Genomic DNA, 232729 nt, shown 5'->3' on the forward strand with positions numbered 1-232729 from the left:
AAATTAAGTGATTTACCCAAGGCCACCCAGCAGACAAGTGGTGGGGCCAGGATGAGACCTCAGGTCCTTCTGACTCCCAGGCTCTCTCCCCTAGGCCACTGCTTCTCAGGATCAAGTACTGTTCTGTGTGCTGGGGTAGATAAAAGTTTAACAGGTTGGGCACTTGAAATTCTTTCCAAGAACGCTCACGTACCCTGCTGCCCATCCCAAACAAGAAAGAGGCACACTATTGTAGAGAGAGATGAAAGTAGGTCTAAATTTGGGGTGAAAATAATAACAGACTAATGCGCTATTTCAAAAATAAGGCTTGGGTTTAGAGCTGCAGTGCTCGGAAAATTCGACTAAGCCAGAAATGTTTTTTGATCTATCAAAACAAATGGCACAAATCACCTCCTAGGTTGTCTTGACATTGCTTGTTCTTATGCCCATCTTGCTCCATAAATCTTTGCTACCGGGAACCCACTGTATCCATAGAAACCAAAAATGTGAAGAGACGCCATGTTCTGGTCTTCAGGATTTTGTGTTTCCTTTAATGTGTCTAGTTACCTTTCTTTCACCACCTTAATTCCCAAACAAAGTACTTCTTTTCTAAGAGAATCTGAAGTTGCTCACGCTTGGTGATATATCTGAACATTATTTTGTTTTTGTGCCCTGTTTTCATATAATCCTATGTTTTGTGGAGGATTACTGGAAAGATGTTTAAAAACCATAATTGAATTGTATTTGCAGTCTAAGGCTTCCTTAGGTTAGCACTTCCGTAACACCATTAATCATAGTAAATAATAAACTCTGGGTCTTAGTTCAATGTGACCCATTTTTTAGCTATTTGTAGACAATGAATGCAAAAGTGGCTGATGAAAATGGAACTTGTAACATTGTTTAGCATAGTTTGAAACTCTTAAACACATTCTCAATACATATGAAATATCTTAATAATTGTTTAAGCAAGAATAATGCCCATAGAGTTGATGGAAGTTTGGCAACACATTTTGGCAAAGCCAAAAAAACACTCTGTCAGAGACAGTTCTAGGAACATGTGAGATGTGGCTGACGATTGTCCTCCCTATATAGTATATGTTCAATAAATGCAACTGATTGATGAGTAGGCAATGATTGGATCATTTTAATTAATGAGTTCCATCAACTCATCAACTCCCCCTCATCTCCCATAAAAAGTGGACTGATCCCTGTAAAAAGCAAGTTTTATAGACATCTTGATCCTCTTTGCATTGACAATCTAAAAAAGACAACTGCCCATATTCAGCTAGTGAGCCCTCTAGACTGTGAGCTTGCTGTGGGCAAGAATGTGTCTGTTTGTTGTTATATTGTACTCACCCAAGCGCTTAGTACAGTGCTTTCCACCCCCAAGCGCTTAATAACGACAAGGAATGAATGAATGAATGAATGACTACTCCTGTTCCATGATCCATCCAGTAACCTCTTAGTTCAAGGATGGTCATTTTTGTATAGCTTTATATTCAAGGTGTTTCTGTCATTTCTGTGTTCATTTAAAAACCCGAATGCTTATCATCCTTTCTTTTCCATTTGATATTATTAAATTAAATTTTTATTCTTATTTCATAGAATATAGACTTTATTGAGCACTGACCATGTACCGAGCTCTGGAGTGGATACAGTAAAATCCTATCTAACAGGGTCCCTGTCCCACGTGGGGCTCACAGTCTAAGTAGGAGGGAGAACAACTATGGAGTAGTTGTTTTTTGGAGAATTTCAAATACGTCAACCAGGAGGTAACATCGGGGTTGGGGTTCATGATCTGCACATTCAATGAAGAGAAGCAGCGTGGCTCAGCGTGGCTCAGTGGAAAGAGCCCGGGCTTGGGAGCCAGAGGTCATGGGTTCGAATTCCGCCTCTACCACTTAGCTGTGTGACTGTGGGCAAGTCACTTAACTTCTCTGTGCCTCAGTTCCCTCATCTGTAAAATGGGGATTAACTGTGAGCCTCAGGTGGGACAACCTGATTATCCTGTATCTCTCCCAGCACTTAGAACAGTGCTCTGCACATAATAAGCGCTTAACAAGTACCAACATTATTATTATTCAGCGAAGGGTAAAAATGGGCAAGTCGTGCAAGGAAATGACCAGATTAGACAATCGATCCATCACATCAACTGAACACACTGCATGCAGAGCATTATTTGAAAGTGCTTGGGACAGTATAATATGACAGAGTTGGTAGATACATTCCCTGGCCACAGGGAGCTCCCAGATTAGAAGGAGCTCATCATTTACACGACTAAGCCCTGCTTCCTTAGTTTGGTCATGAATCAGTGGGTGGAACTCTTCTCCAGGACAGTGTTCCTTTGGGCCACGGAACTCAGGATCTACAGAGTCCAGCTGCCCACCTTCTGGCAGACTCGAGCTTCCATCCACATTTATTCATTATCTGAAGATTGAAGCATTCCAAGAAATCTGTCTCACCACCAGCCCCTCATCCACATCCTGCTTCCGGCCTGCAAAGCCCTCCCTCCTCAAATCCGACAGACAACTATTCTCCCCCCGTTCAAAGCCTTAATGAAGGCACATCTCCTCCAAGAGGCCTTCCCTGACTAATCCCGCCTTTTCTCTTCTCCCACTCTCTTCTGTATCATCCTGACTTGATCCCCTTATTCATCCCCCCTCGCAGCCCCACAGCAATTTTGTCCCTATCCGTAATTTATTTATTTCTATTAATGTGTGTATTCCCCTCTAGTCTGTAAGCTCATTGTGGGCAGGGAATGTACTCTCTCAAGTGCTTAGTACAGTGTTCTGCACAAAGTAAGTGCTCAATAAATACAATTGAATGACTGAAGGAATGGCAACGTGGTTTCTGAGAGATGAGCAGCCCTGTCCATCCCATGTCTTTAATGATTTTCTTGGTGGTTGGGCTTGGGAATCCTGGGAGTCTCCGTGAAGATGATGGATGAGTAAAGACATTATAGATGTTGGCCAAGCCCAGGAAAACAGGTCATTACTTTCCAGGTGATTCATACCTCTGAGTGTCCCTAATTATTTCCTGTAGATGTTAAGAAGGACATTAGAACATCCAATGTACAGACGTTTTTTAGATGCCCCTCTGAGCCAGGATCCCTCTTTATTTTGTATCAACATATGATAGTTACTTAGCGGGGCTTTCATTTCAGGAAATTCAATAACACTGAAGACTAATTTGCACTAATATTCTTTGACTGGGCACCAGTGAAGGAGATAATTATGGACCATCCCCAAATATAATGTTCACAGTCGGCCCAAATGGTGGTATTTCAAGAACCAAAATAATTCACAATTTTCAAAAATATTCAAGGAAGAGCAATTTATGATGTCTTTTAAAATATGATTCTCTCAGATGGTGGATTGGGGGGCAGTTTTTAAAGTCAAATAATCGGGAACTGGTTTAATGATGACCTTTCTCTATTCCTTAGGTACTTTCAATTCATTTTTCTTTTTCTTAAAAATCTATTATGAGAAATTACTGTCTTGTTGGAAAGATGATAAAATCTGAAATTATATCCAAGGAGTATGGTCCATACTTGAACATATGGAAGAAGTATAATGGCTTTGCTAATTCAAGAATTTGCTATTTGAAAAGCACAGTTAGAGTTTCACAGCCATTTCATGCTGCCATTCTGATTTTCCTTCCCAGCAATCTTTTCACTGTGTAAAGACCCACAGACAAACCATCTCTGTTTCATGGAGGACTACCCCCCCCCCGGCAAAATCTATAACCGATCAGTAAAGATCAATAAAATCTCCCTCTTACTTTAGACTGTGAGCCCCATGTGGGATGGGGACTGTGTCCGACCTGATTATCTTGAATCTATCCCAGTGCTAACACAGTGTGTGGCACATATTAAACAATAAGAAACAATTGAACAATATATTTTTTTAATTAAAAATCTGCTACAAGCATGAAGCTGAGATCTTGGATGGCCACGAGCCCCCTCCAGTCGTGAAGATAAGCAGATCATAAAAGACACTGAAGAACCAGATAATACCAAGGGGTCTTTCCAACGTCGTATCTTCTTTGAATGAAATCAAGTCGGCAGAGTCTCTTTGTGGAGAACTCTCATTCTTCATCGGTCTGAAACCAGGATGACTTTGGATTTCAGAAAAATACCGCAAAATCTGATCCTTCCGAATGGAAAAATCATTCTACCCAGAAAAACATCCCTCAAATGTTACTATTATTGAAAGCACATTCAATCTTGATTTTTCATCATCTCTGTGGATGTTATCACCAATCATGGTATAAGAAAATCTGGCATTTAAAATGTTCCTTAATCAAAACCATTCACTGTTTTTATTCCTCCTACAGAAGCCTGTCCTATTCTATTCACCGCCTTGCTCAAAACAGTGCTCGGCACACAGGAAGGGCTTATTATTGTTATTATTACTCAGTCCCATTTTGGCTCCTCACTCTCCTGTACCTCCTTCTACACCTGTACCTCTTGGGCCTCCTTACCTTTATCTCTCTACCTGGTGGCTGAGAAAATTCCCAGGAACCCTGCCATCTCTTTACCGTGTTTCCCCGAGTACTCCACCACATCCTGCACATTGCACCGTGGCTCTCTCCATGACTTGTGCACTTTCATTCATTCATTTATTCATTCTTCAATCGTATTTATTAAGTGCTTACAGTGTGCAGAGCACTGTATAAAAAAAAAAGACAGATAAATACATAAGTGCTGTGGGGCGGGGAGAGAGGAGAAGAGCCAAGGGAGCAAATCAAGGCGACGGAGAAAGTAGGAGATGAGGAAAAGCGGGGCTTAGTCTGGGTAGGCTTCTTGGAGGAGATGTGCCTTCAGTAAGGCTTTGAATAAATAATAATGATAATAATGGTATTTGTTAAGCACTCACTATGTGCCAAGCACTCTTCTAGGCGCTGGAGGGGAACCGGGTAGACTGGTCTGCTTAAATAGGAATTGATACAATAGCCATCAATCATAACATGACAAGTGGGTAGTTAGTAAAATTGTGATCCATCAAAGCATGATAAGGGGGTAGTTAGAATGCAGAAATAATAGGCAATCAACATACCAGAAGAGACAGAGCATATACACAAATAAGTAAATCACGGAGATAAAGGGGCGCTGGACATCACTGCAGGGGAGGAGGGGCCCACTCCGGTACCCCTAAATGGCACCATCTGTTCTCCATAAATCCTTAGATGACAGCCACATCCTCTGGGAGGGAATGTGTCTGTTTATTGTTGTACTCTCCCAAGCTCTTAGTACATCCTCTGCACACAGAAAGCGCACAAAAAATACAGCTGGCTGAATGAATGGGAAGTTTCCAGGGTTTGCATTCAGGTGGACTGGGATCCTTCTTTATGACCATTTGCCATAGTGGAACTTGATGGAAGCCCCACACACATTCTAAGCCTCCTTGCCTTAACTCTTCCTCGACCGGCGCCTACACCTCTCTTCTCTCCCATCTGTGTTGACTATCGACTTGGCTGTGTACCTCTTATGCACTTTGAGACCTCAGCTCCACAATACTAAGTCCAAACAGTGAGAAGCAGCAAAGCATAGGAGATAGAGCACAGGCCTGGGAGTCAGGGGTCATGGAATCTAATCCTCAACTCTGCCGCTTGTCTGCTGTGTGATCTCGAACAAGTGACTTCACTTCTCTGTACCTCCCGTACCTCATCTGTAAAATGGGGATTGAGACCATGAGCCACATGTGGGGCAGGGACTTTGTCTTCACCGACTTCAGTCGGTATCCCTGGAACATTTTATGATAATGATGATGGTATTTGTTGAGTGCTTACTAAGTGTCTAAATGCTGGGGTAGATCCGAGCTAATCGGGCTGGACACGGTTCCTGTCCCACATGGGGCTCACAGTCTTAATCTCCATTTTACAGATGAGATAACGGAGGCCTAGGGAAGTTAAATGACTTGCCCAGGGTCACCCGGCAGAGAGGTGGCGGAGCTGGAATTAGAACCCCGGTCCTTCTGACTCCCAGGCTCGTGCACTATCCACCTTCTTCCGCAAGGTAAGACTAGTCAGCCATCTGACCTGGTGAGTTTAGTTCTTTACCTGCTCGTGGTCTGGAGCAGATCTCTGTTGAGCAGCTTTATTCTTTGAAACTGGAGAGAGAAGCCTGGATTCTACTGCCTTGGTCTGGGATGAAGAAAGGAAAGGCTCGTGTGTGTGATAAGTGTGTGTGTGTTTCTTTTTAGGGGTAGGCAACTCTCAGAGTGGAGAGGGTCTGTATGGTATCTTTATGGGTGTGAGGGGATGAGAAAAGATGATTAGGGAAGAAAATAGTGTAGTTTTGGGGGGAGTGATAAAGATATCTCTGTAGTGATAATTAAAATTTTAGAGGTGCCATTTTTTGATATTTTCTCAGTAAAGCACTACTATCAATCAAGTTTGAAAAATGTTAGTACTGAACTTGAAAAATGGAGAATTTTAGTATGACCCATGTAAAATGAAGATTTGGATTTTAAGGAATCATCTATGCTTCAGAGCAATATGATAGTTTTCCTGAAGTTAAGTATGTTTCTTATAATGTTTGTTGAGGGAACCTGCATGATCAAAGATATATAAAATATATGGGAAATCATTTGTTTGGATCCAAGGGCACAGGGATTTTTGAAGGAAAAAGAGATACTATATATATATATATATATATATATATATATATATATATATAGTATCTATCATCCACAAATTGGTGCAATCATTGTGTTTTTTCTGAGCACTTACTCCGTGCAGAGCACTCAACTAAACACTTGGGAGAGTACAATAGCTTAAGTAGATACAATCCCTGCCCTCAAGGAGTTGCAGTCTAGAAGAGGCCAGTGGTTTTGGTGTAGTAAGACATGGTTAGGTGATTGAGGTGTCAGTCTGCTACATTCCCCCCTCTGCCTCGGTATTACTGCACTTTACAATGCAGTGTTTTGAGTTTTGGTAACCTCATGATATTTAACACAGTAAAAGAATGAGTGAATAGGGTGTAAAGCATATTTCTAGTGGTGGACATTACAGCAAAAACGGAAGTTATGCCCCAAAAGTCTCTCTCAACCATCCACCTCCTAACCCATTATTTCCCACTCAGTCAAAGGTTTCCCCAAACAAGAAGTACTTCAAGAATATAGCCTCATTTAATAGAATTTCCAGTACCATTTGGTCAAAACACGTGAAGAGCCACTAGATGGCATATGGCAGTTGTAAGAAATGAAGATGGGGTCTCGATTTGGCTGCCTACCATCTGTCACTTGAATTGCCCAGCTCTTGGTCATAGCATAAAGTTTATTCATCTCCAGGCAGTCCAAAATGCAATGAACCGAAGCTTCAAAAGATGAAAACATTTAGCTCAGTATTAAAGTAAAACCAAACCTCTTATTGCTTTTTTGAAGTTGTCCGAAACGGGATCCTTGACATTTCGATCCATATTGGACTAATTATAAAGGCAATGACCGCAAGCATGCAGCTATTTATAATGACTGAGTTAATTGACTTTGGTGATGCATCAACATCAAATTTAAACAAATGGTATACTCTCACCTCTCCATTCCTCTCTGTCAAATGACGTGCCCAAGGTCACAAAGGAGGCAACTGGCAGAGCCAGATTTAAGCAGCGTTGTCCAGCGGAGAGTGCACAAACCTAGGAGTCCGAGGACCTGGGTTCTAGTCCCGGCTCCACCAATTGTCTGCTGTGTGACTTTGGGTAAGTCACTCAATGTCTCTGTGCCTCAGTTTCTTCATTTGTAAAATGAGGATCAAGATTGTAAGCTCCATGTGGGGTAGGGAATGTGTCCAACCTGATTATCTTGTTTCTACCTCAGAGCTTACTACAGTGCCTAGCACACTGTAAGCATGTAACAAATGTCACAATTATTATCATCTTCACTCCTACTCCGGGGCTCTTTCTATAGGGGCACTCTGCTTCACAGGTTTCTGTCAACTTTCAATTGCCGTGTGTCCATTCTTGGGCTTTGGTGCAAATTTTTGGTCTGAAATCACTTTTGCCCTTATGAAGTTAGAGCCCTTCCAGTGAGAAGCGAAGAAAAGATTTAGTTTTTTACTCTTTCTGATTGTCCACTTTTGTTTCTATTGCCCCAAACTTTCTGAGACAGGACTTCAGAGAGATCTGTATATTCAATAAAAGCTATCAAAAAGAGAAAAAACAATGTTTCTGGGATTGGATGAGTAATTATTCATATAATACACCATGTAAATATTTAGCTTTGCTTTATGATAGTTTTTTTTTAATTTATAAGGTATTTCTCCAAGATTTACTATAGCCACATGCTAACTCTTCCTATTCTTTTTTCCCAACATCATCAGTTAGCACCAGAGAAAGCGGGTCACAGCTGTATTTGATTTCTCTTGAGTAAGCATTACATTCATAAATATTTCTTTACAAGCCTGACAAATGACCTACAGAAATATTTGGACACCTAAGCATATAGAGTCAAAGCCCAGGCAAGATTATGCTTTCCTCTAGGATCACACTACTCAAAATTTATCCTAAGTTAACAGCTGACAGTCCTTGAAAACTTCTAACAATGCTTTTAGAGAAACATCACTCTGGGTGGTTAAATCATCAGTCACTACAGGTGAGCAGGGTATAAAGCCTATTAACTGGGGCAACACAAAATGGAGCCCTCAAGGGGAATCAGATTTGAAGAAGAAGGTTGCTTAGCCATTGCGGAGAGCATGTAAGTTTTGGGCATTGAGCATATTGGTCTGAGGTTGTAATTGTGGACTGAATAAATGGTATGAGAAATATTCAATAATTATTGAAATGTAGAGAAAATATGGAAAATTCTGGGAATCCTTTTGTGGCCAGGACAACATCTCCAATGTGTTATTTTAGCCGTAAAGTGAGGACCAAAAACCTCTCTCCATTTTCCTTCTCCTCTCTCTCCTTTAGGCACCCCTATACCTTGATACTTGTGAATATGTGTTTTGAGAAGGAAATCTCTCTCAATTCATCATTTTTTTGTGATCAGTTAAAAACTTTTTTTTTTCCAAGTTCAATTATTACTCTGGGCACCAAAGCAAAACCCTGATTTAGTTGGTCACAAAAGTGCTTGGGAAACAGGAACTTCATGTTCCCTTTGTATATATAAAAAGGCTATTATCAGAGGTCTTTAGAAATGGAATTACACTGGGAAGGGTATTACGCACAGGATCTTTTTTTTCAAGCCTGCTACTTGGTAGGGGGAGAAAGAATGGGCTATGAATGAGCTCTCTTCTGGCCCTGAAGGTAGGAGGCGCTGGGAAAGTCATTGAATTTGTCTTAATCATCCTGAACTTGGGATCAACCAAAAAAAGCATTCTGCGGGTTGGGATCGTCCATTGTGGTGACAAACATTTTAATGTCAAGAAGTTTCTTTAACAGAGTGAAGTTGGCTAATGCCACCCTCTGAGTGTTTTACAGTGTTGTGAAAATGGAGAATTTCTTCTAAAATGAAACCTGACTCATAGAACCATTGAAAAAGAAATGCTATTTTTGGTTAATTTTCCCTTGATGAGCAGTAATATTTCCCAGAAATTCATGTTGCGTCAAAATTTTTCTATATAATAAAAGCCATGTGATAAAATTAAAAGTTTCTGCCCAGGTTTCACATCCTCTGATTATCTCCCAAATATTTCTTTGGAATAAAACACCACACTGAAAAGGAAGACATATCATGGAAGCAAATCTTACGGTGTTTAAAAATACCTTAAATATAGTGTAGTTATGAAAAGGAGTGAAATGCAATTAAAGGTTAATTTTTTTCTTTAATGGTATTTGTTAAGCTCTTACTAAAGCCCAGGATAAGATAAGATAATCAGGTTGGACACAGCCCATGTTCCACATGAGGCTCGCAGTCATAATTCCCATTCTACAGATGAGGTAGCTGAGGCTCAGAGAAGTTAAGTGACTTGCCCAAGGTCACACAGCAGAATTAGAACCCATGTCCTCTGACTCTCAGCCCATGCTCATTCCACTGGGCCATGCTGCTTCAATTGTATCTATTCACTGGAAGGTCTTTTAAGTACTTTTACTTACATATTTATATTGGCTTTTCATTCTCACTAAGTTATACTTCTTCGAGGGTGGCGATTTATATTTTCAATTCCTCTGTTATGCATAGGATATCGGAATCGCCTTTCAAGAATGATGGTTGAGGCTCAGTCCTGAGGTTTTAGGACCAAGAATTTGTATGAAGGGGCTGATTGTAGTCAGAGTGTTTCACACACCATCAGTTGCACTCTCTCTCCCCTTCCAGGTGTGTCTCTTCTGGGGTTCAAAGTGCAACAAGTATTTCCCTATTTGCAGGGCTGGGAATAAAACCCAGTTCCCAGAATTGCAATAGCAGGGCAAGCAATGAGTATCTAGAATAGTACTCTGCAGTAGAGGCTCAGGAAATAGTGCTGCTGCTGATGAGATCTTGCTTTTTATTACTGAAAATTGGGAATATTTCAAGGCCCTAGAGGAAAATTTTGTAAAAACTGGACTTCCATGGAGTCTCTATGAGCCTAATTAAAAAAAATATGAATATGAAGTCAGAATTCATCTTGAGGACAAGCTAGATTCTTTGGATGATACTAAATTCCTACCCTGGAGCGGTGAGCTTATGGAACAGAGACAGATGGTACGTCATAGAGCTTCTCAAGATCATGGAAGGCATTTCAAGTAAAAGATGGATACTTGGTTTCTTATGTCATCAAATGAGCGAGAAAAATGTTGAATGAATAAACGGAGTCTATTTATGTCACTCTGTTGGTGATGAGGAATTCATATGGAAAGACCCTGTCGACTTCAACCTGATGGAAATATCTGTGTGCAGTAGATTTTTGGAAGAGTTGAGAACCTGTAAACTTCTTAGAACAATCTAGCCCACTTAGCAATTGATTCTGCTGAATCAACACAACAGTGGAGAGTCTTTGGTGATTCCTATAGCTTTTGGATAGCTGGTAGGCAGCAGCAATTGCATTTACTAGCCTGCGTTGTGATTTAAATTCACAACGTGGAAAGGGAGTGAAAAGCAAAGGAAAGTCTCTAGGGAAGTATGAATCACGCTATCACCATCGTCTCCAATCCAGAAGATCATTCAGTCAATTGATCAATGGTATTTGAGTGCTAACTGCGTGCGGAGCACTGAACTAAGCACTGGGACAGAGACAAGTTAGGTTGGACACGGTCCCTGTCCCACATAGGGCTTACACTCATAATTCCCATTGTGCAGGTGAGGTAAGTGAGGCACAGTGAATTAAATTGCCCAAGGTCACAGAGCAGACATGTGGCGGAGTCAGGATTAGAACCCATGACCTTTTGACTCCCAGGCCATGCTCTAGCCTCCAAGCCACGCTGTCTTTAGGGAAGTGCCCCTCCAGCAAACTCACACTGTCCAGGGTGAATGGAGCGTATGGGGGTGTGAAATAGGGGAGAAGAGAAAGGGTTTATAGGTAAGAAGATGAGCAACTTCTTTAAGTCTTTGCTATCCACACAAGGGAGGCTGGTTCTCATTTGGCCAAAGCAGTTGCTTTAATCTATTATTTCCTGGCATTTATCAAGCCATGGAGTGCCTCGGGTTCGTCGCAGGCAGGGCTAAGCTTACATGCCTCCTGGGAGTTGGGCATGAACGTCTGAGGGTGGGATTTGACCCAGAATTGGAAAGTAGTGAAAGAGCAATTGAAACTGTCAAAAGAAAAGAAAAAAGACTATTACAAAAGTCCCCTGGTAATACAGAGGAAGAAATTTTAAACCAAAATGGGAAAATGTTCAAAGCAGTTTGGGAATAAAGCAATTAAATCAATGAATATTGGATTGGCTCACAAAGCTCATCGACTGCCATCATATGCTACTGATTGTCATTAAAAGCAAAGAGCTTTATGACACAGATGTTTTAACTTTCTTAAACCAAGTTATCGGTGGTGTTATAGGTAAGACTGCCGGACGACTATTAAGCAACATGTTTAAGAAGCAAAGTTGTGACTTCTTAAAGATTTGCATTGAAAGACATCCACATGTTAATCGGAGATGAAAATAGCTCTGAAACAGCTGGGTGAGTCATTGGACAGGAATAAAAAATTATCTTCCCATGACCTGGTATCAATTTGCTTTGACCTCAGAGAACTCCCTTGAATGTGGATACCACTCAGTAGGATTCATTATGGAGACTGAATGATTCCTCAAAATCCTCTTCAAACGTAGCTGGTGGGGAATGGACCAGTATTCTAGAGGGGTTTACAACACTTTTGTACATATGTGTAATTTATTTTGTTTGTCTCCTCTTCTGGACTGTAAGCTCATCGTGGTCAGGGAACTTGTCTACCAGCTTTATATTGTACTCTCCCAAGTGTTTACTACAGTGCTCTGCACACAGTAAGCACTCAGTAAATATGATTGATAGGGGGCTAAATGCTGTTAGTGTCTGCTAGAGGCCGGCAGTACCAACAGAAGCAAAGTGAAAAAGGCAATCTGATACGAAGGGATAAAGGAGTAATTGGGGGCCTTAATGATCCCATTTAGATCATTATTCATTACTTTAAATTCTTATTTTCAAATTTACAAGATCATGGCTTATCATTTCTCACTTGGCATATGGACACCTTATGCAAGTGGAAGGGTGGGAGGAGAGGGGAGACACGTTTTCTCACACTCAGGCACTGGTATCCTGTTTGATGTCAAACAACCTCGCTCACACAGGGCACCCCCCCGACGCTATGGGCATGGCTAAAAATAACTGTGGTATTAGTCTGTGCCAAGCACTGGGCAAAACCCTGGAGTAGATGTGGTTTAAGCAGATCCCACAAAGTCCCTGTCCCATATGGGACTCAGAGTCTAAGACAGAGAGACAGCATCTCTCCTATCCCCATTTTTATGATAATATATCATGAAATAATTATAATAGTAATTATTAGGTTCTTACTCTGCACCAGGTACTGGGGAATATATATTGAAATCGGGTGAGACATAGATGAGGTGCCAAATCTTACCTGTCTCACCTGCACTACATTGCCAAGATCTGCCCTTTTCTCTCCATTCAAACTGCTACCACATTAGTACAATCACTCATCCTATCCCGACTGAATTACTGCATCAGCTTCCTTTCTGACCTCTCAACCTCCTGTCTATTCCCACTTCAGTCCATACTTCACCCAGCTGCCCGGATTATCTTTCTACAGAAAAGTTCAGGGCATGTCACTGCCCCCCGCCCCCCTAACCCCCCCCCCCCAAAAACCTCAGTGGTTGCCTGCCAACCTTCGTATCACACAAAAACTGCTCACTACTGGCTTCGAAGCATTCTGTCACCTTGCCCCTTCTTACCTCACCTCCCTTCTCTTCTACATACCGGCCTGCACACTCCACTCCTCTGGTGCTAACCTTCTCACTGAGGCACAGAGAAGTTAATTGACTTGCCCCAGGCCACACAGCAGGCAAATGGCAGAGCTGGGACTAGCATGCAGGTCTCCTGATGCTCAGCCCCACCACATCCTTCCCGAGGGCCACTAGGTCCAAAGTTCACTGGGGACTCACTAGACCCGGTCCGCTCTCGAACCTTCTTGGAGTTTTGCGGTGTGGTCTAGTGGATGGAGCATGGGCCTGGGAGTCAGAAGGTCATGGATTCTAATCCTGATTCCACCACTTGGCTGCTCTCTGACTTTGGGCAAGTCACTTCTGTGTCTGTTACCTCACCTGGAAAATGGGGATTGAGACTCTGAGCCCCATGTGGGACAGAGACTGTGTCCATCCTGATTTTTTTGTATCCATCTACCCCAGCACTTAATACAGTGTCTGGCACATAGTAAGCACTTAACAAATACTATTATTATTGTTGTTGATTACACAGTGAAATCATACAAATCTCCACTGCAAGGCCAGCATATCTTCTTTGGGTTCAGCTGGCGATCCCAGAGGAGCTGCAGAAAGCCAGAGGGCATGTCACTTGAGGAACATGAAGCGGCATTCATCTCAGTTAAATTTCTGACATCCAAATGCTCCTCACTTCAGAAATCCTAATCTAAAAAATAGTTTCTTCAGAACTGTAGATATTCTTAGATAGCCTCTTCAGTCTCTTAGGATCCAGAGCCTGAATCCAGGATCTCATTCTTTACTTGGGAAAAATGCCAGTTGACTGTTTGAGATATGGCTAGAATCGGGACCATTTCTTCTTTTTTTTTTCTTAAAAAGCATTTACTGGTTGACTCTACTTAGAATATCAGCTGAACAAAAACAGAAAATATAGACAAAATGCTTTTCTGTCGACTCGGGCATAAGTAGGATAAAAGGTGCTAAATGATAAGGGCTTAGCTAGTTTCCTTTTTACTCCCAACATAATTTGGTTTTCAAATTTTCAAAACATCTCTCCTCTAGACTGTACGCTCATTATGGGCAGAGAATGTATCTGCTAATTCTGTGGAATTGTACTCTCTCAAGCAGTTAGCACAGAGTAAGCGTTGAGTAAATACGATGGATTGATTGCTAATAGTTAAACACGAAAGCAAATCCTAAGCAAAGTTTTTAACTGAAATGTTTATGCGCTATTGGATATTTTAATGGTTTTATTAGATTCGGATTCCTCTCCAGTTACGATGGCCATTCATCAGGTTTTATATCAGAAAGTCTGTTTTTTGGAGAGAGGGTACGTCCCCTGACCAGCATGGATTTGATACCAAGCACTTTCGACTGGTATTTTTACTTCAAAATGCTCAGCCTTTCCGCTCCTTGGCACTCAAAGGGGCCCCCTGTGTTCAGAGGGCCCTGGGAAGGAGACACAAACAAAATGGCTCTGGAGAAAGTGTGGGAGACCTGCAGACCCCTCCAAGAACTCTTCTAGGTTTGGATGGACTTTGACCAAAAGTTCCATATGATGTCATTACGTGATCCTATATTATGTCTGTCATAAGCCTTGTAACGTCTCTGGCGTCTGGTTGCCCATGATCTGCCAGTGTTGTCACCTCAGCATGGCCTAGTGGCTAGAGTGTGGGCCTGGTAGTCAGAGCTCTTGGGTTCTAATCTGGGTTCCAACCTATACCTGCTTCGTGACCTTGGGCAAGTCACCTAACTTCTTTGTGCCTCAGTTTCCTCATCTGTAAATGGGGATTAATGCTCTGAGCCCCAGATGGGACAGGGATTGTGTCCAACCAGATTTGCTTGTATCACTTAATACAGTGACTGGCACATGGTAAGCACTTAACAAATACCACAATTATAATAATAATAATAATTTTTCCCAGCTGCCAAGGTAAAGGCTTAGTAAACATTAATATTCCTTCTATCTTTGTCCTTCATGTTCCGAGATGATGGTCGACCAAATGACAGTTGACAAAGTGACGGTTAAGAAGCTGCACTGCCTACAAGTCAGAGGACCTGAGTTCTAATTCCGACTCTAATTGCTATGTGACTTTGGGCAAGTCACTTAACTTTTCTGTGTCTCATTTTCTTTATAAAATAAGGATTAAATGCAGGTATTCCCTTCTCTTTAGACATTGTGGGACAGGAATTGGGCCTGACCTGATTATCTTTAATGCCAGCACTTAGCAAAGTGCTTTGCACACGTTAATTGTTCAAAAAGACCACAGTTGTATTATTATTTTTGTTGCCATTGTTGATAACTTGAATGACTGAGCTTGAAGGGCCAATCCTGTAGTTAGGAGCTCTTTCCACACTAAGTTCAATAATAATAATAAGAATACTAATAGTGGTATTTGTTAAGCACTTACTATGTGCCAAGCACTATACTAAGTGGTAGTGTAAATACAAGTGAGTCAGGTAACACATGGGGCTCACAGCTCAAATGGGAAAACAGAGTAGTACGGTGTTACTGTACTAGCCACTCACTACTCAGTGCTTTAGTGGAATGCCTGGCTATAGTAAATGTGTAATACATACCATAAAAACAAAGGAAAAAAAATAGGTATCCCCATCAATCCCCATTTTGCAGATGAGGGAACTGAAGGTCAGAGAAGTTAAGTGATTTTCCAAGTTCCCACAGCAGGTACAAGTTGGAACCAGGATTAGAACCCAGGTCCTCTGACCCCAGACCCATGCTTTTTCTACTAGGCCACACTACCAAGCATTGTGTTAAGCACCGATTCCGGATAATCAGATCTGGCACAGGCCCTCTCCCACATGGGGCTCACAATCTAAAGGGAAGGGAAAGTGGGTATTTAATCCCTCTTTTACAAATAAGCAAATTGAGGCCCAGGGAAGTTAAATGACTTGCCCAAGGTCATATAAGAGCTAGGATGAAAGCCCAGGTCTCCTGACTTCCAATCCTGTGTTCTTTCCACCAGGTTATGCTGCTCCTTGTTTGAAGGGGGAAAAAAAACCCAAACCACCTTACAGTTGCTACTCTTTGAAGAGCCTGGTATCATTAATGATTCTGAGTCTTAGTCTTGCCATCTGGCAAGTGACTTTTTTTTTCACCAAAAAAAAGCCACTCTGTTTCTATTTGCTGCTGTCAGTTGAACAGTCTGTGTATTACTGCTCACAGTAAGCACTCAGTGAACAGTCAACTCTAGTTGCTGTCCAAGTATTGCCCAGCTGGGCCACATCATTTGAAGTTGTCTTGCAATAATTCCTTAAAGTATTTCCTATGTCCTCTTTTTTTTTTTGTTAAAAATGACAGAATTGTTAATGAGAGAGAACTTTCTGTGAGCAAGAGCGCTAAGGACAGGAAAAGATGAACCAAAGAGGTTGTGTAATCTCCGTTCCTGAAGCTTTCTAAGAACAAGAGATATTATTCTGGAGAAGCAGTGTGGCTTTGTTTGAATCCCAGCTTCACCAATCCCCTGCTGAGTGACCTTGGGAAAGTCATATAATGTCTCTGGGCCTCAATTTCCTCATCTGAAAATGGGAATAAAATACCCATTTCTCCCTGCATCTTAGACTGAGAGCCCCATGTGGGGCAGGGACGGAGTAATTCTGATTATCTTTTGACTCCTCTGTTGCTTAGCACAGTTTCAAGTACATAGAATGCAGTTAATAGACACCGTTATTATCATCATTCGCCTGCTACTTCTATCCCCTGGCTTTGCCCCTAATCCCGTTTCTCCTTGTTCCCTTTTTTTGTCTGAACATTCTTTGTCTTAGCCTTTCTGAATCCCTCTGATTTTCCCCCATCTTTTCCATTTCCTATCCCTTTCCCCTGTATATATCTTGCACCTTTCTGACTTTTCTGACTTTTCAGCATCATCTCCTTTTCCACGTTCAAATCCCAACAATCTGGCTCCCTGAGGAAAGTGTTAGCAGCTGGTGCATCTTGATCTCCTCTTTATCTTTTCCTTATCTCTTGTCCTTATTCCAGTCATTAGGGGCTGCTGCTACTCTGGCTGTAGGTCAGCTCTGTAACAAAAACAACAACCATAATAATTATAGTAATAACAATAATGACTGTAGTAAATGATGAGCACTTACGGTGTGCAAATCACTGCTTTAAGCACTGGGGTCCAGATGATACAAGCAGATGATCAACAGGGTCTTTATCCCACTTGTCACTCAGACTAAGGGGGAAAGAGGATAGATATTTAATCTTCATATACCCTCTAGCCTGTAAAAGTTACTGTGGGTAAGGAATGTGTCTACCAACTCGGTTTACACTGTATTCTCCCCAGCTATTAGTACAGTGCTCTGTGCACACTAATCATTCAATAAATGATAGATTTTATAGATGAGGAAACTGAGGCAAAGGGAAGTGAAGTGATTTGCTCAAGGTCACCCAGAAGGCAAATGGCAGAGCTGGGATTAGAGTCCAGGTCTTGCCTCCCCATCCCTGGGCTGTACTGTTTTCTGTCAGGCCACAGAGTGGTTGTAGATGCCACTAGTAGAGAGAACAGTGTTGAAGAGAGCAGAAGTTCCTGCCAGAAGTGACCTCGGGAAAGTCACGTAATGTCTCTGTGCCTCAATTTCCTCATCTGTAAATGGGAATAAGATATCCAAGCTCTGAAGAGAGCAGAAGGCCCCTTCACGAGTGAGGGACAGATCACGGGTAGAAACAGCATGGCCTAGTGGATAGATCCCAGACATGGGAGTCCGAAGGACCTGGGTTCTAATCCTGGTTCTGCCACGTGTCTGCCGTGTGACCTTGGGCAAATCACTTCACTTATCTGGGCCTCAGAGACTTCATCTGTAAAATGGCGATTAAGACTGCTAGCCCTGTGTGGGGCAGGGACTGTGTCTAAACTGATTAACTTGTAACTACCCCAGCACTCACACATAGTAATCCCTTAACAAATATCATTAAGAAGTGGAGATGGAGCCCCGTTCTCCCCCTTGGCTTCCTCCCCAATCCCAGCCGCCTCCTCCCTACTTCTCCTGCTGAACTGTCTTGAAGTGATCGGTGACTTGAGTATGGAAGTACGTGCTCCTAGTTCCTGTTAAAAACACACATAATCATTTCAGATGAGCCTTGCAAACCCTGAGTCTATGGCTCTCTGAAAATGTTTTGATTTTCAACTTGGAACCAAAGACTTCATATTTTTAAAACTAAAAACAAACTTGTTGCTTGTGGGCTGTTTACAATTCTAGTAAGTACTAGTGTATATTTTATCCACAGAGTCTATATATGGTTAGGTGGGTGGAGATTAAATCAGAGAAAAATAAATGTTTAACAAATGGCCAAGAAATTTCCCGGAATGGGAATCATGTATTTGTAAACCCTGAATTAATTAATGAATGACTTTATATTATTAAACTACTCCAGACAAGCATTTCTACTTCAGGCATAATATACTACTGGAGGGTGTTTTTTAAATAGAAAAACAAATATCTTCAAAAGTATATTTTTAAATGCTCCTGGAAAAAGTTATATTTAGAAAATCTTTTTCTTAGGTTCCAAAAAAATTATGCAGAAGAATCACATGATAGGATATTTTTTAAAAAGGGCTGCGAATGCCTTGAGTTAATATATGCTTGCAATCATTGTAATAGTCCTTTTCTGAACCGAATTGCACATCCAAACCTGAAACCCTATCTATCTGCATCTACATTCCTCTCAAATTGAGTTCCTAAAGCCCTAAAAATAAATATTGAGAGAGATGCCAAGACTTTGGGATTTTATCTCAGCAAGCAGCCTTGCCTAGTGGTTAAAGCATGGGCCTAGGACTCAAAAAGACCTGACTTTTAATCCCAGCTCTGCTGTTTGTTTATTGGGTGACTCTGGGCAAATCACTTCACTTCTCTGTGCCTCAATTACCTCATCTGTAAAATGGGGGTTAACACTGTGAGCCTCCATGTGAGACATGGATGGTGTCCAGCCTGACTAGATTGTATTTGCCCCACTTTTTAGTATAGTGCTTGGCACTAGAAAGCACTTAAATGCCATAAAAAACAACAACAACAACAAAAAACCCAGAGCTCATTACATGAACTGGGAGCATGATTCTCTTCCCTCCACTAGTGGGAAATGGTTATTCTAACACCTTCAAGGGACAACCTGAGCAAGCTTCTCCAGCTTTTTGCTCAGGGATGAGAAAACCTCTCTCCCCAGAATAGGGCTGATTTCTCACAGACCTAATTGGTGTGGCTTAGGGCAAGTTGAACAAGGCGATGGAGGAAGGTTTGTTGATGGTGATCTGAGGTAACAAATAGAGCTTAATAAATGCTGTTATCATATGGTACCCCCACTCAGGATCATCCCTAGAGAGTTTCCAGGACTCTACCAGTCTTGACTAGGGGAGGGAGAGACAAACAGAGGCCTATCCCCTCCATTCCTAGCTTGGGCAGTGACTAGCGAGTGGAAGGCAATCTGCTACAAGTTAAAACTCACCTGTGCTGGGCAGAAATAGAATGGGAGAAAATCGAGGGCGGAGACTCAATTTAACCTTTCGGAAGAAAGCAATGGTAAACCAACCGCTTCTGTATTTTTACCAAGAAAACTCTATGGATACACTACCAGAATGATTGCAGATGGAGGTATGGTGTTGTGGGAGAGATGTGCTAATGTACTGAACATATTACACTAGAAATACACCATGCACTAAGTTCTGGCACAGATGCAAGATAATCAGGTTCAACACATTCTCTGTCCCATAAGGGGCATTTTACCAGATGGTAACTGAGGCACAGAGAAGTGAAGTGATTTGCCCAAGGTCACACAGAAGATGAGTTGTGGAGTTGCTATGAGAATCCAGGTCCTCTGATTCCCAGGCCCGTGCGCTTTCTAATAGACCACATTACTTCTGTAAACCCTGCTGTAGGTCTAGTGCCTAGTACAGTGCCTGACATAACAAATACCATAATTGTAATAATTATTACCAACCGCACACTCTTACTTTCCCATCATTTGCATCAGTAACACCATTCTTCTGGCTCCAAAACACAAAACCTCTCCAACAACCCTTGGCTCTTCTTTTTCTTTCAGCCCATAAAAGCATGAGATACCCAAAATGCTGCTTTTCTCATAAGCAGTTATTCACTGAGTGTCCACAGAACCCAACCTGTGGCAGCTTGGGAAGCTTTTATCTTTTAGCTTTTAGCTTTTGGGAACCCAAAATCCATGTGGGTCTTGGTGGTTCAACAATATCTGTCCGACGGTGTGTGAGCTTGATACTAGTATTTTTAGTCACAGTTCCACTCAGTGGAGCTAAAAGGTTTAGGTGGTGGTCCTGGAGAATGTACGTCATGAAGTCCTTTGGAATAACCTTGCTGGAGCCTGCCCCATAGACAGAGCCCTACACTTTTACCCTTTGCGGTAAGCCTTCTTCATGATGATGATGATAGTAATGTCTGCCATGTGACCTAGGGCTAATCACTTCATTTCTCTGTGCCTGTTACCTCAACTGTCAAATGGGGATTAGGACTGTGAGCCCCATGTGGGACAAGGAGGGTGTCCAACCCGATTTGCTGGCCATTTCTGGCAGCTACAGGTCAGATTCTGGGTGAGATGGGACATGAGTTAGTGTGAAACCTAATTATGGTGATAACTCAGTCTGAATTACTGCAAGCTTTATTTCCTGTAGATAGCTTTGCCCTGCTCTTTTCCTTCTATTTTCTTATTCAGATAAAGGTCTGGCAGCTGCTTTATGGGCCTCGACCAAAGTCTTGTCCAGTTATGAGCTCTGTCCTATGTCCAGAAGACGAGTGAACTCTGTCAGACTTCATTCTGAGGCAGCGGGTAAGTTCTTTGAGCCCAGAGGCATCTAATGAAATCCCTTGTCGCCACCATCACCTGCTCATTGCAGAGTTCAGTTGGCGTACTCTATATGGAGAACTTTTCTATGATGGATCATAGAGGTGATTGGGTTTATGGTTTTTATGTGAAGAATAAAAGTGTTGTATATGAACTGATTATACTGGTCATCCAACATTTTAAAGCAGAATGAATTTCAGGTATGAACCTTTCTGTAAACCTTTTGCTGAATTTAGGCCAAATAGTTTTATTGATTGAATTTATATTACTTCTGTCATAATTCCTCTGTGCCCACAGTGCTTGCAGAAATGATCATAACCCATAACAAAAGGAAAGTTTAGGCATGAATATATTTCTAAGCTCACTGTGGGCAGGCATGTGATTACCATTTCTGTTCATTCAGTCATATTTACTGAATATTTACTGTGTGCGAAGCATTGTACTAAGTGCTTGGAGAGTACAGTATAACAATAAAAAAAAATGCCTGCCCACAACGAGTTTACCGTTAGAGAGGGAGACAGACATTAATATAAAGTACAGATATATGTATAAATATATGCACATGTTTCAATGTACTCTCCTAAGCACTTAGTAAGTGCTCTGTACACAGTAAAGGCTCAATAAATACAATGGATTGATTGATTCTAGGAAAATTTTTCCATTCTAGTGTTTTCACTCAATAAGGCTGTCTGACTATCCTAATAAAATTAATTTATTCACACATTCATTCTTTAGCGTATAAGGCGCTTCCTACTGGAGATGGAACTGAAGTCAAGAGCCTGAATGAGAATTTGGAAACTCGTCCTTATAGGCAGTGCTGTCTCAAACCTCATTTCCTGGAAGTTAGAGGCCTCTGTTTCCCAGAATCATCTGGGAATGAGAGCCAATCAATCAGTCATATTTGGCGAGCACTTACCTTGCGCCAAGCACTGTACTAAGCACTTGGGAGAATTCAATGTAACAGAGTTGGTAGGCACGTTCCCTGCCTTCAAGGACCTTACAGCAAGAAGGACAGAAATTTTTAAATTCAGGAGGGAGACTTTTGTATCTCTCTTCCTCCTTGCTAAGACACACTCTGGTAACCTACATATCCTCCAAACTCTGTGTATGTGCTAATTCATTGGTAGAAGCTCGTGAGTAGATCAAATCTGTATGTCTACATTGGCTAAGATCATGTCTATTAAATCAATTGTTCTCTTCCAAGCAATTAGTATAGTACATCATAGAGTAAGCACTCATTTAGTACTACTGGATTGATCTGGTTTAGTACTCTCCTTTTCTAGCCCTGTGTATAAATCTCTGGATCTAAAAATCTGAGTATTTGTGAAATGTTCAGAGATTCTCTGTACTTTTCCCAAATTCCTCCCAAATTACCTTGATATCTTTCACTAAATTCCACCTGATCCAGAACACCTTTAAGAACTCGGAATTCTAAAGGTCACAGTGTAAGGGGACAGATAATTCTTCACCCCCCAAGCCTAGAATGAATGCCACATGACACTCCCTCTCTGATATGCAATCTCAAGAGCTTTGCTCATTGAGCCTAATTCACAGTTCATTTCCCAGCTCACCTCTCTTGGTTTATCCTGGAGGTGTGTCTTACCTCCGATTAGGAAATTCAGCTGGCTCTATTGGGAAACTAATAAAAATCCAGTTGGAGGAATTTATGTAGCACTTATGTAAATATTCTTACTCCCATAATCTATTTTAATATCTTTGTTCCCCTGTAGATGTTAAGCCCCTTGATAGCAGAGATTGTCTCCCAACTCTGTTGTGCTTTCCTAAGTGCTTAGTACAGTGCTCCACACACAGAAAGTGCTCAATAAATACCATCGATTGGAAGAACAATTAGAAGAGAACTGTAGGCAGGGTCTGCTCCACGTTCTTTTTGGAAAGAGAACTTGTAGAGATCATAAGGGAGGAAGAGTAATTTTAACCCACTGGAGGTGGAGCCAGGGACACCATACCTGGGGGAACTCAGAAAGACTTCTATGAACCTTGTTAAAGAGGGAGAAATCTGTGTAGAGGAAAAATGCACAAGGTTTAAAAAATACATTTAGCTCGAGAGACCAGAATCAGGAGACTTTTGTCTGGGAAGAATTTCTGCTGGAGATGATTTCAATAATAGTTCTATCCGTTACCATAGACAGACCTGACAGTTTCTTTCCTGCAAAATCCTCCCAGTCTGAGGAGTTGGGAAAACAGATATTTAGTCCCCATTTTCCAGGTGAGGAAACTGAAGCACAGACAAGTTGTGATGCCCACGGTGAAAGCAGCAGACAGGTGGCTGAAATGGGATCAGAACCCAGGGTTCTGGCTCCTAGGCCCGTGTTTTTCCCACTAGACTATGATGCTTTTCATGACATTGTCTAATATTTTATTGATTTGCACTTGTGGTATATTTAAATGCTGCTGAAAGAAATCCCTCACTCCCCACTACCAAATTTACCTAGATATAACTACTAAGAAGCTCACTGTGGGCAGAGAATGTGTCTACCAACTCTTTTGCATTGTACTCTCTCAAGCTCTTAATGCAGCTCTCTACCCTCAGCGCCCAATAAAAACCATTGATGAAGAGGTGGCAGGAAACCCACAAGACAGCATATGTGCAGATGAAACAGCATTATGATTCAAAAGAGTGATAAAAATGTACACTATGTTCAAATTGTCAAGTCTTAGCTTTTTAATTACTGCCTCCCTCACGACTCAGACTTGATGCTTTCAGTTTACTGATGACTCTTTCCCAGATTTCTGTGCATACTGGATAGCAAGTAAAACATTCCCATAAATGGCCATTGCTCCTGTAGATAATGTTTGTCTTTTGGAGGTCAAAAACAGGGGCCTCTACCTGATTTTTTAATGTTTAGTAGGAAAGGGCCAAAACTTGTTTGCATTTTGCTGTCAACAGACAGGACATTCTTGGCAAAATTCAAGGGGAAGACACCACACACTTGTGCTTGATCAATAAAGACTTCAGAACAACCCTAACAAATGCCACAATTATTATTAACAAAGTACTACCAAATGCTAAGTACTTACTATGTGCCAAGGGTTTATCTGTCCTGAATGTTTGAGAGCACTCTGGCCCTGAGTTGGAAATGTATCTGGTGGTGGAAATACTGGGGAGAAGCCTTCCTGAAGTAGAAAAAATTTGCTACATCACTAATCAATTAATTAATCGATCGTATTTATTGAGTGTTTACGGGGTGCAGATCCGTCAGTAATTCACTGCTAGCCACTGCTTCTATTATTTTCCCAAGTTACTATTTGTGCAATTATCATAATTCCCTAGTTATGTAAAACTCCCAGAGCGAATCATGCATCCATCTCGTTTCCCAGTATCCTAAATATATGTCTATTAGGTGACTTCAAAGTCTGTTTGTGATAAGTTAAAATCTCTCAGATTTTCAGGCCTGGTGTCATTCTTCTCAGTGGAAAGCTCTGGAATTTTGCTAGAGATATAAATTTGAACAATGGGAGAATATTTTATGTTTCGCTCAGAAGAAACATAAAGGACACACAGTTTTGACAATGAGAAGAGGCCATGTTTGGAAGGAAAAAAAGTGTTTTTGCTGCCTTTTGAGAATGTTTTTTCTTAGACTGACTGATTACAGTTAAAAGGTCAACGAATCCTGAGGCAGCTGAACTCTAATACCAGCTTCACACACTGACATCTCTAGGGACTTGTGTAGTTTGCTTAGAACTGCAAAATCAGTGGAGTATAAGGATATGTATATAAGTGCTGTGTAGCTGAGAATGGGGAGAGTATCAAAGCACGTAGGTGCATAGGTAATGCAGAAGGGATGGTGAATAAGATGGTGAAATTAGATATTTGAGAAGGCTTCTTGGAAGAGGCAAAGACTTTCAACAGTTTCTGAAAAAGCTAAGTACTGAGAGGGTTATTCAAATTTTTTTTACGAGGGCAGTTTTTCCTACAAATTGGGTCACTTCCTCCTGCGTAATATACCCGGAAATACCAAAAAGAGTCAAACTTGTGACAATTACTGATTGAGACACCTAAAGAATGCAGCATGGAACAAATTGGGAGAAAGTTAGCTGCAGCCATTTGGTAAGGTTGCTTTAACATTTCACAAGTGGTTGGGTTACATTTAATTTATTTAGGTAATCATAGTTGATACCGCATCTTCACACTGTCTATAATGCGGGTGTGCATAATTCTAATCTTTTATACTTGCCCTTCTTTAACCTGTGAGGACACTTCACTCTTTTCAAGGCTCTTTGGGATCGTTCAGTTGCACTTTTAATCATAATTATTACATGCATCTCTCCTTCTGATATAATGAAGTGGTAATTATTAATACACAGGGAAAGAATCTTCATGAATTACTCTGGAGCATTTTTAGAAACCTTAACTAAGAGTTTATCATAACATCTCTCTGTCAGGTAATTTATCCTGATCAGCTGCTAATGGACTCTGACATCAAAGCTTCCTTCAAACACTAAGCTCCTTGTATTTGTGACTTTTACTATTTGCTATTTTCGGAATTACTATGTCGACCTGGGAACTAATTCATGAAACATTCAAATATCCTAATGAGGTCACGATAGAGAGAATGTCGGAACTGCAAGATCATGAAATGTTCTCTGGGAAGTAATGTTTACCTTCATTACATTTTGATATTATTTTGCAAACTTGTGCTAAAATTTCTTAATGATTTTCAGTTAAGGTGATTTTAACCAATTATTGGGTTTGGGCAGTGAGTTGCGGCAATAGCCTTTTTTTTTTTTTACTGTTTGTGTTGGGATTATAGCCTGCATAAGCGATTTTAGGAAAGAAAAGCTTAATTTCAAATGTCAGGGATACCTCCAAAGGTAAAATGAAATTGATATCATTCACCTGCTAAGTAATAGAGCAAGAATGCAATGATTTCCTTCATTCTCGGATCTTCTGTTATTACTGTGGTTTCCTAAGCCCTTAGAACAATGATCTCCTCATGCAGTTGGTACTCAGTAAATACCACTGATTGATTATGCAAAGTAAGTTCAGTACACTAGCCTTATATAAGGGAAGCAGCTGGCTTAGTGGAAAGAGCACAGCCCCAGGAGTCAGGATATCTGGTTTCTAATCCTGACTCTGCTATTTGTCTGCTGTGTGAAAAGTGACCTCGGTCCCATCTGACAAAGTGCTGGGGTTGATACAAGTTTATCAAGTTGGACACAGTCCGTGGCCCACATGGGGCTCACAGTCTCAATTTTCATTCTGCAGATGAGGTAACTGAGGCCCAGAGAAGTGAAATGACTTGCCCCAGGTCACACAGCAGACAAGTAGCAGGTTGAGGAGCATGACCTAGTGGCAAGAGCACGGGCTTGGGAGTCAGAGGATGTGGGTTCTAATTCTGGTTCCGCCACTTGCCCGCAGTGTGACCTTGGGCAAGTCACTTCACTTCTCTGGGCCTTAGTTACCTCATCTGTAAAATGGTAATGAAGACTGTGACACGTGAGACAACCTGGTTACCTTGTACCCAGTGCATAGAACAGTGCTTAGCAGATAGTAAGCACTAAACAAGTACCATAATTATTATTATTAACCCAGGTCTTTCTGACTCCCAGGCCTGTGTTCTATCCACAAGACCACTTTTGTAACCATTCACAGTACAAAGAGCTAACTGAAGAGAACAATGATCTATTTCCACTCTATTGAATAGTTACATAGCGCTGCTCTTTTGATGCTATGGAAGAATTACTTTGTTTCTGTGGACATTGTGAAAGATAAGCTCACTCTTATGCAGTGTGACTCTAATCATTGTCCTACAGAACTCTCTAAGTACACTGGTACCAAGCGCATGTGAATTCTCCACGAGTTTTCCTTAACTGGGCTAAGTCTATATCTGGTTCTAACTCTGACCGACTTGTCCAACTAGACAGGATTGGCCTGATCGGAACATAGACAAGAAAACTATTCAAACACTAAAAATAAAGCAATCAAGATTTATTACAATAAATATCGCCAAACGTCTGCATGCTGTTTTTCATCAGAGGCTTGCTTTTCTGCTTATTCTAAAAACAAAAAAGAGAATTTGAAATCAGAAGTCAGTGCAATTCCAAATATCGTACAATATTTTATGGGAAAGCATTTGAAAGCCAGTTTTTTACACAGGGTGACCCCAAGGGTGGGGCACTGGGATCTGTGCTTTCCAGAGTCCAGGAGTAGTTAGAAGATTGCTTTCAAACCTATTCAGAGGTTTGATACTGATATTGCTCTGGTGATCAAAGTGGACAGTATCATTTTTGTATTTCATCAATCTAGACTTTGCCTTTTTTAACACAAGAGATATTTTGTCACTGCCATCATTGGTACTGCTTGAGCAAGACAGGTGTGCTATACTAAGACCCCGGGGAACATACTGTAAAAGTAGATGCGAAGCAAAGCCCCTGCCTTCAAGTGGCATATAATCAAATGGAAGAATTTACAAATTCATGGGGCATTTCTCAAAATGGAAACCCAAATCCATCTCTCAGTTGTAAAATTCAAATAACTCTGAGGCAAGAAAAAGAAAACTTTCTCAGAGGCTTAGCCAAGGGGGTCATTACTGTGACTAATAATGAAGAATTACAATTTAGAGAATTCTGGTTTGATTTTGTTTTTAATATTTTTTGGCATGCTCTGAACCTTAAGAAATTTCATTTCAGATCTTGGAAGCATCATTAAGTGTCTTTAGAAATTCTATTCAACCAAAATACTTCTTGCTGCCTGTTAAAGGTTCTTTCACCTAAAAACCTTAAAGTCAGTTACAGTTTTTGGATGATTTCACGCAGACTATGCCAGAGAGATGTAAGTGGCAGATGCTTATATTTGAGAAGGGACCAATTGTATTTGACAGAATTTAGTCCTGATACACTGAGAATCTCAGGCTTGAATAAAAATGTTTTCAACAAGATAAAGCCTGAGGGAGAACCATTGAAAACCTAGATCTATTTTCTAATCATAATGGAAAACTTGCCATGCTGCTCCTCAGCCGAGGTCTCTTTGATTTCTTCCTTCCAGCAGCATTCCTCTTGAATCCTCTCTTGAAACATTTTATGAAGCAGTGTTCTTTCTTCGAGCTCAAGGTCAGACCCCACCATTGTCCAGTTCAACATTTCTGACCCAATTTCCTCGTTCTTACCATCCTGGTCCCCTTTCCAACACTGAAGGTCCTTTCCTCCTCACTTCAAATTATGGAAAGGGCTTTAAAAGGTGCTTTCTGAATGTAAAAATGCACACAATCAAACCACAGTGAAGTGACATGGCCTAGTGGATAAATCTGGGCCTGGGAGTCAGAACGACCTGGGTTCTAATCTCACCTCTGCTTCTTGTATCCAGTGTGACCTTGTGCAAGTCACTTAACTTCTCTGGGCCTCTGTTCCCTCGTCGGTAAAATGAGAATTAAGATGTGAACCCTAGGTGGGAGAGACTACATCCAATCTGATTATTTGTATCTATCCCAGTGCTTAGAACAGTGCCTGGCACATAGTATGCATTTAACAAATACCATCATACAAAGAGATCGATGATTCCCTTCCACCCACTGTTCTCTCACATCCAAATAAGTTCATTTTCTTTTCATCATGTCAAGCCCATGTCCTTGAAGTGCATAAAAGAAGGCCTCAGACAGCATCATTAAAAGATTCTCATGCAGGGCCCACACATCATTTGTAGATTTAAAAATATTGGGATTCAGAACTACTTAATCATTCTGTTTTCCAGGAAGAACTTCCTCAGTTCCCACGGCATTATTCTTTCATGTGCCTCTTATACTGAATTCTCCTTTGCAGCCTCTTGACCCTCCCCTCCCCTGCCTCCCCCAAAATCATAATGTTCTCATAAATCCTGTTTCTACCTCTTTAGCCGTTTTCTGGGTTCTTTCCCCAACCCGATAACCCTACATTTTCTCTCAAAGCGACCTATTCATTCTTCATTCATTTGGAAACAGTGCTTGACTTCTGCTCTTCTCCCACTATCACTTTTTTTAATGGTGTTCGTTAAGCACTTACAGTGTGCCAGACACTGTACTAAGGGCTGGGGCTAGATACAAGCTACTCAGGTTAGAGGCAGTCCATGTTCCACATGGGGTTCAGAGTTTTAATCCCCATTTGAGAGATAAGTTAACTGAAACTCAGAGACGTGAAGTAGCTTGTCCAAGGTCATGCAGCAGATAAGTGGCACAGTCAGGATTAAAACCCAGGTCCTCTGACTCCCAGGCCTCTGCTCTTTTCACTAAACCATGCTGCTTCTCTAATCATGATTTTCTAATAATAACAGCAGCAATAATAATATCAAGCAATTTTAGGTGCTCAATGCTGGGGTAGACATAAGGTTTTGAGGTTGGACACAATCCTTTTCCCATAAAGAGCTGATTATCTATTTTGTCTCCATTTTAGGAGTAAGAGAACTGAGTTTAAGCGACTAACCCACAGACAGAACATAGACCATTTTTGGAACTATTGCTAATTAGCTTCCACGAGCACGTTCTTCTTCCACTCTCTTCTTCGTATCTTGACATGGCATTAGAAATATGACACACCTGGATATAAATTAAGGCCCACAACTAGAAGAAACTATTTACCCCACTCTCTCGCTCCTTTTCAAGCCACCATTTTGCAATTCTCAGACATCTCAATAAGATGAAAATCGAACTCTGTGACTGGTCCTTTCGGAAACCGTTACACGTTGCCATAACCGATACCTATCATCCCGTGTACTTAAATAGAATTGTAGTGCTACATCTGTCTACTTAGAATATAGCGTATTTGAAGGGTAGCAGTTACCTTGAATAGTAATGGTCAAGGCACCTATTGAGCAATCACTGGGTACAGCACACTGTACTAAGTGCTTGGGAAGTGCTTACGGTTTTTTAATTTTATTCTTCCTTCTCAAGTCAGATTTCTTCTGGAATTCTTTTCATTGTTAATTATTCACTTAAAATTATCCTGCTTTACATTAGGTGTCTTTTTTTTTTTCATCTTAGATGGGCAGTTGGTATTTTATCACTTTCCTTAATGCAAGTTTTAGTCCTAAACTTGTCACGCAGGGAACATGTCTGATAATTCTGTTGCATTGTACTCATATTTATCTTCTTTGCTCCTATCAGTCAAGACCTAAGTTTCAGTGAAGGGGGTGGAGGAAAGGGGAGAGGGTAGGGAGGGAAAGGATATCACTGAATGACTTATGTCATTAATATTTAGAGGTGCCCAAATTCTTGGTTTTACCTTTTTGTATCCAGTTGCTATGCAATCGATATTTAGCAATCTGTCTATGATGCTATCATATTTAGCTTTGGGCTCAGTAAAAGGAGTGTTGGTTCCTTCCACTGTGAAGGCCTAGTGGATAGAGCCTGGTCCTGGGAGTCAGAAGGACCTGGGGTTCTAATCCTGGCTCTATCGCTTGTCTGCTGTTTGACCTTAGGCAAGTCACTGTACTTCTCTGGACCTCAGTTCCCTCATCTGTAAAATGGAATTTAAGATTGTGAGCCCCATACTTCGCCGCCCTCCCAGCCCCACAGCACTAGAGTAGCATGGCATAGTGCAAAGAGCATGGGCCTGGGAGTCAGAAGGATGTGGTTTCTCATTCTGACTCTACTGCATGTCTGCTGTGTGACCTTGGGTTAGTCATTTCACTTCTCTGGGCCTCAGTTATCTCATCTGTAAAATGGGGATTGAGACTGTGAGCCCCACACAGTCCTGATGTGTCCAACCCAATTTCCTTGCATCCACCCCAGTGCTTGGCACATAGAACTTAAATGTCATTATTAGTATTATTATTATAAGTGTAATTTATTTGTATTGATGTCTGCCTCACCCCTCTAGACTGTGAGCTCACTGTGGGCAGGGAAGGTGTCTTTACTGTTGTACTTTCCCAAGCGCTTAGTACAGTGTTTGGCACACAGTAAGTGTTCAGTAAATACGATTGAATGAATGAATGAGGAACAGGGACGATGTCCAGCATTTAGAATAGTGGCTGGCACATGATAAGCGCTTAGCAAATACCATAAAAAAAAATCCACACCAGTCTGTTCAGAGTGATGAGGTGACCAAGATTTTACAGTGAAGTCTGCTGTCCAAATCAACAATTGAACAGTGTTATTTCCTGTTCTCTGTTCAGTATTATTTTAATTTCTGACCTTTCTCTGAATCCCCTCTCTTCCCACCCTCTGGGGTGAGCATTTGCAGTCCAAAGAATATGCATGAATGAATATATTCGTGTAAACACATATTCTTCCCAGAGTTTAAACAGTGCTGGGCACGTCTTAGGCATTTTAATATTATTTATTCTCTGTGATTTTTGTTTACTCGGAGGAAAGCAGCTGCCACCAAACTGTGAAACGGATGAGAAGAGAAAATGCTGATGCGGTGATTGTCTTAAACTGATCATTCGAGTCTCTTGCAGATATTGAGAAGGACAATAATAATAATAGTGCTTGTTAAGCACTTACTCTATGCCAAGCACTGTTCTAAGTGGTGGGGTAAAAGATGAGTTAATCAGGTTGGACACAACCCCTCTCCCACCTGGAGCTCACAGGCTAAGTAGAAGGAAGTAGGATTTATCCCCATTTTACAGATCCTCATCTCATCCTCAGTGAGAAGCTGTGACTTGTCCATAGCTGAATGTGGTGGAGTAGGGATTAGAACCCAGGTCATCTAACTCCCAAGTGTGTGCTCTTTCTACTGGACCATGCTAAAGAAAAGTATGTTTCCCACAGTGGGTAGCACTGGCCTTGTAGGGGGGAAGGGGGGCTGGTTTTTTTTTTTTTTTTTTTGTAAAGACCAACCAGGACAAATCAGGCAACCAACAGTGGGAGTCAGAAGGTCCTGTGTTCTAATCCCAGCTCCACCAGTTTTCTGCTGTGACTTTGGGTAAGTCACTTCACTTCTCTGAGCTTCAGTTACCTCATCGGTAAAATGGGGATTAAGACTGTGAGCCCCATGTGGGACAGGGACTGTGTCCAACCCGATTAGCTGGCATCTACCCCAGTGCTTAGAATGGTGTTAGACACATAGTAAGTGCTTAACAAATACCATCATCATTACTAAGCACTTATCTCCCTGCAGAGCACTGTACTAAGCACTTGGGAGGGCAAATTGAATCATACGCTTTGTATCTCACCAAGCTCATCACAGTCCAAAGCACCTGTAATGGGTGGGAAGGGGGAAGCTGTTACTAGTAGAACCACGTGGGACAAATAAGGGCACTCGGCGAAGGTTCCAGGTGCTAATCTAGCCATGGTACCACAGATGGTTCAGACAGTATCTTTCAGAACATAGTTCTATGTCCATCCGTTATAGGGCCGATTTTGTATCTCCCTGAATAACTATTTGTAGACACTTCAGAGGACAAGCTGAGAGGTTGCTTCATTTGCTTCATTCAATACTCATGTTGCAGTAACCCAGAGAGGGGGAAACTGAGGAGCCCACACATTTTATTCACAAGGGGTAAGAAACAAAGATTTTAATAACACGTTTCCCACAACGAAATTGGTCACTTTCAAGACTGGTAACATTGTCGAGGAAAAATAACAGATGGCACAGATTGTGTGTACGCACACAATTTTGTTTATGTGGAATCTGCACCGAGAGCAATGTTTTGTTGTTTTGCAATTACTCTACTCGCAGCTGGAGGCTCGGCCTTAGAAATCGACATCGGTGAATGACACTCGTTCAGGGATTCGATCCCAGAGCGACGTGTGTGGAATGGGGATGGTTCTTGTCCACTGTCTCTGCAGTTGATTGGCTCCAAGACAAATGAGATTGATGTTCCACGAGGGTGCACTTGAATACATCCTTGCCCCATCCTTTCTCACTGTACTCTTAATCCTACTGGAAACTTGACGGTAGAGGTGAGAGATTTTGAGTTAACAAACATAACTGTTAGTTCCTCCTCCAGTTTCTTGTCCTGAAGCCTCAGAATAACAATTGTAATAATTATGGTATTTGTTAAGCACTTACTATGTGCCAGGCACTGTATTAAGCACTAGGAACTGAAGCTCATGTGTTCACTGATCATCATCACCGTACAGACTCTACATATACTTCTGTATAGACTGTATTTACGGACGGGCTCTTGGCAAACATTCTAAAGCCTGCTTCTCATAGCTCTCTTTAGCCCTCTACCATAGCTGAAAAACAGGCATTATTCTTCTGTTAAAAGTAATTCATCCATAAATTGCATTTAAGATTTACTATTCTTTGGATCATCATCGTCACAATTGTATTTACTGAGTGCTTGCTACATGCAGAGCGCTGTACTAAATGCTTGGGAGAGTTCAATACAACAAAGTTGGTAAATAAATGTGAATAAAATGTGTGGGTTCCTCAGTTTCCCCCTCTCTGGGTTATTGCAACATGAGTATTGAATGAAGCAAATGAAGCAACCTCTCAGCTTGTCCTCTGAAGTGTCTACAAGTAGTTATTCAGGGAGATACAAAATTGGCCCTCTAACGGGCCTACAATGACCTGTTTACTCATTTTGATGTGTATATATCTTTAATCCTATTTATTTATATTGATGCCTGTTCACTTGTTTTGATGTTTGTCTCCCCCCTTCTAGACTGTAAACCCACAGTGTGGCAGGGATTGTCTCTATTGCTGAATTGCACTTTCCAAGTGCTTGGTACAGTGCTCTGCCCACAGTAAGCGCTCAATAAATATGATGGAATGAATGATTGAATGACCTTAATAGATTTCATCTAAATACTCTCTCCTAATTCCAATTTAAAAGTATCTTCAATACATCTATGTGCACATCTCTGTGTCCAATCTGGTTTTTCCATTCCCCGAGGAGTGCTTTAAGAAGTGGACTATCTATTTCAATAGCATGGCTACTCAACAAGCAAATTCAAAATTCTCTTATCTCTGAGACTCCTTCTTTGAATTCTGTTTGGTTATAAACTATTCTTAGCTTTAACTTTCTAAAGATAAGTACAACTAGGAGAGGATATTGCATTCTTAGCAACATTAGACTAAAGTGAAGAGCAAACATTAAAAAAAAAAAGTAAATAGTAAAAGAGCATGCAGAGTACTTCAGCTCACCAAATACACTTGGCTTAGGTTAAAGCTTTGTCCACTTAGACCTCAAATTGTGCTTATTCAAAAGGCAGCAACTGATACAAAAGTTTTTTCCAGAAGAGCAAATGTCACTGAGGAAAATGGGGGTGGGGGGAATGCAATGGTTAAGGATGATTGCTTGTGTCTCTACTGGACAATGACAGTCAATAGTATTTATTGAGCACTTACTGGGTGCAGAGCACTTTACTAAGCACTTGGGCAAGTGCAGTGTTACAATATAACCGACACAATCCCTGTCCACAATGAACTTACAGTCTAGAGGAAGTGTACATAGGAAGTGTACCTCTGGTATCTTCTTTTTCTGGTCTCTTTTTCATTTACCTAAATGGCCTAAAAGAAAGAGAGACAGGTGTCCTCTCCATCCTATTCATGGAGTCCCTTATCATGCAGACCTCATCTCTAAGTAAATTTTAGGTCAGAAAAAATGAATAACTTCTTAGGTCCCAAGTCAAGAAACAGAAAAATTTTGGGGTTGGGATAGGGAGCAAGTGGGAAAAAGACAAGAATATCGAGTTCAGCCTGAAGATTGAACCCCAAAAGAATGTGACACTGAGGATTTCCCACTCTATTTCTAAGAAACATATTCAATTTTTAGCTCTGGTCTCCAAGATTTTATAGCTTAATCAAAGTTCTTATTTTTTAGCTGACTCACCTAGCAGAACCCATTGTGGGCAGGGATTGTCTCTCTTTATTGCTGTACTGTACTTTACAAGCTCTTAGTACAGGGCTCTGCACACAGTAAGCACTCAATAAGTACGATTGAATGAATAAATAGGTGATTGATATTCTGATTGATGTTTCAGAGTCATCTCCAGTACCAGGTCCTGTCCAATGCTCAGAATCGAATCCACATTGCTAGCTTTTCCTTAGGCATGCTAAGACTAATGATTTGAGACTAGCATTTTTTCCTATCTTATCTTCTCTCTGCCTCTTGTCCTGATAAAAAGTTCAGGAAATCTGGCCATGCACAGACTGGATAAAATAATCTGTATGTTTACCTGCCTGCCTCCCTCCTCTGCCAGACTGTAAGCTCCTCAAGGGTGCGGATAGAGTCTGTTAAATCAATAATTGCCACTGAAAAGCAGCATGGCTAATAATAATAATAGTAGTATTTGTTAAGCACTTGCTATGTGCCCGGCACTGCACTAAGCACTGGTTTAGATACAAGCAAGTCAGACTGGACACAGTCCCTGCCTCATGTGGAGTTCACAGTCTCAATCCCCATTTTACAGTTGACATAACTGAGGTAAAAAGAAGTAAAGTGACTTGCCCAAGGTCACACCGCAGACCAGTGGCACAGTCAGAATTAGAACCCATGACCTTCTGACTCCCAGACCCATGCTCTATCCACTACACCATGCTGCTTCTCTAGTGCTTCTCTGCCCTAGTGGGAGTTCTAATCCCAGCCTGGCCCCTTGTCTGCTCTGTGACCTTGGGCAAGTCACTTGACTTCTCAGTGCCTCAGTTCCCACATCTTGTAAAATGGGGGCTAAATCTGAGCACCTGGGACAGAGATTGTGTCCAACCTGATTAACTTTGTTCTGTCCCAGACCTTAGTACAGTTCCTGGCACATAGTAGATGCTTAACTAATACCATTTTTAAAAATTAGTGTAGTACTCTGCACAAAGTATTACACATCGTAAACATCATCGATCGGTCGCTTGAAGCAAGCAGAGGGTTGCCATCGAATAAGAATAAAAGGGCCACAGAGCTGGGTCCATGTGAGCTGTCCTTTAGGAGTCACGGAGACTGGAATGTGAATCAGTTTCCTGTGACTTGTCAGGCCCTGGTTGAACGAAAAGAGCAAGTCAAGTAGCTGTTTATAGATGAGCCCAGTGTCATCACCTGAACATTTAATCTCATTTGGGAAGAGGATTTAAAGGTCTCTTCTTACGAAAAAAACTAGGAAAGTCAAGGGGCTGCAATTGGCCTCCGCTAATCAGAACCGAATGTACCTGATGGCAGATTGTGGCCTGGAGACCGTTGTCGTGGACCAGCAAGGTCGCTGAGCTGCCTTCAGCTAAACAAAAGTTTCCTAGTGGAATGGTAGAGATGTAATCGCAGCTCGTTGTACTGTGGAAAGTCTTGAGGTTTCTCTAACTCCCAAGAGTTGTGTTCCCATAAATCCCCGCTGACAGGAGCAACAATATCCTGGGAAATAAAATGCGAACAATACTTTCAATTTTCCTTCCAGGGATGCGGCGGGAAACGCTGTGGTGGAATGCCATGTGGTGGTTTTGAAATCTGGGTTTGGGAGACCCTTTCATAGGAGGATTTAGTCAGCATGGTTAGTGGGAAAAAAACATGGGGCTGGGAGTCAGAAGACCCAGATTCTAGTCCAGGCTCTGCCTCTTGTCCGTTGTACGACTTTGGGCAAATCACTTCACTGCTCTGTTGACTCGGTTTTGTCATCTGCAAGGTGGGATTAAAAAATTGCTCTGTCAGCCACATGTGTCTAAGGGAATGATCTTCTGTCTATCCTAGTGATGAGCATAGTGTTTGGCACATAGCACTTATTATTATTGTAATTAGTTTGGGGGCCTAACTGCTGATGACTCTTGGAATCCAACCTCTGTGTATTTATGCCTTATCTTGGGGTTTGAGTGCCTAGCAGTGTTTTTGTCTCGACAGAAAGATTGTTTCCCTAGATGATGATGGTCTAATAAGATAGTAACTCTTGTTCACATTGTTTTAAAATTATATTTTGCTCATCTGAACAAAGTGTATTTGGTAACGAGATTTCCAAACAGACCTAAAGTGATGTCTCATTTCCAAGAGGTTGAGACCAAGAGCAGCTTTGCTAACATATAATGGTGGAGAAGGAAAAATCATTCATCTTTCATATACAAATGTTTATTTAAAAAATTGTGGTATATAGTGAGCGCTTACAATGTGCCAAGCCTTGACACAAATACAATCAAATCAGTATTTATTGTTTGTAATGTAAAAATGTATTATAGCCAAGCTGAGTGCAAAGGTCCAAGTGTACCATGGTTTTTTAAAATTTGAGCATGATGCAGAACATTATTTTTATTAGTCTTATCCCATTTTTTTCTGTTCACAATATCTGTAATAAATTGAAATACTAAAAAATGTCATTTGTAAGAATTGTTAGTCATTTCTAATGTGGATCTGGTTAATTATAAGGTAAGAAACTAATAGAGTGCAGATAGGAAGAACAGGAAAATTTTTGAGCCAAAACTGAACCCAGCTAATTGAGAAGTGAAATGGAGTGTTTACTTTTTAAAATCGATAATGCAGATAATTACATCTCTGTTTTTGAGGTATTTGCAAGTATTCATGGAATGAATGCTCAAGTGATGAAGGAAATGTAAAATAATTCATCATAGTGTTTTGGGTGACCAAGGGTATAGTCTGAAAGGCCTTTAAATTGTGGTATTTAAGTGCTTACTATGTGTCAGACAATGTAGTAAGTGCTGGGATGGATACAAGCAAATCAGATTGGACACAATAGTTCACCATCATTCTAGCAGTATGTGTGTTCTCATATTAAAAATAATTTAATTGAGGTTAGGATTTGTTGAGTTAGCAATTCGAGGCCCATTACATCACAAATCCAGAAGTAGGAAACTGGTTAGTTTTGTTTTCTCATGTTTCATTAAGAATGCAAATATTTCACAATATTTAGTATATAGGGAATTAGAAAAAGTGCAGGCTGTTTTCTGCATCTTTGGGATACTATGTTCCTTTCTACTCCTTTCTGAAGCACATGAACTTAAAACAGGAAAAAAAAAAGTGGGATTTTCTCTCTCAAATGTTTTTCTTCCTTAAAGCTATGTTTAGAACTGTAGAGATTTATTACCCTGAGTTCCTTATCAGTCAGTTGTTAGACTTTCTTGCTGTCTGCTTTATATGCAGAGCATAGGGTAGTTTCATGCTATTTGAAACGTTTTTTCCCAGGACATTTGAACTGTATTTTAGGGTTAATGTGTTTCATACTGGGTACTATGAATCTGCGGCTTAGCAGCAGGCATGGCCCCTTTAAACTCAAACACACATGCGTTTGCACATATACACACATTCTCTCTCTCTTTCACTCACTCACAAAGCAGCTTTAAGTTACAGGATGTTCTCCAAGGTTGGTGCCTGTAGGAAACTAACAGTGCGGAGTATATGAAAAGTGACAGATACACCCAATTCTTCTAGAGTTCAAGAACACTCGGGAAGCAGTGTGGCCTCCTGGAAAACAGCCCGGGTCCTGGGAGTCAGAGGACCTGGATTCTAATTCTGGCTCCACCACTTGTCTTGCTGAGTGATCTTAGACAAGTCGCATAACTTCTTTGATCCTCAGTTTCCTCATCTGTAAATTGGGGATTCAGTAGCTGTTCTCCTTCCTACTTAAACTGTTTGCCCAACCTGGGACAGGGACCGTGTCCAACCTGATTAGCTGCTCTGCATCCCAGCGTTTAGAACGGTGTTTGACCCATAGTAAGCGCTTAACAAATACCATAATAACAATCATAATAATTAAATTGATCGTATTTATTGAGTACTTGCTATGCACAGAGCACTGTACTAAGTGCTAGGGAGAGCACCTTACAACAGAATTAGCGGTCACATTCCCCTCCCACAAGGAACATACACTCTAGAGGGGGAGAATAAGTGGAGGTCACCTGTTTGACTTGACAGGTGGAATTCAGAGTTTTCCAGACTCTAGCCATGGTTGGCCCCATCCCAGGACCAGACTGAGGAATCCCTGGGCATTCCCCAAATCCGAACAGGCTGTCAGTAGGGTTGGGAAGAATGCCAAGCTGTAAATACCTCCAGGCAATAACTGTCAATCAAATAGGCTTCTGAGCCAATCAGCAGATTATTTTGGAAAAGCTGAAATCTTCCCCAGGCCAACAAATATTTTTTGTCCTGCTAAGTTAAATTGTGATCAAATACACCGGTATCAAATCCCCTTAGTACTCACTCACTGATTGATCCATCAGTGTTATTTATTGAATGCTTACTATATCCAAAGCACTGTACTAAGCACTTGGGAGAGCACAATGCTACTGAATGTTATTCATTCATTCACTCGTATTTATTGAGCACTTACTGTGTGCAGAGCACTGTACTAAGTGTTTGGAAAGTACAATTCAGCAAGAAATAGAGACAATCCCTACTCAACAACAGGCTCACAGTTTAGAATATTATGAGACCATCTATTCTTTCTCTCATTACATCTCTAGTATATAATAACAATAATAATTATGGTATTTGTTAAGCACTTACTATGTGCCAGGCCTTACTACTTGCCAGGTACTGTCCTAAATTCTGGGGTGGGTACAGGCAAATCAGGTTGGACACAGTCCCTGTTCCACATGGGGCTCACAGTCTCAATCCCCATTTTACGGATGAGTTAACTGAGGCACAGAGAAGTGAAGTGACTTGCTCATGGTCACACTGCAGACAAGTGGCGAAGCCAGCATTAGAACCTGTGACCTTCTGACTTCGGGCCCGTGCTCTGTCCACTAAGCCACACTGCTTCTCATGCTGTTTATATTCTTCTCCTCCCACTTAACTCTTTCTCATTCTCAACTCTTCTGCCGTTGACCTGTCACTTGCTTTTTCTCACCTGCCTAGAACAACTTTCTTGCCTTTTTCACCCCCAAAACGAACTGTGTCCCTCTCCTCTTAAGCCCTCCTTAACTGGCATTTGAGTCCATAGCCCAGGGCTCCAGCAGGTGACAGATAAAGGTTTTGAAGCTAAGAAGGAAGAAGGGTGGCTAGAAATCTTTGTGTCTTAAAAGACAGATGAGTGAATTGGTTGAAAAAAATCTGCTCTGCTGCCCTACCCTAGTCCTCTTGGAATCATTCTCCAATTCCTTTTGAAATGCAGCCATGACATTTATCTTGATGATCTCATGAAATAAAAATAATCCTGCCCCTTGACTAAACTACAAAAGAAATGTTTTATCAAATGAGTTTCTTAGAATATACTTCTCTTTCATTTGCCTTATGTTAAAAAATGTCTTCTGGTAAATGCATCTTGGTTGGTTTTTAATTGCCTTTCCAAATCAGCTCTTTGTTTTTCAGATTCCTTTCCTTTACTGGTGAGGGTCCTCTGTCTTCTGATCAGCTTAATTGATTTATTTGAGTTGCATATTGTTCCCCTCTTCTGAAGCAGCATAGAGCAGGCCTGGGAATCAGAAGGTTGTGCTTTCAGGTTCCACCGCCCCATCTGTCTTCTCTGACTTTGGGCAAATCACTTCACTTCACTTCTCTGTGCCTCAGTTACCTCCTCTATAAAATTGGGATTGATACTGTGAGCCTGATGCAGGACAGGGACTGTGTCCAACTCGATTTGCTTGTACCTACTGTAGTGCATAGTGCAAAGTCTAGCACTCAGTGAGTGCTTAACAAATACTACCATTATTATTACTATGATTATTAGGAACTGCTTTTGTTATTTTTCTAATAATATGCTTTGGATGGTTTACAGCATGTGGCTTTTTATTTTGAATTTAAGTTTTAAATGCTGCTGGAACATGACAGATGCTTCTGCAATCAATTGATGGTATTTTTTGTGTGCTTACTCTGTGCAGGCTTGAGAGAATTACAATAATGTAGAACATGATTCCTGCCCTCAAGGAGCTTTCAGTCTAGCCCGGGAATCTCTATTAACCAATATGGGATTTAAAATTCTTTCCCCACATTTCATTTGTTCTTCCGACAAGTATTTCCTAGACTAAGATATTTTAAAAGATATTTATTTTATTTCAGGGGACAACTCAGCCTTTAGAATGCCCAATTCTGGGCCATGACAGATCTTTCCCATAATGCCAAATATGCCTCATGAGAATTTCCAAGGCTGACAGTTTTTTTTGGCCCTCCAAAGTTTACTGCGGGAGACAAAGCTGAACATTTTAATTTCACGGAGTGAACTCCTATGCAAAATTGATGAAATCTACTAGAAAAACATTCAATCTGACTCATGGATAAATATTTAAATAATAGGGAAAAGGTGATCCAGCCCTAAATGCAAAACTTTTAAGGGGAAAGAATGGAGAGCATTTCCAGATCCTCAGTGGAAACAGGCAGCCAAGCCACTTAAAGAATAAAAGATCGATCATTGGTATTTATTGAGCTCTTAGTGAGCAGGTCTTAGATGTTCCATGTTTACACAGTCTTGTCTTTGGTGAAGAAAAACACCAGCATACCTACTGCTGTTGCTTTCAAGTTTAATGTTTGAGAGGACCATGGTCTAGTGGAAATGCCTAATACATGTTCTACCATATGCCTGCTGTGTGACCCTGGGCAAGTCACTTCACTTCTCTGGGCCTCAGTTTCCTCAACTGTAATTCAATAACTGTTCTCCTTAGTACTTAGATTTTGATCCCCATCTGGGACAGGGACTGGGTCTAAGCTGATTATCTAGCATGTACTCTAATGCTTAGACCGGTGCTTGACCTTTAGTAAGTGCTTAGCAAATATATTACTACTCTACTAATGATTTTGGACACTATGCAAATAAAACTGTTTAAAATTTGCAAGATTTACCTGGAACCATCATATGGATTTATTTCTGGTGTTAATTTCTGGCATGAAGGTTAGCATATTTCTAGGCACCTTTATCTAACCAACCATTAGAATGAGTTTTTCCAGCTAAGAGGAGTCCTGTTTTCTTTCAGTTCTAGGATTTAAAGCATGTTAAATCTTGGAGTCTATTACTCTCACCTCTTAAAAATACTAGCAGTCTCAAAATGTAGCTTCTTAAAGCTCTGCTCCAGAGTTAAATATATAATATATTAATATATGTACATCTATATCATAAAGTTTCCTTGCTCACCAACAGATGGGTGAGCTTAAAGTCAGGCTAATCAATCAGTGGTATTTATTGAGCACTAATTGAGTGCAGAGGACTGTACTAAGCACTTGGGAGAGTATAACATAACAGAGGTGGTAGGGACATTCCCTGCCTACAATGAGATTACAGCCTACAAGGGGAGACAGACATTAAAATAAATTACCGTTTTGTACCTAAGTACTGCAGGGCTGAGGCTGGGGTGAATATCTTTATTTTTTTTTGTACTGCTAGTACTAGAATCATTGATTAAAATTATCCTTGCATCACGACTCCTCCAAGAGGCCTTTCCCAACTAAGCCCTATTTTCCCCAATCCTCTCTCCCTTCTGCATCATCTGTGCACTTGAATATGCACCTTTTGGGCATTTAGTATTTCCCCATTCAGCTCCACAGCATTTATGTACATATCCGTAATTTATTTACATTAATGTCTGCCTCCTCCTCTAAACTGTAAACTCATGGGCAGGGAATGTTTCTACCAACTCTGTCATATTGTTCTCTCCTAAGTGTTTAGTAGAGAACCATTTAATAAGTACGTGCTCGATAAATACCATTGGATGATTGATAAATTGATCCCAAATAAGAATTTGTCAAGTCTAAAACTTATAATGCCCCTGAATGAAACCTGGAAATTGCAAAGCAGAATCATTTGGTTCTGAAGAAAATTAAGCTTGGAGACCATTAGAATACCTTGTAAGTAAAAGCCTGGAACATTTTAAAGTAATAATCAGCTTATCCAGAGGACGATTTAAGATCAACCAACTTGGTCATTTGGATTTTCCTATTGCCTTCTCAAAGGAGCCTGTGGCATTAATTTGTTTTACAACAGTTTACCTTATCTCAAGAGGGTGAAAATGTCATTCAGCTCTCTGTACATAATTGATTATAGGGAGGTGCTTTGTAAACATTTTCAGCATTTCACCATTTTAGGAAATAGATTTTATTGTCAGCAATTCATCTTGAGTGTTTAATAGTTCAGTACAATGCTTCCATTTCCAAGGACATGGATCTTCCTTCTACTGAGAACAACCTAGATCACCACTTAACAAATTGCCTAACAGTTTTTTCTCCATTTCTTGCTCCAGAAGAAATGTCTTTCTCTGAGTTAGTGCTAGCAGGCACACATTATGGGCTCAATTCCCAGTTCAGTCAGGCTAGAGGTATTTATTGAGTATCAGAGGCCGGAGAGAGCAGTGTTCTGAACATAGTCCATGGCTCCCTGGCAGGCAGACCAGTCAAAAAGTTCTTCTATTTCTACGTGTCACAGTTTTCCCCTTGATTGTTACTCCTGAAAGAACTATAGGCAGGAAATTAAGAAATGGAAATTTCAACAACGCTCATGTGAAGCTGCTCCAAGCTGCTGCTTTAGGTCCCTCTTACTGACAAAATGGTCTGAATTCTGAAAGGAAACAATGATCAAAAGCAGATTTATTAAGTCCATAGTTAAAGCTTCTAATCTTTAATCAGAACTGATTAGGTATCATCATTCTAAACTATTTATTGAACACATACTCAGGCCTGCTGTAGTACCTGTTTCACTACATGTTTTACCAGAAATGATGGTTGAGAATTAGGGTTGTCCACCCAACAACATGAACTTATTTGGCTACAACATACTATAGGGTCAGAAGAAAAAATCTGTTGCATGTGTGAGACTATGGAATGGGTTAGCAATATAGTAACAGTTTTTCTTCACTTTTTTTTTGCAAGAATCAATCTTGTGTTATAGGAAATTAGAATATTGGAATTTACCTATAGCAACTGTATAAGTCTTTTAGTAGTAATAGTATAGTAATAATATTTATGAAGGGCATTTGAAAAATTAACACATTATTGCTCCCCAATCCAAGAAGTTGAATGGGATAAAGTCCTACACAAAACAAAAAGGAAACACTTCTTCACATATCAAGTGGTAAACAAATGTTAAATTTATCACCACAGGACTGCACAAATTGAATAGGACCTGGAAAATTTATGGCTAAGAAAATGTCTTACTTTTACTGAAGAGGAAGTTAGGGATTGTTAAATGATTTATTTCTACTTATAAAGAAGGATGTCAAGGAGAGAAACCCTCATCTTGTTCTTCTAAATATCTTAAATATCTTAAATCCAATGTTGGAGACAAAATCTAGGCTGGATGAATCACTGGTCTGACTCAATAATGGCATTTTGTATGTTTCTAACGTGCCTACAGACTTGATAAAATTGGATGGAAAAACCTTGAACTATGTGACAGGGTAGCGTTCACCATCCTTTCAGTCTTAACTGTTCCAACTACAAAATCAGATATTATTTTGAAAACTGGATACTTCATCTGTAGCGAGATCTGTTGAGTAAATATATCTCCGGCAGTGATATAAACAAATCAGGAGCCACGCAAAACTTGGGGCAAAATTTATACTTACACTTCCTACTTCTCAGAAACTGAATTTTTAAAGCTTCTTGGATTAATCACAAGCTCCTAGGGGAAAAAAAAAGTTTTACAAGAAGTCATGAGCTACTTGGTTATCTGGAATTTGGTCAGTCTTTTTTACCTCAAAAGGAAGTGAATGCACTTCTTTTTATCTCTGGGCATTTCTCTGACATTTATGCTCTCCAGTTACAATATAAGGAAGAGTTTGGGCCTCCTCATCTCGTCTATCTCAGTTCTCCTGTCCTCATAATAATAATAATTGTGGTATTTGTTAAGCACTTAGTGTGTGCCAGGCACTGAACTAAGCGCTGGGGTGGCTTCAAGCAAATCGGGTTGAACACAGTCCCTGTCCCACGTGGGGCTCGTAGTTTTAATCCCCTTTTTCCAGATGAGGTAACTGAGGCACAGAGAAGTTCATTCATTCAATCATATTTATTGAGCACTTACTCTGTGCAGAGTACTGTACTAAGTGCTTGGAAAAAACAATTCAGCAATAGAGAGAGACAATCCCTGCCCACAACAAGCTTATAGTCTAGAAGGCAGGAGACAGACATCAAAACAAGTAAATGGGCATCAATAGCATCAATATAAATAAATAGAATTATTGATATATATATATATATTTATATACACATCAAAACAAGTAAACAGGAATGAATATAAATAGAATATGTACATATATACACAAGTGCTTTGGGGTGGTGAGGGGGGCAGAGCAAAGGGAGTGAGTCGGGGCGATGGAGCTGAGGAAAAGGGGGGCTTAGTCTGGGAAGGCCTCTTTGAGGAAGTGAGTCTTCCGTAGGGCTTTGAAGGGTGGGAAGTGTGATTTGGCCAAGATCACAAAGCAAACAAGTGGCAAGGTCAGGATTAGAACCTAAGACTCTCTGACCCCCAGGCTTGTGCTCTCTCCAATATGCCATAATGCTTCTCTTCATCAGGACAGTTTTAGCCATTAGGGAGAAAGGAGGCTGTTGACCCTAACCCCATCATCTAAGTGGAGGTCGCCTGCTGGGATTCCAGAAGCATCCTTATCTCCTTGCTGGGGTTCTTACAAGGCTGGAATGAACCCATCACTGTGGGGGAGGGATTGTGAGGCTGGGGCCTGGAAGATGTGGGTTCTCTGGGGAGAAAATAGAGGGATGAACTTTGTTTCAAGGCATCCACTGGGCCTCCTCAGGCCCAGGCCCCACCATGATTTCAATCCAATTCTGATCTTAATTGGTCATTTATTGAAAACAAAGGAAACCACCCACCATTAAGCTCCAGAGCAGTGGACTTGAAGCAACTGTGAAATAGCATGCATAGTGGGTAGAGCATGGGTCAGGAAGTCGGAAGGATGCGGGTTCTAATCCCAGTTCTGCCACTTGTCTGCTGTGTGACCTTGGACAAGTCACTTCATTTCTCGGTGCCTCAGTTATCTCATCTGTAAAATGGGGAGTAAGACTGTGAGTCCCACGTGGGATTGGCCTGTGTCTAACCTGATCACCTTGTATCTACCCTTACCTTGTCCCTTCCTACCTCACCTCACTACTCTCCTACTACAACCCAGCCCGCACACTTGGCTCCTCTAACACTAATCTGCAGTATTAGATTAGACTAATACAGTATCTCTAATTCTGTACCTTGAGCTCGTCTATCGAGCCGCTGAACTCTCACCCATATCTTGCCTCTGGCCTAGAATACCTTCCCTCCTCAAATCCAACAGACAGTTACTCTCCCCGGCCCGAGTCAAAGCCTTACTGAAGGCACATCTCCTCCAAGAGGCTTTCCCTTACTAAGCCCTCTTTTTCCTTTCTTCCACTCCCTTCTGCATCACCCTGACGTGCTCCTTTTATTTATCCTCACAGCACTTACATACATATCTGTCATTTTATTTATTTATATTAATGTCTGTCTCCCCTTCTGGACTGTAAGTTCATTGTGAGCAGGGAATATGTCTGTTATATTGTATTCTCCCAAGTGCTTATTACAGTGCTCTCTACAAGGTGAGCACTGAATAAATATGATTAACAGACAGACTAGTACAGTGCCTGACATACAGAAATCGCTTAAATACCATATAAAACTGTTGATCAAGGAATCACTGGTATTTTTGAAATGAGCATAGGTATATTCGACTTAAATATTTTTTTTCAGAGAAGTTCTAGGAATCTAACATTTAAAATTGAATACGCAATATTTTTAAGACTTCCAGTACTTTCGGGTTTAGAATGCTGTGACTATTAACAGCAATATTTTTCACTTACATTGCACGTTCTAGTCTGGAGCTCTCACTGCTTAATTAATTCCTATTTTCCCCTCAGGAAGTATGTGAGACTTTTTGTTTGTTTCATTTTTTGGGAAAGTGGGAAAGAGGGAGAAAAGGATAAAGAGATGAGGACACATCAACTCTTGATTATTTGGGCACTGGTGATTTACCGTGTGACTTTCCAGGCCCTTTGGTAGTGTGTTGCACACAGTAAGTGCTCAGGAAATACCACTGATTGATCACTTGACTGATTCTCCCTCTCTTGACTTCTGAACTTTCATGGCAATCACTGCCCTTTTGCACCCTCCACCATAGAGTGGATGGAGAAAGGAAAAATGATAAGGCTTAATTCAGTCCATTTGGGCAGCATAGCGTAGTGGAAAGAGAAGGGGCCTGGAATAATTATAAATTCCTCGGTAAATTGAAATATGGGTATCATCAAAGCCTGAGTCAGAAACTTTCTTAGTCTTTAAAGTTCTCATATAAAAATAGATCTTCAAACACTTTGAAATATACACAGAGTGTATTTTAAAATGACACAACAATTTTTTTTAATAAACTTGGCCCTTTTGATTGTTTATCAGAAATAAACAATTCAGAATTAGATATCCTGAACTCGCAACTTAAATACCATGTCTTAATTGTGAGAATTGAAGAAGATAATGAGGTCTCAAATTGTGAAAATATTCTTGCTTCAAGGAATCAAATTTCTGAATTGTTACCTTGTATTTGTGTGTGTGTGTGTTGGGGCTGGGGGGGGGGGAGCGGAGGCGATGTTTGTGGCTTCCAGAGTGTTGAGGGGCTCTGGAGATATCGGCCAATATGTGACCTCACAACCATCCCCTCATGGCTTCAGTTTAGGATGGGGACAGAGGGAGCCTGAGGAGAGGAATGACATTCTGGAAGAAGGTGTTGGTAAAAGTGTTTTTTGGGTTTTTTTTTTTAATATGGTATTTGTTAAATGCTTACTATGTGCAAATCATCATACTAAGCTCTGGGATAGATATAATCAGGTTGGATACAGTCAATGTCCCACATGGGGCTCACAGTCTTAATCCCCATTTTACAGATGAGGTAACTGAGTCCCAGAGAAGTGACTTGTCCAAGTCACAAAACAGAAAAATGGCAGAACGGGGAATAGAACCCACATCCTTCTGACTCGCAGGCTCAGGCTCTTTCCACTAGACGATGCTTCATCTCTAAGGGGCTTGAAGATGGATTCTTGTAAGACCTTCCATGTTGTTTCCATTTCTTCTGAGTTCCAGAAGAGGCTCTGACCCTTTGAAAAGGGGAGGGCGAGGCAGAGATTTTGAAGGACGGGGCCTTGGGGGATTGCCCAACTTCACGCTATCCTTGGAATGGCCCATAGGGTCCATATGGTTGCCATCGAATAACAGAACAGTGGACTTAAACCAAATTTGATAGCATGTAGCTGCTCTTTAGCTGAACTTGATGCTACTAACAAGTCCTATACCACAACTCTTAGACCACCAGCCCCAGCGGATGGGATAGGGACTCTGTTCAAGCTGATTATCCTGTATTTACTTAGCACTTAATGATGATGATGATGATGATGTTGGTATTTGTTAAGCGCTTACTATGTGCCGAGCACTGTTCTAAGCGCTGGGGTAGACATAGGGGAATCAGGTTGTCCCACATGGGGCTCACAGTCTTAATCCCCATTTTACAGATGAGGGAACTGAGGCACAGAGAAGTTAAGTGACTTGCCCACAGTCACACAGCCGACAAGTGGCAGAGCTGGGATTCGAACTCATGAGCCCTGACTCCAAAGCCCGCACTCTTTCCACTGAGCCACGCTGCTTCTCCAAGCTAAACTGTTTTTTATTTTTATTATTGCTAACTGAAGAAAAGATAAGGACATTACTCTGACAAATAATGGTATTTGTTAGGCACTTACTGTGTGTCAAACAGTGTTCTAAGTGCTTGGGGAGGTCCAAGCTAATCCGATTGGATACAGGCCCTATCCCACATAATGGGGATAGCAGTCTAAGAAGGAGGGAGAACAGGTATTGAAACCCCATTTTATAGATGAGGAAACTGGGGCACAGGTAATTGAAGTGGACTTGGCCAAGGTGATATGCTGAGGGATACTACCAGGTTACAGGCAGTCCCTGACTGGTCCCAACCCTCCTCCTCTTCTGACATCACCTCAAGAAGCAGAGTGGCCTAGTGGAAAGAGCACGGGCCTGGGAGTCAGAGGATCTGGGTTCTAATCCTGCCTCTGCCACTTGACTGCTGTGTGACCTTAGGCAAGTCACTTAATTTTTCTGTGCCTCAGTTTCCTCATCTCCAAAATAGGGATTCAAGTATGGCCTAGTGGATAGAGCACTGACCAGGGAGTCAAAAGGTCCTGGGTTCTAATATCTGCTGTGTGACCTTGGGCAAATCACTTCAACTTCTCTGGGCCTCAGATCCCTCATCTCTAAAATGGGGAATGAGACTGTGAGCCCTATGAAGACAGCGACTGTGTCCAACCTGATGCACTTGTATCTACTCCAGCGCTTAGTACAGTTCCTGACACATAGTGAGCACTTAAATACCATTAAAGAAATATTTGTTCTTCCTCATATTTTGACTGAGTCCCAGGCGGGACCTGATTGATTGTCTTATATCTACCCCAATGTTTAGTACAGTACAGTGCTTGGTGAGTGCAAATACCATAATTATTATCACCTGTGGTAGTAGAGTGGCCACAGGTAGAAATGCAAAGTTTCTGCGCTACAATTCTCCTCTTGGGTGCTTGCACCAGCCTACACATCCCTCACAGCGGACAGAGCTGGACTTCTGACTGCAGTTTCTTTAGTTGAAGACCTGAGGCCTTGGTAAGTGGAAGAAACGATTCTCTTCTTTTCACCATGGGGCTTGATCCTTCAGAAAGCCTAGGTAGGTCAAGTACTCAGAGAAAGTTGTTGTACGTGCCTGTTTATAAATGATCAAGACCCAAATAACTAATGTTAAAGCACCTATGTTTCAGAGGGTGTGTCAAAAAGAAAAGTTCAGTCATTGACAAAGTTACTTCCCGAAAACTCACTCATTTAGAAGGAAATGTGAATAATCAAAGTTCAGTCAGTGGCTGATTCTCACATGAGGTTAAAATTAGAAATCAGGCAGGAGTCAGGGTTAAGGCTTGGAGAAAAGTTAGGATTAGAATTAGAGATAGCAGTATTTACTGAGCACCTACTGTATGCCAAGGATTATACTAAATTCTTGAGAGGGTATGATAAAATTAGTAACCATGAACCCTGTTCTCAAGGAATTTACAATCTAGCGGGAGAAACAGAGACTGAAGTAAATTATGGATAGGAAGAAGTAAGGGTATATAAGGTACGTACATAAATGCCCCAGGGGGTTGTGATAGATACTAGGTGACATATAAGGTAAGTACATAAATGCCCCAGGGGGTTGTGATAGATACTAGGTGACACGGAAGCGGAAGCGCTGTTGTGAGAGCTGGGGGATATAAAGTAGGGAGATAAAAAATTAATCAGTGAAAACTCCTGGAGGAGAACTGATTTCAGATGAGATAGACTTAATGATTAGATTTATTTATCTATGCTATATCTGTGACTATGCTATATCTGTGATTAAGCATATAACAAATGAGATAATGCTTAATCTTTTCTTTTTTTGATCTCCTGTTTGAGTGCGGAAATACTTCATTGGTAAACATCACACTCCCAGGGCTAGGAAGACTCCCCCTGGCTCAGGTCCCAGGCCTTGGGTAAGATTAACTCTCCATCTGATGGATCATTTATATTTGCTCTAAGAGTAACAAAAATGGATATATCTTTGGCACACAAAACAGTATCATTTAGCTGGGAAAAAACCCCCAGTATTTCCCTCAAATTCCCATGGGTCTAACTGGACAGAATCACAGTCTAAAATTAGCTCTAGCTAATTTGGATGGAATTAGTTTTTCTCTAAATTTCAAGTCCCAATGAATATGAACCTTTAGCTGTGGCTGTAAAACCAACTTTCATATAAAAAAAACCACCCCAACCCCCTTATTTTTTAATGAGGCAAACTGCCTCATTTTTAACTAAAAAAAGGGGGCATTTGCCACAGACATTTGGTCATTATTTATAGCGATGGGCCAAGAGCCATTTGTTCCGTACAGCATGGGTAGGATTTTTTTTTTCGGTGAACATGAATCCTTAACCGTGGTTCCGGTCTGACCCAAAAGTCTGACTGATAGTTCTTTGGAAAAGAAAACGTTGAAAATATCAAAACACATGTGATGTATTCTCTCTACCTTTCCTTTCTACTCCAGGATGTATGCCCTCATGGTCTGAGGCCTTGCTTTGAGATTTTGTCTTTATGAGCTTTGAGACTTTATTTGCATGTGGGAGGTGGTGGTAGTGGTGGTGGGTGCCTAAAAAGTGAGTCCTTTACTGCCTTGAAGCAGTTACTCTTGGCAATGGCTGGTGCTGTTTTTGAATCCACTTCCTATCATCATAATCTTCTTGAAGACCCTTAAAAGACTCCGGTTTCTGATTGTTGCATGCCAAGCTATCCTATCTGCTGCTGTTGGGTCCAATCAATGCCATCTGTCACCACTGCTGATTATGATAATAATAATCAGTCAAGGTGATAAATATATGCTCAGGGACAAAAAGACTCTTGAGTAGTTCATTATGGCTGTGGAATGTCAGAGGGGAAGCAGCAGTGGCTAATAGCCGTGATTCCACTTCTTGTCTACTAGCTGCTGGTTTATTCCCCAGAAAGACATTTTTCAACCCCCCTTGGAAACACAACAATACAATCTTTTCTCAGCTGCTGAGGCATTCTCTAACCTAACACCTCCCCTGTCTATATTTTGGTCCACCTGAGCCTGTACCTTGTTAGGTTAGAGAATGCATCTTCCCTTTTCCCTGGAACTCCCTCACCCTTCACTCATTCATTTATTCATTCAATGGTATTTCTCGAGCACTTACCATATGCAGAGCACTGTACTGATCGCTTGGGAGAGTACAACAATAAACAGACACATTCCCTGCCCAAGGTGAGCTTACAGTCTAGACGGGGAAAGGGAAAACGTTTACCTGATTTCAGAAAATAGATTTGTGCAGTCACAAAAGGAACATCTTGCCGAAACCTGACAAATGCTCTAGAGAGACAAAAAAAACAACTGAAGAAAGAAGTCTCAGAAGTCAGAACAACAGGCTCAAGGGCCTCTGTGAAATAGCTTTTCCGGGCCCCTGCCCCTGGGGGAGGTGAGCAGTCTTCTTTCACCATGCTCCCTGCTGGTAGACTGTCTCCCCCCATCTTCACATATCTTTTGAAATTACATCTTCTCCAGGAGGCCTTCCCTGAATAAGAGCTCATCTCCACACCTTTGCTAATACCCGACAGCCAACTCCCACTTCAGCCCTTCCATGTCACCTAAACATTTGGGGACTCGCCCTCTTGATAGCATTTATTAAGTCCATATCTCTATTCTTTATTAGTTCCTCCTATTTGTAATTTACTCTAGTGCTTGATTTGCTCACTTGACCGTAAGGATCACGCCTACTAATTCTGTTATACTCTCCCAGTCACTTAGTACAGAGCTCTGCATGCACTAGGTGTTCAATTGATACAATTACTAGATTGATTGATAGATTGGTAATTCTGCCCAAGCGCTGCCACTGACTTAGAACAAACTGGAAGAAGTAATAGTAGTAATTCATTCAATAGTATTTATTGAGCACTTACTATGTGCAGAGCACTGTACTAAGTGCTTGGAACGTACAATTTGGCAACAGAGACAAGTAATAGTATTTTAGTGCCCACCAGGTACAATGAATTGTACTAAATGCTTAGGAAATACAAAACAAGCAAGGGATACATTCCTGTCTACAAGGTCCTCACACTCTAACAGAGGAGACACAAAAGGATTTACAAATAGAATAATCAAATGAATGAATGAATCTGTGCCAATGAATAAGCACTGAGGATGGGAATAAGTACAGAAGTGCTAGCCAGGGCTGATGAGTCTGTATGACTTAGGATGCTGGGAGAATGACCTAGAGAATGGGTCCGGGTGTCAGAAGGACCTGAGTTCTAATCCCGGCTCTGCCACTTGTCTGCTATGTGACCTTGGGCAAGTCAGTTCACTTCTCTATGCCTCAGTTACCTCTTCTGTAAAATGGGGATTAAAGCTGTGAGCCCCATGTAGGAGAGGCACTGTGTCCAACCTGATTATCTTGAATCTACCCCAGCACTTAGTGAAGTGCTAGACGCGTAGTAAGCATTTAACAAATACCATTTAAAAAAGGGGGGGGGGGAAGACTTATTGAAAGAAGTGGGGTTATCTCCCAATGCAATTTCCAGACTACTTCCAGGTCTGTGGTGTCTCAGAAGCTCCAGGGACCCAGGAACCAGCCCCAGGAAAACCCAGGAAGAGCTCTTATGATTATCATTATGATGATAATTCTCTTCCCCTTCTATGCCACTTTCTGGGCAGCTGGGCACTGGGAGAAATGCCAAGATCCCCACGGATCCCAGGATGCCACTTCCTAGTTATTTCCTGATACTAGCAAAAATGACCTCAAATACTCCAGGAACGTGTCTAACACCCTGTTATATTGTACTCTCTCAAGTGCTTAGGACAGTGCTCTGTGCACAGAAAGCTCTCAATACATACAATCGATGGCTTGAATAAAGTACGCAGAGAGCCATAATGCCAAAGGCCAGAGAATCCAGGTCCTACTGAATTAGGGAATGGCAGGGCTTGCAAAATATCAATTTTCAGGGTCACGCTGCATGTTAAAGATGATTTTTTTTTCAGTGCAAGAATGTTAAAACTTCAAAATGAAAAACAGTGTTAATCATGAGACATACGAACAGTTTATCTTGTAAGAAGCGATTTTTTTCTCTTCTCCTTTTGAAGTTAAAAAGACTCACATTAAAATGATGTCACGAGCGTTTTCTAAAATTTTAGAATTTAACTCATTATTAGAGCAAAGCCGGTGGAAAACTGAACTAACATCTGTTTCCATTCTAAGTGAAGAAATTGGGGTTCTTTTTAAGCAACCAATAAAATGTGCATAGAAACGTGATAAATGAAGAGTACTTAGAATTAACAGTTACACTGAAGGTGTCAGAATAATATCTGTTCTCTTTAGGGTACGGATGAAAGACGATCTCATATTCTACCAGGCAACTGCAATGCCACCATTACGAAAACAGAAAAAGAAGCCACACAAAAGTTTCTTTTTACCTGTCCTAGTTAATGAGGGTGAGTAGCAAGAACAGTTATTTCCAGGTAATAATCAATCCAGCTAATAGTAGCGTCATGAATAACTTTTGAGGCTTTAATAGCCAAGACTTCTTATTTTATCAATTCAGTATTGACGAAGGTCTATTAATCTTCAGGGAAGACTCCTCCCTCTTTCCTCGTCTCCCACAGTTCACCAATCAATCCTGATTTTTGTCTTCCCTTCATTAGGACAAGATATCATTTAAAGTTCACTAAAGAAAATGAAAATCCATCCACCCTCACTCCTCAAAGCAGCTGCCCCAGCCTGCATCTGCTTGAGTGAATCTTACTATGCCTCTTGGCTTCTTACTATGTCTTTTTCATGGTCCAGATTGCAAGCACTTGGTTCACTAGGATATCCATGCCTTACTACAGAATGGTTCATGAAGTACACCTGCTACCCCATTCCAGTGGTTCTTCCCTCTGCTTGCAATTTAGAGTCTGTGATGGGAGGACATTTACATGCCCAGGGAAATGTTATAGGATAGAATAAACCCAAACAGTCTGGGTTTACTCTTTTTCCATCACATTTGCATAGCTTTAGATTTGAGGGCTTAATCCAATGTTAATTTTGAAGGTGGCGATTCCACTGTCCAGATGTAGCGCTAGCAATATTTGATTCCTTTTTTAATAGTAGTATGCTAATCCTGCACTTTTGTAAAGTAGCAGTGGAAGAAGTTTGAATGAACCTTACTTGGGTTATGAGTCTTTTGATTTTTTTAAGATTGTGTTTAAGGCCCCGAGGGTGAGGAATATTGACACATCAATCTGCCCCCTTGTAGATCCAGAAATGGTGGCCTGACCATCCCTTTCTTACAAGAAAGCATGACTCGGTGGAAGAATCATCCCATGACCGCCATCACCCACACACTGCATTCATGCAGCTCTCATGGGCATGATACTGTCTTGGATGTCCTGAATACCTTCAGCCACACCTTCTTTAACCGAGAAGCTGCTTGGCCTATTCATTCATTCAGTCATATTTATTGAGCACTTACTGTGTGTATAGCACTGTATTAAGCGCTTGGGAGAATGCAACAATAGACACACTTTCTGCCTACAACCAGTTTACAGTCTAGGAGATAGAGCACAGCACTGGAAGTCAGGAGATCCCAGTTTTAGTGTCAACTCTGTCACTTGTCTTCTTCGTGTGATCTGGGGCAGGTCACTTAACTTCTGTTTCCTCATCTATTCTCCCTCTTCAATTGACTGCGAGCCCTCTATGGGACAAGGACTGTGTCTGATCTGAATGTAATTTACCTAGCGCCATGCTTAGCATAGTGCTAGGCCTAGAGTAAGCATTTAACAAATACCAAAATTATTCACTTGATGAACCGAAGTTGAGCCAGACAGAGGAGCTACTGAAGGGTGGAGATTTTCATAGGGCAGGATGATGTGTGGGAGTGGGATAGGGAGAAAAAGGCAGAAAAGAGAGATGGTCAGACAGTGACAGAGAAGTGACAGGCATACTCACATGTATGGAGGGCACTCATTACTTCTGGAAAAGCTTATCTTACCCACTCATTCATTCATTGGCATTTATTGAGCACCCACTGTATGCAGAACATTGTAGTAAGCTCTGGGATAAAAAATAGGACATAGGCAAGGGACTGGTGTTCAGGGAATGTGTCTGTTTATTGTTATACTCTACTCTCCCAAGGGCTTAATACAGTGCTTTCTAAAAAGTAAGCGATCAATAAATATGATTGAATGAAAGGGACTTGCCTCAGGAGGTTCACAATCTCAAAAGGAAAGGAGGGGGTGGTAGACACAAAAGGAAGATTTTAGTAAAACTAAACAAGATTAGGAACAAACTAAAGATTAGGAACACAAACACAATAAGAGCACCAGTACATTGCGGTTTACCCTCATCTTCGATAGATCTACTGAGCCCCTACCTTTTAGAGAGCTTGTTTTTAGAATTTGGGAGTGTACAAAAGTGTTAGAAGAAATAATCCCTGCCCTCAAGGAATTTACAGTCCAGAGGGAAAGACAGACATTAAATTTACAGCTAAGGAGGGCAAGAAAGACAAGTCCATGAGTGCTAGGTAGCTGTGGTAATTTAATTGTTTAGGTAGCCTGGAAGGGATGAGGTGGCAATTGGAGACATAAAATGGAAAAATGAGAGACTACTTTAAAGGGTTCCTGGAGGGGTGAGGGATTGTCTTTAGCTCAGTGCTTTGCGGACAGTAAATACAATTGATGGACACCTAGGTGACATTCCACCCTGCCCCCCCAAAACCCCCCAAAACCCCAAAACACACCCTTCTAAAAAAAAGAGGGCAATCAGACTCAGTGAAGAGATTTTTGCATGTCCTCTGGTATTTTAACTTTTGACTAATGCATGCAATTCTGAGGTTCAGGAAATTAGCTAACCTTGATACATTCCAAATTAATGTTGGTGGTACTTTTTGGATCATCATCACCGCACCAAAAATTCAACTCCTGCAATTTTTTGTTTAGAGGCTCAAACTTGATTTTTCACTTTGACGCGTGAAGCAGCTGCAAATAGCATTCATTCCCGTAGCATTTACAGGTGCAGAAAAGGGTTTTTGTTTTTCCTAAGTGGGATGATAACCACCTTATCAGTTTGTTCCCGGCGAATTGCACAAGAATACTGAACAGCTGTGAGTGATGCTTACAAGTTTGCTCTTTTAGAGTTGAGTGTCAGTATGTAGCTTGAAAGAAGACAGAAAGGAACTGCAGAGAGAGGTAGGAAGAAGACCAAGTTCAGGTTAAGATCGACCCGGCCAGACTTGCTCTCTTTCAGAAGCCAGTTTGCTTTTGAGAAACAGCCAAGTAAAGAACCGGTGTGGCCCACTGAAAAGAGCATGGGCTTGGAATTCAGAGGATCTGGGTTCTAATCCTGCTCTGCCAATTGCTTGTTGTGTGACCTTGGGCAAGTCGTTAACTTTCCTGTGTCTGTTACCTCATCTGTAAAATGGAGATTAAATCCTCCTCCCTCCTACTTAGATGGTGAGCCTCATGTGGGACAAGGACTGTGCCTAACCTGATAAACCTGTATCTAAAACTGTATAAGACCCACAGTAAACGCTAAACAAATATCATAAAAGAGTGAGGTGAGGGGGAGGAAGAAAAGTCTTTGGGCTCCTTTCACCGTCTCCCAGAGCATTTAGCAGTCACCGATGCTACATGTGCTATGAAATTCTTCTCGGTGAGATTCGCGATTTGGTAGAGAAGTGAAGCTGGGGTGGAGAAATAGTAACTTGAGTCACTTTGAGACTCTCACCCAGACGTCTTAAAGACGGGAACGGGGGCAAATGACGCTTCGTGGGGAGGGGAGTGAAAGGGAGGGGGCGAGGCGGCCAAAAGAGGAGAGGGACAGAGGGAGAGAGGGAGGGATGAGGAGGGCGGTGGGGGAATCCACTAACTCCTTCCTCATTCGGACCGTGCGCGTTGCAGGCAGCGCCGTGTGGGCGGGCTGGGCGGCCGGGACGCCCCTTCCCCTGCTTGCCCCTTGGCTGCAGGCCCCCCCGCAGGCCCCGGCCCGGCCCTGGGGGCGAGTTTCCTCCTCCTGTTCCTCGTCCTGGGGCTGGTCCTGAGACTGGTTCTGGTCCTGAGGCTAGTCCTGGTCTGGTTTTGGTCTGGCTCTGGTCTGGTCCTGAGCCTGGTCCTGTTCTACTTCTGGTCTTGGTTCAGGTCTGGTCCTGAGGCTGGTCCTGGTCCTGAGGCTGGTTCTGATCTTGAGGCTGGTCCTGGTTCTGGGCTGGTTTGGGTCCTGGTCTGGTCCTGGATCTGGTCTGGTCCTGAGGCTGGTCTTGGTTCTGGGCTGGTTTGGGTCCTGGTCCTCATCTGGTCCTGAGGCTGGTCCTGGTCCCGGGGCCGGTCCCGCTCCTCCCCATCTTCTCCCCTCGGCGTTTCCCGAGGCTCCTCCCGCGGGCCAGCGGGTCGTCGTCGTCGTCGTCGTCTCCGGCCGGACTGGCCTTCGCCCCCCCGGGCCCCGGAGCCCCCGGGATGGACCCCCCGGGGCCCTACCGTCCCGGCCGCCCCCGCAACGACAGCCAGGACTATTTGCTCATCGACTCGGAGCTGGGCGACCAAGCCCAGCCCCAGGGCTATCACCCAGCCGGGTGAGTACCGGATGACCAAGGCCGGCAAGGGGCTCCAGCGGGTCCCCTAAGCCTCCTGGGGGGGGGCTCACCCTCTCCGCACTGTGTGACACAATGTGTCTGGCTCTGCGAGATTGAGCCACTGGTTGATGGGGGGGCGGGGGGGGGGGTTTGGACCGCGGTGCATCTGCCTATTTACGCGTCCATCCCTGGGAATTAGCCCCCGGGTGGCTCTGTAAATTGCATGCGGCGCGAAGCGCTTACAATGCGCCAAGCAGTGTGCTAAGCCCTGGGGTGGACGCCGGCCCCCGTCCCTGCCCCCACCCGAAGTCTAAGGTCTAGCCCCAGTGGAAGGGGAGGCATGTACAGCTCGGGAATGGGGCGTGGGTGATGCCTGCGCCGTTCGGGGTCGGGGCTGTGATAACCGTTCGGTGGGCTGATTCGGTTGAGACGGTGGGCTTTGCCCCCACCAATTCCGCCCTCGGTTGTTCTAGGGGTCCCCCTGACTCTCGGTTCGTTGTGGGAAGGGATTGTCCCTATTGCTGCATGGTACTTTCCCAAGCGTCAGTACAGTGCTCTACACACGGTAAGTGCTTAATAAATATGATTGAATGAATTTAGCACCCACTAGGGAGGGGGGTGCCCCCGGGGGGGGGGGGCGTGAAGAAACGAGGAGAGAGGGTCTTCAGTCGAAGACACCCCCCCACCCACCCTGTTTTAGGGGTCCAGAAGGGACTAAGGGGGATAGAATGAGTGGAAGGCAATGTCCCAGATGGGGCCAGGGGGCTGGTGGGAATAGTATTGCCCCTTGCTCCCTCCCCAGCAGTCGGGGCGCAGCAGAGGGGGAAAAGGGGAGGGGGCGTCTAGTACATCCTCAGGCCCGAACGATCAAGGCCTCTCCCTTCCCCAGCCAGGGAAGCCCCCCATCCCGGAGGGCAGGCTGGGCTCGTCCAGCTCAGCCTCCAGGGACCCGGTTGCTGGGGAAACCCCTCCAGGACCGATTCCAGGACCGGTCTTCGAAGGAGGGGAGGGAAGGGAGACCCAAAAAGTCGTCTCTCTCCCTTCATCTCCTGTCCGGCCTCCCTCAAGCAACATCCGCACCTAGGAGATTGGCTTGAACTTCTCCCCCGGCGGGCAAGTTTCTTAAGAAAAGCTGTCGTCAGTTGTGGCAGGATGCGCTTTCTCCACAGAGGGGCCTAGTAGCCTCCGGTCATCTCCGCCAGATGCCAAGGACCGGGGAGAGGGTGGCGGGGGCCCCCCCACCTGCTGCTGGACCCAACCTAGGATCCACAAGTGGATCCACGAGGGGGTGGGTGACAGCCAGGCACCATTCTTTCCACCCTGAAGTCACATCTCCTCCAACAGGCTTTGATCTTCTCCCCAAAGCCCGGGGATTGTGCTTCCCCGATTTATGATGTTAATACTCTGACCCAACAATTAGCACAAATCAGCTCTTAATAAATGCCCATAATTATGAATGATACTTAGCAGAGTTTTATAAATGCCGGAATTTCTATTACGGTACCATACTCATGCTTCTAATATGAGGCAGACAGCAGAGGTAGTAAAAAAAAAAAATACACAATTGAAATATTTGGGCTTGGTCCAAGCCTGTGCAACTTAAAATCGTTATGCCCACGTATAATGGTATTTAAGTGCTTACTGTGTGCCACACACTGTACTAAGTGCTGGGGTGGATGCTAGCTAATCGGGTTGGACACAGTCTCTGTCCCACATGGGGCTCACAGTCTCAATCCCTATTTTACAGATGAGGGAACTAAGGCCCGGAGGAGTGAATTCACTTGCCCAAGGTCACACAGCAGACGAGTGGCAGAGTGGGGATTAGAACCCATGACCCTCTGACTCCCAGGCCCGTGCTCTATCCACTGCGCCTGATGCCTCTGAATTTATCTTTATCAGAGGGGCTGAAGACTGTTAATAATAAACACCCCAAAGGGATTTATGTTGAAACAGGCTAAGGACTCCATAGCGTTTATTTAAATGGCGCATGATGGATTTTAGGTGTCTGAGCTGCCCTTGCCTACACCCCCCAAAGCCAAAGTTTACATTCCCAGGGATTGCGATCCACAGAATTTTCCACGGAGTGGATTTTCACCCTGATGGCAAATGATATCCGCATTCGGAGTAGAGGTCCCTGTTTCTTGTAAAACAATTCAAAGACAACCCAGTGTCAGGATATTACTTTTTGTTTGCTTAATGGGTAACCGAGATTTAAAGTAGAAGGCCTTTCAGTCCAGGTAATGAGTTCTCTCGCTTTTGTTTCTCCCCTCCATTCCCAATTTGGGTTATCAGCTTGACTAGTATCATTACCACTTGTTAATGCACCTGTGGGAAAATTTCTTCAGGGATAAATCAGCGCTGGGGGAAGTGGGGAGGATAGGAACATTAGGTAATTATTTGCAGGCGTACAATCTTTATTTTTTTTCCTAGCTTAATACCCTTTAGTTTTGCCTTAATGCCTAATTGATTATTCTGGTTCATAGACTCATTTGTCATTATTTGGAGAACAGTCCACAGCCCCAAACCCTATTTTCTCCTTTAATTCAGGAAGCCAGACTAACATTAATTGACTGGGGCTTTTAGTTGGGAGCAGTTTAAAACAGTTTATTATGTGCTGAATTCAGTTCCCCCAAAGAACACAGAGCGGGGTGCCTGCTGCATGAAAAGTAAACATTTGGAATAATCTGCCCATCAACATTTAATGTGGACACCCCCATTAACCTTCAGCCCAATTTTTGCAGTTTAGAGTTATTTCACTCCCCAAGAACCTCCAGTGGCTGGAACTAAGAACCTCCTCCGCAACAAACAGGAACTGCTTACCATCAGCTTTAAAGCACTCGATCACCTCCCCTCCTCCCTCCTTTCTCATCACTAATGTACTACAGACCAGCCCTCACACTCTGCTCCTCTCGTGATAGTTTTCTCACTGGGCCCTGATTTCATCTGTCTCACCTCCGACCCCTTTCCCACCTCCTCCTGGCCTGGAACTCTCTTCCCTCCATATACGCCAGACCACCACTCTTTCCACCTAAAGGTCACATCTCCAAGAGGTGCTCCCCATTAAGCCCTTTCTTTTCCCCCCAGCTCGCTCTCTCTTCTGCATCATCTGTACACTTGGGTCTGTGACCTTTGGACAGTCGACATTCGCCCCAAACCCACAACGGTTATGTACTTATGTTTTAAATTATATACTAGAAATGATGTTAATGTCTTTCTCCCCCTCTAGATTGTAAGATCATTTTGGGCAGGGAATGTATCCGGTAATTTTGTTTCATTGTACCCTGCCAAACTCTTAACACGGTTCCTTGCACATAGTAAATGCTAATGCTTGTGTCTGCGTTTGGTGGTTGAAGCAATAGTATGCTATTTCCGTATTGCTTTTTAAGCATACTGTACCCAGTTTAGCAGAAAAGCTTAATAATCCTCGTAGTAACAGGGGAAGTAGGAGTGGGGGCTTGGCAAAGTCCCAGTCTATCCATGATGATAATGATATTTGTTAAGCGCATACTCTGTCAACACTGTACTAAGCTCTTGGGTAAATACAAGTTAATTGGGGTTCTCAGTCAAAGCAGGAAGGAAAGCTTTGTTGTGCGTCTTCGAGATGCAACTTGTCAATGAATGGTGGGAGGGACAAGGCAGCATGGGTCTAGAAGAAAGAGCACCGGACTGGGAGTCCAGAAACCATTCATTCCAATTGTATTTATTATTTTATTGCCATTGTTCTTGTCTGTCCGTCTCCCCCGATTAGATTGTAAGCCCGTCAAACGGCAGGGACTGTCTCTATCTGTTGCCGACTTGTTCATCCCAAGCGCTTAGTACAGTGCTCTGCACATAGTAAGCGCTCAATAAATACTATTGAATGAATGAATGAATAATGTTGGTATTTGTTAAGTGCTTACTATGTGCAGAGCACTGTTCTAAGCACAGAGGTAGATACAGGGTAATCAGATTGTTCCATGTGAGCCTCACAGTCTTAATCCCCACTTTACAGATGAGGGAACCGAGGCACAGAGAAGTTAAGTAACTTGCCCACAGTCACACAGCTGACAAGGGGCAGAGCTGGGATTCGAACCCGTGACCTCTGACCCCCAAGCCCATGCTCGTTCCACTGAGCCACGGGTCTAGCACTTACTGTGTGCAGACCACTGTACTAAGCACTTGGAAAGTACAAACGGGCAACAAATGGAGACAATCTCTACCCAGCAACGGGCTCTAGACCCACCTCTGCCATTTGCCTGCTGGGTGAGCATAGGCATGTCAATTTCTCTGTGACTGTTCGTCTTTTAAAGGGGGTGAAATACCTTTTCTCCCTCCACAAGGTCACACAGCAGACAAGTGGGAGAGCCGAGATTAAGACCCAAGTCTTTCTGGCTCCCAGGCCCGCACTCTATTCACTAGGCCAACCTGCTTCTCATTGATTGATTGCCATTCTCTCAGTTAATCCTGTTTATGGAGTGCCTACTGTTTGCAGTCCACTGTACTAAGTGCTTGGGAAAGTGCAATATAACAATAAACAGATACATTCCCTGAATGCAAAGCTCTGGGGAGAGGAGAGGAGGTCTAAAATCCTAGGTATAAAGGGGGCAAACTGTGTCTAATATGGCCGGATATTGAAGATATTATCTGTTCTATGAGCTCCTGTGCTCCTAATGGAGAATAGCATGATGGAAACTCATCTTCTAAATCAATCAGTAGTATTTATTGAGCACTTATTATGTACAGACCGCTGTCCTAAGTGCTTGGGAGAGTAGAGTTGGAGTTGGTAGACATGAGTCCTGCCTTCAAGGAATTTTTCAATCTAGTAGGGGAGACGGACATTAAAATAAATTAGACTGTGAGCGCCATGTGAGAGTTTGGGGTAAGGTTAGGGGAGGAAAGAAAGAAAAAAAATATTCAGCTCTATTGTGACTCTTCAACAGCAGTGAAACTCAGGTTTTGGTAGTTCTGCTGGTGACTTGGTGACTTCCCAAGGAGAGGGATATATATAAACCTTCAGGCCACACAGTTTTGGTTGCCTGACCATCGTATACAGCATTCAAATAACCTGAAGATGGCTTATTATGTGTGTAAGCTGGTCCTTAAATGCATCATGGCTATGCACAATTATGGAAGTAGGTGAGGAACAGTGGATTTTTTAACCAATTTTTTTTTACCCTATGGATGAAAGAGTCCCCAGTGATTTAGTATTATTTGCACCACATAAGCAGAGATGGCTTGAGCAGGAGAGGGCGTCTGGAATCACAGTGTTTATATACTAAATAGTCTTGCAAGGTATTCATTTGAAGGCATACATGGCCAGAAATCAGTTAGAGACATGATTGGCTATGCAGGATCTATTTCAGGTTTTCATTTGCTGCATTTGCTCCTGGAGAACAAACAGCGTTTTGTCCTGGTAAATGGAGCAACATTGAAAAGGAGCAAAATTTTATTTACAGTTTAGCAACCAAATCATCTTTTAGACAGGCATATTGAGAGAAATGGAAATGTGGACTATGGAGTAATTGCTTGTGTATTATTTATTTTAAATACATGAATTATTTAGATGGAATTTACTAATTTACTAAACACAAATTCTTATCTTTATCCTGTTAGGATTCTGCAGTTGAGCAATCATTTGCAATAAATATCACTTCTACTCAAGCTTGGGTTTCAAAACTGACGTATAGTAGTATGTATGATATAATAAATTTCTCATCCCTTAATTAACACTTTGAAAAAAATAATCAAATAGACGATTTTCAAAAAGGCAATCTTTTCTAGTGTTATTCAATGTTTATTTGCACTCTTTTGGTTAGTTTTATTTTGGAAATGGAATCAGACTGGTCCACTGGAATACCAGGAAAATTCTGGAGGGGAAGCGGGCAGTGATTAGAAAATGCACCCTGGGCAATTTAGGGGTACATCTGGCTCTTGGCAGTTCTCTCTAGTTGCTTGGGGTCAAATAAGGAGATGCTCTGAGCCAATTAGGAGAATGGGAGATGGCAGCAGAGGAGCTTTTGGTCCTCAGTTAATGAATCTATGGTATTTATTAAGCATTCACTGGGTGCAGAGCAGTGTAGTAAGCACTTGGAAAAGTACAGTGCAATAGAGTCGGTGGACAAAATCCCCGCTCAAAAGGAGTTTCATGTCTAATGTCCTCAAAATCCCATTCTCCCCACTGCTCTGAGTCGTCAGTGCTGGAATTTCCCTGGTAATGATTCCAAGTCTGTCCAGCCCAGACTGATCAGTCGGATGGGATGGTTCTGATCCTTAGGGCTGTCAGAGGCTGGTAAGGTTCTAGGCTGCTATAAAATGGTTTGCAAAAGTAGGCGTTTTCTTCTATTTTGTTGATGTATTTTCTCTAAGGTCAGTGCTTAGCACGTTTTAAGTGTGTATTAATCAGTGGTATTTATTGAGCACTTTATGCAGGGCACTGTACCAAGCCAGTAAATCAATTGTATTTATTGAGTGCTTACTATGTGCAGAGCACTGTACTAAGTGCTTGGCGAGTACCATGAAAGAACTGACAGTCTAACGGTGTTGTGCTCACTCCTACCACCAGCACTTCAGTCATCTAAATAAAGCACTTATGTCTAGATTTGCCCAGTCAAAGTCAAGCCAAGTGGAAGAGGTTTTGAAATTATCAGAGGGTTGTAGATCAATTTAGAGGCCGCACCTGACTATTCAGGGCAAAATAAAAGCCTGTAGCCCAGCCCAGGTTTCAACAATATTTTTCTGGATCAGACATGTGAGTGCAGTTGTTTCTATTGCTTGCAAGTTCCAGATCCCAGCACAGAGCAATATCCTAACTCTTCTAAGGGATCTGGGTGATAATAATAATGGTATTTGTTAAGCATTTATTATTTGCCAAGCACTGGGGTAGATAGAAGGCAATCAGGTTGCCCCACCTGGGGTTCACAGTCTTAATCCCCATTTTACAGATGAGGTAATTAAGGTCTAGAGAAGTGAAATGACTTGCCCAAAGTCACACAGCTGACAAGTGGTGGACCTGGGATGAGAAGCCATGACCTCTGACTCCCAAACCCCTGCTCTATCCACTGAGCCGTGCTGCTCCGAGGCCAACAGGAGGCTCTGGAGAAGTAGTGCAGACCTCCCCGCTCTAGTCTGGAAGCTCTGGGCCGGGAATGTGTCTAACTCTGTATTGTATTCTCCCAAGCGCCTAGTACAGAGCTGTGCACATAGTAAGAGCTCAATACTATTAATTGACTGACCCGCCGAAGCGGTGTGGATCCCGACGATGGGTGCAGCATTGCCCAAAGAAACATTACTGCCTGAGCCATGGGGGCGATGAACGTGTCTACTCACTCTGTTAGATTGTTACATTACACTCTCCTAAGTGCTTAGTACAGTGCTCTGCACTCTGTAAGCGCTCAGTAAATACAATTGATTGATTGATGGCCAGAGGCTATTGTGGTAGCCAAAGCAGGCCACCCGTTTTGGCCACCTGCTGCTATGTAATAATAATGATGATAATAATGATAACATTATTTGTTGAGCTTTTCCTTTGCACCAGGCACAGTATTGCGCGTGGGGTGGATACAAGCAAATCAGTCCCTGTCCTATGTGGGAACCACAGTTTCAATCCCCATTTTACAGATGAAGTAATTGAGGCCCAGAGAAGTGAAATGACTTGCCCAAGTTAACACAGCAGACGAGTGGCAGAGCCGGGATTGGAACCCACATCTTTCTGACTCCCAGTCCTGAGCTCTATCCCTTAAGCCACGCTATGTGGCTGGCACTGGATGTTACATCCAGAATCAGTTTCACCAGTTAATTGGCTAACTCTCCTCCCGTTAAGCCTTAGGGACCAACAAAATGATGGGTAAATTTACAAAGCAAAATTGTATCTAGCAAACAGTATTTACACTTGGCAAAGAAGGTAGTTAGAGGAAATTAACTAGGAGTTCAATATAATCAGTTCTAACCAAAATTCAGGTAGAATAAGGATAGCAGCGTTCTGCTTGATATTCAGTATTACTCAAGGCACATAGACGTACCTTGTCTCCCAAAATGCAAAATGGGGAAACATTTTTGTGTTATGATGATCATTAAAATAGGAAGTTGATTGCTTTGATTTCAAAGAAAATCATAAAAACAAAAGCAATTTATCTTCTTAAAACAAAGGAGAAAAGCACTATTTTTGAATTGAATTGGAGAAATATCTTGGCCTAGTGGATAGAGTACAGGCCCGGGAGTCAGAAGGACATAGGGTCTTATCCTGGCTCAGCCACTTGTCTGTTGTGTGACCTTGGGCACGTCACCTAACTTCCCTGGGCCTCAGTTATTTCATTTTTAAAATGGACATGAAGACTGAGCCTCCTGTGGGACATGGACTGAGTCCAACCCGATTATCTTGTATCTACCTCAGTACTTAATGCGGTGTCTGGCACATAGTAAGCACTTAACAAATTCCATAAAAAAAGGAATGTTACTTTGGTAAAGCTTTTGAAAAAAAAATTAGAGAAACACACAAGACACTAGGATCAGAAAGTGGCAAATCTGGATTTGGAATTTGAAAATTCTCAGTCAGAATTTTATCCCTGATGTCACTTCTTGCTAGTCACAAATATGGTTTAATACATGTTTTTATAATTTACGTAGAAAAATATATATTCAGGTAAAATCTGTAATAATTTGACTCTTTAAATCTAAAGTTCATGAACTATTAAAATCCTTTTTCCTTAATTTTGAAGACACGTATATGAAAAAATCCAATTTCCAGGATTTTCATTTGGGGTGAGTCACATAAATTCACTACATGATTTATTATTTGAAAAGTAAAGTATATCTGAGTTTGAAGGTTTTGGGGTTTGTTTTTTTTGCCATTTAATTGAACTGCTAAGGTTGGGTGACTTGTGAAATTTTAAAAATCCATCTTCAGTCCATAAGAATTTGAGCAGTTTATTTATTGAAGTCCTGCAGGCTTTGAAAATATGTGCTTTTATGGAGAAACTATTCTCTGATTCCTAAATTACATAATAAGTCTTTTCTCTGTTACCTAGAAAGCTGGTACTTAATGTAGGGTGAATTGAACAACAGTTACTTGTATAGCTCCTATCTGAAATAATGATCTCTCCACTAGTGTCTAAGAAAAAATAACTCTTTAATACATTAGATGCTTTTGTCGCAAAAAAAACTTGCACTCTCAACCTTGGAATAACCTCTGCCTCAAAACATGGTCCTTTGACAGCGTCGAATGTTACTACTAACCTAAAATAAATGGAACTAAACTACACTGGAGAATATAAAAGGAGGATAGTATTCATTTTCAGGGACATCCAGGGACTTGCCTAGCTCTGGTGACAAGAAATCATTACACCTTCTTTGGGAAATATATATCAGTACACTGTCTGTTTGCATGGTTCTTGTGAATCACATTTTCTTTAAAACTCAAAGGAGATTTGGGTTGGAGAAACATCGCTATTACAGCTAGAACACTTTTTCTTGGGGTTTGGCAAATGTAGTATTTGTGCAAGGCATTGGATTGAAAGTCTGAAAATTCATGCCTCTTTAAATCTCACATCAGCATGCATGTGTCTAGTGTCAGGTTTTCCTCTCTGTAATTGTTCTTTATGTAGCACTCCAGTTTTTCTCTTAAGAACATCAGTTGTAATGTTAAATGGTGCTCATTTAGTTACAATGGGTTGAGTAGGCTGAATATTTGTGTCGAGAAGCGTGGCTATTAAAAAAAAAACAAAACTACCCCACCTCCTCCCTGAAACCTTCCCAGGTAAAGGGCCTTTTTTTGGAAAAAATACCAGGTGAGTTTCACTAATCAAAACATATCAACAGAATTCACCAATAGTTCATAGCTCACCAGTCCCCCTGAAAACTGCTTAGCACTTATGTAACTCTCTATAAATTGTGTTTGTTGTTTGACTTTCATATGTTTAATTACATTTGTATTTCACATGTCACCCCTGTACACTGAGTCTTTTGTATTGTTCTTTCTCTGAAACTCTCCTAAGAATCCAACATAGGGAGTCAGGAGACCTGGATTCTAATTCTGATTCCTCCACTTGCTGCTCAGTGACCTTGGACAATTCACTTAACTACTTTGTGGCTCAGCTATCTCATCTGCAAAATAGGGATTAAATACCCGTCATCCCTCTCCCTTGGACTGTGAAACCCATGTGAGACAGGGACTGTGTTCAACCTGATTCTTTTATCAACTCCTGTGCTTGGTACATAGTAAGTGTTTAACGTGCTATCACTATTATTATTATTATTACTGCTACTACTAGTAAACAAAAAAAAATGTGGTTCCACCTTGGACATGGTCAGATCCATGCTGTGGATTTGGGGGTGTTGACAAGGAGGAGAGTCACCCCCCATTTTAGAAAAGTTGAAATCCACAGATCAGTTGAAGTAATCTTTTTCTCTCCAGTATGAATAGGCTTATCGAGTTATTTTTCCCAGGAAGTGAAAGCTTCCTCTCCACTTTATTTTATTGTCAGTGAAACTGTCTTACATATGAAAGAGCAAAGCCGTGATCGGGTGAGCCTCCCTGTCCTACTGATCAAACGTTGTGAATCAGAATTATCCAGTAACAGCCAGCTTCACACCAGTAGTACTCCTACTATTGATAATAGTTGTGGTATTTGTTGTCATAATTATTATTGTTTTAAAGACACTCTACTAAACAGTGGGGGTTGATAAAAGATAATAAGGTCAGACACAGCCCCTGTCCCACATAAAACTGTCCCACATAGCCTTAGGGGGAGGGAGACTAGGTAGCTAATTCCTATTTAGCAGATGAGAGAACTAAGGCACAGAGAAGTTGAGTGATTTGCCCAGGGTCTCCCAGCAGGCAAGTGGTGAAGTCTGAAAGGGAGGGAGAATACTAGAAATGTGGATTTAAAAAAGGAGGATTCTCCATGGAAAATATCCCACCACTGGATTTAATTTCAATAGTATTTATTGAGCGCTTACTATGTGCAGAGCACTGTACTAAGCGCTTGGGATGAACAAGTCGGCAACAGATAGAGACGGTCCCTGCCGTTTGACGGGCTTACGGTCTAATCGGGGGAGACGGACAGACGAGAACAATGGCAATAAACAGCGTCGAGGGGAAGAAGATCTCGTAAAAACCGATGGCAACTAAATAGAATCGAGGCGATGTACAATTCATTAACAAAATAAATAGGGTAACGGAAATATATACAGTTGAGCGGACGAGTACGGTGCTGAGGGGACGGGAAGGGAGAGGGGGAGGAGCAGAGGGAAAAGGGGAAAAGAGGGTTTAGCTGCGGAGAGGTAAAGGGGGGGGTGGCAGAGGGAGTAGAGGGAGAAGAGGAGCTCAGTCTGGGAAGGCCTCTCGGAGGAGGTGAGTTTTAAGTAGGATTTTGAAGAGGGGAAGGGAATCAGTTTGGCGGAGGTGAGGAGGGAGGGCGTTCCGGGACCGTGGGAGGACGTGGCCCGGGGGTCGACGGCGGGATAGGCGAGACCGAGGGACGGCGAGGAGGTGGGCGGCAGAGGAGCGGAGCGTGCGGGGTGGGCGGTAGAAAGAGAGAAGGGAGGAGAGGTAGGAAGGGGCAAGGTGATGGAGAGCCTCGAAGCCTAGAGTGAGGAGTTTTTGTTTGGAGCGGAGGTCGATAGGCAACCACTGGAGTTGTTTAAGAAGGGGAGTGACATGCCCAGATCGTTTCTGCAGGAAGATGAGCCGGGCAGCGGAGTGAAGAATAATAATAATTTAATAATTAATTTAATAATTTAATAATAATGTTGGTATTTGTTATTCATTCGATAGTACTTATTGAGCGCTTACTATGTGCAGAGCATTGTACTAAGTGCTGGGGTAGATATAGGGTAATCAGGATGTCCCACGTGAGGCTCACAGTTAATCCCCATTTTCCAGATGAGGTAACTGAGGCACAGAGAAGGTAAATGACTTGCCCACAGTCACACAGCTGACAAGTTGCAGAGCTGGGACTCGAACCCATGACCTCTGACTCCCAAGCCCGGGCTCTTTCCACTGAGCCACGTCTCATGGTTACTCCAGGCCCTTAAGTGACAGAGGGGTAACAATCCCTAAATGAAGCTCCTTTTGGCTTGGAGGAAAGACCCAAATTCTCATCCTCATTCCAACTTTGATGTGATTTGTAACCCCATTTTGGCTCTCTGTTTCTCAGTAGCCCACAGAGAATGGGTCTGGTAGATGGTTGAGCTATACTCTCCCAAGTGCTTCGTACGGTGCCTTGCACACAGTAAGTGCTCACTGAATATGGTGATTTTTAAGACAGAGATATTCTAGATGTCCCCAGGCAGACATGCCTATATAGCTTATTAATTTAATGTTCCAAAGAAATGACACAAAAAGAGACAGTAGTGAAGAATGAATAAGTGAAAGTACCATTAAATATAGTGACTGGAAAATGAAACCCACTTTTGCAGAACAAGTCAAATTGAGAGGAATATTTGCTAAACCAAGGTGTTGGTCATCAAGAATCATCAAAATTGAAGGGAAAAAAGCCTGATTTGTTGAGAAATCATTTTTGGAGTCTAATTTAAAAGTAAAATAACCAGGACTCATCCCTGTGAGCCATTTAGGATGCATGTTTTATTCTAAAACTCTACGTTTTGAATATTTATTGTTAGGCACTGTTGTGGCATTGAAGTATAGCCCTGCACAAAATCTTGTGCCCTCAAAACTGCAAAGCAAATGAATTGAGGTGGAACCTCTAAATCTTTCTGATTTTTAACATAATATGACAGGCCAAAAACATGGGGAATAGAATTTTTGAGAGTGGGAGGACAGATTATAAAGTGATACGTTAGGTTGACACATTTGAAAGACATTCTTAGTTTAAAGTGAAAAGATGGAAATACAGGGATATTTGGGGTTTTTTCACCTCTCAGCCTGGAAGCTCAGTTTGCCGTCTGCCCCACCATCTTGGCTGATGGGTATGAAGTGAAGGCTTGTCAAGAAACTCCACTGAAGGCTCTGAGGCAGAAGCTGCCAATTAGGCTGCCTCCAGGGCTAGTAAGGAAGGAGTGTGGCCTAGTGAGGCGAATAGAGGACAAGGAAGTCAAGAGATCTGGTTTCTAATCTTAGCTGGGCCATCGATCTGCTCTGTGATGTCTGACAACTTTTCTTTTTCAAAATTAAAATGTCTGCCTGAGGTTCAACACTTCAGAGTGGCGGTTTTCAGTGGACGTGGCCCCGTAAAATAGTGACAAGCCAGCTGTACTTCTTTTCCAGAAGGAAAGAAAATAGAATAAGTGACTTGCGGAACTCAGATATGAACTTAAATCCCCAAATTTCATCCGTTAGGCCATATGTGCTCTCCTCCCAAGTAGCTTTCCTTGGTTATTTCTTCTATCGTTTAGTCCTTCCTGACCGAACAGAGAATTTGGAATTTAGGTAAATGTCAGCAAAGATCGGGGCTGAATTTATTCAATGAATGGCATTTAAATAGAAATAAGAGAATGTTTTCCAATAATTTCCATTCTCTTTGTACTTTGTAAATTTTGGGGGATATGAGTTGAAGTGTTTACCATCTTTACTTTTCATCTTTTATAATTCCATATTATATGGATTAAGGAGATTATGGAATGTTTACTTTCAAAGTTGATCTCTGATGTCCTTTTGAGTCATTCAGTAACTTAGCTACATTATGGAGGACACAACTGCAGACCTTTGTAATTTTTTTTATTGGACAGTGAAGACATTTTAAACATAATACATTCTGAGTTGAGTGCTGAAGGCTGGGTGTTTAACTTCAGGCTCATTCCTCATTATAATGGGTCCTTAATTGCTTTAAGGAACAGAAATGATTATGCCATTGTTTGTTAAGTACCTCACTTTTTAACTGATGCAAAGTGCCTGCATTTTCTTCAAAATTGCTTCAAAACTCACACTGATTTCAGCATTGCCATCTTGAGCCATGAAGAAATAATTTACTGGCAAAACTGCTTTGAAAGCTGAATTGGAAATTTTTCTACCATCCATCAAATTGCAGGAACATTGGCTAACTCCCCTACAGCAGAATCAGCATGGTTGAGTGGAAGGAGTACGAGCCTGGGAGCTGGGAATCTGGGTTCTAATCCTGCCTCTGCCACTTGCCTGCTCTGAACTCTAGGATCTGTACCTTTTAAACTCTTGCTATTTGCCCCGCAGAATTTATGTGCGTATTCTTGCCCCCTGCCATTTCTCCTCTCTACACAGGGTGGGTGCTCAATAAATGTCATCAATTGATTTTTAGGGCAAGTCATTAAAAGTCTCTGGGCCTGCTACCTTATCTGTAACAAGGGTATTAAATACCTGTTCTCCCTCTCCCTTAGACTCTGAGCCCCACATGGGACAAGGACTGTGTTCAATATGATTATCTTGCATCTACCCCCGTCCTTAATAGAATGCTTTGCATGAAGTGAGTGCTTAACAATACCATGTGTGTGTTTATGATTATGTGTATCTTTATGACAGCAACTTTAGCCAAAGCACATAGTGGAGAAAATGCATTACTTTGCCCTCCAAGTGGACCACCGATTTGTATTTCAGCCAATCGATAACTTTTATTGAGCCCATATTCTGTGCAGCGCACTATACTAAGCACTTGAGAGAGTATAAGACAGGGTAGACACAATCTTACAATATACTAGGGTAGTTAATCACTGAATTAAATTATAGGTAAGGGGAAGCAACGGAGTTTTAAGATCTGTATGAAGTGTTATATTTGAAAGTTTTGTGTGATTTAATAGTTAAAAGACATTATTAATAACATAGTAAAAATGAATGTGTAAATTTTTAAATCTATTCCAGTGACAAAAATAATATTTACAGAAAAATGGTATTAACTAAGAGAAACTTAATCAAACATGAACTTCCATTTCGATAGTCTTTGATTTTCTGGCCTTTTCATTGTAATTAGATTAGAACAAGAGATATTGGAATACTCAAAAGGTGAAGGATGTAGGCAGACGAAGTGGGTAATGGAGACAGTGAACTTGTTCTAACAAGGGAGTAGGTAGATGAGTGATATGTTATGTCTTATTTTAATCAGATCAATTTTCCTCCTTTTTTTTGCCCCTGCACTATCCATGACAGCTTCAAATCTAAGTAAATTAAGCAGGCATTTTGAAATGACTTCTAGCTCTTTTTAGTGGTTCATATTTTACTGATCAAAAAATAAAACCGAGAGCATTTTATTAAAAATAATTGAGGAACTACTTGTTATGGGGAAAGAAGCAGGCAGAGAGTAAATAAATGAGGAAGGAAGTGACAAGAAAAAAGCAAAGATAAAAGCAAGAAGAAGGGCAAATTAGATGAGTGCAAATAATTTGCACAATACATAAGCACTCTATATTTGAGACAGGATAGTTTGGCAAAAAGTTACTACACCCAATTTTAGATATCCTATGAAACTATGAAAATAGAGTTTTAGGTTCTTGGTTTTGAAGTTCCATATCCCCAAAAGTTGTATTATAGAGCATGTGGATGGAACTTTGTCTCAAAGTTCTTGAAATTTCCTGTTCTTATGGTATTCTGTGTAGGTCTTCAGACACAAATGGAATTGATATTTTAAGAAGGGAGTTGTGATGATTTTATTAATGGTATTTTCTAAGCGCTTACTATATGCTAGACACTGTATTAAGTGTCGGAGTAGATACAAGCTAATCAGGTAGACACCATCCATGACCCCCATGAGGCTCACAGTCTTAATCTCCATTTTACAGATAAGGTCACTGAGGAACAGATTATTTAAGCCACATAGCCCGGATCACCCAGCAGACAAGGAGCAGAGCCAGGATTAGAACCCAGGTCCTCTGACTTCCAGATCTGCCCTCTTTCCACTAAGCCACACTTGTTTCCCATGATTTTATTCAAAATAGTGCTATTTGCCCAAGACACATGAACATTTTGACTATGTTTAAAGAGTAAACTTGGAAATTTATTTTATTATTTTAGCACATCTAATAATAATGATAATGGCACTTATTAAATGTTTTCTAAGTACCTAGCCCTGTGGGTAGATCCCAAAGAATCAGATGGGACACAATCCCTGTACCACCCAGGAGCTCATGTTCCAAGAAGGAGAAAGAACAGATAATTTATTCCTATTTTATAGATGAGAAAACTGGATTCCAGGGAGGTTAAGTGACTTACCCAGGGTCATGCAGGAGACCAGTTGACAGGGTCACCTGACTTGTATAAAATAATCTTCCTTTATTAGCTCTCAACAATCAATCACTGGTATTTATTGAGTACCCATGTATTCTTTTCCTGACACTTAGTAGAGTGTTTTGCATGACAATCAGTAAGTGCTTAGTAGATACTATTTCTTCTAGTTCTACTTCCACCTGCTATGTGCAAAGCACTCTACTAAGTGCGAGGGAAAGTACCACAGAGGTGAGTCATGATCTCTGCTCTCAAGAAGCTTGCAGTTTGAAAAAGGAGACATAGAATAAATTACTGATAGGAGGAAAAAGGGAATTAAAAATGGATAGATGAATAAATAAGTGCTTACACAGAAGAGAGTTTAGGCACCATGAGGAGAGGACAGCTACCTGGAGAACCAATTAATATTCATTCATTCAATCCTATTTATTGAGCACTTACTGTGTACACAGCACTATTGAAAGATAAGACACATTAAAACACAATTGACACAATGAAAAGACATATTCCCTGCCCACAGTGAGTCTAGAGGGAGGAAATATAGTGCAAATTAATTAGTTGATTTCAACCCACACAACAACCCTGTGAGGTAGGAAGACAAGGCAGGTATTACTATCCCCATTTTACAGATAGTCTTGAACCCACCAACAAAGATGGATGGATGGAACTTTATCCCCTCTGATACCAGAGGTGATTAGCTCCCCATAGGGAGGGACTGTGTCTACCAACTGCATTGTATTGAACTTTCCCAAATGCATAGTATAGTGCTCAATACACAGGAAGTTCTCAATATATATCATTGATTGATTTTTTAAAAAGCCACTGAAGACTTTAGAGAGAGGGGAGTAATGTAATCTGATTGAATTTTCTCTCCAGAAGGAAGAGACTAGAGTCCGTTACTCCTAAAAGGGAGGTGATCAGTTATTACCCTAGGGTTGTACTCTCCAAGAGTCTAGAGGAAGGGTAGATCTAAGAAAAAATGTGGGAGAGGAGAGAGAGAAAGTGTGTTATTTTTAAGCTTTATTATTTTAGAAATTGCAAAGTAAAGGACCTATTTTATTATCATACCTATACACTTTCCCACATATTCACTGTGATATTTGTTAAACGCTATGCCAGACACTCTACTGAGCACTGGAGTAGATTCAAAATCCTGGTGTGGGCAGGGATTGTCTCTCTATTGCTGAATTGTACTTTCCGATTGCTAAGTACAGTGCCCTGCACACAGTAAGTGCTCAATAAATACGAGTAAATGAATGAATACATGAATACAAGATAATCAGATCCCACAGCTACCTGTGGGATGGAGCACAGGTATTGAGCCCCCTTTTGAAGATGAGGGAACTGAGGCACAAAGAAGTTAAGTGACTTAGCCAAGATTACACAGCAGGTACATGGCAGATCTGGGGTTAGAACCCCGGTCCTTTGACTCTCAGGCCCATGCTCTTTCCCCTGGGCCATGCTGCTTCCCACCTATAAAGTTATCTGGTATCAATAAAAGCATACTATAAATTGGCAAAGTCCATATCCATTGCCTTTCTAATTCACTTTCCAAAATATATTCCTTTATCTTTCGTAATTCACAAGTTTTCTTGGGTGCTGGATGAAGGGATACATTTTCTTTATGTAATCTGCTTTTCTCCTCGTGTATCAGACTGACAAAAATGTCAGTGATCACTGACCGCTAAGACTTTGCTCCATATTTGGTCTTAAAAATGGATCCATAATGGAGGATTTTAAATGTCAATTGCCCATCATAATTCTGAAGCATTTTCACCATCTTCTTTTTAGCTTTCTGAAGCATGGAAGATTTGCTAAAGAGAATTTCTTGATTATGATTTTTCCTTAAATTACAGATCTTTCCTCATTCATCAGTAGAGCAGAAGATAAAACGGCTCAATAGAATCCTGGACTTTAAGAAAACCTGGTGTGCCAGGGTAGGAATGTTGAATGAATTTAGTCTGAAGAACAAGTACTGAATAAGGGTTATTGACTGACTCCTCCCCCCAACGCCACATAAAGTGAATAAAATGAAATAAGATTATAGTTCACAAAAGGGATTTGGGTTAGACAGTAATCACACACTTTAAAACTGTGAGGGTTACCAAAGAGTGAGGAAAAATGTCTTTTTCTGAAAGTTTAAAAACAGAAGTGGTCATTAGCCTAAGTGATATAGGTGTAATAATAGTAATAATGACATTTGTTAAGCATTTACTATGTCCCAAGGACTGTTCTAAGTGCTGGGCTAGATATAAGGTAATCCGGTTGTCGCAGGTGGGGCTCACAGTCTTAATCCCCATTTTACAGATGAGGTAACTGAGGCCCAGAGAAGTGAAGTGACTTGCCCAAAGTCACACGGCTGACAAGCGGCAGAGCCGGATTAAAGCCCATGACCACTGACTCCCAAGACCTGGCTCTTTCCACTAAACCACACTGCATCGCTAGAGTAGAGTTGCCTAGAGACCAGGGATTCGATTTGATGATCTCTCACAATCCAATAATAGATTGAATAAAACACACCATTTAAGGAACGCTTTCAAGCTTGATTTTCTCCTTCAGTTATGAACTAAGCTAGTCACTTACATCTTTGTATTTTCCTATTAAAGTGCAAAATGAGGAATGAGAGGTGTTTCCTTACTAGCCCAGTTTCTAGTGTCACAAGCAGCTTTGCACACGCAGAAGAACCTAATCTAGAGAGGACAGAGCTTTATTCATAAACCACCAGGGATATGCAGTGACCTTGAGTTAAACAGCACAGACCACAGAGGGAGACTTCTGCCTGTCACTACTGTTGTCCGTAGATAGGGGATCAGAGGAAGTAAAAATGTGGTCATGAATTCTTGCAAAGGACTTTTCAAAATGTCCCTTTAAAGGAATAAAAGAAAAAAATAGGTATCAGCCAGTTCAACACCTACCACCATCCATAAATCACTCCCTTGCCCGCTGGCAAATATCAATCAGTCAGTGGCAATGAATAACTTTGCTCACTTTAAAAAGGCAGCGACTGGAGGCTGTTGAGTCAAATAGAGGAAACAGCAGTTGTGAGGGCGAATGGAGATAGCACTCAACAGCTTTCCTCCCTCAGCTACTCCCAATTCAGCAGGTTCTGGATCTCAGATCCAGTAAAACTGACCTCAGAGGAAGCTCAGTTTATGAGGACAGCTTGCAGTCATCAATTTAACTTTTGCATGTGTCAGTGTACCTACTCTAATAATAATTGTGGTATTTAAGTGCTTACTATGTGCCAATCACTATACTAAGCACTTGGGTAAATACAGGATAATCACAGGTTGTTCACAGTCCTGAGAACTGAGAACTAGAGAAGCAGCGTGGCTCAGTGGAAAGAGCACGGGCTTTGGAGTTCGAATCCCAGCTCTGCCACTTGTCAGCTGTGTGACCGTGGGCGAGTCACTTAACTTCTCTGTGCCTCAGTTCCCTCATCTGTAAAATGGGGATTAAGACTGTGAGCCCCACGTGGGACATCCTGATTCCCCTGTGTCTACCCCAGCGCTTAGAACAGTGCTCGGCACATAGCGCTTAACAAATACCAACATTATTACAGTCCCTGCCCTTTTTTGAACTCACATTTGAAATGAGAGGGAAAACTCCTTGTGGGAAATGAGCCCATCTGCCAACTCTGTTGTATGCATTCAGCGAATACCCCCGAATGATTGATTAGGACTTAATCCCCATTTTACAGATGAGGAAATTGAGCCACAGAGAAGTTAAGTGACTTGCCCAAGATCACAGAGCAGGCACAATTAGAACTGGATTAGAGTCTTCCGACACTCATTTTCTCCTTGTTATATCCTTTGGTAAATTCCAGAAGAATTCAGTCAACCATGTAGAAGCTCAGTGGATATTGCTGGTGATGGAGGCGATGCTATCTATTTTGAAAATTAATTTGTTTTTGATTGCTGGTGATTATTTTCCCTCATTTCTATTGATTTTTAAAAAAATTAATATTAAAATGCATGGTTGCCAGATTGTTAGATAAAATTAGTGGAAGAAAAACATCTATGGAAGGGGTGAAATTCTTGAATTTTTGATGTACTTTTACCTACAGCCATCTATTGTTCATTATGGTTGAAAATGTGGAAAAAAGTATGTTTTCTAATATTGTGGTTTGCTGGCTAATCAAAACAAGATATGGTAGCAAAAATATAATTAAGCATACACACACACACACACACACACAAGAATACTGCTTTTTTTTTTTATAAGAAATGACGCTATTCTGCTTAAGCTGGAGCAGCTTCTGAGCTTACTATTACTAGCTTACTATTAAAAGCATGATTGCCACAAGACCATATGCGTCTAAGGAGTTGGGAAGCTGGAAAAATCCTAACAGCATATTGTCCCTTCCAAGCTCTCTCACAGGCATCTCCTCATGCTTTTTTCAGTCTACTTATGTTTCTTGTCTTTAGTGATAGGGCTCCTGCAATATCCCTGGGGAGACCATTCCAAGCTCCAATAACTGTCATTGTCAGGAAGACTTCCTGATGTTCGGTTTAGACTTCCATTTCCTTGATTTTATTCCATCTGTCTTAATTATTAGTATTTGTAGGCTTTCTCATATCCTCGTCTTAATCACCATATAACCAGACTGGTAATTCTCTTCATCTTTGCTTGAGATTGTTGTACTTAGGCCTGTGATGAATTTCGAAGATTTTTCCTAAATTCCCTTTACTGGCTAGATCTTTTTCATACACTGATGTCTTCACCTGGCAGGAGTCAGGTGGAGACATCGCTTCCCCAGACTCCTAAGGTGTACCTGCTGTGGAGGGAGGGAAGGACAGGGAGAGCATGACAGAAAACTCTAACTGCCGGTGCAGGTCTCTCAAACTGCTGCTTCAAAACAGAAGCAGAGCTTGTAAACTCTGCTTGAGAAGCAGTGTGGCTCAGTGGAAAGAGCCCGGGCTTTGGAGTCAGAGGTCATGGGTTCAAATCCCAGCTCTGCCACTTGTCAGCTGTGTGACTGTGGGCAAGTCACTTAACTTCTCGGTGCCTCAGTTACCTCATCTGTAAAATGGGGATGAAGACTGTGAGCCCCACGTGGGACAACCCGATTCCCCTGTGTCTACCCCAGCGCTTAGAACAGTGCTCGGCACATAGTAAGCGCTTAACAAATACCAACATTATTATTATTAAACTCGAGTGGGCGTCGGTGTTCCAGATGTGACTAGTAGAGAAGCAGCATAGAGAAGCAGCATGGCCTAGTGGATAGAACACTGTCCTGGGAGACAGTTGGTCATAGGTTCTACCACTTGTCTGCTGTGTGACCTTGGGCAAGTCATTTAACTTCTCTGTGCCTCAGTTACCTCATCTGTAAAATGGGGATTGAGACCGTGAGCCTTCACATGGGACTGGGACCGTGTCCAACCTGTTTTGCTTGTATCTACCCCAATACTTAATACATTGCCTGGAACATAGTAAGGGCTTAACAAATACCATAATTGCTATTTATTATTATTATTGTTGCCTGCCTCAGATCCTTTCCATGGACTCGCAAGGATCACTTAATCCATGATTTGGCTAAATGTAAGAACATGGTGCCAGAGGATCCCTGCCCTCCAGAGCCTTACACTATGATCCAAAAAATTTCCTTGTCCTTAAAGAATCTCTCTTTTTTAAATGGAATTTGTTAGGCACCTCGTATGTGTCAAAAGCAGTTCTAATTGCTGGAATAAATACAAATTAATGAGGTTGGATGCAGTCCCTGTCCCATTTTTTAAAAATGGAATTTGTTAAGCATTTACTATGTGCCAGGCACTGTTCTAAGTGCTGGGGTAGATACAGTCCATAATCCCCATTTTACAGATGAGGTAATTAAGGCACAGAGAAGTGATTTGCCCAAGGTCACACAGCAGACAGGTAGCGGAGCTGGTACTAGAAGCCGGGTCCTTCTGACTCCCAGGCCTGTGCTCTATCAACTAAACCATGCTACCATGAGACTCACAGTCTAAGTAAGAAGGAGAATGGGGGAACTGAACCAAAGATAAGCAACTTGCCCAAGGTCACACTGCAAGCAATTGTCAGGGTGGAAATTTGAATGCAGGTCCTCTGACTCCCAGGCCCATGATCTTTCTACTAGGCCATGCTGCTTCTCTTAATAATAATAACAATAATGGTGGCATTTGTTAAGCATTTACTGTGTGCCAGGGAGTGTACTAAGCGCTGGGGTGGATACAAGCAAATTGGATTGGATATAGTCCCTGTGCCACATAGGGCTCACAGTCTCTAGCCCCATTTTACAGATGAGGAAGCAGGCCCAGAACGGTGAAGTGACTTGACCAAGTTCACAAAGCAGGCAAGTGGCCGAGCCGAGTTCAGAACCCTCTACCTTCTGAATCCCAGGCCTGTGCTCTACCCACTACACCAGCTACTTCTCTTGATAGGTCTCTGCTATTATTATTTTTAAAATTGTCTATCCCTGGGGAAATTTATTCCTATCTCTTGTTCAGGAATAAGACTCATGTAAGGGAAATTTCAAACACTAGTCTGTCACTTACTGATTTAGGGTCAGTGGTTTTCCTTCTTCTCCTGCCTACATCTTTTGCACAAGTTTCCTGGTGCAGGTTGCTTGTCCATCATTTTATGATGCTCTCACTAGCTGTTGTTTGATTTCCTTCTGTTTAGATATATAAACTTTCCTTCTTGATTCCATCTTTACTTTTTATGCTATTTGTTAAGTGCTTATTGTCTGCCAGGCACTATACTAAGATATATACAAGCTAGTCAGGTTAGACAGAATCCATGTCCTGCATAGGGCTCACACTTTCAATTCCCATTTGAAAAATGAGGTTAAAGGCACAGAGAAGTTGTGACTTGTCCAAGGTCACACAGCAGGCAAGTAGCCTCAATCTTATCATTATCTTCATTCATACAGCATTATATGTGTTTCTCTTGCTAACTACCAAAATCCTCAATCTCCAAAGAGTCTATCCTAATTTGCTGTGACATAGTAGTGATGAGTTAATCTCCCTTTAAACTAATTTACTTTTTCCAGCCCACCTTGTGGCAAAAGGAAATAAAAAATCATTGTGAGGTTTCTCTTTGTTAAATACTTGTGATTTAAAAAAATTCAGTGTACTCAAAAGCTAATACCTAAGAAGTACACTAATGAAAGGAAAACATAATCGAGATAGATTTATTTTTCTGTGAATTTAGTCATAAATTTTTGATTTCTAGAAAAATTATGTGGTGATCTTTCTGCTCATGTTTGCCATCACCTTGCTCTTGCTAAAATACAGTACAATAAAAATTAATAATAATAATCATTGTGGTACTTGTTAAGTGCTTACTGTGTGCTTAAGCACTGTTCTAAGCTCTGGGGTAGATACAAGTTAATCAGGTTGGAAACAATCCCTGTCCCACATGGGGCTCAATTTTACAGATGAGGTAACTGAGGCCCAGAAAAGTTAAGTGACTTGCCCAAGGTCACAAAGCCGAAATATGGCAGAGCTGGGATTAGAACCCATGACCTTCTAACTCCCAGGGCCGTGCTCTATCCACTCATCCAAATTCAAATGCTCCCGAGTTATTTTATGTGCCAAAAGCAGACGAACGGTGGAGAATTAGTAAGATACTATTCACAAATTCGTTTTTATAAAGGAGTCCAGAAATCCATGTCACAGTCTGTTTGAACATGCTGTGTTTTAAAGGTGGAAAATATCAACTGTATTGAAATTTGAATAACTAAATATGTGAACTGTATTACAGTAGTTTGTCTCCAAACAGGATTATCTAAAGGCCACGGTTAATGCAGAATGCAGAAAATCAAATGAAATACAGTATTACACTTAACCTTCTAAGAGATTTTACAATAGTCTCAAGTTGGTTACTTGTTGAATTTTATGACAGTATGTTATGGTACACCTAATGAATACTTCTGTAATGGAATATTTTCAAAGCAGTAAGCTATGCTATCTCAGTCAAAGGAAATACAATTAGTACATTTAAGGACAGTGTAGATAATCAGAGATAGTGTATCCTGAAGTTCAAATAAAAGTGCACTCTTATCTTCATTTAATTTTTTGCTGCCAAAGCAGCTTTAATGTAACTTGAAATCTGACCTGATAGAGATGTTCCTTATTACAGTAACAGAAACCCCTGAAGCTCTGGTTAAGTAGTTGCTTAATTTCTGTTATGTTAGGCAAGGACACGGGACTCACTGAGGGAGCTTGTTATAGGCAGGGAAGGTATCTATTTATTGTTATCTTCTCCCAAGCCTGACTCGCTGAGGAACAAGGGGAGAGGGAGTTGAGCTCAGCCAAGAGGGCGGAGACGTCGGTATGGATTTGTGGATCAAGAGAGGGGAAGTTGGCCAGAGGATTCATAAATGTTTGACTGCCCTGGAATAAGGAACAGCTGGAGTGTGTCCAAACTGATGAACTTTTATCTATCCCAGTATTTAGAACAGTGCTTGGCAAATGGTAAGCGCTTAAAAAGTACCATTATTATTATTGTTATTAGTATTATTATTATTATCAAGTAGTGGGAGTCTAGAGATTGGAAATCTTTTGAGCAGAGAGGAGAATTTTGCTAAATTTTGGATTGACCCTGGAATGCACTACCCTAAATTAAACAAGGTTGCCTGAACTGAGATTAATATGTGAACAGAAAGCTGGAACATCAAGTGTCCATTCTCTATTAGAATAGAAAGGGCGTAGTATTACAGAAGAAGTACTTGATCTTCAGATCTTATTGCATGTGAATTCCAAAAATAAAAACTAAAAATTAATTCCCCTATTTTGGAAATTTTGGAAATTGCAACCCAGCTTTTAATCTGAATTTTAAAATACTGTGACCAAGATTATAATCTTAAACCTGAAAAATCCAGACCTTAATTATAAATGGTGGGTGGAGCAACCAAAAGGGCCAAGAGCCAGAATGCTAACTCTTTTGAGATCTATTTTTTCACCTGCGAACTTTTGATCTGTGATCTTGAGTGATTTTTTTTTTCCTGACAACCAAGCATGCCTGTGATGACCAGTGGTCTTCCACATCTGAATGGAAAATAGAGGATTGGAATGAAGATTAGAAAGGACATTGTTGGCCTGAAATAGTTTTCTACCACAATACATTTTCCAGTAGGTACTGAAATTCTTTTTAGTTAATTTCATCTTATGACAAGAAGCCAGTTAGAGAATAAAATACACTTAAAAATGGAAAAAATCAGCTGAAAATTTTTAAAAGAAGTTCTCTGCCATTTTCTCCCCAAGGACTTTGAAGTAGTAAAGCAGGTGGTCAGATCTGTTTCATTTTATGAAATGCCAGTGAAAAGGAGGAGATATGTTTCAGCTGTATATAGAAATATAATCCAAAGAGGTTTTAATCCAATTTGTTGCTGATAACATTGATTAAAAATGTTTCATTGGATTGGGAATAGGATTGTATTCAAGGTTGCTGGTAGTATGAAGTTACAAGATGTATCTTTTTATGGTTCAGTTGCATGGTAGCAGACTATGGAAATATAGGTTTCTAGGTTTTAGTTCACTATTAAATTCTGCAGTTGTATGTCAGTGTATTCAGACTTGCAGGTAGACTTAAAAAGACTATCAGACTGCATCATTGTAATTACTTCTCCAAAATTGTGGGTATTCTTGCTATTTATGTGACGGATAATGATAGTCATCCAAGGACAACAAATATACTTGTGTACCAGTCTGAGATGAATGAAAAGCAATGTGGACAGCATGTAATTCTATGCATAATTATACTGGCAACAGAGGCAGTGAGATACTGAGCAAAGATTTCAAATAATGCTGACAAACAGACAAATTGCCAGCTGTGTGACTGTGGGCAAGTCACTTAACTTCTCTGTGCCTCAGCTACCTCATCTGTAAAATGGGGATTAAGTGTGAGCCTCATGTGGGACAACCTGATTACCCTGTATCTACCCCAGCGCTTAGAACAGTGCTCGACACATAGTAAGCGCTTAACAAATACCAACATTAATAAGCAGTCAGCCAAAACACCCTTGATAAAGGAAGACAGTACCTGATGGGGAAATATTTTTCTTTGATGAAATAAGGTCATACTTTTTGAGATCTGGCAATGGCCATAATTAGCATGAAAAATTTTAGTCCTCTGTCTGTGGTCCGTAGGTTATGAAGTAAGAGGAAGTTTCGGATCAGAGGCAGGACATTGGCAAGGGGTCAGTGATGAGATAGACAAAATTGACATACAATGAGAAGGTTGGTGTTAGAGGAGTGGAGTATGCAGACTGGGTGTAGGAAATCAGCAAGACAGGAAGGGGCAAGGAAATTGAGGGCTTTAAAGCCAATGGTAGGAAGTTTCCATTTGGTGAGAAGGTGGATGGGCTGCCACTGACTGTTCTTGAGGAGTGGGGAAAGATGGGCTGAATGTTTACTTTTTGGAAAGAGATCCAGGCAGCAGAGTGAAGTATAGTCTGGAATGGGTAGGGAAGTCAGCAAAGAGGCAGGTGCAGTAGTCAAAATGGAATACAGTAAATGTTTGGGTCAGAGTAGTAGCCATTTGGATGGAGAGAACGGGTGGGTTTTCGAGGTTTTGTGAAGGTGGAACTGACAGGTTTTGGTGACAGGTTGACTATGTGGGTTGAATGAGAGAGGCATGGAGGATAATGCCAAGGTTATGGATTTGGGAGACACAAACATGCTCCCAAGGCAGTCCCCAGCTGAACTGCCAGGTTGTTCTGCTGGGTCCCTTGGCTTCAGTTCTCTGAGAAGAGATGGCCTTATCCCTTGGGAAGTCCAGCAACCACTGAGCTAGAAATAGTTGCGTATACCACAGCTTCCTCATCAGGGAGCCCCAAACACCACTTCCCCCATGACAAGGCAACTCGACTTGGTGAGATATGTGTCCCAAAGGCTTCAGTTCCTAAGCCAGAGAGGAGGGCCTCTCTAGGGGTAGGGTCAGGGATAATTTCTCCACACCAAGTCAGCTTCAGACAGTGTGTGAGATATGCAGTCACCCTAGGTGGCATCTAGCGGGGCCTTCTTACCCTCTCAAGATGGCCATTTCTTGGAACATTCGAGATAGCACCATTAAAATTTATCATTGGCAAATGCCACCTATGGCTATTAAGAAATTATAAATGATAAAATGATAATCTATCAAACACTGGTATTTACTGAGCACTTATTAGATGCAGCACACTGTTCTAAGTGCTTGGGAGAGTAGAACAGTGCCAGTGTTTAGAACAGTGCTTGGCACATAGTAAGCGTTCAACCAATACCATAATTATTATACAATGCGATGGAATTAGAAGACATTTCCCCCCTGCCCAGTTCTGTAACTTCCAATCCGTGACTCAATCATTAAACATCTGTGATGTCCAGGGCACTGTTCTAAGCACAAGGGAGACAGCAGCAGATGTCGAAGACATGATTTCTACCCACAAGGTGTTTGCCATCCAAAGGAAACATACAAAATAATATATAGATAAGAGAAAGAAGTGTGAAAATAGCAGAATATGATCACTGATCCATGCAAATGGGCAAAGAAAGTGATCGATGCAAAATACTGAGATGATAGTTGGAAGGATGTAACTGAAGGAGAAGAAAAAATAATGGAGGAAACCTTCCCGGAGAGGTTGAAACTAAGACGGGTAGTGGTTTGTCAGATTCGTAGGAGGAGGGAAATGTAAGCAGGAGGGAGAGCGTGAGTAGGAGGTCACTAGGAAGAGCGACAAGAATGAGGCACGGTGAGTAGGTTGGCTTGGGAGGAACGAAGGGTGGGAGCTGGGTTGTGGTGGAAGAGGAGCAAGGATAGATCAGGAAGGGAGAGCTGATTGGGTGCCTTAAAGCCAATTTTCATGAGTGATTACTTGGTGCAGAGAGAAATCCCCTCTAGATTGGTCTAGACACAGTGTGTCTGCTAATTCTGCTGTATTGTACTCTCCCAATTGCTTTGCACAGAGCTGTGCACATAGTAAGCTCTCAGTAAATGAGACTCATTGATTAATTAGACTGTGATCGCGTAGTGGGTAGAGAATGTGTCTACCAATCTGTTGTGTTATACTCTCTCGAGCCCTTAGTACAGTACTTTTTACACAGTAAGCTCTGAATAAATACAAATGATTGACTAAGTGGACAATCACTGCAGGATTTTGAGGATGGGGGAGATCCTGACTGCATAATTCTATTTGCGTCTTGACTGGAGGATGGGTGTGTCCTTTGTTTTCTGACGAGCAAATAAACAGAGGCATCAGACGTTTCAAGAAAAAGTTGGAATGCCCACTGCTTTGGGAAAAGTGTTTGTTGGGGATGGAAATGAGGGAGATTAAATATTGGGCCTTCCCAGGGTAGATACCCCATGACACCTTCCCAAAATATGTACTGCAACCACAAGTAAAATCACCACAGGGTAATAAACAGCACCGTGAATGCCAACCCTTCAAAGATGTTGGTGATCATGGGGCGTATTTTAGATGATGCATATGGTGCCAGGGATTTTAGTTGGCAATTATATCGGTCCTTAAGCTCTGTTCAGAAGAGAATTGAATAAATGTAAATGATGTAATGAGGGTAGTCAGCCTAATTCTAGAAGCAAAATGGGAGTACATGGATCATTTAGGGAAATTACATTCACATTCAGGCCTTGTGGGTCCGGTTGGGAGCCCGACAAGACACACACAGTTTGGGAATTGGACTGAAAGAGTTAAGAAGCTTCCAAAAAGGTAAGCGGTTTTCACCCTTATCGCTAGTGGATCAGACCTGGATCTTATATGGTAATGTATTTTGAAAACCCTTTGTGTTTTTAAAGCAAAAAATAATACATAACTTAGGTTGGAATTATATTTTTATAACTGCGAATGGGAAAAAGAAATCCCTTTGCCTCAAAATCAAGCACTTAATTATTTCTACCACAATACTTAAATTGCATTGCTGGCATTTTAAAATAGAGATTAATTAAGCAATTTCTTGCTGCCTGTTGTGTTATTTGGGTTCATATCAGCTTTTTTTTTCCAGCAGTTTAAACAAATAGGAAAATGACTTAGGTAAAAGTAAGCTTTTGATTTAGTAACAAAAACAAAATGATTTACAGGTCAAATAGCAACTAGACACTATCCAGAGAACCAAGTTAACATACTTGAAGAGATTTTAGAAATTCAATACTAAAATATCAACAGATAATCTTTGCTAAATATAATTATTTAAAGGGAGATTAATTATAAACATTTCCTTTTGGTGGGCTGCACAAAATTTTCTTTCCCGAAACTGAATATGCACACATATCTTATCACTCTCCCTCTAGTAGGTTTGATGCAAAGGAATTTAGTTTTATAAATGCTTTTCTGGGTAATTCTTGAAATTAAATAAGGGGTTCTTCGTATTTCACTTCTCGATTTGTATGAAATATTATGTATCTCATAGCCTGAAACTTTTTTTTTTTGCAAAAATTTTTTTTAACAAATGCAATCAGAAGAAATATTTTGTTTTGAAACTACATCAATTTCATTTCCTGTGTCCCTGGTTTCACTGTTCATTTCAATTCAGTTATCCAGTATTTTATGTTTTTTGGAAAAAAATCAAGCTTACTTTTCTATTAAAATGGTATAAAATAATTTATTATAGAAATGTCTTAAAATGACAATCGGTGATTAATCTTCTATTGAACTTATCCATTCATTCATTCAGTTGTATTTATTGAGTGCTATTGAGCCTCACGTGGGACTACCTGATTACCCTGTATCTTCCCCAGTGCTTAGAACAGTGCTCTGCACATAGTAAGCGCTTAACAAATACCAACATTATTATTATTATTAAGAGGAGGCTGCCCAGATTAGAAGGTGTGCATGACTAATACAGTTGCATTGTTTATCTAGTTGGATCAAGTTAAACAAAATATCATTCTCGCCTGCTGAAAGAAAACAGTGGAATTTGAGTGCTAAACTGCGTACAAATATTTTATGTTGACTTCACATAGCATAGTATTTCACACCAATCATTTAGCACAAAATCCTAATCAACTTGTTTGCCTGTTACATATCTCCTGATGCTTCACCTGTGGTGCTGAAAACAATTCCTATTCTTGGCACATCTGCTAGAGTAACACTTTGAGAATTTGCTAAGCAAATTCATTAAGTTGGAATCACTTGAAGAAATTTAGTCATTTTCTGTCATTTTTATTTACATGTTTAATTTTCGCCAAGTCAGTCTGTTTTAGCTACACCTTTATTTTCTCAAGACCATTTTAGATATTTAAAAAAATGCAATCAAAAGGGATTTTAAGTGGCAGCAAGCAAACATTTTGGTAGGGAATAATCCAGGTCAAAGGCTGTTTGAAGATCCTAATCAGTTCTATTCTTAGTTTCCCTTTGTTAGGAATTGTTTGCTTTACTGAATTGAAGATAAACACTACATAATTGGTTGTTCTTGAGGCATTTCTCACCCGAGCCTTGTTTTTAGCACCATCAGGATTCTGCTGTCTGGAGCAATATGGAGAGGAGAATTATCTTGTCAACTCCATGAAGACAGGCAGGCATGTGTGTCTTGCGATTTTTGTGCTCTGTTGAGGTTTTATACAATGTCTAGCCTTCAGTAGGCACCCGGCCTAGTGGAAAGAGCATGGGCCTGGGAGTCTGAGGATGTGGGTTCTAATTGCAGCTCTAACACATGTCTGTTGTGTGGCCCTGGGCAAATCATTTCACTCTTCTATGCCTGAGTTACCTTATCTGTAAATTGGGGATAAAGACTGTGCGCCCCATGTGGGACAGGGACTATGTCCAACCTAATTACCTTGTATCTACCCCAGTGCTTAAAACAGTGCTTGGCACCTGATAAGTGCTATTGTGCACTTACTATGTGCAGAGCACTGTACTAAGTGCTTGGAATGTACAATTCGGCAACAGAGAGAGACAATCCCTGCCCAGTGTCGGGCTTACTGTCTAATCGCTTATCAAATACCACAATTCTTATGATTATTAATAAATGCTTGTGATTGAATGTTTTGAGTAAAACACCCGCTCAGAATCAAGATTTGACTAAAAGATTACTTTAGAAATCACATCTTCAAAAGCTGGACAGAAGGATCTAAAGAAATATATTCATTTATGACCAAGGTGAAGCTATTGAAAAAGTTAAATGCATTTCTCTCACTTATTGCCTTTTAACTCTGAGTGTAATGCATGTTTTGGTCACCCAGTTTCTCGGATTTGGTGGAAGAGATCCATTCTGAAGCTATGGAGTTCTTGCTTTTTGTTTTTGCCATTTTGCTTCTCCAAGGGAGCCAAAGAACCTAAGCATCATGCACCTATATGGCATCTGCTCAATATGATTGAATGAATATTTCCCAGCCGTTTTTTTTTCCAGAGTTGGGGCAGCCCAGAGCAAGGACTGAAATGCAGAAATTCTCTGGAAAAGATTGCTATTTCTGCAGCAAAAGTGGTTTTTTTTGTTTTTGTTTTTTATTTTCCTTCCCTATCCTTTTGTCATAAAATGCCTTATGGAAGATTTTCTGGGGGATTCCATGTTTTGGGGCGGGGGGGGGGGGGCGGTTTCCAAACAGGGCTCTCTGTGGCAGAGATGCTGACTTTGGTTAACTGAAGACCTTAGCCTTTTCCATTTGTATTTTGATTTAGGAAGAGAGCCAAGTGCTACATCGTTGCTCTTTTTTTATAGTGCAGGGGAGGGAGAATGGAACGGATGTGAGTCTAAGTGTGCATTCAGGGTGGGAGATGGGAAGAGAGACAGGTGTCTGGGGTGAGTAGTCCTTATTCCTGAAGTCATGTGTATGTATGTATGGGTAAATGCACATTATGAAGACAACCTCACTGGATTTTAATTTTTTATGGTATTTGTTAAGCACTCAATATGTGCCAGGCACTGTACTAAGAGGCGGGGAAGATTCAAGCTAATCAGGTTGAATACAGTCCCCGTCCCATATGGGACTCAGTCTTATTTCATATTTTACAGAAGAGGTAAATGAGGCCCCGAGTAGGTAAGTGATTTGCCCAAGGTCGCACAGCAGATAATTGACACAGTCGGAATTAGAACTCAGGTCCTCAGACTCCCAGCCCCATGCTCTATCCACTAGGCCACTTTGTGATGCCTGAAAGTTTTCCTCATTTCTTAAATGATTAATTTCTTAAATCTTTCAAGTGGTCCTTGCTTAATAAAGGAGAAGTTCTGTGGGCACTTATTTGTTAATGGATTTCGTTTTCTTTTGTAATAAAGTTAGTCTCCAGATAATAGGGCAGCCGCCTGAGATGCCAAAGAGTTTCCCACTGATAGCACGCTAAAATGCCCACTCTATTTGCTAACAACCTCTCCGTTTCCATGCAGACGAGGAACAGAGAGCAGATTAGCACATCGGCGGCAGACCATCCTCCGAGAGAAGGGGAGAAGGTTGGCAAACCGAGGTCCGGCGTACATGTTCAGTGACCGGTCGACCAGCCTCTCCATCGAGGAGGAACGCTTTTTAGATGCAGCAGAATATGGTAACATCCCAGTTGTGCGCAAAATGTTGGAAGAATGCCTCTCCCTCAACGTGAATTGCGTCGACTACATGGGACAGAACGCTCTGCAGCTCGCCGTCGCCAACGAGCACCTGGAGATCACCGAACTTTTGCTTAAGAAAGAAAACCTGTCTCGGGTGGGAGACGCGTTGCTGTTGGCTATCAGTAAAGGGTACGTTCGGATAGTGGAAGCCATCCTAAACCACCCTGCGTTTGCAGAGGGCAAGAGGCTGGCCACCAGCCCCAGCCAGTCCGAAATACAGCTGGATGATTTTTACGCCTACGACGAAGATGGCACACGGTTCTCCCACGACGTCACCCCCATCATTCTGGCCGCCCACTGCCAGGAGTACGAGATCGTCCACACCCTCCTGAGGAAAGGAGCCCGGATCGAGAGACCCCATGACTATTTCTGCAAGTGCAGCGAGTGCAACCAGAAGCAAAAAAATGACTCGTTCAGCCATTCTAGATCCAGAATTAATGCCTACAGAGGCCTGGCAAGTCCCGCTTATCTGTCCCTGTCTAGCGAAGACCCCGTCATGACAGCCTTAGAACTTAGCAATGAACTGGCTGTGCTTGCGAACATTGAGAAAGAATTCAAGGTACGTGAGTTCCCCCCAGAACTCTTTCATTTGGTTCTATGTCACGTGATGGCAAACCGGGCATCCTGAACTCAGTGTAATGAGGAATGTTTTAATAATGTGTTTTCTGAAATGGATGAGATTGTTGCTTATAGCTGATGCTGGGGTTTTGGGTAGCCCAATTCTCGAGTCATTTTTTTAAATGGTAAGAGGGTGTTAGTGCCTATTCCAAACCATTTTTCAAAACGTAAGAAAAATCGAAGGCACGGACCAGTCGACTAGAAGACATCGGTTCTCTTTAGAAAGTTGCAAGATGCGGAACATGCCGTACTTGAAACCAAAACCAAAGTAGGAAGTTCTGTGTGTGTGTCACACGTTCTCGGGCTACCTAGGGGCTACGGAGAAAGCCGGTATCAGTAGTTTGGGGAGAAGGCCAGTGTGGTGTTGAGTGTGGGAGCAGAGGTGGGATAACTGGGAAGAGAGCTGACCCTAGAGAGACTTGTCTCCCTCTGGCTCCCTGGGCTGCATCTGGACTGATCTCTAGCCAGCCCCTCCTTGATATTTTTCCCCCTCAAGCTGTCCCAGACCAGCTGACTCTGTGCCAGCCACCTCTGCCTCCACCGCCAGTCACAACCCCTGTGGAGGTTCTGTCCCAAGCCTCCATCATCATTTGATTGGGCCTTTCAGGTAGCAGCGTGGCCTGCTGGATAGAGCGCAGTCCCGGGAGGCAGAAGGTCTTGGGTTCTAATCCTGTCTCCCATCATTTGCTATGTGACCTTGGGCAAATCACTTCTCTTATCTGGTCCTCAGTTCCCTCAGCTTTAAAATAGGGGTTAAGATCGTGGGCCCTTTGTGGGGCATTGACCGTGTCCAACCTGATTAGCTTGTATCTTCCCCAGCGCTTAGAGCAGTGCTTGACATGTAGTTAGCGCTTAACAAATACTATTGTCATTATTATCATTAGATCATTAGATACTTGCATTTTCAAGATGTTCCTGTCATCTTTCATTTGCTTTCACTACTAATCATCCTTCATCTTCTAGGGAGAAACTAAAGCACCTAATACTAATCAAGAATATTCTTCTGAGAAGGTGCTTAAATTTAAAATACTTCAGTTAATGATCAGGCATTCTGGAGATCAGTCCCTGCACAAAGAAAGGAGCCCAGCATATTAATCAATCAATCAGTGCTATTTATTGAGCTCTTATCACGTGCAGAGCATTGTACTAAATGCTTATGAGAGTAGAATACAACAGAATTAGCAGACACGTTCCCTGCCTATAACAAGCATATCTAACATTAAACCATTTTTGTCTTAAATCGTCCAACAGTCAACTGTATCATGATCTGAGAAAGGTAGAGAGATTCTAAACCTTGGAACTCGACCCAAAGGAACTCGTCTTAAATTGAACATTATTTCCACTTCTAGCCATCTTGTTGGCTACAAATTTTCTTGCTACAGTTTATCAGCTCTCCCTGGGCCTTGTTCTTTTTTCTCACAACCCTGACCTCTTGTTTACCCCCCTTCACTTGAGTGGAACTCCCACCACTTCTCATCTGGCAGGCCACTGCTCTCCCCATTCTCAAATCCCTTCTGAATTCACATCTCTTCCAGGATTAAATCTACCCTGATTAAATCTCTCATCACCCCAATTTATATCCCCTCCAAATGACTCTTCAGTGCTACACTCTCATCTATGTACTTGGGTACCTTAGGGCCTGCCTGCTAGGTGGCCTTGGGCAAGTCATTTAACTTCTCTGTGCCTCAGTTTCCTCACCTGTAAAATGGAGATTCAAACCTGTTCTCTTTTCTTCTTAGACTGTGAGCTTTTTGTGGGACAGACACGGTGTTCAAACTGATTGTGCTGCATCGATATAGTGTTTGGCACAAAGCAAGCGCCTAACAAATACCGCTATTAGTCTTGTTTCCACAATTATTATTATGAATAGTAGTATAAAATGACTATTAATAATGGTGGTATTTGTTATGTGCTTAATAAGTGCCAAGCACTGTACACCTGGGGTAGATACAAGTTAATCAGGTTGGACGGAGTCCATTTCACATGGGCCCCACAGTAAGGAGGGAATAGGATTTAATCTCCATTTTACAGATGAAGAAACGGAGGCAAAGTGACTTGCCCAAGGTCACCCAGCCGACAAATGGTGGAGCTGGCATTAGAACCCAGATCCTCTGACTCCTAGGCCTATGCTCTCTCCACTAGATCATGCTACTTCTAAATTGTTCCTGCATGGTATGCAGTATTACCCTTATTCTTCCCTGAATGTTCTTACGTGAACTGACATGAAATGTCATGGTCTTGATTAGGTGGATGTGCTGAGAGTGTACTTCAGTAGGATGTACGTTAGAAAGACGACATGCATAATATTAAGAGTTAGAATAGTAAAGATTCAGGGGGAAATAGTTCTAATTTGAAGACTGTAGGAAAATTCAATGATCTTGATCATGGCAGTAAAGAGAAGCAGGATGGCCTAGTGGAGAGAACATGGGACCAGGACTCAGAAGGACCTGGATTCTAATCCTGGCTCCTCCACTTGTCTGTGGTGTGACCTTGGGAAAATCACTTAACTTCTCTGTGCATCCGTTACTGCATCCGTAAAGTTGGAATTCAGATTGTGAACCCCTTTTGGGACATGAGCAGTGTCCCATGTGATTAGTTTGTATCTACCCCAGTGCGTAGAACAGTGCCTGGCACATAGTAAGTACTTAACAAATACCATTTAAAAAAAAAAAGTGAGAGGGTGGACATGAGTTTCTGGGGGCTATTTTGGTTTTTTAGATCCAAGATCCAAATCACTCAGGATCTGGATTTGGATCTGGATTTTTTTCACTCAAGCCTTTTGTAAACCCTTACCTTTATCTTCTGGAAAATATTTGGAAGTAGAAAATTCTCCTTGATTTGTACCGAGATGCGTCTGCTATGAAGGGAGAAGATCCTTTTCCTTCCCTTCCTGAGTTACCAGCCTCTACTATGTAGGGTTCGGAAAGCTAATAGGGGATTAAATTTCCACAAGAATGAGATATCAGGGTTTTCCCCAGTTTAATGGACTTTTTAAAGGATTATTTAAATGTAAAAACTTTGCACTTAGTTCCGGCTGTCTGCCTGAAGAACCATTTTGCTTCTCCAAATGATAATTTGCAATTAGAAAGCAGAGGTTTGGGCTGTGATCACTGCACAGCCCCCTCCCTCCACCCTCCTCCAGCTTGTGACCCCGACCTCATTTTTTAAACTGTAGATTACTGTCATGTGGTAGCACACTCTCTGTGGATGCTGTTCTTTATTTTTTAACTGAAACATGTGCCCTTCAAATTCAAATAGTAGAAAATGAACATTCCAATTAGAATCAGTGAGAAGCCAGGGGTCTGGAGAGATCTGCTACTAAATTAAATCAATCATTTAGCCACTCCCAAGACCCAAGAAGGAGTAGGCGGCACTCCAGGCAACTGGACTGTGCAAATTAAATTTTTTAACATACTTGTCATAAGTGTATCTTCTTGTCCTCTAAACTACTCAAAGATGTTTATTTGTAACTCTAAAGGGAAAAGGTATATTTAGAATAAAACCCCCTTAATAACATATCTGCTTGAAAATTTGGGTGGTAAAATTGTTCCAGGATAGGGACCTTGTGTTTCAACATTCAGATTGAAACCAACAGTTATTGAGGACCATAAAACCACAACCTTTACTATAACAAGACTCTTCAAAGTGTTTGGTAGTGGGACTATGAGGTTTAATGGTTTTATTTATCATCCTTTCACATGTGAAAGAGGGAGCAAATTCAAGTGGGTAAGACTACAGAAACTAGAAGTTTAATTGGTAGCTTTATTTTTCCTTCACATAGTAGCCACACAGATTTAGCTCTCTGACAGTCTTGTGGTATCTTGTAACTTGTCAAAAAGTTGTTAATTTCGGCTCCTTCTTTTGGCATTTCCTTTACGCGAACTGCATTAATATCGCAGGCATCTCTAGGGGACGACAGGTCGGAGACATAGCTGACTGTGCTTCACTTGGAAAGCAGATGAGTTCATGCAGGCCTGGTTGCTTGGGCACGGCATATCAGTTGTACAGCTGAGCCCAGCTCAGCTGGTCAGACCATTATTCCGTTTACTGATTTGTATCTGAAGATTGGGTTTTGGGCCAAGATTTGGCCAAGTGGAAGCTGTTTAGAGCAGACATGCTGGAAGAGAAATAGCATCTTGGAGCACCTCTTTAACCTCAGGGAAAATCCTGCTACTTAATTTTCAGTCCAGGCCTACAGGCTTTCGGGGCTGAATTATTTGACTTGTCTTGGCTGCCTGAGCTAAATTCACTATATAAATGCATTATCTTTCAGTAAACCTAGCCTGGAGGTCAGGTAGCCAACCGAAGCCTGTTTTTTAAATCTGTTTTCAAAAGAAGGGGCTGAGCTCCTGCCTCTACTTCAATAATACTAACAATGATGACTACTCACTGTACCTCCATCTTGTCTATCTCACCGCTGACCTCTCTCCCACATCCTTCCTGGAATGCCCTTCTTCTTCCTATCCGACAGACAATTACTCTTCCCACACTTCAGAGCCTTATCGAAGGCACCTTTCCTCCAAGAGGCCTTCCCTGACTAAACCTCTTTTTCCTTTCTTCCACTTCCTTCTGAATCACCTTGACTTGCTCCTTTTATTCTTCCCCTCTCCCAGCCCCACAGCACTTACCTAGATATGTGTAATTTATTTACTTATAACACCTGTCTCCCCCTCTAGACTTTAAGCTTGTTGTGGACAGGGAATGTCTCTTATATTGTTATATTGTACTCTCCCAAGCACACGGTACAGTGTTCTGTACACTGTAAGCATTCAATAAATACAATTGATTGGCTGATTGACTAAGATGTGGGAATATCTCTGACAATTTTGAAACTAATCAAGATGTTTTTACGGATCACTGTGAAACAGCCAGATCATTCCTTTTAGTCCTGTATTTGAAACCAGCTCATAATATTCTAGGAAATTATTTCCAAGGGGATTGACATAACCCAGGGATTGAATTAAAGCTGCCTTAGAGATCCCTGGTTTCTTACCACTTCTCTGTTTCAATTTCCTGATTTTCCTCCCTTCTCACCACCTTTCCCCTTTCCCCAGCCAACCCACTTCTTTGTCCCTGGCTCACATCTTGGTTAAGCCTTATTTTTCATATTCTCATGACCAGATTTGGAGGGTTGTTGGAAAGAGGAATTTGGATTGCAATTTGTTAGAAGGAAGTGAAAAAACAGGGCAGAGAATGAGGAGAAAAAAGAACTTAGAAAAAAATGTGTGTTTCTACTCCCCATCTCCACACACTCCCTTGGAGAACTTGTTTGCTCCCACAGCTTCAACTACCATGTCTGTAAGCCCCAGGGACTGTCTGACCTGATAAACTTGGATCCACCCCAGAACTTAGAACAGTGCTCGACACATTCATTCATTCGATCGTATTAATCGTATTGTTAAATACATAGGAAGTGCTTAACAAATACCATTAAAAACTGTACATAAGTGCAGTGGGGCTGAGAGTGGGCTTGATATTAAATGCTTAAAGGGTATAGATACAAGTACAAGAGGGAGCATCTCCATTCTCATGCTTAGAGAGAAGAAAACCCTACCCTGGCCCCTCCTGATTCACTTATGTATTTAGGCTTCTCTTTTCATCATTTTACAACAGCACACTCTCTTCCGTACCAGGGAAGAACACTCGAGAATGATAAATGTGAAGTTGTTCAAATCCTAAGGAAAAAAGGTCACATTATCTATCCAGGCTCTAATTTTTTTTCACCTCACTGACTCATCATACAATCGTGGGAAAATTATTAATAACCTAGAATACCCCATAAGTGCCTATGTAGAGCATTTCCTTTCTTACCAAGATATTGTAGGGATGAATTACCTTGAAGGTCACTCGCCAGAAGAGGAAATGAAAAGCATTAGACTCCGTGTGAAGTAGTAGAAAACATCCTCGAGGCAGTTGACAGGATCAACAAACCGCTAGTAACAAGGCACTCTGTGTTTACGGTTGTAAAGGTTGTGTCTTTCGCCTGTGGAGAACTAACTGTTCCTGCAATTTGTTTTCTCAGAATGACTACAAAAAATTGTCTGTGCAGTGCAAGGACTTTGTGGTTGGGCTTCTTGATCTGTGCAGAAATACAGAAGAAGTGGAAGCCATTCTGAACGGGGATGTTAAAATGAATCCTCACGGTGGGAAGCAGGGTCGTCCAAGTCTGAGCCGCCTAAAAATGGCTATTAAATACGAAGTCAAAAAAGTAAGCAGCTTCTTCTATCAATTGCCTCTTTATTGATGCTAAATAAGTGCAATGAGCTGAACGTTTCCTAATGTATCTTAAAACCCTGGCCGGAAAGCATTTAACCTTCTCAGAAAGCCAGTATTTATTTATTTTTTTACCATCTGTGGATGTTATATGCTTCTAAACACTTTCATTCCATACTTCAGTGATTTATATTTTCATTGCTCTACATGATGATATAATAATGATAAAACCACTTTGTTGCTCACTCCCTCCTTGGTTACAGGATTGTATCTGAAGACACAAGGCACGCAGGCATTCCAGTTTGGATGAGAGTCAACAGTTTTGCTTATGAATGGTGTCCCAATTCACTGTCCCCAGCTCTCCCTCCTGAGATCCCTTCAATTCCTCTGGAGTTTCTGCCTTTGTAGAATTCCCTGCCTTCTCTAGTTTAGCATAGCTCCAAACAACAACAGGCATGGAGTCCCTGGAGAACGTCTTTGAGATCTGACATTTTAATACACACTGGAAGCTCCCATTGCTCTCCTTTCTGCAATCTTCTTGTTTTCTACTTGATTTCTGAAGCGATTTTGATGAGAAAAGGCACAGTGGTATTAATCAAATGACTAAATAGGACACGCTATGGACATTCTACTAATGTTATCCCTTCATTCCGTTGAATTTTGTTTTAGTTTGTAGCCCATCCAAATTGCCAACAGCAGCTCCTCTCCATCTGGTATGAGAATCTTTCCGGTTTAAGGCAGCAGACGATGGCGGTGAAGTTCTTGGTGGTGCTTGCAGTTGCAGTGGGGCTGCCATTTCTGGCTATGGTTTACTGGATTGCTCCATGCAGCAAGGTATGTGCGTAAAACTTTGGTTAACATTGGGGAAAATACATTCCCACCTGCATTTTTACCCCTCCCTTGCCTGTTTTACAGTGGGTTTTAGCTGGTAGGATTATTTCAGCTGAAAGAGTTCTTCAGTTCACCCGTACAAGTCATCCACACTTCCCGTGTGAATGCTCTTTGCATTTTTCCTTAGGAAAAGAGGAGCCGGGAGGAGAGAATACAGCATTTGCAGGATCAAACAGTTGTTGTTGAAAAGCAAATTTCCTTCAGAACGCTTTTAGTCAGTTAATGTTGTACGTTAGTACCACAGTCCTTTGAACTTAGATTTCCACACCTATTACACCTTACCCTTAGTCCCATGACACTTATGTACACATCTGTAATTTATTTATATTAATATCTGTCTTCCCATCTAGAATCTAGACTGTAAACTCCTTGTGGTCAGGGAACATGTCTAACGACTAGTGAATAGAGGATGAGCTGAGAACGTGGGTTCTAATTCCAGCCCCACCACTTGTCTGCTGTGTGACCTTGAGCAAGTCACTTAACTTCTCTTTGCCTCAGTTACTGCCTCTGTAAAATGGGGATTAAGACTGAGAGCCTCAAGAAGGACATGAACTGTGTTCAACTTGATTAGCTAATACCTACCCCAGTGCTTGATACAATGCCTGGCATATAATAAATGCTAAACAAATTCCCGGAAAAACAACAATGACAGAAAAAAGCACACGAAAAGATTATGTTACAGTGTACTTTCACAAGTGCGTAGTACAGTTCTGTGTACACAGTAAGCACTCGATAAATATGATTGGAATAAATTCCATTAATTTTGCCATCAAATAAGACCAGTTTTTTTCAAAATTATATCGAAGTTAAAATAGAGACTTTGATGTCTAGAATAGCATTTTCAATTCGATTTCATTAAATTCATTTCAAGAAATTCCCACTATATCTAAGGACCCTGCAGGGAGTGTGTCTGTTTATTGTTGTACTGTACTCTCCCAAGTGCTTAGTAAAGCACTTTGCACACAATAAGACCTCAATAAATACAAATGAATGAATGAATGCCAGGAAGCACCTACTGTCTAACAGAATGCTACAGGGGCGCCTCAGTCTAATGAGATTTTATTAGTCCACCCGTGGAGGGAGCCAAATTTTGGTTACTGATTCCAGATAGCAATAGGTCAGTCAGTCACACTTACTGAGTGCTTACTGTGTGCAAAACACTGTTCTAAGAGCTTGGGAGAGTACAATATAATAGAAACATTCCTCTCCCACAGTGAGCTTAAAGTCTGGTGTGGGGGAGTAGACAGACTTTAGTATAAATAAAGAAATTACAGATATGTCCTAATGTCGTATTTCACTGCAGTCATCTCACTAACTCTCTACTTTCCCCAAATTACATCTCTCATACTGTAATACTGCAACAGTGTCATTGTGTAATTATGCATCACTGAGTTGAAAGAGCCCGGGCTTGGGAGTCAGAGGTCATGGGTTCGAATCCCGGCTCTGCCACTTGGCAGCTGGGTGACTGTGGGCAAGTCACTTAACTTATCTGTGCCTCAGTTACCTCATCTGGAAAATGGGGATTAACTCTGAGCCTCACGTGGGACAACCTGATTACCCTGTATCTCCCCCAGCGCTTAGAACAGTGCTCGGCACATACTAAGCGCTTAACAAATACCAACATTATTATTAGTAATCCTGACAGTGTGCCAGGAATGTAATAACACTATTACATTAAAGACAAAGGGAATCTTGACTGAAAACGGGGGAGGACTTGTTCATTCGATCAGTCGTATTTATTGAGCACTTACTGTGTGCAGAGCATTGTACTAAGCACTTGGAAAGTACAATTCGGCAACAGAGATAATCCCTACCCAACAACGGGCTCACAGACTAGAAGGGGGAGACAGACAACAAAACAAAACAAGTAGACAGTCATCAATAGCATCAAAATAAATAGAATTATAGTTATATACACATTAGTAAAATAAATAGAATAATAAATATGTTCAAATATGCACAAGTGCTGTGGGGTGGGGAAGGAGGTAGAGCAGAGGGAAGGAGTAGGGATGGTGGAGAGGGGAGGAGGAGCAGAGGATTGCTCAGAAATCCCATCCAAGAAGCAGAATTTGAGTTTTGCTTGTTTAATGCGATCTCTGTAATGTTCCTAGTTGCAATGTGTTTCAAGTGCCTTAAATATATTGGCCACTCAAATAAATGGAGAAGCAATGTGGCCTAAGAGCTAAAGCATGGGCCTGGGAGTCAGAGGACTTGGGTTCGAATTCCAAGTCATGCACGTGTCTGCTATGTGATCTTGGGCAAGTCACTTAACTTTTCTGTGCTTCAGTTACCTTATTTGTAAAATGGACGTTAACATTATGAGCCCCATATAGGACATGGACTGAATCCCACATGGCTTATTACCTTGCATCTACCCCAGAACTTAGTTCAGTGTTTGGCACCTAATAAGCTTTTAACAAATACCATTAAAAAAAAGTATCAATGAGGAGGAGAAGGAGGAGAGAAAATGGATTCAGCAGGACAGTTTAACATCATTTGATAGCTGAGACAGGACTAGTTGAAATCTCCCTATTGTGAAGATTAGGTCCAATTTTAACATTTTATTAATACTAGATGAGATTTTCCTTTTAGGGAACTCCACAGTAAATATGGATTTTTCCTGTATTACCAAGTAAGAGGAAAATCCAGCCCATGACGACTGCACAATAAAAATGAAGTTGATGGAGAAAATAGTTTCCTAGTATCTGTCTTAAAAAATCAGAGTAGCAGTTTACATCTTCTTTTTCCCAATCATGCTTATTTTTATTCATTTACATGACAGGTCCACCTTTTCCTCTATACAAGTCTATACATATTCTTGATTAGATTTCAACACTGCTCATTCTCTATGTCATGTCCTAAATGATTTTTCCTTCCCATTCCTCATTTCCAAATGACAGGTCTGTAGTTGCTGTATTATCCCTGTATCATGCCATAATCAATCCTAATTCTGGGATGAATTCTTTTGCACCTGTAAGTGCCCGTACCTTTTAACCTGAGTCCCTTTAGTATTTCTTCTTCTTCCCTGGGTGTATTTCTGACATCTGTCTCCCATCTCCGTTTGTGAACACTGAGGCACATAATGATTTTAAAATGACACTGTCAAGGTAGTTTTTCCCTCACTTTTAAAATCTGTTTTTGTTGCTATTGTTACTCCTTCGGAAGCTTGAAATTGAAATCTGCTTCTTTAATAAATCGTTTTCCCTTAGTAGTGTACTCTAATTTTTACATTGTAGGTTTCCTCTTGAGGTTACAAGAATTAATTAATTACAAAAAAACCTTAAAGGAAGCCTTTGATTGAATTTTTCTTCTAATTACCGTAAAGTGGAAATAAAAGTGGAAAAAAGAATTAGGATTCTTCACCTTGATAGTGTCCCTTTCCTTCCTTCCTTTTTGTAAAGTTTTTGATCTTTGCTTTTTGCAAAATTGTTTTTTCTCCTTCACTGATCTCTTTTGTTTTCTGTTCACTAAACAAAATTTAATTTGTTGTTCCATATTTCATGAGTCAGAGGGAACCATTTCTATCCATATGGGAAGGTTCACAATTAGAATTTGGGGTGAGATTGTGCTTGATATTTGCATTGCTTAAAGAGATGTATTTCTCATCTGTTCTGACTTTCAACACCTGTCAACTCGTTCAGATGATAACCCCCCTCCATTACAGCAGCTTAGTCTTGAGAGACAGTTATATTTCAGAGTATCCCCCCACCCCCCAACCCAAAGACCTCCTCCTCCAATCTCCCTTGCCTCCATCCCTGAGTTGTCTGCAGAACTGAAAGTAAACTGGAATCCTCTGACCAATATACTGGTAAAATAAGAAGGGATGGGGTAGCCTTCAGGTATGGATTCATAGTAGTAAGTATTCATTCAATTGTATTTGAGTGCTTACTGTGTGCAGAGCACTACTTAAACGCTTGGAAAGTAGAGTTCAGCAATAGAGACAATCCCTAGTGATAATATTTACTGTATGCTCCTTGAGGCCAGGGATCTTGTCTACCAACTCTGTTATACTGTACTTTCCCAATTGTACTTTAGTACACTCCTCTAAACTGTAAGCTTGTAGTGGGCAGGGAATGTGTCTGTTGTACTCTCCCAAGCACTGTGCTCTGCATTCATTAAGCATTCAATAAATAAAATTGACTGCTCTGCCCACAGTAAGAATTCAATAACTGCCGTTGATTGATTATTAAGTACCTATTCTGTGCAAAGTATAGTATTAAGCACTGGGAAAAATACCCACAGGTGAATTAGACATAGCTCCTGGCTCCCAAGGGGGTCACAATCTAAGGAATTATTTCTAATCAGTTGCTGTTTTTTTCCTTCAATACCAAGGCCCCTCCACCATGGCTCGAAATGGAGTTTGATGGGTCAAATGGGGAGATTTGATCTGGGGACCTCATCCCAGGAACACAGGGACTGTCCCGTATGGAACAGGGACTATGTCCAACCTAATTATCTTGCACCTAACATAGTGCATAGAACAATGTGTGGCACATAGTGCTTAACATATATCATTATTGCATGAATTGGAAGTGCCTGATTAAAGGAGATAGTTCTGACTGACCAGTAATCCATTTGTCAGTCTGGATAGACACAGCCTTAGTGTCTTGTATTTTTGTTACAACATCTGTAAGACTTTAAGATATACAGTAATTTTATTTTATTCTCATGGTCTTCATTAAACAATTCCCCTTGAAATCAGTTATTTAAAAAGGCTCTTATAAGAGGATGGCCACATTATTAAACACAGAACATCAACCAAGGTAGGTAAAGATTTATGGTTCAGATTTTGTAGAAAAAAATTCTAACATTAATCTGAAAAAGTCGTGTAAATTTTGTTGGAATACCACAGTGCAATCGTGCCTTTTGTCTTCAAATATTTTCATGAGTGTATAACTCTATTTTACTATTTTCTTTTTTGTGATTTACAACATGTTGCAGTTGGGGAAGATAATGCGTGGCCCCTTCATGAAGTTTGTAGCACACGCTGCTTCATTCACCATTTTTCTTGGTCTGCTAGTCATGAATGCAGCTGACAGATTTGAAGGCACCAGTCTCCGCCCTAATGAAACTAAAACAGATGATTCAAGACAGCTGTTCAGGATGAAAACATCCTGCTTCTCATGGATGGAGATGCTCATTATATCCTGGGTAATAGGTAAAGATTTATTTTTAGCTATCCATATTGCCTGCAGGAATCAGTGAAAATACATCCAATTGCTAGGGCTGAGAAGCAAAATTATGGATAGGGGGAAAATGTTCCAGATCCTCAGATTTGATTCATCTCTAAGGCTGTCTTGTCTTGGAGATATTGCTGTCTATAGAGTCTCCTCACAAGGAATATGCTTTTTATAGAGAAAGGACGTTAGAAGGGAAGTAATAGAAAACTGAAAAAGTCTGATGCTGCCAAAGACCATTGCTTAAAACTGCCATTTATGTTGGCAGAGTTGTGACTTCAGATTAAAGATAGTTTAGGGCTTCCTGCAGAAAAAGAAAATCCTGAAAATTATGGGTTATTTTTCAATCAGACAATTCATGCGATGCATTTTGGTCATTTATATCATGACTTGAAAATGCTTCCACTCTTAATCATAGTTATTTATGGCTTGAAACACAAGTCTGAAAAATACAGTACTTTACTCAAGGTCTTTGAAAGATCCACAGCCTTGTTTGTTTTCCAATTTCTAGGCACAGTTAGGGCCAACTGAACATTATCTACTAATTTTTACATAGGAATTCTTGAATATTATTTGCTGTTTCATTACTCTTGATTTCTCCAGTTTATCCCCACAAAACAAGTGTATATTTGAGAACTATTTTTTAACTACTTAAAATATCCAGTCTGGTTTCAAGTCTACGTGAGGCAACACTCAGGACCAGACCACTGTGAATCCTTCCCCAGGCAGAGTGTGCTGTAGAGACAGGAATTATTTACAGATTCATTATTTGGGTACAACTAAAATCAGGTTTGGACATGATCCCTGTCCCACCTGAGACTCACAGTCTAAGTAGGAGGGAGAACAGGTTTGAATTTTCATTTACAGAAGAGGAAACAGAAACACAGAGACGTTAAGTGACTTTCCCAGGTTATCTTGGGAAAACTGGCAGAACCAGGATTAGAACCCAGATCTGTGCTCTTTCAATTAGGGAATGCTTCTCCTCAATTCCTATGTTCTTTCCTTATTTAATTAATGATTCTGGATAATTTATTGAACACCTGTTTTTTTACAGAGAATTGTACTAACTGTACTAAGCTGGGCCCAATCTCCAGTTGAATGTCAAGACAGTGAGCCAGTGGCCCGTCCAAATAAAGCTGTCTCCATCTTCTGTACCTCACTGTCAGTAAACAGCACTTTTCATTAGCCTTATTTTGATTATTCAGTGATATGTATTGAGTTTTTAGTGTGTGCAGAGCACTGAACTAAATGCTTGGCAGAGAACAACAGACTTCGTGAACACATTCTCGGCCCACAAGGACCTCACAGCTTAAACTTGGTCCACAAAGTATATGTAAATCGAGAGAAAGATGATCTGAAGCAGAAAATTAATTTCTTTATATTTCCCTCTGTGGCTATCTTACGCACAAAAAAGGATTCAAAACGTTTACTGGATGGTTTGCATTTTGAGGGCTGCTCAGAACTCATTAGATTATTTGCATTAAAGAAGCTGGATCTACATTTTTCCCAAGTCAAAACTTGCATATTTTTCCCCTTTCTTTCCCAGGCATGATATGGTCTGAATGTAAAGAAATCTGGTCTCAAGGTCCCAGGGAATATTTGTTTGAGCTTTGGAACATGCTTGATTTTGGTATGTTAGCGATCTTCGCAGCATCCTTCATTGCAAGGTTTATGGCGTTTTGGCATGCTTCCAGAGCCCAGAAATATGTCGATGAGAATATGACAGATTTGACAGCTGCTTCACTGGAAGAAAACATAAAGTACTATACCTTGGGTGAGTTTGATGCCCACAGTTAATATCATTACAATGATCGAAAGAATCATCTGGGACAATAGTTTTGAATATTTTTAAAGTACTATTACTACTACTATTCCTACTAATTGTGATATTTGTTTAAGCACCTACTATGTGTCAAGCACTGCTCTAAGCACTGGGGAAGATAATCAGGTCAGACACAGTCCCTGTCCCACACAAGGATTGCAAATTAAATAGGAAGGAGAACAGGTGTTGATTCCCCATTTTACAGATGAAGTGACTGAGGCACAGAGAAGTGGAGTGACTTGCCCAACTTCACAAAGCAGGAAGGTGGCAGAGTCAGGATTAGAACCCAGGGCCTTCTGTCTACCAGGCCCGTGCTCTATCCACTAGACTACGCTGCTTCTCAAGAGCTTCATGGGCCTCAAAATCTAAAACTTAAAAGTGGGAGAGGGAACTGGTGAAAGACATTTGAAGAGATGAAACAAAACATCCTAACAACATAAAAACAACCCAAGATCTGTAGGGTTCTAAAGGCCTAGGGATTAGAGCACGGGCCCGGGAGTCAGTAAGACCTGGGTTCTAATTCCAGCTCTGCCACTTGTCTGCTGGGTCACCTTGGGCAAATCACTTAACTTCTCTGTGCCTGTTATCTCATCTGTGAATTGGGGATTGAAACTGGTGAGATCCCTGTGGGACAGGGACTCTGTCCAACCTGATTTGCTTGTATCCACACCAATGCTTAGTACAGTCCTTGGCACAGAGTAAGAGCTTAACAAATAACACAAGTATTATCATTATTATTTTCAGCGTCTTAAATTGTATTCCTAAGCGCTTAATACAGTGCTCTGCACACAGTAAGCACTCAATAAATACAATTGCATGAATGAGTGAATAAACATCCAGTTTGAATAATGCTTATTCTTTTGTATGGGAAATTTCTTGTTTATATAATAAAGAGCCCATATGCTGTACTAATCAGGTTCCATAGACTATCTCTAACTTAAATCTGTTCAAAGGGATTAAATTCTTACAGGTGTTAGCTGGTTGCTCATGTATACTCTCTTGGATCATGGCATCCTTCTCTTGATTGTCTAGTCCATTGTTTGGAAACTCTTTTAGGTTGAATTGTGATTTGAAATGGGTTTGTTTGAGAAGACTGTTATCTCCAATGGTTTAGCCATACATTACATGTGGGGTTTTACTCTTTAATGACCACTCTGATGAAATGCATTGAAATGGGTAATAGTAGTAGTACTAATAAAGATATTAAGCATCTATTGAATGCAGAACACTTTAATAAGAGCAGGGAAAGAATTCACAAATGGAAATTAAATGTACTCCCTGGCCCTCACGTCCTAAAAATTTAAAGGAGGGAAAGGGACTGCGAACAGGAATTTATGGAGAGATGAAACAAAACACTCAAACAACAAAAAAGCAAAGACCCCTAGGGTTCTACAAGAGCATAATTTAGACTCTTCGTGGCTGAGTTCACAGCAGAACCCCAGTCTGATAAAGTCAAATCAACCAATCAACGGTATTTATTGACCGCTTACTATGTGCCCAGCACTGTACTACACACTTGGGAGAGTACACTACAACAGAATTAGGAGATCCTTTCCCTGCCGATAACAAGCTTGCAGCCTAGAGCTGCCAGTCTAGACAAAAGTTCGCCTCTCTGAAAGCTACCCACAGTCCCATAATCACGCTCGAGACTTGTGTGGATTCCACGCTTTTTTGATCATATCTTTCCATAAGACAATCTGGCAGATCAGTCATTTGAACTGTGTGAGAGGAGGCAGCCTCACTCAGATTTATATTGCCGTCTACAGAAACCTCTAGGAAAACAGTGGGGGTATTTATCCAAGGCCAGGCACTTATATGAGAAATTCTTATTTCTTCCTAGCCAGGATAAAGTGGGATCCGTCTGATCCTCAGATCATATCGGAAGGCCTTTATGCGATTGCTGTGGTTCTAAGCTTCTCCAGGATAGCTTACATATTACCAGCTAATGAAAGCTTCGGACCGCTACAGATATCACTTGGGAGAACTGTAAAGGATATCTTCAAGTTCATGGTCATATTTATCATGGTGTTTGTGGCCTTCATGATAGGAATGTTCAACCTCTACTCCTACTACTTGGGAGCTAAACAGAATGAAGCCTTCACCACGTAAGTGCGACTGAAATTCTCCTGCTGATCAAAGTACTGTTTAACGATTTCCTCCCCGACACACCGGCCCACAACTTTTTTTTTTAAAAGGATATTTGTTAAGAGTTAATATATTTTGGATTAAGATGTCTGGAAGATTTGGTCATTCTTAAATTGTCATAGGTTTTATTTATTTTTTATTAGATTTTTTTTCCCTTCACCCACTTGGAAGCGAGGTCTTTTCCTGGGTAACTACATTTTTTTATGGTATTTGTTAAGAACTTACTAGGAGTCAAGAGATGGGGTGGATATAAGCAAATTGGGTTGGACACAGTCCCTGTCCCAGGTGGGGCTAACAGTCTCAATCCCCATTTTCCAGATGAGGTAACCAGGGCACAGAGAATAATAATAATAATAATAATGATGTTGGTATTTGTTAAGCGCTTACTATGTGCAGAGCACTGTTCTAAGCGCTGGGGGAGATACAGGGTCATCAGGTTGTCCCACATGAGGCTCACAATCTTAATCCCCATTTTACAGATGAGGTAACTGAGGCACAGAGAAGTTAAGTGACATGCCCAAGGTCACACAGCTGACAAGCGTTGGAGCTGGGATTCGAACCCATGAGCTATGACTCCCAAGCCCAGGCTCTTTCCACTGAGTAATGCTGCTTCTCTAGTGAAGTGAAGTGAAGTGACATGCCCAAGGCCATTCAGCAGACAAGTGGCAAAGTAGGGCTTAGAACCCATGACCTCCTGACTCCCAGGCCCGCGGTCTATCCACTACGCCATGCTGCTTCTACTCGCTCCACACTGGGCTGCAGCAGCAGGAAGTCTGGGAAATTGACTGCAGAGGCAGCTGTGGTGTCTGATTTTCTCCCTTAGCTCTGCTCAGCTCTATGCTAAGTGGATGGGTCTGCGTGATTGTCTGATGAACAAACATAATCCATTAATCAGTTGAGAAGCAGCATGGCCTAGCGGATAGACTATGGCCTGAGGGTCAGAAGGACTTGGGTTCTAGTCCCAGCTCTGCCACTTTTCCACTGTGTAATCAAGGGCAAGTCACTTCATTGCTCTGGGCCTGTTACCTCATCTGTGAAATGGAGATTAAGACTGTGAGCCCCATGTGGGATGGGGACTGTGTTCATTCATTCAGTCATATTTTTTGAGCACTTGCTGAGTGCAGAGCACTGTACTAAACACTTGAGAGAGTACAGTGCACCAATAAACAGACACATTCCCTGCCCACATGAGTTTACAGTCTAGAAGACGGCGTCCAACCTGGTTAGCATGTGTCTGTTTCAGTGCTTACTTAGTACAGTGTCTGGCACATTATAAACACTTAACAAATTCCATAAAAATGGTATAAGTACACGTATTTAGGTACATCTGTTTATGTGCATACGTGTCTCCATCTTGGTGAGAGTGTGTGTGGGCTGGGGCGAGTGCTTGCATGTCAGAGCAACTACCTGTGTTTTATGATTATGGTATTTACTATGTGCTAAGCACTGGGGTAAATACAAGGCGATTAGATCGGACACAGTCCCTGTCCCACACAGGACACTCAATCTATCCTATCACCATTTTTATAGATGAGGAAATAGAGTCCTAGAGTGGTTAAGTGACTCACCTAAGGTCACTCAACCGACCACTTGAAAAACTGAGATTAAAACTAAATCTGAGTCCTGTGCTCTTTTCACAAGGAAAGTATCTGCCACTAATGCCAACTGCCTGTTTTCTGTCTCCCTGTCTCTGCCTCCCTTTCCCTCTGACTTTCTCTCGGTCTTTATATGTACTTTATATATACCACTAATGAATAATTGTGGTGTCTGTTAAGCACTTGCTATGTGCCATACACTATAGTAAGGGCTAGGGTAGGTTCAAGATAATCAGGTTGGACACAGTCTGTCCCACATGGGGCTCACAGTCTAAGTAGGAGAAAAACAGGTATAGAATACCCATTTTACTAATGAGGAAACTGAGGTCCAGATTAGTTAAATGACTGGTCGTACAGTATGTAAGTGGTGGAGCCCGTGTTCTTTCCACTAGGCTTCCCTACTTCTCATTCCTGTTTTCCTTCCACACACAGAACATGTTTGGAATCATTGACCATCCTTTCTCTACTCAAATACCATAATAATAGTTATTAGAATAATAGAAATAATAGTGATATTTTTAGTGGGAAACCAGCATGCCCTAGTTTAAAGAGCATTGGCCTGGGAGTCAGAGGATCTGGGTTCTAATCCTGTCTCTGCGACTTGTCTGATGTGTGACCTTGGACAGATCACTTAACTTCTCTGTGCCTTAGTTTCTTCATCTGTAAAATGGAAATTAAATCCTTCTCCCTCTAACTTAGACCGTGAACCCCACGTGGAACAGAGACTGTCCAGCCAGATTATTTGGTATCTATTCCAGTGCTTAGTACAGTACTTGGCACATAACACCTAACACACTGTAATCATCATCATCATTTGTTAAGCACACATACTCTGTGCTAAGCAGTGTACTAAGAGCTGAAGTAAATACAAGGTAATCAGGTTGGTTAGTCCCTCTGCATCTAAGTAGGAGGAAGAACAGTTGTTTACTCCCCATGTTCTAGTTGAGCAAACTTAGGCACAGAGATTTAAAGTGACTTGTCCAAGGTCACACAGCAGGCAAATAGCAGTGTCAGCATTAGAATGCTCTGTTACATTTTGAGGAAATTTGGTCACTGTATATTTGCCTCAGGTCTATTTTTCCTTTCAGAGTGGAAGAAAGCTTTAAGACATTGTTCTGGGCTATATTTGGACTTTCCGAAGTGAAATCAGTGGTCATCAACTACAACCACAAATTCATCGAGAATATTGGTTACGTCCTGTATGGAGTCTATAATGTTACCATGGTCATTGTTTTGCTGAACATGCTAATTGCAATGATCAACAGCTCATTCCAGGAGATTGAGGTAAACTTTAGATGTCTTTTCCTATATCCTTTTAAGGAGATCAAAATAGAGTGTCTCTAAACTTTACTAGGCATTAAAATGATTTTGGTTTCCCATGCATAAATCACTGCCAGAAGTATCTCAGTAGTTTTGTTTGCAAGTCTCCCTGTAAACAATCAAATCTCTTTTCCAGGATGATGCTGATGTGGAATGGAAGTTTGCAAGGGCTAAACTCTGGTTTTCCTACTTTGAAGAAGGGAGGACCCTCCCTGTACCCTTCAACCTGGTGCCAAGTCCGAAATCTCTGTTTTATCTCTTACTCAGAATTAAAAAATGGATTTCCGAACTGTTTCGGGGCTGTAAGAAAGGTTTTCGGGAAGATGCAGAGATGAATAAGGTACCTGGATTTGCTCACATATGATTCCAGTTTAAAACACCAAATCTTTAGGGCTCTGATGCCCATCAGACACTAGTTGCATTTTTTTAACACTCACAGTGAATAACGACTTGTCAGAGGACTCAGATTTACCCTATTCAACACAGACGTAAGCATGGACGTGTCTTCAGAGTTAGACGTGCTAAAGAGGCATCCACTCCTTCTCTGCCCCCACACCTTCTGTTCCAGAAGATGCATTCGGGAGGGAAAGAAATGACCAAGTCTCCTTGGGCTGGATGTCAAATAACTGTATACGATAACACCGAACGATCATTGGTATTTATTAAGTGCTTACTTGGTGTGGGGCACTGTACTAATTGCTTGGAAGAGTATAGTTAAGTAGACTTTCTTCCCTCAGGGAGTGTATAATTGAGCAGCTACTTGTGATTCTATCAAAATATGGAGTAATTTGAAACCAAATTAGACACTGGGTCCCAATTAGGGGTCCCACCCATGATCTGCCTCCAGTGAAAACTCAATCCCTGCTCTGGGGCAGTACCATTTTTTTTTAAATGGTATCTGTTAAGCCTTTACTATGTGCCAGCCCCTGTACTAAGCACTGAGATAGATACAAGATAATCTATATTGTATTCAGTCCCTGTCCCACATAGGGTTCACAGGTTCACAGTTTCAATCTCCATTTTACAGATGAAGTAACCCAGAGAAGTAAAGTGACTTGCCCAAGGTCACACAGCAGACAAGTAGCAGAGTCAGGAGTAGAACTGGGGTCCACCGATTCCCAGCCCCTTGATCTATACACTAGACCATGCTGCCTCTCATGTACCCGAAGCTAGATTTCAGCTACTGAATGGAATTCCTCCCCCTCCTACCTCTATTAACTAGCAGCTGTATGCCACTTTTTTCTAATCATAATCTCATATAAATTATTCTGATGCTGAGCATATCTGTATCTCTTCTACCAGTTAGCTAGTTAATATGGCAGTGGTGTGAGGAAACCTTGAAACTCAGTATGTTTTAAAAGTCTTCTCTACTCAATCTGTCAGAAATATTTATTTAATGTTTACTGTGGTCCGAGCACTGTATTAAGTGCTTGGGAGACTACAATTTACTTAGTAGACATGATCCCTGCCTTCTAGATTACAGTCTCTACCTGTTTAAGACAGTTTGTCTCCTCAGGTTTGGAAGACTTTTGAGCTTCTCATGTACATGTCGTAATAATAATAATAATTATGGTAGTTTGATAAGGGTTTACTGTGTGTCAGGCACTGGACTAAGCTTTGGGGTGGATACAACCAAATAGGATTGGACACAGGCCCTGTCTCACTTGGGGCTCCCAGTGTCAATCCCCATTTTGCAGGTGAGGTACCTGAAGCCCAGAGAAGTGTTGTGACTTGCCCAAGGTCACGGAGCAGACAAGAAGTGGCAGAGCCGGGATTAGAAACCATGACCTTCTGACTCCCAAGCTCGTACCCTATCCACTGAGGACAGACATCAAAACAAGAAAAAAAATTAAGGATGAGTAATCAGAAAGTATAGGCTACTTTTATTTATGCAAACTTGGGAAAATGAAAAATAAAGCCTGCAGAATGCACATACACCGACACACAGTCATACAAACACACACACGCTGCTTGTGTCTGCACAGACTGAACGGCTTGACAATATTTCAGAAATGTTGTCTATTTCTCAGTGACATTAAAAGGATATGATTTGTGGTCGTGAAAGGAGATTTGTTGCTATTCAGCCCAATAGGGCTACTAAACATTAACATGGGCTCAGGGAGACAGAACAGGATTGCCATGGGTTTGCCTCCTTGTGCAAACCTTTTGATTGGCTCACCAGCGACTGCTGCTCCATAAATACTGGTTTTCTCTCTGTGAATCAAACAGTCATGGTAATGAATGGCATTTAAGGAGGTGGGACTAGGGAAACATTTCTGACCAGCTCAGCCTCTCCCAACATGAGCTGGACATTTGGAGTTACACTCACCCCTTAAATAACTGAGGCAAAAACCTTCTTTTTTTAAAAAAACTGAAAAAAACTCTCCAGAAACAGGTACATCCCAAGCAGACACAGCCAATAAGGTACTTAGAAAAATGGGCAGACTGAAAAAGGTGTCAGAGGCTAGAGATGAAGCCCAGAGATCTCTCATCACCCTGAAACCTATAAGTTGCTTTACTTATTTTTAAATCTGTCTTTTAAAAAAGAGAAATGAAGAGAAGAAAATTGGAAAATTAGGAAGTAATGAAGAACTTGCAAATTTATCACTTGACAAAAAACAGGTAAGGGAATACTTGAAAGTAGCCTCTGATATTTCTGTTCACTGATTCACGAAATCCTAATGATGTGTCTGATCAGGTATTAGGGGGTGTGGGTAATGTTTTTATGGAAATGTTTGAAGTTTTTTGTCAAAAGAGATGAGAAAAGGGGGAAGTTCCATCTAGCCTGGGATTTAAACATAGTTTGAACTTCTCAAAGAAGGGAAGAGTAGTGAACGAGGTGTTTAGTCTGCCGTGATTTTAGCAATTCTGGACACTCAGGAATAGAGAGCATTTATAAATATTTGGAGTTGGTTGCAGTTATGAAAAAATTGGCGGTGTGTTTCATAGTGTATAACTGTGGTAGGCAAGTTTGGTGGAAATGCAAAGGGACTCGGCTTTCCTGACAAAAACTGGAGATGTCCACTAGGGAAAGGATTATTCTAGCTCTCTTGTGACAAATAGGCAGAATGCAATCAGTCATAGAATGTTAAAGTTGGACAAATGGCCTACTTGACAAAGAAGAGCCTTGTAGACCTCATTTTTAAATGGAGGAGATTAAAAAAACAGACAAGAAAAAAATTGTTTAACTTCCACTATTTAGGTGGTCTGGAGCAGTTCATTTAAAAGGTTAATTTATAAGCATTTGCAGAAAAACAGGGATTTTGGGTTGAAACCTGGGTGAAAAAGAATCCTTTTTTTGTCAAAATAATTGACCCCTGTAGGGAAACACTCATGCGTTACCTGTAAACTATCAGGAGGATAAAAAATGCTAGTAGAATTTGACACTGTAGGCTTAGCAGATTGCTCAAGAGTATATTTTCAGCTACGTATTCTTATTCCTAAGAAGAAAAAATGCTAGTACATTGATACCAAATTTGACAGTGTTGCTAATACCAGCAAGAACAGAGAAATAGTTAAGTATTTTTTTAAGTGGGCTAAGCTTTAGGGTAGATACAAAACAATCCATTTGACTAAAGTAGTAATATAGAAATAAGTAGAACTTGAAAATAAAGGAGTGAGATGGCTATAAGTTAATTGATGCATCTGGAGAAATGTAATTTGAAATAAACGAGTCAGTGACTGGAAGAAGTCTGGGAAACAGAAATGCCGGATGTGATTTAAATTCCAATCTGTGTTGCAAAGTAGCTGCAAAACCCCCCACAGAGTATTTGTGACAACAAATGAGAAATTATCAACCATGACAGAACATGGGTGAGAACACATCTGGAATACCTGATATTGAGCAACTAGAGTAGACACTTTTTTTGATAATCAGTGCATAACCATCAAGTCAATCACCTTTGAATTGTAAGGTCTCTTTATGGATTTGCCCGACCCTAAGATATTCTTCTTCTATTGACCAGTCAACCCCAGGAGAAATCAATCAATCATAGTTATCTCTTGAGTATTTAATCTATACCAAGCACTATACTAAGAGCTTGGGAAAGTACAGTAGAATAAGTTGACTTAACCCTGCCTTTAAGAAGCTTACAATTTTGCAGGGAGACAGATGTCAAAATGAATTAATAATAATAATAATGTTGGTATTTGTTAAGCACTTACTATGTGCAGAGCACTGTTCTAAGCCCTGGGGTAGATACAGGGTCATCAGGTTGTCCCACGTGAGGCTCACAGTTAATCCCCATTTCCCAGATGAGTTAACTGAGGCACAGAGAAGTGAAGTGACTTGCCCACAGTCACACAGCTGACAGGTGGCAGAGCCGGTATTCAAATCCATGACCTCTGACTCCCAAGCCCGGACTCTTTCCACTGAGCCATGCTGCTTCTCACCGCCAGTAGAAGCAGCATGGTCTAGTGGACCTGGGTTCTAATCCCGGCTTCGCCACTGTTCTCTGTGTGACCTTGGACAATTCACTTAACGTCTCTGTGTTTCGGTTATCTAAAATGGAGATGAAGACTGTGAGCACCATGTGGGACATGGACTGTGTCCAATCTGATTACCTTGTATCTCCCCCAGTGCTTAGAACAGTACCTGGCACATAGTAAAGCCCTTAGCAAATACTACTTCAAGTGCTTAGCACAGTGCTCTGCACACAGTAAGCTCTCAATAAATACAATTGAATAAATACTAAGAAAAAATAAAAAAGGATATGTGAGTGATGCCTGAATACCTTCAGAATGTGTAGTTGAGAAATGTTTCCTCCGATTTCCCTAAAGTGAACAGTTAGTATTTTGCTCCATTTATACCCACTGATCTCTCCTAATTAATTTTAGTGGTCTTTTCCTTCCTAGGCTACTGATTTGTCCTCAGGGATAGACTTTTTAATGAGCACAGGAAATAGGTGATTTCTGACTGAAAGACCTCAGGCTTTAATATAGTTTTATAAAACAAAGGCCAAAACCTTTATTTTCACAGCAGCTATTTAATTTTAAGGATCAGGGATGAGTGCCAAGAGAATAAGGAGGACAGAGTTCTTTTCATCACTGTCATTATAAATGATAATGTACAATTTACTAGATGGAACATCTCTTAGTTTTCCACACTACCTCAAAATTGGTGACATTAAACAATAAAAGCTCAAAATAATTATCTAAAGGAGTAAAGGAACTTGCATGCACAGAAACAGACTTTTGACTTCAAAAGAGAGTGAGATTTACAGATAGAAGAAAATCTTACCCTCTCTAAATTATTATTATTATGATATTTGTCAAGCACTTACTATGTGCCTAGCATTGTTTTACATGCCGGGGTAGGTACGGGTTAATCAGGACAGACACAGTCCCTGTCCCACATGGGATTCAGTCTAAGTAGAAAGGAGAATAGGCATTGAATCCCCATTTTTCAGATGAGGAGACTGAGGCATAGAAGTTAAGTGACTTATCCAAGGCTATATAAACCAGGCACTGGCAGAGGCGGGATTAGAACCCAGCTTCTCTGACTTCTAGCCCTGTGCTTTTTCCACTAGACCATGCTGTTCCTCAAAATGCACAAATATCTGTCCTTTGACTCACTGTGGCCTCGGGAAATGTCTACCAACTCTGTTACAGTGTACTGTCCTGAGTGCTTAGTTCAGTGTTCTGTACACGGTAGGGTTCAACAAATACCATTGATTGATTGATTTGGGTTCCAAGATGAGGCTACAGATGATGAGATTTTATTAGTATGTGCAGGTATGGTTGACAGGACTAATACAAGACTAAAATGCCTTTTAAATCACATGCATGTAAAATTTGCCCCTTGCTTCATTCAATATTTCTCCCTCTAGGAGTCATAATCTTCCCACATTTCTTCTCTAAGACAGTTACCCTGTTTCTGATTTCTGTATGCCTGGCTGGTGTTGCTCATCAAACTCACAAGCTCATTAGAAGGCATTTTATTTTACTTTGCTCCTCCGGGAGCATTGATTTTAGGGCATACAGTTCATACATTATCCTCAAGGTCTGACAGATTATCTCATCCAAAACAACTTAAGTCAGGAAGTTTAAAAGAAATCCTTTCCGACTAAAGAAATCAAAATCAGCCAAGTGAAAAAGCCAGTCACTGAAAAATCAATGGAGGATATGTCTTTTTAGATTATTTGGTTTTAGTTGCTTTGATTCAAGATCATTTTCCTGCCAGGGATACTCAGACCATGAACAAATAACTACTCCATCAGGTCTTTTACACTTTCTTTGACTGCCCTTGGTATTTTTTTACAAGTGGTATATAATTTCCTAATGCCAAAATGCTGTCCATATTGTAAGGTCAGTTGACTCAAACTTTTAAAAAAGCAAATACGTAAGACCTGATGCTTGCAGTGCACTTTTCCGATGTTTTGTTCATCATGGAGTCTGCCCTGGAAAAGTTATATCCTGGAAGTTTCTGCCATCAAGTGGCCAGAATGCTGATTTGCAACAGTAAAGAATTTGCCCCTCCTTCTTTTGTATTCTTTTCTTTTGAAAGTTCTTGAAGGAAAAAAAAAATCAACTCTTTCCAGACTGCACCTGGCCTCATGAAGGCAGCATTTTGTGAGTCTGAGGATCCCAGTGTAGGAATGCACTGCTCATCCCCAAATCCCAAATGGGAGAGGACTTAGAAAAGATGCATCAGATACAGCAACCTATCCCTATGCTGTTTCACTCAGAGATACAAGTAGGTAGGCTAGGACTTTGGGATGCAAATACAAAAAAACCCAAAACAAAACCTGATCAAATACAATAACAGGCATCACAAATAGCCATTATGAAAGCACACACATGATGTTCTTTACCGAAGCAAGGAGGAACAGGGACGTGACCTCTCGTGGGTTCAAATCCTGGCATTCCCACCTTTCTGCTGTGTGACCTTGGGCAAATCACTTAACTTCTCTGTGCCTCAGTTACCTCATCTCTAAGGTGAGGATCAAGACTGTGAGCCCCATGAGGGACAAGGACCGTGTGTATCCTGATTACCTTGTATCTAACCTAGTGCTAGGAACAGTGCTTGGCATAAAGGAAGTGCTTAAATACCACAATTATTATTATTAATTTATTTATATTAATGCCTGCCTCCCCTCTCTAGACTGTAAGTTTGTTGTGGGCAGGGAATGCGTCAGTTCTATTGTCTTATAGCATTCTCCCAAGCACGTAGTACAAAGCTCTGCACACAGTAAGCACTCAATAAGTATGATTGATTTTATATATTTATATATATATATGTATATATATATGTATGTGTATATATATATACATATATATATATATATATATATGTACACACAAGTACATACCTTATCTCCAGTGATGTATTCCAACTTGAAGGTCAACTATAAGACTATATTAAAATACATGACTATAAATAAAGCAACATCTTGCTTCCCTAAGAATATTCTAAGAATATTCCACATTATCTTCCAAGCACTACCTGTGGCCACTTTACAGCCCTCTTTAACAGTGAAAAGGCAAGCTTACTCTGGCAAGTTCTTGAACTATAAATTGGGGCCCCTGTAGAGCAGGATCTAATGATGATAACTATAGAATTTGTTAAGCACTTACTATGTGCCAAGCACTGTTCTAAATGCTGGGGTAGATAAAGGGTAATCAGTTTGTCCCAGATGGGGCTCACACTTTTAATCCCCATTTTACAGATGAAGTAACTGAGGCACAGAGAAGTGACTTGCCTAAAGTCACACAGTAGACAAATGGCGGAGTGGGGATTAGAACCCACATCCTCTGACTCCCAAGCCTGTGCTCTTTCCACTAAGCCACACTGCTTCTCTTAATTTTAACATAATGGATTTCCTGAGGGCTTGGGTAAAGGGTACCAAAGTGAGTGGATGAGACAAAGTTGCTGAACCGTTAAACATCTGGAATTGCTACTTACTCCTGGTTTTTATTCCATTTCACTCTATGTAACCAAAATGCAGTAACGAGCAAGTACAGTCCATACAAGACTTGGATCATACACTTAATTCAGGCGACTAATACCTTCTACCACCTCAAAAATTGAGCTTGACCTTGAGTTTTCAGAGACTTGTTTTCTGGGCAATCTCTCACCGGGTTCTTGAGATTCTCTGTCACCCTAGTACCAGGATGCACAAAATAGAGGCCAGCGATGGCACCTTCTAGATGTTCATAGGTGCCAGATCATGCCACCCGCTTCTGTCTGCTCCCCCACAGCCGCTCTCTGGCCTCAAATCCAACTGTGTGCTTAGACTGTAGGGGCAAAGGAGGTCTCGGGAAGGAAGGCAGTGAGTGGGAGACTGAAAACCCTGAAGAGCCACTTAGACTCCTCAGGGAGTTCCTGTTTGGCCACGACCAACCTTCCTCTCGTTTTCTGGAAGAAGATTGGACCATTTGAGTTGATCCATCTGGCTTGTTTAGGGCTATCGATTGTGAGTTCATTTTATTTCAGGGATGCAGGGGAATCTCATATAATTCACTTACTGTTATTTACAAGATGCTTTAGGAAATGCATTTCCAGTCATTTTTTATATTTGATTGTAGCTCGGTCACAGAAAGCAGTCAAGTATAAGAAGCTCAGAAGATCTTCATCTGAATAGTTTGAACAACCCCCCAGGACAATACCAGGTAAAAATGAATGTGCTACTGAAAAATGAATGAAATTGGCCACTCCTAACGTTCAGAGCAAATTCATTCACTTTGAGAGAATCCGGGAAGGGGCGGTGCAAATCTGAAGTGCCATAGATTGTCCAGTACTCTAGACGTAAGAATGCAACTCCTGGACACTTCATGTGATTACCGTTATCATTACTAGGAAGCAGCATGGCCTAGTGGAAAGAGGCTTAGGAGTCAGAGGTCCTGGGTTCTAATTCTGGGTCCTCCACGTGTCTGCTGTGTGACCTTGGGCAGGTCACTTAACTTCTCTGTGCCTCAATTCCCCCATTTGTAAAATGGGCATTCAATACCTGTTCTCCCTCCTATTTAGAATCCAGTGTGGGACCTGATGATCTTACATCTACCCCAGCACTTAGCACAGAGCTTGGCACATACTAACTAATAGCACAATTATTATTACTATCACCATTAGCAGTCCTTGTATTTAGGGCCTTCATTTGCACGGGCCAGTGTAGCATGGTGATGGAGTCTCTCAGTGAGAAGGACAGAAGGGCCTCAGGCTTGAGGCTTTACGGCAAGGGCCCATGTCCAGGAATTCATTCCATTTCCAGCAGTTGAAGAGCCCTTCTCGCACTCTCATACCTGCCAAGTAGAGTCACAACCGGCTCACTACGTGTGTAGGCAAGCCGAGATGTGGCACATTGCAAAATGCACGCCCAGGGAGTCTACACACAGGACAAATGCATTAGATTATATTTTACATTGGATTAATTACTTATAGATTTTTCTACTCTTTGTAATTCACTTTTGAGCCTTTTTGTGTTGTGCGCATGCATACGGTAGTTTCAAATGCACGGTAAGAGTAGAGTTTGAGAATATTCTCTTCCAATCTGGGGGTTGGGTACTAACAAACAAAAAGCAGTGTGGTTTAGTGGCAAGAGCATGAGCTTGGGAGTCAGAGGTCATGGATTCTAATCCCGGCTCCGCCACTTGTCAGCTGTATGACTTTGGGCAAGTCACTTCACTTTTCCGAGTCTGTTACCTCATCTGTAAGATGGGGATTAAGACTGGGAGCCCCACGTGGGGCACCCTGATTACCTTGTATCTACCCCATGAGAAGCAGCATGGCTCAGTGGAAAGAGCATGGGCTTTGGAGTCAGGGCTCATGAGTTCGAATCCCAGCTCTGCCACTTGTTGGCTGTGTGACTGTGGGCAAGTCACTTAACTTCTCTGTGCCTCAGTTCCCTCATCTGTAAAATGGGGATTAAGACTGTGAGCCCCACGTGGGACAACCTGATTCCCCTATGTCTACCCCAGCGCTTAGAACAGTGCTTGGCACATAGTAAGCGCTTAACAAATACCAACATTATTATTATTATTATTACCCCAGTGCTTAGAACAGTGGTTGGCACGTAGTAGGCGCTTAACAAATACCATCATCATTATTAAGGGAGAATGGGTTTAAGCTCATTGTGGGCAGGGAATGTGTCTTTTCATTGTTATAGTGTACTCTCCCAAGTGCTTAGCACAGTGCTCTGCCTGCAGTAAGGGCTCAATAAATATGATTGAATGAATGAATAAATTGTAAAGCAGAGATTAGCAAGTAATGTTTTTTTTTCTTTCATTTTCCAGAAAATAATGAAGCGACTCATTAAAAGATACGTGCTGAAAGCTCAGGTGGACAAGGAGAGCGATGAAGTCAATGAAGGTGAGTTTAGCATAGAGTGGACTTGAAGTAGAGCCATTTGGTCAGAGTGGACCATGGGATGGAAGGCGTCGGTCTACCCGTATTTCATTGCGTGAGCAGCAGCAGGGAGAGGAGAGTAATACTGAGAGTGTTGATGCTTGGAAATTGATCCAAAGTGGACATGATATAGGGAGCAATTAATTGCTTTGTAAAGCCACCACTGAATCTGTCAATCAGCCCAACTTTCGAGAGAGTCGGCTCAGTTGTCGTGGTATCGACACCTGAGCTAGCAGATCTCCTGGAACAAGTTTGCAGGCAGTGAGAACGTCAGAAGCAGTGTGGTCTAGTGGAGAGAGCACGGGCCTGGTAGTCAGAGGACTTGGCTTCTAATCGAGACTCCACCACTTGTCTGCTGTGTGATCATGGGCAAGTGTCTTCGCTTGTCTGTGCCTCACTTCCCTCGTCTGAAAAATGGGGATTAAGACTGTGAGCCCCATCTGAGTGGGGGACTATGTGCCACTGGATTAATTAACAGTGCTGCGCACATAGTAAGCATTTAACAAATGGCCATGAACAAAACACTGAGGCAATCTAACACCAAAGTTTAGGGGAAAAGGACAAGACAGATGAGAAGCAGCTAGCCTATTAGAGCACAGGACAGGGAATGAGACTATAATTGTGACTCCTCTTTGCTGTGTGACCTTTGGGCAAGATGCTTAGCTTCTCTTTCAAATGCACAGATGCACATGCTCAAGTGTGCCTGATTGGATCAACTGTTCTTATTTTAAAATTTGATTTAACACTTTTTTGATGTTTTTCCTAAGGTGAACTGAAGGAAATCAAACAAGATATCTCAAGTCTGCGCTATGAACTTCTTGAGGAAAAATCCCAGAATACAGAAGATTTAGCAGAACTTATTAGGAAACTTGGGGAGAAATTGTCGATTGATTCAAATCAAGAAGAAAGCAAGAGATAGCAAGAACTCCTTTTGTATGAAGTTCAAATTCCAATGCCTTTGAAGCCATATTCTTTCCTCTTTTTTAATTTAGCCCTTATTTTGAACCATGTATAGAGATGAACTCATTCCAGTTATTTTTAATGAGAGTTAACCTTTATTTTTCTTTCGTTGGGAAGAGATCATGAAAAAATAAAATTAGAACTTGAACCAACCAGTAATGTCATAGTGAATCCTAGTATACAGGTGGGAGAAGGAGGAGCCTGGTGGATTGTGGGTGTTTTTATATTTTGTTTCATTTTCAGGAATTGTTGTGTAAACCTGGAGTATAGTGCCTCCAACATGTCTAGGAATCCCAGGGATGCGATATGGTCCTACCTGGCCCTGGGGAGTCCAGTTGATCAATTGATGGTATTTTTCGAGTTCTCACTGTACTTAGCACTAGAGAGAGTACGATACATTAAAGTTGGTGGACACCATCCCTACCTTCAAGGAGCTTACAATGTACGGGAGAGAAAATCAGGTCCCCAGACCAAAGTTTGTCCAGTGATAGAGTTAACAGTGAAAGCTCTTTCTTCATAAGATATATTTTTTTTCCATTAAACACAGTAGTGAGCACAATGAGCCCTTTCGAACACCCCTGAATTATCAGGAAGCTTCTTCATCTCTTCAATCATACAGTAATAAGAAGAAGAATTATGGTATTTAAGTGCTTATTTGTGCTAGGCTACTTTACTAAGTGCTGGGGTGGATACAAGCAAATTGGGTTGGACACAGTCCCTGACCCATGTAGGACTCAGGATCTCAATCCCTTTTTTACAGATGAAGTAACTGAGGCCCAGAGAAATGAAGTGACTTGCCCAACGTCACACAGCAGTCAACTGGAGGAGTCAGAATTAGAACCCATGACCTTCTGACTTCTAGGCCGGTGCTCTGTCCACTACACCATGCTGCTTTTCTGTCAGTGTTGGAGGTTGCACTGCACCTGGGAAGACATTCATTCATTCAATCAACCGTATTTATTGAGTACTTACTGCCTGCAGATTATTGTACTAAGCACTTGGAAGACCACCACATTAGTGCAGAGAGCACCTATAGATTTGGGTTATCTAAAAAATGACCCTGATTTATTGCTCCTTTATACAATGAGTCTTAGAGTATTCTTAAATTTTCTCCTCAGCTTTGAAAACCCTGGGCTTTAAGAGTTAAAACTATTATTCTTTGCAGTTAGCTCTGTACCCTTTGAGCACTTGATCTTCACCCCCTCCCAGCCCCACAGCACTAAGCACATATCTGTAATTTATTTATTGATAAATAATTTATCCATATTAATGCCTGTCTCTCCCTCTAGACCACGAACTTCTAGAGGGCAGGGAATGTCTCAACTCGGTTGCATTATACTTTCCCAAGTGCTTAGTACAGTGCTTTGCACACAGTAAGCGTTCAATAAATACCACTGACTGATTGATACATTGATTATTTCCTCTTAGGCCTCGAAACCTAATCCGGGTATTTTGGTTCAAAGTGGGTTCCGGAGTTCTTTTCAAGCCAAGTGGGCCCCAAACCTAATGAAAAAGAGGAGAAAAATTACTCTGAAAACCTGGGTAAGGTCCCAGCAACAGAATCAATTTCTAGCACTTTTAGAAGTTCAGAAGTGGGAATTATCCCATGATTTTTTTCTTCTTCAAATTGGAATGGATAAAAAGAACCAAAAGCCCACTTTGAGAGTGACTTAATGGAATTTAAGGGCTCATTCAATCATTCCCAATTGTGCTGGGACTCAGGGCACCATTCCAGAACATCCTGAATGTTCCGGGACAATTTTCCATGAAGGAGAAGGTGGAGGGAGCTAAATTTGGCGGGGATTAGACTCCAGTTTGCCTTTTGCACAATGGGTATGTCCTGCCTGATACCTGCTTGGGTATGACTCACCAAATACACAGACCTTAAAAGGAGACCTGGTCCAGGTCTGATACAGAAGTCCATACAGATCACATGCATGATATTCCGTGGGATAAAGTGAACAGAAACACATCTCCCTATTTTCTAGGAGCTGCTTGCGTAGGGAAGAGATTAGGGGAGGGAGATGGGTCGTGTGTGTGGAACCTCTTCTCCCATCCTCTTCAGAAGTACCCATTGCTTTGGCCTTTGTTAGCACAGCACATTATTCACTGTTGGTGGCAGAACATATTGGGTAATTACATCCTCAACCACATGCTCTAACATCTTTCTTCTGGATCAAAATTGAAATGGGCGCCTCAAGAATTGAAGATGGCAATGGTAAAAATGAAAACAAAAGCAGTCAAAGTGTAAACGGGAGAATTTGTGTGATGCGTGGGCACATTTCTTTTGCATTACTAGAATTTACCTTTGTAGAGACAATAATTTACAATTTTCCTTTCATTTACTATGTTTCTTTAATGGGATTAGCATCAGTAATTGCTTTAAGGATTTCTCTCTCATCAGGTTAGCTAATTATTTCAGTGTGTGAGGAGTACCTTAAATGACGTTAAGAGTGAACTTGCATTACTTTAGCCTATAAAATGAGGCGTAGTTTTTGGCTTTCCCAGATTGTAATAAAACAGAACTAAACTACTGGAACGTAACTTTATCAGCAAATCTCAGAGAGAATATAGCCAGCTCTTTGAATCAGGGAATTTGGGGTTTATAAACCTTAAAAGTCCCTCTCAGACATCGGAAAAGACAGGCTGGAAAAGTTTGCTAAGACACACATAGTCACTGGACATAGATTTGAAGATAATTGTTGGAAAGGAATAAGGCTAAACCTGTGAAAGCAGCATAGGGTTTCGCTATAAAGTCATCTGGGAGAAAACTTGATTAAAAGTTACTGAGGTTCATTTGATCATTACAAGATGAATGTTTACCTTCTTTAAAATCTGATATTAGAGAAGAAATGAAGACACCCTAATGGTATATGGGTGTTTAAAAATTAATCTATTTGATTCAATTAGATATATTACGGGATTATTCAGAGTTTTCAGGTCTTCTTATATTAAGCATTTGACTGATGAATCTATTGAACACTGAATGATTTACAAATTGGCAAACACTGATTTTGCCTGCGACTGTCGCCGTTCTCAAGTCTCCTGTTCAGTTGCATCAGACGTGCCTCAACAAGCCCCCCAAAACTGTTGCAGTTCTTGGTCGGTGAATTCATTTCCCTTTCTAAATCAGCGCCTATCACAGACTGGCAGTGTTGTAGTAGTTTTGAGTTTTAATTGGAACATCTTATGGCCAAATAAGGAGAGAAACTTAAAATGTAGTTTGGCATTTTCCTGGAAAAGTTTAATGAACATTACAAAGCTTTTTAAGCCCCCACTTTGACAACTCAGGCTTTGACGTTCCACTATATATACATATGGTGTCTGTTGGACAGCTTCAATTTTTATTCATGTTTTATATGTCATTACCAAACAGAAGGGGTCTATTTCCTAATTTAATGTGACAATATTTGAACACAGTTGTAAAAATAAACAGCATACCAAACTCAGAGAAATTAGATAATGTGATTCTTAATGGGTTTCTGTGCTTTTGACTATATTATTTTAATCCATATCTTTGTCATATCAGTGGCAACTTTGATTTGTTTGATTTATTTTATTTTATTTTTACAGTGTTTGTTACTATGCTCCAGACCAGTTTCCACGGGACCTTCCAGGTGATCGGATATCCACTTTAGGAGAAGAAAGCTGCTCTCTGCTACCTTTCTCTGGTTGTGGCCCTGCTGCTAGAATCCCTGTCAGCACAATCTTTCTCCTCAGGTTGCTTACCTTTGGTGCCCTCATCCTGTCCTCAATCGGTCAAACCTATTTACGAGAGTTTATTGTGTGCACAGCACGGTACTAAATGCTTGGTAGAGCACAATATAACAATAAACAGACACATTCCCTGCCCCCAACAAGCTTACATCCTAGGTGGGGGGAGACAGATATTAATATAAACACATTACAGATTTGTACATAAGTGCTATGGGGCTGGCGGCAGGGGAGATGTATAAAAGGAGCAAGTCGTGGCGATGCAGAAGGGAGTGGGAGAAGAGGATAGGAGGACTTAGTCGGGGAAGGACTCTTGGAGGGAGATGTGCCTTCGGTAATGGTGTCCTATCCTCATCTGCTGAATAAAACGCTAAGTTGTTCTGATTTTATTTAAAGCTGAACATTAAGCAGCTCCTCATGCCTCCCCAAAGTTATGACTTTAATAACTGCTTGACAGGCAGCATGACCTCTGGGGGCTGCCATTTCTCTCTTGGGAATGGCGTGATAAGGCACCTAAGACTCTCCTTCTTTGAGGCTGGGACTGCAGTAATAGGAGAAATAACAAATGGGTCCATTCCCTGCCCACAAGAGATGTACAGCTTAACAGGAGAGATAACACAGAAATAATAATAATAACACAGTAATAATAATAATAAGAATGATGGTATTTGTTAAGTGCTTACTATGTGCAAAGCACTGTTCTAAGCGCTGGGGGAGATACAAGGTGATCAGGTTGTCCCATGTGGGGCTGACAGTCTTAATCCCCATTTTACAGATGAGGTAACTGAGGCCCAGAGAAGTTAAGTGACCTGCCCAAAGTGACACAGCTGACAAGTGGCAGAGCCAGGATTAGAACCCATGACCTCTGACTCCCATACCCATGCTCTTTCACTGAACCATGCTGCTTCACAGTACAGTAATAAAAATAAAAATCGTGGTATTTAAATGTGTGATAATCCCAACAGACAGTCCAGGACCAGGAGGAGCTAACAGCCTAAGTAGGAGAGAGAACAGGAATTCCATTTGCTATTTTACAGATGAGGAAACTGAGTCACAGAGAAGTGAAGTGACTTGCTTGATTTCACAGCAGGCAGGAGCAGGGATTAGGACCCAGGTCACCTGACTTCTGGTCTGTGTTCTTTCCACTAGCCCACATTGCTTCTCAGTCAAGTAATCACAAGAAGCAAGATCGAAATCCTTCTAAACATTGGTTGTTATGTTTTCTTCATGTAAAATGGTCAATTATTCAGATAATTTGGAAAAAAAACCTTGTGGCCAAAAATGTTTCTTTTAGCTTGAATTGCTCAACAATTATGCTACTCTAGCAAAGAGCTTCTGTGACCAAAATCAAACAACAGTCTTGTGGCTAATTCACTTTTTTTTTTTATGTGATGTCTATTTTATGACCAAAGTTATAGGCAACTGAATCATATAAACTTACATTTCTGGAAGTTTGTCATTCAGGAATCAACTGCCTTCTTTCTATTCCTTTGCACATGCAGTGATCGGGGAGAGGTTGTAGATTATGCAACTCATGTACTGCTTAGTGAGAAAAACATGAAGTGTCAGCACTCTCTGCTCCTAGTCTGAAAACTGTCATAATATTTAGTATGAACAATTTCAGTGCCACCATTTTACATTTTAATTCTAAGCACTGTCAATTCCAATAGATTCTCTTTCTGATCTACGAGGAGCAGCATGGCCTAGTGGCAAGAGCATAGGCTTGGGAGTCAGAGGATGTGGGTTCTAATTCTGACTCTGCCACTTGTTTGCTGTGTGACCTTGGGCAAGTCACTTAACTTCTCTGTGCCACAGTTACCTTATCTGTAAAATGGGGATAAGGATTGTGAGCTCCATGTGGGACAAGGACTATGTTCAACCTGAATGCCCTACATCTATTCCAGGGCTTAGAACAGTGCTTGGCACACAGTAAGTGCTCAACAAATACCATTATTATTATTATCATAAGAATCTTTCTGAACAAACATCTGTCGTAATGTCTCATGCCCCAGGAACTGTAGTCATCTTTTTGCCTTAACCTTTTCCGTAGTCCATGATTCAGCCATCTGACATTTAACTATCCCTCTCCCTTCCCTAAAATGGGTTGTCTACTAGAATTAATAGAAAAGGTCAATTTTTACCATGTAATACTGACCCTCATTAAATGATAACAGTCTGATATATTGCTGTGGCATCTTTAATGAGAATAATTCTTTTTTAAATCTTTCCTTTCTTTTGACAGAGCCCTATTAGAAACAGATAATAGACATTAAATAAAGGATCACTCTATAAGTATCATTTTTCTTTGATTGACAAACCAAAAATCTCTTCACCGTTACAGGATGATTTAAATCTAATGGAATATCACTTGTCAATTTGACCACTTCAGGATGTTGGATGATTAGTGATAATTTCAGTTACTAGATTCTAGACCTTGGAGATAACTTGAAAAGTTATAGCTGGACATGCAACCTTTTTCCTCGTTGCTTGATCCTCATCTCTTCTGGGATAATTAAGCATCTTAAAAACTGCCAGCAGCCTTTGAACCCACCTTTTAGCTCTATTTTTCTCCTACTTCCCCCAACCTGATGAATTTCTTGGCAGAACTCAGCATCTTGGTGAGTGGAGGAAAAATTTCAAGCTTAGGATTGATCTCAGATATGGAATCTCCTCCTTCAATGTGAGTTCAAATTCAAATGATCTCCCTTTACATGTCTCTGTGTGTGTGTGTGATTGGTGCCCAGCAGAACGTTTATTTGTTATTATTAATTTACTGAGTTTGAGACCAGAGATCAAGATCTTATAAAGACAATCTCAACATTTATGAAAAATGATTTTATGTGGTATTTGTTAAGCTCTTACTATGTGACAGACACTGTACTAAGCACTAAGGTGGATACGGGCAAGTCGAGCTGGATACAGTCCCTGTCCCATATAGGGTTTACAGTCTCAACCCCCATTTTGCAACTGAGGCCCAGAGAAGGGAAGCAACTTGCTCAACGACACACAGCAGATTAGTGGTGGAGCTGGGATTAGAACCCATGACTTTCTGACTTCCAGGCCTATGCTCTATCCACTATGCTATGCTGCTTCTCAATGACAGTAATAATAGATTGTCCGCCTTCACCCTTAACTTGGGCGAACTGATATTCATCTGGTTTGGCCCATTTACTCATTCCTTAGTCTGAGATATCTGTGGCTCTATCCTCATTGGTCTGAAGAATTCCCACAATTATGTCTGCCCCCCTGACAGGTGCTACCAAGGAGCAATGGGGGTTTTATTCCTCTGTCAGTATGCCAGGACTTGAGACGGTGAGGTTTCCTGGAGAGGCTCAGGTTGAAAATCAGACTTCCAGAGTAAATCGGGGACCAGAATTCCCAGAGTGTCCAATAGAGTGGAACTGGGAGAGAGACTAAAAATGCTCCCGTTGTCTGCCTGGAGAAGTCTTCATAATGGCCACTAGACTGCACTCTCTCCTTACTGTATTATCAAATCCACAAAGAAAGATGGAAAGGACCAAAGTAATAAGGATGATAAGAATTAGTATTATTATGCTATTTGCTACGTGCTGTGTGGCAAACATTATATTAAGTACTGAGGCAGATGCGATAAAATCAGGTCAGACACAGTCTCTGTACCACATGGGAACATGGAGAAGCAGCATGGCCTAGTGGATAGAACATGGGTCTGGAAGTCAGAAGGTCATGAGTTCTAATCCCGGCTCTGCCACTTGTCAGTTGTGTGGCCTTGGGCAAGTCACTTTATATTCCTGGGCCTCAGTTCCCTCATCTGAAAATGGGGATTGAGACTGTAAGCCCCATGTGGGACAGGAACTGTGTCCAATTCCATTCGCTTGTATCCACCCCAGTGCTTAGTAAGCGCTAAACAAATGCCATAATTAGAGAAGCAGTATGGCTCAGTGGAAAGAGCATGGGCTTGGGAGTCAGAGGACGTGAATTCTAATCCCGGGTCCGACACTCATCTGCTGTGTGTGTGGCGTTGGGCAAGTCACTTCACTTCTCTGTGCCTCAGTTACCTCATCGGTAAAATGAGGATTAAAACTGTGAGTCCCACATGGGACAACCTGATTACCCTATGTCGAACAGTGCCTGGCACTTAATATGCATTTAACAAATATGATCATTATTATTACGGCTTTGCAGTCTAAACAAAAAGTCCATTTGATATGATTTTCTTATTTGTTTAGATAAAACATCCTCTTTTGCAATCTTATTTGAAGTCATCAAGATGGGCCACCATTAACATATAATATCTTGACCTCTTGTAAAAGCCAAATCTTAAATGAGAGGTGTTTTCTTTTCCCTTCCATGTGATGCTGAGGAACTGCTAATGGACCCCTCCGACACTAATACTAGGCTGGGTTCTATTTGACTTTTAATAATGCAATGAAGAGAAAGGGGGAATTAAAGAGATGGTAAGTGAAGCAGGATTTGGGAGGTGATGTTAAAACCTCTGTGAGGAGAGATTAGGAACAAGGAGAGGCATTGAATCATTCAATCGTATTTCATTCAATTGTATTTACTGAACGCTTACTGTGTGCAGAGCACTGTACTAAGAATCAACAGACTGCAATGAAAGAACCTGTGATTGATAGTACATTTTATTAAAAAGACATTTTTCTTTCGTTCAGCACACTGTTCCCCTCTCCTCAAAACTTTTGACTGGTTGCCCCTCTTCCTCCGCTTCAGGTATCGCTTCTTTATTCCATACTTTCTGAGTACCTAGTACGGTGCATCACATGAAATGGGTGCTCATTAAATACTACTATTATTTTTGCGATGACAGAAGTGCTACCTCTTTTGACAAGTTTTTCCTATCTTATCACATTTTCAGCTGCCCCTTGCACTTATGAACTTATTTATAACCATCCTCGACACTTGTATAGTGCTTCTGTTGAACATCCCAAGTGCTTATTTCAGGGCATTGCATTCATTTGGCATTCAATCAACACCACTTTTACTACTAATACTAAGGAGCACCTAAATGTGTGAAAGAGTTAAGGTGTTGGCTGGTCTGCTGGTTTACAGTGTACTGATTGAACGTTTTACGGACTGTTTTACTAAGCTTTTCAAAGAGATTAAGTGGTGGCGTCAAGGGTGACCCTGGAGAAGAACTCTAGGTTTGGAGAAATGGAGGCAAATTATCACAAAATTGCACTTAAAGGCATTATGTTACGCTACATGTTTGGTAAAAGAGGTGATTATTTTTCAGAGTTTTCTGGGCACAACTGCCTAAAGAACCAAACATGGGGACCGAACAGATTCCAACACTTTGGAACTGACCCACTGAAATCAGAGCACGTGGTCCCCTCAGGCCAGCGGAACGCTGGAAACGTTAGCCTGAGCCTCCTCCTTATTCTGTTCCGCTAATTGCTTTCCAGGCAAGGTCGAACCTGTCTCCTGACCCTCTCGGTGGATCCAGGGGCCTGAAATTGAAAGAAATAACACACAGATTTTTATTAGTGTCAGAAGGAGTGTAAAGGAGAAGATTATTTTTACAAGTAAAGCAAGTTATCTATCTCCCAGACAAATCTGATGCCTTCACTGAGCACAGCTGCATCCCTGGACATTTCAAACGTGTTTCCAAAACTATAGCGTGCCAAACCCACATTAATTGTGTTATAAACTGACAGTCATAGGTCCATTTTCTTTGGGAACTCTGTCCCTAGAGTTTGCCTCCTTTTTGCTTCCTGTATCTTTATTAGTTTCCTGGAAATCTCATCTCTTTGCCTCTGAACAATTTGTCCTAGGGACGGTAAGTATCCAGACTTGAGTTTCCATAGTGGAGCAGAGATTAGGCCAAAACTGCTTGAGGGGAGAAGGAGATGACTCAAAAGCCCTTCTATAATGATGGAAGTTATCTGTACTGTAGTTTCCCAAATGCTTAGTACAGAGCTCTGACCCCAGTAAGCACTCAATCCCTACCATTTATTGATTGACTTTCAATCAAGCAACATTATTTATTAGTAGTAATAATTCTGCCACTTATTAAGCTCTTATTATATTTCAAGTACTGCTCTAGGTGTTGGGCTAGATACAAGTTAGCCAGTTAAGATGCAGTCCCTGTCCCTCCTTCGAAGGCTTACTATGCATTTGTAAAGCCCCTTTTTTGGACTGTACATAGATAAATGCTGGACTGAATGTTCCTCAAGGCTATAAGCTCCTCGTGAGCAGGGAACATGTCGACCAACTCTTTTGCATTGCACTCTCCCATGCATTTAGGTACAGGGCTCTGCACAAGGTAAGTGATCAATAAATACCATTGATTGATTGGAAAACAATTCATTAGAATATTCAGACTGACAGATCATGGTCTTGTTGATGATAAAATAATAGCAATAATAATAATAATGGTATTTGTTCGGCACTTACTATGTGCGAAGAACTGTTCTAAGCACTGGAGTAGCTACGAGTTAATTGGATGGGATGCAGTCCCTGTCCCACATGGGGCTCACAGTCTTAATCATCTCATTCTTGCAGTCTTTGTAAGGGAAGTCAGGAATTGATGGAAAACACTTGCTTCCTGAAAGTTCCAGGCTGATGGAGTTTCGAGGGTGATATTGGCAATAGCGAGTGTCGTGAGGAGCAAGTCGTGGACTGTTGTGTGACCTCAGAGGTTTCAGCAGCTCGAGTCGACTCGACCCTCAGAAACGGTGGTCACTTTGGAGTTAACGGGTGGACTTCCACATCAATCACCCACCTAGATCTGACGCCAGAAGAAATAAGTGGATTCTTGAGGTCACTCAAGCACTAACTGTGGTCGGGCTTAATTCTAAATCAAGACTTCTGTGTTCCATGATGACTGACGGTTCTAATGGGCAGAAGCATGGCCTGCTGGAAAGGTTGTGGGGTCTGGAAGTCAGAGGTCCCGGGGTCTAATTCTGGCTCCGCCACTCGTTTGCTGTGTGACCTCGGGCAAATCAGTTCACTTCCCTGTGCCTCAGTTTCCTCATCTGTAAATGTGGGGGTAAAATCCTACTCCTGCCTATTACGATTACAAGCCCCATGTGGGACAGGAACTTTGTCCAACCTATTTATCTTGAGTCTTCTCAGTGCTTTGGCTCCTAGTAAGTAGCTTACTTAAGTGGGGCCAACCTGGTAAATCAGTCAATCAATGATATTTATTGAGCACTTACTGTGGGCAGAGCACTGAACTAAGCCCTTGGGAGAGTGTAATATGATCGAGTCGGTAGACATGATCCCTGCCCACAGTAGCTTACAGTCTAGAGGGAAGTTGAGTTGGTTTGACAGGGCACTGTCCAAGTAGTGATTTGATACTTGAAATCAATGGATAATCAGGCCATCACCACCCTCTACAGGACCAGAGGAGAACAGTGGAAGCTACCACAGTGCACTGTTATTTGGTTTGGGAAGCATCACAGTCAAATCACATTTTCCAAAAATTTTTGACTTGGTACTTAACCTGAAACCTGTAAGGAAATGAAGTCAAACTGAGGGGAGACAGATCTCTGTAGTGCCCATCGAATTTATTGAGTGCTTACTATGTGCAGAGCACTGTACTAATGCTGAACGATACACAAGTTAGGGAGGCAGAATGGCCAAGTGGGAAGAGTCTGGGGCTGGAAATCAAGAAACCCGTGTCTTAAACTCATATCTGCCATTAGCCTGCTGTGTGCTCTAAGTCACTTGACCTCTCCGGACCTCAGTTTCTTCATCTTTAAGGATGGATCTGGGTTCTAATCCTGGCTCTGCCACTCGCCTGCTGTGTGACTTTGGGAAAGTCACTTAACTTCTCTGGGCCTCAATTCCTTCATCGGCAAAATGGGGATTTAAATCCTACTTCCTCTTAGTTGGACTGTGAACCCCAGGTGGGACAGGGACTGTGTCCAACCTGATTATCTTGATTCTATCCCATTACTTAGTACAGTGCTTGGCACATAAAAAACACTTAACAAGTACCATAAAAAAAAACAGGTAGTATTTACTGACAGCTTACCGTGTCCGGAGCACTGTACTATATTCAACCTGATTAGCTTGTGTCTACCCCAGTCCTCGGTGCAGTGCTTGGCACATAGTAAGGGCTTTAACAAATACCAGATCACTAGCACTTGTGAAAGTACTATACAGTAAGTAGACATGATCCCTGCCCTGGAAGAGGTCACAATCTAAAGGGAGGGAGTCACCTAGGGAAGACTCGGCGGAGAGGAATCAAACCGACGGTGGTGACTTTCTCCTCAGCACTGCTTTCTATTCTGATTGCATAACCAGCACAGCTCTAAACCACATGGCTTAAAAGGGAATGACTATTTTTCATTATCAGGCACGTCGGCCCGTAACGGCAACCGGAGATCCACCCTGAACTGCGAAATGAACAAGAGATTGCTAAAACGACATATTGCTTTTGGATTTCATTCAAAAGGTGGTTTCCAAGGAACATCTCAGGATTCATCTTGACCTGAGAAACCTTTTGAGCTAAGAGTACTAGCCTGGAACTCTTTTCTACGTGAAGGAAATAGATTCACAGAATGAGAGCTCGGGTCTCTTTGGATTGTGTCTCTGAATTAAGAAAGTCATTAATTTCCATGGTATTGAGGATGGACAAGGATTATATTCTTGCCTAACTCCTCTCTGTTCCAACTGTAGTGTTTTGAAATATTTCACCTGATGAAGTGATCTATAAGCACACTGTAGCATCTAAGGAGGCTATAGAGAACAGGACTCATTCAAACACGTTTTCACTGATGACCCAAAAACATAAGAGTGGTTATTTTATATGTCAGAGTGCTATCCTCCTTTCTGTGCTCTGGTTGTTTCTTATTTATGACAGTTACCTCGACTCAGATGGAACACCTTGATTTTGACTTTGTGTTACACAAAGAGGTTGAGAATGACAAACTGGTTATCAGATCCTGGTTGGCAGAGGTCAGGACAACATCTGGTTTGCTTATCTTTGGAAGGCACAAAGGGCAGACAAAATCCAAGCTATCCTCAAGGTTTCTATTATGATAAGCAAAGTTTTTCCAAAGCTGAGAATGATTTTTTAAATCGATTTTGTGGCAAGCTCACCAGTTAGTTGCAAATTAGAAAGGTTGTTTCCGATTCTGTAGAACCACCTTTTGCATTTTATCCTCTACAACTCTTCTGCAAGAGGTCAACGATGAGTAAATCAAGATGTTCCAAAAAGTGAAAACAATGTGAAAACAAGACCTGAGGGAAAAGAAAGTGAGTCATAAGATTCTGGAGTAAGATGGTTCTTTTAGACTAGGAGTGCACTGTCAATTCTCCAGTTCAGTTTAGTTACATGAGCTGAGAAGTTGACAGGTTCAGGACAGACAAAGTCTCCAAATTCTGTGTGAAACGCAGAAAAGAAAAAGAAAAAGATCATTGAAAACATCTCATTAGGTTTAACAGTCCCTTAGTACTCTCATTTAAGAAATTTCCTTTCCTATTTATTTGACTTTATCTAGTCATCTATTTTACAAAAAAAATCCATTATTTTTATTCTAATTAAAATGATGTCAATCGATCAGTGATATATATTTACTGTGTGCAGAGCATTGTTTTGAGTACTTAGCAGAGTACAATGCAACAGAGTCGATAAGACCTATTCCCTGCCCATCAGGAGCTTACAGTCTAGCGGGGGAGACAGACATTAAAATAAATTATGGTTATGTACATAAGTGCTGTGGGGATATGTAACTAGCTATTTTAAATTGCCTTTAGCAAGCAAGACTCTAAGGACAAAGCACATTTTTTTTAATGGAACAGATATTTACGTGGATGTAAGTAAAGTTGGTGATTACTTTCTCCAAATCAATCAACCCATCAATCAGTAATATTTATTGAGTGCTTTCTTTGTGCAGAGTATAGGACTAAGCCTTTGGGAGAGTAAAATACAGTTGATAGCCTCGATCCCTGCCCTTAAGGAGTTAACAGTCTAATGGGAAGAAAGATATTTATTCATTCATTCAATAGTATTTATTGGGCACTTACTATGTGCAGAACACTGTACTAAGCGCTTGGAATGAACAAGTCGGCAACAGATAGAGACAGTCCCTGCCATTTGACGGGCTTACAGTCTAATCGGGGGAGACAGACAGACAAGAACGATGGCAATAAATAGAGTCGAGGGGAAGACTGTAGACTTATTAGACTGTAAGCCCATCAAACGGCAGGGACTGTCTCTATCTGTTGCCGACTTGTTCATTCCAAGCGCTTAGTACAGTGCTCTGCACATAGTAAGCGCTCAATAAATACTATTGAATAAATACTATTGAATGAAAGAACATCTCGTAAAAACAATGGCAACTAAATAGAATCGAGGCGATGTACATTCCATTAACAAAATAAATAGGGTAATGAAAATATATACAGTTGAGCAGACGAGTACAGTGTTGAGGGGATGGGAAGGGAGAGGAGGAGGAGCAGAGGGAGATGGGGGGAAAAGAGGGTTAAGCTGCGGAAAGGTGAAGGGGGTGGTGGTAGAGGGAGTAGAGGGAGAAGAGGAGCTCAGTCTGGGAGGGCCTCTTGGAGGAGGTGAGTTTTAAGTAGGGTTTTGAAGAGGGGAAGAGAATCAGTTTGGCGGAGGTGAGGAGGGAAGGCGTTCCAGGACCGCGGGAGGACGTGGCCCAGGGGTCGACGGCGGGATAGGCGAGACCGAGGGACGGTGAGGAGGTGGGCGGCAGAGGAGCGGAGCGTGCGGGGTGGGCGGTAGAAAGAGAGGGAGGAGAGGTAGGAAGGGGCAAGGTGATGGAGAGCCTTGAAGCCTAGAGTGAGGAGTTTTTGTTTGGAGCGGAGGTTGATAGGCAACCACTGGAGGTGTTTAAGAAGGGGAGTGACATGCCCAGATTTAAATATATTACAGAAAAGGGATGCATCAAAGTATAAGGATATGAACATAAGTACAGCGGGGGTGGGATTAGTGTACAAGTGCTTAGTGGATGGGCCCAAGTGTATGGAATCAGATACCTTTAAAACATTTTGTAAGAAAACTTGATTGAAAACAGTTTCCTTGGCTTTTCCTTTTTCTTTTCTTAAATCTCTCAAATATCAAATAACTTACATAAGTCTTCAGTGACCAGTAAGGTGTTCCACACTCTCTGGATGACCAACAAGTCCCAAAGGCTTCATTGAGATTTTTATTAAATCAAAACATACCAAATTAATAAAAAAGAGTTACTTCCTTTTCCTGTGTCTCAATCAATCAGTGGTATTTATTGAGTCCTCACTGTGTGTTGAGCATTGTGCTTGGAGAGTACTGTTGTCGTATTGACTCTAATCTAAAAACACGGAGAGCACACCTCATTCCCAGAAGCAGTGAGCATAATTTCCACCGCCCCTCCCCTAGCTTCCCAGGTATTGAAGTAGAACTGCCTAGAGTAAATTTTTCAAGAAAAAGGGCAGCTTTTTCAGACATGCCAATTAAAAATATTAAATTATATTCTATTTCCTGCGGAGTGGAAGAATGCTCTGACTTAAATGGATTGAGATGTGCAGAATGAGTACTACAACCACAGCTGCAAACTCAACTCCTCTAATGCCAGTTCACTCTGTGTTTCAATCTCGTCTATCTCATGCTGACCATTTTCCTAATCTGTAATTTATTTAATATCCATCTCCCCCTTTGGACTCTAAACTCCTTTTAGGCAGGGATACTATCAACTCTTTTGTACTGTATTTTCCCAAGCATTTAGAACAGTGCTCTGCACACAGTAAACACTCAATATCAGTGACTGATTGAGTGCCTTCCTTTAATTAGCGGTTAGGGGTATACCTTACAAATGGGAGAAGCTAGCATGATTTCTGACAAGTCTCTAAAACCTTACAGACACAGTCATTTTCTACACACTTGCAATGTGTCCTTGCTCCTTCGCTTCTGCTAAAATGAAATGAAAATAATTCCCTTGGCTCTCCTGGGCTGGATGTTTCCCTTTCCCATTTCTCTTATGAAATAATTATGGTATTTGTGAAGCGCTTTGCACCTCTCCTCTAAACTCTTCCTCCACTCCTTCAATCTAGATTCTTTTGTCTGAAATTTGTCAGACTTGAAGAGAGAAGGGGGATGAAGGGGACTTCTATTTGGGTCTCTTCATCTGGATCAAGCCCGTTTTCCACTTTCCAAGGAATGTAAAGTTATTTCACCTCTGAACAACCAGTTTAGAACCTGTGAGACTGTAAACCTTTTAAGGGCAGGGATGGTGTCTACCTCGGCCCAAAGTAAGTGCTCCATAAATGCCACTGAATGATTGATTCTTCCCTCCTGTAATCTGGGATAGATTAGGCCATCTTCCCTCCCCTTTTTCGTGAGTCATTTCCCTTGCTCTTTTCCACAGTTTTACAAGTACCTTCCTCATTTGTAACCTGTTGCATTCCTTCCCATGGTCTACTTCCTCCAGCTTGGCCTTGAGAGTCGAGTGACCTGCTTCCTTTTGGGCTTTCCCACTCATTTACTGAATCACGTTGGCCAATTTGATTTCTTTTTCTGAGCAGGGAGGGTAACAATACCTGCCACCTACTTAGAGGAATGTTGAGAGAAGAATGAGTTTGCAAGTATACGATTCTTGGTGGGTTCTGCGGAACTGCAAAACTGGCCTACGCAGATGAAGTAATCATATGATATATGAAGCTTTTCTGTGAGCTTTATTTTTGTTCGTATTGCTGATGTTATCTGATTTAAATATTTTAGTGAATGATCTCATTGTGCTGGCTCTCCGAAGGTGTTGTTAGCCAAGGGTGTGCTTTTTAAAACTCTAATAAATAACAAAATAAAATACTATAATTGCTCTGACTTAATCTGTTACTTTTATAAGATTATTAGTACAGTTTGACTTTTCCTAAAGTACTGTACCTTTCTTTCAGGATGGGGCTAAAATCAACGCTCCTACCTTTGAGTATTATCAGCATCGCTATCATCATGTTTATCATCAGTGGTTTGTGTGTGGAGCACTGTATGGGGAAGTTCTCCTATAACGTGGGGATTGTGTTCTTGAAGAATGTTATATAATAGGAAAACTGAGAAGCAGTGTGACCTAGTGGATAGACCTCGGGCCTGGGAGTCAGAAGGGCCTGGATTCTAATTCCGGCTCCACCACTTGTCTGCTGTGTGACCTCGAGCAAGTTATTCAACTTCTCAGTGCCTCAGTTACCTCATCTGGAAAATGGGGATTAAGACATTGAGACCCATTTAGGACAGGGACTGTGTCCACTATGATTGACTTGTATCTATCCCGGTGTCTGTCACATAGTGAACACTTAAGAAATATTATTTTTAAAAAATCCCCCCCAATAACTGTTTTATATTAACCACTAATTCAGGGTGAATTAAAGGGTGGGTGAGAGGATAATTAGATTTACTCATTTTGTCAGACAGGGGCCACCTTTCAAAAGAACCTAGAAACAATAGCCAAATGAACCCATCACCAACCCACGCTTTCAAAGGAAAGAGCTCAGATGAAGGAATTGATGATCCTGTTGGCAGTTCATGTAGCGTCAATCAGTCATATTTATTGAGTGCTTAGTGTGTGCAGAGCACTGGCTAAGCACATAGTAGAGAACATGGCGTAGTGGATCGAGCCTAGGACTGGGAGTCAGAAGGTCTAATCCCGGATCTGCCACTGGTCTGCTTTGTGACCTTGAGCAAGTCACTTCACTTCTCTGTGCCTTAGTTACCTCATCTGTAAAATTAGCCCTACTGAAAGCTCATCTCCTCCAGGAGGCCTTCCTAGGCTGTTAGACTCTGGTTCACTTAGCCTTTTAGGGTTCCCTCATTTTATATATTAATGAAGTCAGGGTCAAATCGTTTACTCAAGGTCACGCAACAGGTTAATTGAGAACAAGGCTCGTCTTGCTCCCAGGGTGATGGAAAAACACAATGCCAACTTCGGAGCCCTGAAAACTGTCCCTCCAGAAGCAATCCTACCTGGAAGAGGATGAACAGTTCTTATAGCTCTTTTTGCCTCAAATGTCTTGGATTCTCTGGCAGCATCGAAATTGTTCCCTATTTCCAACAGTGCGAAATGAGCTCTTCGTTGTTTCAAGAAAAGGAGGGTCGTGGGGCCTTATTTCTGAAAGAGGCATTTGTCAGGGCATTCTGGCCCCAACAGCCACTTGCAGCAGAGTAGGAATTTGTTGGTCAATTAATTTAAAGCATTTAGAAAGTGGAAAATTGGGCAATATGGGGGTATATAGGTAATGGTTTTTCTTTCAATTTTGAAAGGTGAAAACAGGGATACGGGAGAAAGGTTGCCCGACCAAAGGGGAGATTAATGGACAGCGAGAACGAATCCTATTCGGATGACACTTCCAAACTGCTTGTTGCCTCTTCCACTTAAATGAAACTGCACTTCATTCCAAGCCCTGCTTTAACTCTGTTAGGAAAAGAATAGACAAGACTCCAAATTTTTTCTGTCAGACACCCATGCCTTCTTGGATAGTCTCAGTGTCTGGATAAACTTTTCAAAGCAGCAGAGCATTTATAGAAGTTTGAGAATCCCAGAGTCCTCTGATGTCCCTAATGTTTTATAAAAAGAGGGGTGCCCCTGCTCCCACACTGCAGAACTAAGATTTAGGAATTTATTTGCACCCTACTTACGATATAGTAATAATAGTGGTATTTGTTAAAAGCTTACTATGAGCAGGTACTGCACTAATTTCTGGGGTAAATACAAGGTAATTGGGTTGGGCACAGTCCCTTACACACATAGGGCTCACAGTCTTCATCCCCATTTTACATTTGAGGTAGCTGAGGGCAGAGAAGTGAAGCAACTTGCCCAAGGTCTAACAGCAGACAGGTGGCAGAGCCGGGAACAGAACTCAGGTGCTTCTGACTCCCAGAGTCGTGCTCTATCCGCTAAGCCACACTGCTTCAGGATTATGCATCGAGGGTAAGATCCTTGTGGCAGGGAACAGGTCACTTTCTTATTCAATAGTTCCCAAGAGCCTAGTATAGTGACTGTTTCAAAGGGGTGCTCAATAAATGCCACTGCTACTCCTTCTGCAATTGTTAATAATTGTGTTATTTTAAAAATATGTACTATGTGCCAAGCACTATACTAAGCCCTGGGGTGGATACATGACCATCAGATTCATTCATTCAATTGTATTTATTGAGTACTTACAGTGTGCAAAGCACTGTACTAAGCACTGGGGAGAGTACAATATAACAATAGACACATTCCTGCCCACAACAAGCTCACAATCTAGAGGGCTGATCAGATTCGAGTAGCAGCGTGGCCTAGTGGGTAGAGTATGGGCTTGGCAGTCAGAAGGTTCTAATCCCAGCTCTTCCACTTGTCTGCTGTGTGACTTTAGGCAAGTCACTTAATTTATCTGTCCTTGAGTTCCCTCGTTTGTAAAATGGGGATTAGGAGTATGAGTTTCATGTGGGATAGGAAATATGTCCAGTTCACTTTGCTTGTATCCACCCAGCGCTTAGTAATGAAGCAGCGTGGCTGGAGAAACAGAGTGGCTCAGTGGAAAGAGCACGGGTTTTGGGGTCAGAGGTCATGGGTTCGAATCCCGACTCTGCCACTTGTCAGCTCTGTGACTGTGGGCAAGTCACTTAACTTCTCTGTGCCTCAGTTACCTCATCTGTAAAATGGGGATTAAGACTGTGAGCCTCACGTGTGGCAACCTGATTCCCCTGTGTCTACCCCAGCGCTTAGAACAGTGCTCTGCACATAGTAAGTGCTTAACAAATACCAACATTATTATTATTATGATGACAATGATGGTATTTGTTAAGTGCTTGCTATGTGTCAAGCACTGTTCTAAACTCTAGGGTAGATACAAGGTAATCAGGCTGTCCCACCTGGGGCTCACAGCATGGCTTAGTGGAAAGAGCATGGACTTGGGAGTCAGCGGTAATGGGTTCTAATCCTGACTCCGCCACTTGTCAGCTGTGTGACTTTGGGCAAGTCACTTAACTTCTCTGTGCCTTAGTTACCTCATCTGTAAAATGAGGATTAAGACTGTGAGCCCCACGTGGGACAACTGATTACCTTGTATCTACCCCAGTGATTAGAACAGTGCTTGTCAAGATAGTAAACCCTTAAACCCCATCATCTTTATTATTATTATTAATCCCCTCTTTACAGATTAGGTCCCTAAGGCGCAGAGAAGTTAAGTGACTTGCCCAGAGTCACACAGCTGACAAGTGGTACAGCGGGGAATAGAGCCCACGACCTCTCACTCCAAGCCCACACTCTTTCCACTAAGCCATGCTACTTCTAGTACAGTGCCTGGCACTTAATGAGTGCTTAACAAATACCAGAGTTATAATTATTATTGATTCATGTTAGGATGTATGGTACTGTACTGTGGACAATCAATTTTTGGTGGGAGTTGTATGATTTAAAGCATCCACTCAAACCTCTTGTTGATGTGGGAAAGGGAATTACAGAGGGAAGGGTGAAACTACAATTACCATTATGCAAACCTATCAATCATATTAACTGAGTGCTTACTGTGTGCAGAGCACTGTACTAAGCACTCAGGAGAGTACAATACAACAGAATTCATAGATACTTCCCCTACTCACAACAAGCTTACAGTCTAGAGGGGAGAGAGACATCAATATAAATAAATACATTACATATACATATATGAGTGCTGAGAGACAGAGAGAGGAATGAATAAAAGGAGCAAATCCAAAAGTGTCATAATAATGTTGGTATTTGTTAAGTACTTACTATATGCTGAGCACCGTTCTAGCGCTGGGGGAGATAGAGGGTCATCAGGTTGTCCCACGTGAGGCTCACAGGTAATCCCCATTTTACAGATGAGGTAACTGAGGCCCAGAGAAGTGAAGTGACTTGCCCACGGTCTCACAGATGACAAGTGGCAGAGCCGGGATTTGAACCCATGACCTCTGACTCCCAAGCCGGGGCTCTTTCCACTGAGCCACGCTCATAGAAAGGAGTGAGAAAAAGAAATGAGAGCTTCCTCAGGGAAGGCCTCTTGCAGGAGATATGTCTTTAATAAAGCTTTGAAAGACAATTTACAGCAGTAGAGGATTAGTCTTGATTAGAATCAAGCTCCCAGCAACCTCTTTGGAAATCTCTCAAAGGCTGAGGGAAGGAGCTGCTACTGTGTTTCTTCTTCAGATGGAGGCCTGAAGGCATGGATGCCTGTGAGTCACCTTTTTAAAATCCATAATCAATAAGGGGTTGGTTTTCTGCTTGTGGTTTTAAATATTATCTTTCCTTTCTCATTTCTCTGCAAGTAAACATTCTGACTCAAATTATATTTGCCGGCAAGTGTTGGGTTTGGAAATTCTCTTTCAGATGCCATCATAAAGTGTCTTACTGGATTTCAGAGAACACTTGAAGGTTGCCTTCTGGATTCTGGCCAAATTTAACCCCTTGTCAAGGATGGAATTTATTGAGTATTTACTCTGTGCAGAGCACTGTAGGAAACATTTGGGAGACTACAGTCAACAGTTGGTAGATTTATACATCTGTTACCTCCTTTATTTCTGTGGAAAGCATCCTCTGGTGAAGGGCTTCTTGTTTTGCTCCTCACATGAGGGACTTTAGTAAGGAGGTTTTTGTCCTATACTGTAGTCCTATGATGAACCAAATGTTCTCTAAAGGAGGAATTCCTCTGCATTCCCACTAAGAGCTTGGTTGGATTAGCTGCAGCATGAGCATAAAACTCCCAATACTAAAGGTGAGGTGGGCTATACATCAGCATGACCAAGTATAGTCTTGGTGTAGGGACTTTGCCTTGGTGTCACGAAAGGTAAATTGTCACTCCGTTCTAAATTATTGTGGGCCAGACAGAAGCCACTTATTTAGGATTTTGAGCTTGTTGTGGGCAGGAATGTGTCTGTTGTTAAACTGTACTCTTCCAAGTGCTTAGTACACTGCTTTGCACACAATAAGCACTCAATAACTACAACTGAATAGAAGGTTTGGGATCTTTCAACCCAGAAGGTAAAGTCTTTGTGGGCAGGGAATGGTGTCTACAAACTCTGCTGTATTGTCCTCTCTATTTCAGACACTAAGTGCTCCATAAATAACACTGGTTGATTGGAGTATTAAGATGCTGAAAATGAGGAAAAAGCCCAAAGGTTAAGTGGTTTGACATTTAATTTTGGAAGTCAAGGACTCAACAACCCCCATTCCTGGCACCAGGCTGCTGTGTGATCCTGAGCAAGTCACTTCACTTCTCTGCCTCATTTTCCTCATCTGCAAAATGGGGATTGAATACCTATTCTTCCTTTCCCTTAAACTGTGGGATAGTTTCCCTTAAACTTACACATGATAGGGATTATGTCTGACTAGTAAAGGAGGGATTCATCCCAGTACGAACACAGTGATTTGCATATTGTAAGCGTTTAACAAATATTAGTTATGATCATTATCATTAGGACACCAAGAGCTCACCCTGAATGGATTTGTATGCCCAATAATCCAAATAATTGCTACTGAAAAACAACATTCTGGCTTGAATTAGCCAGATAATTATCATCAAATAACCTGGGTGACTCAATCGTATTTACTGAGCACTTACTGTAACAGAGCACTGTACTAAGCACTTGGGAAAGCATAATATAACAGAGTCGGTAGAGACATTCTTTGCCCACGATTAGTTTACAGTCTAATTCAAGGTAAAATGACCCTGGAAACTTAGAATAGGTCAACACAGACCTAGATAGACTTATTTTTAATTAAAATGATCTGGCTTTAGCTTTAAATATATCAGTTTTATTGTGTTGTACTCTCACAAGCTCCTAGTACAGTGCTCTGCACACAGTAAACACTCAATACATATGACTGATTGCTTGACTGAGTTCAGACAATAATTCCAGGATAGTTTGGAGATGAGAAAGGCTCTTCCTGTGTCGGGGCATAAAAAAGTAAGGAAAACTAGTATTTCATCCCAACAACTGAAAATGTGCACTTTAAGTCCCTTGACACCCTGATGTTTTACCTTCCTGTTGTACCCGATCTTTCACATTTTTTCAATCTTATATTTTCTAGGTTCCTGGATGGTAAGACACAGGAACAGAACAGAATGTGATTTCAGCCTCTAATAAAAACTTGTTGCTGATCTGAACCATTCTTACCCCCTAAGCCTTCAAATGCTGTTTACAAGAAACTGGAAAAACTACAGAAAACAACTTGCCCTTTAAAGAGACAGATGTTGCATTCTCCTAGCTGGTAGAATTTTCCAGCAGCCCAGGAAACAAACAAACAAAAAAGTGGCTATAAATATGATTGGTATTAAACAATAGTATTAATAATAATTTTGGGATCTGTTAAGCGATCTATGCTAAGCACGCATGGTACAGAATCCTGGGGAAGGTAGAATAGAAGGAGATAGGTCACAACCCCTTTCCCATATGGGGATCAAAGTCTAATTAAAGAGTAGGAAACTGAGGGTTCAGAGAGGTTAAGTGTCTTGCTCAAGGTCACCCAAAAGGGAAATTGTGTAGTTGAGACTAGAATTCAGGTCTCCTGACTCCTAGTTCCATGTCCTTTACTACATCGAAATACTTGATGTTCAATACTTCACCCCTTTTTAAAAATCTAACTATTGAAATAGATTTTTAAAAAAAGTCTCTCCCCTTTAAAATGTCTCCTCCTCCTGGTGGGCGGGAATCATGTCTACCAACGCTATTGTAATGCATTTTCCCAAGTGCTTATTCTAGTGCTTTGCACACAGTAAGCACCCAGTGAGTACCCAATGATTGCTTAACTGAAAATGATGCATTTTGGAAAGACTGTGAAGGCAGAATTAGGGAACATTCTTCAGACAACCCAAGCCTGTCTGGATAGAGTTTGCAAAAGTCTTGGAACAAATGGTTATGTGGAAGTGTGTGTCATTGGACTTTGGTCATTAACTTGGTATTACTCCAGAAGGAAACCCCCTTGCTTTAAGAAAATAAAATGTAGTTTGATTTATCCTGCTTTATCTTTAGCAAGATCATTGTGGACAGGGGATGTCTACTAACTGTGTTGTACTGTACTCTTCCAAGTGCTTAGTTCAGTGCTCTGCACACAGGAAGCACTCAAATACCACTGATAGATCCAGGTTTTCACCAGGTTTCTCTGGAGGATAGATCCAGATTCATTCCACACCCCACAGTATGATTCCGGAATAAGTAAATACATTGTTGATCATTTTGAACTCCCCATGTGAGCCAGAGGAATCATTTTGTCATTTCCATTGAGAAACTGGATTTTATAGCATTTTAGGGGCAAGGACATTGTCTGCCCCCAGTGGGGATATAATACATTCATATCACCTTCACTACTATGGTGGTGAAGGTGATAAAAACTGTGGTATTTGTTACAATATTCCAAGCACTGGAATAGATACAGGATAATTTGATACAACACAGTCCTTGTGCCATGTGGGGTTCAAAGAACAAGTATTTAATCCCCATTTTACAGATGAGAACTGAAGCACAGAGAAGTTAAGTGAGTTGCCCAGCATTACAGATCAGGCAAGTGGTGGAGCCAGGGTTAGAATCAGGTCTCCTGGCTTCCAGGCCTGTGCCTTTTCCACTAGGAAATGCTGCCTCACTGGCTGAAAAAAAAAACAAATTGCAACTGAAAAAATGCACAGGCATTGATGGTAATTGAGCATTCATAAATTACAGAGGATTGGACTAGGAAGAAACAGCATGACCTCGTGGAAATAACATAAACTTGGGAGCCAGGGAACCTGGCTTCTAATTCCGGCTCCACCACTTGTCTGCCATGTGACCCTGGGAAAGTCACTTAACTTGTCTGACCCTCAGTCTTTAACACAGTGATTGACACAGTGAGTGCTTAACAAATACCACAATTAATTAATAGCAACATGGTACTTTGGGAACATTCTATGCATCCGGTTTGAAGATATGAGTTTCCACATGGTTGATTAACCATCAACAATAGCACAGATGCTTTGGAAATGTATCCTTACCTCACTAAAATAGAACGGTTGTGGCAGAAAAGAGGAGGTATTTTTCCTTAACTGGACCTCTAGCACATGTAACACCAGCTGAACCTAGTTTCCTGCTCATTTAAAGGGCAACCCTGGATTGAAGTCAGTGGCTTTTTACTCCTCTAGACTGGAAGCTCATTATGGGTGGGGAACATGTCAGAAAGGGCCTGGGAATCAGAAGTATCTGGGTTCTAATCCCTCCTCCTCGTGTTTTCAGTGTGAGCTGGGCCAAGTCACTTAACTTCTCTGAGCCTCAGGGACTTCATCTGTAAAATGGGGATTAAGATTGCGAGCCACTTGCGGGACAAAGACTGTGTACAGTACTGTTTGCTTGTATCCTCGCCAGCACTTAGAACAGTGCCTGGCACATAGTAAGATCTTACAAATACCACTATTATTATTATTACTGCTATAATTCTGCAGTATTGAATTGGCACAGTGCTTAGGACACCAGACTAAGCCCTACTTTTTCTCATCTCCCGCTCCCTTCTGCGTCACCCTAACTTGCTCTCTTTGCTCTCCCCCTCCCTCCTGCCCCACTGCACTTATATATCTGTAATTTTATTTATTTATATTGAAGTCTGTTTACTTGTATTAATGCCTGTCTCTCCCTCTCTAGACTGTGAGCTCACTGTGGGCACAGATTGTCTCTCTATTGCTGTATCGCAGTTTTCCGAGGATGTAGTACAGCGCTCTGCATACAGTAAACACTCAATACATCTCATTGAATGAATGAGCACTTCAGTACTATTATTATTATTATCGTGGCCATTAGTTAAGCACTTACTATGCACCAAACACTTACTAAGAATTAGGGTAAATTCATAATATGAGGTCAGAAATAATACCTGTACTACATGGCACTCAAAGCCTGAGGGAGAACAGGTATTAAATCCTTATTTTACAGATGAAGAAATTGATGAACAAGGTCATACATCAGGCATAGCTGGGGTTAAAACTTAGGACCCCTGATTCCCAGGCCCTTGTTTTTTCCAGTATGGCAAGGGATTAACTATGTCAACAATTACTGACTTGTCAATAAATAACTTGAATTCATTTAGGATGGAAAGCCTTTTTCAGGTTATTCCTATCTAGCTTCTCTAACTTTCACTTGTAAACTTGATCCATCCAGACATAGAGCCAATAATCTTGAATTCTTGGTTTGTGATACTTCCCTGCCAGGTCATGCTACCCTGTGTATATCTTATTCCAGGTGCTTTCACACCAGAGGTTTCCAAAGGATGTCAGCTTTTCTTAAGCCTCTCATTCAGAGCGGATCCTCTTAAGAGCAGGAATGATCTTTGAACATCTCTCCATTTCTTTAGTAAAATGAATGTATCTCCTCCTAGACAACAACTCCCAGAAACACTCACGGTTCAGTGGAGTTTGGAGGAAAAAAAGGAGAGCACAGTGACCCAGTAATTCGATACCAGTCACCCATACAGTCTTTCAAAAACACATCAAAGTGAGTAGATGCAATTTCCCTTAGGTTATTAGTAAATGATAGCATCTTGTAACTCTTCTTTGAAGCAATAGAACTGGCAGTTCCATGTTATTTGTCCCTCATCCTGTAGGTGTTGTAATTGAAATGATAAAACATGGCTTGGGAGAGTATTTTCTATGATCCCAGATCTGATTAACCCCTTTGACTAACTTTCCATTAGAAACTGAATATCAGTCAGTCGATGGTATTAAGTGCTTCCTATGTGCAGAACGCTGTACTAAGCATTTGGGAGCATATAGTAGAATTGGTGGACATGATCTCTGTCCACAGAGAATTTAAAATGGAGTGGGAGAGACAGACATGAAAATAAGTTACGCATAAGGGAAGGCACAGAGTATCCAGGATATGTAAACAAATGCTATGGGGGTAGGGGTGGGGTGAATATCAAAATACTTTGGTAAGTATGGACCAAAGTGTGTGATTGATGCAGAAAATGGGGTGAGTAGGGTGGGGAGACTAGAGGCTAGTCAAGGAAGGCTTCCTGGAGGAGAGATTGATTTAACAGTGGCGAGAAGGGTGATCTGTCGGATGTGAAAGGGAAGGCATTCCAGTCAGGTGGAAGGTTGTGAGCAAGGTGTTAGTGGTGAGAGAGATGAGATTGAGACACAGTAAGTAGGTTGGTTTTGGAGAAGCAAGGTGTGTGTGTATTGTTTTTAACAGCCTGTCACAGCCTCTCATTACATTCATTTGGTTTTTATACAAAAGATTGTCCTCTAAATATCCCTGGGAAATAGACTAGCACCAAGCTTCTCTCCTGTGTGGTAGCTGAAATGTTGAATTGGGATATTTCTGAAATTAACATAATTACGAGAAATTTCAAAGATCTCATTTCGCTAGTACAATATAGTATTTCTTCTTCTTGGCACTTGAAAGCCCAACATTAGTGCTTGAGGAAGCCGCTGTCATGTCCAGATTAGGAAATTAGCTGTTGTGACACTGTCATGCCAAGGCGCTTGAGCAAGTTTGTCATTCCAACCTTAGCCCTGAACTCCTGGGGAGGAAGATTCTTCTGTTTTGATCCTGAAAGGGTATAAGAATGAAGGAGTCCTTGAACAGAGTTCTTTTCGTGGGGATAAGGGCTCAATTTTTGCCCTTCCTCTTGATTGCTGTATTGTTGTAATGTTGTTTTGTACTTTCCCAAACGCTTAGTTCAGTGCTCTGCACACTGTAAGTGCTTAGTATGTACAGTCGAAAGAATGAATTGCTGCTGGCCCTGAAGCAAGATCCTCCTTTTTCAGGTATGGAGGACAAGGTAGACTGGACCCTCCTTGTTATTCCTGGAGACTTTTCAATATCTTCCTTATTTTAAAAATGGTATATAAGGGCTTACTAAATGCCAGACACTGTAATAGTAATAAAAATTGTGATATTTGTTAAGCTCTTACTATGTGCCAGGTAATGTACTATCTGCCGGGATGGTTACAAGTAAATCAGGTTGGAGAGTCCCTGTCCCATGTGGGGCTCGCAGTCTCAATCCCCATTTTACAGTTAAGGTAACTGAGGCCCAGAGAAGTGAAGTGACTTACCCAAGGCCACACCACAGACAAGTGGTGGAACTGCGATTAGAACCCAGGTCCTTCTGACTCCCAAGGCCACGGGGGATTTGTTAAGCACTGACTGTGTGCCAAACACTGGGGAAGCCCCAGAATAATCATATACAACCCTTGTGCCACATAAAGCTTAAAATCAAAGCAGGAGGGAGAGTAAGCATTTAATGTCCATTTTAGAGATGAGGAAAGTAAGTGAACACAGAGATAGGTTACTCAATTCTTACTTCTAATCCTGTTCTTTATCCACTGGGCCATGTAATTTCTCCCAGGCTCCTTGCAGAATGACCTGTTATGATCTGCCTAGGCAAGGAAGATTAACTCTCCATGGTAACTTCCACAAGACCCTGTAGAGCTCATACTTGTTACTATATATCTGTGAGGCAGAAAATAATTGATCTCTGCACACAGTAAGCACTGCTTAAATACTGTTACTATTACTACTACTTTAAGGGGAGGCATACTGTGCTCTAAGTAGCATATTAGGAGGGTGCTCTGAGCAGCTGAATGAAGGCTAGATTGAAGAAGGGGACTAACCTCCCAACTATTTGCTTACCTAAGGTGCATGAAGATTTATACCCACACTCTGTCTTTCCCTGACTTCCTATCACTGTTAGACATTACTCTTTTCCCTGTCTCACAAGCCTGTATCCTCAACTCACCTCTCTCATTCAACCTATATATTTAATGTCACCAAAACTTGCAAGTACCACCTTTACAACATCTTTTTAATCCATACCCTTCTGCCCTATCCAAACTGCTAGCATGCTGATTTGAGAACTGATCATATCCTACAATGTCTATTGCGTCAGCCTCCTCGCTGACTTTCCTGCCTCCTGTATCTCCTCATTCCAAGCCACACTTCACTCTACTGCCTCGATTATTTTCTTCAGAGAAATTCATCCATCCTCAAAAACCTCCAGTGGTTGCCCATTCACCTTCTCATCAAACAGAAACTCCTTACCATCACTTTAAGGCACTCAACCGACTCTCCTCTTTCTTCCTTACCTTATTGATCTACTACAATCCAACCTTCAAACGTAGCTCGTCTCATCCCAACCTACTGACTGTACCTCGATCTTGTCTATCCCGCCATCAACCTGTTGCCCAATTACTCCCTCTCGCTTGAAACTTCATATCCAATAGACCACTAGGGCTCTCCACTTTCAAAGCCATTCTAAAATTACAAATCCTCCAAGATGCCTTCCTTGACTAAGGTCTAATTTCTTATACTCCTTTTACCTTCTGTTCACCTATGTACGTGGTTCTGTACCCTCTAAGCAGTTGATACTCACCTCAACTTTGGCCCCACAGCACTTACGTACATATCCTAATATCCTGCCATTTCTCCTATCTGCATTTACTTCAGTGTCTGTTTCCCGCTCTAGACTATAAGCTCCTTGTGGGCATGGATTGTGTCTGCTAACTCTATTGTATTCCCCAAGTGCTTAGTACAGTGTTCTGCAGACAGTAAGCACTCAGTAAATAATAATAATAATAATAATGTTGGTATTTGTTAAGCACTTACTATGTGCCGAGCACTGTTCTAAGCGCTGGGGTAGACATAGGGGAATCAGGTTGTCCCATGTGGGGCTCACAGTCTTAATCCCCATTTTCCAGATGAGGGAACTGAGGCACAGAGAAGTTAAGTGACTTGCCCACAGTCACACAGCCGACAAGTGGCAGAGCTGGGATTCGAACTCATGAGCCCTGACTCCAAAGCCCGTGCTCTTTCCACTGAGCCATGCTGCTTCTCTGATACTCTTGATTGACTGGATTAACGGATATGGGAGTTCAGATGAGGTGATTCCACTTGCACAAAGGTTCTTTGGTCACTATTTACTCTATAACAAGTATGCATACCTGCTTCTGGATGACTCAATTCCTCCTGAGTAACTGCAGCAGTTTGTCAGGGCACTGAATCCCCTCTCTGGGTCATTGCCAAATGGCCATCAGAGAAAAATTCCCCACAGAGTCAGCCTAGGAGATAAAAAGCAACATTACCACCATCCAGAGGATGTGAAACCTGTTGATTCCTTTGCAACCTTTCCAAAATGATAAATAAAAAAAAAATCAAGAAGCTGCAGTGGTTTTGGTGATGGAAAAACCCACCAGTTAAATACATAGCCTCCTCAGAAAATCCCCATGGCTATAGTTTTTTTTCCATTGTTTCTTCCTAAAAGTGGTAAATTATTCCAGTATGACCTCTTGCAAATTTATAACTAGGCTCAATAGTAATAGTGAGCAAAGCACTCTTCCAAAAAGAAGCCAGGAGAACAAAAACACTTTCTTGAGAGTGAAGCATCTGACATTGCAAGGTAAATTACCCCTTCCAAATACAAAATGGTACCGGGAGAAAGCAATTTATCTTTGATTTTGGAAGATAAAGCACTCGCCTATATGAAGTACATTTCTGGCATCCGTATGAAATGTCATCAAGATAGTGTGGTCTTTTCTGTCTGGTTCATCATTAGATTGAGTTTTATCACTCATTTTTATGCACCTCTCTCCTTTCAGATTGCAGCTATTTCACAAATTAAGTCACAAAATACTGTAGTAGAATTCTGTTTCCCCAGAAAGAAGGCAGGGGGCAAAATCTTTTGAGAAAGTTGGTTGCCAAGTGACTGCCAGCTACTTTTTTCTTAGGCAGAGAAGCAGTGTGGCCTGGTAAATACAGCATGGACCTGGGAGTCAGAAGGACCTGGGTTCTAATGCAGGCTCCACCTCTTGTCTGCAGTATGACCTTGGGTAAGTCACTTAACTTCTTTATGACTCAGCTACCTCATCTGGAAAAGGGGGATTAATAATGTGAGCCCCATGTGGGATGGCCTGTGTCCAACCTGAATGGCTTGTATTTACCCCAGCACTTAGTCCAGTACCTGCCACATAGTAAGTGCTCAGTGAATTCCATAAAAATGGGGTTTCATGATCTGCACCCCAGTCCCAAGAGGGTCATTCCTCCCTGCCCAGATCTCTGTGTATTAATATTGTCTGTCAGGTTTGGAGCTTCCACGCAAAACACACAGCCTGCCAATATACTAAGGGTAGCACCCTCTGAAAAACAACAAAAAAGAAAAACATAAAATGAAACATTCTGCATATTCTATGATGAAGATGTGAACCTGCTTTTTAACAGCATGGAGACGAGCCATTTGTAATGATTTAGCTCTAACGGTAGCTACTGAAAACCTAAGTATAGATAAAATAGGCAAAACTGGCTAGGGTAGATATATATGAAAAATCAATTTGGTAGCAAGCTTGGGTCCTGTGAACAGGTCATTTAATAAACCTGGTCTGTGGACTGAAAGAGTTACTACAGTTTTCTAAAATGAGCAATTTACGATCTTTCCATTGGTTGAATTGGCCCCACTATTTAATTGATTAAACCAGCCCCAAGCACTTTTGTTTTCAAGAGAGGGATGTTTGCAGATGGCTATTGAAGACAAGAACAAATATTTTCATCCATATCAAGATGGGCAGGTATAAAAATACACAAGGGTGTCCTGACCCATCATGTTGAGACAGCTTTCCTGGAAGCCTTAACTCCCGAAAGGCAACCCTGTCAGGAATGCTATTACATCACTGGAGAATGAGCACGTAGAAGAGTATCATAAGAGATGTTGGTGGAAATACACATCTAAAAAAAATTCTCCTTCACAAAGAACTCTGCATTGTCTTTAGACTTTTCCTAAACCCTGCCACTCCTGCATCCATAAACATCCAGGAGTTGGGGTATCATAGTAAAAACCAAAAACACCTCACCTCACTTCCCTCACAGAAAAAGAGCTTAATGGATTGGTGAATTCCTTATGCGATCAAAATAAAAATCCCTGTCTGGGATAGCAGTTAAAATCATTATTAAGGCGTTAATTCTGATGTATCCTTTTAACAGCTTCTTGGATGCATTGGATTTTTGAAATGGATCCCTTTGTTTAAAAGGACAGGAAAATCACATTTTAATTAAGTAAAGCATCAAGCCAAGCTCCTTTTCACTGTTTGCTCTGCAAACTGATCCAACATTCTACCTGATGCTCCAGGAGAAAAGCAATTTGTGCGGGATCCACTACATCTAGCAGAGTGCGAGGATGGAGAATGGAAAGAGGGGAGAAGGAAAGATGGAACACCCTCATTTTTTAGTGGCTATTGGCTCCTGAACAACATAGAGTTAAGCCCAGTATCTACAGTACCAGTGGAATATTATGAATGCAGTAAGTTCATTCTGACCATTATACATGTACTTTTGAGATCTTTTAGTCTCAAAAATGATAGCTGGCAATCAGCAAGATGCTTCTGTGGGTCACCTTGGCCTTTTGATTCATGCACATTTCTGAAAGCTGACACAAAAACCAGGATTACAAATAAAAAATCGGTCTTGACAATCTGCTAAATATAAAATCAAACTTCAGAGAGTAAGTCTGAGAAAAACGTTATCGTTTCTTTTCTGTTAAATCAGATTTTAATGTTCCCTTTCTCAATTTATTACACCTAAATCATCCCAGGTGCTGTTAACAAGATATTTCTTAAGGCCAGTTTGGAAGTCATCTATCACAAGGTCTTCCGAAGAGGTTTCTGGAAATGAAATTTGGTAATATTTGAAATTTGAATAATAAGAATAAGAAAAATTGTTGTATTTGTTAGGAGCTTACTTATGTGCCAAGCACTGTACTAAGCTCTGAGGTAGATACAAGATAATCAGGTCCCAGATGGGCTTCACAGTCTAAGTAGGAGGGAGAATAGGTACTGAATCCCCATTGTGCAGAGGAGGGAACCAAGGCACAGAGAAGTTGTGACTTTCCCAAGGTTACACAGTAGACAAGTGGCCGAGCCACTTGAATGAATGTCAAGTTTCAGTGACATGGCATCAGTAGGCCTAATAATGCAGCTGCATAGCTCCAAACACATAAATGACCTGTCTTCAAATTTGACTGTTGAAGGTAAGAGATAAGGGAGTGAGTTGAAACCAGACAGCAGCTATCTGTGCAAATGATTGATTTGACTCTCTAAAATTACACCTTCCCCAAAAGTCATACTGCTTAATCCTCAATATCTGATGCTTAAATTGATCAATCTAAAGTTGCTTTTCTAGATCATTTTTTCAATCAATCATTCAGTTAATACTATTTATTGAGTCTCTACTGGGTTAAAAGCACTAAACCACTCAGAATATTCCAACAGATACAAAAGATGCTTCTTTACTAGTTTTAATTCTGAGGAGAATTTTCTCTCTGCCTGAATTATGACTGTAGGATCACATTCCTTCCTTCTCAGCCTTTCTTTCACTGAATTATGTTTTCACACTCTGTTGACTTGGTCCACGTCGGGGCCTAAGATAAAAGCTGTGGCCAGTGCCAACTTCCTGGACAACCAGCTCCAGCCCCAAATTTCCATATTCAAATCTTATGCTGTTGCTTTCCTGTCCTGGCCATTTCTCCATGTCCTAAAAATGAGTTAAAACCAAGTAAGACTATGTCCTGGTGGGTCACCTAGGCAACCCCATCACATCAGTTTTTCAGGATATTGGACACCTGCTGTTTTTCCCTCTCTCACACACTAACTTTTATAAAAATGAAAAGGCCCAAAATCCATTTAAATATGGAATCTATTATTTCCAGGAAATCTGAGTTATAACAGTATTTTCTAGAAATCTGTTCTTTACCTTTTATTCTAAACCACAGATTATTTTTACATTTAAAACATTCAGGCATAGGCTAATCTACTTGCATAAAGGCTCCAAAGATAGTAAGTTAATTCAGTTCTTAGTAAACTTCTAGTGTAGGGGAACTATAGTTCTTTGTAACTAATGTTGCAACGAAAATCAAAATCTTGATTTTTTTATGGTATTTAAGTGCTTGCTTAATATGGGTCAAACACTGTTCTAAGCACTGGGATAGGTACGAGCTAATTAGGTTGAACACAGTCCCGGTCCTGCATGGGGCTCACAGTCTAAGTAGGCGGGAGAACAGGTAACCCCATTTTACAGTTGAGGAAACTGAGGCACATAGAAGTTGTGACTTGCCCAAGGTCACATAATAAGCAATTGACAGAGTGGGCTTAGAACTCAGGTCTTTCACTCTCAGCCCATCCTCATTCCACTAGATAAATCAATCTGTTGATTTCTTTAGCAGTGAAATAAAACTAAAACTGATTAGTCAACTCTTCCAGTAAAGAGAGTAAGATAAAATTAACTTTATTGTTGTATATATGAAAAGAAATAATAAAATCCAAATTTTTTTAAAAATGGGATTTATGTTCCTTTTCCAGTTCTGGTACTTCAGATCACTCTGCAAAAGATTTTCATTGGGGTAAAATGGGATGAAATCATTGAAAGTTTTAAAATTCTAATTTACAAGCTTTCCTTCCCTCACTTGTGTTTATTTGCCTAAAATCAATCAGTTGTATTTATTGAGTGCTTACTGTGTGCAGAGTGCTGTACTAAGTGCTTGGGAAAGTACAGTTCAAAAGTACTAAGACAGCTTCCCTGCCCACAGTGAGCTTACAGTCTAGAGGTGGAGACAGACATTAATATAAAAAAAATGGATTTGTACATAAGTGTTTTGGAGCTGCGGTGGGTGATGAATAAAGGGAGCAAGTTAGGGAGACACAGAAGGAAGTAGGAAAAGAAGAAATGAGGGCTAAGTCAGGGAAGGCCTCTTGGAAGGCTTTGAAGGTGGAGAGAGTAAATGACTACACTTTGCTTTAGAAATGTAGTCTACAAATGCTGTCTAAAATGGTGATGTATCTCTGTTGATGGAGTGACAGCTGAAGGATGCAATGGGATCTAGAATTTTTTCCTTTTTTTTTTTGGACAGGGTTATGTGAGCATATTTGAAGAAGGTGGGAAGCAGCCATTAGAGAGTGAGCTGTTTAAGATAGTGTTCAGGGAGAAATAAGTGGACCAAGTGCTTTATGAAGCTGAGGAGGTTGGAAGGCATGGGAAGAGGGCAAAGAGTTTAAAGCAAGGCAAAAGATCTCCTCTCAGAAACGTCATAGGAGGATGAGAGTGTGGATGTGGGTCCTGGGGAGCTCACCTCTGATGGTTTTGTTTTGTTCACAAAGTTGTTGGTATAGTCAGCAGGGACAAGAAGTGGGAGATGGGAGCACTGGGACATACGAACAGTGCTTGGCACATAGTAAGCACTTAACAAATATCATCATTATTATTATTATTACATGACCAAATGTTGAAAGACCACAAGGATGAGGTAGAGGTTGTGGACTATGGGACAGGGACGCTGGTGGTGTAACTGACTGTGACGGGAAAATTCGGAAGAGGATGGGAGGGGGTTTCTAAAGGTTAAGTGAAAGAGTTCAATTTTAGCCAGGTAAAATTTAAGTTGGTGGTGCTACATTCATGAGCAGATGGTGTGGAGGCAAGAGGAAATGTGAGATAACAGAGCAACTGTTCACTGTCTTAGGAGCAAAGCACAGAACATTCAATTAAGTGGCAGTGAATATGAGAGTATTAAGGGTGTGGACAAGATGAAAATAGATTCACAATGGTAGAATTAAGGAGAGTAAATTGATGGCTAAAAGGGATAAATTCCAGACAAGCAAAGGGAGATACTTCAGCCTCCCACTGAAAAGGAGGATATGGAATTCTATTCCCCCAAATTTATGCAGGCAGAAAATATCAATATGCTAATAAGAAGAGTTTGGTCAGGAGGGGGGTTGCCAGATCACACAATGCCAAGAAATTGGGAAAGCGGGCCCAGTGTTTGATTCTCATCTCCTCCAGTCAAGCCTATAAATAGCCAAACTTCAACAGTCAACTGATGCCTGATAGAGAGAAAGAATGTGAGAAACATAAGAAGGATAATTGTGGGAAGGTGAAAAGGAAAGATCACTAAAATGGCGGGGATTACACACACACACACACACACACACACACACACACACACACATACATTATATGCCTAATGGTGACAGTACCTTCTTAATATATACGTGTTTGGATCACATTCACACACGTAGTCTCCCAGGCACTTAGTACAGAGTTCTGCACATGGTAAATGCTCAATAAATGATGGATTAATTGATTCATAATAATGTTGGTATTTGTTAAGCGCTTACTATGTGCCAAGCACTGTTCTAAGCGCTGGGGTAGACATAGGGGAATCAGGTTGTCCCACGTGGGGCTCACAGTCTTAATCCCCATTTTACAGATGAGGGAACTGAGGCCCAGAGAAGTTAAGTGACTTGCCCACAGTCACACAGCCGACAAGTGGCAGAGCTGGGATTCGAACTCATGAGCCCTGACTCCAAAGCCCATGTTCTTTCCACTGAGCCACGCTGCTTCTCTAACCATTCATATTCATAACCATTCACTATGCTATGCGGCTGGTTGCTAGACATTTGCCCACTGGTAGATTGACTTATTTTACAAGGATGAATTTATAATCCTCTCTGGGGCAGCAGCAGACAGTTGGCAGGTCCCGTCTCTCCTCTCTGAAGAACAGAGCTGAGAGTTGCCTCGAAGAAACAAACTTGAGTAGACAAGGGATAGATCACCACCATCCATTTTAGCCAACAAATCTTTAAAAGTAGAAATAACATGCAATTAAATCATTTTTTAAAAGTATTAGGCCTTTGACAGTTGATTAGTACAATCCTTTCCACACAAAAAGTTTTAAATTACTTGGAGAAATCACAGATAGTCACTGCTATGGTGCATGTTTGGGGCAAGGTGGGTAATCAGTATTGGGCATGGTGGCTTATTGCTTCTAGGAAAAACACTTTGGGGTTAAAAAAAAAAAGGGCAGATGCAATGAACTGAGTGATGAAATGAGTGTAGTAAAGTTTTAAATACTATACCAGAAGGACAAGCCAGGTAAAATTAAAAATCCTTACTTTTAAATGTTGGATTTCTCTCTCGGAATACTTACGAGGCTAATATTGGATGGAAGGTTAAAAACAGACTTAATTCTAGTATTTAAGATTTCTTTGGTGGCTAAGCTAACTGGATCAAATGAAAGTGGAAAAAAAGGACTATAATGAATTAGTATTCCATACAATGAATTAGTATTCCATACAAATCACGACAATCAACATCACTATCATTTCAGTATCATTTCACTATCGAAAGTTCATATGGTTGGGAAAATAGTGTTTTAATTCCAAAACAATCTACAGTTATGCTTTGGGGGGACTGGAAATACAGGGTAAAATCCACCTAAGAGCAATTATATTTCATTTTGTCGGTTAATAAGATTATTTTAATTGTTAAATGCAACCATCAGAGAGCACAAATGAAATCTCTCAGTTAGGGGCTAGGACCCACAAAAAAAAAAGATTGATAGTCCCGATCAATTTCAATTACTGAAGTTTGGAGAGCGCAACGCCCCAGAAACAAAGAGTATTCTTCATATTCTTTGATGCATGACTTCTTTCCCATTTAAATGATTTCTTTGTCTCCAGTACACATTTTCATGATTCTTATCTTCCCAATAAGACAGCCAAAACTTTTTTCTTCACCATTATAATAGATTTTATTCAGTTTGACAACTTGAAAAATTTAGATTCTCTCATTTTCTCTAAATTTTCAATAATCTCCACTTTGATCTCTGACTTTGATGGCACCATTATAACAATAATAATAATGATGATGGCATTTGTTAAGCGCTTACTATGTGCAAAGCACTGTTTTCAGCGCTGGGGGGATACAATACAAGGTGATCAGGTTGCCCCACGTGGGGCTCACAGTCTTGATCCCCATTTTACAGATGAGGTAACTGAGGCTCAGAGAAGTTAAGTGACTTGCCCAAAGTCACACAGCTGACAAGTGGGTGGAGCCGGCATTAGAACCCATGACCTCTCACTCCAAAACCCGTGCTCTTTCCACTGAGCCATGCTGCTTCATTATCATCTGGACATTCTGAATTCAGTTCAAGACAGCTTTGAGCTTCAGTTCCTTGAACAGCCTGAAGTCATACAAAAAGCAGCTTGGAAAATAAAATTTCTTGGGTAAATATTTGATGAAATTGATGATATTGATTCCACAATCTCATAAAATGCCTTCACTGACTTCTCCCTCTGGAGCAGCTAGGACTGCTCTAGTTTCACTGGTTCTATAGTAGATCATGACTATTTGCATAGTCCATACAAGGAAAATATGGAATCAACAGGGTTATTAAAGTTGTGTGGCATGAAGATGAAGAAGCAGACAAGAAAATTAAATGAAATACCCTGAAAATTAAGCATGGAATCAATGATAATCTGCTTTTTCTGTTCTATGTTTTGATTAAAGAGCAAACATTCTCAATTAAGTTTCTTCATTTCCTTCCTTCTCCTGTCCTCTCACTTCTTTTCGAGAGTATAGGATAACATCTCGTAGGGATGCATCCTTCTCTCCAAAATAAAATCCCGATCTAGTAGAGCCTACAGCAATGTCCTTGGCAAAATTAAAATTATACATAAGTATTAGAAGGTTGCTTAGATATCAGGGCCCAAACATTAAACAAGAAAGACAATAAACCAGTTTTCCGACTGAATACCTCATTATTTTTTTGAAATTGGATTGGCGAATGCAGCTGTATTTCTGTCACTATAAAGAACCACTTAATGAGTAGATGCATTTTTGGCAATTGGGGAGGAAGTATAAATCTTCTCCATATAAGAAAAAAAAACTTCTTTGCTCAACATATTTTATTATAAAAGGAGAATCAGAGAAAAGCCATCAATTTAAGTTTCCTTTGGTACAGGGTGTCAAGCAAGAGTTTGGGAGGAAACAAAAATGGTGACACCAAGAAGAGAGGATTGTGGGGAGATGTAAGGGGGATACTGTGTGCTGGGAATCCTGAAACCCTGGTTCCTAAAAGGCTGGGGGAGGCACAGGTTGGTAGAGGTGCTGATAGGCTCCAAACTCCATGTGGTCAGAGTTTGCTTCTACCAACTCAATTGTTTATTGTACTTTTCCAAGCACTTAGTACAGGTCTGCACACAGAAAGCCAAGTGCTTAGTTTAATGCTCTGTGCATAGTAAGCACTCAAAAAATTCCACTGATTGAATGACGTGGGAGAACTGGAATTATTTAGGGAAATGTTTCCCCTATATTCACCATCCAGGAAACAGGGGAAATGCAATCCTGATGGGTGGATGCTTTCATCAGAGCCGGATAAAGAGCAAATCAATATTAATAAAAACTGCTCTTATGACAATTTTTCACATCAGGATTTAGCTTCTTGATTAATTTGAACTTATTCACCACATTCCTAGTCAAAGTTTCATAAAAGAGAATTGTGACAGTATTTTCTGGGGAAGCTTGATTCGTCTGGTTGGTTTTATTGAAGTGGCATAGTAGTGATGTTACTTTTAAGAGTCTTTGTAGTGTTGGCTGCCTGCTATTATTTAACAAGAGAAATAAGAACTGCTCTCCCTAAACAGCAGAAACAATACCAACTGATTACTCCCTTTAATATGGACACTGATTTTTAGGAGCTTGTTTGCCAAAGCCAAAGAATTCTTCAAAAAAGGGAAATATTTTCACTCTCATGATACTTCAGAGACCATAAACATCCCTATCATGAAAGCCTTTCTTACCTCTTCGCAACAGACTGTCCCTAACTTATTTTTCTTCTCCCCAGTTCATGTCCTGTCAGCAATCATCTCAATACTTTCACACCCCTACCCTTTTGAACATAGTGATTTACAGATTCTACTATTTAAGCACTAGTGGATAGAGCACAGGCCTGGGAGTCAGAAGGTCATGCGTTCTAATTCTGGTTCTGCCACTAGTCTGCTGTGTGACCTTGGGCAAGTCACTTCACTTCTCTGAGCCTCAGTTCCCTCATCTGTAAAATGGGGAATAAGACTGTGGGCCCTATGTGGGACAGGGACTATGTCCCACCCAATTATCTTGTATCTACCCCAGCACTAAATGTCTGGCACATAGTAAATGCTTAACAAATACCATAGTTATTATTATTATTAATAGCATTATTTTCTACATATCCTTTCTTCCAGTCTCTTCTTCCTCCTGTTTCTGAATTATTTTGTGTCTGTCTTCTGTTAGATTTTATATTCTTGTGGGAATTTATAGTGTCTTTTATCATTATTTTGCTTTCCCAAGCACTTAGTACAATCCTCTGCACCATAATGATTGCTAAATGGATACGACTGACTGATTGAAAGTAACCTCCTTGACACTAAGCAGGAGATTATAACCAGTTAAATGGCTGCTAGATTCAGCACAGATCCACACCTGTAACGATAATCATGATATTCATCATTCAGTTAATCCATGGTATTTATTGAGCACTTACCATGTGCAGAGCATTGTAGAGAGCGCTCAAGAAAGTACCATACAACAGAGTTAGCCGACAGGTTCCCTGCCCACAACGATCTTACAGAGTGCTTACTACGTGCCAAGTGCTGAATGAAGTAGTGGGGTAGATAAAAGATAATCAGGTAACTCACAGTTTAGTTAGGATCGAGAACAAATATCGAAACCCCATTTTCCTGCTGAGGAAATTGAGGCACAGAGAAGTTAAGTGACTTGTCCAAGGTCACCCAGCTGGCATCTGGCACAGCTGGGATTCACACCCAGGTCCTCTGATTCCTAGGCTTCTTGCATTAGGTCATGCTCTTTCTCACTAAGCCGCGTTGCTTCTGGTTAGAGCCAGATCAGGTGGGTTCATGTCAGAATCAGGCCAGAGAGAGATGATCCTTGGGTGTTCCTTGGCTAGAGCCCTAGATCTTGAGGGTCCACAAAAGCTGTATCTGTTTTGGGCTTCCTTGGAGGGGTGAGGTGGCTCAGAGATTCCAGATCAAATCGGATCCCCCAGCACCCCTTAGCCCCCTCTGGACCTCCAAGTTCTCTGCTTAACCAAAGTGGCTTAGGTGACGAAAGCCGGGTCTGTGATGGAAATACATGATTTAAAGTCAGCATTTGGATGAATGAAGAACATTGGTCTTTTTCTCCTGGGCCCTGAAACCTCCTTTCCCCTTCGGTTCTGGGGTGGAAGACTCTTCATTCTCTCATTAAGGAAATGGATAAACCAGCTGGAATTTTCCACGGAGATTCATGAGGACTGCATAATTCCTCGGCTTCTGAATAGAACATACTGACCCAGGGCATTCAGAGGCTGGAACATTTCAACCAATTGCTATAAAAACTATCTGTCTGCAGCATCTTCCCTAGTTCCTCCTCTCACCTTTCTCCAGGAAGAGTGAAATAGGAAGGGAAATGTCTGAAATACCCAGGGGTGGAATATTATTTTCTCAAGCACTAGTAGTTTTCAGGTAACTTCAGACATTTCCCTTGCCACACAATAGAGGACACAACAAAGTGTTTTTTTAATTTTCTTCTCTACAAATACCTGGCCAATTATACTATCTCTACCAGTTTGCCAAGGGGCAATTCTGGACCCAGGGTCAGGAGGGCAGCAAGCAGGGCAAGCCACCTCCCCCTCTCTTCATGTTTGCCTTTTCTTCAATCTCTGTGTGTCTCCACTGACTTGGCCCCATGCAGTTTACTTTTTTTTTCTTTCCCAATCTCTCCCATGATAAACCCATTCATATTGCCAATTCTTTTGTACTGCAAAAATTCAGAACTGGATGAAGGCAATGGGAGAAACCATTTTCCTGGAGTCCAGGCTATCTTCCCATTGTGATAATAATAATGGTATTTGTTAAGCATTTATTACGAGCCAAATGCTGTACTAAGCACTGGGGTGGATGCAGGCAAATCAGGTTGGACACAGTTGCTGTCCCACAGGGGGATCACAGTCTCAATCCCCATTTTACAGATGAGGTAACTGAGGCACTGAGAAGTAAAGTGACTTGCCCAAGGTAGCAGAGCAGACAAGTGGCGGAATCAGGATTAGAAACCATTACCTTCTGACTCCCAGGCCAGTGTTCTATCCACAACGTCATGTCCGACATGCCCTCTACATGCTGGGCCCTTGGGGGATTTAAGCTGCAACACTGTGCCCCTTGTCAGTTCTCTTGAATCTACTCCAGCGCTTAGCACAATTGTTGACACATAGTAAGCGATTAACAGATACCACAATTATTATTAGTAGATAATCAACAGCAGGCCACAAACTCTACAAATTTCGGAGGGTCTTTCCGGTTCCCTTTTCTCCCAGACTTGTTGGACTTTATCCTTTTGTGTTATTTTGTATATTCATGATTTCATCTTTGCTACCGTGACTACCACCTTTCCTACCTTATTCAAGAGAGTAAGCTGCAACCCACACTTTTGCTGACCTAAGCCCTGGCATTTTGGATAATGTTTGACCTGCCCTGAACTGAGTCAAACAGATTCCTTGAGTGGAGTGGAATTTAAGGCAACCACAGATGCTTTCATTCTTTCTGTGGGGCTTTGCAAAAGTGATATCACTCAAATGACTAGGATTTACTTTTCTAATATCAATGTAAATACAGCTGGACCTATCTAGGTTTTATTCTGAAGAATTCCTATAACTTTCAAACTTTTATTTAGAGTATCTGGGCATTTGAAGAGAAGCAGCATGGCTCAGTGGAAAGAGCACGGGCTTTGGAGTCAGAGGTCATGAGTTCGAATCCCAGCTCTGCTACTTGTCAGCTGTGTGACTGTGGGCAAGTCACTTCACTTCTCTGTGCTTCAGTTACCTCATCTGTAAAATGGGGATCAAGACTGTGAGCCCCACGTGGGACAACCTGATTCCCCTGTGTCTACCCCAGCGCTTAGAACAGTGCTCTGCACATAGTAAGTGCTTAACAAATACCAACATTATTATTATTATTATTTGATTATTATTTTCAATATAGCTGTTTATTTTGGCTTTCAGGCAATTTAGGAGTTTCATTTGCATAAGCATTTTTTTCTTTTTTTTTTGAATTGCAATTTGCAAACAGTATAATTATTGTACAACTCCCGGTGTGTCTGGGCCCTGTTTCTGCTCTTTTAAAAAAACAAAATTACCTTAGGGGCAATTAAACTTACAGAGTTCACTCTAAATGACTAAAGATGTGTAAGTGGGTTTATATGGAACCATTCATTCATTTAATCGTATTTTTTGAGTGCTTACTGGGTGCAGAGGACTGTACTAAGCACCTGGAAAGTACAATTCAACAATAGAGAGGGACAGTCCCTGACCACACTGGGCTTACTTTCTAGAAGGGGGGAGACAGACATCAAAACAAGTTAACAAGCATCAATATAAATAAATAAAATTATAGATATATATATCAAAACAAGTAAACAGGCATTAGTATAAATAGAATTATAGATATGTACATATATACACAGGTGCTGTGGGGCGGGAAGAGGGGAGAGAAAAAAGGGAGCGAATCAGGGCGATGTGGAGGGGAGGGGGAGCTGAGGAAAAGAGAATTAGTCTGGGAAGCCCTACACATACCAATGTGGAACAATAGAAAGGCACTTTTATGAGATACTGACTTCCAACCATCAAGACTGTGGCAAAAATGACACCATGAAGATTGGTCTGATAAAAAAAAAACCTGAGAAAAAGCAGCTGTGCGATAAATAAATCATCAGTCAGTTCATCAGTAAATAAACTGTGAGTCCCATGTGGGACAGGGACTGTGACCCACCTAATTATCTTGTATCTACTCCAGTCCTTAGTTTATAGCTAGTGCTTAACTGATGCTGCAATAATAACAACAATAATGATGGTCTTTATTAATTGAATGCATATTATGTGCAGAGCACCATACAAAGTGTATAGAAAAGAGCAATATAGTAGCAGCAGAGAATTAGTGTGGTTTAGTGGATAGAGTATAGGCCTGGGAGTCAGAAGGAACTGGCTTCTAATCCCTGCTCCACTACGTGTTCTCTGTGTGACCTTGAACAAGTCAGTAAACTTCTCTGGGCCTAAGATACCTCATCTGGAAAAAAAAATGGGGATTTAGAGTGTGAGCCCAATGTGCAGTAGGGACTGTGTCCAACCTGATTAACTTGTATCTACTCTAGTGCTTCAGGTCTTCAGAATACATGCCTTCTTCTATTGAAGATGTGTCTCAATGAAGCATAGAAAACTGTCCAAAACATGAAGGAATGGCCTTGGCTCCAGCTTCGGAGAAAGGAACTACTGTAGTAAAAGCCATTAAAATGGTTTAGCACCTGGTTCTGCTGGTTTTGTGGTCACTGAACTCTGCCAGCAAGAAATCTGCAGTGCTTAGAGTCTGCCTGAAGAGGCAATTCTTCAGTGTATGAAGAAATGCCATGGGACTTCAAAGACGTCACCATAATCATCATCTTCTGGAAAGGGAGAGAAAGCTACCAGTGTTTCCCATGATTTTCCATGATTGGCAGGATTCTAGCCAGTGTGCTCCTGACCTAGCCATTAAAGAATAGCGTTAGCCATGGCAATGCACCACAGCAGCCGTGAACTTTGGAGGACGTCAGTATAGGAGGAGTGCACGAAGTGACGTCAAACCCTCAGATTTTTAGATCTAACTAAAGTATTTGAATCCCTCAACAGAACTGGTCTCTCTCAACCCCCGAGCATTTCCCACAAACTCAGTTGCCCTGAGTGGTTCATCAGAATCCTAAAGCTATATTAGAAGGATGCAGGCAATTGAGCCCAAAGTTAAAAGTAAACTACCTGACCTTTTTCCTTTCACCAAAGTGATTGGAAAACAGTGACAGGCACCAGCTAGGCAATGGATAATATTTACATGAACACCCTGTGGATTGTCAATATCAGTGGTTCTTTCAGGCTTATCATTATGCATGATTAGATGATTCAAAGTATAATCTTTGAATAACAGACTGTGACTCTCCTTAACTCTGGCTCTCTGTTTCTCAATGATTATCATATATTTTACGTATATTATAGGTTTTACATAGATAAAATGCAAAAATCAAATGTTAGTGTGTTACAATAAAAGGTTGTGTGGGGTTTTTTTTGGAGGAATTGTAGGGATGTAGCATTTTTACCTAGTCCAGCATTGTAAGTTAATTTTTGGTGAAAAGACTAAGGAGAATGTATTTTAGTCTAACAGAAAGTATCATTTTAGTAAAGATTTTAGGGAGACTCTTCAGCAGCCCATGAAAATGTCAACATGATTTTCTTACTGTAATAAAGCTGCCAAAATAGAAGCTCTTTCCAAATGAGGGAGTGAAATCTTTACTTCCACTTTACAAAACTGATACTCAGGCAACATTATTTTTGTATAAGCTGGAGTTTCAAGCATTCTTTATAGCAATTATCTCCCAAAGTAATGAACCTCTCCATGTCATCGTGTTTCCTCCTAGAAAATTCTGATTCTGTGAGTTTCATCTTAGCAAAACGAGGGTGAAGGTAAAATAATATTGCCTTCAGGCAATGAGGTTTTTGCCTCTCTTTAAAGTGGTAACAATGTAATGTGAGTCTTCAGCCTAAAGGTCTCCAGAGCTGTTGTGTTGTTTCAACTCCTTTCGTTGCTGTGAGAGCTTCTTGAGTGATTCTGTCAACATTTATGGACAAACTCACTGTGAGCAGGGAATGTCTGTTTATTGTTGTAGTGTACTCACCCAAGTGCTTAGTACAGTGCTTTGCACACAGTAAGCCCTCAGTAAATATGTTTGAATGAATGAAATGCAAGACAAAAATCACAAGCAGTGAAGTTCTGATTCATCTCCACAGCTATGTTCACTTCAGCACATTTATGCTGGGTAGGATGCATGAGGAGGACGAATAACAGACAAAGTGATACCCAAGTGACATTTGTGTGGTGAGCTTTGCACGCAGGGAGTGCTCAATAAATACCATTGATTAGCTGATTGAAATCGGGAAACCGAAAGCAAGAAGTTCAGAGAAGGGAGGCAGCATGGTGGAGTGGATAGAGCAAGGAGCCAGGAGTCAAAAGGTAATGGATTCTAATCCTGGCTCTACCTCTTGTCTGCTGTGTGACCTTAGGCAGGTCACTCCACTTCTCTGGGCCTCATATACCTCCTCTGTAAATGGGTATTGAGACTGTGAGCCTCATTTGGGACAGGGACTGTATCCAACCTGATTTGCTTGTATCCAACCCAGTGCTTAGTACCGTGCCTGGCACATAAGCACCTAACAAACATGACTATTATTATTATTATTAAGTTTTATGGGACACAGTAGAAGATATAGCCTCAGAAAATAGGGCATTCCAGCAAAAATCTAAGGGCTAGTTGTTGAGTCTAGATGGTATATTGCTAACAAGTAAGGACTTTGAGAGCAAAATCTTTGTAATGAGTGAAACAAGTAGGCAAAAGAGAAATTTAGACCTGGAAAAGATTGAGCATAACAACAAACAGAGGCAGCCATTCTTTGTGCACAATAGATTTGCAACTCTGGATCCCACATTGGTCTCATGGACTTAGAAGTGAATTTCATCATCAGTAACACCCTCTTGCAAACTCTATTGATGCCAAGGACTGTATCATTTCCTTCTGTTGCACTCTTCCAAATGCTTAGTAGAGTGCTCTACACACAGTTGGGGCTCAATAAAGACAACTAATTAATCAACTGACAGAATAGTATATCAGTTCTGTTTACAGATAAAAAACTAGACTGGATTTCAATAAAATTGTTCCAAACCATGAGAATGTGACAGGATTTCCCCACAACTGTTGGCTAATCTCAATTACCCAATATCCTTTTGGAAAAAAAAAATCACCTAGAAAAGAGATGTAAAATGTACAGACAGCAGACCAACTGAGAAATCAACTCTTGTGTTGTCTTCTATCATCCTAAAGTTTGAAAGGGGAAATTAGGTATGACTGGATAGGGAACAAATCTGAAACTTTGAATACTGTCTGCTGTTGTCCCGGATAATGTTCCATATATGTTGTCAGGGACGGAGTAAAAAGGGTTAAGAGAAACAAAAGGGTAAACAGTGAGGATGAAGAAATTTGGGGGAGAGGGTAGTTTGTAACTATTTGTTGTGTGTTGAGATATGTGTAATTTTTTGCTGTGCTTCAGAGAGAGTTGGACACAGGCAGCCAGAGTCTTTTTTTGTGTTTAACGGTATTTGTTAAGCGCTTACTATGCGCCAGGAACTCTACTAAGTACTAAGGTAGATTAAGTTAAGTTAGACACAGACCCTGTCCCACTTGGGGTTCACAGTCTTAATTCCCATTTTACAGATGAGGTAATTGAGGCACAGAGAAGTCAGGTGACTTGCCCAAGTTTACACAGCAGATGAGTGGCAGGGCCACCATTAGAACCCAGGTCCTTCTGACTTCCATGCCCAGACTTTATCCACTAGGCCACACTGCTTCTCAAGCCTGTCATGGCTCTAGATAAGTGATGGGTTTATAGCACACAGGAGGGAAGCAGCATGGCCTAGGGAAAAGAGCACAAGCCTTGGAGTCAGGGGACCTGGGTTCTAATCCTAGCTCTGTCACTTGCATGCTGTGTGACCTTGGGCAAGTCACTTCACTGTGCCTCAGATATATCATCTGTAAAGTGGGGATTGAGACTGAGAGCCCTATGTGGGACAGGGACTGTATCCAACCTGATTTGCTTGTATCCACCCCAGTGCTCAGTACAGTGCCTGGAACATAATAGAAGCTCAACAAGTACCACAATTATTGTTGACTGTTCCCCTGTATCACTTCCCGGATTCTCAGATCTTCAACTGACCAGATCAAATATTTGTGAGCTTGGATCTTATCTCGTGAGTCGGAGGCCTTTTCCAAGGTGGAGATTATCACTTTCCTGAATAGGTTATTATTTCCTGGGACCCAGGGAGAGTGAGGTAACCCCGGAAATCTGACCATCTCTTTGACTGGGAAGCTGATGGGACATTTGGTAATTCCATCACCTGTTTTTATGAAGTTGGAAGGGCTTATTCTTTGTACATAACACTTCATTCTATCCATCTTCAATAACTTTAAATCTAAATTAAATAGAGGGAGGTTCTAATTCTTCTCCACACATTGCCAGCAAATGCAACTCTACAGTTCTTACTTCAACAGGTGCTTTACCTGATTATTATTAGTACATCTGAGTATTGCTAAGTGGCAAAATACAGTCATAACAGTAATATGAGATTCTTCATGCTTGTAATGTTTTGTATTCCTGATGCAATTCCTATTAAATCTGCATCCTTGAAAACAAAACTATAAAACTCTACAGGCACGATCTGTAACTTCAACAGAGTGTCATTAAATCTGCACCGCAAATTCACCCTTTATGCCAATTAAATTGAGTCCCATAAGATGCTCCAGTCAATTCACTCTTTAGGTCATTTAAATCTAAAAGACGATTTGAAAGGCCTGTGTCATAAATAATTCATTATTCATTCCACTTTTTCCAAATGAAGATGGTCTAACGTTATCTCAGAAAGAAATATGCATGCTACATTAAAGAATATACTACAGCATTTTCAAGGCATTGCCTTTAATGGCAAGGTCAAATGTGGTACTTTTTGCTCTATTGATTCAAAGATTCATGAACCAAATGAGGTCATTGCTTATGCACAGAGCACAATTAAGTCAAGGTTAGACAAGCAGACTTCTCTACTATCACAAGATAGTATGCCAAGAAATTACATAGTAATGGTGAAATTTGCATGTGTATTCTTGGTGAGCCTCTTATTAGCTTGTAGTTAACTATTTCCCTGCTAAAAATCAAGTTGTAACCTAGCTGAAACATTTAAAATCTACATAAAGCTAACAGTAGTCATGAGGTGTGACTTTAGAATAAATTCCATTCTAAAAATAAGCAATACACTAAGAGTTTTCTGATGTATTTACATTTTAAAAATAAAAATTAAACTATGAAATAGGAACCTGACGGAGCTGTTCCAGAATGACATTAAATCTTCTAATCGAAACTGGATAAAGAAGCTAAATGTGAGATCTCCCACTTAGTCTGAGGTTTTCATTCAAATTCCATTAATAAACAGCTAAAGTAGAGGTTGTCTTGTTTATCGAAACTAATAGAGAATATACATAAGTCATATTAGACTGTGGGCAGGGAATGTGTCTATTGTTGTACTGTACCCTCCTGAGCGATTAGTACATAGTAAGCGCTCAATAAATATGATCGAAGGAACGAATGAATTCAGGTCACCATCATAGATTAAAATAATCATGATGTAAGAACAAAGTATTTTTTAAATGACTTTTCTCCTGTTGTTCTGTCAAACAGATCCTGAGCAACTGAAAATTCATTTTTTAGTTATCCAGGATTTGAAAATTTAGAAATCAAACACGGTAATCTCTCTTTTTTGAAATATCTCTGTTCCCCTGCTGTTTCTAGTTATTAAAATTACAGAAATTACAGAACAGGTTTGGGGTAAAATAGTAACAAGAATATCAAAACTGGTTTCTAAACCTGATGAGCGAGCAGTTGGGGACAATGATAGAATGTAGCTCGTTCATTTTGAAAGGATATTTAAGGACATCAGAGTAAACTGATCTAATTACAACTGCCCTGACCTCATCGTAACTCTATTTCAGTGCCAGTGGGAGCATATGAAACACATCGAATCATTCAAATATTGTATCAAACTCCTGATTCTTTGAGACAGATGTGTGTCAGTGGAACTGTTATGATGCAGATCAGAGTCAATTGTATATCTTATGGTCAGCATTTCATGAGGAAAACTATTGCACAAACATATCCATTATCAGTATGACTCCTCTGCACCAAATGCAATCACTGCCAGTTAAATGATTTTGCCACAGATTTTGCAATTCCAAACAAACCAACCCCATCACAGTGCTTTCTTTGAAAGTAACAGGAGCAGCAGTTAGAAAAAGACTATTTAAAGACAGATTTTAAGTTCTCAGATCCAAAATATTTTTTAAAAATTGGGGTGACACCTTGAAAGTAGTTTCATTTTTATCAATGTCATTTCACAGTTCTGTTTATTAAAGCAATAATAAAAATGCTACTTCTTTTTCAGTGAGGGCTCTACTTGTTTTTATCTCGTAAATCCCACCACACTCTTCAGAGACAGAAACTGGGTAGGCATTTAGGAATGTCCAATCCCATTTAACCAGTGAGGGAATTGGGTAATTAAGAGACTAGCCCAAGTCTGTCACCAACCCACCCAAAGTTGAGGCTGAGGACAAAATCTAAATCTATTTAAGTTCCAATATGTGGTTTTATCCATTGAGCCAACTGATATAGCATAAATAAGAGTGATCAGTCCTTTTTGGGCCATAAGAGGAGTGTGGGAAGCCAGTAGGAAGATCAGGGAGACTCTTGCTGGGGTCTATTGTTATCACCCACAGCCTGACATTATGACTCCTTGCTTCACTTGGAAACCCTTGCTAAAATCCATCAGTCCTGGGCAAACGGGACTGTTAATTCGGATCTGTCTGTGATCGATCAATCAATCAATTGTACTTACTGAGCACTTACTCTGTGCAGAGCACTGTACTTGGAAGAGTATACAGTAGAATTAGCTTACACATTCCCTGTCCATAACAAGCTTACAGTCTAGAGGGATTTTACAGCCTGGGATCTATGAATGGATCATAGTCAATTCTCCCATAACTTGTATTGTCACTCTGCATTTTCACTGTTAGGGAAATGAGGAATGTTCTTCTGACAGTGTGTGTCTGTTTAGATAGAATGCAATGTGATGTCAGAAGCAATAATTTTGTGCAGTTGCATGGTATTGGCCAAGGCGTGAGTACCCTAATGTAAATTTTTCTGAGAGAGGGATTTGTTAAGAAATATCAGAGAACCGAATATATTCAAATTATTAGTGTTGTGTAAGCTATTCATCTCCAGAGAGCACCAGCAGAGTCTCTCTGGGCTTCAGTGTCCTCATCTATAAAATGCACACAAGATATCTATTCTCTCTTCTTGTCTTGATATTCTGTCTCCCTTCCAGGGCTTCACTCTCCGTTTTCATATTTAAATTAATTATGGACAGGGAACGTGACTGCTAATTTTGTTGTATTGCAATCTCCCAAGAGTTTAGTTCAGTGTTATGCTCATAAGTGCTCAATAAATACAACTGATTGATATTTCTATCATATTGAGGTTCTCTCATTTAGACCAGTCAATGGCCTTTTCAACTTGTTTTGTAAAGCACTTATTAGTTACAGTGAATGTGAATGCTTGATACGTATTATGTCATGATCAATAAATAATTATCAGAGACATGTTCAAACAAGGCTCACTCCAAGCAAGACCTGAGGATGGTCCTGGGTTAGGTCTATTTTGTAGGTACCTTTGTCAGTTGGATTTGAATACAGTCATCAATCAATCAGTGGTATTTATTGAGAACTTACTATGTGCAGAGCACTGTATCAAGTGCCTGGGAGAGTACAATATAACAGAATTGGTAACACATTCCCTTCCCAACAAACTTACAGGCTAGTCAGGTGGAAAAGTGACCAGTTCTTGTACAGAGAGTCTCCATTAAAAGCAGTTGAAGGAAATGAACACTTATCTTATCATGGACACTTTGAAAATGAAATGAGTTATTGCATGTCAAAATTATAAAAACTTGTGTTGTACTAATATCACAAGGGAAAATTCCTATTTCCTCTCTTCCATTTTTGTAATTAAAAAAAATTGTTATTGCATTCTTTTTACACTTTTCTTCCAATCACCCTATGCACTTTACCAGCATCAAAACTCCCATCAGCATAGATACATTTGATTTACCTCGGAAAGAAGCCTGAAAGGACTAGAAGGTTATGCAGACTTTAAAAGCATAGCTCCTGTTTCAAGGACCCATATCTTTCATTTTACTGTATTTGTTAAGCACTTACTATGTGTCCCAGCACTGTTCTAAGAGCTGAGGTACAGTCTCTATCCCTCTTGGGCTTCACAGTTTAAGTAGGAGGGAGAACAGGTATTGAGACCCCATTTTACAGTCGAAGAAACTGAAGCACAGAGAAGTTAAGCGACTTGCCCAAGGTCACACAGCAGGAAATTGGCAGAGTCGGAATTAGAACGTAGGTCCTCTGACACTCAGGCCTGTGCTCTTTCCACTAGGCCATGCTGCTTCTCTGAGGCGAAGAAATGCCACCATTAATACGTCAGATGAAATATAGAAATATTTTGGGGGTGGGTCAGTGATTAATTCAATGCTTCATTTTGTGGTATGGTTCTTCTCCCTTCTCCAACTTCTACTCCCTTTCCTCATTCACCCTCCTCTTCTCCCTAACCAGTCTCTAGCCAACAAGTAATAAGGGAATTGGAGCAATCAGGACAACTGAGGAACTCAGTTTTAATGGAGAAGACAGAAAGGAAATGGAAGGGCCTTGAAGAGGGGTGATGTGCCATAGCAACAGGCAGTGAAGATTCCTGTGGCTGCAGCGTGACAATGGAGGGAATGTGAGGTTGGAAAAGGGGAGGCTGCAAATGATGTTAAGTTGAATTAACTGAGTCATTCAGGGCTAAAGAGGCAACTGGTGGTGAAATCCTGAATATAATCCAGGAGAGGGAACTCCTGGTTCTTTGCTTCAATCAGTAAGCTCCAGGAGAGGTTAGGCCCTTTAAATTTCAAAAATATGACTGAAAAAGAAATGGGGACATTGATTAACCAAAGAACAAACTGAATAAAATCAATTCAGAGGGGCTCTTGGTTTGCCCATTACAGCCAAACACGTCAGCACATCATCTTCTCGTTCCAAAGATGGCAGTTTCTATTAGTGGTGATCAATTCCTCATAATACACACTGCTGATTTTTAGTAATATGTTCTGACTTTCTCCAACACACTTCAACCAGGGAACTTGAAGCGCTTCACTTTTTAAAACATCTGTTCAAGATCTGATTTTCTGCTCCACAGTCCTTAAAGGCCAAGGAAAAGATTTTCCCTCCACCTTGCCCCGGCTCTCTCACGTGGATGAATACTTGGGTGGTGCTATCCACCGGAGTTACTTTGAGCCAGTGTGAGAGGAATGAAGCCCAGAGTCACCATCACTGCCTTGCAGCCATCCTGACTCTGGCACATCCTGTTATGCCCTCCAATCTGTCAAGGCCAAGTATTGCTCACTGACATACCACAGTGCATTCAGGGTAGGAGAGGAGTGAGAGAATGGGGGCAGGGGAAATTTGCGCAATAATACTGGGGCCTTTTTACTCTAGAAAAGCAAGGGACAAGCAGAACAGGACCAGGAGTTCTGTTAAAAGAAAGGTGAATAAGCTAGGTAGGTTAGGCCCTTCCATTTGTTCTATCCACTACTCCGTCAGAAAGCCCGTACCCAGTTCTGGAACCCAATGGAAATGCAAAGGATACCAGACTGACCACAGGCCTGTAGTAGTGAAAGAAGCCACTGGTTCACATCCAGAGGCCTGAGGATCCTGGCCCAGAAGTGGCAGCTAGCCAGTAGAGGGAATGGGTTGAGAAGTAGAACCACCATCTTGGCAGTTTCACTTCCTCCTAGACCCCATCTTGCCCTAGAGGTGGGAAGGAGCGAATTGCTTTGTTGAAGACTCCCATCGTCTCCTTTTCCTGCTCCCAGGACTGACTCCTAGGCTAGAAATTAGAAAAAATAAAAAGTCATGCATTTTCTGAAGGACATCTAGCACATTGTGGATGCTCAAATAAGTGTTAGAGGACCATAGTTTCTTTGTTTCAGTTTCCATAGTTGCAACAGAAGAATATCCTTTAAACTTCCCAAGTTTAATGACCAAATTGTAAAAGAACTCTTCCACATCCTGGAAAAATAGAGAAGACTGTCGACTTTTGAATGGATATAAAGGATGGCAAGATTGTTCAAAAGGGAGGCATCAACTTTTCAGAAAAAATAAAAGTACTTTTAGACTTGGAAAAATATCATCCTAGAGAACTACTTGACAATTTGTTTGTGAAAGCAGGTTTACTAAGTCAGAGTCACCAAAGAAACCCAGTTTGAGTTTCATTTGGGAAGTTTAATGCTTCTCTTGTTGGCGAACCTTAACAACCCTGAGAAAATGGTTATAATTGAGTGAATTTTACCACATTTTGGATCATCCCAGTATTTCATTCAAAGATAAGAACTAATTAGTTTAATCTTACAGTCCTACTTTTAAATCAAATTTGCAGATATATAAGAATGCAGCCCTAGAATGACAAGAGGGCTGGTTTTCCTACTGTAGTGTTAGACCTCCTGCTTCGTTCACTCAACAGTAGAGTGAATTCTCTAAAACAGGGGTCGTGTTTTTGAAGAAACGCATGTTATAGAAAAATCACACCAGCGTAGCCACTGATTCTGTGGGTATTTATGGATAAGAGGACAGATTGGGCAAATACTTTTTTCTATAGAAATTCTTGTATTACTGATAGTTCCAGAAATTGCTATTTTACTGTATTAAATCTTGTAAGGTTAGGCTAAGACAGAAGCAATTAAGTTTCATAGCATTCTGCTTTACATTATGTATATACAAATGGCAACATGCATCTGTCTGTGCCTCAGTTCCCTCATCTGTAAAATGGGGATTAAGACTGTGAGCCCCACGTGGGACAACCTGATTCCCCTATGTCTACCCCAGCGCTTAGAACAGTGCTCGGCACATAGTAAGCGCTTAACAAATACCAACATTATTATTATTATTATCTGTGAACAGCCATTTCTTCCTGCACTGAGTTTACTTGGGCCAGCTTGTGAACTGCGTTATTGCAGAACAGATTAATAGTGTGGAGAAAATGTTCCCTAATTCTTCCGTGGCCTATCCATATACTATATAGTGAAAAAATGAGCTTGGCAGAATTGGGTTTATTTACTGAGTGGCTACTATGTCCATTTGTAGGCACTGTAATAGGCACTTGGAGTGTACAGTAAAAGTAAAACATACATCATTCCTGCCTTTGAGTTTATAACATAATGGAGAAGAGAGAAAGCAGCGTGGCTCACTGGAAAGAGCCCAGGCTTGGGAGTCAGAGGTCATGGGTTCGAATCGTGGCTCTGCCACTTGCCAGCTGTGTGACTGTGGGCAAGTCACTTAACTTCTCTGTGCCTCAGTTACTTCATCTGTAAATGGGCTTTAACTGTGAGCCTCATGTGGGACAACCTGATGACCCTGTATCTACCCCAGCACTTAGAACAGTAATAATAATGTTGGTATTTGTTAAGCGCTTACTATGTGCAGAGCACTGTTCTAAGCGCTGGGGTAGACACAGGGGAATCAGGTTGTCCCACGTGGGGCTCACAGTCTTAATCCCCATTTTACAGATGAGGGAACTGAGGCACAGAGAAGTTAAGTGACTTGCCCACAGTCACACAGCTGACAAGTGGCAGAGCTGGGATTCGAACTCATGAGCCCTGACTCCAAAGCCCGTGCTCTTTCCACTGCGCCACGCTGCTTCAGTGCTCTGCACATAGTAAGCACTTAAATACCAACATTATTAAATCTGTGTGTGTAGTGAGAACAGAAGGAAAACTTGGCATACGAATGGTAATAAAGTATGAAGTAATAAACGAATGGATATGTAAACTAATATATACGTAAGTTCTAAGGGTGATTTTCAGGATTGCCTCTTAAAGGAGGTAGGCTTTCAGGAGGACTTTGAATTTGGAGAGGGTTGTTGCCTCAAAGGGAGTTCCAAGTGTGGGACAAAGGTTGGAGATGTTAGTGTCAAGAACATCAGTCTAGTTGGAGTCAAGAGTGTGAGCTGAGGCGTACATGGATGAAGAGAGCAGATACGTTAAAGGGAGTCGGGGCAGTCTTAAAAGCATTGTTCCAGAGCTCCTCTTTTAGACTACGAGCTCCTCGTGGGCAGGTAATATGTCTACCATGTGCCTACGCTGGGAAGCAACATGGTCTAGTGGAAGGAGCACAGGCCTGGGAGTCACAGGATGTGGGTTCTAATCCTGGCTCCGGCACATGTCTGCTGTGTGACCTTGGACAAGTCACTTCACTTCTCTATGCCTCAGTTACCTCATTAGTAAATTAGGCATGAAGACTGTGAGCCCCATATGCGATAGGGACTGTGTCCAACCTGATAAGCTTGTATCTACCTCAGTGCTTAGAACAGCTCTAAAGAAATTCCATAATTACTAAATCTGTTATACTGTTCCCTCCCAAGTACTGCATCCAGTGCTCTACACACGATAAACAGTCAAAAAGAACCACAACTGACTGATTGATGTAAAGTGAAACAGGTAGTCACTGGAGGCTTTTAAGCAGAATGGCATGTGACTAGAATATTTTAGGAAGATTCTTCAGACAGGTGAGTGTAGGATAGACCCAAGAGAGGAGAGGTTGGACAAAGGACAACAAATAAGGGGGTGGATGCTGTAATTCAGGTAGGAAATGACCGGAACTTGAACCACGATGGTGACCATAAAGATAAAGAAGAAGGGGTGAATATCTTTGTAATGTATATTTTCAACACTCCTTCTCACTGTTCTTCTTAGTTCACATGTGGATAATATATTTTATTAGTAACCGCCCTTGGATTTTTTCAGAGTTCATTCAGATTCATTTTCATTGCTAGATATACTGATTTGTTTGATCAAGTTTCTATACGCTTGAATGCAATTCCCCAGATCTGCTTCACCTTTATTCTCTGAAATTCCCGAAGGTTACTTTTGAATTCAGTGAGTTCACAGTCCTTCAAGATGGTTGTAACCAAAATAATTAACTTGAAGTTTCAAAAACCTGGTTGTATAATTGCTTTACCACATATTATATAGCAGGGAATTTGTTTATTGTTGAATTGTACTAAGTGCTTAGTACAGTGCTCTGCACACAGTAAGCACTCAATAAATGCAGTTGAATGGATGAATGAATGAATCCTTGGTGAAGAGAGTCATGCCAACTTTTTATTGAAGATTTAAGTGAATTTATTTCTTCAGTGTTTTAAAACAACCTCCTTTGCTTTAAAAACTGCAGGAAGCAGGAGCAACAAAATCATGCTTAAACTACTTCTATCTCTCAGCAGCCACAATATAGTAAAAATATAGCAAAACACTGAACAGTTTAAAGTTATTTCTTCTCTTTCTCTTCATCTCCTCCTGCTGCTTAGATGGAAAGTCAGATAGGGCAACCACATGTTAGAGTCAGTCAGTCAATCACATTTAGCGAGTGTTTTATGGTGTTGCAGAGCACTGTACTGAGCACTTGGGAATAATAATAATAATAATGTTGGTATTTGTTAAGCGCTTACTATGTGCCGAGCACTGTTCTAAGCGCTGGGGTAGATACAGGGTAATCAGGTTGTCCCACGCGAGGCTCACAGTTAATCCCCATTTTACAGATGAGGTAACTGAGGCACAGAGAAGTGAAGTGACTTGCCCACAGTCACACAGACGACAAGTGGCAGAGCTGGGATTCAAACCCATGACCTCTGACTCCCAAGCCCAGGCTCTTTCCACTGAGCCACGGGAGAATACAGTATAACAGACACATTTCCTCCCCCCAGTGAGCTTACAGTCTAGAGGCTCAGCATAGTTTGTGAAAAATTTATGAATTATTTGCTCTAAGGTCCCTGATGGAAGACAGTGCCATATACTTTGAATAGGGTTCATTCATATGGTTCACCTACAGCCTGCAATAGTTTATATGGTAGTCCAGCATGACAAAGTCTGTAGACTGTGCACTGGATTTTCATCCACCAACAGTATAAACTCCCTCAATAAATTATTGTAATGCCTTATAACCCTCACTGTCTGGAAATGTTGCGTTACAATAACCCTAAATCTCTCCTACTTTTTGTATGGCCCTTTTTTTCTAATTCTATTTCAATGGAAAAAGTTGAGAACTGATAAGCATTCTCTTTCTAACACCCTTCAGTTGCTCAAAAATGGTAAATATATTGTCTTCTGGCTTCTTATCCCCAGACTAAACAATCCGGTTCTTTCATGTTTTCCTCGTAGTCTTATTTTCTAACACTTTCGTAGTTTGTAGTTCTTCTCTAAACCAAGTTTTTAGCTGCCTCTGAACAGGCCCTAACATGGCCAAGGAATCGGAAGTGTCTGATCTTGTTGACTACTACAAATGTCACGATTCTTACATGCATTCTTGTTTTGAGTTCCCTTTTTATAGAAATGCCTGACTGATTCATGCTGTCTATGTTGGGTCTGTTTATGAGAACCAACTGAGGTAAAATAACATTATTTCTAGGAATATAACTGGAAAAAGAAGTTTCTGCCTCTTCAGAATATGCTTGAACTTGCCAAATTCAACCTTCTTTTGACTGGTAGGGGAAACTACTATTAAAGTGGTTACAGCTTTTTGCCATTTTGGACTTCTGCCACTTCATTCATTCAGTTGTATTTATTGAGCACTTACTGTGTGCATAGCACTGTACTAAGCACTTGGGAAAGTACAACATTACCATAAACAGTGACATTTCCTGCCCAATGCATTATCAATTAACATTTGTAATTCATTTTGGGCCTAGGGATAGAGTAACAGAAATCTTTTTTAAAAAATGTAACCATATGCAACTAATCAAAATATTTAGACACCTACTTCAAATGTAAAAAGGCTTATAACAAATGGTAATGTTTCTTTGAAAAAGGTCAGTCATATTTACTGAGCACTTTACTGTGTGCAGAACACATGTACTAAGCATTTGGGAGAGTAGAATATAACAGAATTGGTAGACACACTCCTTGCCCGCAAGTAGCATTTTTCCAGTAAGAAAAGTGAAAATTTCTCCCCCAACTACCCCCTTCATATTCAATTATCATTGAGGAATATATGGCATATATTTTTGCATGAGATTTAAAAAAAATTGTTCCAGTTACTTAGATTTACAATATGATTGTGTTTTAAAGTGTTCATGCTAGCTACTAAATTGCACTTGCCACATTGATAACAAGGATTTAAAAAGCACATTTTAAAATTCTTCTCAGACTTTTTTTCCGGAAAAAATTATACCACTGCAAAAGACTGAAGAACTGTAGGAAAGGCATACAGACCACCTTCCTCATTGCTTTAGGTTAAATTTGATTCAACTAGACTGTAAGGTCATTTTGGCCATGTAACATGTCTACCAGCTCTATTGTATTATACTCTCAAATGCTCAGTACAGTGCTTTGCACAGAGTATGTGCTCAATAAATACCATTGATGGATCGTGAGCCCCATGTGGGACAGGGACTGTGTCTGACCTGATTACACTCTATCAACCCCAGCACTTGAAACGATGCTTAGCACATAGTAAATGCTTAAAAGACACAATAATAATAATAGATCGAGATTAGCATCATTACCATTTTTTATTAATTGCATTAATGTAATATACATTCTGTACCAGGGACAGGATTGGAAACCGTAGAGGTTAGAAAGGATAGGACATGGTCTCTGGTCCTTTAACAAGATTACTCTCCCCATCTTCAAAGCCTTATTGAAGTCACATCTCCTCCACGAAGGCTTCCCTGTCAAAGTCCCCCTTTCCTCTTCTCCCACTCTCTTCTGCCTCGCCTTGATTTGCTCCCTTTTTTCATCCCTCTCCAAGCCCCACAGCACTTATGTACATATCTGTAATTTTATCTATTTATATTAATGTCTGCTTCTCCCTCTGGACCGTAAGGTCGTTGTGGGCATGGAATGTGTCTGTTCACTGTTATATCACACTCTCCCAGGAGCTTAGTACAGTGCTCTTCACACCGTAAGTGCTCAATGAATCCGTCAGACTAACAAGATCAGATCATTTTGAAAATACCCCAGTACTTAATACAGTACTTGGCACATTGTAAGCACCTAACAAATACCACAGTGATTGCTAGTAACAGAGGAGACAGAATAAAAACAAAAAAGACATAAAACATGCCTGTAGCATGAAAACACAACAAAAATTGCTGAAGAAACACTATTTCCAGAGATAAGTGCAAGTCCTAAGAGCCTACTGAAGTGTCTGGTGGGCCTGGTAGCTGCGTGAAGCACTTCAATCTCCGACTAAAAAGAAAAGGGCCATATTTTTGACTAGCTAGCCATTTCCCTTTGCAGGCTGAGAACCAGGGAATAAGCAAACGAAAAGCGAAGGTGCCTGTTCCATAAAGCTACCTTCTCACAACCTCCAGCCAAATATTTAGAAGGGGCAGACCTTCATTTGGGTCAATTCCTTCTTCCACTAGGCTTCTCAAACCTCTCTGTGTATTTCAGCATTTAGAACAATGCTTGGCACAAAGTAAGTGTTTAAATACCATTATTTATCTTCTTATTATTTCAACTTGATTGAAGACTTGCCACTTTCATCATCTTTATTTAAAGGTGTCCAACGCCAGCGGATCAGAAGCTCAAAATGAAAACAAATGGCCCAGTGGAAACTAGGTGGTGACATTCAATTTTAGGCACTTGAAAATTTGCAATTTTTCTTACTACATATTGGGCACTAAGGTGGCAAGTGGACAAAACTGCAAACTTTTCTGAATTTGTGGAGGGCTGGGCTTGTTCAGTTATACAAAAGACATGCAGGCCATTCACTCCTAAAACAAAACCCTTGTGTTTGGAGTTCTAGGAAAACGTCATTAAACTTAAGGCAGATTTATTAGTATTCATTTTTTATTTTGTCCAGAAACATACCTAAATGCTGAACCCATTGGAATTTTAATCTCCAGAGGAGCCAAAGGCCAATTACTTCAATATTAAGCCATCTGCTTTCTCTTTTGAAAAAAGAAATATATATTTATCAGTTATTTCTGGGCCTTTGTAATACAAAAAAATCTTAGACCTCTAAAAATCCAGGCAATGGGCAGAAGCCACAACACCCTACAGAAAGTTTCAAAACATATTTATCCTGTTACTGCTGCAAATACAGTATCTTCATTTTCACCATAAATAAAATAAAATAAATGGTGGTATTTGTTAAGTGCTTACTATGTGCAAAGCACTGTTCTAAGCGCTGGGGGATACAAGGTAATCAGGTTGTCCCACGTGAGGCTCACAGTCTTCATCCCCCTTTTACAGATGAAGTAACTGAGGCACAGAGAAGTTAAGTGACTTGTGCTGTCCAGTATCAAAAATCAGGGTAGGATTATCAATTTAAATTACTCATCTCTACCTTCAGAGCTTCATAATTGAAAAGCTGAAAATGTGTATTTTTTTAGACTTCCTTTCCCTGAGTTCTTAAGGATTTTCAGTACTCCTCCCACTGTCTTCCTGGGGGCTGCATAATGCTTCCTATCCTAACCCTAGTCCCAAACTGATCATCATTTCCACCCCTCTCCTTCTTTCCAATCTGATCATCATTCTCATCCTGAGTTTAGCATCCCCATTATATTAATGGGGTATAAAGATTTGCCCACTGATGGCTCTCAAGAGAGCCAGGCACACCTTGGCCAATCCCCCTGCTCCCCCTCCCACCCACACAGGTGAGATCAGCTGAAAACGAGGCCATCTGGTATAAACCATACAAATAGCCTTTGGAAATATTGCCAAGTATGTATCATTTTGGAAGGAATAGGCCTGGGTGGTGGATATCTATACATCATCAAGAGCGATGGTCTTGATTCTCCAAATTAAATACTCTCAGGAAGTGTGGAATCTTAATACCTATCAATTGTGGGTTTTAAAAATATCTAAATGTATGCATAGCAAGGCATTATACATTTTTAAGTCTGTAACTATAATGAAGAAAATGGTTTCTACCCTAACCTTGTACAAATGTTTAAAAGTGTACATATATTCCTTTCTAAGAAGGACACTGCCTCCCTCTACAGGAAAAAAGCATAGACTAGAGTACACTTCTAGCAAATTGCAGAATCAAATGAAAACATAAACAAGGAACTAGGGAAAATATAGGGAAAGCATAGGGAACTTATGCTTATATTCCACCCTCTTCGGTCACATGATGAGCAAAATTCATTCCAGAAATGTCCTGGCGTTGCCCCAGCTGGCAAACCCTACCAGCCGCTCTGGCTGAAGAGCCAACATTCCTCTCACCACTCCGATAATGCTGGACCCCTTTCTTGATAAATGCTCTGTTTTCCAGGAAAAGTTACTCACCCACTTCAAACCATTACACACACCAGTAGCATTAGAGCTCTACTCTAGTGTTCTGTGCAGAGAGCTATTGATCAATCATTCAATCAGATTTATCTAGTGCTTACTGTGTGCAGAGCACGGTACTAAATGTTTAGGAAAGTACAATATAACAGATTTGGTAGACATGTCAGGTTCCTTGCCCACAAAGAGCTATCTCACCACTGACCTCTTGTCCACTTCTTGCCTCTGGCCTGGAACACCCTCCCTCTTCGTATCCGACAGACAATTATGCTCCCTACCTTCAGAGCCTAACTGAAGGCACATCTCCTTCAAGTGGCCTTCCTTGACTAAGCCCTCATTTCCTCTTCTCCCACTCCCTTCTGTGTCAGCCTCGCACTTGGATTTGCTCCCTTGATTCACCCCTCCCTCAGTCTCACAGCACTTATGTAGCTGTCCGAAACATATCAATCTTTGTCTCCCCCTCTAAACTGTAAGCCATCGTGGGCTGGGAACCTGTCTACAAACTATGTCGCGTTGTTATATTGTAATCTCTCAAGCATTTAGTAGAGTGCTCCCCACACAGTAAGTGCTCAATAAATATGATTGATTGATGAGGAGGGATAAAATGGATCTTCAAAAGCAAAAAGCAAGTGTCCAGAATCAGAAGCACAGGTGATTTGGGTTTTGTCACTGAGGACGCTTATGCTGTCTAATATCTACTACCCTTCTTTCTTCCACTCTTTGGTCAGAGGATCTTATTCAGTGTAAAGTAGCTTCCTCCCCAACTTCCCTAAGCACCTCTTGGCCACTACTGCCACATCCTGCAGAAACCCCTGTAAGTTTTTGCCTTCTTTATGCTCTTCTCTCTGTCATATGCATTTCCTATTCTTCTTTTTCTGAATTTTCCATCAACTCTATAATATTAATGATGATGACATTTGTTGAGTGCTCACTGTGTGCCACACACTGTACCGAGCTCTGGTGTAGATGCAAGATGATCAGGTCAGGCACAGTAGCTGTCCCTTGTGGTATTCACAATCTAGGAGGGAGAACAGGTACTGAACCCCCATTTTACAGATGAGGAAACTGAGCCCCAGAGGAGTTAAATGACTTGCCCAAAGTTGCATGGCAGCAAAATAGCAGAGCTGGGATTAACACCCTCATCTTCTGACTTGTTTTTCCTTTATTTTATGCAGATCCCGATTTGTCAGAAATATTTTAGGGATGGTCCTCCCTAAAGAGAACTGAATGATCTGTCAGTGAAATGAGGTGGATGTGGGTTGGAGAGTAGAAGTAATAGTATTTACTGGACACACACTAGGTGCAATGCACTGTACTAAACGCTTGGGAAAAGACAACAGAAATACGAGACATCTTCCCTGACCACGAGGAACTTTACAGTCTGTTGGGAGAGATGGGAGAAGCAGCGTGGCTTAGTGGATAGAGCACAGGCCTGGGAGTCAGAAGGTTATGGGTTCTAATCTCAGCCCCGCCACATGCCTGCTATGTGACCTTGGGCAAGTTACTTCACTTCTCTGGGTCTCAGTTACCTCATCTGTAAAATGGGGATTAAGAGTGCGAGCCATTATGTGGGACAGGGACTGTGTCCAACCTGATTAATTTGAATCTACCTCAGTACTTAGAACAGTGCTTCACACATAGTAAGCACTTAACAAGTACCATAATTATTATTATTATTAGATGGGGGAATATAGAAAAGTGAAGGAAAAAGTAAGTAATCTTTCTGTATCATCAGCATCTTCATTTACAATATTTATTGAGTCCTTGGCTGTGAGCAGGTCCTACACTGGGCATTCATTAATTTGATCGTATTTACTGAGCACTTACTGTGTGCAAAGCACTGTGCTAAGTGCTTATTCAGGAACAAATACAATTTTCAGTTTCTACCCTGGAGAAGCTTGAGGTCTAATGAAGGAGCTTCTGCTCCATAGTGTTCACACCTTCAGAAAATAAGACCCTTGAGTTGGAGACACTTGCTTCACATGATAGTATTTACTGAACAGGACTTATAAATAAGTTTTACAGTTTTTACCTCATGACAGACAACTTCTAATGAAAGGCGGGTAGAATGTTTAAACCGGAAGCATGTATAAGCCAAAAAGTCCCATTTAAATGATAGTTTCAGCCTTCTCAGGCCCAAAACAAAAAATGTCTACCTAGAAATCCAAGTTACTGGTTTGAGAGAAATGGCTTGGTATCTGCATTACCCTCTCCAATGAAAGGGTCTGAAACTGGCCACCAGGGGAAAAAAGTAAGACAAGCCCAGAACGAGTTAATCAGGCCGGAGTAATTTAATTGACTGTTGGCTGAAATTATTGTAAAGTCCAACATCAACTGATTGAAAGAAAGTAATTTTAAGAGCTTTTTATACCAAAGTACAGAAAATTCCTAAATAGCCTTTAAAGAGCTGGAGAAGCAGCGTGGCTCAGTGGAAAGAGCACGGGCTTTGGAGTCAGGGCTCATGAGTTCGAATCCCAGCTCTGCCACTTGTCGGCTGTGTGACTGTGGGCAAGTCACTTAACTTTTCTGTGCCTCAGTTCCCTCATCTGTAAAATGGGGATTAAGACTGTGAGCCCCACGTGGGACAACCTGATTCTCCTATGTCTACCCCAGCGCTTAGAACAGTGCTCGGCACATAGTAAGCGCTTAACAAATACCAACATTATTATTATTTATTATTAGAGCTAACGCGGAAATCTTAAAACTTTCTGTGAATTAACTCTATTGACATAAGAAGATGTTGAATGAAGTTTTCAGAAATATAGTTACTTGGTTATTGATGCTTTTTATAGCATCTTTTGTAAGACTATCCAGATCCTTTAAAAATCCTCAATTACACAGTAGGCATTACTTTCCCCACCACCCCTGTGAGGTAGATATTTCTGGCATTTTAATTTGATCAAGTCATAATTACGCTTCAATGTATTACAATAGCTTCCTTCCTAACCAGTTCAAGATGGCTATGCAGTGCTCCAGTCTGGCCCAACCCAAGGAATTGGAAGGAAATTTTTACTGTAAAGATCAATTATGATATCCTGAAAAACTATATAATCATCAGAACCTGGAAGGAGTTCAAGAATACAAATGAGAGCTGATTAGAATCTTGAATCCAGTGGAGATCTTTTGGCGTATGTGAAGGTTTGCTTATCAGCTAATGAATCGAAGTTGGTGGGGTAGGAAATGTTGAATGAATTTCAACTGTCAACAGACAGTTTGGCTTCAGAAAGCATGAGAAACACTAAGCGAAAAATGTCAGTCTTCTTGATGAGCGAGAAGATGGTGAAGGGATGCCTAATGTGTTTTTCTGTATAAAATATTCAACACTATAATGAATAATTGTATTAATGAGAAGCAGCATGGCCTCGTGGAAAGAGTAGGATCCTGAGAGTCGGAAAACCCGGGTTCTGACCCTAGCTCTTCTATCTGCGGGCTGTGTGATCAAGGGCGAGTCACTTTAAGTTCTCGAGGCCTCAGTTTCTTCATCTGGAAAATGGGGATCTGATACCCATTCTCCCTCCTACTTAGATGTGAGCCCCATGAGGGACAGCAACTGTGGCTGGCTTGATTATCTTGTATCCATCCTAATGCTGAGTGCAGTAGTTGGCTCACGCTTGATCACGCTTTTCGTCCTGTCTGCAACTCCTTCCTCCTCATCCGGCAAGCCCCTGCTGCCTCTCCTCTTCAAACCCTTTCTGAAATCAAAATGCTGAGTTTTTTGCTGATGGTAATGTTTGGGTTAGCCAAGACTTTAAACCTCAAGAGGTTCGCTTATCTAGGGAGGAACTTTAGCAACTTGCCATTGGTGGAGTGAACAGGATAATCTTAAATTAGCAGATCCAGAAGGCTTTCAAACAAGCTTCACTGGTCTTGCAACCAGAGACACGCCATTCTTAGCTCTTAGAATCATCTCCTCCTCAACTGGCTGAAGAATATGCCACTGCCCAGTAGGTGTGTCAAACACTGTTCTAAGCACCGGGGTACATACACACTAATGAGGTTGGACTCAGTCCTTGTCCCACACTGGGCTCACACTCTTAATCCCCAATTTAAAGATGAGGTAGCTGAGGCACAGAGCAGTTAAGTGACTTGCCTGAGGTCCCACAGCAGAGAAGCGGCAGAGCTGCGATTAGTAACCAGGTCCTTCTGACTCCCAGGCCCGCTGCTTCCCAATGGAAGATATAAGGGTATGTTTGCCCAAAGTGAGAAGTGCTACTGATGGCCAGTGGACCCATTTTCAGCAAGATTTCTGTAAGTCCAGGACACAGTTGTATTCACCATCTCTGGAACTGAGATCTTCACTACTAGCCTAGGGGATTAGGTTTCTAGGATGTTGAATATAACCCACTGATTTGTTATAGAGCCAGGAGCTGTGACTTCCACCAATTTCAGATCTCGTTGAGCTTGTGAAAGAAAATGAGTAAGGGTGGGGGTAAGGATCATCTCTGATTACAGCAGAAAAAAAAAAGGTTCAAGAATAATAGTAAATAACCAGATGAACATAAGACAGGACTACCCAAAGCCACTGCTGCTGAAATAGCTAGAATCGTACTGGGAAGAGTAAGCAACATAGAAGACTAGAGAGAGAAGACTCCCGTTGGTTGGTCAGGTCCTGACTAAAGCATTATGTCTCATTCTGGCTCCAAAGCTTAATGGGATCGTGGAAAATTCAAGGAGTTTTGGAGGAAGCCTTCAAAGATAATTAAAGGATTGGAAAATATGACCTAATAGAGCAATTTCCTTGAGGGCAGGGATCACCTCTACCAACTGTACTTTTTACTCTCTCAAGCATTTAGAACGGACCTGTGGGCAGAGTAAATGCTTAAGAAATACCACTGATTGATAGGGCTGCGCAATGCTGGAGAGAGGTTTCCTGGTGTGTAGACCCTAAAATTAATACCTCACACAATTTTTTATGATATTTGTAAAGCACTTACTGTGTACGTGCCGGCCGCTGTCCTAAGCATCGTGGTAGATACGAGATAATCATGTTGGACACAGTCCCTGTCCCGCATGGGGCTCGGCCTAAGGGAGAGAGTGAACAGGTATTTAATTTTGCAGATGAGAAAACTGGCCCTCTCCACTTACTAGAGAAATCTCTTGGGGATAAATGCTGAAACACAAAAATCCCATCCTCAGTCCGCTTGCCCAGTTGCTAGTGGAGCCTTTCGCCACAGGAGTCAGATTTTCTTTTCGAGTTGTCTGTGAGTCTCAGACTACTCCTCCCTGACAAGGACAGTCAGTCTATTTTATCTTCTGTGCAATTCCCCCAGAGCAGAGATCAATGTTCTACACAAAGTGGGATTTAGTAAATACTTGCGAGGCTGCCGTTCCCAGAAAATACTACTGGAAAACGATTGCATTTGACTGGAGTAATCCCACTTGTCCCATCTGAGCTCGTCCTGAAGCCCGTAAACTGGTTACCGGCAGGGACTGCGTCCTCTAATTCTGTTGAACTCCCCCAAGCGCTTAGCACATTGCTCTGCACACAAGTGCTCAACAAATAGCATTGATCGATTGATGGATCGGACAGCCGTGGGGCAGTTCGTCTTAATGAACTCATTCCATTCGCGTCATAGGAAGGAGTGACGCATCCTCGGCGGGGAACACGTCCGTTAAATCTGCTGTATTAAGAAGCAGCCTGACTTAGTGGTAGGGCAAGGACTTGCAAGTCAGAAGGATCTGGGTTCTAATTCTGCTCTGCTGTCTGCCGTTTGACCTTGGGCAACTCATTTAACTTCTCTGGGCCTCATCCGTACATGGGGATTAAGAGTGGTAGCCCCACGAGGGACAGGGACTGTGTCCGACCTGATTAACTTGTACCTTATCTGTTGCCGAATTGTACCTTCCAAGCGCTTAGTACAGTGCTCTGCACAGAGTAAGCCCTCAATAAATATGACCGAATGAATGAATCCACCCCTGCGCTTAAACAGCATTTGGCACATAGTAAGAGCTTAACAAGTACCATAATTATTATTGTTGTTGTACGCTCCCAAGCGCTTAGAACGGTGCTCTGCCCGTAGCAAGCGCTCAGGAAATACCACTGATTCTTTGATCCTTCATTATAATGCATAATCAGCTTCCACACAAGGAGAGGGGAGAGGAAGGGATAGGATGGGAAGATGGATAGAGATGGGAAGCGGGGGAGGAAATGAAGGAGGGGAGGGGAAGGTTTCAAGAGGAAGAGAGGCGGTCAACAACAGGTCTGTCTGGGCCAGTTGGGGGTGGCCGGGGCTGGGCTATTTATATAGGATAGCATTTGTTAAGCACGCACTATGTGCCAAGCACGTGCTCTAAGCGCTGGGGGAGATACAAGGCAATCAGGTTGTCCCACGTGGGGCTCACAGTCTTCATCCCCATTTTACAGATGAGGTAACAGAGGCACAGAGAAGTGATTTGCCCAAAGTCACACAGCTGACAAGCGACAGAGCCGGGATTAGAACCCACTACCTCCGACTCCCAAGCCGGTGCTCTTTCCACTGAGCCACGCTGCTTCTCTGGGGAGAGGGAAAGAGGCTGGAGCTGGGCTACCTAGGAGACGGGGAGGGAGGCTGGAGTTGGACTATTTAGGGGAGGGGGAGGGAGGCCGGAGATGGACTATTTAGGGGAGGGGGAGGGAGGCCGGAGATGGATTATTTAGAGAAGCAGCGTGGCTCCGAGGAAAGAGCCCAGGCTTGGGAGTAAGAGGTCATGGGTTCGAATCCCGGCTCCGCCACTTGTCAGCTGTGTGACTGTGGGCAAGTCACTTCACTTCTCTGTGCCTCATCTGTAAAATGGGGATTAAAACTGTGAGCCCCACGTGGGACAACCTGATGACCCTGTATCTCCCCCAGCGCTTAGAACAGTGCTCGGCACCTAGTAAGCGCTTAACAAATGCCAACATTATTAGTAGGGGAGGGGGAGGGAGGCCGGAGCTGGGCTACTTAGGGGAAGGGGAGGGAGGCCGGAGCTGGTCTATTTAGAGGAGGGGAAGGGAGGCTGGAGCTGGGCTACCTAGGGGTGAGAGGCCGGAGATGGACTATTTAAGGGAAGGGGAGGGAGGCCGGAGCTGGGCTATTTATTCATTCAGTAGTATTTATTGAGCGCTCACTATGTGCAGAGCACTGTACTAAAGGCTTGGAATGTACAAATGGGTAACAGAATTATTTAGGGGAAGGAGAGGGAGGCCGGAGCTGGGCTATTTAGGGGAGGGGGAGGGAGGCCGGAGCTGGACTACTTAGAGGAGGGGGAGGGAGGCCGGAGCTGGACTACTTAGAGGAGGGGAAGGGAGGCCGGAGCTGGGCTACCTAGAGGGGGGGAGGCCGGAGCTGGGCTACCTGGGGGGTGGGGGAGGCCGGAGCTGGGCTACCTAGAGGGGGGGAGGCCGGAGCTGGGCTACCTGGGGGGTGGGGGAGGGAGGCTGGAGCTGGACTACTTAGAGGAGGGGAAGGGAGGCCGGAGCTGGGCTACCTGGGGCGGGGGAGGCCGGAGCTGGACTACTTAGAGGAGGGGAAGGGAGGCCGGAGCTGGGCTTCCTAGGGGAGGGAGGCCGGAGCTGGACGATTTAGGGGAGGGGGAGTCGGAGCCGGACCTGCTCGATTCCAGCAGTCGAGGAGTAAGAGGTCCAAGAGGGGCTGGGTTCGGGCGCCCCCGAGAAGCTGGGCGACGGGGAACCGGGGTCCGTCGAGGGAGGCTCTCCTCATTTTTGGTTGTTTTGGAAGGGGGAGGGTCTCGGCCCTCGTCAGGATCCCCCACGCATCCCCTCCCACCCCCCCACCCCCCCGGAGGCGTGGCTCCTCCTTCCACCCCGGGCTGGTCCTCGGCCAGCCGGGCTTGGGCTGGCTCACACCTGCTCCCGGCCGGAGGGGACGAAGGCGGCCGGACCGGGCGGCAGCAGTCACCCCCAGCCCCAACGCCCCCAGAGAAACCCCCCCCCCCGGGAACCCCATCCCTCCCTCCCCCCATCTTTCCCCCCCTTGGCTTCCCCCGGGCAGGGCCCTGGGCCTTCTCCCGCTCCCCAGGACCGGCTCCAAGAGGGGGACACCCCCCAGGACTGGACGTCCGGAGTCTCGGCGTGGGAAAGAGACCTCTTCCCCCGTCCGGGGGGATGGGGGGTCCGGGGGACTGCTGATGTGCTGGGAATCCGGACCCCCGGGTCCCTCCCCACCCAAGCGGGCCCCCCCTCCTCTCCTCCTCCTCCCCCGGGGGGTGGGGGGACGGGAAGGAAGGGGGGTCCCTGCCGCCCCCCGCCCCCCCGGGCCATGACGGAGCCGAGGCCCAAGGGTCCCCGGGCCGGTCCCTCGTTGGAGGCCGCCACCCTGCCCCGCACGCTCGACGCCTGCTCCTCCTCGTCGTCGTCGTCGTCGTCGTCGTCGTCGTCGTCGTCCTCCGCCTCCCCGTCCCGGCCGGGCGGGCAGGGCGACCGAAAGGCGGCCGGGGGCGAGCGGGCGGGCGGCTGCCCCGGGCCCCCTCCGGACAAGGCCCCCGGGCTGCTGGACGGCGTGCTGGACACTCTGCTGGACGCTCCGGCCCCCGCGCTGCTCCACCTGGGGCCGGGGCCCCTGCTGGCCCTCGACCCGGCCTTCCTGGCCACCAGGACCCGCCGGCTGCTGGAGGGCGAGCCCGGCCCCCGGCCCTCGCCCCCCGGGCCCTCGCCCGCCCCCTTCCCCGACTACCCTTACCCCCCGGACCTCGACCCCAAGGACCAGCCCTACCCGCTCTTCGGGGACTTCCAGGCCGCCCCGCTGAAGATCAAGGAGGAGGAGGAGGGCGGGGACCCTCCGCCGCCCCGGACTCACCTCCTCCCGGCCGGCTGCCCGGATTACCCCCCGGCCGGCCCCCAGCCGCCGCCGCAGAGGCAGGGCGAGGCGGGGCCCGGCTCGGGGGTCTCCCTGCTCCTGCCGCCCGCCCCCGCCTCTCCCGGGGCCGCCTCGTCCTCCTCCTCCAGCCTGGAGGGCGCCCTGTACAAGGCGGAGGCCCAGCCGCCGCCGCCGCCGCCTCTTCCTCCGGGCGGCCCTCCCGCCGGCCCCCCGGGGCCCTTCGGCCCCCCTCTCTGCAAGGGTCCGGCCGGGCCCGGGGGGCTGTTCCCTCGGGACGGCCTCCCCTCCACCTCGGCCTCCGCCTCCCCGGGCCTCTACCCCCCTCTCGGCCTCAACGGGCTCCCGCCGCTGGGCTACCAGGCGGCCGTCCTCAAGGACGGGCTGGCCCAGGTCTACCAGCCCTATCTCAACTACCTGAGGTAAGCGGGGATGGCCCCGGGACCCCCCCGGACCCCGGGCTGGACCTGCCTCCCCTGTCCTGTCGTCGTCGAACCCGGCTGCATCCGCCTCCCCTCCCCTGCTCCTCCAAAGCCGGGGACCGGGGGGGTGGGGGGGAGTCCCTTCCCACCTGGCCAGGTGCGGTGGTGGCTCCGGGGGATGGGGTGGGTCCCTACCCGGTCCTGGGCCGTTTGTGGGGCTAAAAAGCGGCAGGCACCCCCGGAGAGCCCTCCTGCTGACCCTGGGGGTCCGGGTCCTGGGACCGGTCCTGGTGCTGGTCCTGGTCCTGGTGCTGGTCCTGGTCAGGTCCTGGTGCTGGTGCTGGTCCTAGTCCTGATCTGGTGCCGGTCCTGGTCCTGTTCCGGTGCTGGTCCTCGTCCTCGTCCTAGTCCCGGTGCTGATCTGGTGCTGGGCCTAGTCCGGTCCTGGTCCTGATCTGGTGCTGGTCCTGGTCCTGGTGCTGGTCTTGATCTGGTGCTGGTGCTGGTGCTGGTCCTGGTCCTGGGCCACAATAGGAGTCACCCTCCCCGCTTCATATTTCCCACCGAAATACCAACATTTCGCTGGGTATCGGAGGATACAGCGAGGGGGCCCCGAGGAAGTTTTCCCCGGGACGGGGAGAATAAGGGAACCGAAAGCCGAAACTCAAGGCCATGTTGCAGGGCAAACTTTTCCCACGCCTGCCGGGGCTGAAAGCCATCAGTTTGTCCAATATAATCTTAGAACGGTGGGATGATTTTGCGACCAGAGACATCGAGTAGTCCACTAATTTTTATCCTATTATCACTTCACGGTTTCAAGCCCCAGAATTGAATGATGGGGGTGAAGGGGGGGGGGGGGGGGGGGGAGTAAGGGAGGATAATGTTTTCAAGTGTCAAATGACTTTAAAATGATAGAGGATGAAATTACTTTTGCAGTTTCTTAACAGTATAAGGTAAGCAAAACGGCAACTCCTGGTCTTTGCCAAGCAAAACTGCAACTCCTTGTCGTTGTTGCCTTAAACTTTTTTCAATAGTGGTCGGTGAAAGCATCTAGGTGCTTCATGTGTTCGAAAGCAAAATGCACGAGGACCAAAACAGTGCAATCATTTCTTTAAACTAATTTCTGAGTAACACAGTTTAATTATTAGAGACTAAATAGTATAATAATAATAATAATGATGGCACATGGTATGGTATGGTATATGAAAAGCAGTTCAGTGGTTAAATGACTTTAGACTGGCCTGGCATACAACTAGCATTGGATGCTCTTTTCCCAGGGCAGGTCTCAAGATAGCTAGGGTGAACATCAAGAGGCAATAGTGGTTGTCATTTCTGAATGGATCTGGGAATAAGGAAGCAGATTGATAATCTTTTTTTAGTCACCAATTTAATAATTCCCAAGGAATAGCAGTTAAAACAAGCACCATTTTCATTTCACAGCAGTTCTACTGTATGTTAACAGATTATAAAATTGGGATCGAGTTATGGGCAAACCTTTTTCAGTTATTGCTTTTAGATATGATCCTCTTACACTTTTGAACTAGTTAAAAAAAAACACCTTTTACTCTTCACTTTGTGTGTGTTGTTTGTTTTAATAAGGCCAGATACTGAAGCCAGTCAGAGTCCACAATATGGTTTCGAATCATTACCTCAGAAGATTTGCTTGATATGTGGTGATGAGGCTTCTGGTTGTCACTACGGGGTACTTACCTGTGGAAGCTGCAAGGTCTTCTTTAAGAGGGCGATGGAAGGTAGGATTTTTTTCTTTTCAAATTATTTCAATATAAATAAAGCCTCAATAGAGTCCGGACACATTTTCAATATATTTTACTACAGTAATGCCTTGAGTCTTTGGCAATCTAAAGCTATTTCAGAATAATTTAAAATAACATTTTTCTACTGGTGCTGACTTTATTTTTGATGCTTTCAGTAGTAGATGTGGTATAACTCATTAGAAAACCAAAGTAATTTCAAAATCTTATTGGAACCATCATTATGCTAGTTAAAGAGTTCTCCCTTAGTTTGTAAAGTGCATTCAGGTCTGTGGATTTGTGGTGAAGTGAGAAACACCCATGTCATCTGTTCATGACTGTAATCCCCTACAAGCCTGGCTCTGAATTTAAAATCACTTAAAAATATAGCATATCCAGTTAAATCCATACGTTATAAGAAAAATTTAAAAAAAGTTAACCAGAGCCAACTCAGTATATTTGTTCTTTGTGAGGATCGATTTTCTTGACTAAACATACTTTTTGTAGATTCAAAGTTGATTTTTATATTCTTGAAAAAAGCTGTCGTATTCTATTTTTAAAACTGATTATTAACTAATTAGTTACTAAATAATGCTGTGCATGCATTGGAGTAATGATCTCAATTGTTCTTATCACTATCTTGGTCCATCTTTCATGACAAATTTGAATAATGCGAGGATTTTGTCAGTCGACTCTTAAAGGTGGGATGCTCTTTTGCTACGTCACATTGATTTAACATTTTAAACTCTTATAAGGATGCTTCACCTTTAATAATCAATTTAGTGAAGAAATGTTCTACTGTTAATAAAAAATACTTGCCTGTGGTAGTGGTGGATTTTTTGTTTTAGCTGTTTTTCCACCTCAGCCCTTAGTAAATGCCCTTACAGTGAATTACTGCTCAGTGGCATCGAGTAAGGTAAGTAATTAATTTGGAGCGAGGCTATAACTAGTACTTCCTAGAAAGCATTTTAAAATGCGTTTGTAATTACAGTTAGCTCTGGTGCTTATTTAAGCACTCATGTGCTAACCCTAGGTTAAACACTGACCTAATGACAAGATAAGCAGACTGTCCCTGTCCTATTTGGGGGGAAGGGGGGGGGGGCGTGTAGAGGGGGAGGATGATAGTTATGGTATTTATTAAGAACTTATTCTGTGCCAGTGTACAAGAGTAGATGTAAGATAATCAAAATTGACCATTTCCTGTCCCACTCCAGGTTCTGGGTATGAGAGGTTCACGCCCTACAAGTTTGTAGTTGGCAAAAACAGTTTTATTTCTGAAAAGAGGATGCTTTCTAACAAGCACTTCGCATCTACTTTGGGTCAGGAGAGGATATTCTGTTCTGTTACACCCTGCAGGCGGGATTTCTGACCTCAAAGATATGGAATCGGTGTGCCAAATACCTATAGGTTGAGCGGATCCCTGGAAAATAGTGTGTTGGGGGGGTCTTGGTATACCTATGATACTGTTTTTCTATCTTAAGGTATCCTGGAAAATGGTCAATTGTGTCAATACATACCACATTTTAAAAATGTTTGAAAATTCCGTGATCTATTCTAAGTGCATTGATTGGGAAAAAAAAATCCCAAAATATGAAGTGTATTGTCAGTATAGATCCAAAGCAGTGCTTAAATATGTGGTGCTGGGGAATCTTTGGGTAATAGTACTGTTGTGATTTTCATTGTCATTCACTCATTCCGTGGTATTTATTGAGCCCTTACCATGTGCATAGCACTGGATGAAGCACTTAGAGTGCAGTACAGCAATATACACACACATTCCCTGCCCCCAAAGAGCTTTTAATAAAATATTTGTTTGTTAAAAACCTGATACTTTATAAATGAGGGGTTTGAATGTTTAGTTGATTACACTTTTATTGCACTTCAAATGGCATTTTAAGATGCAAATAGAAGGGATCTTGACTACTGTTCTTTCACATAATTACACTTGAGTTTATCTACGTAGACATTCATGAGAGATTCTTTTGACTCCCAGATATATGTCACTAGCCCCGACCCCTATCCTTCTCTGCAAACTCAAACTTCCTCCTGCCTCCAGGTCACCTCCACAAGGATATCCCAGGGGTTAACTCAAACTCAATATGTTCCAAAAAGGTACTGCTCACCTTCCCTCCCAAATCCTCTCCTCTGGTAATAGTAATTACAGTATTTGTTAAGCACTTACTATGCGCCAAATACTGAATTGGGTTCTCAGGTAGATGCAAGATAATCAGATCAGACAGTGTTCCTGTCCCACAAGGGCCTCACAGTCTAAGTAGGAGGAAGAATAGGTATTTAACCCATATTGTGTAGATGAGGAAACTGAGGCACAGAGAAGTTTCAGAGATTTGCCATACAGCAAGCCAGTGGCAGAGCTGAGATTAGAACCCAGGTCTTCTGGTTCCCAGGCTGTGCTGCTTCTCCAGCATTTACAGTTGACAACACCTCCATCCTTTCCGTCTTAAGCCCATAACTTTGACATTTTCCTCTACTCCTCCCTCTCTTTTACCCCTCATATTAGAAGCAGCGTGGCTCAGTGGAAAGAGCACAGGTTTAGGAGTCAGAGGTCATGGGTTCGAATCCCGATCCGCCACTTGTCAGCTGTGTGACTGTGGGCAAATCACTTAACTTCTCTGTGCCTCAATTACCTCATCTGTAAAATGGGGATTAAGACGGTGAGCCTCACGAGGGACAATCTGATTACCCTGTATCTACCCCAGCACTTAGAACAGTGGTCTGGACATAGTAAGCGCTTAACAAATACCAACATTATTATATTATATTCTGTTGGTCGCCAGACCCTGTAAATTCCTCCTCCACAAACACTTCAAGAATTTATCCTCCTTCTCCCTCTCCCCTTACAGGTCCAGGCCCCTTTCATATCTTGGCTTAACCTCCTCAGTCACACAAAACTAAATCTCTCCCATCTCCATCCCCTACTTTACGCTGCTGCCCTTGTTACTTTTCTAAAACATTGTTCTGACCACCTCTTCTCAAACTTCAAATACCTCCGATTGCCTATCCCTCTGTGCATCAAGCAGAAATACCTTTAAAGCACCCTATCCACTCTCTTTTTCCAAGTTTTTATTGTCTCTCCTCCCACAACACCCCAGCTTGAACATTCTTCTTCTCATTCTTCTCAAGACAACCTAGTTTCAACGCCTTAACTTGTCTCTCCTGTTGCTGACGTCTCACTCGCACCATTCCTTCTGCCGGGAAATTTCTCCTTCTTAAAATTTGGCAGACCACTGCTTTCCCTATCTTCAAAGATTTTCTCAAATCTCTCCTCCACCAGGAGCCCTCCCAAATGAATTCTCCCTACCTTATATTCCCTACCTCCCATTTCAGTGCCTCTATATCTCTTAAGCTCTCGGGTACCTACCCTCTTCAATACAAAGGTTAATATCTTTAACCAATCAGTGGTTATTTATGGAGCTCTTACTGTGTGCAGAGCACTGTACTAAGTGCTTGGGAGAGTAAAATACAAGAGAATTGGTAGTCACGTTCCCTACTCACAAAAGAGCTTACCTTCTAGAGAGGGAGGCAGACATTTAAAATAAATAAATTATGGCTATGAACATAGGTGCGGTGGGGCTGAGGATGGAGTGAATGGCAATGATTTAAAGGGATCCATGTGTATAGGTGTCACAGAAGGGAGAGGGAGTAGGGGAAATAGGGGCCTAGCCGGGGAAGCCCTCTGGGAAGAAGTATGATTTTAATAATACTTCGAAGGTGGGGAGAGTGATGATCTGTCCTACATGCAGGAGGGGAGAGTTCCAGGCCAGAGGAAGGATGCGAGCTCGGATCAGTGGCGAGATAGACAAGACTGAGGGACAGTGAGTAGGTTGGCATTAGAGGAGTTCAGCATACAGGCTGGATGGTAATAGGCAAGCAGCAAGGTGAGGTAAGAGGTGGCAAAGTGATTGAGGGCTGTAAAGCCAAAGTTAAAGGCTTTCTGTTTGATGTGGAGTTGGATGGGCAAACGTTGGAGGCTCTTGAGGAGTGCGGAGAGGTGGACTGAACATTATTTTAGAAAAATGATCTGGCTAGCAGACTGAAGTAAGGATTCAAGTAGGGAGAGACAGGAGGCAGAGAAGTCAGCGAGGAGGCTGATAGGTAAAAGTTAAGGCAGGACAGGATAAGTGCTCAGATCAGCATAGTAGCCATTTGGAAGGAGAGGACATTACTTCTTCCCATCAAGATCATTTATTTTAGCATCTGTCTCCTCCCCACTAGATTGTCATCTCCTTGAGGGCAGGAATCATAGTTCCTGATGCTGTTGTTTTCTCCAAGTCCTTAGTACAGTTCATTGCACATAGACACTCAGTAAATGATCGATTGCCATTTTGGCAATATGCATAACTGTTTTCACTCTGAGTAAATAATTCCTCCTAATTGTACTCTCCGGAAGCTCTCCTCTTAAATTCTTCATCTGAGACAGAATATTTTATCTTGGTGTTAAATCTTACACAGTAAGCAGTTTAGAAAGAAGAAAGGTGGATCACCCCAGCTTTAGGTAATTTAGGAGGGGTGAGACCAGGAAAAAAACGAGTAAAGAGATTATTTCTCTAGTTCATTTGGGAGGTGGTGAGAATGTTTACCAGGATAGTGGCAATAAAGATAGCAAGGGAATGGTAGAATTATTACATATTATTGAGGAAGAACAGGATGTCCTTAGATGGAATGAGGTTGATAAAAGAGAGAGAAGCCAGTTATGGGGACGGCTGTTACCGTACTCAAGCTGAATGTCTACTACTTCTCAAACATGAAAGACTTCTTGGGGATCTACTCAATTCATCAGTCGATCCTATTTATTGGATGCTTCCTGTGTGCAGACCACTGTACTAAGCACTTGAGAGGGTGCAATATACTCCAGATGATGGTTGCAATAATCACAGGTAAATAAATGTTTCCCCCCAGTTTTGTGTGAGTGTGAAGAAGATTTCTGTACTTTGTACGCCATATCTACCATGGGATTTTGCTTGCAGGCATTTTATACCTCAGGGGCTTTACTAAAGTGAGTCTTCTATTGTGTCTTCTGTCTGGACTGTAAGCTCCTTGTGGGAAGGGATCATGTCTACCAACTCTCTTGTTATTATGCTCTCCCGAACACTTATACAGTGCTCTGCACATAGTACACACTCAAAAAATATATCATTGATTCAAAGTGCATTCCCCTACATCTGTGTATTTGTGGCACCTATCCCTTATGTTTCTTACTGTCACAGTTTCAGATTATTCCTTGATATCAACATTTTAATTGTATTTTTCCCTCAATTTTGTAGAAAATTATTTGAAACTCTTCAGGAATAAGCACTGTACCACCTTTTTCACATGGTAATACATCAAGAAAGATCAGGATTTTCAGAAATGATATGAAAAAGGACAGGATACCCTTTTGGAAGTCAAGGAGGAATAGACCTTTGCCGGTAATGGGGAAGGAAGCATGGAAAAAATTCTGGAAATGGAGCTCAGGTCAATGGATAATAAAGGAAGACAGAGAAAAAACAAAACTTGAGTTCAGAGGTCCTTCAAGGTGAGAAAAAGAAGGCTGAATATTGCACTAGGAGCTAAAGGAATCTGATGAAGGAACTTAAGGGAATTACATTCTCAAAGTGGGGAGAAGGGAAAGTGATTTTAGACAAGAATTTTGAGTTGACGGCATTAGAAAACTGAAAAGTAGAGAAATAGGAAGATGTGATTACAGGAGTCAGCCCAAGAGATGACTAATATGTGAAGGGAGGTTTTGTTGGGAATGTTAGGAGGAAAAGTTTATTGAAATAGTCTAAAGAAAGTTAAAGGGGTCGGGTTACAGCTTGAACGTCAGAGGCATATAGGGGAATCGAGCACCACTTTTATTAATTTGCCCGATGGGGATGATAATTTATCAGATCCAGAACTATACAGGGATGTAAATGAGGAGTTCAGTCTTTGTTTTGGAAATGTGAGTTAACTGAAGAAATATTCAGAAGAGATACAAAATAGAATGAGACGGTTGGGATTGAGAGCTATCATGAGAATTGATGAGGTTACTTACGTTTACAGGTTGACGTAGGGTTATTAATTCACCATTAGAAGCTATTATGACAGACAAAAGCGACTCTCTGCCGTGTCATCAGCATGGCAACAGTTTTCTCTGAAATCACTCATTGGAAAAGACACAGTTATTGTACCTCAGCAGCAGTCACTGTCGCTGCCACAAACATCCAAGCAATCAAAGTAGCAGCAGGATTTGCAACAACATGAACACAGGACAAGTAAACACACTCATTGATCCACTTCTGGAGTTCAGTTCTGTTAGTGGTTCCCGGCAGCTGGCCCTATGTCTTTACCTCTCTTGCCAACCTCTGAATAGACTGAACTTCCCTGGACACTTCCAAAAAGGGACTGAAAAGGGCAAAAGGGACAAGAAAGTGGGGAGGGAAGGCAAATGGTAAGAAATGAGATCATTCGTATATCTGCCCCTGCTTCTGTGGCTACCTAACTACATCCTTAGGTGACCCAGCCTGCCTCTGGAGCTAATTTCTAGGAAATCTGGCTGAGTTTCCAATCTCATGTTCTCCCCAGTCAGGGTTTCTTTACGCAGGTATAGCTGGCTTTCTGGGATTGGCTCTTAGGCCTCCAGGCCATAGCCTACATGATTAGGAGAACAGCTCCTTACCCTAGCTGCCTCTTGAGCCCAACCCCAAATACCTCAATTGGGAGGCTTTCCTACTCCTCTTGGCCAGGAAGATTAATGATTGAAGTTAAGCTACTCAGTGAGAAGAGCTGGTTTTTCCCCATCCAAAGTGCTCAGGCTTGCTTGTTTTCCTAGGCAAAATCGGCAACTCTACGTAATCAGAGGGGCAATCGAAGCATGCGCACAGGAATAATTTAGCCAAGGGATATTCTCATTTAACTAAGAAACTTATAAATCTGAACGCAGTTTGGGTTTGGGATTTTCCCACAGAGTTTCTTCTGTGGATTTGCAGACCTGCTTTAGCCTTGTACTAGGCACTGCCGTAGGTCCATCTGGTGATGGTGGTCCATCTGGTGATGGTACTCCATCCTGCTGGAGGCCCTTCACTTATGACAAATAATAATAATAATGATGGTATTTATTAAATGCTTACTATGTGCCAAGCACTGTTCTAAGTTGTGGGGGAGATACAAAGTTATTAGGTTGTCCCACGTGGGACTCACAGTTTCAATCCCCATTTTACAGATGAGGTATCAGGGCACAGAGAAGTTAAGTGACTTGCCTGAAGTCACACAGCTGACAAGTGGTGGAGCTGGGGTTAGAACCCATGATTCAATTGGATCAGACTGGTTCGCAATTTATAGCTTAAAGCTCTTAATCAATGTTATTTCACTTTATCTGGATTATTCCACATTGGCTTGGATGTGATTTTGCATCACTCAAAATGAGGAGAACTACATGATCCACCTTCAAGGAAGATTTTATCCCAACACCACCCAAACTGGGGAGAGGGAGGAGGAGATTATCAATCAAACAGTAGTATTTACTGAGCCCGTACCCTGTGCACAGTACTTTACTAAGCACTAGTGAGGGTACAATACAAGGGAATTGGTAGACATGATCCCTGCATCAAGGAGCTTACAAACCTCAGCAAATTCTCAGTGCCTTAGGTTTGCTGTCTGCGATTCTACTCTAACTTTACTGCAGGAAAATATCTGGTGATTCTGTGGCTTGCCAGATGGGATTTTCTTTTTAATTACCTTCTTAATTTATTGAGTTCCATGGGTTCTAATCTGTCACATTCTGAGCATACTCAGCTGAATGGAATGTAAACCAGACCAAAAAGCAATAAAAGAGTTCCAACAATCTCCAGGAAGCTCCTAGAGTTCATTACTTCAGGGTTCTTTCACCCTGACTCTAGACTTCCTGTTCTGCTCTCTGGCCCAAATGGCCACATCCCGATTTTAAAGCTGGAAGAGGCTGAAGACATCAATGGATTGACTTCCACTCCTTTTCTCCAGCTTTGAAAATATCTTTCCGCTTTCTATTTCCTGCAAACTACCTGCAATAATACGTGTATGTAGGGAAATACTTTTATGAACTTTATTAGTAGTAGTAGTAATAGTATTGTGCAGAGAGTGCTGTACTAAGTGTTGGAAAAGGAAACAGGTGGGACCCTTCGAAGCGTGCCTGCCTTCAAAGAACTCCTACTCTAAAAATATAAAGCCGGGAGAGGGTACTGATGACAGATATACAAGGAGAGATGAAGCAAATCACTGAGAAAACATAAAGACATGGATAAATACACAAAATTAGAACAAAGGTCTGTTGTGGCTAAAGGAGGAGAATTTCAGACTCCTCACAGCTCAGAGGCAACAGTCAACAGTATTGGCTCATGTTAGTAATGCTAATACTTCTTCCTCTCACTACCTGCTGAGATTAAGTTTCTAAAAGTTCCTGTGGTTGTAAAACTCATTAGTAAATTCACTGGCCTATGGGTCAAATGGGTTATGGGTTATGGGTCAGTGACTTCATATGTGGTGTGTGTCCTTATTTTTCTTAATAATCTCCATAGCAGATTTTACAAAAATACCTTGCTATGGACACGACTGTCTCTCCACATGCTAGGGGATCCCCAATTTCTTTTCCATAGACATCTTTGTCCTTGCACTCTGTCAGTTTTCTAAGTCAGTCTTTAAATCATATTTACTGGGTGCTTACTGTGTGCAGAGTGCTGTACTAAGCACTTGGGAAAGTACAATATAACAGAGTTGGGCACAATGGACTTACCACTCACTTTTCTTTTGGAGATGATAAATTTAGATAATTCAGTTGGGAGAAAAATACAGAGTTACAACTGTAGCATAAGTGGGTATGAAGGCCAAAGCATTGGAGCATCATCTCAGGGTGGCAAATAGAGGGTGGATAATTTAAAATGACTTATAGGAAGTGATGGAAAACTGTAGTTAATCAAAATTGTTTGCAGCAGTCAGCAAAATGGTATACAGAATAATATGGTTATTCAAACTGCGGTGGCCAAACCCCTGGTTGATGACTGGTGAGAAAAAACTGCATTGATTATAAGGTCTTACAAAGGAAAGTGTACCAATTAAACTTACTTGGCATAGTGCGTGACAAATGAATATATGTTCTTTCTCTCTGCCTTTAAGTATATTAAATATGACCTGAATTTAGAATATTGTGTGACTCCCAGAGCCCCTTTCAGCTACTGTCCTATTTAACATTGTTATCTCGTTTCTCAGACCTATTGTCTACACTCAATTCCTCGTTTTCCATCTCCCTCTCTTTATCTGAAGTGACCATTAATTTTGCATGGGAGGGCTACCAAATTTTTCACCTTAGTTTTGCCACCTATCAGAAGGTTCACAGTGTTAATCCCCATTTTGCAGATAAGGCAACTGAGGCACAGAGAAGGGAAGTGACTTGCCTAAAGTTACACTGCACATGAGTGGCGGAGCTGGCATGAGAACCCAGGTCCTCTGACTCCAGGCCCATGCTCTAACCACTAGGCTTGCTGCTTCCCTCCATTGTGCTTCTCCTTTCAATGATTTCTTTGCCACATCATATTAGCAATTAGCAGTAAGGGTGTGAGGTGTGGTGAAGAGCAGAGGCTAGATGTGATAAAGTGCTATAAAGATAGACTTAACTCAGCTTCTGCTTCTGACAGTTTCACTAGGACCTCTTAAACTATTTTCATATGCTCTTTACTTAGTGCATAGACATTTCCATGCTTGTAGTTTTATGGGATTAAATTGGCAGCTATCTTTTGTTTTACCAGAATGTCCTTGGCTTTCCAAGTTGTGATCGTGCTTTGCTCCACTAGTACAGTGTTCGTGTTATCTCTTTCTAAAATTTTATATTCAAAATAGCCTTTCTGAATCTGGTGGTTGATTCTTTCTTCACCGACTTCAGTGTTGAATAGATTTTATCAATCAATCAATGGAATTTATTGAGCACTTACTGTGTGCAAAGAGCGGTACAACTCCAAACACCGTACTACTATTCACTAGGGAGAATACAATGAAACAGTGTTGGAAGACGTTTTCCCTGCCCATGAGGAGCTTAAGTCTAGAGGAAGAGCTTACCATCTAGAGACTTTATAAATCTGAATCTCTCAAATTGAACCTATTTGGACAGTGAATACAATTTATGATGTTGTGTGACATAGTGGGTAATGGCCTGAGAGGAAGAACATGATCCTTGCCTTAAAATCCTGGGACAAATCTCAACTTTTGCCATCAAAAACAAAGGGAAGTGGTATTTTTCTAGCGGCCATGGGTAGATATTTTTCTAAATGTTACCAGTCTTGCAGACAGTTTTCTAAGAGTGGATGTGCCCCGTTGGGAGAAATGTACCAGGGTTTAGAGGCAATCCTGTAGAAGGGGTGTTTTGGAGGTTTGGGGTTGTCACTGGGTTGTATGGGTCTTGGGATTGGGTTTACTGAGGTATCTGAGGGTTTCCAAGGAAACTAAAGGAAGGAGCAACTTTGGGATGGAAGGGAGAAAGAGGGGGAGATTGGTCTTTCTGCTGCTGCTGTTGATGAAGAGTTGCAGGACCTTTTGAAGAGAATCCTTCTCATTTCCCTTATCTCCAGACTATAAGCTCACTGTGGGAAGGGGACCAAATCTGTTACTTTGTATTCTTTTAAGTGCTTAGTACAGTGCTCTGCACACAGTAAGCATCCAGTAAATATAATGGATTGATTTACTGATTTTATTAAGTGTGTTGCGACTCAGTGAAGCCATTACTGGCTGCAGCAAGCACTCTCATGTTTTCCTGATTGCTGCTGCTGCTGCTGCTCCATTCTTTGGTAAATTTCTAACTGCATTTGAGTTTCCTCCCAGCTGGACCCAGAGGATACATTGCAAGAACCTTCTTGCATGTGAAGCGGAAAAACATAATGACTTCTTAACTTTTTCAGGATTTTGAATGTAAAGGAAGGTGCTGTATGAGATGCTTCCTAAAATTTTAAGCCGTTTTACTAGACCTCCTGAAACTTTCTGCACAGTTTTGATTCAAACCATTAAAGGTTTTCTAACTCCAATTGCTAAAGCACTATGTCTTTTTTAATCTTGGAAGAAAGCACCTTTAGTCTTGGTTTTTAGGTAATTGCATAGCCCTTTTGTTTTCAAACGTCTGAAATCCTAAAATGAGCAAAAGTCTCTGAAGAGTCTGGAACATTAAAGATAATGTAAATTTTGTTCTTCTTTTTACTTGTAGGTCAACATAACTATTTATGTGCTGGAAGAAATGACTGTATAGTTGACAAAATTAGAAGAAAAAACTGTCCAGCATGTCGACTAAGAAAGTGCTGCCAAGCAGGCATGGTCCTTGGAGGTAACACTGACATTTTTCTTGATTGGCCATTTTTTAAATCATTCAAATATAAAATTTTGACTCTGCCATTCACATGTTGGTATTCTGCTTCTGCTGCTGGATTTGCTCTCCAGCCCATATCAGATTTAAGACACCATTCCTAGAAGCTTGTCTAGGAAAAATTGTAAACTCTTACAAAATCAGGACGAAGATGATGATGGAGTCTCATAACGATGGATGACCCTCACCTCCATCACTACTTCCAGGTTTTGAGGTACGTGTAAAGGCCGAGGTGTGAGCCATATGGCCAACCCCAGGCCGTACACAAGGAGGTAACACGAGATATGCAGTCATGCATCTCTAGTGCCACAAGTTGCCACACAAAGCACATTCTGAGATTGGGCTTCAGGATGCCATTTTGCCTTTTCCTCTGGCCAATTCTGAAGTGGGCTCCAATGCCGAGCACCTCATAAAAGATAGTTTTTGGACATCATTTTATCATTCACCTGTGCCAGATACCAGCACCATCTTGGCTGAGCTCTGATGTCTTGTTGCCTGGGATCCTGCAGGACTTAGGTGATCAGAATGAGACCTTGTCATTTTATGGTGGCTATGTGCCTGAAGGACCCCAAGTGAAAATGGGCAAGTTCTTTGGTCTGGTGTTCATGCCACACAGTCATTTAGCAAAACTGTGATGACAGTATGATAAATGTTCATTTCTTCTTTCCTCTAGAGATGAAAATCTGCCTGTCTAAACTCTGCGATGACCATGCCAAAACATCTCATATGGTCATCTAAAACAGCATTTCATGGGAGTTAATTGCCCAAGCAGCAAACTTTTTGTCACATCTTTCAGCTGCACACCATCAACGGAAGCCGTTGAAGCAGGCCCCGTTTACTGAAGCTTCAGTTTGGCATGTTTAGCAACATGTATGAAACAATCGTACCTCTCCAAGAGTGTTAGCCACTGTTGTACAGTCATCTGCAAATAGTAGCTCATGGGTGAAAGTTTTTGCCACCTTTATTTTTGCATAAAGTCGTTGCTCCCTTCTGGCTAATGCAGTAGGCCCCACATTTCACACTCCTGAGAATGTAGCGATCAGCAAGGCTGGGAGCATTTTGATGAATAGACTCAGTGCAAGAATGCCCTGCTTGATGTTGTTTGTGCTAGTGAAACAGTCTTGATCCAGAAATCTTGACTCTAACTCCAGTGTGGGGTGGTCTGTGATGTTAACAGACTTTTTCGAACAACCAAACCTCCAGAGATTGTCCTACAAACCGTTGAGATTCATTGGTTGTGGAAAGCCCTGGTCCTGTTCTCCTCCTGAAGTTGTCTAGTGGTATAGATCTTAGTTACACAGTCAAACCTTAAAAGCCCACATGAACTTTTTTTCCACCAGCTGGTCACTTAGTTCAGTATTACTATAACATAATCTTTCCCCCAGCTCATGGTGATGATCACATAACAGTAATAATAATGATAATAATTATGGTACTTGTTAAGTGCTTACTGTGTACTAAGCACTGGGCTAGATTCAAGCTAAGCAGGCTGGACCCAGTCCCTCTCCCGCGTGGGGCTCAAAGGATTAAACCCCATTTTTCAGATGAGGTAACCGAGGCACAGAGAAGTTAAGTGACTCATCCAAGGTCATACAAAACAGACAAGTGGCTAAGGTGGGATTAGAATCTAGGACTTTCTGACTCCCAGGCCCATGCTCTATCCATTAGGCCAAACTGCGTCTCATGAGGGACAGTTTCCCTTCATTCTGTGGGGATAGACAGCATGACCATCTTTGAAATCCTGTGGTATTTCTTCTGGTCCCCAGACTGTGCACAGTTGATTGAAAGTTTTCTGGTAAGGTTGTGCACATCATACTTGTATGCCTCCATGGGAATGTCATCTGCATCAGAGACTTTTCCATCTGAAGCCTCATTTTTAGTCTTCAGTACCTCTGATGGGTTTCATGGAAATGCAAAACCTCAAAATGTAGGAGCTCACATATAGAGATATCCAAAACTATCAGTGGCCAATTGAGAACTCTGTTATGTTCAGCCTACCTAACAGAATCGCAACACAAGCACTCAGCAGTTGTGATTTCTCCGCATTTAGGATGGGATAAGCACAACTGGATTTAAGTCCACAGTCTGGAAAAAGCTCTTAAAATTATCTTGCTATTCTTTCTAACTTCTTGCTGTTCTACAACTCCTCAGCTTTCTTCAGCCATTGCTTCTCCTTCAATATGGCAAACCTGGGTTTGTATTAGCTGCTTGGTGCTCCGTTACACCACTTTTTTAGCTGTAGGGCTCTTTGATCCATGCTCGATGTTGATTTTGCATGGTCTCCGGCATCAGCTTGGCCTCATCTTCATTTTCATCCAACCAGTCTTGGTGAAGCTAATAACAGCTGTAGCTGTGCAGTATATGATGTCCCCCAAAACGGACCAGACTCAAGATCTGTACTGAATCTGCGCTGTTGCCATACAAGAATCAGTCGAGAACTTGATCCACACTGGTGACGAGCTTGTGGTTTTTGGTAGCCAGAGACAGGCTCTCATATTGAACTTCTCCCTAAGAGGCTTTCAGTAATGATGTTGAGATGGTACCAGAATGATTCTGGCCACAAGATGGTGATCAGACATAGAACAGGTGACCATGACATTCTGTCATTCACAATGCTGCCCAATTTGATGACAGCATTTGACATAAGCAGCTGGATTCCTAGCATACTTATCAAGAATGTGTTAGCCGTGCTTAAACCACACCTGCCTAAGACAATGGATGAGGCCTCGAAATGGCAGGCAACTCTGCCCTTAAAGTTGCCTAGAATTATGAGCTTGTCCTTCTGAGGGAAACCCTTGGATGGCATTCTCTAAGTCCTCTAAGACTGCAGTCCTCGTCATCATCAGAATGGTCCACCATCGGGTCATACATACTGATAGTTACAGCACTGTCAAAGACCACACTAGATCCAGGCGTTGGGACATTAAGCAATCGTCGATTCCTCTCGGACTCCAAGTGAATGTTTTGACGAGAGACATTTCGATCGCAAAGCCAATGCTAGGCTGCCACCGCTTTGGAAGCGGTTTTCCATTGCAACAAAAACCTTTCCAGAGCCAACTTGCTCCGAGCCAGTGTCGGCATCCAGTCAGGTCTTGCTCTGTGCCCCCTTGTTAATGGGGTGCCTGGCCAGTTTTCTGGTGGGGAGCGCGGTTGACTAAAGGAGACAGCTGACACCTGACACTGCCAGAAGCAAGACCGGAGATTTCATTCACTGATTTCTTACTGCTCAGATGAGTGACCAGTTGGTTGTGGCTGGCCAACGAGTCTGTGAGGAAGCGAACTATTTTCAGGGATCATTTTCTCCCCTTTTCCTGGATTGGGGAGAGTAGCATTATCCCTGGAAAGAGCTGCTCTTTTCCGTGAGAATGATGTGGAAATCCTGCTTCTTCCAGTCAACGATGGAGGACTGCCAACTCCCTCCACCGGCATGCAGGTCTGTGATTTGTTTGCCTACTATTTTGCAAGATTGGTAGGGAAAAGAGAAAAGGTAAGTTAAGGCTGATGAGAGTAAATGACTTGAAAGTATAAACTGTATACAAAATAGAGTGATATTCATATTTTTATCTTTGTTTCCCTTATCAATGCTTAAATTTTCAAGCTTGCTACTTTGTTTTCCTGTTTCTTTGAAGATATTTGGTGTTAAGAGATGAGCATGCTCATCTTTTATTCTTGTGCCTCAGTTTCTCCTAGAATCTCATGTTAAAGTTATTATTTTTTTCTCAGTCAAAATTAATTTCTGATGTTCCTGGTTACTTTGAGGAAGTGATTGTTATGCTAGCGTGTTTCAGAAAGAAGAAATATCTGGGCTTTTTCCCCAGAAATGGGTCGCTCTATTGCCTTTTATATTTGGTATGGACTGAATACTTTTTATAAAACTTCTAGTGAAAACGGAATCGTTCATTAGAATTAGGATCCTAGCATTAAAAAAGTGTTTTATGCTGGAATTTGCATATCTGGCTCTACACTTCAGCCATAAGATGAAAGCTTCTTAGATTCTGAAGAAAAATGTCTTCCCTGATGCTCGAAGGTAGATAAAATTTCAACTGCTATATTAAACTCCTGAAGAGAAGGGTTTTTCACGTGGAAGAAAAAATCTGTCAAGCTTAAAAGTTACTAGTGGAAAGTATTAAAAGTTTGACATTCTCACCCAGTTGTAAGATACGGAAATGGGGAGGAAATTGAATTCTTATTAAAAGAAAGTTATTTGTTTAAAGAAAAATACAACTACTGTTGGTATATTGGGTTGCCCAAATACATATGGGCTGTTTTTATTATCATTTATTCTTCAAAATGATTTTGTTAGGGTAGCAAATAGGTATAGCTTGAGCTATAAAGATCTAGAAATGGCATGGGGCCCCTGTAAGCTTGTTGTGAACAGGGAAAGTGTCTACCATCTCTGTTGTACTGTACTCTTCCAAATGCTTAGTACAGTGCTCTGGACACAGTAAGTACTAAGTAAATACCACTGACTGATTGAAAACATACAGTCTACCCTCTGGGCAAACTCCACATTCACTATTTGCAGGTTATTTTATTCATTTCACTTTTATCTCTTCAACTCACAGGTTCACAATACTTTGTCTCAAATAGAATCAGCTCTCTCTGTTGAATTCTAATTGATCATTCTTCACAGTCTGCTAAGCACTTGAAAGACCATTAACATCACATAGTTCCTGTTCTCAAGGAACTTAAACTCTCAAAAATATGCATGCCCTAATATTTTCCCCTTCTCTGGTTGTCTGGGTACACAGCTCATTCACTGTCAATCAGTAGCGCTTTATGAATAACCAGTGTGTGCCCATCATCATACTAAGTACAAGATTGCAGAGGAGATGAGAGGTTGGTGCTAGCAAGATTTTAGATTTGAGAGTCATCCTCTATGATGAGAATGAGAAGGGTAAGGGGAACCAGGCCAGAGTCTTGAGGGACAACCAGTTAGAGGATGACCAGTGCTTTAAAAAACACAGGCAAATTTCATTCCCTTTTTTTTCTTTTCTTTTACAACAAATGAGTTTATGGGTTGGTCTGACTGGATGAGCTGTCCTCTTAAACCTTTCCTCCTTACCATAGGCTTTAAAGCACTTGATCACCTTGCCCCATCCTGCCTTACTTTCCTGATTTCCTGCCACAACCCAGCCCGCACACTTTGCTCCTGTACTGCCAACCTACTCACTGTACCTCAATCTCATCTACTTCACTGCCGACCCCTCCCCCACGTCCTGCCTCTTGCATCTGACAGACCATCACTCATCCCACCTTCAAAGTCTTATTAAAATCACATCTCCTCCAAGAGACCTTCCTCACTTAAGCCATTTCCTCTTCTCCCACTTTCTTCTGCATCACTCTTCCACTTAGATTTGTACTTTTTATTCACAGCCTCCCTCAGCCCCACAGCACTTATGTTCATATCCGTGATTTCTTTATTTATATTAAAGCCTGTCTATCCTTCTAGACTAAGTTTACTTGAGCAGGGGACGGGTCTAGCAACTCTGTTATATTGTACTCTCCCAAGGGCTTAGTACCGTGTTGGGCATACAGTAAGTGCTCAATAAGTACAATTCTTTGATTCTTCCCCTTCATCTCCCAGATTTGTCTCCTATTTCTCCATGGGTCCTGTGCACAGGTCCTTAGGTTCCCAACCATCCTTCCCCACTTTTTTGAGCAGATTCAGACTGGGCCCTTGCTTAGTTGCCACTTGTTTCTCACATTCATATGCAAATCCACCAATGGTATGGATTTAGCACTTACTATGTGCAGAGCATTGTACTAAGCACTTGGGAGAGTGCGATACAACAGAATTAGCAGACAAGTTCCCTGCCCATAACAAACTTACAATGTCTGTCTCCCCGCTCTAGACTGTAAACTCCCTGTGGGAAGGGACTGTGCCTGTTTATTGTTATATTGTACTCTCCCAAGTGCTTAGTATAGTGCTTTGCACACAGTAAGCACTCAATAAATACGATTTAATGGAGGACAGATGCAAACACACATCTGAGACCACCGCAGCCTCCCATAAGCTGATATTGATATCATATGTATTGATGTCCTGATATTGATACTAATTATTTTCTTCAGGAATTATTTTGCATTGCTCGATGGTGGGATTCAGCTTAAATTTATTTGTGTGGGAGTGGGGAATTAGGTTGCTGTACCCCTGGGATGCTTTAGCAGAAACTGTTAGAGAACTTCTGGCTCATAATGACACCTTCCAATTTCTCATGTTTGCATTTTGCTATGGTTCCATTTTAAAGTTACAAAGACTGGTCTCAAGCAATGTCACTTCCGCATACCAGACTTGGATTTTGGTCTGTTTTCAGTAAGATTTTACATGCTTTGAGCCCTTGATAGTCTCTTCTTATCAAATAAATAAAAACTTCTGTAGCCGTAGCTACTGTTGTTAGAGCCCATTCTGGGAGCTCTGCTTTATTTTAATTTTTTTGGCCTCTGACTGTTTTTCCTGAAATTGACCCACCCCACTTCTGATTGTTGCACACCGGGCTATCCCTCTTCTTCCTGCTGTTGCCCAGCACTCCATCATTAGGCTGATTGTACACCAGTGCCCATATGCGGAAATGAATCCACAGGGCCAAGCCAACAGGATCATTCAACCTATTTGGTCTAAATGACTGGAGGATGGGAGTCACTGGAGGTCAAGGAGGATGGTTGAATCATGACCCAATGTTTTTTATCTCCTGCACGTGTTCAATTAGTTCCAGGCAGGCACAGCCAAGAAATTGCTAAGGTGTGGCTTCTGTCCACTTTTCTTGCAGAAGCACCATTTGGTCTCTCCTCTTGGTGGGTACGTGGGTAATCATCTTTCACTGACTCCTCTGCGTAGATTGCTAGCAGGGGTGGCTATCATCATAATCACTATCAGTCCTATTTATTGAACTTCCTTTGAGTGCAGAGCACTTTACTAAGTTCTTGGGAGAATACAATAGAAATAAAATGCATGATCCCTGGCCTCCAGGGTTTACAATCCAATTACCTTTATTTAGTGTTTATTGCAGATGAAGCTGGAACATTCTGGGAGAGATGTGTCCATGGCGTCGCTATGGGTTGGAGACCACTCAACAGCATAAGACAAGACAAGTGTTGATTATGTCTTTTATATGATATTGATTTTTCTGCTCCAAAAATAGAGGGAAATGAAATTTAGGACTGTAGCATGTCCAAGTCTCACAACCCCAAGAAAAGTTAGATGTGGGGGTGGGTGCTCTAGAGCTTGTTTTTTTTTATTCTAGGTGGTTGGGTTTTTTTTGTCAGTGCTCTGCTGACAAGCGTGTGGCCGAGTTTACAAAACTGTGACAGCTTTGAGCTTTGAAAGTCTGCCTGGTACAATCTTTTTGTGTCCTCAGCCTTCAGAGATTCTGCATCGATAATCTGTAATGCTGAGCTGACTCCGTAAAGTGGTCCATTAACTTTTTACCTGTCTTGTAGTGTGTATTCTTCCGTAGAGAAAAGTTACTAGCTAACTTTCTAGCAAACCCAAGACAATTTTATAGCTTGTTGAATACAAGACCAGAGGTGTACTATAATGCATGCTTTTATAATAATAATGTTGGTATTTGTTAAGCGCTTACTATGTGCCGAGCACTGTTCTAAGCGCTGGGGTAGACATAGGGGAATCAAGTTGTCCCACGTGGGGCTCACAGTCTTAATCCCCATTTTACAGATGAGGGAACTGAGGCACGGAGAAGTTAAGTGACTTGCCCACAGTCACACAGCCGACAAGTGGCAGAGCTGGGATTCGAACTCATGAGCCCTGACTCCAAAGCCCGTGCTCTTTCCACTGAGCCACGCTGCTTCTCCTAAGCCACGCTGCTTCTCTTTTATGTTTCTTGGGTTTTCAAACATTACTTCTTAACATGAAATGAATAAAACTGTCCTAGCTTGCAGTCCAGGCATAATTAATCAATGGCATTTATGGAGCACTTACTCTGTGCAGAACACTGTACTAAGGGCTAGGGAGAGTACAAAGCCAGAGTTGGTAGTCACGTTCCCTGCCTGGAACGTACTGGAGAAAGTACTGGAGAAACTGCCAGAACACAATGGCAGACTGACCAATTTACTTATTGACGTATCCATAGTTGGCCTTACATAAGCGAGACTGTATGTTTCTAATGTAAAAATGCCCCTCAAACCAATCTCTGACAAGCAGGTTTTCACCCACCCCTACATCTGATGCCTAATTTTAACCAATCTCTTTTCAGACATTGCACATTTGACCTTAGTGACTGTTTACTGATCCACTCTGTCTCCACCCTGATAATGGATTCAATATAGGTTTTACCCAGTTTGAGGTTGCTCAGGGTCACTAAAATGATCTCTCCAAGAGCTTTCAGTGAACTTTTCTGAAGCCCCTTCCCCCTTACCTTGGAGGAAGGTGGAAGGGGGTGAAATCAGTCTTCCTGTGTTGGTTTTGCTTTGGTATCTGATGAGCAGAGAGGTCAAAATTAGCTCTTCTAAGAAATAGTGGAAAGAGTCCAGGTTTGGAAGTCAGAGGACATGGGTTCTAATCCTGGCTCTGCCACTTGTCTGCTGTGTGACTTTGGCAAGCCACTTAATTTCTCTGTGCCTCAGTTACCTCAACTGTAAAATGGGGATTGACTCTGAGCCCCGCAAGGGACAACCTGATTGCTTTGTATGGCCCCCAGCGCTTAGAACAGTGCTTGGCACATAGTAAGCGCCTAACAAATACCATCATTATTATTATTAAATACCCCAACCACCTGACATTTACTGAACCACATCCTGCCTACCCCATCATACCATCCAATTATCAGCTGCCTTATCACTCAGGTATCTATCCCATGTGTTTATTTTTCAGTCACTTATCTTGATTATTTGTCTACTGTCTTACCCTTAACTATTGGCAACCTTCTTTGTGGGCAGGGAATGTATCTGCTCATTACTATAGTGTACTTTCCCAAGTGCTTAGTAAGGTGCTTTGCACACCATGAGTGCTCAATAAATATGACTAAATGAATGAATATATACCTATCTCCCTCATTAGCATGTGAACTGCTCAGGATCAGCGACTGGATCTTTACCTTTATTAAATGATCCTCAGACACTCAACCAAGTGGATTACCCAAAATAGGTGTTCAATAAATAGCACTGACACTGATATTGAGCCTTATGCATCATTATTATTAAACATTACCATTTATTTCCACATTCATGATTCTTGAAAATTACTATTTGAGCATCCAATTATTCATTCATTCAATCATATTTATTGAGCGCTTACTGTGTGCAGAGCACTATACTAAGCATTAGAAATGTACAATTCAGATCCACAGTACTTATGTACATAACCATAGTTTATTTGAATGTCCGTCTCCCCATCTATACTGTAAGCGCTTCCCGGAAATAGAACATGTCTGCCAACTCTATTGTATCCTCTAGAATATAAGCTCATTATGGGCAGGGAACGTGTCTGCTAATTCCATTGTATTGTATGCTCCCAAGCACTTAGTACAGTGCTCTGCACAAGTGTTCCATTATTCTGATTGATTGACTGTACTGTCCCTAGTGCTTAGTACAGAACTCTGCACACAATAATCACCCCATAAATACCATTCGATGGATCGATTGATTCACTGATTACTAGAAAAATTGCCTAATCTCCATTTTTATATCATGATGTGGTAAAAGAGTGAAAATTCTTGCTGTTCAGGTTGCTTCCTTTTTTTTTTCCATTGACTGATCGATTGGATTCAGACCTCTAGACAGGAAATGGCAGCACCAATACTTGTGGTATTTGGTAAGTGCTTGCTATATGCCAAGCACTGTACTAAGCACTAAGGTAGATACAGGATAACTGATTGGACAAAGTCCTTGTCCCTAATGGGGCTTGCAATTTAAGTAGGAGAGAGAAGAGGCATTGACTCCCCATTTTGTAAGATGAGGAAACTGATAAAATCTCCTTTTCACCCCCACTCCTTAGGCTGTGAGGGCCATGGACTGTGATATGGTTTTCCCCCATCTTCACCCCGCGTGCTTAGTATGATGCTTGACATCTAGCAAGCCCTAAACAAGCATTACCTTTATGATTACTAATCGATTCAAATTTCAGTCAGTTCAAAGACAACGGTTTTTTGCTTGATGGTTTCTTTTGTGATTCCCTATACAAATTCAGCCAATGTCACCGTCAAACTTGATATTGTACTTGTGCTTTTTTTTAGGTCGGAAGTTTAAAAAATTCAATAAAGTCCGAGTTATGAGAGCATTAGATGCTGTAGCTCTCCCACAACCAATGGGCCTACCAAATGAAAGCCCAGGTCTAGCCCAAAGGCTCTCCTTTTCGCCAAGTCAAGAAATACAGTTTGTTCCCCCACTCATCAACCTGTTAATAAGCATTGAGCCGGAGGTCATCTATGCAGGATACGACAACACGAAACCCGAAACGCCAAGCACTTTGCTGACCAGTCTAAATCAGCTAGGCGAGAGGCAACTTCTTTCTGTGGTCAAATGGTCCAAATCATTGCCAGGTAATGATAATTTATTTGTGGAGAGAGGTAATCAAAAAAGAACTGTTTCCGGTATAAAGTAGTTTTGGTAAATTATCTTTGCTCTGTGCACTACTCAAATTGCAGTGAAAACTTCATAATGAATATAACTAAATGAAATGAAATGAAATCTCACCCTTTTGGGTGAGTATGATTTATGTACATAGCCATAAATTGAACATTATAAATTATTTTTATTAATGTCTGTCTCCCCCTCTAGACGGTAAATTCACTATAGGCTGGGGATGTTTGCCAACTCTGTTGTAATCTCCCAAACCCTTAGAACAGTGCTCTGCACATAGTAAGTGCATTATACCATTGACTCATCGATTTATGATATGCAAAGACATCAAACACACAGCCAATTAAGTTTTTTTAGTCAAAAGATCTAGAAATAGATATCCTTAAAAATCAATAAAATACATCTGGTTTTTTGAAGTAAATGGAAAAACGATTTATCCTCCCAGTGAGTAATTTCTTATGTGGCCAGCACACTAACATAAATGGCTGAGTGTATAATAATAATTACAGGCATTATTATTACTTGCCAAGCACTAGTGTTGAGACAAGGTTATCAGATTGGACACAGTTTCTTTCCAACTCGGGGCTGACCATCTATCGTATGCCCATTGTATGCCTATTCCAGGGAAACTGAGTCCCCGGAAAGGTTAGATGACTTGCCCAAGGTTACACAGCAGGACGGTGGCAGAGTTAGCCTGGTCTCCTGATTACTGTCCCCTGATTTTTCAACTTGAACAGCTACTGCAGAGTCCTGTCTGTTTCTTTGGCCTGATGCTGATTTTTGAAGTTTGGATTCCTAAATTTCAAGCCTTTACTTTTGCCATGCTAGTTACATTCAGGACTAACTTTTTAACACTCTCCCAGTGATATTTCTATCAGTTCCAACTTCTATGCTTCAAGGTGTCTACTCCAGAAGAGCGATGTAGAGGCCATTTTCCTCTTAGATTTAGGACTAATTAGGAAGGAAAAGCTTTTGGGGCACCCTGCTCTGTTTCTTGGTGGGCAGCTAGACCCACAACTAGACTCTGGACACTGTCTCCCTTCTGTTTTCTGGCTCAGCAAGGAATGGACATTGTTGACCGCACTCCACCCCAGCCTCAGGCATTTGTCACCTACCATTTCCGTGTGTGTGTGTGTGTGTGTGTGTGTGTGTGTGTGTGTGTGTTTGTGAGCTCACTTCCACAGTCCCTTGCGTGAGCATCTGTGAATCCTCTTCCCTAACCTTCCTAAGAATCATTCATTCATTCAGTCATATTTACTGAGTGCTTACTGTGTGGACCACTGTTCTAAGCACTTGGGAGACTACAATACAACAATTCAACAATTTTGCAGTCCTTAATAGATTAGGTAATAACAGGAAGTAAGGGAGTAATTCAAAAGCTGGGTTTCTCTACTCAAGCACAACTGCTGATTCAAATATACAGAGGTTTGTATTGCAGCGTGGCATTACACAGTGTCAGAAGTAAAAATGAGAGGGAGTCATTTTAGGTCATCTCTTGACTAGTACACATTAAGAGTTTTGCTGTAAAATCCTTCGGGGCTGGACACCTTGTAACAGTGCTTTGGTAGGAAATTAACAGGTCAGAGAACCTAGAAGGATAAAGCATTTTTCTCTGTTGGTTAAGCGATTAGTGTCCATTCATCACTTTTTACATGAAGTCTTTTTATTTGGATTATTATCTTCCGTGTTCTGTGTTTAGCTGATTGTTATCATTAAGTGGGAATTCGATCTTAGTGTTCTCCTTTGTTTCAGGAAAATAGTGAATGATAGTGTAGAAAAAATGTACTACTATACTATGTTAAAGCATCTATTTAAAATTGCACAATTTTACATAAATAGTCACTAGTAAAAGTTCATTTTATTAGTACTGGTCTATGCATCTACATAGATAGCAGATTGTTAATGATGATTATCAATGGTGATTCAAGATTTAACAAGCTCATAAAAAGATAAAAATGGTTTCATTACTGTTCTTTGCTGTAACTCATTACCCAGAGTGATGCACAAATTGAAACTCAGCTAAGAGTCATCGAAGGGATTGTGGATGATAGAGGAAAAGAAAGAAGAGTGGAACTGCACAGCACTTTACAAAAACCATCCTACAAACTACCCAACATTCTACACAACATCAGCAACATCAGCAGGGAACAAACCGATTCATATGGTTGTAGGAACCAGGATTTTAACACAACAGTTTCCCTTTATAAATAGTTTCATGGAAATGTTTAGTTCGGGCCATACTATTTTTCTAATGGGAAAATTTCCTGCTGAAATGTTTCTCCTATTTAATAATAATAATAATGATACTTAATAATTATGGTATTTTTAAGTGCTTACTACGTGCCAAGCACTGCTCTAAGCACTGAGCCTCGTGTTAGGGGAAAAAAAGGAAAAAATAGAGACCCAGCAGCCTGTGGCAAAAATTAGTTACCTCATGGGAAGCCTAGTCTGCTACCCACTTTCAAAAATGTGATGTTGACATTGGTAAACCAATAGGGAGATATCTTTCTTTTCAATCCAGTTTACCTAAACTGTTTTCTATTCTTATTCAAATGAATTATGGACATTTCAAAATTTGTGTGCTATTGCTGACGTTCCACATTTACTTTCCGATTTGGCATGGTCAAACATTTTAGAGATGCCCCTTGTATTTTCCCTCTTAACATAGAATAATTTTTAAACATGAGTTTTCTCACCAGCTTTCTGCTCTTTCCTCCACATCTTGTTTTGGGGGAGATTCTTTTAGAATCCTGGCTATAGTCAACTATTCACAGAGTAGAGTAAGAATTAAATCCTTAAGCCACTTGGCCAAGAAGAGTTAGAAGAGTGGATAAAAGAAGCAGATGAAACCTGTGCAGCATAATTTTCTTGACATTAGAAATTCCTCTAATATCAAATAGGTTAGAAAACAAATAGATTCACATGTTGGTGGCTCTGAATGAAGAGCATGAGATAATTACTTGGGGGAAATGGGCAGTTGCTTACCTGCAATATCTTGCCAGTGTGTGATTTCCACCTGTGTATTCTGTCTCAGCACTCAGTGCTCCGCACACAGTAAGTGCACCTACTTCCTTTTGGAAGTAGTTGCAAGCATCAATAAATTATTGTTTGAGGTTATTTTTTTCCTGTGGATTAACATGGAATTTTGTTCATGATTATTTTTTGCTTAGTGAAATGATGCTTACTTAGATCAGCCTTTGATTTTTTTATTTGAATTTTAGGGTTCCGTAATTTACATATTGATGATCAGATAACTCTTATCCAATATTCGTGGATGAGTCTAATGGTGTTCGGATTGGGATGGAGATCTTATAAACATGTCAGTGGCCAGATGCTGTATTTTGCACCGGATCTGATCCTAAATGAGTAAGTAATGGCTTCCATTTTGGTTAGAGTATGTCGTGTGTTTCTTTCCTTTTCCAAGTCGCAAATGAGGAAGCACTGTAAAAATAATTTTGCATTCAACAATAATGCTTTCAAACTGGTCATGGCTGATAGGCATCAAGAGTTGAAACCTTTGAATGCCTTTCTTAATGTTCCATTTAAAAGTGTTTAGATGCAGAATACTGCAAAGAAAGAATGGATTTTTCTTGCTCAATAAAAATTTAAATTTTGTTTTGAAATGTTGAGAAATCTATTGAACAGTTGCATAGTTGCTTTTAAATAGACAATGAAGTTCCTCCTTCCAACGGAGAAAAGGAAACAAATCGATTGCTTTGGCTTAGAAGAGTCCAGAAAGTGAAAAATGGCCAAGATGGAAACCTTTTCATTGAACTGGTTCGATTTCAGTAAATCAGTCCATCAATTGTATTTGAGTGCATACCCTGAGCAGAGCACTGAACTAAGCATTTGAAGCTATCAGACACGATCCCTTCCCTCATAGAGTTTACAATCTAGCAGAATAGACAGAAATTAAAATAAATTACAGATGGGGGCAGCACAAGAGTTTAAGAGGGGTTCATAAGTGCTCTCGGGGTGGAGAATGGAGTCAGTAACTAAGTGCTAAAGGGTGACTGACTATTCAAGTGCATGGGTGATGCAGTTGTGGGGAAATAGGGTGAAGAAATTAAAAATACATCAGTACATCCATAATTTTGCACAGAGGGAAAATCTTGTTTGCCAAAATGATCAGTCAGTAGCATTTATTCAGAGGCTACTGCGGTGCAGACAATGTCCTAAGGACTGAGGAGAACATAACAGAATTAAAAAACATAATACATTTCTTCTCCACACACACTCGTTCTCATATAGTTCATTATCTTGGTGTTTGAAAAGGATACAACTGAAGGTGAACTTTTTCTAAGTGTGCATGAAAAGACCAATGCAGAGCCCTCAATCCTCTCAGACTGTGCTCGTGTTGGGCTGTTGCATTTACAGTTCACTGCATTCAGTGCTTTTCTCCATTTTGCCACAGTTTTGTGGTCCTCCAGGGACTCTGCCCATTCTTGACTGCTAGCAGAGCTCTCTGAAGTTGATGGGAGCACCATAACTTAATAAACTCTACCACAGGAAGGAATAAGGAGAGCACAATTTAAGAAATGGCAGTTACTTCAGCAGTGTTATTCCCCAAGTAATGAACTGGCTAAAACATTGTGGGTCATTTCTTTTCTGTCTTTTGGGGGGTGTTTCTGTGATGGAAGACAGCGGATGAAAGAATCGTCATTCTACTCATTATGCCTAACCATGTGGCAGATCCCACAGGAGTTTGTCAAACTTCAAGTTACCCAAGAAGAATTTCTCTGCATGAAGGCATTGCTACTGCTTAATACAAGTAAGAATCACCCACTCCCACCTAACTTGTTGAGTTTGCTTGTTTTCTTCCTTTTCATACTTTCCCATTCCTCCATCTACCAGGAACCACTACTATTCAAAGACAATATTTAAAATTACTGTGTAGGTAAATTTACCATTCCCTACATAATATTATTCCTATTACTAATAATAGAATTTGTTAAGCACTTTATATGGGCCAAGCACTGTACTAAATGCTGGGGTAGATATGAAATCATCAGGTCAGACGCAGTCCCTGACCCACACAGGGTTTACGGTCTAAGGGAGAGGCAGAAAAGGTGTCTTATCCCCAGTTTTATAGATGAGGAAACTGAAGCCCAGAAAAGTTAAATGACTTCCCCAAGGTCACCCAGCAGACAAGTGGTGGAGCCTGGATTAGAACTCATGTCTCCTGACTTCCTGGCCATTGCTCTTTCCACTAGTCTACATTGCATCCCAATAATTAAAATCCAGCTAATTCAAACATAATTCAGTGGTTTCAAAATATATTCTAAATGTTAGGTTAATAGACGAAGCCTCTTTTTAGAAGCATGATCATGTGAATTTTAAACATTAAAAAAATTCTAAAGTATCTATCTGCAACAGTTTCCATAACATAATGGAGATTTGCTTTAGATGCTATTAATCTTTAAAAACATTGCTTTGACCCCCAACTTTTCTTCTCCCTCCATACTGTTTTTCTATCCAAAGCTAGAGACAGAGACTAAGTATAAGCTTCTTGAGGGCAGAGATCATGTCACCAACTCTATACTCTCCCAGATGGTTAGTACAATGTTCTAAACACTGTAAGTGCTCGATAAATGCTATTAATTGAAAAAGTTTTTCCATTACTCACCAAACATGAGATTTCTCAATGGAAAATACCCCTTAGTATGGTAGAACACATCCGTTCAAAGCAAACATTTTGTAGAACAGAAGCAGTTATGTTAAGAACTCAAGATTCGTGCTCATACGCTATGCTATGATGAATTACTTCTCAAAATGCCTATGGGCTTGTCAAGATGTAAATCTATTAAAAATGCAGTGTGTGAAGGGAGCTTGTAGAGAATGAGTGGACTGATGAGAATATTAATATTAAATCCCTAAAGTTTTTACAAAATTCTGAACCATTTAACTTCCTCAGAGAGATTGATGAAAAGAGCTGGCTTAAATAATAATTCTGATGTTTATTAAATATTTATTATTAGCCAAGCCCTGTAGCAAGCATGGGATAGTTACAATACAATTAGTCTCACAGTCTAAGGGTGGGGGGAGAACAGGTATCTTATCCTCATTTTTACTGATGAGGAAACTGAAGCACAGTTACTTGCCTGAGTTCCCTCAGGCAGGGAACTGGCAGAGCTGAGATTAGAACCCAGGTCTCCTGACTCCTAGGTCTATGCTTTTTCCACTAGACCAAACTACTTCTCTTTTTACTCTAAATATAAGGTGAGAATGTAGAATAACTGCCATATGCCTGATAATCTTGTCTAAGCCTCTCAGAAAACATTGCAGTGCAACTTCAAAAGCTAAGTAAAAAACAAACATAAGAGTGTTTTATAAAATCCTTATGAAATGTGCCTATGAGAGGGGAGGGATGTGATAGACATTCTCTCTTCTGTCACCTTGATGCCACCAAAGCATCTCTTAAAATTTGCAGTAGTATCAGGCTCATTGTTGTTAAGCGTTTTAAGAGCACTTCATAAAGTAGAAAATAGTTCATCTTTTGATCTGTTATTGGTCTTGATAGGCTTATAAAGAAGGAGAGTATCTTTTTTTACCTGAGAAGATACTGGCAGGAAAGTGTCCTGTCCATTTTTTACCCAGTCATTGAATGTAGTTTGCAAGGACTACAGAGAAGCAGCGTGGCGCAGTGGAAAGAGCACGGGCTTTGGAGTCAGGGCTCATGAGTTCGAATCCCAGCTCTGCCACTTGTCAGCTGTGTGACTGTGGGCAAGTCACTTAACTTCTCTGTGCCTCAGTTCCCTCATCTGTAAAATGGGGATTAAGACTGTGAGCCCCACATGGGACAACCTGATTCCCCTGTGTTTACCCCAGCGCTTAGAACAGTGCTCTGCACATAGTAAGCGCTTAACAAATACCAACAAATACCAACATAAGGACACATTCCTTAGGGGGAATCCTGACTCCAGTTGTAATACCTTTTCTTAGGTGGGTTTAGTTAGCCTAATTAACCAGTCCTTTAAAACCAAGCTTAGAAGATCATTTGCAAACAAGAAGCACAAGCAAATTTGTTATAGCATTTGCATGTTCCCGGGTTGTGAAACCAGAGTAAACACAGGTACTTAGTAGAGTTTGAAAAGGAATCTGTGAATAACTAAAATTAGATCCCTGGAGTTAGGCTACTAGATTTATAGCCACATTTTCTCCCATATTTAGCTCACCTAGTTTTCAAGCCATATTCCTTTTACTAATGAACTGAAGGAAAGTAATAAATGCCTTCATGCTATCAAATGACCCATTTCCTCTTAAGTGTTTAACTGGAAAAGGTCCACAGTTAAACATTAAAAGTAAAACAGTAATCACTATACAGTTCAGAAGGTAGCCACAACTTTCCCTGCCATGGAAAATTTACAGTGTTTTTCTTCTAGATTGTAAGCTCATTGTGGGCATGGAATGTGTCTATTATATTGTACTCTCCCAAATGCTCAGTACAGTGTTCTGCATACAGTAAGAGCTCAATAAATATGATTGACTGATTTATGACTGACTTTTAAAGGAAATGCCATCAACAGACATAATGTGTTGTTTTTTTTAGTTCCTTTGGAAGGGTTGAGAAGTCAGGCCCAGTTTGAAGAGATGAGAGCCAGCTATATTAGAGAACTCATTAAGGCAATTGGCTTGAGGCAAAAAGGAGTTGTTTCCAGCTCACAGCGTTTCTATCAGCTCACAAAACTTCTGGACTCCTTGCACGATGTAAGTATTTTTGTTTTACATTGCCAGCAATTTTCCTCCAAGTTTATTATATATTTTAAATATATTCCAAAATACATGTTTACATTTCACTAAATATTCAGTTTTTTATTTGTAAATATGTTGAATGGGTAATTAGTTCATTCCAGATTGACAGTTTGAAATATTAATTTTTAAATGAAATGGCTCAAATATTATATTTTAAAAGCATGTACTCCCAGGATGCATTTTCCCATCTGACCCACAAAGGAATTATGGTCTAGCCCACCTAAAAATGATCTGGTGCCCTACTACAATGTCATAGGAGTGATAAACTATACTCAATGTTTGGTAAATGATATTGTCTTCCTTTTCGGTTTGCATCTGGTGAAATAAAACAGCTCGTGAAGCAGCTTCATCTGTACTGCCTAAACACCTTCATCCAATCCCGGGCCCTCTGCGTTGAGTTCCCAGAGATGATGTCAGAAGTAATTGCTGCCCAATTACCCAAGATCCTAGCAGGGATGGTGAAACCTCTTCTCTTTCACAAAAAGTGAATGCTATTTCTTTCTTCTTTTAAGAAATTAAATTCTGTGAAATTGCTTTCCAGTTTTGGTTTGGCCAGCGATTTTGATGTCTCCAGATTTTAAAATATTCTGCCTGAAGCCTTATATCTGTAACGTGGAGTAAAGTTCGTGGTCAGATCTTAAGATTCCAATTCAAAAGTATAACTGTCGTCTTGCATAAGAATTGCGATGTATCCTTAAAAAAAATCCATAGGACGTTACAGTATGAGTACTAGTCTAAAAATTGAATTAAATTAATTTCATTCATCTTTCATATGAGTGACTAGCTAGAACATTTCATCTTTTAAGTAAATGGACAAAAGTAAATTTGCAGTAAGTAAAGAGAAATGAACAGGAAATAAAATGCTCACTGCAGTATTGCTTCTTTTCAGCTCCCCCTTCCTCATGTCAAACCCATCTCACTAAAACAGCACATGCAAATGGGTTGTCTTTAACCGGGACCAAGTTCTTCATAACTGTTTGTTTGTTGCTATACATGTAAGTATAGCAAGCAGAAGCAGAAATTGTACCATGCTATTATGCCGGATGCAAATTTAAGCATCAGAGAAGCTACGTGTATCTCTTCCTGTTGGAAAAGGGATTTATCCTATTGAGTCAAGTCTTAGAGAGGATCAAGAAACAAAGAGGCAGTCTTGAAGGTAGACACATCAATGCAAGGGATAAATCCATTAGCGCATCAAAGGCCTCTCCTAGGAAATCACAAGTGTGGCACAACGCGTTGGTTATACACAGAGATAGGACAGTACTCTTAATAACATCATCTTTGATAATTAAGGACAGCTATGATGTACACTTCTAAAACGTCACCCGACAGATTTTCTATTAAAGACATGGAAGATAGATACGTACCACTCATTTCCCACATAGTTTATATAGATTTTAAACATGCATACCCACCCACAGATATTCTGAATCTTCTCATTTTTCTTGTCGAGGTTAAGGAATTCAAACCAATCTTAGCCCTATAAACACTCGGTAATCCAAGTAGGCATATTTCTTAAAGGTGATCTCTTTTTATTAGCCTTCCTTTTGTGAAAGGATAGAATTGCAATTGATTATAAACTTTTGTTATCCTAATATGATAACAGTTAGGATATGTGAAAATCAGTGACAAAAGTAGTGCATGAGCAAGAAGCAATCTATTTTCATAGCATTTCCTTTTGATAGATGAGCACTTATATTTTTTGCCACATCACAGTAATGTGAAGAGACCTATTTTAACTGAAATAAAACTGACCGTAAAAGTAGGTAAAGTAACCTTACTGGAGCATAGAAATTGTAGTTTAGGAAACTTGAAGCGACTGTCATACCTCCTTTGAAATGGCAGTGAATTACCTTAGACATTAGACATAGTCAAAGGAGATATCTTAGGGTAGAAAAATTATAATGAAACTTCCATCACCAAACCCATCATCACCTCTTCAAGCTAAATCCCAACATTTTTTTAAAAAATATATAGCAAAATTTTACTGCACGCTTTCAGGAAACATTTTCCTCAAGTTGGCACCATTGGGTGTGAATGCTATGGTTTGTTCGGTAGATGAGTCTGGTCTGTAAATAATGATGTCATTATTTTTTAAAGCCATCTATAGTCCCATAAATAATTTCATATCAATATGAATAATTTCAGAATATATTGATTTCCTTGACCCAGAAAGTCAAAAAGATCTGGACCCAAAACTACAAAACTTGAAAAGTTTCTGTTGTAGCCTCAGTTTAAAACTTGTACTTTTGAACTTTACTGTAACTTTATGTAGGTAACTGTAGATGAGAGCGGATTCAGAAACCTGAAATTGTGAAACTGGTGATTCTAGCCTTAAAGGTTTTTTTTGTTTTGTTTTGTGGGTTTTTTTTTACTATCCTAATTCACTAAAGTACTGTGAACTTTCTCCAATTCTGCAGCTGCTATAGTAATTTTCTATATCTTTACCTTTTGGGTGATGTATCATCTTTCAAGTGGTTGCAAAATAAGATCAAATTTTGGGAATTCAAAGAACTTCTCGACTTTGGGGTGGGTTATTATGGGAAGAAGGGTAGAAGAGAGGGCCAACTGTCTGGAATGGTTTCTAGGCTGTTTCTAGAATGAGTAATAGAAATTGGTTAGCTCTTTAAGGCCTTTCCCAGCCCTGTTATTCTATGAGTTAAAGTTTTACAATTCTAATGTAACAGTCTCCTTCCCAGTTCATTCATCACACACAATAACATTTTATGGGTGTTTCTCTACTGGGATCAATGACTCATTTTTGGTGGAATATGTCTTAATTGATGTCATGATTAAATTCTTTCTTCCATCTGTTATAAATTGCTAAAGATGTTCTTGCAAGAATATGTCTACATTGCCCCCCACTAGCAAAATATATCCTTGAAATGGCAATAAGGAAACTGTGTAATTTCTAAATAGCCACAGCTTGAACAATATATTAATTTAATGAGACCTTTTCAAATGCTTTTTTTCTAACATGAAAAGGCATAGTCACCTTTCGTAACAAATGTAAATGTATTATAAACAGTCATATCGCTACTTCTGTTGTTTTTCAAGTGTCTGTTTCAGTGCATCCAGGGAGCTTTTTGTGATGTCTAACAGAAAAGGGAAATGGTATAAAATGATCAACTCTAATTGGCTGATGTATCATCTTTCAAGTGGTTGCAAAATAAGATGAAATTTTGGGAATTCAAAGAACTTCTAAGTAGTAGAATAATCCTTCTCTTCTCAAATTTTTACAGTGTAACGAAGTAAGAACACACATACTAATCGTGTTTTTTAAGTACTTATTAAGTACCAAGCGCTGGTGTAGGTACACGGTAATCAGATTGGACACAGTCCTTGTTTCACACTGGGATTTACAGTCTAAGGAGGAGGAAAAACAAGTACATTATCCCCATTTTTGAGTTGAGGAATTAGGCCAGAGAAGTTAAGTGACTTGTCTAATATAAATTACCCAGCAGGCAAGTGGTGGAGCCGGGACTAGAACCGGAATCTTTTGACTCCCCATCCCCTTCTCTTTCCACTGCTCTACACTGTTTTTCCCAAATAGTTTGGTTCAAAGAAACACAACTTATAGAGAGTCTCAAAACTAAATAGGGCACTCCTCCTTTTACCAGACAGAGTGAAATATTTGTATAATGGAAAGTTTTCAAAACTTTATAATGGAGAAATTATTTTTCTGTTTTTTGGACATCTCCTCCCACCAAAATGGATTAATTGATCATAACCACTAACCTATATTTCTTTCAGTGATTTCAATCAATCGGTAAGTCATGTTTATCCAGACCTTCTGGGTGCTGAGCACTGTACTAAGCACTTAGGAGAGTGGCATTTAGTGAGTGCTTACTATGTGCAGGTCACTGTACTGAGTACTTGATAGGTACTCAAGGTCTCTGCCCACGACAAGCTTGCGGTCTAGCCACAAAGAACTCTCTGGAAAATCCCAGCTTAACCTGAAGAGTTTCCTGTCCCAAGCAATTGCTCTGATCAGGCAGCACATTGGGATCTAAGCAGCCTTGGCTCAGACCCTGGGGGTGGAAGGACCCGTGAAACAACCCCTTTCTTCCTCTTTTCCCTCTCTCTCTGCATGGATACCGAGGAGCTGTCTTGCATGAAAGGCCCCAGAATCAGGTTCATTTAGGTCAACGCTTGTTTTTTGTCGTCTTTCTTTTGGACTTTCATTTCTTTTTTTACATCCATTTTCCCCATCCTCCAAATCCTACTAAAATCACAGCTCCTACAGGAAGACTTCCCTGACTAATCTCTCATTTCTCTACCACATCCCCTAAGTACTTACCCACTCCAACCCCTCATGAACATATCTTTATTGCTTTTCCTTCTTGTAATTCATCCAAGTGTCTGCTCCTACACCAGATTGCAGTGCCCTTGAAGGCAGGGACCTCGCCTACTTATTTTATTGTACTCTCCCAAGTGCTTAGTACTCTGCATAGAGTAAGTGCTCAATCAATGCAGTTCACTGATTCATATTTTCCACCTTCCTTCCAGACTCTTCACTGATTATTGTAATGGTTTGTTTCTGTCGATTAGCTCCAAGTTAATGCAGTCTGAGCCACCCAAGGAAGACTAAGGCCAGAATGGGAGATAAAATGTGATTTAAGACCATCCCTTGTTCAGTCTCCCAAAGGTCCTCCAGGCTGGGAATGATCCAGAGATCCCTAGGCTACAGTATCCCTGAGAGAAGCCCCCAATCCATTCCCAACTTTCCAAGAGCTGGGGCAGAAGTCACTAGCCACCAGAAGACTAAGGGAGCATGGGGATATGAAGTCACTGAGATGCTACTATTAGATTGGGTAAATTGGTTAAATAGAACTGAGTTGGAAGGATTCCGTGACCTTTGTATCTCCTCATTATTCTATCTTCAGATCAGACAGGAAGATAGGGTTGGGTCTTCTATTTGAAATTGGGAAATCAAGCCACTAGGAAAATGTCTGGCAGCTGAGTTTAGGTTCGTTCTCAGCTTTTTGCAGCTGTGGAGTTTGGAAGACCATTGCTAGACTTCTGGATGAGGCCCAGAATGTCAAGCTCATTTTAGATTTGCCAGCTCTTGTTGCTTCATGTCATGCTGACCTTACTGTTGAACACAGGTTTGTTTGCTTTTTCCCCTCTCAGAGAGAAATGGGAAAAGCATTACTTTTAAGTGGATTGAAAGCTTTATCTGACAGTGTTCTTTCGGAGAAATGTGTATCAGCAGTTTTAAAAACACGTTCTGTCCTTTATCAATAATATTTTTCCCCAGTATGTACAGTATTACCATGGATTTTTTTTGTATTGACAGTTTGAAATTAGGACTGTATCCAACACTAATCGGTTAACACAGTTTTCAAAAAGAAATATGAACTGACTGTGTGTCTCCGGGAATATTATTAATTAGCCCTTTGAATTGTATTTTGAATTCAAAATGCACCTCCTAATCAAAGACAAGGAATCCATTCACAAAATCTAAACAATTGTAAAACAAAGCCCATTCAGCAAAATTATTCTGATTAAACTGACCTGATTAACTTGTAACAACTTTAGTGCTTAAAACAGTACCTGACACATAGTAAATGCTTAGCAAATACCATAAATTATTATTAGGCCAAGTATGCAGTCTTTTTGTCACTTTTTGTTTTTGTTTGGTGTTATGAAGTCTATATGTATAAAATGTGTTTAAATACTTATTTTCCCTAAGACCTTGAGTACCTTTTCCAAAAATTTTCAACAAATAATTACACTAGTACAGTGTGCAGCAGTTCTTCTATTGTTCTTTTTGCATCCTTCTCCTATCTCTAAGCACTTAGTACAGTGCTGTGCACACAGTAAGCTCTCAATAACAATCATTGCTTGGTCCCTCCCTCATTGTTAATACAATTGTCATAGGCAGGGAACATTATCTACCAACTCTCCCAATTGCTCAGTACAGTGCTCTGCACCCAGTAACCACTAAATAAATATAATTGATTGATTGATTTACTCTGTGCTAAAGCACTCTGCTCAGAACTGGGGAAATTCAAGATAAGGCAGTCTGACCCAGTTCTTGATCCACACAAGATAACATCCTCTGTTCACTGTGGTCTTTCTGAATTAAGCCAAGAGACTAAAATATATATATTTGAGGTGGAACTTGGAGGCAATAGAAAATGAATTTTTAATTCTGGCAGGAGTAAAAGTTTATTATTTTATAAGCCTCTCCTTTTTAAATGGAATGTAACAGAAATGAATTTTTAATTTCCAAAACATTTTCTTCATTAAGAAAAATGTATATCCCCCTAACCAGTCTATTACTCTTGATTGTGGGAAGGTCGATAGAATGAAGTTGCCCTTCTTCAAGTGATAAAAGTGCAGTGCTTATTACCAGCCTCCTTGTAGAGTAATTGTTGGGTGAGAAAGGAGAAAATTAATCTTTAGTGATTCACAGAGTTGGGGGTCTTCATTCTCCAAATCCCAGCATTTTTCTCCATGATCTCTATCATTCTACCATCTTTAAGTTATTTTTAATAGATGGCAGAATGAGTGTGGACTAAAAAAAAATCCTTTTCAGGCACACCAAACATTTCCAGATCTTGCTGAGAAATAGTAATTTGACTGATGATTTGAATGTCATCCTTTCTTTTTCTCTTTTCACCCTCAGATGGAGAGGTTGACAGTTAGTGAGGGATGAGAGGTCCCCAAAGGAATGCTCAGCACACATGAGACTTATAATAACTTTAGTATTTGCCAAGAACTTACTACGTGCCTAGCACTGTACTAGGCAACGTTCCAAAATGATCAGGTCAGACCAGCCACAGATAATTCTCAGTATAAGAATTATACTCACCAGCGAAACTCATCACAGCCCCCTGCCTCCCCAAAATATAATACTCCATTTATCTATACTCATGAAGACATGAAGTCTTTCTGAAAGCAGAAGTGCATTAATGATAGTCAAAGCATTTACTCTAAGTTAATCAATCATATTATTGAGCATTTTGTACAGAGCACTGTACTAAGTACTTGGGAGACTACAATATAACAGAGTTGGTTGACATGTTCCCTGCCCACAAGGAGCTTACAGCCTGGAGTCTTAGAGAGTGGCTTAGTGGCAAGAGCCTGGGCTTGGGAAACAGAGGATGTGGGATCTAACCCACCACTTGTCTGCTGTGTGACCTTGGGAAAGCCACTTAACTTCTCTGTGCCTCATCTGTAAAATGGGGATTAAGACTGTGAGACCCACATGGGACAACCTGATTACCTTGTATGACCCCCCAGCGTTTAGAACAGTGCTTGGCACATAGTAAGCGCTTAACAAATACCATTATTATTACTCTGCTAAATGCATTTATAACTTTCAGCTGCTTGCTTACTCTGATAGTATAATTCAATAGTGCAAATTTGGTCCAATAGGAATGTCTAGAAAAGAAAAAAATGTTTGGATTTAAAATATGTTAAATATAATTTGATTTATTTTAAAGAATAAAAGATACTGATAAAATAATTTCAGTTACACTGTAGTCATGAATCTAGAATTTTTTATGCCAGCCTAACTGAAGAAGTCTGTTGAAGAAAGGTTTCAGCTGAAGCTGTTACCAGGGATAGCCACATGTAAAGTTAAACCCCTAATTTTAAGAAATAAAATTTCATGTAGTACTTGTTCTGACAGCATAAGAACATTGAGCCCAGGAAACTGAAATATTCTTTTTCTACAAAATCACATTTGATTCAAAGATGTAGATACAATGTAGAATTGCCTGCACAACAATACCTATTGTTGAAGGCAAATTATCTCAGCAGTTAGGAGAAAGTGAAATCCGGCATTGCTATTAAACAACGTATTTTTTTAACACCATTCATTACACCTTTTAATCTCTTCACCCCACCCCACTTCTGCTCAATTCTGTGACACTCTAGTTCTTTTTCTCACTCAACTCTTTCAATGCTAAAATCTAATCTATATCCAAAACATTTCACTAGACTGAGTTAAAAACCCATACTAATATATCAAGGGATATCTACAATGAATAGGAAAACAGCCAAGGGAATTTAACCCCAGATCTTAAAAATCAACGTCAGCTATGATTTCTACTACCATTTTTTCTAGTCCCTGGTCTGGTTGTCCAACTTTGGGGATCTGGGAACCAGAAATGAGAAATCTGAGGAGTGAAAGGAAGTGTCATCTCACTCACTCTACTTCCAAGCTCCACAAGGCAGAGCAAACAAGGAAGAAAAATTGTGTCTATTTAATAATAATAATAATTGTGGTATTTGCAAAGCATTTACTATGTTTTAAAGACTGGGGTAGGTACAAGATAATCAGGTCAGGCACAGTCCCTATCCAACATAGGGCTCACCGTGTACTATTATAATTAATAATAATCATGGTACTTGTTAAGTTCTATGTAGCAAGCACTGTTCTAAGCTCTGGGGTAGATACAATTTAATTAGGTTGGAGACTGTCCCTGTCCCACATTCTTATCCCCATTTTGCAGATGAGGTAATTGAGGCACAGAGAAGTTAAGCAACTTGCCCAAGGTCTACCAGCAGACATTTGTTGGAGCCTGGATTAGAAACCCTGGTGCTTTGTCTCCCAGGTCCGTGCTACATCCACTAAGCTACGCTGCTATTAAAAGGGAGGGAGAACAGGCATTTAAATCCCCATTTTACAGATGAGGGAACTGAGGTACAGAGAAGTTAAGTGATTTGTCCAAGACCACAGAGCAAGCAAGTGATGGGTCTGGGACTGGAATCCAGGTTCTCTGACTCTCAGAGTTTGACCTCTTTCCTCTTGGCCACCCTGGATCTTCATAAGCAACTATTTTTGCTGCTTCTGTTCTTCCACCTATGTGAATGTAGTGATGGTGGTTGCGGTGAGGGGCGGGGGAGCATAATCAAATAAAATCAAATTAGTCATCAGCCTGGCAGCAAGTGTCATTCCCAAGGCTTCCTAGAACCATACTGTTCTGGTGATTTCAAGAAATACATCTGTAACCCAGTGAGAAGCAAGAAGTCAAATCGTCCACATGATGATTATGGCATTTGTTAAGTG

At 41.4% G+C, this 232729-nt stretch overlaps 2 protein-coding genes and 1 long non-coding RNA gene across 6 annotated transcripts; 2 read left to right on the forward strand and 1 right to left on the reverse strand.

Moving 5' to 3' along the window:
- The first annotated feature begins 57645 nt into the window (after positions 1 to 57645).
- TRPC6 (transient receptor potential cation channel subfamily C member 6) lies at positions 57646 to 121807 on the forward strand. 3 transcript variants are annotated; one of them, XM_029047731.2, is made up of 14 exons: positions 57647 to 57968; positions 90357 to 91131; positions 97213 to 97398; positions 98073 to 98237; positions 103236 to 103452; positions 105018 to 105245; positions 107134 to 107398; positions 110122 to 110317; positions 110490 to 110693; positions 112901 to 112975; positions 118588 to 118767; positions 118880 to 118963; positions 120584 to 120659; positions 121463 to 121807. In XM_029047731.2, the coding sequence occupies exons 1-14, from the start codon at positions 57853 to 57855 to the stop codon at positions 121612 to 121614; spliced, it is 2919 nt and encodes a 972-aa protein (XP_028903564.1). In that variant the 5' UTR covers positions 57647 to 57852; the 3' UTR covers positions 121615 to 121807. The 3 variants fall into 3 exon arrangements, with proteins under 3 accessions (XP_028903566.1, XP_028903564.1, XP_028903565.1); XM_029047732.2 differs by lacking the exon at positions 118588 to 118767 and having other exon boundaries at positions 57649 to 57968; XM_029047733.2 differs by lacking the exons at positions 112901 to 112975; positions 118588 to 118767 and having other exon boundaries at positions 57646 to 57968.
- Positions 121808 to 129465: 7658 nt separating this feature from the next.
- LOC114805886 lies at positions 129466 to 188114 on the reverse strand. 2 transcript variants are annotated; one of them, XR_003753972.2, is made up of 4 exons: positions 188033 to 188108; positions 151203 to 151319; positions 134418 to 134558; positions 129466 to 130816 (listed from the first exon to the last, which is right to left on the reverse strand). It is a non-coding gene; the product is annotated as an uncharacterized LOC114805886 (long non-coding RNA). The 2 variants fall into 2 exon arrangements; XR_003753973.2 differs by lacking the exon at positions 151203 to 151319 and having other exon boundaries at positions 188033 to 188114.
- A 2950-nt stretch (positions 188115 to 191064) lies between these two features.
- On the forward strand, positions 191065 to 224576 carry PGR (progesterone receptor). Its single transcript, XM_039914917.1, has 8 exons — positions 191065 to 192312; positions 193912 to 194063; positions 205261 to 205377; positions 215607 to 215912; positions 219174 to 219318; positions 220593 to 220723; positions 223502 to 223659; positions 224037 to 224576. Exons 1-8 carry the CDS (start codon positions 191336 to 191338, stop codon positions 224190 to 224192), a joined length of 2142 nt encoding a protein of 713 aa, XP_039770851.1. The 5' UTR covers positions 191065 to 191335; the 3' UTR covers positions 224193 to 224576.
- Positions 224577 to 232729: the final 8153 nt, after the last annotated feature.

Source organism: Ornithorhynchus anatinus, chromosome 20 (genome assembly GCF_004115215.2).
Source record: "Ornithorhynchus anatinus isolate Pmale09 chromosome 20, mOrnAna1.pri.v4, whole genome shotgun sequence".
Classification (NCBI taxonomy): Eukaryota; Metazoa; Chordata; class Mammalia; order Monotremata; family Ornithorhynchidae; genus Ornithorhynchus; species Ornithorhynchus anatinus.

Coding starts and splice junctions, on each gene's coding strand:
- PGR (XM_039914917.1), top strand. CDS start 191,336: ATGACGGAGCCGAGGCCCAAGGGTCCCCGGGCCGGTCCCTCGTTGGAG. Junction 192,313..193,911: donor CCCTATCTCAACTACCTGAG/GTAAGCGGGGAT, acceptor TGTTTTAATAAG/GCCAGATACTGAAGCCAGTC. Junction 219,319..220,592: donor CCGGATCTGATCCTAAATGA/GTAAGTAATGGC, acceptor CTGTGATGGAAG/ACAGCGGATGAAAGAATCGT.
- TRPC6 (XM_029047731.2), top strand. CDS start 57,853: ATGGACCCCCCGGGGCCCTACCGTCCCGGCCGCCCCCGCAACGACAGC. Junction 110,318..110,489: donor GCTCATTCCAGGAGATTGAG/GTAAACTTTAGA, acceptor TCTCTTTTCCAG/GATGATGCTGATGTGGAATG. Junction 110,694..112,900: donor AAGATGCAGAGATGAATAAG/GTACCTGGATTT, acceptor CTTTTAAAAAAG/AGAAATGAAGAGAAGAAAAT.